At 36.0% G+C, this 221,398-nt stretch overlaps 3 protein-coding genes across 43 annotated transcripts; 2 read left to right on the top strand and 1 right to left on the bottom strand.

Annotated features, from left to right (window-relative positions):
- The first annotated feature begins 8,613 nt into the window (after positions 1 to 8,613).
- Positions 8,614 to 119,261, top strand: LOC121382870 (zinc finger and SCAN domain-containing protein 10-like). Of its 28 annotated transcripts, none has more exons than XR_005959229.1 (6): positions 8,614 to 8,729; positions 16,664 to 17,436; positions 17,942 to 18,324; positions 18,727 to 18,782; positions 45,122 to 45,649; positions 46,458 to 46,559. XR_005959229.1 is itself a non-coding variant. In XM_041512531.1 (6 exons), exons 2-5 carry the CDS (start codon positions 16,695 to 16,697, stop codon positions 52,463 to 52,465), a joined length of 1,416 nt encoding a protein of 471 aa, XP_041368465.1. In that variant the 5' UTR covers positions 8,614 to 8,729; positions 16,664 to 16,694; the 3' UTR covers positions 52,466 to 52,472; positions 54,464 to 55,968. The 28 variants fall into 28 exon arrangements, 26 of the variants coding, with proteins under 26 accessions (XP_041368465.1, XP_041368457.1, XP_041368466.1 ...); XR_005959228.1 differs by lacking the exons at positions 45,122 to 45,649; positions 46,458 to 46,559 and adding exons at positions 39,116 to 39,464; positions 41,059 to 43,313; XM_041512531.1 differs by lacking the exons at positions 45,122 to 45,649; positions 46,458 to 46,559 and adding exons at positions 52,231 to 52,472; positions 54,464 to 55,968.
- A 1,334-nt stretch (positions 119,262 to 120,595) lies between these two features.
- Positions 120,596 to 212,154, bottom strand: LOC121382869 (putative uncharacterized protein DDB_G0290521). Of its 12 annotated transcripts, XM_041512508.1 has the most exons (6): positions 212,051 to 212,154; positions 205,284 to 206,163; positions 204,012 to 204,457; positions 133,456 to 133,523; positions 124,002 to 124,233; positions 120,596 to 120,725 (listed from the first exon to the last, which is right to left on the bottom strand). In XM_041512508.1, the coding sequence occupies exons 2-5, from the start codon at positions 206,128 to 206,130 to the stop codon at positions 124,011 to 124,013; spliced, it is 1,584 nt and encodes a 527-aa protein (XP_041368442.1). In that variant the 5' UTR covers positions 206,131 to 206,163; positions 212,051 to 212,154; the 3' UTR covers positions 120,596 to 120,725; positions 124,002 to 124,010. The 12 variants fall into 12 exon arrangements, 11 of the variants coding, with proteins under 11 accessions (XP_041368442.1, XP_041368441.1, XP_041368444.1 ...); XM_041512507.1 differs by lacking the exons at positions 120,596 to 120,725; positions 124,002 to 124,233 and adding an exon at positions 126,928 to 128,844; XR_005959227.1 differs by lacking the exons at positions 120,596 to 120,725; positions 124,002 to 124,233; positions 133,456 to 133,523 and adding exons at positions 158,099 to 158,228; positions 159,557 to 160,303.
- On the top strand, positions 189,951 to 196,251 carry LOC121382868. 3 transcript variants are annotated; one of them, XM_041512499.1, is made up of 5 exons: positions 189,951 to 190,039; positions 192,143 to 194,712; positions 195,028 to 195,236; positions 195,643 to 195,724; positions 196,063 to 196,251. In XM_041512499.1, the coding sequence occupies exons 2-5, from the start codon at positions 192,151 to 192,153 to the stop codon at positions 196,225 to 196,227; spliced, it is 3,018 nt and encodes a 1,005-aa protein (XP_041368433.1). In that variant the 5' UTR covers positions 189,951 to 190,039; positions 192,143 to 192,150; the 3' UTR covers positions 196,228 to 196,251. The 3 variants fall into 3 exon arrangements, with proteins under 3 accessions (XP_041368433.1, XP_041368432.1, XP_041368431.1); XM_041512498.1 differs by lacking the exon at positions 189,951 to 190,039 and having other exon boundaries at positions 191,703 to 194,712; positions 195,031 to 195,236; XM_041512497.1 differs by lacking the exon at positions 189,951 to 190,039 and having other exon boundaries at positions 191,707 to 194,712.
- Positions 212,155 to 221,398: the final 9,244 nt, after the last annotated feature.

Below are 221,398 nucleotides of genomic sequence, written 5' to 3'. Positions count from 1 at the left end.
TGGATCTAACACCAGCCAGTTGGAGCTCATGTCCACCAATCAAAACCTTACTTGCAGAATCCTGCCAGTGATTTAAAAATAATTTGAAAAAATTCCGAATTATCCTGAGGGTATACGATATGTTTCATGTGAATAGACTTCTTTCTCATTCCACTGCGCATGTGCCCGTTGCGGAGTTACTCAAGGACGCAAACCGCGAGATTTCGCCAAAATATACCTATCTGCAAATTGGGGGGCAAAAGCAATGGGAGGCCACGACCATTGTTCAATTATTAACTGTTCCAATCGCATATGTCCGGGAAATTCGTTATCCTTCCATCGATATCCAGCCAATGGATATCGGAAACGTTTGTGGGTAATCGTTTCACGTAGAAAACGATTTTAATGTTACTCTAAGTACGAGAGTTTGTTCGGCCACATTTTGTAGGAGGAAAGCCAGTGAACGCATAAGGGACCAAAACCTTACCGGTTCTGTACAGGACGTTCCTACACAGGGCGGTCTAGTATACTTAGATATGGTGGAAAACACATTAACAGTAAAAAAAATATATATATATTTTGTATATAAAGAAAATATATGTATATTTCGGATTATACTCAATAAAATATATAACGTGTGCGTGTGTAAATATATAAAAAAATATATGTAGTCAGGACAGCTCTGTACAGAACTTTCCTATACAGGGCGGTCTAGTATTCTCTACTTAGATATGGTAGTAAACAGTAAATAAAATAAAATAAAAATATATTTTGTATATACAGAAAATATATGTATATTTCGGACAATACTCAATAGAATATATATATATATATATATATATATATATATATATATATATATATATATATATATATATATATGAACTTTTAATGTTGTTATTACTCAGTATGTTTCAAATTTAATTATAAGTATTGTCTGTTATTACTTTTACGTTCATCTAGGTATGAACAAAAAAATCATCCGCAAACTTATGTGAGAACGGCTTCGCCGATTCACACTTTACGAATGATTTATTTTGTTCATACCCCGATGAACGTAAAAGAAATAACAGACACTCCTTAAATAATATTAATAATATATAAATATATAGAGAGTGATGGCGGCTCTGTACAGGACGTTCCTACACAGGTTCGTCTAGTATTTTATATACTTAGATATGGGGGAAAACACATTAACAGTAAAGAAAATAAATATATTTTGTATAATACTCAATGCGTTCATGTTGACACTGTATAAAAACGTGTGTATGGGTAAACAGAACGGCACCTACCTTCAACCCCCCCCCCTCAAATCCCCCTTTTTTAAATTCCCACTTTATGGATATACATGTAACAGCACAAAATCTCTTCTTTTTTTAAACTTTTCCCAATTAGATAGACACTAAGAAAAATGCAACAAAACACCTTCTGAGGACGGTATGCTGCCCCGTACACTTGTTAAAACTAGATGTCCCAATTTCGTTTATACTTTTTACGAGATAGTCTTTTAATCTGGCGTTATGAAAACCCTCGGATACAAGTCGCAGAGACTCTGTCCAAGTTGTTGCACTGCTTTTTAATTTGAACCATACCGCTGTAAATTTCAGCGGACCGTTTTCTACGGCCATTATACCATCTCATTCGAAATATGTAGATGTTAGTTGCCAAATTCTAACTCGTCATCAGAAGAAACCCACTACATTTTTTCATTAACAGCAAGCGATATTTTATATGTACTTTCCCACAGACAGGAAAGTACATGCCATGGCCTTTGGCCGCTTGTGGTGCACTGGTTGGAACGAGAAAAAAGCTAATTGAATTGATTCACCAAGGTGGTTCAATCCTGCGACGCAAGCACCTCAGGCGAGTGCTCAACCGACTGCACTAAATCCCACTCCTTAACTACACTGTATACAGGGCCAAAGCCATACGGGAGGGGCATTACATTTTAAAGGTGGGGGGCATATTCAACTGATGCACATACATAATAACTACAATAAAAATAACAATAATGACTTCACAGTAGCTTTTCAATCTAATTAAAATCAGCTCCACTATTACATGTGGATCTAACAGCTGCCAGTTGTAGCTCATGTCCACCAACCAAAACCTTACTTGCAGAATCATGCCAGTGATTTGAAAATAATTTGAAAATATTCCGAATTATTCTGAGGGTATACGATATGTTTCATGTGAATTACGAATGCCTTATTTAGACCAGTAGAGCTAATTTTAATCGGATTGCTAACAACACTGCGTTGTCCCCAATGTCCAGGTAACATTTCGTCTATAAATAATAATTCAAATATTGACCAATCACACTTCGCCTTTTATAACGTTATTTGGGAGCATACAAATTCTAAAAATATCGGGCGAGTCTATTTTGGTGGCCGCAGTACAGCGAACCATACCAATACGTACGGGGTGGGTTATCAGTCTTCAATTTTAAATTAAAAATTATTTATTTATTTATAAAACCCCCCAACTAAATCAGTCTTCAGTTTTACATTACAAATTATTTATTTTATAAAATAAAACATGTTTTACGGCATTCGTAATGCACACGAAACATGTCCTATACCCTCAGGATAATTCGGAATGTTTTCAAATTATTTTTAAATCACTGGCAGGATTCTGCAAGTAAGGTTTTGATTGGTGGACATGAGCTCCAACTGGCTGGTGTTAGATCCACATGTAATAGTGGAGCTAATTTTAATTAGATAGGGTTCCAGAATGGAGTGTTATAATTAGTCGTGACGTCATGCGGGTAGCTAAAATTCATTTTTAAAAAAAGGTATTTTCGATAGAAAAGGAATGGGGTTCATCTACACTAATCAATTTGTCGGTTTAAAATCCTATAAACAAAAATTAAAGCAAATAGCTGCGATCAATTCATACAACAGAACTAGTTTTTCGGATATTATAAACTTTTCTAAGGGACAATTTTATACAATATTAAAAACGAAATTTTACTTCGAAACCTATTTGACGAGATTATCGTACCAAAATAGATACAGTATAACTAAATTGCCTCCGTCAAATTTAACATAATTTACCATTATAAACAGGTAGCCTGTATGGTTTAACATTCCGAAAGAAAACCTGCTATGTAAATTTGTGTAATACTGATATTAAAGATGAACACCATTATTTATTCAGTTGTAAAAATCTAAATATTCAAAACAATAAACTATATTTTAAATATTATAGAACTAATCGTAGCGTGTTTAAAATGAAAGGTATGGGTGTTTTTTGTGTGTAATACACTATTATTGAAAAACCTTGCTTTATTTGGTTTTAAATATATATATTTTTTAATCCTGTCTTGTATATTTGTGAATTGATCTTTCTTCTTCGCACATTTTAGCTATTTTGATTACGTACTGTCTGTTATTCATTGTTAACTATATATATTCTTTGTTGATGAATGTTCCTGTCATCTATTTTCATTGTCCTCTTGCTAAATATTGTAATGAAAGTTAAAGTTTGTTTTGTTTAACGACAGAACTAGAGCACATAGATTTTTTAATCATCGGCATTTGGTAATTTTGACTTAGTCTTAGAGAGGAAAACCGCTACATTTTCATTAGTAACTAGGGATCTTTTATATGCACTATCCCACAGACAGGATAGCACATACCACAAGAGAGAGAGAGAGAGAGAGAGAGAGAGAGAGAGAGAGAGAGAGAGAGAGAGAGAGAGAGGAGAGAGAGAGAGAGAGAGAGAGAGAGAGAGAGAGAGAGAGAGAGAGAGAGAGAGAGAGAGTATGTCCAGGGGAAAGAGACAGAGTAACAGATACCGAAAAGCAACAAGGGATATTTTGTATACACGTCCTATGTACCAGTCATGGGGGGGGGGATACAGGGCCGTATCCTGATAAAAAATCCTGACTGGGGGGGGGGGGGGGGGGGGGGGGGGGGGGCACTACTACTTTTTGTAAACAAATGAAACACTATACAAATTAAACCCTGAGATACGTATGCTGTTTTCTGGAGTAAAAAAAAAAGGTGAGATTCTCAGGAGGGCAACTACCCCATGCACCCCCCCCGGGGGGTACGGCCCTGATATACCTGTCACTTGTTGGAAAGGTCGACCCTGAGACCCACCACGCCTCAATGAACGCTCTACCACTGAGCTACACCTACCTTCCCTCTCCATCACTCCCACGACGAACAAATTTAACCCTGGTCACATATTATAGCCCAACCAAATATCTTTGCGCAAGTCTACTGATATTCAGTGATGCATGGTGACTATCTCAAATATCCGAGACGGACGCTTTGTTTCTCGCAAAGGATGCCGGGGAAGCTGTGGATTTCGCTAAAGAGCTAGACTACATCACAGGCGCATTAGCGCAAAAGTGTATGTTTGTTTAATGATATCACAACACTAACACGAGCATTGCGGTAGGCCTACTGAATTGGAAAAAAAAAAAAAAGAGAGAGAGAAGAAAAGATAAGAAAGAAAGAAAACAACCTCCATACCAAATTCCAGTTTCCTACACATATAATATTATTATAGTTCAAGAATATCTTAAAAGGTATAAGATTTTAAATTTTAACAAAAACATCACCATTGATTAATTTGCGGCCATCTGCTTTCAGTATTACATTATTTAAATGATAAACTGACTGACTGAATGAATGAATGTTTAACGACACCCCAGCACAAAAATACACACCGGCTATTGGGTGTCATAAAACGGTAAGTATATGAAAATAATAGAACTACCTACCCCCATAGGCGTCGGAAGCAAGGTGAGACAGAGGATTATACACCCTACCCACTTATATAACCCCGCCCTGTTAGTTTGTTGTTGTTTACACTTATTTTCGTATTTCTATCCAATTAGTGGGCGGGGTTTAGCTCAGTCGGTTGAGTGCTCGCCTGAAATGCTTGCGGCGGAGGATCGAACCACCTCGGTGGATCCATTCAGCTAAAAAAAAAAAAAAGCTCTCTCGTTCTAACCAGTGCACCACAACTGGTCCAAGGCCATGATATGTGCTTTTCTGTCTGTGGGGAAATAAAAGGTCCCTTGCTGCTAATGAAAAAATGTACCGGGTTTCCTCTGATGACTACGAGTCAGAATTACCAAATATTTGACATCCAATAGCCGATGATTAATTAATCAATGTGCTTCAGTGGTGTCGTTAAACAAAACAGACTTTAAACTATACAATTAATGTTCAAACACGCTGTCCTGGGCATACACCTCAACTATCTGGGCTGTGCTGGACAGTGGGTTATTGGTTAGTGTTTAGTGAGAGAGAAGTCGGTGTAGTGGCCATACACCTACCCACTGTGTCGTTAAGCTCGCTCTGAATGGGAGTTGGTACCGGGATGCGAAGCCAGTACATACCAGCCTTAAGTCCGATGGCTTATCCAGTACACCGCTGAGGCCGGTATCCAGCTAGAAGGTGAATTAATATACATAAATATATCTTAAACCGGTCTCTCCAGTTGCTGGTATCTTCCGACGCCTACATATGTACATAAAACGATACAAGTAGCCTATTTGATCTACCGATGCCTACGACTAAAGTTGGCCACCCACTCCCCCAAACAAAATGTTCTGCAACTGACTCAAACTCATTCAATGTTTTAAGAGTAGTCTAATTAGGTTTCATGGGGCAAAAATAACAAATAAAATCTCGTTTTATTTCAGGTTTTTAATTTAATTCTAAATTATGATGATGATGATAATAATAATTATAATTATAATTATAATTATGATTATAATTTATGTATAAATAAATAATTGTCATGGTCACACCAAATAACATACAGCATATGTAGGCCCTGTATTATTTTGCATGAGATGGGGTGGATCAAGGATTTGTTTGTGGGGTTTTTTTGTGGGGTTTTTTTGGAGGGTAGGGGTGAGGTGGGGCTGAACTCGTGAAAAGGCAACCCATGAAACTGTTTGTAAAAAGCCAAAGAAGAAGAGGTACTTGAGTATATTTAAGAGATTCGTATACAGTAGCCTAGATTTTGATCTAATTAGTTTTCAGAACCAACCACCTTTCACTGTAGGCCTAATTAAATCTCTTAGCCCAGTGGTAAAACGCTCGCTTGATGCGCGGTCGGTTTGAGATTGATCCCCGTCAGTGGGCCCATTGAGTTATTTCTCGTTCAAGCCAGTGCACCACGACTGGTATATCAAAGGCCGTGGTATGTGTTTCCTGTTTGTTGGATGGTGCATATAAAAGATCCCTTACTACTAATGGAAAAAAATGTAGCGGGTTTACTCTCTAAGACTGTAAGTCAATATTTCCAAATCTTTGACATCCAATAGCCGATGATTAATAATTCAATGTGCTCTAGTGGTGTCGTTAAACAAAACAAACTTCAATTCCTCACATTCATCCACACGTCACGCACAGATGCGGATCCAAAGGGCAGGACCGTAGGAACGATATCTGGAGTGGGGGGGGGGGGGAGGCGGACAATATCTAATGAGGGGTCAAAGTCTCTATCAGGGAGCACAAGCCATATATTTTTATCTTTATATTAATTTTTAGGTCTGCTAACGGAGCACCTTACTGCCCAAAATTCGAAGTGCCCCCCAAAATGCAGTGGCGAATTTACAAAAAGCCTGTGTTTCCTAAAGACCTAGAGAATAATACGTTAGTGGCCGTTAAATACCATTTATCTCGTTAGATACGTTTCTAAAAACAACGAGTTGTGAGATAAGTGGTATCTAACGGACACGAATGTATTATTTTATTTCTTACATATCATCAAAAAACCAGGTTTTAAGCAAATTTTAACATCATTTTCGACTAAAAGTTATTTACAGCCACATGAATGTCAGGTTATCTATACGTCACAGTCAAATCGATTTCCATCGTGTAGTTTTTCATTGGACGTATAGCATTGGTGACCTGGTCATCACCTAGGAGCAGCCAGTCGTATGTTTTGAAATTGTTAACACACGTACATGTGTTAACAACCATGTGTAACAAAAAATAACGCATGGTGTTCTCACCAACGGGTGTGTAAGAAATAGGTTTAAGCATTGTAGTATGTATAGTTACACGATTTTAAGTATGTAGTTACACGTAGGTAACACAAAATCAGGCTTTGCAAATTCAGGCCCCTAGAGTTTAGCAGATTAATACAATACAATCTTTATTTATCTATCATGATATGAACATGGCGTATTTTAAAACATAGGTATAAAAATGTAAGTAAGAAAATGTATGCAGTCATGTAACAGTGTGGAATTTAAGGTAATAAAAGTACGTGTTGTACCTTGACATCCATACGGTTACACACATTTTAGATGGTTTAATAATGAATAGGACTATCACTGGCGTAGGCAGCGGCGGGGGGGGGGGGTAGGCAAGGGGCCATGTGCCCCCCACTTTTTAGATATTTTGCTTTATATTTGCTTTATAACAGTGTAAAAGTGTGTAAATATAAAAGTGCCCCCCCCCCCCTTTTGGCACCTTCCTACGCCACTGACTATACTACTTATACTGATGTAGAGGATCTGGAAAGTTCTGCTTGTGTGTGTAAACACATTTCGTAACATGCCTGCCCAATGTGAGCTGGGAAGTCTAGGAGGAACAAACATTTTCCCCAAGTTAGTTAATTAGGCTGGTAAAACCTGGACAGTGTATTTCTATTTTTGTGTATAATATATTCCTATGGGTTAAATTTGAGGGGCATTTTGTTAAGAAATCTATTTCGTCCTCTACACCCTGATTATGCAGACGGCATAATCTATATTTTCTCTCAACGATCCTATAGGTAAATTTTGTTTTGTTTAAGACACCACTAGAGCACATTGATTTATTATATCGGCTACTGGATGTCAAATATTTGGTAATTTTGACATACAGTCTTAGAGAGGAAACCCGTTATATTTTTCCATTAGTAGCATTAAAGGAGTCACTACATGTGATACAACTAATTTTGAGGGTTGAATGATGGAAGTATATCTGTATAATTTTTGCCCGAATTTGAGGTTTTGCTCCAGCACTGGGGCGGCAGTTGCTCTCCCCCGCCTCTGTCTCGTACGCTTATGCATTGCGCATATATAAAAGGTATGCCACCCTATGCTTTACTGCACAGTATTGCTGGGCGTGCCTGAACCCTAGTGGATAGGGGCACGTAAAATGAGTTGCCCGTTGCCTGTTGCACAGTATTGCATCATAGAGAATGGTTCTTGTTAATTGCACATTGTCGAAGTATGCCAGTATTTATAAATAGGCCTATTTTTTTTATGTATATTATTAATGAATACAATGGTTTTATGGTGGGGAACATTTGAGTTTGTTTAATTACTAGTGAACATGAAATAGCAAAATACTGTTATTTAGCTCTTGAAGAAAAAAGTTCTGTCTTAGGCCTAATAATAAATGTTTGACAGTGCGACAGCCATAAGTTAGTTAATAGTTTGAAGTTTCATCAATTTATTATTATTATTTTTAATCATGTACCTAAAATAGAGGTGCCCCTTTTAAACGTTTCACCCCTCCCCTAGAAAATCCGTCATCGATCCCTGAAGCACACAGGCTACATCTACAAGCTATAGGCCTACGCACACACAAACCTGCATTCAAATGTCCATTACTTGTTTTTGAAAGTCTAGGCATATATTTTCAAGATTAAGCTATCAAGGGCAGTAACTCTTTAGAAATGCGTCGTTAGGAAGAAATGATACCGGCTGTAGTTTTTGTCTTAAATGCTTTATTTCAAGAAACGTTAATACGAAAATACACCTCTCCGCCGGTTTATGTCTGGTATGTATATTGTTTTAAATACGTTGCATTCTTTATAGTAAGTTCTGTCGGTAAATAATGCGTGCTTTGTTGAATAAGCTCGCACCTTGCACTGATAAATTAATGGCGGACAAAGGAAGCCACTATAGCTAGACTTGCTCCTGGCATTGTAGCATACTCGGCTATTGCCAGTTGTAGTGCACGGAGATTTGAAATCTGTTTCATTGCCATTGCAACACCAACCAGTATATGGATGATTTATTAAAAAATAAAAATAAACACATTGGCCTTATTTCCCCTCCCCCCAAGAAATTACTAAAAATAGTAAAATATTTGTTAGAATTAAAGGCCGAACCAATATGTTAACAACTATGAAATATGATCAATTGCTCTCCTACCGGTAAAATATCTACCTGGTCCACCCCTTTATTCATTCCATATATAAGCCCCATCAAAAAATCTCTCTTTACATTGATGAAGAAGGTGGGGAGGGGGGAACCAGGTGCATTTTTTTCTGTAGGGTTAACTTTTAGACATGTTGCTGGATTAATTTTTGACAAAAACCACATTGAGTGGGTACAATTTTATAATTTTTACTCGCATATATTCACTTCAATGTTTTATAAATAGGGCCTACATAATATAAAGTTCATATTTGAATCGGTAATATTATTTTTGTGGGTTTTTATAAGTTTTATGATATTTTAAATGAGTTAAAGGAAACATGTCACGAGACAATATTAAAGCTCATTTTAAAAGTAAAATGATATAAAAATAATATACAAATAAGTTTATAACAATAAAAACACCAATCAGTATCAAAATACGATTTATGCATATTTATCTGCAAGCTTTCGGAAGAAACCGGAAGTGACGTCAGTCACACCTGTACTCTTCCTTTGTTTTTAACTGTTTATATATATATATATATATATATATATATATATATATATATGGAGTAAGGGGTTTACGATCTTTTCAGAGCCCAACAATGTCGTACTGTGCAGCCTTTGGGTAATAAACAGTTTAATGGGTTGGGATTATCTTTTTTTTTGGTTTTCCAAAGAATTGTATTCAAACAAACACGTCGTTATTTTATTGCAAAAGAAAATATTGGACACCAACGCCGTACTTCGGGGTCAGCCTATTTACAGCCCGGAGACTTAAACAGAACCCGGATGTTAATGCCGAGGTGTACATTGTTCATATTTGGCACAAAGATACATGTTCATGTTCGGATTGTACATAACGAAATCTGTATTCAACGTCCGAAGAAGGACACACCAATTAAGTCATTAAATAAGGCATATTCAAACATGAGATTTAGCACGAGGAAACATCTCAGTACGATGTATTTAAATAAACAAAAGTGTAGAAAACAAAAATAATTTTTAATAACGTTTTTCATCTTCGGGCGGAGTACGTCGCTAAAAGTTCCTCACCGAACGAAGCCTGAAAGTAACACGAAGACCAAAACAGAATCCGTATGTTAATGCTGAGGCATACATTGTTTACATCTGGCACAAACACCTACCTAAGCATTATGTATTTAACCTTTAGACTACTGGATTAATTTTTAACAAAAACCACGTTGAGTGGGTACAAGTTTATAATTTTTACTCACATATATTCACTTAAATGTTTCATAAATACATGAAATAAAGTTCATATATGAATCGGTAAGTATTATTTTCGTGTCTTTTTTTGTAATTTTTATTATTTTACATCGACTAATGGTGATTAAAATTAGGCAAAAAATCGAAAAAGTTGCGTTTACTTACGGGCATTTGTGGCCAGCTGTCCAGTATTTATGTCCATTATTCCCGATAACAGTGGTTTTCTGACCAGAATTTTTTTTTAAACCCGAACTACGATTCATATTGCAATATTTGGTAATTTTCGTTGTTGGTAAAACGATCAAATTTATTATCAAATTAGCTGTTACAATCAGCTATCGATCCCTGAAAATTACCGCGACATGCCGCCATTGTTGTCAAGCGAAAATACTTGCCGAAAACCACTTTTTGAACTCAAAATTTCAAGGTATTTTCAATTGAAAAAATCAAAACAAAAACCACCATTTTGAAAAAAAAATCTTTTTTCTTTAATTATATTTCCGTTTCCGGTGAGTGTTGTGTGCAAAACGGCGGGAAATATGAATTGGGGAATGCACTGTATACATTGTACAGTATATCGACTGACGTGACGTCGGGCGAGATATCTCGCCTGCAGTAGTCAGAAGGTTAAATATGTAAAAAAAATTATATATATTTTTTTGTTTTGTACCCCCTTTTTTGTAACATTTTTAAATACATCGTACTGAGATGTTTCCTCGTGCCAAATTCCATGTTTGTATATGCCATATTTAATGGCTTATTGACGTTTCTTCTTCGGACAGTGAAGACAGATTTTGTTATGTACAGCCCGAACGTGACAAATGCGATTTAAAAAAAAAAAAAAAATCCTACATTTTTTTGACAATATATTTATATACATCATACCGAGGTGTATCTTTGTACTAAATATGAACAGTATACACATCGGCATTAACACCCGGGTTCTCTTTTTGTCTCCGGGTTAATTTCGGGCTCTGGGCTGACCGGTCTGGTCTGGCACCATCGGTTTCTACACCCCCCGACTCACTATCGTTTCTACTTCAGTATCACTGTTGTAAGTAAATATGTCTTTCTTCATTTACCAACGGCTCAAATTGATACAGTATACACATCGGCATTAACACCCGGGTTCTCTTTTTGTCTCCGGGTTAATTTCGGGCTCTGGGCTGACCGGTCTGGTCTGGCACCATCGGTTTCTACACCCCCCGACTCACTATCGTTTCTACTTCAGTATCACTGTTGTAAGTAAATATGTCTTTCTTCATTTACCAATGGCTCAAATTGATACAGCAAAACGTTTTGTGAACGAACACTCATTTTTTGGGTAAGCTCTGCAAGTCTTTGTGAGTGGTACCGACTAATGCTTAAATGTAAGGCTTCAGACGCATGATCGACGTCACGGACCACATGATCGACCTGCTCATTAAAGATTGGCAATTTACGCTAAGAGCTTGTGTATATTTTTTTACGGAGCAATTTTAAGTAATTATTTTTTTTTTTTTTTTAGGTGATTCAATTTATAATTTATTTCACATGGTTGGTGCCAAATATAGGCCATGTGGCATGTTTCCTTTAATGTTGATTACAATTAGGCAATTTTTTTTGGAAAAAGTCATGTTTACTTACAGGCATTTGTGGCCAGCTGTCCGGTATTTATGTCCATTATTGCCGGTAACCGTGGTTTTCTGATCAGAATTAAAAAAATAATAATACTGCGATTCATATCCCAATATTTGTAGTCCGAAGGTACGTAGAAAGTGTGCTTTCTCCGTCCGAATATTGTTATATACCCTATATATAGCTGGTATTCAAAACTTGTGATGCAATGTTTCAACCGTTTATCAACCGAAATTGTGCAACAAATGTACAGACAAACTTAAAAATGTATACAGGGGTTTCCCCAGGGCTGTAAGGTGTAGCGGGCCGTAAAGTAAGCGCTTTCACGACGAGTAATTGCTTTAAATCAATTGCTACACCTTAATTTCAAATGCTTTAGAATTTTAACAATTACCACGAATATGAGTGTGGCAGTCGATTACCTCTTGCAAACAACTTGTGTAACACTTATTAACAGTATCTCAAGCACACCTAATCACCATGATCGGTAAAACACATCCTTAATGGACCAGTCTTTTGCTCACATTCTTGTGTTAATTGGTGTTTGATAATTTTACTAAACATCTACTGGGACCGATAATCTGCCAGGAAGGTGCTTACGCCTAACATGATTCCTGTGTAAAGCAAACAAGGTTCAAGGCCGATGAAAGAAGAGGCCAATTGACAGAATAAACTGTACCATTTAACTGAATAAACGATCGGTGTATTTTTAAAGTACAGTAAGTTGTCAGTCAACTGTTTCTATCCTGACACCCCTTCCCAAAACACACACACACACACACTGAAAACATCAATCTGTGTATGTCTGACCATTAAACATCAAAAGAAACAGACTTCGGCGAGTACAAAAACATTGCTAAAAACTCGGTTATTATATCCATTACCAGACTTTTTTTTATTATGCCCAATACAGTGTCCGAGATTAAATAATTTGGGAAGTATCACAGTTGGATACTAACATTTCAAAATCTGGTATCCCACCTGAGAATTTAGTATCCCGCTTAAATGATATTCATAAATAACATCGTAATAAACTTGGACGACACTGTTACTTAACTTAACCGGTAAATGACGATTTTCATTGTTTTATCGAAAAATAAAAATGCAGGATTAAAAAAATCAACAACATTATATGGTATCCCGGTGGGATACTGGGTTATTGAAGTCTGGTATCCAAAATTAAATTCTGGTATCCCCGGGATATTGGGATACCGTTAATCTCGAACACTGCCAATACCAGTCTCTCTTTTGTTTTTTGATCTGTTTGATACATACAAGAAAAGTTATATTTTATTTCAGCAGTAAAAACATCTATTTTATTTTTATCTTGTCGGCAATTTCCACCTGGAAAAAATACTTATTTGGCGCAAAATATGTCATGTGATCAGAACAGTTGTTCTTTTGTGCCCCTTCACTGTTGTGTGATATTTTGTCATCAGGGCTAGCTCTGGCACTCACCAAATTCGCCAATTGCAAATTTTGAAAGCAGTTGGCGAATTTTAGTTTAGTTTGTCAACATAATTTCATGTAATAATTGACTTTTTTTTTAATAACTGACAATTTCTGCAATTTTTAAAATTGATTTGACAATTTAGCAAATGTTTTGCTAACCCAGAGCTAGCCCTGGTCATCATTTATAGAGTTAATTTGTTGTAATTGATTATTTTTACTTACCGTCATTTGTTTATTCAGTAATTATCTTGGGTGCCAAATAATATTAACACCGCCTTTATAAAAACTGTGTTCTCGCTGGTGAAAATTAAAGGAGAGCGGTACACAACGTGACTTGTTTCCTTTGATGTCCAGTGTGCAGACTGATCATTGTTTTTTTTCATGTGTGGAAAAAAGTGTGCATTTGCAAATAGCGGTAATAGATGCTGTAAAATATAGTATGGTGCTGGAAGATAAAGAGGAGGGCAGATAACATGAAAGGAGTGCAGCAAAATGCAATAGTGGGGCTAGCTGCCCCGCTTAAATGAAGCAGCGAGAACACTGTTAAAACGAAACTACTTTTATCAGCCAGTGCTTTCAAAATTAATGCCTGTGAATGACTGACATTATCTCTGGTTAAGTTACATAAAATACATTCGTACCAATCCTTTTTGTACCAGATACTGAGGGGATAAATAAGGTGTAGGCCTATCCATAGTCAACTAACACATATCGATATATGGTAACCAAGCTTTCAAATGTTTTTAGTGGATTTGTTTTTTCTGATTTACTTGGAAGATTGAGGTGGGATTGAAGGGGGGGGGGGGTTGGAGTCGCTAATCCGCCCACCTTTACTTTTCACCCAACAAGAACACTGCCCGGTCTTAACAGAATGCCGACATAATAAACATAAAATAATAATTGTAATAATAAAATTAAATTAATAATATAAATTAAATACAAATAATTAAAGAAATATGAAATAAATAATGTAATAATTTTAATTTGAAAATAAAATAAAAACATAATTTGCTGGATCGAAGGCAAACACTTAATTGCTTTCAACCCACTACCTCACTTGTTTTGGCTTGATTTGTGGGGAAAGGTCCTGGTATATACCATACTCACTAAATCCCGATTGAAGTACTTGCATCATTAAGTGTTCTGTGTCTTCAGTTAGGTGCCCATAAGCACAAGATGAAAATCATGAAAATTTATGACCAATTAAGTTACTATTGCCCAAACGGAGTCAGCTATGTAATATCTGCTGCATTCTATTGTCATTAGAAAAGTAAGATGGTATAATCGGTAACCAGTCAATTCATACCATAATCATTTCGTACCCAATTTTACCATTTTGTACCCTGGTCATTTTGTACCATAGTTATTTGGTCATTTCGTACACGTCATTTCGAACCATGGTTCTTTCGTACCATGTCTGTTTGGTCATTTCGTACCAAAGTCATTTCGAATCTCAATCATTTATTGGCAATATACATATGTTCAGAAAAGTGAATTCAATAGGGTTAATGACCACTGAAACACATTTCATTGTTAATTTACTTCTCTTATTCATTTTAACCTTTATTAATTTAAACCACTGCTCATTTTACAAGGTATGCTTACACGTCAACGTTTAATCATCAACAATAACAATAAGAAATGGCATACCATGACAAAAATAAGATACCGAGTACAAAATGACTATGGTACGAAATGACCAAACGTTATGGTACGAGATGGTAAAAAGTAGGTACGAAATGACTGGTACGAAGTGTCCAAAGCACTGGTACGAAATGACCATAAACTATGGTACGAAATGACTAGTAACCGTATAATTAAACACAATTTTTTTTTTTTTAATTTTAAATCCCATTTAGTGATGAAGAATGTCCAATGTAAGCTGTCGTGTTCTTCCATAGTTTAATGGCAGACAGAAAAAAAAGATTTTGAAAACAGTTTTGTTCTACAAAAATATGTGTAAGATTGACAGATTGGGACTAAAGGTTTGTTTCATTCCATGGATGTTCAGGTTCATTCCATAAACAACACCCTATGAGCTTTATAAGTATTAAAATACAGTGTCATTTGTTGATCCACTCTGTTGCCAAACGGTAGGGAGTGCTCGGATACAGTACTGGAATTCGAATCCAGACCTTAGCACTATGTTAGTTGATACCGTTAATTCAATACCCCAAAGAAGGGGAAAATATGGAAGTCTTTCAGAATTTTGGCATGGCTGGTGTGGATTCAGTGCCATAAAAAAAAGTTAAAAAAATATTTAAAAAAATATTAATTACAGTCAGTCAGAAAAAGACAGATCGCCTGTTGCAGGCCTGCGCAAATAAAAAATGTGCATAACCTGAAAAGGGGTTATGCCAAAAGATTTTGCATAACCTATTTTGGTTTGCATAACCTGTATTTTTTTCTTTATAATTAAAAAACCCCAACAACTTAATTTTGAGAAACAAGAGAGTGGCAATGGTAAGTAAACAGTATATGTATACAAATGTTTAAGAAATTTTAAAAAAGAAGAAGATTAGTACAATTGTAATAAATTACCAAAACATAATGAATGTCTGGCTTGGCCTATTATATAAAATACATCATCATGTGTGCATAACTATGATATTTGCAAGTGCAAGGCAATTTCTTACATTAATTTTATAATATTTCTTTTATGTGTATATAATGTTGACATTCAGTCGTGAGTGGGAGAGCTATCCTCCTCATCTGAGGAACAGTGGATACTAATACTGTCACTGCAAATTATCATTGACAATGTCGTCGTCGTCACTGTCACTATTAGATTTTGGAAATACAGGTAATAGTAGGGTCACTGTGACTCTGGTTTCTGGTTGCTGATATCCAGTTAGAGATTGTAATGACCACCACAATGTCGCCATTTCTGATTTCTTAAATTCGGCTATAATGCCTTCTAACAACCAATGGGAATGCACCTACTTCACAAGATATTTATACAAACTTGACTGGTTACGTTACACGCTACGAAAAAGCACTGCGTCTAATGTTTGTACTCGTGATAAAAGTATGTTGGTACGTTGCCGGGACTAACCATTCAGTAAATTTTACGTGAACGGTAAATCGGTTATGCCAAATAAAATGACATAACCGATGCACGAACGAAACGATCGTTCGTGCAATTTGAGCAGGCCTGCTGTTGGACTAGTAGTTAAATTTTTTTAACTCATCTGTCAGGATTTTTACTTTTATGTACCCCTGGGTATCTACATATTATATATGATATTTCATGAAACTTTTCTTTTTCAGATTTTGTTACTAAGCCCGTCAACTCAGCATAATGGATAAACAGTATTCTGTGAAATTTTTCACTTCATTTGTTGAAGCGATGCAAAAGTTGTGTCGAGAATATTTGGAATTTGAACAAGGCGTGGAGCTTAGTGGCTACTTGGCTGTTGAGATTGATAATTTTAAGAAGGAAAGATATGTGCTGAGTGAAATGTTACAAAGTAATGGCAGTGTGATCAGTGAAAGTTATTGTACAAAAGCATTTAAGACTCTTAGAAAAGAAATCCCCAGAAACAGTGGTGCTCATGGGAGTGAAAACATTGCCCCGAGGGATCACATGACCAGAACAGGCAGATCCCATTCTGAGGAGGTGACCATAGTATTACGTGAGAGCCCAGAAACTGTTTTGCATCGTCCAAGTTATCCCATTCATACAACTACCCCACGAAAACAGATGTCTAGTCATAGCCAAAGGCATGGTTTTCACGCCAACCAAAGGGCCCAGCTGTCTAATCGACTGAGAGAGAATTCCTCTGCGTCTGCTACCAACCCATTTGATTCATCACAAACTCACAGCAAGGGGCAGCAGCGGGAAGAAGCTCAACCGTTACAAATTATGCCTCGTGCTCTGGAGGCAGAAATGAAGGACTCTTCCTGGAATGCATCATCTGAATCCAACAGTCCTCATGTTGGCTCACCTTCGTCAGTCACCCCACAATCACCTGCAGCCATTGGTCAAAAACGGGCATATCAAAATACAGACAGCTCCAACTCACCAGCTCCTGTCAAAAAAGGTGGGTGAATTCAGAATTGTGACAGACCAGAATAACACTTGCTGATCTCGGTGTCATACTGTTAATTCTATTTAATACATCGATTACAGAGTTTAAATGATCTACCATATATTTTGGTTTGCCTGTTACCGATCTCATCCGATGCCATTCCCTTAACCAGCCATCAGATAAATATTTTCCCCAAATACAGCTTGAATTTGAAAGAATTCCATACATGTACTTTGCTGATTCAGTTTACTACACAGAATGTAATCTTCCTAATTGTTCAGCAGTGAGAAGTTACTTCTACATTTAAAAGTAATTTGACAAATGTTATAATTGTTTACCACTGCATTGCTGTTACCGTGTGTAAAGGTGGTCTTGATTACTTCTGTGTTTCTTTTTTCTTTAATGTTGAACTTTGATTTGAATATTTGATGATCTTTTGAGTTAAACAATGTGACAAACAGTTGTGCCAGTACAAACATTGATTAGTAACTTTCCATATTTGATATTAACATTTCAGATAGAGTTGATGAGAGCTTACAGTCATTGTTTGATGCAGCACGAGAAATAGCAGAAGTGTCTCAAGCCAATATAGACTCTATTAAAAACAATTATCCAGGCACATCGACAACCGCATTAGCATCCACATCCACCACAGCTGCCAGTGCCTCAGCTACAGCAACCTCCAGCTCTACCTCTGTGTCTTTGGATGAAAGTATTCGCTTGCCACTGCCTGTAGAAGTTAAACAGGAGAAGGAAGATGACATTCCATACATGGTGATAGATAACCCCTCCGACACGGAGGTGAAGACATTCCCCGGTGAAGCCATGTTTGGTGGTGATCAGAACAGTTCAGCAGTGTATTCTGGTGACCAGTCTTCTATGTCACAGAGTGTCTATGGGGTATTTATCACTTTCATTCATTTACCATTTATTGGGGACTCGTTTATACAGCAAATATCAATATTTTATTTTTTTAAATTATATATATTTACATGCTTACAAAATATTTATTTGTTTGGTCATAACTCCTGAATTTGCAATCTTTGTTAGGATGTATCCAACTTAACAGCCTTTTTGTACAACTAAAACGTATGCAGTAAAAAAATTACTTGTTTAGAATATCAGTATATTCAATTTGTTCAGATCGGTCGATTTTTATAGTAAAACTTATTTTTATTTTCTAATGTGGGTTTTTTTTATATTTGTATGTAAAATTATTGTGTCATAAACACAAGTGACTTTTTCTTTCAAGTTTAGAAATCTGTTGGGACTGTTTAATATATGTGTTTTTCTTTTATCCAGGACTCTGTGCATACATCTGACTCACCAGGAGGTGCATCGTGGGACATGGGCCAACAGTAAGTGAATATTTTTTATTAATTTAAAGAGAGTTTATATTTCAAGCATCAATAATGTAAAGTGTTCTCTGTATGAATTGAAAACTTTACAATTCCTAATTCCTCCTCTCTAAAAAAATTATTTTCTTCTTCCCTTAACCTTCTGACTACTAGATTAATTTTAGCAAAAATCGCACCCGAGTGTTAATTTTATTTTTTAGAGCAGTTAATGTTTAAAATTACGCAAAAAAAAAAAAAAAGTTGTGTTTACTTACAAGTACGCATTTGTGTCCAAATGTTCAGTATTTATAGCTGTGTTTTATTGTCCACATTTATTTTTAGAAGTGAACTACGATTCCTATTCCAAAATTTCATATTTGTGTTTGTTGGTAAAACGATCAAATTTATTAACAAATTCACTGACACGATTAGCTATCAATTCTTGAAAAATTACTGCAACGTTCTGCCATTGTTCCCAGGTATTTATTACTAAAAAACCCTGAAAAATATAGCAGCCATTTTAGTCTCAATAAATATACAGAACTTTACATACGTTGTTTTCACTTCCTATTTACAGTACACGCAAAAAATTTCGCGAATAAAATATACCGCGAAAATCGTGAACGCGTTGACAGCACCGCGAATTTAATTACGTGTGAAATTATTTCCGATTTGGTATAATTTTCATGGATACAAAAGACCAGTAGTCAGATGTACCTGTTAAATTTATACCGAGTTTTGTATGCACTTTGCCTTTACCGCCAAATTATCCACAAGGTCACGTGGTTCTGTAAACCTGCATGGTGACATGGATTTGATCGAAGTGACACACAGTTGGGTGTAAGTCTGTTGCGTAATCTCAGTTTTGTTTGTTTTCTTTGTAACCTTGAATTGAAGTTTGTGGGTACCATCAATAATTAAAAGTTATTTCTTCTGATATTTGCGTTTTTCAATTTTCTGTATCACATGTACATGTCCCTTCGATAACATGTCTTATCAGACATACATACAACATTGACGTCTCGCTGACAGCATGTCCAAGTGTGTGCGTGAAATCGTCATTGAAAAGAGTGGCAAATGAAATATGGTTAATTTTGATTTTATTATCGGGGGACACAGTCACGAAAATAATTCCTCATGAAAATGTAAAATGAAAGCCCGATCGCGAATTATTTTAGCCGCGAAAATATTTGCGTATACAGTATTGCACATGCTTATTTTGCAACATAATATATACCATGAGATCGCGTAGCAGTCAAGTGGTATGTTCTTTCGCAAAATAAACGAGTGCAATAAATAGAAAGCTAAAACAACGTATGAAGTTTTGTATTTTACATACCTTTTTTATGTTTTACAAAAACCTTTTTTTTTCATTTAACGTCATAACAATAATTTGTTAAATCTATGATTTAAACTCCTTTCATGGATTTACTTAACATTAAGAATCTTACTTTGCATCAGCCTTATGTAATGTTTTAAATATGATGTGACGTAATTTGTAAATCATAATGAAGTCAATAAATAAAAGGTGCTAACTGTAGTAGTAAAAAAAAGAGAGAGAAGGGAATTCCCCATTTAAAAGTTCCGGTCCAGATCGCACGTATGTGTGATACAAAATAAATTTATCACACTGTTTCAAAATGTCTTTACCAAATGTCTATAGTAAGATTGAATAGGTATGTAATAAAAGCTATTTACTGTTGTTTTATTACTTCCAGTCGGATACATTTGCAAAACGGTGGGAAATATGAATTACAGTATGCATGACGTTGGTCAAGATATTTCGCCTTCAGTAGTCAGAAGGTTAAGAAAGAGTAAACAATATTGATAGTGAAATATATATTTTTATTAAAATTCGGCACTCACGGCAAAACCTAAAAGAACCAGACTACCTTAAATGAAACTGTTTATGCTCTTGTGACAAATGTAGGTTTCAGAGTAACAGAATGCAGCAAAATTGAAGCAGGTATTTAAAAGGCATAAAGTATCTTCCAGTAAAGTCACAGACTACCAGCATTTATATTTTCCATGAAAGACATGTGCAATCTAAAACATTTGTGATTTGTTGTAGTGCATTCAAAAGAATTCCATTCATTAGGGTATGGGGTTGATCCAGTCAAAAGTATCTCAGCTTGTTTTGTCAGTTACCCAGTCTCATTCAAGATTTTAAAGCAAAATTGCTTAGTGTTTTAAGCTGACAATATACAAAAACATACTGAATACATTAAAAAAGCAAGCTAATCCCAGACTGCACTGAGAAATTGTTGTCAATTATTTCTACTACACAGGCAGACTTTCTGCCAAAAACTAATTTGGGGGTACATGCTCAAAACAACAGACAATCTAGGTGGTTATGGGTTTGAATATTTTAAAATTGAACACTGCATTTTACGTGCTTAGACAAATTGTAAACAGCAGTTGTTTTACTTTCATCTATTTAAAAATATATCCATTAATTTTGAAGATTTTGGGGGGGTGTAATTTTACCCTCTGGCAAAAACCCTGACAAGTGTGCAAAACATCAGAAAAAGTGTAAAAACAGATACCATTCAGTAACTTTAAAAGATAGTATCAAAGTTTGTATTTTGGTCTTTTCTTAAATGGCAGATGATAATCTTAAAATGCTATTGATGTATTTGCTGTTTATTCATCATGATGGTCTGCAGTTGTTACTATTGGGAATCCTATACAAGTTAAATAAACTAGAATCAAAATGTCCAGCAGATACCAGCTTCAGCTGTAAAGGCGTTATGCTACAGTCGTTTCATTTAATTCATTTATACTTATTTTCATGATTATGTCCAGTTACGATTCGAGCACACCTCCACTATCTGGGCTGTCCATCCAGGACAGTGGGTTAGTGGTTTGTTGTTAGTGGATAGGGAGACAGAAGTCAGTTTGGTGGCCTTACACCTACCCATTGGTTTGTTAGATTCACTCTGGGTGGGAACTGATCATGCGATGTGAGTGGTTCAACCCAGTACTTACAAACCTCGGGTCAAATAGCTTAACTACTACACCATCGAGGCCAGTTATGCAGTTAACATATTTTAACTATTTCCTTCCGTTCTATTTAATCCTCTTAACATAATCCCCTTAAGATGCTTGAAGTATAGATGTCTCACATTACAAAAAAAATTGCAACTGTGTTCTTACGTAGGTCATGTTTCGTATTTGAGATGTATGAAACATTCAAGTACATGATGCCAGCTAATGTTTACTTATTATTGCCCTGGCCCAGAACATTTTTAATATTTCAGATTAATTCAGCATATTCCATTAATATGCATTGACATGCATCAATAGATTATTGAGCAGCCTACATTTTAACAACAATAGCAGATTTAATTTCAGTACTTTATAGTTGAACAGTATGCATACAACAAGGTAGTGATTCCTTAGTAGATTGAAGTCATTTAGTGAATGTTAATATTAGAATTGATCAAAAGTATCCTGATACAACTTTGATAACAAAAAGTTTTTTAACAAGTAGATTTTGGGGTGGTTCTTTTCATGTTTTGGTGGGCCAAGTCCTGGTGTAGCAGTTGATATATGAATTCACAACAGTGCTTTATAAAATGTTAGAATCCTACCTGTAATAAGTAATTTACTGTGCATTTGCCAATTGTGGTGGTTTTATACCAATTGGTACATTTCACACAACCCCCCATTTGATACCTGAACACTTCATCAGCCACTTTTTCATATCTAGCATTTTTAATTGCAAGAAATTGCAATTGCGTCTTTGCCAAAAATAGTTTTTCGCAAACCACAGTTTAATGGCTACTGTACATTGTTCATTTTCAGTTTTACATCCGTTGGTAACTTCAGTAATCCAAGCGCTTCAGTAATCCAAGCATGTTGAATAGTATGATGGTTGGACATTATTCAAACATTTGTCATTCACTGAACATTGAACATTTCAGAAACACTGAAAAGAATCTTGCAAACTTACCTGGTTTTGACATTTTTCATAACAGATTTCCCCAAATAGTTTCAATTATAGAGATATTTTATTTTTCTCATGTTGCATGTCAGCAAAGTCACATAATTTAACACAGTTTACCATCACCATGATCATGATGTCACTGATGTGTTCTTGTAATCATAGGACACAGACCTATAATAGTGAGTTTTTTCAATTTTGAATATCAAACATGCTTGTAACATACAACGTTATTGTCTCCATTTATCTCTGTTTTGTATTTATTAGATAACATAATGAGTAATTTCAACTTCTTGTTTGAATGTTTCATCATCAAAGAAAGAAGAATTAAAAAAAAACCCACACAATCCAAAACCTCTTCACAATCTCACATACAAAATAACATTGAAACTTGTTTTATCCATTTATTAATTTGTCACAAACATAATTGTTATATTTTAAAGATAATTGTCTTATTTTAGTATAAACTTCAGTTTGTTATGTTTTATTTGTTTCTGCTCATGACAACTTAAAAACATAGTTGCAATTTTTTTTAACAATATAGTTAGTAATAGGCCTATATTTAATATTGCATTTTAATTAAGACTTCATGTGAACGTCGGACGCCATATAACCGTAAATAAAATGTGTTGAGTGCATCGTTAAATAAAACATTTATTTCTTTCTTTCATGTGAATGTTTGTCATTAAGAATTACAAACTAATAATACCACATATAAATACTAATTACAAATTTTAAAATACTTTTTTTTTGGCCGTATTTAGTCAAGTCCTAATTTCAAGTCCTGAAAACATAATTTTATTATTGACCCGTTAAGTCGACCCATTAAAAACAAATTATAAATATTGGAGTATTTCTTACTTTCAGAAAATAAGAACCATAAATACCAATATACGATATTTGAACAAAAGGAAAATTATTTTTGAAACTTTGCCTTGGGACATTGCAATATTTCGTATGATATCCAATGTAAAACTGAAAGTACAATCACATGTATAACCGCAGTATTAACAATGTAAGAAGAATAACTCTGTTTTGGAAAGTAAACTGTTTTTCGTACCAAATGATGTATGTCCCTGTTGCCCTAGTGAACTGCAGAGACCAGTGTAAACTATTTTCAGTGAAAGCTCATTAATATTCATGAAGCTAATCATGGACATTGTGCACAAAAGATTGTTTTGAACAACAATTACTGCCAGTGACCAGATTTTAGAATAAATATAGGCTACAGGTAGGTAGTAATGTTTACACGTGCAATTAGTGATGGTTATTTTAACTATTAAGTGTGACTGCTGTGGATGAGATCACAAGTCTTTCGCTATAACCAAAACCGATCTAATGCCAAAATAATAAGTTGTAGAAAATAAATTTGTAAAATTAACGTTTGTGAGTATAGATACAGGGCATAATTCAACAATAAAACTTGCAAAATCATTTCGAAAAAAGTAATATTTTATTCTGATTTTTTTTTGCCCTCTTATTAGTCGATCCCAAAATTATATATAAAAACAATCAGTGAATAAAATTTGACTTATAGATGAAAATATATAGGGTAATATTAATTCAATGTCTTTCATTTTATCTCTATTTCTACAAGTCAGTCTGGACCCAACAGTTTCAGGAATTTTAAAAAAGAAGTGAAAATTAATGGTTAAAGATACTTTCCTGCTTAAACTTTCTCGTTGATGAAAATGTTTCTGTTTTATGAAGAAAAACCTTTTTTAAAAATCCCAGCAGATGATAACAATGTGATGTTGATTGGGCAAATTGTGCACAAGAAAACATGTTAAGGAATTTAAAGCATGATGCCATTGACAATATTAAATGTAGGCAAGCTACAAATTCTTTTATATGCATACAAAATAATTCAAACTGTCTGAAAATATATTTGTTTTTCAGGTTCTTGTAATAAATAAAAATAAAGGGACAGTCCTGAGTTTGTTGTTGTTAAAATGTTGCCACTAACAGATGTTTTAATGACTTCAGTTGTATATTAAATACATTTTTCCTGCATGAAACATCAGTGGTTATGTATTAAATGTGTTTTTAATCATCCTAGTATTTTTACTAGGTCAGATTTCATTTATTCCCTACAGAATATTTGGGAGACCAAAGTTTGGGCTACATACGAACATTAGGACGACAAGAAACACCATTAATATTCTAAACAAGATACTATTTTTAGTATGTAATAATAAGTCGGACACATGTTAAAATGGCAACAAACTCTCTTTAAACAGTGGTCATGTGACAGTCTCTTTAAACAATTTTAATTTGTTTTTGATTCACATGAAGTCTTAATATTTTTCTGATATGTTTTATGTATAGAGGAATTGTACTACACCTATCTATACAATATTTAATATGGAAAGCACACAACAATCAGTTATAAAATTGACCAGTAAATTGTTATTTTACCAGAGTACATGCCAATAATTTGAAACAGGCATACAAGATCTATAGAAATTGCAATAAAAAAAAACAAGACAGTATAGCACATTTTATTTTAGAGAAAATTATTGGGGATTTTTGTTGAAACCTTTCATTTTTGTGAGTTGCCCAAAAAACCATTTCCTGTCCTTCGTAAATGTTGAAATGGCCGCAATTAACTTCTCTTTTTTTTCAAAACCTTCCAAGTTTTCTCGACTTTTTTGAGGGGGGTCAAATACAATTTTTGTACATGTTATTGGTTCAGTAAAACTGGTTTACATATTTGACAGCAGACCTTGTGTGTGTTCTAGATATTGAATTTTGTATAGTTAGTGACTGAATATTCAGGACTATTTACTGCCAACTTAACTGAAAGATGTTTTAATTGTTGTGTATTTGACACTGGTAAGTCTTTCTCTTGAATCCACTGTGTAATTCCATCCATACCTGCATGTAATTCGGTGAAACGACAAGGATTTATGTGATCAAGTTGACCAAGATTAAACCTCAGCATGACAAAGGAGCAAATTAGACATTTGTATGGAGTAAAAACATTCACCACCAACTGCCTTCATGGTAGAAAGAATGGACTCCCCCAAATTAAGGTTTTTTTGTCACAGGAAATGAAAATTGCTACTTGTGCTCCATTTTGAAACCCCTGACCTTTCACTTGTCAGGTATGAATACTATATAATCTGTACTGTATACTTTTGACCTATATTTATCTGTGTGTGAATAGTCGTGTTGATTTTCAAATGTTGGTATAAAATCTGCACTGTATTTAGAGTGTTTCAGTTGTGTTAAAAAATAATTTCACCTTGGATATACCGATGAAAGGCAATACTAGCCTTTTTAATTTTTCACTGATGTTTGAAAACAAACAGTCATTTAATTGTTTGTGATCTGGATCTCCAAGAACTAACATCTATGACTTAAAGCCAGTACGACGCCCATTGTCTTGATACTTACAAGAAAGAGTGTTGATCTAACCTTTCATTCATTCATTCATTGACGAAAAGTATACATTATTAATTTTAATTTAAAAAAGCAAACACATCGCTAAATGAACATGTGCAAGGAATCTTCTTATATTCAGTTTCTTAAGCAGTGTCATAATGACATCTATAAGACTCGTACATTCCTTTTTTGTTTATCAGAATCGAAATGCACCATTGCTTATAATTTCCTGCAAAATGCATTCTAGCTGATGAGAAATAATGATGTCACATAATTCTATGACATTGGATAACAAGCAGGGAATGCGGAAATAAACAGTTGAAACATTACCAAGAGAAACATTAAATTAGAGGCACTATGACTAGCAAGAGTATCAAAATCATATTAATAACAAAGTAAAAAACAAAATGTGATAAATCTAAACATACATTTACCCTTAACAGTTACTCACTGATTACCTCCAAATGCATTCTTTATTTGTAACATAACCTCCAAATGCATTCTTTATTTGTAACATAAAAACCAGGGAGTGCCAGTGAATCCATCTGCGTTTTGGTGTACATCGTGTACATTTCTAAATCTGAGAGATACTCCTTAAAAAAAGTACTTACCTTGTTTTTGTGGTATTTGCAGAATTAAACTCAGTATGAATAAAGGTGGTTATCATCTTGTTGAAGCCTTGAAGGGCAGCAAAACATTTTGTCAAAGTTTATGCTTTTTTACATTAAAATTAGCAGTTGACTTTGCATTATGTTTACCTTCTCATTAATTGGATAGAATTTTTTTTCCTCTTTGTTTTCATTCGTTAAATCTCCTAGACTGGCGGCACCGACTGAGGGCAATATCACTATTTATGGAAGGTCATGTGACTGGTTTTCAACCAATACAGATATATTCTCTTTATGTAATAAAAAAAAAATGATTGACCTGTTTAGTTGATCAATAACAAAATGGACAAAAATAGAATTTCTTGTTTTCAGAAATGAGAATCTTCAGTGACTAACTAAATTAAGCAATGTTTGAACTGAAGCAAATTATTTTAGGGACTTTATCTTTGTGCATGGGAGTTTGTTTCCAGTGAAATCAACTTAAATCATAATATGCCAGTGGATGGAGAAGACTTTCAATATTACCTTGTATCCTGATCCTGAGTTTTAGCAAGACTTCTGTTTGTTCCCCCAATTAAAATAAACACAAATCCTGCTTTTTCCTGCTGATCCCCATTGGTGGACTCATTTGGGATATTTCTAGTTCCAGTCAGTGGTACATTGTATTACAATGCAAGCTTGATTAATATTATTCATGAAGCTGAAGTTATTTTATTGACAATTTTCAATTTTGTATTTTCCATTAATGCCAGTGTCCAGATATTAAATTGAAGAAGGTAGAAACTAGAACTATGTTGTATTTAACCATTTGTAGATTGTCATGCTGTTTTTACAGTCGCATATTGGATTTTACCGGCGACATTGAGTATTCTAAGTCAACTTTCTTTATAAATTTTGTTTGCTTATTTTGATGGCAAACAACACTTTACAATGTTAAAATGATGTATGATATAAAAAAATATTCAGGTCTGATAACATTTTCACTAAGATCTCATACTCGTGTTGTGAATAACCTGTGTATGAGCAGTGATAGTCAACAGGTGACTTTCATACACAATTACATGTGCCTTTTAAAGTGTGTATGACAACAACATATGAGTGGAGTGTTTTAATAGTTCCTTATCAGTGTATTTAACAGTCAGCAAGATACAACATTTGGATTGCATGTATGTGGAGAGCATTAGTTCAGTAATATCTTTATTTTAACACGCAGACATTTGCATAACATGACAGTGGCATTATTTTCTGGAATCCATGACATGGCTTGAAGATTTTTTAACCCATGGCAGGATGACAAATATATTGTGTTAATCTTTGTTAACTGGTATTGACATTATCATCTGAGGTCGATAGGGACCACCTGTACCTGTATCTCACGTGGCCAAAGTGTTTTAACTAATACAATCCATACCAATTTGTATGTATGACTACACAACGTTAACGGTTAGTATGCCCATGTTTCAAGATGTTTTTCATTCTGATTGTTGAGAGTGTCATGAAACTGAAATTGTTATTTGTTGCATGTTTGAACGAGTAGACATGCAGTTTCGGGGATATTTGTACATACAGTGTTGAGCATTTTAATAACACTAGAATCAAATGGAGATTGAAAATTGTTTGTGAGGATGTTCGCAATTTAAAGAGTTACACCAGGTTTGAAGGACTTCATACAAGAATCTTGCCAACAACAAAACAACAATTTGCTTTGAATATCGTACCCTGCATACTTAAATCTAAGCCAGATACGACAGTCCTTGTCATTTTAGAAAACATTTTATTTTGCAATATAATTTACAGTGGTATGTTTTAAATTTCAAAATTGCTGATGGAAGATAGAGTACCAATAAAGACCTAAGAATCTGCTATTCTGTTTATTTTTATTTGTTTCCTTTCTTCTTCTTTTTTATTTTTTTGGTGTAGTGGGAATATACATTTTTCTTTATATGTATTGTAGCATGGTTTCTCGATCATCTGTCAACAGGAAAAAACTGAAAGCAAAATGTCCAGCTAAATACAACATATATTTGTTGAAACAGAAGACAAGAGCACAAGCTGCTCGCAGTGAACTAAAAGCAGAATTGGCTAAAGAGAAACCCGCACAATGGGCCATAGAGAGAAGGGAGCACATAAACTTGAAACAAAGAGAGAGGAATAGAAAAGGAAATAAACTAAAGGAATAAGAAAACAAATGAAATGAAAATATTTGTAAGACAGAGGTATTGCTTTGAAAAAAAAAGAGAAGAAAACATAACTGAAGAAAAGGAAAGGGAAACAAATTTTCATAGAAAAGACCGACTCTGACAGACAAAATGGAACAAAGGATTTCTTTATTAATAAATTAAAAGTAATTCTGGTTTCGGATCCAGTAGCCTTGGAAAAATGTGTCAAGTTGTTCATAGTTGCATTGTGACCCATAAAAGACAGATTGTGAAGAAAGTAGAAAGCATTGTCATATGCTGAAATGCCAACTGTGTTGTATGCTGAAATACCCAGAAGGTTATGGATATAACTAAAGTTCCACATAGAACAAGTGGAAGAAACTTGATGTTAGTGTGTCCTTGCTGCATTCTTATCTTAGAATGTCTAAATCAAGTGAAGAAATGATGGATTATTTTGATACTGCATTCAAAAGCTGTGCCTGGATAATATATTAACTAATAGTGGTACAGTTAGGAGATCTAAATATTTAATGATCATAGTTCTGGGGAGTAGTCTTTAATTGTATTTCCCCAAAACTGAATTTTTCTTCTTCTTCTTCTGACTTCATATTTTTGGGGCATTTTTTTTGGGGCATTTTATGATGTCGGTTAAGAACTAAAAATTAAAACATTCTTGAAAGTATATAACTAAGGTCTTTTTTTTTCTTCTTTTTTCAGTAGGGAGAATTTGTGTGACGAATGCGGGAGACATTTTGCCTCCCCCTACTCCCTCCAGAGACACACATTAATTAAACATGCAGGACTAGGGAGATACGTGTGCCCTGAATGTGGCCGAATGTTTACCTCCAATAACCACTTACAAGGACACATGAGTGCCTGCCATACAGCTAACAAAAGATTCAAGTGTGAAGCATGTGGCAAAGAGTTTACCTACAAGAAAAATTTGGATTACCATATTAGCAGAGATGTTTGTAATGAGAAAGCATCTTCCACAGTGTCCATATGTGAAATATGCCTTAAGATGTTTAAATCCAAGAGAGGCTTGCACCTGCATTATGCAGTTCACAAGAAATCATCTTAATATATGAAGTTGCCATGGTTTACTGTACTTGTAAGCATCATTACGCTTTAACTTTCATCTACCTGGTTTAACTAATTGATGTACATGGTCTTAAAAGCTACTGGCTGAAATTTCAAAAGGTTTTCTGTTGGTAATAATTTGAGCTTTGATTACAGTATCCAGTTAAGTGCAGAATGCTTTATTTCATTAATGAAGGGGTGCAGATGGCCATTTCAAATGCCAATGACCAAAATATTGCTTGCAACAGACAAATACGTGGAACCCATATTTAAAAGGAAAAGTACAATTGTCATCAGAATTCTTGCTTTACATGATCAGCAATATGTTACATTTATTGGGTGTACTTTTGTCTTAAAGTGACCAGTGATTGCAATTAGTGGTGAGATGCTGTTAGTAATACATTGGATTGGGCTTCTTTCTTTCTTTCTTTCTTTTTTAATTTTTTTTTGGTTCAGCTTGCTTCATCTTTTTTGTAGTTCTTTTTAATGTATTGGAACATATACTGTGTTTGGTATGTGTGTAGAATATTTAATTTTGGATTACATCACTCTCTTAATTTTTTTTTTTGAAGTTAGGTAGAGTATTTTCCTTGAAACTTTTTTTCCTTCCATTTCAGAATGGAGAAAAGCCCCAACTTCACTAAATTGAGCAGCACTGATATATTGATCAGTGGTATGTCGTTTGTGTGCAGTTTGTGTGGCCGGGCCTTTACCTACCGCACCAACTTGATACGGCATCACAAGAGCATTCACGAGCAGAAGCGATATGCATGCAAGGTGTGCTGCCAACAGTTTAGTCGGATGTATGCACTGAATTCACACATGAAGGCTCATGGGCATTATGCATGATGGTGAAAGTGATGCAGTTATCACCAGAATGGAGGATTTGGCACAGGATGGTAGTCATGGTGACACTGGTGTGTTACGGATGATGGTGAAAGTGATGTTAGTGTCACCAGAATGGAGGATTTAGTACAGGATGGTAGTCATGGTGACACTGGTGCATTACGGATGATGATGAAAGTGATGTTATTGGAACTAGAACAGACGATTTGGTACAGGATGGTAGTCATGGTGACATTAGTGCATTGCACGTAATGGTGAAAGTGATGTTATTGGAACTAGAACGGACGATTTGGTACAGGATGGTAGTCATGGTGACACCAGTATTCTGTATTGTTGTTGATAGTGCAGGAACATTAGCAACATTTGCTATCAGTAAAAAACCCCAAATTGATTAGCAACTACTGAAATAGTATTTAATGTTACAGAATAGTGTTGTGATCTCTGAACCTTGTGATACTGAATGAAATGTTCCCTGTGGTATGTTTTCAGACTGTTGGTGCCTGAAGATCTTTTGGATACAGGCACTTTAATAGTATCCTAATCCTAATCGGACTGTTACGTCTGACTACTGTTTGTGCTTTGCTGGATTGTGAAACAGAATTGTTCTAGCATTGGTTCATTATTTTTTTAGTTTGTTTCACTTTATTTTGTTTAACAACGCTTCTAGAGCACTTTGATTTATTAATCATCGGCTGTTGGATCTCAAACATTTGATAATAGATATATCAAGAATTTAATGACTGAATGAAAGACTGAATAAGACTGACTATACATGTAGTACTTACTGCTGTATTTAAGGAAAATGGTTTATAAAGTTGCATTTACTGACACACATTTGTGTCTAGATGGCCAGTATTTATGGCATTGTTCCCAATAACTGTTTTTCTTACCAGAATTGTTTTTGGAAACAATGATTCACATCCCAATATTTTATGATTTTCGTTGTTGGTAAAAGGGTCAAATTTATTATCAAATTGACTGTTACAAATAGCTAGCAATTCCTGAGAATTACCGCAACTCTCCGCCATTGTTTTCAAGCGAAAATACTCGCCCAAAAACCTCCACATTTTCAACTAAAAACGTCCAGGTATCTCTCATGCAGGGCTAGCTCTGCCACTCTCCAAATTCACCAATTGCGAATTTTGAGAACAGTTAACAAACTTTATTTTGATTTGGAGAAACAAATAATTGTCTAACGATTAATATCTTGTTGAAAAATAATTTAGCAGAATTTTCTGATTACCAAGAGCTATAGTCCTGTCATGTAAAAACTAAAATGGCCATTATCAAGACAAGTCTCGATCCGTGTTCTATTACTAAAATGGCAGGAAATGTGAATGAGTGAATGTACTGTATATAGTGTGTTAATGTCTCATCTAAAATGGCTATATCAGTGCTTGGAAAGTTGGAATTGTTGGGCTCCTAATTTCAGTGGAATTGCTGTTTTTTTGTCCTTCGTATTTATGGTAAGAGATGGTCACAAAGCATTGTCTTTTGATTGCAAAAATAAAATATCAACATAGCCAGATGTTATGTTCAGATGTTTAGATGTTTGGTTATTTATTTAGTAATTGCTATTGTTTAATTGATTATAGCTAACTCAGTGGACACCTATCTATCTACCTTTATTACACCAGCAGTCACTCATAACAGGGAAAATATTTTCCATATTTTCTCAGTGAGAAATATTCTGCATTGGTCTAACGAACAATGATTTGACACCAGTGACCTTGTCAGTACTAAATATGACATCATCACGATTTGGCAAACACAAAATGACGTCATGTAGTTTAAAGAGTTTGCATTTACGGCTATCTGTTTTTGGTGTTAAATTTAACTATGTGATTTTAATGCAGTTCATTATAGAATTTTTAGCAAAATAAAGAGAACTTTTGTTTTTGAAAATTATGTATGAACGTGATTAAATAACAAAGTTATAGCAATACTCATAAAAGTGTGTAAACTGGTTTACATCGTTTCGATACATGTATGTGCATGTGTGTCGAAAATAAAGGCTTTTAGAGACAAAATAGCTGAGGTAATAAATAGAATACGGTAACAAACTCGGTACAAGCTATCAAATTTATGTCCATCATGAAATAATTTTCATTTGTTACTCACTAAAGCTCATGACAGCTGAAAATTATTTCATTTGGGACATAAATTTGATAATAACTGGTAACTTGTTTATTATCCTCTATTTCTGTTAGATGATCTCAACATGAAAAGGAACAAAACATACTGAAATGTGATCTTCATTGTAGATTGTATTTTTAATGTGTTTATTTTTGAATCTTTGTATTAGGCGTAGTAAAAAAAATTGTTTGGTTCCGGTTACCTGACCGTCCCTAGATTTTTTGTGCTGACCCTAAACTTTTTTTAACCTACCTCTCTCCCCCCCCCCCCCTTTTTTTTTCCCACCTGTTTTATTTAATAATCCATTAAAGGGACATACCCTAGTTTCAACCCGTAAAAATTAACACTAAGTTTAGTTAATCTACATACCTGTAACACGTTTGGATAGAGTTACAATTGAGTGAAGCATGAGTCTGTGAAATGGTGAATTACCCTCGAAAAATAGACTAAAACGCCACTCCATAACTGTTACTTCTCAGACGCACGTGCGTTTTTAAAAATATGAGAAATGCCATTTGTGATATTAAAAACACCAGGATGACCAAAAGCAATTCAAATGTACGTCTATTGATAATCTAAACAATAAAATCTAAGTAAAGTATGATTTAAGTTATCAAAAACGGTTATAATAGTAAAAAAATACGCGTTAGTGTTTAAAAACTAGGGTATGTCCCTTTAATATCCATCCTAATTTTTGTCGACTCTTAAAAACAACAACTGCAGAGAGATGCCACGAGATCTGTCAGTCCAAGATCTCATTGCCAGAAGACCCGGAACACTTCGCGCAATTTTACTTCCGAAGAGTTTCAAATGAAAAGCTTCCGAGAGCCATTCGGAACTCCTCGTACATTTCCACGAAATATAAGCGTAGCGGAATGTGACGAGGTGTTCCGATTCCTTGAATGTCGTTTCATTGGAAATTGATTTAAATACATGTGTAATATTATTTGATTTGAATGAGCACATTTTTGACATTCTACTCTGTAAATGGAAGACGCCATTGACACCACATGCTCTCGGACGTGTTCTCGTACTCATTCGGAACTTGTGAATCCAATCTTCAAAATGTTACGCTAGATTACTGTTAAAAAGCAGAATGATAAAAATTTCCAGTCTATTTTGGTAGGGGAATTCCCTAAAACGTAATCGAACTTCTAGAAATACCGAGTTACAATTCAATGTTAAACATAAAGAGTACCCAAAACTTTAAGAAATGACAACTCTTTTCACATTTAATAGCGTCTGCAGTGCTGTAGTTGTGACGGGGTGTAACCATGTTGTGGATCAGACCTTTAAAAGCAAAAATACAAACCTGTTTTACCTCTGTCAACAGTGCAAAGATACTGTGCAGTGTCCTTATGGACGACCAAAAAGGAAACTGTTTTCCTGAAAATAGTTGTTTTCTTTTGATATCTCTGCTATGAGGATAGTTAGTATGGAGATCTTTTTGTTAACTTATTTTGTTAATTTTTATTGATATCTTCGTTGTGTTCATGATGTACATTTTGTTACTGCAATACTGGCAAAGAAATAGGCCGGGAAGATCAGTGTTGTTGCTGTAGTTGTGAGGGTGTGTAACCATGTTGTGGATCAGACCTTTGATATTAAAACTTTTTTCCAATGAACAAATTATAGTGTTATTTTAGTGTTATCGTAGTTTATAACCTTACCGTGTAGTATTAGACTTGGGTGGAGTTTACATTAATACCGATTGTGGTTTGACTAGGTTTCGACATGGGTTTTTTTTATAGAAAATAATTAATGATTCTCATTAGAGAATAATTAATGATTCTCATTAGAGTATGTATTGTCAGTTACACTGTAACACAAAGAAAGAGCTTTTAATATATTAATCTGCTATACTATTCAGGAAATATTAGCTCGAAAATGGGTTGAAAAAAAAGAAGTTTTCCCTAACTACCTACCCTATTTGTTTTTGGCATGTAACAGGAACCAAACAAATTTTTTTACTTGGCCTTACTGTAAAATGTGTTGATCCTTTATTGTAACAAATTACAAACTACTTTTTATATATATATATATAATAGTTTCCATGTGTGGATATGGTGGGGACTCCCAAATATTGTGAACGTACCTGAAACATCCCATATTGAAAATGCTACTGTAAATAAATTATAAAATGTTGTGTTTTGTTGTTATTGTTGAAGTTGATTACATTAGAGCATCTGAAATACTGTCAGTATGTGGTAACTTGTTGCTGAACACAAATCAAAACAAAGATCTTATAATGGAAAAATGACAGAATACCTTATAGCTTACAGCTGTCTGCTGTTATATTCACATTATATTGTTTTGGGTAGTGCTGTTTGTTTCTGTTTTGGTAGACTGCAGGTGCAAACAATTGTTGAGGTGAAAGTAACAAAAATAATATTGTCTTAATTAATTTAAATAGTAATGCAGTAGTAGGACTTGTTATGGTAAATTAAAAAAAAAAAATTAAACATTCATTTGAGTAGGAAATTTATATATATAATTTATTTCCTTTTTTCAATCTTGGGGCCCCAAGAATTGAAAATAGATATAATCATTCATGGGTTATGCAAAGACTAATTCAGGTAACCCATTTTTTGATGTGTGAATTGAAAACTAGACTTAAAGTGCAAGTAACGCATGATCCAAACTATCATTGACACAAGTTTCAGACCTGAATATCAACATGGTGATCATATTATTCCTCCATTAGATGCAGTTTAGTTGAGGAAGTTTGTTGAATACTTGAAAAACAAACATCTTACATAGACGTTTGCTGGGTACATCATAAGCTCAGCTGATCCAAATGCTTGATTTGCAACAGGTGTTTTACAGTGTGTTGTAGAGAGTAAATTGTTTTGTCGCAAATTTAATAGACATTTAAGTATGACTGAAATACTACGTCTAGTTGAAATTGATGTGTCTCACTCGTTACCCATGGTATGTTCATTTGGTTCTTACATGCATGTGTGTGAATTACACATTATTTTGCAAGCTAATTACAGCCAAATTTTTAATGATATCGACAATTTTATTTTGTTTTCAGATTGCCTGGACATTCCAAGAAAAATGCACTTACATCCAAAACGTATCCATATTGTCATGTTTGTGCGATTTGTAACAAGAGCTTCACGTTCTTCCACAACCTTGTACGCCACAGGAAAAGTGTCCATGAGAGAATTGTTTTCTCATGCAAAACGTGTGGACAAACTTTTAATCGCAAAGATAATCTTAATCAGCATTGTAAACTGAATGGTCATACCTTGTGACATTAACTGTGGTTAAATTATATAAATATAACTTGTGCATCAAAATGATGTGCTGCTCTTGTCTGCTGAGAGTGTAAAAATGGAATCACTTTATTTTTGTGTTGATGGAACTTCATCCTCAGACATTGGTTGCACTAACTGATCAGTCATAAAATTAGTTGCAATATAAATGAATTTACATAGGATTTGATTTATTGGACTTTGTACCTCGCTGTGGTCACCATGATAAACGCTGCGAACATTGCTGATTTGATCTTTGATACCTACTAATATTCTTTATGTATACATTGAAAACTACAAATTTCATATTATGATTCAGGTCTAAAATATCAATTATTATAAATCAAATAGTTTTTAATATATTTTCCTGTAAGCTCATTTCGGTTAACATGATACTTGAATTATCTGGTTTTAACTGGAGTAGTGTAGAGAAATCATTGCTGAGAGAGAGAAAAAGAGAGAGATGGAGAGAGAAACAGAGAGAGAGAATGAATATGTTGAGATTTAGCTGAAATATATTGTGGTCATCTGAGAGAGGGGGAGAAAAAGGTACAGAGAGAGATGGAGAGAGAATGAATGTTACGATTTAGCTGAAATATATTGTGGTCATCTGAGAGACGATGGAGAGAATAAATGTGTTACAATTTAGCTGAAATATATTGTGATCATCTGCTGCCAACTCAAAAGCGAAGAATTGGTTTTTATATGATGTTTTGTGTGTGTGTGCTGTGAACACCTGTTTGTATACAGTATGTGTAGATGTTATATTGATCGACAGTTGTTTTATTGATTCACTTTGACTTAAGTCAAAAGGCAAGATATAGGTATTACTTTTCTAATGGCAACATGACTAATAATAAAATTAACAAACCATGAACCTGGAATTTTGCCCATCCGTTGAAAAGGACTCCAGGCCTATGTTTTCCGTCTTAAGAGGGGTGGGATGTAGCCCAGTGGTAAAGTGCTCACTTGATGCGCGGTCGGTTTGGGATCAATTCCCGTCAATAAGCCCATTGGGCTATTTCTCGCTCCAGCAAGTGCACCACGTCAAAGGCCATGTTATGTGCTATCCTGTGTGTGGGATGTTGCATATAAAAGATCCCTTGCTACTAATCGAAATCAGTACCCCATGAAGTGGTGATAGCGGGTTTCCTCCCTCAGTATCTATGTGGTTCTTAACCATATGTCCGATGCCATATAACCGGAAATAAAATGTGTTGAGTGCATCATTAAATAAACACATTTCCTTCCTTCCCTCTTAAGATCCTGTTTCAAGGATCCTTCAGCACTTTTATCTAGAAGAGCTTTTGCCAGAAAGTACTGATGGTAAAATTACATACATGTACAATAAACTCTTGGCAATTAATGCATGTGTCAGTCATCCATTTTTTCTCATGCTTACATCCACTGAAGGTTCAAACATGACTGTCTTGGGCACATTATCCGAGATTCCCTGGTGGATGTATCCAAGACAAATGTCTGTGTGACATTGTAAAGTTTACATAAATCACAGTAAGGGAACTGCTGTTCAAATTGTGTATGAAATACAGGGTCACATTCCAAAACATTTCAAACCCATATCCACTCAGTGAAGGGCACTATAGTCTGTTTTAGTTTTATTAGGTACCAACAAATTGTTGGGAGAAAGCCTAAGTGTTCTGCTGATAACCCAAGAATTTGCTAAATGGATTGTGATTTTTGGTTATGAAATACCACAACTCCAGAACCACAGCTACCTTGGTGATGGATCTGCTATTTCCTCTTTACCCCATCCAGGTACATTCAAACTCTCAACTGTTCCAGTTTATACATGAACATTTCCAAGAATCTTCTGACGTGGTTGTAAATGTTCACCGGCTATCCTCATTATAGGCTTACAGTGACCAGTGACTGATGGAAATGTTGCTAGCTGTTCCAAACTAATGGTGCATTAAAAACAAGCTGGGGCCGTAATCTCAATCTCTGGAAAAGATTGCAAATATATTACAAGTCATTAATGCCATGCTTAAGTGGATTTGTGCTAAGACCTACTATGCTCATGAATCATGGATTATCAACACCCTAAGTAAGAGCATTGATAGCCACATTGTCTTTACATTGTACTATACTTGTAATAGATGTCCCAACAGAGGACTGACTGTTGTTGCCATTCTCTTGGACTTTGGTGACCTAGACATTGGTTGACATGGGTTAGCTCTGTTTAGTCTGTTGACTATGGTGGACTGCATCTAGAGATATGCATCTCATTTACATTTGACTTTATCCTAACCAAGTATAACATTCTTGTTGGGAACAATACTTGTTTGGTTAACTAGTTGGTTGTAAATTTGATCATCAACACCAAACTTTATCATGATGACCCTTTTGCCAAGCTGTTTAATGCTGCACTAAGAAATCCAAGATAATTTTTCTCGTCATAAATACTTGAAATATGACCCGTGAAGTATAGCCATTACATTGCCTGTTGGAATGTCTTGACCAAACCATTGGAATTGGAGGAGGGAGTGTGTTGAACATATGTAAGATGCCAGCTTTTAAAAGTACTCATGATTAGAGAAAATTATCAGGGGTTTTTTGTTGTTGTTTTGGGTTGTTTTTTGTGTTTTTTTAAGTTTTAGGTCGTGCTTTTTAGTAGTGTCTAAATGAGTCTGGTTAGAATTAACATGATAAATTAAGGTACTGATACGACTTTCAAACTAACTTGGTTTTAAAGGTCTTGTTCTTGGATTTATTCGTTTTTAAATTCAAGTTTTTGTAAGTAGATATTGTTGTTTTTATATAAGCGGAATATGAAACTTTTCTTAAGCAGTGGCAGCAATACCAAATTTTGCTTTCCTATCTGCAGATGCTGCACAGAGATTCTCTAATAGTTTCATGTACATTGTACATACAGGTATTCGATTTTTTAGTTGAGTATCTATTTCCTTTTCAGACAATCGGTTGCTGCCGAGACGAGAAACATTCAACTCATTGAAAAGAGACGTACTACAAATAGTTGTCCCCACTGCAACAATGTTTACAGTCAACGATCTACCCTTGTACGCCATATTAAGTCTGTGCATGAAAAAGTTAAATTCATGTGCCCACTCTGTTCAAAAGTTTTTCAGAGGAAAGACAGTATTCTGCGCCATTTTGCCACATGTACTTGCATTATTAAAAATTCAAAAACACCTGTCCCAGACGAGGAGTCACCATAACTGTAAATAGTATTTGACTTGGTGGACATCTCTGGATTTGTTGAGAAATTGTTCTGTACTAAATTCTGGAATCTCAAACTGTTGGTGAGAAAAAAAAAATGTATTTAAAATAGGCTTTTTCTTTTTTCTTTTTTTCTTTTTTTTCTTTTTTTTTGTAAATGCTTTATTACAATTTTAACAAATGAAATTAAATTGTATTTAAAAAAACAAAATTGTACAAGTTATCCCAGGCTTGTCTGCTTGCCCAGGATAAGCATGATTCAGAGTTAGACAAGTAAAATGAAAATATCTGACTGGATAAGTCAACTGAAATCACATTATTTATTCATTAATCTGATGTTGTGATATGTTAGGACCGTTTTAGTAGTCCCCTACTAGTCCAACCTATAGGTTTCGTCTCCATTCTTCTGTCTGTTGTGAGTGAAACATAGCCCAGTGGTAAACCACTCGCTTTATGCACGATCGCTTTGGGATCAATCTTCGTCGATGGGCCTATTAGACTACCTCATTCCAGCCAGTGCACATTGACTGGTGTATCAAAGGCCATGTTATATGCTATGCTGTCTGTGGGATGGTGCATATAAAAGATCCCTTGCTACTAATGGAAAAATGTAGCAGGTTTCGTCTCTAAGACTACATGTAAAAATTGCTAAATGTTTGACATCCGATAGCTGATGATTAATAAATCGATGTGATCTAGTGGTGTTGTTAAACAATTCAAACTTTAATTTTTTCTGTCTGTCTTTCTATCCCACATTGTTTTCTGGACTCTTTCAAAGTGGTTCAATATATTGAGCTAAAATTATGTGTAGCCTTGCCATTTGCATTTACAGATTTAGTAGGTAGGGACATTTTTTACGCCTTGTAAAGTTGTAGGGGACATGTTTTGTTTTAGCAGTACCTTCAGAATGCTTGTCATAATTGGGTTTTTCAATCTAACCAGACAACTTAAATATTGCTCTTTTTTTTTTGTCTTAACAGGACAAATTAAATATTGATTGACTTAATAGAAACATTTGGGTGGACAAGCATGTTTTATGTGTTGTTTGTTTCCTTCACGTGTCCTCCCAGGGACGCTCCTGTATTCTTACCTTTGATATTAATCTTTTCTTTCCATATTATTTAATACTCTACAGGAGCAAATTAAGTTAATTGTAAAACAGTAGTTTTATCACCCTCAGGATGTTTACACAGAAAGAGTACAATTTACTTAAAAAACATTTCATGTAAAAAAAAAAAAAAAAAAAAAAAGAACATTGAATAAACTTATACGTATGTCAGCATTATGATTTGAAATGCAATATTGGTAAACACATACGTCAGAGAAATGAAAACCCGAAATTTCAGTACAACTGAAAAACTTTGTCTGGTAAAAAGGTCATATTTATGTATACATAAAGCTACATATTAAAGCTGTGAAAAGTTTTCTGGATTTCATTGTTCAATGTTATTTTCATTCTGGATAATGTGATATTCAGTGTATGAATAAATACTAAGTTTTTGCATATGATAAAAACAGTTACCTTCTGCTTGTCTACCTCTAATGGGTGCATAGAACAAAGATTGACTGAAAGTTCCTTGTATACTCAGACTTGTGCCTGCAGAGGGCACTGATAATTTTAGATATTGTGACGGGAGAATGTTCAGTTTTTTAGTTTAGTATCTATTTCCTTTTCAGACAATTGACTGCTGCTGAGATGAGAAAAATTCAACTTCTTGAAAGGAAAAGCTCATCATATAGTTGTCCCAACTGTGACAATGTTTACAGTCAGCGATCTAACCTAATGCGTCATGTTAGATCTGCACATGAACAAGTTAAATTCATATGCCCACTCTGTTCAAAGGCTTTTAAGAGGAAGGACAGTATTGTTCGCTATTTCGACTCGTGCAGTTGTGTTGTTAAAATCTCAAAAACATCTGTCCCAGACACAGAGTCACCCAAATTGTAATGCGCATATCACTTGATTTGTTTTTGTTAAAGAGAGACACCTGAGTTTGCATCAGTGTAAGATGTTTCCGACTAATATCATTTTATAACAACTAGTATTGTATGGGTAGAATATCAGGGTCTGTATTTCAGACAATAGAAAATATATATATATTAGGAAATAAAAAGAAGTTTGACCTAGTTTGACCAGGAACATATTTAATGTACAGCTGCTAATAGTTAATGCAGAAAAATGTATATAATATGTAATTAAAATTGTTACAATGTCTCTCTTGGTAAATCATCTTAACATTTGCAACGAAACTCAAGACAGTTCCTTTAATTGTGAAATCAGATGTCTTAACAGCTAAACTACCACTGAACTACAACTATTGGTAAGGAAAAAAAAACAAAATAGTTTGTGGAAAAACTGCTGAATACTTACATGTATGTATTTTGGTAAAAAAAATTAACAGATCAAAGTTTATTTCTTATTAAAAAGTGATGTTGAGAGAAGGGCTTGTCACTGTATCATTTTGACACATGTACAGACCATACATGGTGTGTGGGTGGGGTGGGGTGAAATGTTAACATCTTAATCAGTGAGCTCTAGTGGTGTTGTTAAACAAACCAAACTTTAACTTTACCTACAAAACATTTCTTTTCATTTCTTATAGAAGAATGTCTTTGAAATAAGCTGTGGTTAATAGGTTATGTGACACTTCACGGTCATAACCGATTTGGTTACTATTCTAGTTCCGAAGTTTCAACTACAAGGCACCACTTTTTATATTTGCCTGTTGCATCTTAACAAAACTCATAGACCGTGTGAGTGCCCCCCCATAATAAATTATGGCTTCACCAGTGGATTCAGCTGAATTGAGTGCTACATTAACACCACAAAACATTTACACTGAACAATATCTTTGTGGCATGTGTTTATGGCCACTTGAAAACAATATTAAAATAAGACTTTTTCTAAAAGAATGGAACATATACTAGTCACAACAAGTTGAGGGCTGGTATGAAATTTTACCTTACTTCTTTAAAAAATAAAAATAAAATTAGGGGCACTGATAGGTAATAAAAAGTAGGTTACAGACTTTAATAAAGCATTTTAAATTGCATACACGTGAGCCTTTTACTCACAGCTTGTTTGGTTGTCGGTGGAAAGCGTATGGCAAGTGCATAATAAAAAATCCAAGATTTTAAAAACTTTCTGACAAGCTGAGCACCTGCCTGAAAACTGCATGGTGCACGTGGAACTTTTTTTTTTTATGTTAGCACTTTTCATGTTTGATTAGGGTTGGGAGGGTTTAAATATCTTTTCAATCTGACTTTGGTTAATCATGCCACCAAAATATGAACATTCTGGACTGGTCGAGCCCTGCCATGTTTTTAATGATAGCATATCCATGAAACAAGTAGCGAGATTCCTGCAAGTGAGCCAGCCATTTGGTTACCCATTAACAGCAAGGGTGTTGCAATACCACTGGCACAGTGAATAGGCTACCCCTCTCAGATACAGTGTCCATGTGGTCCTGAATGTCATGTGACTAGTATACTTGACCAAACTATTTGGTCATTATAGATGGGTGCATTTGGATGTTTAATTTACACAAGATGAAATCCTGCAGTTTTTAGGACCATATAAGGATTGTCTGTAATTTCTTTTACGTTCCATCGGGGTATGAACAAAAAAATCATCTGCAAACTTTGAATCTCCGCATGTACCTATCTTTATCCATTCAAATCAATCTATTGCATTTGAATAAAACTAATCTCGTAATCTATTGTACGAAGGTACGTATATGTTGAAGTTGAAGTCACATAATTGTAAATAAATGACACTTTGAAATTCAGAATGTTTTGGGTGTTAGTTTTTACTTCTGTAATTAAGTTTACTTTCTGTAATTAAGTTTAAAATTTTTTTTGCCGTTTTCCTTAAAAGTTATGTGTATTTATGTAATATACTTGTTTGAAATGAAATAAAAAGGTGAAGTAACTTTGTAGCTATTTTGTCATCTTTATAGAACATAATTACATTTAAATACAACCACAGTGCTGTATTTTAACTATTTATCAACAAGTGTCTTTTGTATGCTATACATTGGAATATGAAGATACAAGCTTATTTAAGTGACGGTCAAGGTTGAACTGGGAGATCTTTGTGAGTAAAACGTTTAGATTACAGCCTACACATGCACTTGTATATGTTGATTAAAATCATGAAATGGTGCTTGAAAACATTAGACAAAAAAACCCAAAGTCTTATTACATTCAGTTTGATATTACCTTTACTTAGTTATGAATTTTACAGTCATTTTAGGAGAACTGATTACTACTGATATGTGTTCTGTATCGAACAGTAGGATGCAATACTTGCCATGCAATGGAAGTGATGAATGTGCATCAGCAGTTGCCCCTAATGAGCCATGCTATGCGACACAATTCTAAAGGATATTCATGTTCTGTTTGCAGACTTCATCGAGCGGGATCCTGGTCTAAGTGTCATAGCAAACCTGTTTGTGTTGAGTGCAACCGATCTTTTGGACTTGCAAAAGATCTTCTTAGACATTTCAGAAGTGTGCATCAAAAACTGCGTGCCATTTGTGATGGCTGTGGCAAGTCGTTCAACAGAAAGGATGCTCTTGCTCGACACATTGCCAAACAGATTTGTCCAGCATTCAGGAATCAAGAACTGATGTTTTAATTACACACTAACAGTATGCTCTGTGTACATAATTCAAGTTGATGAATGTGGCCATGTTTGGGTTTTTTCAAGATTTTCTTTGAACTCTTGTCTAACTTTAAAAGTAGTTAAAACTGTTTGTAAATTAATAATCCCGAAAGCAAAGGAATATAAGTTTAAAGACACTTCGGTACATTTTACACTACAACTACTTGGTTCATAGAAGAAACCAGTTGCCACAAAGGCTACTAAAGATAACACAGCAAAGGATCTTTTATATGTACTTTCCCATGGACAGAATGATACATACCACAGATTTTCGTGTACCAGTTGTGGGGCAATGGTTTAAATGTGGGGTTGGGAGTGGGGAACCTGAGGGCAATTGACCCTTGACACACCTGGTGAACACCACCATTGAGCTACATCCACCGTCCAAGATTGTAAGAAACTATGTTGAATATGTTTTACAGAACTGTTGGATGTTCATGTTAATTATTTAGCATGCGATAAAATCGTGCTGTGAGAACACCTAAATCAGAACAACTTTAGTTCTTTTTGTAGGGCCTAAAAAAATCTGTGTGACTAATCGCATAATGAGAACACCACTGAACCGTGTTAAGTAACAGTTGGCTGGTGTTGTGAAAAAGCTTCCATTAGATATTATGTTCTGTATTTTTCGAAGGGACCCTGCTAGGCAAGTTTGACAGTCTTTCTTATTTTGTTTACAGAGTGAGCGGCAGGATGATTCCAATCTCAGGACCGGTCAAACCTGTATGCTTTCAGTGCAACCAAACATTTGGACTTAATAAAGATCTTGTTAGACATTATAGGAGTGTGCATGAGAAATTGCAAGTGTCGTGTCCAAGATGTGGAAAGCAGTTTGTGCGAAAAGACAGCCTAATGAGACACTTTAAAACGATTACTTGTCAAGTATTCAATGACACCACCACAGACGTACAACATTAATATAATAATGGACATACTGTTGTATATAAGACGTTCTTAACTTTTAATTTTGGCATTTCTCTGTGTGTGATGCAGTGCTTGAATTGTTGTGTTTTCATAGTTGAGCTACATGCAGCATACACATCCTTTGTATGACTTGGTACTTTTCTGTTCCAGAGTGTGTGGCCAGAAGTACACCCGGTCTGCGGGGCAGCCAGGCAGGCATGTCTGTCCTGAATGTGGGAAACGCTTTGTGTGGCGTTGCCATATGTGGAGACACTATAAAACACTACACCGAGGTTGCAACATTGCCTGTCCACTTTGTGGGAAAATATTTTCTCGAAAAGATAACATGGATCAACATCTCCGACATGGTCGATGTCGAAAACTCAAGCAGAGGGATAATTTTTGAGAATTGTGATGTTTGAAATCATGAAGAAATTATTTTGTTTAGTATTGCATGGACTACTGTTTCAGTTGTTGTGGACACTGACATTAAGTTATGAAATTAATGCATGGCTGTTGTGAGATTAAAAACCAAAATTAAGTAAATACAGTTTTTCTGTGCAGTTCAACTAATGGGCCCATTAAATTGTGCGTTGATAGTGCGTCTTCGTTCATGGAAGGATATTTACATGTTCAGAGTGATACTGTGTACACATGGATACAGTTTCTCCTCCCCTCTACAACATAAATATGAATCGAGTACATAATTGCCTTATTGGTTCACAATTTGCATTGAGTAATATGTATCTTGGAAGTAGCTTACATTTTAATATCTATCTATCTATCAAATGACATTCTTTCTATGAAAACCTATTATGCTTAAATTCAATTCCATATTGCATTGAGCAGGTAATCTGGTTACGGTCATAATTTATATCTTGAAACATGCATACATAACAATACATAGATATCTTATAAGGTATTTCATACAGTAGAAATACATATTGCTTAAATTGAATTCTTTACTGTGGATTATTCATTACAAGCACACAAATTGTGTATTACATGGATTGAAGTATTGTTACTGATTTTATTTCTTGCTAACACGTGATGAATTTTTGATACATTTATTTTTACTCTTTACATTTAGACCAATCTGTTGATTTTTAGTAGTTTAAACTTACATGGTAAAACTTACATTTGTATTGGGAACCCTTGATCTGCATTTTTCACTTTCTCAAAAACAGTTGAATGCATCATGGAGACTTAACAAAAAATATAGCTAACACCTGTGAGAAGGAAAAAGTAAAATCTATTCATAAAGGTTGGGTGATTTTTTGTGTGCTTTTTTGGGGGGTGTGGCGGGGGTCCTGGGTTTTTTGTTTTGTTTTGTTTTCTGTTGCTTTTTTTTTTTGGGGGGGGGGGGGTGTGGTGGTTGTGTTTTTGGGTTGTTGTTTTTTTGGTTGTAATTTGACATTGGCTTTCTATACACTTTGGCATATTGTTGCACACATAAAGCTTGAAAAGCGGCAAGCAATCTGATGACTTTGTGATGTTTCCTTTCCAGCCAATTTGACTGCGCTGACCCTGGCACGGCAGTAGCCTCCGGCCTCGGACCTTCACCGGTATCGTGTGATGTGTGTCGACAGCAGTTCACATACACTTACAATCTGTACAGACACATACGCAGCGTTCACCAAAAACAGAAATACTCCTGTCACCTGTGTGGCAAAGTGTTCTCACGCCAGGACAAGTTACATTCTCATGGGAAATTATGTAGGAGTCTAGGCGACATTAGCTGAAAGTACGTTTCTGTGTGTACAGAATTAAGTCTCAGAACGAGTGATGGATGACTTTTATTTGATAAAATATTCTGTTTAGATTATTTTTTTTTAAAGGATCTGTGAAAAAAGTGTATATATCAGATCTTGGGGACATTGGATGCATGTCCAAAACAGTACTATATGACCAAAGCAAAATAATTTATATAGAGAATAACTAGTTGATGACATAGGATAAATTGTCTTTATTCTGTGAGGGTAAAAATGGGAAATTTCCTGTTTGTCCTAAACAGTATAAAGTCTATACCCTACATCATTAACTAGTTATTATTTTTATCATAATCGGCCGATAGAAATAGTTGTTGCAGGATACAAGTGTTTCTATCTTCTCGGTCAATTTTTTTGTTTTTACCTTTTAACCCTAGGCAGGCAGATGACTATTTAGTGTCAGTGTTTTAGTATTCTCGCTGAGTGAAAATTGTTAAAATCAAATCCCCAACATATACATGTAATCTGCTGATTTTTTATTTTATTATTATTTTAATTTTTGCACCCATTTGTATACCATAAAACTTGGCTGGCTTTCAAAACAGTAGAAAATAGGAAATTGGTATCACTATTAGCTTGGTTTTAATATGATTTTATTGGTATGAAATACACATTTTAAATAATACACTGATGGATGGAAATAGAACACGTGAATAGTAATGACGAATATCGACTACATCCAAAAAACTCCTCCACTTATAACTATCAGTAAGTTAATCATGTTGCTAGCAGTCGGTCCCACAGTATTGGCATTCAATCCCACTTTACATCACTGTATTTTACACAGTCATGACTACTCGAGCAGTGAAATAAATTCAGTCCATAATATATTATGTTCCCTTGTGCTTTTTCCATCAGTATATCTGTGGTGTAGATTTGTTGTAATTTATTTTATCACATTGGCTGTTTGGAATTTTACAGGTAGTTGATAATCTTTTATGCACATGAATTTTATTTGTTTCAAATGACATTCAGCAATTTGTATTAACATGTAAATAATTAATTTAACTGATTTACTATGATGAAATTACTATAGTCAAGTCTAATTGTTTGGGAAATGTGTATTTTATGTAATATGCAACACAACACACGCCCTCCCATTTATGTATTGTTGTCATGTTACGTTGGTTACTGTAACAATTAAAGTTTGTGGTATCAATCCAAATGTGTTGAGTTATAAGTTCATATTTACCTAATGGTATATATATATTGATTTTATTTGGAAAAGCTGTTTTGTTTGAAAGTGGGTTTGTTATTTGGATCCATTGAACCAAGTCAGAATGACCAAATGTTTGATATCCAATAGCCTATGAACAATTAATCAGTGTGCTCTAGTAGTGTCGTTAAACAAAACAAACTTTATTATTTGGATCTGCATTTCTGATATGAGACAAATCATATTGAAGAAAGTTTTGGATATACATGTAAGCTTGACGATGTTCTTGTTGTGCAACCATCTAATTGGGGAATAACCGTGACCTGTATCAGTTATTTTTACTGCTGTTAAAATTTGCGACGGTGAAACAACCAGTATATGTCGATAAATTAAAAAACACAGTAGGGTTATCCCTATTCTAATTCAACTGTTTCTTACAAACATGTTGAATTAAAATTAAATTTTATTTACTGAAGCTGTTTAGTCCTTTGCTTATATGCTATAAAGAGGGTGACATTTTAGTACAATGTATGTCGTTACCTCTTTCATTTAGTGTATACGTCTGTTGAGAGAAGAGAATGATGATTTGTATTAGGATCTAGTCGTTGTGGGTTGTGGGTGAGTTTATGATTGTGGTGAACCCAGTACAAGGACGTGACCTGTGATCAGTCGTGTTCTTATTCTTTCAGATGGAACCAGTACAGGAATCAGCCAGACACCATTAACACTCCTCAGTCACAATCACACACTCGTAAAAGGATATCCTGTACTATATGCGGTTCTCCGTTTTCACGGAAATATGGCCTTGAGAGACATATGGCTTCTGTTCACCTCCGGGCTGTCAAATTTTCCTGTTCGTTATGCAGTAGATGGTATAACCGAAAGGACCAACTCCAGTATCATATCAGAAAAGTCCATCCAGACTTTGTTCCATAGTCGTTTCATTGGTGTGTGTCTAAAATCCTCTGTTTAGGATGTGGTCCGACTCCTATAAATGTACTTAAATTATCTTTGCAGTTTTTAATAATTCTGACATTGTCTCGGACAACATGCATTGGTATCAGTGGTTGCATTATTTCACACAATATGCAAACGTATCTATTGTTACACTGAGAAACCATATATTTTCATTGTAGCGACATGTTTTAACAACTAAAGTGAATAATTATAAAATTTTGAAAAGTAGTGTAAGTACTTTGCATTAGGATGTTTGACATTAAAGCTGCTTACAAGTATATTACTGGGATGTTCATGTCAGACTTGTTCAGACACTGGAAACACTACTTGCTTTTGGTAATACATAATGTTATTAATTGAAAATGGTTGTGTGCTGTGGACAGAACTAGGAACCAGTTTAGACATTGTGCTGTCGTGAAGAGAAAGTGAATGGTGTTTGTTTTAGCTGGATAATGCTATTATTAATACTTGAACAATAACTTTTTTTCAACTACATGAATTTGGACCATAACTATAAAATTGTAAATAGTAGTGTGTTCATATTTGAACTCGTATGCCTGTATCATTGAACAGAATCTCATTTGTGCAAACATGCATTGACTCAAGATCCTTTGTCGATGATGGCATCATTCCCCTCGTGTGACATTCATCGTGAGGCCATTGTTTTCTCCTGCACATACACAGAGGTTCAGTATTACATGAGACCACTTTAGTCCGTGATATATCGTCGGTTAGTCGAGTGGTTTTTAAAAATGTGCTGTAAAGCTCGGTACCATTCACTGTCACATCAAGTCGTCTTTTTCTTTTTTCAGATGGACGCTGAACCGATTTCTACAGAGTAATAGGCATGTTTGCAAGTCCCTTCATGGGCTAACAAAACATGGCAAAAAGCTGCCGTGCAGCATGTGTAGTGAAGTATTTTCGCGTAAATTTACCCTGGCAAGACATTGGGAGAGTGTTCATCTTCGAGTGGCAAACTTTGCTTGTTCACTATGTGGCAAACAGTACACACGAAAGGACAAACTTCAAGACCATGTTAGAAGATTTCATCCTGAACAAAATGTTGATTCAACACGATGGAAAACTACTAATTAGCAGAAATGATAAATCGAGATGGTTGTGGTGGTGGTGGTGGTGGTTAATAAATGTTTATAGATACTTTTGTATTGTAATGTAACCAGTTAGTTAATTGTTATTGGTGGACTGACGTCACTTTGCTGATAACATATTTATCATATAGTTATTGGTGTTGGGAATCAGCTGTACTTTCATTGGTTTCACAGGGCGGGACTTAGCTCAGTGGTACAGCGCTCGCTCGATGCGTGGTCGGTCTGGGATCGATCCTTGTCGTTGGGCCCATTGGGCTGTTTCTCGTCACAGCCAGTGCACCACGACTGGTATATCAATGGCTGTGGTATGTACTATCCTGTCTGGGATGGTGCATATAAAAGATCCGTTGCTGCTAATCAGAAAGAGTAGCCCATGAAGGATTTCAAGTGTTTGGACTATGCTGTGCACCTATTGTTGTTCACTGGAATAGACCCTATACTAATCACTAATTTTATATTTATTACCTGTTTAATATATATATGTTTTCTTTGTGTACCCGAAAACCCCCCAGACACCAGCATATTTACATCAATTCTAGCATTTGAACTGTTTGAACAATTACACTTTAACATTTACTGTGACAGGATTGCAAATGTTTATAATTGATCATCATCACATCGGTAGAGCCAAACAGATCAAGTTTCGATTATAATCGGTTATTGGAACATAAGTGGTAGTTATAGTCATTCAAAATCTGATGTGTGATGAGTTTGTAGTGGCAACACAGGCAGTTTTGTTTGGGCTTTGGACATTTTGTCAAATTACTGGCTTCGTTGTGAGAATGCTGTTGTACTTCTGTAGAATATTTGTTTTAAGGTGTGTGTGTGTATTGAGTCCAAGTGTTTCTGCTAGACCAGCAGTGCATTAAAATATGCATTATGTGTATGTATGTGTTGACTGCTGTCTATATATGATGGTTACATGTTGATAACAATAAATATGTTTTATTTACTGTTAAGACTTGTTTATTTTTGCTAAACGTAGTTTGCTATGCATCTGTTACTTTGCATTGATATAAATTTGCTTTCGTCTATCATTATACATTCGAAAGATTTTTTATGCTGATGGTACTCGAAACTAAATTTTACTTCAGTCGTTTTAAATATTTCATACCGTATATTGCCGTGTATTAGCCGACTCCTTGTATAAGCCGACCTCTTAGTTTGATCCTAAATATCAAGTACAAAATCATCGGCCTCGTGTATAAGCCGGAGGCATCTTTTGTCCAGTTGTACATTGTATTGGTTTCAATAATACTGTCAACAGATAGATAGTCTTGTGCCTTTATTTTTCATTGTATTTTTTCCCCTTTAATTATAACAAACAAGGTAATCGTCATCTCAATGCTAACGTCTTCCATGCCGTGCAAAAATAATTTAGCACCAATAAATCATAACAGGAAAATAAACAATTCAAGCTGTAACAACATATCATTGCACATAAGTAATTAAATTATTCACTAGACAGCAAATAATAAACTCATTAAGGCATGTTTAATCCCTGTTTTCCCCTCCACACACAAAAACGATTCTGCGGTCCATGGCTGTTGTTTACACGAAATTGTGTAATCCAATCAAATAAGAGCTTACAAAATGGTATAAACAGAGGTGTCAAACAAAGATGGCGGAACACATTTTTACCATTGAAATGACAATTTTATTTATTCATCAAACTATTAATGCATTCAAGAACAAAAAACTACATAATATTGCATGATGGGGTGTATTATTTATACTGTGCACAAATTATTGTTAAATAAGCTGTGAAAGGGTCTGATCAAAATTTGTTAGTCGGGGTCGGGAGTGTTTTCGATCAGAATTTTATGAACCAATTTGTTGCCTCCGTGTATAAGCCGACTCTCTTCTTTTGGAAAGTATTTCTAGACTTCAAAAGTCGGCTAATACACGGCAATATACGGTAGTTATTTTAACTGGAAATATACTAAGCTGTGCTTAAATTTACAAATTGGACTGCATGCATTTTGTACTGCATTAGAATCACAACTCGGGGTTGAGTGGGGAGGTCACAAACAGTCTTTCCTAGTTAAACAATTGTTATATGGCCTTGGTAAAGTTCTTGTTTTATTTGATTTGGCCAGAATATTGTATTATCCATGAATCTGCTGAATTGACCTTGGATTCTGTCCTCAGTCAACTCATTTCATGTATGCATAGGACAATATGTAGTTGTCTTGTCGTTTATGCAAAGAAACGCTTTAACGCTTTAAGTAGGAGTTGCTAAGTCGACAGTAGCGAAGAGTGATCACAGTACTGTTCTTCTTCTTTCAGGTGGACCCAGAACAGATCTCCACCAAGCAAACGTCAGTCCTTAACAAACACAAACAAAATACCTTGTAGTGCGTGTGACACGCTATTTTCTCGTAAATACGACCTTAACCGACACTGGAGATCTATCCACCTGCGGGTGTATACGTTTCGTTGTCCTCTGTGCCCAAGACAGTTCACTAGAAAAGATAAACTTGGTGACCATGTTAGGAGATGCCATCCATCCGATAGTGATTAAAAACCACGTAAGCACATTTCTGTTTGTGTGTGCTCCTCGGTTTTCAAGTAGTGAGGGTCAAACATTAGTCAGATTTATTGCAAGATTTGATTGATTCATTTATTCATTTCAACTTATTTTTGTGCTTATATCCAATTGAGGTTCAAGCATGCTGTCCTGGGCACTCACCTCGGCTATTTGTGCTGTCTGTCTAGGACAGTGGGTTAGATGTTAGTGGTTAGTGAGAGAAGAGGGTGTAGTGGTCTTACACCTATACATTGAGTTGTTAAAACTCGCTCTGGGTGTGAGTGGGTACCGGGCTCAGAACCCAGTACCTACCAGCCTTATGTCTATGGCTTGAGAGAGAGAAAGAATGAGAGTGAGAGTAAGATGAATGAATGTTTTACAACACTAGGTGTTTGACAAATGTTTGAGAAAGTCACTAGCCCATACAGAATCTTTGACTATGTACTATAATCATATAGTTGACCACAAATTTACTGGCCGGGACCGAGGGCTAGTGGATTTGATGAACCCTGCAACATCCAGAATTAATTTCAAAGCATCAACTGTTGAGTGCCAGAGTGAAGAAACAAGTCAATGAAATTGTTTTTGATTTTTTAAAAACATTATCTTATGCCGTGTTCGCCATTTTCTTGAAAAGCCTCCACAAGAATGTTGCCAGCCCTGCACCATGTTGAGGAGTAGCACTCGTTGACTTTCAATCCGTGAAAATAACACGTCCGACCAGAAGGGTTCATACCATTATTTTAGAGATTAATTGACTCCATCATAATTTTATGTGGTCATGTGGGATAGAAAAAGTACACTCGAGATGGTGGAAATTTCGACAAGTCTTGCCGAGTTTCAGGGTCGAAATTTACACCACCAAAGGTGTACTTTTTCTGTCCCATATGACGCATATGATGTAGTCTTTTTCTCCCATCAATTCGATAAATAAACCATTATTTTACACGAACAAACAAAGATAACTGAAAAAGTAACTTCTTTATTTGACCGCTTGCGTTCTCATAATGTGTTAACCATTATCCCAGCAAACAAGTGCTGCACTCTCCTCCACCAAGAACTGGAAAAGCTAAGAACACAGAAAACATGTGAACTAATAAAACAAACACACAAACCAAGAAAGCAAGATTGACTGTGTACTGCTGTCTAGGAGATGGACTGTGGTGATAGTGCTCAGAGATATGTTACTATTACGAGATTGTGGTGATAGTGGTCAGGGATATATTACTATTACGATGGTGTGCGGTAGCCAACATAGTGCCATAAGTATTGTGTTCACATAGACATACGGGCTCCCATTTTTGTAGGAGGACAGACTGGCTTTTGCCCGAATCTGCATAACAACATGTATCCATATTAGCATTACTGCCAAACAACTACAGTAAAGTACTCTTATAACGAACTGGAAGGGACCATGCTAATTAATTTGTTATACCAGTAGTTCGTTGTACACATTTGCATGAGTTGGTTATCAATGTATAGGGAGATGAAACCTTATGATCAGTTCGTTCTATGCAATACTTCGTTCTAAGCATATTCGTTACTGTATATACGGTTGCAAGCAAATCACTAAGCATTTTTTCATGGATTACAACTAGTTTTGAGGGTTGAATGATGGAAATACATAATAAAAAGGTCTTAGGTTAGCACGTTTTGCCCGAATATCTATCATTTTTGCCCGAATTTGAGGGGGGCAGGGGCAACTGTCCCCTGTTTTGTACACTTATGTGTGTTCTCACAGGGAGATGAACATGTAGTTCTACATTGAGGTTTATTGAGTTCTGTTAGAAGTGACTTTCTCTCAACATTATGTCAAGCCAGATATAAAATAACAAAACGAAAATTGTATTCAATGACTATAGTACATTTAAGGTGGCTGACTATTGATGCCTGTCTGTCTTTGATGGAAGTGTTTTAATATTGAAGTGTTCTGTCCAGGCTAAAACCTGTTTTAGATTTACAATAAAATTATGCCTTGCTTGAATTTTGCAGGTGTCCAGCGCCCTTCGTTTCATCCGTGGGACCTAAATATAGATCAATGGGCCCAATGGACATTGAAACCTACAAACTCATGTTAGGTTGATGGAAGGGACGTTCAATGTACCAGTTGCTATGAGAACAAAGAAAGAGAAAAATGCATGTGTTCGATATTTCAGACATCGCCATCATTTAACTCTGAAAGAAGATATTCTGTTCTTCCATGGAAAACCTGTTGAACTCATACTGGAATAACTTGACATCATGTGCAATGAATGATGCACAGTGATAATGGAATAGAATTTTTTAAGTGTGTCGTTGAACCAGTTTGGAAATCAAGTCGCACTTAATACTCCCAGTCACAAGGAAAACATTAAAAGCATTTACAAATTTGTATATATGTATATATCAAATAAATAAATACTAAATTTTAAATATATATATATGAAATCAGGAAAAAATATCTATACAAATGCCAAACACCGTCTCCTATAACTGGAATAAGTACGCAAGACCAGACCTGGTTCATATGAATGGTTTTGGGAAACGTCTTATACATGTCCACTGTTGAGAGGATCCGACCAAATAGGGTTGTGGGGTGGAGAAGGAAGTTGAAATGTATTCAGGCTGATAACAGACATACATGTATATGTATTGCACATTAATAAAAACAGTGTGAAGACAGTATGTGGTATTGTTGCATCAGAGTGGATGCAGAACTGTGATGATCAAATGTTGGAACATGTCCGGGATGGCAAGCTGCTTGGGAACAAGAAGACCTTTGTAAGGCAAACGTTTGGGGACACAAGATACCTGATGAAAATATACTGGCTAGAGACTTTCAAAACCTATCTTAGCACTACGATATTGTAAAAGTCTTGCAAGTTGTGATGTTACTGCAACACACACCATAGTGAAGTCATAGCTAAGACGGTTTTACAATAGTGTAGCGCTAAGATTGATTTTAAAATATATGGGTCCTGACTTGGAAATAATCTGAAATTATGAAACATTCAGTATGAAGAGTACATAGTATGCCAGTCATATATGACCGTAAACATCGACTTACTGTTCCTAGTGCATAATCCATCACTTGTGGGAGGAGAGGGGGGAGTGTCAATTTTAATAGCAACATTGATTTAAAAGCAACAGAATTATTGGTTATTACTATTGTTGTTAATTTTATCAGTTACATCTATAAATTCTGCAACTATTACCACTGCAGCTGATTCTGTTACTACTGCTGCTAGAACACTTGACATAGATAATTCATTTTAAAATTATATATGTAAATATATGTTTGTAAGTAATGGGTGTGTGCTGAGAGGGTTGTCCTCCATTTTCTCCTGAAACAGTTGTAGAGTGATTTTGAGAAAATCTGGTCTAAAATGTCACAGATTGTGTTTATATAGCACACCACTTATATGATAAGAATTATCATATGTACATATACCGTATTGTCTAGAACTGTATATCAAATAGACTGTTCCATTTGAGATCATATTAAATATATCAGCTTTCTTTCTTTCTGTTTTCTTGATGTTTTATGTATGTTTATTAAAGGTGCAGACCCTAGTTTCAAACCGTGAAAATGGATATTATGTTTGTTTAATCTACAAACCTGTAACACATCTGGATAGCATTACAATATAGTGAAACCGAGTCTGTGATGTTGAAATGGGGAAATGGCCATAAAAATTATACTACAGTTCGTTTCCATAACCGTTACTTCTCAGAGGTATGTGCTTAAAAAAAAAGAGGATTTTATGGTACATGTATTAGAAACATTGGGATGACCAGAAACACTTCAGATGTTTCTGAAACAGATAATCTCAAAAATAAAATTTAAGTAATGTCCCGATTTCAGTTATCAAAAACGGCTCTAATAGTGAAAAATATGTTACAGTGTTTAAAAACAAGCATCTGACACTTCAGCATACTGAACCACAGACTACTAGTGTGCAGATGGAAGGTATCTTGCCTTGTCATCTGTTAGCATAGAAGTCCATCATTTAGTACTGGTCCAAAACTTGACTATAATAACAAAATTTGTCATTTAATTTATTTATTTTTTAAATACATGTACTGATATACTACATTCCACTGATATTTTCGATTTTGCAACTTGATCACCTGTGATTTTAGTTTTTGTCATGTGCATGTGATACACACATCTGACAACTATTCACTGTTTTAAACTGAGTTTAGGAGTCTGGCTACACAATTTACCTGTCTATATCCAGTCAAGGTTCAGACATATCCATCTTTGGCCAAACCTCAGAGAAGGACTATAAATGCAGTTACACACAATGAAATAAGTTTCTTTGATCTGGATCTGTTTCAGTTGCATACATCATCACTAGAGCACATTGATTTATTAATCATCGGCTTTTGGATGTTAAACATTTGGTAATTTTTATATATTATCTTAGAGAGGAAAGCCACTACAATTTTCCGTTAGTAGAAAGGGATCTTTTATATGCACAATCCCACAGACAGGATAGCACATATCACAGCATATACCAGTTGTGGAGCATTGGCTAGAACAGGAAATGGCCCAATGGGCCCACCAACAGGGATAGATCAATCCTAAGACCAACCGCACATCAGGTGAGTGCCAGTCACATATGACGACAGGGTGCTGTTCAGTGTTCCTGATATCTAACTAAACTAGGATATTGTCACAAATGTTTGTAGCGGGCTTTACATAAAATACGACATTTACACTATAAGTGATAAAGAATATAATTGTCACGGAGAACTAGATGAGACACCAAATTACTGGATTATGGGCCTCTTTTAGGAATAAATTCCCAGAGCACGCCACTACCTTGAATATACTGCTACTGGTATATATAACTTATGCAACTAGTACTGGAAGTTCAGAACTTCCAACTGCTTCTTTTGTTTTTAAACAATTAAAAAAAAAAAAAAAAACTGTTATGTTTGACCATTTGTGGACATTCATGCTGGTTTTATAGTCACAAATATCCATTTTTACAATCTCTCCGCGTCACTGGTAAAACTCAATTTGTGACTAAAATCGACATGAATGTTCGTAAATGGTCAAATACAGCATAGTTATTCCCTAAATATATTTCATGCTGCAATGGAAAGAAAGATCACGAGACAGACTGATTTTGTTGAAGTTGCAATACAAATTTCAAAATAAATATTTGAAAATAGTTTTGTTTTCATTTATGTCAAATTTCTTATTTATTTTAATTATTTTATTTTCTTATTTATTTTATTTTATTTTATCTTATTTATTTTTTTCTTCAAAATTCAAATTGACTTAATATATTGTAAATTATTTATAAGTGACTTACACGTATTTGCAGGGAAAGAAAATCCACAAAAAGTCTGGCATGTCTAGAAAAAAGGTAGCATTAAAGGCTAAATGTTATTCATTAGCGTTCCCACTTTGAAATTGAAGAATCATTTGCTTGATGAAAACATTTCAAAAGCATTCTTTCTCTTTTTTTTTCTTTCAGACCTGCCAGACATTTTGTGCCTTATTCCGTGCCAACTCGTTCGGACACTAAACAATTGAAACTGGCTCCCTGTAACTTTTGCAGTGTTGTGTTCGCACGGCGTTCTGATTTACTGCGGCACCAAAGATGTGTCCATCTGCGTGTTCTGAGATTCCAATGTCCCAGGTGTGACAAGGGATTCGCGCGGAAGGATTATCTTACACAGCATCTCAATGTCCACCACAAACCTCGTTCATCCCGTAGTGCGGGCAAAGAAATGTAGTAATATGGATACGCATGCTGTCTTAAGCATTTGAGACATGGGCAACTCCCCCCTCAATTCTGGAGCAAATGTTTGCATTTGGGCAAAACTTTGAGATATTTTTGCAAAATGAACTGGCCTGAAACCTTTCACTATGAATTTCCATTAATCTACTTGCAATATTAGATGTAATCTAAAACTGCATAGTGATTCATTTGGAGCCCTATATAGCTGTTTGGTATTTATCCTAATATGAATATCTAGATTCAGGCATTTTGTTTAATTCAGGCAAAAATCAGCTCCCCACTCCGCTTATAAAATGGGAGTCTGTATGTCTGCATGACGCCAGTTGACAATTAATACAGGTTGCTTTATTTTACGTTATTAAAATATATGAATCGAGAGTTAGGTAGTTTGTAGTAAATAGAGTTGTGTTGTTTATATGTTGACTTGTTGAAGCTGGTGCATCTAGCTAATTAGTGACTCCAGATTGCTGTACATAACATTTTAAATAGAGACACATTGTTTATATTGACCCTCTGTTGAAACTGGTGCATCTAGGTAATTAGTGATTCCAGATGCTGTACTTTACATTCTAAACAGAGATACCTTGTTTATATTGACCCTCTGTTGAAATTCTGAGGCATCTAGCCAACAACATTATGACATGAATCAAAAGTTATAGCCGTGTGTATATGATTATGACTAGTATGATGTGTTTATGAATTTCATATTACATGTAAATGTGTTTCCTGCTATGAGATAAAGACTGTTAATAAACTTTTCATTTTATTCTGCAACGTTTCTGTCGTCTGTTGCTGGAAACTACACGTACAAGTCACCATGTGCATCTTACAAGTTAGATAGATAGATAGATGTGTGGTCCTTGGTTTCTTTTGCTTTTTCTTTATTTTTTTGTGGGCGATGGTAGGGTGAGTTATTTTATTATTTATTTTTATTGGTTTTGGTTTTAAGGAATGATGAAAACACCAGTTAAAGTATTATATTGCTGACTATTAGAAATAAGGGGTGGGAAGTAGCCCAGTGGTAAAGTGCTTGCTTGATGCACGGTTGGTATGGGATCGATCCCTGTCAGTGGGCCTATTGGGCTATTTCTTGTTCCAGCCAGTGCACCACGACTGGTATTTCAAATATTTGTGGTATGAGCTGTTCTGTGTGTGGGAATGTGCATGCCAAACGATCCCTTGCTACTAATGGAAAAATGTAGTGGGTTTCCTCTCTATGACATCCAATAGCTGATGATTAATAAATCAATGTGCTCTAGTGGTGTCATTAAACAATTTTTTTTAAAGTATTAGAAATAATTTTGACACAAATCTAATATTAATTTCTATATGATGTATGTTTTGTTCAGTTTGGGAAAGTGTATGAAAGATTCTTTGCTGCTAAATCAGGTGTTGTCTATATGTAGTTGTAGCATGGCATTTTTCCAATTCTCAAAACGTGTTGCTGCAGCCGAATAACCAACTAGCCCCATAGTTTTAAATGTGCTGAGGTGCCTTTAAATATTTCTTTTCTGTCTTTTTCTTTTCTTTTCTTTTCTTTTCTTTTCTTTTCTTTTCTTTTCTTTCTTTTAAGGCATATGTCATGTTTGAAAACACCCATACCAGGGTTTCTGCTAGAGGGTAAATACCCAAATATTTTTGCAGATTTTTTTTAAATTTTAAGTTAACTTTTTGACAAAATTAATTACTCTTATCATTATTGTACGATTTTCTTAACCTTAACCCTAAACTTAACCCATTTTCTGTCTGGGGGAGGCCCCCTATACCCAGTTGACTGTGGTTGCATTCAATTCCATGGGTGGGGCGGGACGTAACCAAGTGGTAAAGTGCTCGCTCGATGTGCGGTTGATCTGGGATTGATCCCTGTCGGTGGGCCCATTCAGCTATTTCTCGTTCAGTCAGTCCACCACGACTGGTATATCAAAGGCCGAGGTATGTAGTACCCTGTCTGTGGGGTGGCGCATATAAAAGAACCCTTGCTGCTAATCGAAAGAGTAGCCCATGAAATGGAGACAGTGGGTTTCCCTCTCAACATCTGTGTGGTACTTAACCATATGTCTGATGTCATATAACTAAATAAAATGTGTTGAGTGCGTCGTTAAATAAAACCTTTCTTTCAATTCCATAGTGCCATACCCAAAAATTTCTTTCTGGCAGAAACTACATACACGATAAGAATATAATTAAATTATCAGCAGGTATTGTGCGACTTTGACAGGTTACTAAATATAACACATAGTGTAAGGTCAAGACTCAGCAGAAATAGCTGTAATAGAATTTGTGTGTAATATTAGCTGATGTATTCCATTTCTCTGATGAATCTGCACGTTGAGAACAAAGCCACGCAAGTGTGATCAAGCTTTGCTGATACTGGAAAATGAGCCGATACCACACTACTGGTAATCTGGAATTAATTATAACTTGCAGTACACATTGGGGGTGGGACGTAGCCTAGTGGTAAAGCACTCGCTTGATGCACGGTTGTTTTTGGGTCAATCTCCATTGGTGGGCCCATTGGGCTGTTTCTCATTCCATCCAGTGCACCACGACTGGTATATCAAAGGCTGTGGTATGTGCTGTCCTGTCTGGCATGGTGCATATAAAAGATCCCTTGCTACTAAAGGAAAAATGTAGTGTTTCCTCTCTAAGACAGTTATCAAATGTTTGACATCCAATAGCCGATGATTAATAAATCAATGTGCTCTAGTGGTGTCGTTACACACAACAAACTTTAACTTTGAACATACACCACACCAATAAACAGTAACAACATGTACACAAAAAGGTTAAGTACATGATTCCAACTTCAGTGGGTTTGTTATTTTCTCATCAGAACACTGTTCTGAAGAATTTCATTATGAGTTTTGATTAATATGTATACCATCATCAGGCTTACTAAGTCCTAATCCCAGTTATACCCTATACCATCATCAGGCTTACTAAGTCCTAATCCCAATTATACCCTATACCATCATTAGGCGTACTAAGTCCTAATCCCAATTGTACCTTTACCATGATCAGGCTTACTAAGTCCTAATCCCAATTATACCCTATACCATCATCAGGCTTACCAAGTCCTAATCCCAATTATACCCTATACCATCATCAGGCTTACCAAGTCCTAATCCCAATTATACCCTATACCATCATCAGGCGTACTAAGTCCTAATCCCAATTATACCCTATACCATCATCAGGCTTATTAAGTCCTAATCCCAATTATACCCTATACCATCATCAGGCTTACTAAGTCCTAATCCCAATTATACCCTATACCATCATTAGGCTTACTAAGTCCTAATCCCAATTATACCCTATACCATCATCGGGCATACTATAAGTCCTAATCCATGTTATACCCAATGTTTTTGCTTATTATGTATGTGTACACATCATGAAAATGTCTGGAATAAAAATAGTATTAACAGTAATGATGACCTTTTACTCTGTATAAACAACATTAATAATTAATAAAAAACTAAAAAAAACTTGCCTTTTATAGATGAAATATTTTTATTTTCATAAAAAAACAGCCGTTAAGAAATTTGGAAAGAATTACAGCAAGAATATATATCTTTCAGCTGTGTATTATGTTTGTTATTTATACATATTTATATGTATAATTAAAAACTTGCTTCCATTTGCAATTTATTCTCTTCTGATTGGAAGACGTCTCTAAAATGCTGAATGTTATCCTTCGATAAACCTTAGAAAATGGCATCATTACTTCAAATGGAATGCCATTATGTAAAACAAGTCATGAAAAGGACTTTTCAAACAGATTTAGATGCATTTTTAAGGCGTGTTAGTAATTATAAAAATAGTTTAAATTTTTTGTGTTAATTTATCAATGTATAACAGTCACAGATTTAGTATAAAATCACTTTGCTATGCTACGCAATTTATACAATTTGTGATATATTGATAAATTCACCAAAAAAACCAAATAATTCTTATACAGCGAAATCTCTCAAAATAGGACCTTCTATAAACTGGAATCCCCTCAAACCAGACCTTTTTTAGGGTCCGTTTTTAAATATCTGTTCAGAAGAGAACCTCTCTAAACCGGATACCTCTTAAAACCAGACTTTTTACTTGGTCCCCATGGTGTCCGGTTTAGAGGAGTTTCACTGTATATAGTAATAGGTCATCATATTGCAAATTCAGTTTTCAGGTTTTCATCCTAGGGATTTTTGTGAATTGTGTAATAATAATAAAAACCAGTTGGGTATTATTTTGATTAGGACTATATATAGTTCAATTTAGCAGGTGGCTACGTACCTGTCAAGTAATATTAATAATAACTGAGGAGTTGGGCCATTTTCTTTACTGAGATATAAACATTTTGCTTGTAATAAAGCATGGTTATATCTTGTCTTGATCATTCTACATAGCTGGAAAAGGTATTTAATCATTTTATTTACTTACCTGTGCAATATGTAAACTTTAGTTAGGATACTCACAATACATTTTCTGATTCAAAGGGTTCAGTAAAACCATCTTGAAACGCCGCGAACCTTTGTTTTTCAGAATCCTGGGAATTGATGTGCCAAGGTGTTCCATGCAGAGTTTGCAGGACTCTAGCTTGTCGAGAAATGCCCTTCCTTTCACGTGCGAAATCTGCAGCAAGCAGTTTGTATATTCTTACGATGTCACCAGGCATAAAAAGACTGTTCACGGGAAAGATCGGAAGTTTTTCTGTTCCATCTGTCAAAAGCAGTTCAACAGAAGAGACACACTGAACAGACATCTAAAAACACATGGGTCACTGGCTCCATGGTAACGACCTTGGGCCATCATCTCGTGTTCTCGTGTTAACGTCGTGGAGATCTTGGGCCACCTGCATTGTTGTAAACACCTCGCACAATCCCAGGGGGCTCGGCATGTAAAAATGTTACTCTTGAGACCAAGCAATAGTAACGACCTTTGGCCATCATCTTGTGTTAACATGTTAACGTCGTGGAGATCTTGGGCCAACAGCACTGTTGTAAACACCTCGCACAATCCCAGGGGCTTGGCATGTAAAAATGTTACTCTTGAGACCAAGCAATAGCCGTTTCTAGGATGTGAACACTGCTCTTTTTTTTTGTTTATGGCGGACATGTGATTTCGGTATTTTTAAGTCCTGCTAACGAACTCCACGCTTTGTTCTTTCAGAGTGCCTGGTTTTGAACCATCTGCACGGCCACGCGAATGGCCCCCGGGAAACAAACAGGAATATGTGTGCCAGATTTGTCTGCAAGAATTCGCATATAAAAGAAGCTTACAAAGACATCAAAGGACTTTGCACCAAAAGGTGCTGAAATTCACATGTCCATTCTGCTCGAAGCAGTACAACAGAAAAGATAACCTGACGGCTCATTTTAAGGCAAACCACCCAGAGATGAAACAAACATTTTAAGCAGCAGTGATACACCGTCACGTGACTGTTTTTTCATTCAACTATTTCTACTCCTTGAACATTACTTTAAAGAGGTGTTTATGCATGTGAATGTGCATACATGCATGCCTGTGTTTTAATTACTTGAGTGATTTGTATGTAGTTTTTTTGTAGTGTTTTTTGACAATGTACTGTTTTGTTTTAAATGAAGAATATTGTGTTGGACAAGGGTATGAAAAATGTAATATTTACCTTGATATTACCTATCCAGTCTTATAATCCATGTGTATATAACAATCATAGTGAGCACTTAAGACTTGAGCATACATTCAAATTAATTTACCTCTTTTATGAAGATCATTTCTATGTTCTTTCAGAAAACGGGTATAGTCAAGACCACTTGCGAATGATTTGACTGGTTGTCACATTTGTTTAATAAATAATCCAGCCATTATTTAATAACCCTGTGGAGCTCTCACATCAGTTAAACACAATGGCCTGAATTTATTAAGTCTCTGTTTTTCAAACATAAGTGTTAAGAATTGTTAATATATGTAGTTTTACATATGTAAAACAAAAACAGGCTTTGTAAATTCAGACCAGTGTGACAAGTACCTTCTGTGGCCTAAATAGACAGATTTGACTTTATGCTTGGAACTTCTTGGCCTGACTGAGCAATAAAACTGATCACATTCAAGCTTAACTCCATTGATCAAATACACAATCCCTAAAAACCAAAAACACAGTCCTCAGTTGCAAAAGTTGACAAAATGTTACCTGTCCCTGCATCTCAGTAGGATGTGTGGCCACTACGGCTGTCTGCAGGTTTGATAATGTCATCTCATGGACTCGGGTAAACTTGTTCACCAGCATAACTGGAAGTTGTGTCCTGCCTCTACAGTGGCTTGCTGTGTCTGTGTCTGCCAAATGTTCAGTGATTAAAGATTTTGGGACTGTGGTCTGATGACACTAGTAGCCAAGGCAATACATCCACATGGTTTTGATTCAGAAAGTCGGTGCACACTGTGCCATCGTGCAGACGTGAGGTATTGTGTTGAAATATCACATGCAGATGTTCTGGAAGATCAACTGTTGTGCCCAGATGTTGTATGTTGGTTTCTGACAGTTTGGGTAGTGATTTGCAATTGATGAACATTAATAGTGGGTGGTTCATACAGTTTCAGGGTGGTCGTGGTTTGGATATAACTAACGCTTGACCTGTGATTACAAGGATGGTCCAGTGATGTTTAGTCAATAGATATGCAGTCGATCTTGTAAAACCAAAATGTCTGACATCATCACTGATACTGATCATGGTCATTTGGAGTTAAGCATGGCATGGTCAAAAAAAAAGGAATGTTATGGATGTTATTTAAAAAAGTGTTGGACATATGTATGAGCATTTGAGAAAGTAACTTGGCCAATATACAGAGGAAATTATGCATATGAGAGAGAGGAGATGGGAGAGAAGAGGAGGGAGAGAAGAGGAGGGAGAGAAGAGGAGGGACAGAGGGAGTGGATGTGAACCAGTAAACTTATTGCTCTTGACAATACTAATGTACTAAATGCAGCCTTGAGATCATTTGTTAATGCTTCAAGTCTCAGTCTCATCTAACAACCTTTTAAGTCAGTATTTGTTGAGTGCAGCCTAAAAGTTACAGTATTCTTATGACTGAATGTAATAGTGTTAATGTGAACGTTTGGACGGTGGAGAATGAAGAGAAATGTTTATCATGTGCTGATCGTTTTAACCCATCTTGCAGTTTTTACTATGAAGTGTTCACAAATTGACTTGTAGTGTGAATTGCTTTCTACGACAAAACTGAACAATTAATAAACGTGTATTCAGTCCATGTGTATTTGTCAATATGAACATAACGGAGGTCTATATGTTCTTGATTTTGAAGTAATTTACCAATCATAGATCAAATTTGTTGAGTGGCCTGCCTACGATGGTTACTGCCTGAGTAAAAATAATAGTAGATAACTGACTGCTTTAAAAATGCTCAAAAAATAAACTTCAAGTTGTAAAAATTAATTAACCAAATACTTGGAAATCCATTTCTAACTGATCCCATTATTTCTTCTTTCAGATTAATTGGAATAAGGAAAATGGGGCAGTCATCGGAAGGCATCAGTTTACTGAGATGTAAAAGAACGTATATTTGTGAAATATGTCATAAAGAATTTTCTTACGCGAAAAATCTCCACAGACATAAAGTGACCGTCCATGGGTCGATGGTGATGTACACGTGTCATGTTTGTCATAGACGGTACAATAGAAAAGACAATCTGAAAAAACACATCGAGGTGCATAACAAAGAAACCCAATCCTTTTAAAGGTGCAGAACCTGGTTTCAGCTCGTGAAAATGAACACTTTTAAGTTTAGTTAATCAACAACTGGCAACACATTTGTATAAGGTGTTCACAGAGAGAAGCTAAAGTCTGTGAAGTTTAAAATGGGGAAATACTGTATACAAATAACTAGAGCTTGTTTTGATAACCATTACTTCTCAGACGAACGAGCGTTTTTAGTGTATACATTACAAAATCCTGGATGACCAAAACCATTTCAGGTGTACGAAAATGAATTTTCTAAATAATAAAATGTAAGTACAGTCAAACCTGTCTTAAGTGGTCACACAAGGGAGTAGATAAAATGGCCATTTAAGACAGGTGGCCACTGATTACACGTTGCCACGTATAGAGTCTTTAAAACATTTGTTGTTATTTCTTGTTTTACTGTCTGTACTGCTTTTACCATGTCACCTCCATCAGAAAAAATGCAACTGGAATGCATTAAATTAACCATTCTCAACAAGTTTGCTTTCTTTTTCCATTTAATTATTTAATTCCTACTTCATGCGGTGTATTGTCGTAGTAAGTGAATCTGCATATGTCAAGCATAGCCTGCCCAGAGGCAATTAGATGCATTCCAGATCATACTTTTTTAATTGATACACAGTAGAGATGTCGGGACTGAATGAGTACTAGAATTCCTGAAGGTGTGAAGATCCGTTATTTTCTGCACCTTATCACTGTTGTTAAAATATCACTTTTATATAACAGTAAACATTTACTTAATACAGATACTTCAATGATTTGGGTTCCAATTTAGGTGGCTGCTGGCTGCGTTAGACAGGTGACAGCTTATTACAGGTGCATTTACATTATAAATTGTTTGGGAGGGGAAAACGTGGCCACTTAAAGCAGGTGACCACTGATTACAGGTGGCCGCTAGGACAGGTTTGACTACACGTACTACTAATTTAAATGATCAAACATGGTTTTAATAGTGGAAAATATATTGTAGTATTTAAAAACTAGGGTCTGTCACTTTGATGTCTTATGTAAAAACCCAATATCAGGTATACAGTAGAGTCAGTATTAATGCATTTATAGCCTTCAGTTTTGGTTTGTTCGTACCAATGTTAGATTTCCATAGACTGTCCATATAATTGAGGTAGCAAGCAAATGCCCTTTTTGCCATTTGTTATTTTGAGGGCAGGCTGTACATGGCCTGTTAAGTTGTACATAATATTGGGACATGGATTCAGGTCTTGCAGAAGTTGACAATAAATATTTTTACGTTGATAGTAAAACAACATAAACGTGAGAAACAAATAAAACCAAACTTGAGTTTGATGCAGCTGCTTTAACATTTATGTGTTTTGCATTAATACAAGATGTGAAATGATGGAGTGGCAATATAAAGGTAATGGTCTTGAAAACACTGTACAGTAGTTTGCTACTTCAAGGATCGGTGTCATTTCAGATGCTTCTCTCAAACACATCTTAGGAGGCTACTATGTATTTCTTATATGCCATTTAAACTGAAATCTATATATCTAATGTTTCAGTTGTATAATGTAGGGAAAGGTCTTTATATAGGCTATGCCTGTTGACCAATCCCATTTGTTAATATAAACAGAAATAAATATTGTTTACAAAAAAAATCTATAGTTAAAGATTAAATTTACTTAATATCATATTTTTGGAGGAGGGGGTGATTGAGTGTTGCCATATTGTCGTGTCATTGATGCAGTTTACTGCAAAACCACTACAATTAGCTAATTAGTTTGAATGAAGTACCATCATTGTACATGTTATGTTCTTTTATAAACAAAATTCTGTAATGCCATGTTCATGTATGCATACAAGTATTGTAATTGTTACTGATTTTCTTCATTACGACTTTCTTTGTTTTGTAACGTTAAAATATTTGAGGAATAAAAACTATGCTGACTTTAGATGTGTTTAGATTATTTTCTATAGCCTGATTTGTTGGGGGAGGGGGAAAACAAAACAAAATTGTGTGGGATGAGGAAAAACCCCATTCAGAGAAGGGTGGACCCAGGAAATATTTTAGGGAGGGGACCATGGGCAAAAGGGCACATGGAGCAACTCCCTGAAAAGGGCACTTCAATGAAAATTCTAAACAAATTCTTCAAAAACGGTCACTTTAATTTTTTAAGGGGAGGGACAGGTACCCCTGGTCCCCTCCCTTGGATCTGCCCTTGGTCTACCAAATGGTAGCTAAAGTTTTGGCCAGAAAGAAATTTTTGGGTATGGCGCTATGCAAGACAAAATGATGAATCCAATGGTATAGAGTGATATATTTATATAGATAATCTCTGTTCGCTTTGCTTTGTATATATTCCTTCCTGAAAGGACCATCCTGCTGCACATATGAAAAGAATAGTTTTATAATCATTTAAAGCCAACATTAATCATACAGTAATGATAAGAGTAACTAGTTTTGTTAAAAGGTCAACTAAAAAAAATTAAATCTTCAAACAAATTTGGGTATAGCGTCATACCCAAATAATATTTTTTGGGTGATGGTATTTTTCCTGTTTTACCCTCTGGCAGAAACCCTGGTATCGATTGTACCTTTAAAACACCTGGGCGATCACTCTATTGACTGAGCTAGATCCCGCTCTTAGAGGGTTAAGTCTTTATAGTATCGGCTGCAATGCAATGCAAATAACTGAATAAATAGCTTGTAGTTTCAGAGTTGTTATTCCACGCATAGAAAAGGCGGAGTATTTATTAGGTATGGGTTTTTAGGTTGTTCTCTGTATCTGTGTGCCTGTCTGTGTCTGTCTGGCAAAACAGCAAACAGTTGCCTTTAATCAGACCTGTATGTCTCGTTCCAGACAGTGCAACACGACTGGTACATCAAAGGCCATGGTATATACTATCCTGTCTGTGGCATGATGCATAATACGTTTTTTATATATATATATATATAAAAGATCCATTGCTGCTAATGGGAAAATGTACCAGGTTTCCTCTCTAAGACTATGTCTAAATGATCAAATGTTTGACACCCAATAGCCAATGATAAATAAATCAATTTGCTCTAGTGGTTTTGTTACACAAAAACAAACTTTACATTTATTTAGACACTGACATGAAAAAAATTGAGGGGAGTAATTAATTGGTCCCTCAGCTTGGATTATGGTTAAACATTTATATTACAATATTAATATCATATAAATTCACATGATACGGGGAGCTAAAATTAGTCTACTTGAACTAGCCTCGGGGCAATGACGAGGAGCGAGAGTCGTATGTATACATACCAACCCAGCAGACTTATACATGTGTGTATGAGCATATTCACAAACAATCCGTGAAACCCTGGTTTCCATCTCTGGTGCGAATATCAAACCAACAAACTGAATAATGTAGTACAAGTTACAACATCATTTTTTTTTTTTTTTAACGAGTATACCTGAGACTTGGTACATATTATGAAAAGAAATAAATAGAAATCATCATCGACTGACCACTAATAGAAACCATCATCGACTGACCACAAATAGAAAGCATCATCGACTGACAAGACTGGTGAATCAAGAAAAGAAATGTTGAAGAAAAAAGAACCCCCATGTAAATACTGCAGTGGATTTCACAGAAAAGAAAAGAAAGTTCAAGGGAAGGAAAATGTTTTTAGTTGTTCAACTCAGCTTGTCTATACCACATTACATGTACATCTGTATGATGTCTAACATAAGGGTATCTCAATATTTGTTCTAAATATATATTACCATTGTTATTACGTGTATTACAAATAATATGGTATTAAGTAAATTATAGCATCTTTAATATGGCGTTGATTTTGACTTCACTGAAAGCATGTTGCAGTTGTAAATACCAGTACAGTCAGACCTCGTTACAACGACCACATTCGTCCCTGGGTAACTTTGTCGTTATATCGAAATTGCAGTTATAAAAAAAAAAATTATTTAATGACACGACTAGAGCACATTGATTTTTTAATTACCGGCTAGTAGCAAGGGCTATTTTATATGCACCATCCCACAGACAGGATAGTACATACAACATCATTTAATATGCCAGATTTGGTGCACTGGCTGGAATGAAAAATAGCCTAATGGGCCCAACGACGGGGATGGATCACAGACTATTATTAAATATTAAGTATATTATTATTAATCATGGCGCATTTACTGTCAATCGAATTAATTGGTACCTACTTCGTTTATAAAATGTCATAAAACTAGCAGACTTGATCGTTCGAAGTTAATCCTTTAATTAAATGAGACTAAAGACTTATTTTCAAAAGCAATACACGTCTAGAGATTTAGCCGACATCGGTAACTCGGACATCGTGTGACACTGTCAGCTGGCGACGAAATCAAGGATGAATAACGGCTGTGTGTACTGCCAACATGCTACGGCATCTGTGATTATGTAATGTTGTAAAGAGGTGTTTTGAGACGTCAGATGCACGTTTGTTCCCAATTTGCTCTGTCGGTGTGGGAAGGTGTGAATTCCAGTGTAATGAACGGAATAACATAGATGTATGTTTGTTCCCGACAATTTGTGGTTGGATGGTGTAAATGTCGTCGTAATGACGGTCGTTGTAACGAGGTCTGACTGTACATCATAGGTGAACGCTCATGGGTGGTTAGAAGCTGAATTACCCCTTCTTGTGTGGCATGTCTGTTAATGCATAATGAGGCTTTGCCATTGCTAGTTTAAATATAAAGAATAAATTAGTTACTGCGAGAGACTTTTATATTAAGCATGCATTTTTAGGCACAAGCGATAGCGAGTGATCTACATTAAAAAAAAATTGAGTTGTAATATAAACAGTCTTCTCATGGGAACTAGTATGGGAACTAGTATGGGAACTAGTGTAGTATTCTCTTTATTACAATAGAGATCAGTTAACAACAATCGGACAGTTACTTCCATCGTAAATACGTGGAACTTTGCATTCCAATGAAGTTTATACAAATAATACAGTAAACAAAAGTATTCAAATATGTATTTTGTTCAATTACAAATACTGACTACAAGTAATTTTCAGTTTATGCAAGTATCAACTGAAAGATCAATGTGTATACTTCTTGGATGAGCATTATGCTGAGTTAAACACAGAAAATTGCCGTAACATCCGTATTTTATATGCCTGTACTTGTAGTCTCTGTCAATACAATGTGTTGGCAATTTTTTAAATGCTGATGTTAATCAATTTTACTTCAGCTTTTACATCAGCAATGCTGAATGCTGAGGTGAATTGTGGGGCTGTATTCATGTGATAAACAAAATGAGACCTTTTATACCGTAACATATATTGTAAAACAGACAATTTGAATACTATGGTGAATTGTGGGGCTGTATACATGTGATAAAAAAAATGACACCTTATATAACGTAACTTATATTGAAAAACAGACAATATGAACACCACTGTCATTAGGGATCATGACTCAATTGTACCTGGAATCGTGTAAAGTCAAATCTCATTGTTGTTTGTTTGTCCACTCACATACTAGGTTGTGGTTTACTTAAAAATCATCCATTTCTTTTTCAGAGGCAACATTCTGTGGAAACCGAGGAAATCCTCCATTGATTCGCATTTCGAACGAAGCAAGCGTATTTTCGTCTGCGATATATGCAATCAGCGTTTTTCACTCGCAAATAATCTCTGTCGGCACAAGAAAAGCTTGCACCAAAAGGTTGTCAAGCACCCGTGTTCCGTATGTGGAAGTCAGTTTAACAGAAAAGACAACTTGAACGCACACATGAAACTTCATGCGCCTGTGAACAAGTTGTGACGCAAGGCCGATATTTCCTTGTCCAATATCCAGGCAAGTGGTTTAGGGATTGGTATTTTGCAATGTAAAAACATTTGAAACATGACTAATGACAGTGAATGGTTACTACATGTATCTATCACTGGCTGTAAATGCTGCATGTATCCGTAACTGATGTCCAGAAATCTCATCATCATCTCTTCGATCTCGGCTCAGTTATTTTATGCTCCAGACATGTTTCCCTTTTTTTTTCTCAAATACATGTGTATGTGACTTCCTGCATGCATATGTCAGATGTTTAGTCCAGACAGTTCTATTGAATAACGACCGATTCCAAACACATAGTCGGACAGTTGTGTATCTTTAACAAAAAAATTGTGGACTGCATATTTTGTTCTATTGTTGCCGGCGGTATAAAACATTTATGTTGTACAAACATGTACTGAAATGCTCATGCAATAATTCTTTGTTCACAGTTTCTAATGTAAAACCCTAACTTAGTTAGGCCTGCTGATTTTTTTTTATATGGAGCTGTGAAGATATAGAACTTATAAGTTTGAAGTTACTGTGAGGTTGGTGGTTCTAGCGGTGGTGAGAAAGTTGCTTAACCGACACACGAACAGAACATTGATTCTTGTGAAATATTATGCCCTGTGTTACGAATGTCGACAACAAAAATGATAATGATATTGCCATTAACACATGGGGGGGGGGGGGGGGGTAATTATATGGTTGTAATTTTTATTTTAATTATTTTATAGAAAACCATAAACTGCTCAATTTATTCTTGCACAGGCAAGAAACATTAACAAAATTGTTGTAGAAAGATACTTTTACATGACTTCAAATGATATTTTGTCAAATAGAAATACCAGTCTGTTGTAAAATGTAAGGTCAAATTTGTGAGGCTGTGCTGTTTGGTCTAACAGGTTCTCTCTGTGTTGTTTTCAGGTTTTTCATGACATCGAGTCGAAATGACTATGGCTGGAGTCAGCATGGAAGTGACATGAAAGTAACAGCCCATGTCTATTTTGTTTGTGACGTCTGTGGCAAATCGTTCACAAAACGACGTAACCTCATACGACACAAGAGCACCATTCACGAACACGTGCGAAACTACCAGTGCAAGCAGTGTGGGAAACGGTTTAGTCGCAGTGCCCACCTCAAAAATCACATGGGTTCCAAATGGTGCGCAAGAGCTGGGAATCCACCCGCTAACAATAGCTGATCCACTTGTGACACCATCGCCTGTCTAGAACGTACACCACTCGTGTTGGAACTAGATTAGTTTAAGAGTCTCTCCACATTTTATCTTTCAGATGCGTTACCAGATTTGTGCCCATCGCACCTGCACCTGCACCACATCCGGGCTTGAGAAGTAACGTGCTGCAAACACATTACATTTGCCCCATCTGTCAGAGGCGTTACACTGATCGAAATAACCTGAGACGTCACCATCGCTTTGTTCATGAGCAGATACGAAAATACATTTGTAATGGGTGTGGTATGAGGTTTCACCAGAAGGGACACCTACTCAGACACAAGAAAAGCAAACGAGATACTTGTGGTTATTGAAATACGTGTTTGTGTGCAGATTGGAGAAATACAAATAGAATCTTACATGGATGTTGGACTGAGAGTCGCCTTTCTTTGGCAATTGCAATAGTTTTTTTATTCTCGGATTCTTCAAGATTTTGTGTGAGTTGTATAGAGTGCCTAAGATTGGATTGGATTGGATAACATATTAACATCCAATTAAGGTTCAAGCACGTCTCTCCCGGGCACAATATCTGACTTAGCCAGTGACTGGGTCCGGGACAGAAGTATCTAAGAGGTTCTCAGTGAACCAAATGGCCCGACCGTTGTAATAAATTACTTTCACTGACTGTGGGTTTACCTTTAGTTTGATGCTCTTCATTGTGCACTTAACACTGGAATCAACAGATGTGTAGCAGGTCTCTGGTCCGGTGTAAGTCACTATCAGAGCCATTGTATATAATATTATTACAAACGGTGAAATAGAGAAGAAATGTTCTGCCCTGGCAAACACAACTGGCACCGAAGACCGGTTACAGAAGTCCTGATGTCCCAGTTGTGTTTTTCTGTGCGTGGATTTAATTGTTTGTTTTTTAACTCCCAATACACCAGGCTCCATATTCAGAAAGGTACTTAACTCAATGTACGATACCCTCACTGACATTGACTTAAGTGTGTTTATGAATACGGAGCCAGGGGCCTAATTGACAAAGCTCTCTTAGGCTCTGCTAGACAACAAAGCATCCTCTCTGCAAGTCTTTTAGTGCTGCACTGCGAAATTGTAAAGTTGCGAGAGTTCAGTGAATTAGGCCCCTGTTCGACACATTGTAGGTTTCATGTGCCTGTAAAGGACATTTGTACATATTGTTCTAGGTTAATTTAATCATCTTTTACTTATCAGGGTGGTGGTGGGGGTATTTTTTCTTTGTACACCCACCCACCCTTTATGCATCTATTTGTGAACATTTGGCCAATTTTAGTGCTTTGTTATTTTAGATGGTTTGTCTGCAACTGAAAGTTCTTAATTGGTCTTTAATATTGCGATAATGCTGTTATGATTAATTGTTTGTTTTAGAATGTTTGTGTTGTACTACTGATTGATGTAGTTTTGTAACATTTCGTAATTTTTAGTAATGTGAAAAGGTGAAGTGTATGGGAAGTTTATTTGATACTTTGCACCATGGCACATCTACATACATAAGTAGCTACATAATAGCAGAGTTTTCATCAAAGTTTCCGTACTCGCCAAACACCGTTTCCTTTGATGTCGAGACTGCAGATGTACACAGATCGATGTTTTCATAGTGTGTGTGTGTGTGTGTGTGTGTGTGTGTGGTGGGGGGATATGCCTCTGGGGAAACCCATACACACATAAAAATCCCCAAAACAATTGTTGTACAACATTGTGTAGAGTAAAAAACTAAACATGCCATCTATTACACTTTTTACAAAACATTATCAGTATAGTGGTTGATGTTTGTTGTCATGTACAGCGTTGTAATAAAACATTGCAGGTTTCTGTTTTTCTCCTATCACAACAGGGCATTTTATACTGTGGTCTTACGTTATTTCTACTCAATGTTTACCCAGGGCACGCGCTGGAACAAATTTTAGTTTAGCCAATTTTCAGACATGTACAGTATTTCCTTTTATTAGCCAAAGACATTTAGTAGCCACTTTGTATAAAACTTACAATTGGCTAATTTGGCACTGCACAGGGTGAGCCTTATTTACCTCATAGTTTGTAAATCAGGGTTTCTGTCAGAGGGTAAAACGGGTATGTCACCATATCCAAATTTCTTTCCAGATTTTATTATTTTAAGTTAACCTTTTGACAAAATTAATGACTTATCATTACTGTATGATTTTCTTATCTCTAACCCTAAACCTAACCCATTTTCTTTCTGGGGGAGGTCCCACATACCTCCTGTTGACTGTGGTTGCATTCAATTCCATCGCGCCATACCCCAAAATTTCTTTCTGGCAGAAACACTGTGTATATATATTTGTCTTTGACGTCTTTTATCTGATTCGTGTGTAATTTAGGTGTTAAGTGTGAACTGTCCAACCAGAGGTGTGATGAGTCAAAGACTTAAACCTCATCAGTGTTTCATTTAGATTGATTCCAGAACCAGCCACAACTCCACAACTAGCATGTTAAAAAATGTGTTATGTGTTATCCTGTATGAGAACAAGCATGTAAAATAACTCATGCTACTATATCACAGCAAAGGATTTCACATCATATTAAGAAACCAGGCATCACAATGTCATACAGTAGGTGCATAGGGGTTACGGGACATTTCATACCCGATTTGTTTCATCCCTGGACATTTTGTACACACTACTATTTTATACTCTGGTCATTTAATTAGGACACATTTTATGTTGAATTGTACATGTATATTGTTTGGTCTTTGTTAGTTGTTTGTTTGGGGGATTTTAACTAGATTTTTGTTTTTCAAGGTTCAAATATGCTTACTGTAGACAGTAATAGTTACAAAAACAGACCAAAACACTTTAATATGTTTTTTTATCCCCTAGTGACTTACACGCTGGTACACACTTTATAATGAATTATCTGTGCGACATGGGTTGTTGTGAGATGACATTTGATCAATCCATATACATATGTATTATTTAAATGACGAGTATGACTTAATGTCGTGTAACTAAAGAGTAATATACAACTCAAACAATTATGTTTATAATATTTTTTATTGAGATTAACAAATACTGTATTAAAGATTAAACTATTTTAGAAAAGATTGTTAAAGAATACATTAAATAAGAAATATAAAAGTGTCCTAAATGACCAGGGGACAAAAGCTCTAAGGTATAAAATGGTAATGTGTACGGAATGTCTAGGGACATAACAAATCGGCTACGAAAGGTCCTATAACCATGCACAGGAGCCACTAGTTAGAAAATGTGCTGAAATGTTATAGAAAGCTAAGAAACAATTTTTTCTAGACTTACTTTGTGAATGATAAAAATGCATCTGTAACCTCAGCTACTGATTTGCAGGAATAAAAGTATTTGAAGCTTTCTTCTTTCTTTGTTATTGATAAAGACATGAAACTACCGTAATTAAACATCATCACTGAACCAAGCAACAGCTAAACTGTTCCAGGCTCACAACAGAGGTCAATACGTTACCTGTTGGAACCAACCCAGATTGGTTTGTCCACTAAAGAGAATCCATTATACGATTATAACACCTCTGGTGGGTGCTCATTAAAAAGTTATTTCTATCTTATGATGTATTGAAGCAAATTGCATGGTCACAGATTATGGAAGTTATGGTCTTGCACACAGTTCATGTAATCAAATGCATGAAAACTACCAAGGAATATAACATTTTGTCTGTATAAATGGGATTGAAACCCTAGGTAGATTAGAAGTTCTAGAGAATCCTGTGAAAAGTTCTTTGTATAAAATTCAAAATAACAAACTGTTTAAACTCAATAAAGGCTTCAGTCCTATTATATCTTCCCTCTTCCGGATACACTTAAATGTAGTTCAATATAATAATGAAAATGAAAATAAGTTTTTAAAAAAGAAAAGAATAATAGTCACTATTGAGATTAAATGGTGCTTTGATGGAAAGAGATTTGAAATCACTGCCTGATTTATACAAGCAAGAAAGATTCAGAATTTACATAAAACACAAAATACTGTTTTACATTAATAGGTATTGGTAAATATAGCAGCAAGATTTGACATACTTAGTTAACATGATATAAAACTCCGATGTCATGACCTTTGATGGAGCCTGTTTAGTATTAATGAACCCACAGTATCTTAATGTAATACTTTAACAAAAACTGACTCTTTAAATTTGTCTTCTGGTTTTTGCACAAGATTGTAATTATTTGAGTCCTTACCCAAAGATCATGTTACAAAACAGAGCTGTCCTCATTTTAACATCATTTGATGAAGAAACAACAACAAAGACTCAAAACTGACAGGAGGCAGAAACCAAATACCTGCTTGAAGTGCACAGAATACTTTCTAATCAGCTTGACAAACAGTTTCTGCTTTTACCTTATTTTGACAGTATTCTAGATGTATCCAGAATTCACCATATCCAAGAGTGATAACATAAATCATAAACCTTTTTGCACCTTTGTCTCAAATTTCTGCACTGCTGTTGTATAAATTAAAAATATAATATGTTGTCTAATTTCCAGGCTGCATTCTAGAACTGCTTTTCAATTTCTAGCATTTGCTTCCAAATTAAAATTTCAGAAGCAAAAATAGTTTCCCAGTCCACAACATTAAGTCTGAGCTTTGCAACAAGAAAACCCCCAATAAGGAAATGTTTTATTTAACGATGCACTCAACACATTTTATTTACGGTTATATGGCGTCGGACAAAAACCAGCCTTGTCTGCTAATGTACTCATGTTTGATGAATGATACAAGTAAAGAACTTGACTGGAGTGGATGCGAGATTGCACTGTGTGATTTGTAGAATGAAGAGAAATGGATTCATTGAATAATGGCAACCAAAACCGTGTTTAATCGGCATCTAGTAGGTGTCTAACACTAGGTCTGGACACGCTGAGAGAAGAAATCTTCTGCAACACATGGTTTATCTAATAACAATTAGCATCAAGTTGTCTGTGCTGTGCTCATCCCCAAAGACAGAAATATTCTTGGAATACCAGTTGGAATTGGCACAATAAGTTGATATGTCCATTGTAAGACCTTTATCATATGTCCTTGCCCTTGCACAAGTTGCAGAACTCAAGCTAGTGCTCAGCTCTTTCAATTAAAAAAAAAATGGCTTCAACGAAAAAAAATGCTGAAGCAAAAGTAGTTTGATTCAGCTAAAATAGACTTAGCCGTAGCACTTGATGGACATATTCTTTGACTCCCCCCACCCCCACCCCCACCCCATGCCAACCAGTGTTCCATGAATGGTATGTCAAAGACCATATGCATCTGAAAGATCCCTTGTTGCTGATGGAAAAATGTAGCAAGTTTCCCCGACTTCAAGTCTCAATGATCAAATGTTTCACGTCCAATAGTTAAAATCACAGACCCTAGTTTGAATCTGTGAACATAGACACTAATTTGGTTTATCTACCTGTACAGACCTGTGACACTGAAACAGGAAAATAACCTCTAAAGATATACTAGTGCTGGATATACATGTAGTTACAATAGAGTGAAATGAGTCTTTGACACTAAAACAGAGAAATACCCTCTAAAAATAGACGAGCTCATCTCCATAGCTGTTACTTTTCAGAGGTACATGTATTTTTAGAATTATGAAAAATGCATTTTGTGGCATTACAAATACCAGCCTGACCATAAACACTTCAGTTGTATGGAAATGAATATTTTAAATCATGCTAAAATGTGAGTATAATCTGATTTTAATTGTCAAAAACATCTCTTATAATAAAAACTATGCTGTATTGTTTAAAAACTAGGCTCTGTCACTTTAATAAATCGATGTACTCTAGTGGTGTCATTAAAACAATTAAGTATACTAATATCTCTTCACTGCAGTTGTGTCTGACAGTAATGTGTTACTTCAGCTTTTACATCGGTATTGCTGAATGCTGGAGCAAATTACAACCACTCCACGAGTTTCAGCATTCCCACAGTTTTCTTTATTCAAAATATGCCTAGATGTATTTGAGGACAGTCGCTTGATGAGGAACATATTGCATTTTACAAAGCTAAAACCATTGACCACCTATTATGGAATTACGTAGCATCCAGGGTATTTCTACCTGTAATGTAAAAAAGGACTGCATTGAAAAGAAGAACATTTCCTAATCAAGTGTTTTTGTGTTTTCAGATATGTCGTGGCATTAGGTGACGGTGAAAACCAAGCTAGAACACATACGGCTGATAAACAGGGCTTTCCTTATGTTTGTAACACCTGTCGCAAAACGTTCACGGAGAGACACAACCTCATTCGCCACATCGAGGCCATTCACCAGCAAATCCGAAAGTTTCAGTGCGTGGAATGTGGCAGACGATTCAGCCGCAAAGCTCACCTTCAAAGCCACCAAGCTTCTTTCACAAAATGTTACAAACCCACATGATCACGCTGAATAAATCAGGGGTTTTGTGTCTCTGCGTCTCAACTGAAATCGGATTAACTAGTGTAGTCATCAAGCTTCTTTCACAAAATGTTACAAACCCACGTGATCACACTGAATAAATCAGGGGTTTTGTGTCTGTGCGTCTCAACTGAAATCGGATTAACTAGTGTAGTCATCAAGCTTCTTTCACAAAATGTTACAAACCCACATGATCACGCTGAATAAATCAGGGGTTTTGTGTCTCTGTGTCTCAACTGAAATCGGATTAACTAGTGTAGTCATCAAGCTTCTTTCACAAAATGTTACAAACCCACATGATCACGCTGAATAAATCAGGGGTTTTGTGTCTCTGCGTCTCAACTGAAATCGGATTAACTAGTGTAGTCATCAAGCTTCTTTCACAAAATGTTACAAACCCACATGATCACGCTGAATAAATCAGGGGTTTTGTGTCTCTGTGTCTCAACTGAAATCGGATTAACTAGTGTAGTCATCAAGCTTCTTTCACAAAATGTTACAAACCCACATGCTCACGTTGAATAAACTGATTTAGTTTGGTGTCTCAACTAAAACTGGATTAGAGTATCTGTTATTTAACTATGTTAAAGAACTTGATACACAATTGTCTGAAATATAACAGCAGACAATGAAAAATGACTGTAACAGAGTGAATTGCACATTAAAGATATTTTGCCTGTTTATATCTTTCAGGTATGTATCTGGATTCAGACACCCACTAAGGATTAGAGGCCTGGCAAGTGTGGCTTCTCAACCCGTTTCAGACTACACATGCTCACTCTGTCACAAAACTTACACAGACAAAAACAATCTGAGACGACACCATCGCTTTATCCACCAGAAGGTTCGCAACTACGCATGTCCCTGGTGTGGCAGGCTCTTCGCACAGAAGGGCCATCTGGTGGCCCACATGAGCAGCAAGATCTGTGACCAAACTCGCAAATAGCTGACGGCTCATGGCCAGGGTCGATCTGTCCAGGACAGATGAAAATCCTACTCATCAAAAGCCAGGTGGAGGCTGGTGGAATTGCTGTATGATACAAGAGCTTGTAGTCTGGATACTGGTTTATTCATCTCGGACGATTTCATGAAAAATATATTGCTAACTGATTGCAAGCTATTTGTAACCAACTAATATCTAACACTGTAACAGGGATGTGACGCTCCAGCTTTTTATTTCATTTCATTTTTATCATTTTATTTATTTATTATGTTTTGATTTGGGTTTTTTTTTTCAATGTATCAACTAATTTTCATGGAGTAAACTGGATTGGATTTGAAATGCTGGAGACTTACCTTGATGGTATAATAGTATAAAGTTTTTAATTTGTGAATTCAAGTTTTGTTTATAAATGAATTTGACATCCCTAGCTGATCTTATTGTGCATATACATCAGATTAATCTGGAAGGAGAATTCAGACACTGTGCGACTTGACTTGTGTATGTTTTCAACACTGCAAGTATTATGGTTTTTTACATACCTGTTGAACTTGAAGAGTACAGCTGTGAGATTTGTCCTATTACACGGCGAGGTCAATTTTAAGACATGTCACTGGCTGCACCATGATAATGATAACACCTAAGCAACACTGTCCAATGAAATTAGCTCAAGTACTGCACCCACTTTAAAATGGATCCAAAGAGAGTTGAAATAATATTACAAAGGTTATAGTTCATAACAAATGTTATTGTGATAATATTTTTTTTAAATTGTGGTTTGTTTGTCATGATTTATTTGGAACACAAGTACAGTATAGTGTTATAGTGTTAGTGTCAACTTAAAACTAATAGAAAATGACTGTTATAATGTGAATGTTGATGTGTACCCCCAAAACATTTTTATTAAAAAAAAATGGTGAAATAAAAACAAACATTAAAAAAATACTGATTGTATAAGAAGTTTATGAAGATGTTTTTTAAAAATTGTTTATACATTGTTTTCTTATAAATATATACATATGTGTGCTGATACTAACACTGTAACAGTTTAATTTTAACACTCTGTAATGTGTGACATTTATTAAAGGAAGGTCTTTTCTTTGAGAAGATTGACAATTGTATGTGTTAATCTACCTACCAGTAATACACCTGGACAATGTGACATTCAAAACATGTGTAAAAGAAGCCATAACTTTCATGACGATTATGATTTACCATTAATATACTCAACATCATATCTGTAAATAAAACAGAGTCCAAAAGAAATTATGACAGAATCATGAGTGTTTGCAGCATTGCTGGTAGATGCTTTGTCTATAGGAGAGCTGGTTTGACCATGATGTAGGGTTTTTACTCAACTGCTAGGAGGATTGTCATTCATATAGCATGCACCAATACAGGCTCCAAGAATATGTACATGTAGCTTCTGTAAACAATGGGATGTCCGGTTGCACTCAAAGCTGTGTCCAAATAACATTTCAAACAAGGAACTATTTTTGACAGAAATGTATAACATATTTAATGGGAGAAGCTTCTTTAACAAAGCCATTTGCTGGTTTGAACTTGGGTGGATTTTTTACCCATTTTTTGTTTTGTTAGGAATTAAAATAATTTACCATCATGATCATTGCAGACAAAGATTTGAATTAGACACACTGCAATATGAAAATCATAAGTTAATTGTTCATAAAGGCTGAAAACAAGATAGATCAGGTTGGGAATTATGAACTAGTTGTATCCTCAATGAAAATTGAAAGTGTAATTCCCTGATTCACTAACAATGCTGGGCCTGTGCTGTTTAACCTATTCTTCTTTTTGTCCTCCACTTCCTTTGTTTTCTTCTCGTTCCCCTTACTCCTTTTTTCCCCTTCTTCTTTTTCTCCTTCACCTTCCTCCTTCCTTTGTTTTCATGTTTGTGTTCGTCTTCTTAATTAAAAAGTATTATAAATAATTATTTGTTGTTTCGTTCTATGTGTGAGTGGTCTGTGACTCTACTACACTAAATACAGACGGATACACATGTAGTATAACAATGCTCTAACTCGGTCATCATTGGTTTTAAAAGTGTTATTTAGTATAATATGTCATAGATTTATGGATGTAACCAATTTACTCACTACATGTACATAATTCAAGCTATTCTGCTGTTGGAATTTCTGAAAATAAAGTTTATATCAAGTCATCTTTTTAAGGGTTTTTTCAACATGTTTGGAATTAGAAAGATGTACATATGTGTATGTTATGTTTGATACACATGTAGTTTGCTGAAAAATATTGTGTCATTAATAGGTGTGAATTTAGTTGCCCCCACCCTCATATTGTTGGTGAGTAATTAATTTTCCATTTATTATGGTCCTCCTATTAACAATTCTAGATATGCACCTGCTTAATACATAACATATTTGTCAGAGATCATGATGTACTTTAGTAGAATGTCATGAATTGTAGTCATTGAAACATTGCGTATAAGCAGGATTTAAAGGCATACTGTCACAGATTTAAGAACCTTATTTCTCTAAAAATGGATAATAAATGGAAATTACGTGAATATTTTGAAACCAAATCACATCACCTTAACTGAACCACGTTGGAGTGAAATCCATGTCATCCCTGTTGACAATATTAGTTTTTGAATTATAGACCATTGCCATAATTCAACTATTTTTACGAAATGTCACTAATAAGTGGAGTATGGTGGCTAAGTGGATGGCTGAATAAAGTACATTTAGGGACAAATCAAATTTATATATTTTTAGGTAATACTTTGTTAGGCTATTTAATAGGTCAGTGTCTATGACAATATGCCTTTAATATTCTGTAATATATGTTTTCAGTGTTGACTACTGTTATACAACATTTAGGGTTGGGGAATCGGTTCCATTCACCGTGATATCCATCCTTATCTTCACTCTGTGGGATGCCGGTGTAACGAACAGTGCACATATAGACCACAAGCCTTGCTAAATCTAAGCTTGATTGCATATGTTAAATGGAGAGAATCAGTGTTTTAGTAATAAGCATCTTGCCAGCAGACTTGGAATATCATCAGAACATTTATCTTATACGGCAAACAAGAAAGTGTAATAAGGATTATCTGTGTCATACCAAGCACTGTGAGGTTTCTTTAGAGCTAGAGCTAGACAGATATGTGAACAGGTTTCTTATCTATTTATACTTGAATGGCTGTTACATTGATTAATAGCCCAAGTACTCTGACAGTAAGAGAGCTAGACGGACATGTGAACAGTTGTTAACACCCTCTTACAGTCAGAGACCAACCTAAGGGAGTGTTTATTACTATCCAAATGTCCGTCCATCTCTCTTACCGTCAGAATACTCGGCCTAATTGAATAACTGTTGACATGACAAACTCCACGTCTTTTTTATTGGCTTCAAGTACAATTTGTATGTGAAAGTTTGAATATTAAATATCTAGGAGGTTAAAGGGGCAAGGATTTGTTTATTTTACACTTTTCACTTGCTATTCGTTTTTATTATATATATTTAAGAATTTAAAAATTTTGGCTGAATTTACGAAGCTTATTTTGGTCTTACACACATGTAACTACATACATATACAATGCTTAAACACCCACATGTAAGAAAAACAGGCTTCGTAAGTTCACCCATTTATATATTATACATACATTGTCAGTTTGCATGTTTTTGACACTTGTGCAAAGCTTACAGTTTCAGAAGAAAAACGTATACACATGTTGACATAATTACGTTGCTCTTTTCTTCTTTTGTGTGTAACAATCATGCAACTTGTTTTAAGTTAACATTAGGTCACTCTAGCTATACACATATCTTCTTACAAGTCTGCCAGTAACCGTGCATTTCTCTTGCAGGACATTTGGTTCGCTGGACACCTGGCAAAAGCTGACCCCCTCTGGACGTGGTCATTACAAACGTCACGTCTGTGACACGTGTGGTCAGACTTTCACTGACCCTAGCAACCTAAGTCGACACAGGAAAAGTCTGCACCAAAACCTAGTGCACACGTGTCTGCGCTGTGGCAGACAGTTCAAGCGGTCAGACCATCTCCGGAGACATGTCATCCAGCATGGACACGAACCGGATTCGACAGGTCGTGAGATGGCCAACTTGTAATGTCTGTAACATGTCTACATTGTGGCAGACAGTTCAAATGGTCTGACTATCTCCAATGACACGTCATCCAACATGGACATGGAGTGGACCTGATGGGCTGCAAGATGGCCAGCTTGTAATGTCCGTAACATGTCTACCCTGTGGCAGACAAATAGTCGGACCATCTCCAACGACACATCATCCAACACAGACATGGAGTGGACCTGATGGGCTGCAAGATGGTCAACTTGTAATGTCCATAACATGTCTATGTTGCATCAGACAGTTCAAATGGTCGGACCATCTCCAACGACACGTCATTCAGCACGGACACGGAACGGATTTACAGGTCACAAGATAGTCAACTTGTAATGTCTGTAACATGACTACATTGTGGCAGACAGTTCAAATTGTCAGACCATCTCCAGTGACATGTTATTCAACACGGACAATGGAATAGATGCGATGGGGACATGTCATCCAATGTGGCACACAGTTCAAATGATCTGACTATCTCTAGCGACACAAAACAGACCTGACAGGCCTCAAGATGGCCAACTTGTAATGTCCGTAACATGTCTACCTGTTCAAACAATCTGACCATCTCTGGCGACACGTCATCCAACATGGACACGGAACGGACCTGTAGGGCCGCAAGATTTCCAACGTGTAATGTCCGTAACATAAGCTGGCACAGAGTTGATAGACTTTTAAAGTCATTTCATTCGATTCCTTTACAAATTATTTTAAGCACCCTGTTTGGGGAACATCTGAGCTATCTGGGACACCAGCTTAATGGTTACTTGTTAGTGGTTGACAAGAGAGAAATCCGTGTAACATTTGGCCTTTAACCTCCCAACTTAAGGTCGACAGACAGTAGCTTTTTTGCACTCTTGTTTTGGTTTCTCACACAATAAATATAAAATCTTATCATGATTTCACTTCATACTCATATTTTGTAAATAGTACAATTTTTTAATTGCACAATTTTCTTCAAACACATTCAGGTGTATTAGTAATTTTAAAAAAACAACAATTTAAATAGCAATTTTGCATTGGAATTTTTCCAGCATTCTAAAAATGGGTACTTCATGCACCCAGTTTATTGTTCCATGTAGAGAGATGCAAAGTGACAACATTGGAATTCAAACGTCATTCAAATTCAAACTTAGCTATGTTATTAACAATGCCACATTAAAATAAAAACAGGTCTACTTACCATAAATTGACCCTTTTCAAAACAATTCCAAATTCTAGATTGAGCCATATACACATTAGTTTGTTTTTATTTTCCATAATTTTAGACAAAATAGTAAGTTTTAAAAGATGAAATAAATAAAAAGTACCATTTGTCAAATATATCATATAAAAAAATTACCATTGCATATGTTATATTTATTGTGAATAATATAAAGCCAAATCGAGGGAGCGAAAAGTGACTGTCATCAACCTTAGTCATTAAAACGTGCTCTAGGTAGGAGCCAGAACCCAGAAAATTGCAAAGTCCAATGGCTTAATGCCAAATAATGCCATTAAAAATCTAGAAATATATTTCTTCAGTCTTGTTAGTCTCCTACCGGTCCAACCAGAGGGGATTATAGGTTTTGTCTCTGTCCTTCTGTCTGTCTGTCTGTCTCTCTGTACTTGCGTCTGTCCCACATATAGTTTTACAAATGTTTTTTTCACCATGCTTTGAGATATTGACTTAAAATTGTGTGTATAGCTATATTATATACTGTTACAGATCAAGTTTGACATTTATGACATTTACACATTTTTCAGAGTTATGGCCCTTAATTTACGAGATATAAAACATTTTTTTTATAGCTTTATCAATTACTGTTACAGATCATTTGGCATTCATGATGATTTGCCTATTTTTCATAGAGTTATGGCCCCTGAAATTTGTTGGGCCTGGTAGGGGACATGTATTGCTTAGCGAAACACGTTTTGTAAATTAAAGTTGCAATCTCAAGCAGGCCTAGCTTTTTAATGTTAAAGATTTTAAAAGAGAGCACCCACATGATGTTATTTTTCAGCTTTTATCCGATTTTGGTTTCTTTGGCATAAAATTGCTTTCACAAGAAAGAAGTGTTTTATTTAACGACGCACTCAGCACATTTTATTTACAGTTATATGGCGTCAGATATATGGTTAAGGACTACACGGATTTTTTTAGAGGAAACCCACTGTCGCCACATAGGCTACTCTTTTACGACAGGCAGCAAGGGATTTTTTCTTTGCGCTTCCCACAGGCAGGATAGCACAAACCATGGCCTTTGTTGAACCAGTTATGGATCACTGGTCGGTGCAAGTGGTTTACACCTACCCATTGAGCCTTGCGGAGCACTCACTCAGGGTTTGGAGTTGGTATCTGGATTGATTAAAAATTCCATGCCTCGACTGGGATCCGAACCCAGTACCTACCAGCCTGTAGACCGATGGCCTGCCACGACGCCACCGAGGCCGGTCTGCTTTCACAAAGCACATGTAGACTAGTAAAACAAATGGTGGAATTACTTTCATGTTGGGAAAATTAGTGTTTAGTTTTCTTCCCTTGATGCAACAGATGTCGATTTACGTCAGCTGTTCACTCAATCTAGGTCACACACAAAAACATTGTCAGCAGTGTTAAAGAACCTGTTGTATACTCGCAGAAAAAGTTCCTGTGTAACAAAAAATTAAAAGTTAAAGTTTGTTTTATTTAATGACATCGCTAGAGCACATTGATTAATTAATCATCGGCTATTGGATGTCAAACATTTGGAAATTCTGACAAGTAGTCATTAGAGGAAACCTGCTACATTTTTCACCAGTGCAGCAAGGGATCTTTTATAGGCACTTTCACAGACAGAAAAGTAACTAGTTGTGGTATACTGGTTGGAATGAGAAAACATCCAATCAGTTGAATGGATCCACCGAGGTGGTTCGATCCTGCGACACCAGCACCTCAAGTGAGCTCTCAACCAACTGAGCTAAATCCTGCTCCCTCCCCCCACCCCACGGCACCAAATGCATTTATATAGAATTGCATTTACATGTACTTGAAATAATGTCATGAAACTTAAAATTCCCTTTGCTATTCCAGAGGTGTTCTGTCATTGCAAGTGCTGTTTATGCTTTATGTGCACAGCTTAGAATGGACACTTCTGAATAGAAGACAAGTAATTATAATTTGTCTACGCAAGTTGTATGTACTTGTTTGGTTTTTATTGTAGTTTTGAGTATGTATGTGTACGATATGAATTGTTTTTAAAAGTATTTGAACTTTTTTCCCCTTCGAATGAATGAATGAATGAATGAATGAATGAATGAATGAATGAATGAATGAATGAATGTTTAACAGCACCCCACATTTCCTTTTGAATACATATAAAAATTTTAACAACTGACTTTGGTCATAATATGTGTTTTTGTGAAAATAAATGTGATTTTTTAAAACCATTATGATTGTTATTTGATGGAAGGAAGCAATTTGATGCATGGTATTGTAGGTGATTGGTCTCCAGACTTGTGGTCCAGTATCTCAACAATTCAGCACTTTAAGAGCTTGTTAGGTTGACCGCACCACCAGGCTACAATGGCTTCTACCCACTGACCTGTCCACCTTGAGTGTTCATAACACAAGCTGAGGCTCCGGTTGGCATTGCTTTCTTAACACAGGCAAGACCTGAGACTAAGTTGTTTTGTTTAAAAATCACATTCTCACATTCAAGAAGTCAGATCTTACACAAACACACAGACAGATGCACACACAGACACACACACACAGATGCACACATAGACACACACACACCACACCACACCACACCACACATGCAGGCATGCACACACACACATGCACACAGATGCACACAGACACACACACACGGACAGACACGCACATGCACACAGACACACAAACACATACATAGACACACATGCATACAGACACACAGTGTCACACACACACACACACACATGCACACACATAGACTGACAGACACACACAGATACAGTGTCACACACACAGACACACACACACACAAACACAAACAGTGTCATACACATAGATACAGCAAATTGTTGAGACCCTAGTATATTCCGAACGTTCTTGTCTAACAAATAAAACGATAGGATTGTCTGAATGGTGTTTTTGTTACATTGTGAAATTAATTATAATGAATACTTATAGTCCTACAAAAATGTGTTTTGTAAATAATTTCACATTGGTTTGACATAAGAAGAAAAGTAAAGGTGCTCTGGAAAAAATAAAATAAATAAAAACTTCTTTTTGTGTGCAATTTAGAAATCAGTCGGCTCAGAAATAAATAACTTGTAGTAAATTCAATACAATGGAAAAAGGCATTCCCTGGGGAAGGACAATAGCTAGGCCTAACTTGTGTCAAAACATCTAAAAAATGTTTGATCAGGAAAATATATCATAAATATCATTTGTGAAACCTATTGTTACCATAGGTCTTAAAATAAATATCTATAAAAATAAATAAAGATATTTGTTTCTGTAGATACCAGGGTGTCAGCTGAAGCCCAACCTGGACACCATATTTAGGGTGACCCTGACGCTTGAAACTTGTACGGGTTAACAGCTCTTCCCTCACTCAGGGTTTCTAGATTATCCCATGGCTAGTGATATTCAATTTTGGGCTAGTAAATAACTACTGCTTCCTACCCCCTATGCCCAATGTTAGTGTTTTTAAGCTATATCTCTCTCTCTTTAGGTGACATATCCGATTTTTACTATTATTTAGTAAATTGTATTAACATACAGTAAAGTAGGGCTAGTCAATTTAAAATCGCTGATCCCATGGCTAGTGGATTTTATGAAAATTCTAGAAGCCCTGTGACACCACATCAAAGGATAGATCTCATGGAAGGATGGGGGAGCAGTGTATTAGTCCCATACCAGTCCAACTGGAGGGGTCTATAGATTTCATCTCCGTCTTTCGGTCTGTCCCATATATAGTTATTTGTTTTACAATGCCTTGAGATTTTGAGCTGAACTTTTGGATATATATCATGTACTGTTATAAATCAAATTTGACTTTCATTGCGATTTACCCATTTTTCACAGAGTTATGGCCCTTTAACTTAGGAGATATGAAAATTTGTTTTGCGCATGTTTTTTTCACACTGCCTTAAGATATCGAGCTGAAATTTTGTGTATAGCTTTATCATGTACTGTTAGAGCGACAGGTGATGAAAGTTTGACTTTCATGGCAATTTACACATTTTTCAGAGTTATAGCCCTTGAACTTAGGAAGGAAGGAATGTTTTATTTAGCGACCTACTCAACACATTTTAATTAAGGTTATATGGCGTCAGACCACTCAGATAATGAGAGAGGAAACCCGCTGCTGCCATACAATGGACTACTCTTTCCCATTAGCAGCAAGGGATCTTTTATATGCACCATCTCACAGATAAGGTAGCACATACAACGGCCTTTGATATACCAGTTGTGGTGCACTGGCTGGAACGAGAAATAGCTCAATGGGCCCACCAACGGGGATCGATCCCAAACCGACCATGCATCAAGCGTGTGCTCTACCACTAGGCTACATCCTGCCCCTTGCACTTAGGAGATACAAACATTTGTTGTGTCCGACAGGGGACATGTATTGCTTTTGTTGTGTCCGATAGGGGACATGTATTGCTTTTGTTGTGTCCGGTAGGGGACATGTATTGCTTTTGTTGTGTCCGATAGGGGACATGTATTGCTTTTGTTGTGTCCGATAGGGGACATGTATTGCTTTTGTTGTGTCCGGTAGGGGACATGTATTGCTTTTGTTGTGTCCGGTAGGGGACATGTATTGCTTTTGTTGTGTCCGACAGGGGACATGTATTGCTTTTGTTGTGTCCGGTAGGGGACATGTATTGCTTTTGTTGTGTCCGGTAGGGGACATGTATTGTGCTTTTGTTGTGTCCGGTAGGGGACATGTATTGCTTTTGTTGTGTCCGGTAGGGGACATGTATTGCTTTTGTTGTGTCCGATAGAGGACATGTATTGCTTTTGTTGTGTCCGGTAGGGGACATGTATTGCTTTTGTTGTGTCCGGTAGGGGACATGTATTGCTTTTGTTGTGTCCGGTAGGGGACATGTATTGCTTTTGTTGTGTCCGGTAGGGGACATGTATTGCTTTTGTTGTGTCCGGTAGGGGACATGTATTGCTTTTGTTGTGTCCGGTAGGGGACATGTATTGCTTTTGTTGTGTCCGGTAGGGGACATGTATTGCTTTTGTTGTGTCCGGTAGGGGACATGTATTGCTTTTGTTGTGTCCGGTAGGGGACATGTATTGCTTTTGTTGTGTCCGGTAGGGGACATGTATTGCTTTTGTTGTGTCCGGTAGGGGACATGTATTGCTTTTGTTGTGTCCGGTAGGGGACATGTATTGCTTTTGTTGTGTCCGATAGTATTGCTTTTGTTGTGTCCGGTAGGGGACATGTATTGCTTTTGTTGTGTCCGATAGGGGACATGTATTGCTTTTGTTGTGTCCGGTAGGGGACATGTATTGCTTTTGTTGTGTCCGATAGGGGACATGTATTGCTTTTGTTGTGTCCGGTAGGGGACATGTATTGCTTTTGTTGTGTCCGGTAGGGGACATGTATTGCTTTTGTTGTGTCCGACAGGGGACATGTATTGCTTTTGTTGTGTCCGACAGGGGACATGTATTGCTTTTGTTGTGTCCGGTAGGGGACATGTATTGCTTTTGTTGTGTCCGGTAGGGGATGTAGGGGACATGTATTGCTTTTGTTGTGTCCGGTAGGGGACATGTATTGCTTTTGTTGTGTCCGGTAGGGGACATGTATTGCTTTTGTTGTGTCCGGTAGGGGACATGTATTGCTTTTGTTGTGTCCGGTAGGGGACATGTATTGCTTTTGTTGTGTCCGGTAGGGGACATGTATTGCTTTTGTTGTGTCCGACAGGGGACATGTATTGCTTTTGTTGTGTCCGACAGGGGACATGTATTGCTTTTGTTGTGTCCGGTAGGGGACATGTATTGCTTTTGTTGTGTCCGGTAGGGGACATGTATTGCTTTTGTTGTGTCCGGTAGGGGACATGTATTGCTTTTGTTGTGTCCGGTAGGGGACATGTATTGCTTTTGTTGTGTCCGGTAGGGGACATGTATTGCTTTTGTTGTGTCCGGTAGGGGACATGTATTGCTTTTGTTGTGTCCGGTAGGGGACATGTATTGCTTTTGTTGTGTCCGGTAGGGGACATGTATTGCTTTTGTTGTGTCCGGTATGGGACATGCATTGCTTTTGTTGTGTCCGGTATGGGACATGTATTGCTTTTGTTGTGTCCGGTATGGGACATGTATTGCTTTTGTTGTGTCCGATAGGGGACATGTATTGCTTTTGTTGTGTCCGGTAGGGGACATGTATTGCTTTTGCAGTATTCTCAGAATGCTCGTTACACTTGGATGTGACCTGACTGTAATGCAATGTTACCATGTTATGTATTGGCTTCACCCAGTGGCACATGTACATGGATTTCCATTCAGAGCTAAGGTATGTCCAGGAGGACTGGTGTTTTGCACATAGCATCAGATGAATGTGATATGACAGAAGATGATGGTACCAGTTAAATGTCCATGAGCATTTAGCCATCTTAAATGTACATGCCACTTTTGTAACGTGTATGAATTCCCAAAGTCCGAACTGAATTGTTAACAACTACGATAAATTACTCCCCTACCTTTAATTACCATTAGAGTTCCCCCAAATTTTGTCCACACACAAGTCGTGAAAAACCCCATTACAGTGACACAAATTCCATACGAAACTGTAACGGCGTAACCGATATCAACTTCGCTGAGATTACATACAGCAAAATACATGCAGTTTTCTGTCTGCCATTTTGCTCATTTATGGAATACTCTTCAAGAGAGTTGGGTCAATATGACGTAATCTAACAATGTCATGACATGCGCTAGGGTTAACGCACTTATCATAACATCAAATTAATTATGTCACATACTTAGGAGACTTCCATCCCTCTTGAGGTAGTACTAGACCAAATAACTTCCGGCTGGGTCAAAGTTGGAGGTGCACCCAACTTTTGATAGAGAAGTGAACACCACAAGTCCTGTGATTGGTTATAAATGTGAGTGTGTTGGTTGTTTCATCTGGGTAAAAAAAAAAATGCAATTTTATTTCATCTAGTACCAATGTGTCAAGTAGCCTTGTGCTTGAAACATGTATTGGGTACCTGTAAAAAAAAAGTACTCGAATTTTGTGCGGAACTAGGGTAGTCATAGATGCTACCCATTATCTCAGAAACGAGCAGCTTGACCCCCAATTTTTTCTGATTCACTTTAAGTGTGAGGGGTGGTAGTATTTATATCTGTGGCATTTATGTCGAGTTTTAGACACATATGTTACTATTGTCGTCTATGGGATTTGATTTGGTAGTATACACCCTTGAAGAGTATTCCACACACAAAAAAAAGGCAGACGATGAAAAATTTAATGTATTTTGCCCTATGCAATCAAAGCAAACTTGATATTGGTGACATCGTTACAGTCTGTATGTTTGGACAAAAAGTGGATAAAATCTAATGGTAATTAAAGGTAGGAGAGTAATTTATTGTAGTTGTTAACAATTTGGTTCGGACTTTAAACACTGAGCCCGTGCTTATAAAACTTTAGTCTATACTCAGATCTATTAGTCTTGAGTCTCAAATCTTTAATGACGTCAGCTGCATATAATTTGTATGGGATTACCATGGTGTTAGTCTCGGACTATTTGAATTTTGGAATCTTCAGTCTAGACTGTAAAAGTTTTATAAGCACCATGCTTGTTTTTGTCTTTTACCTACACTGGTGTAGGAAGTCTAAACCTTTTCAGATATTTTGCTTTATATTTGCTTATAACAGTGTAAAAGTGTGTAAATATAAAAGTGAGTTTGAAGATATAGTTTTTAGGGTTTCCAACTATCATTTGTCATATATCACTAAATATGAATAAAGTTAATTTCATTTGAACTTGATTTTACAGCTTGTATCGAAGCTCCCTGATTAAGGCCTATCTGGGCTGTCAGTTGTGGATGAATTAACTGTCAGTTGTTAGAGAGAAAAGTTCATTATGGTGGTCCTACACTTCCCCATTGTGCTGTTAAATAAGTTTTAATAAATAGTACAGCTTCCTTCAAAACATATTTAATTTCCTTACGAATATAAATATCAACACAGCCGAGTGGTCTCCCTTATATGAGCTATACATATAACCTACACAGTAAACTGTACTTAAATTAAAAACAGTTATTTTGCAATGGCTGCAGTAACCATGTCAAGATGAGAACCCAGTCCCTACTTCATTAAACATTAATCACAACACCACCACCAGTATAAATTAAGTCCATTTTGAAACATATTTTGCCAAAAAGTAATTCAAATATTATCATTTTTAAGCAGGTGCGTGTGCAGAAAATTATACAAGGGGAACCTTTTTAGGGGGGAGGGTCAATCATGCTGCATCAGAAAATACATTAAAAAGAAGAAAATTTGCTTGGAGCAGGGTTTTTTGACAACCCCACCCCCCCTTTGCACACGCACCTGTTAAGGAGTCATTATTTTATTGCATTTTATTTAGGGCTACTGGTAACAATTTATTTGGCTAAACATTTCAATTAGGATTTTTTTTCAAATTGCTAAAATAATTTTTGAGCAACTCAAACAGTATATTCTGTTTAAGCCGGTTTCACTGTATCTACACCATTCTTCTCTTGCAGACACGGTAGAGAGATTTGGTTGGCAGAACGTCGGGGTGTGGCTTGCGCGAACAAACTCCACGGCCCATATGTTTGTAAGGTCTGCGGAAAAGTGTTCACCGATTCTAGTAACATGCATAGACACCGCAAGAGTGTGCACCAGCGAGTTATGTACCCGTGTCCCCAGTGTGGCAAGCAGTTCAATCGGAGAGAAAACCTCACTAGACACTGCAGTCTGCACTGCTACACATCCGCCCAGGCATGTCCTCTTCTAGTTATCATTGCTTTGTCAAACATGCAGGCACGTGTGATGGGGAGATGGGGCTAGACTTGTGCATGAAGGTTTTAGAGAGGAGTGGGTTATGCTCACCTGGAAAATATATTTAAAAAAAAAAATAATAATAATATTTGCTTGGTGTTTCAACCCCCAAAAGTCCCCTTTGCACACATGCCTGACATCCAATAGCCATTGATTAATAAATCAGTGTGCTCTAGTGGTGTCGTTAAACAAACAAAAACTTTAACTTTAACTTTAACGTGCCTGACATGAAATGAAAACCCATATTTACCTTCAAGATATATATATTTTATAGTGAAAGGTTCCAGTGTGTAGGGATGGGTGGGGATTACTCTATAAATCAATGGACGCCTGAAAAAGTGGGGAAGGAACTGGCAGTCCCCTTCCCACGAGAATTAAGAAACAAATGTATCATTTTAGTTTAGAAGTTCTATTTTTTTCGTCTCCCTGGAAGACCCAATATTATTGTGCCATGATTCTTTTTCTTTCTTTCTTTTTGTAAACTGCACTGTAGATGCTCTTGGACTAAATCGTACTGAATGTTGGGGCGGGACTTAGCCCAGTGGTACAGCGCTCGCTCGATGTGTGGTCGGTGCGGGATCAATCCCCATTGGTAGGCCCATTGGGCTATTTCTCATTGCGGCCAGTGCACCACGACTGGTTTATCAAAGGCCGTGGTATGTGGGATGATGCCTATAAAAGATCCCTTGCTGCCAATTGAAAAAGAGTAGCCCATAAAGTGGCAACAGCGGGTTTCCTCTCTCAATATCTGTGTGGTCCTTAACCATATGTTAGACGCCATATAACCATAAATAAAAATGTGTTGAGTGTGTCGTTAAATAAAACATTTCTTTCTTTCTTACTGAATGTAATTGGTATGTCGTTACTATATACTTGATGCAATACATGTTGATGATGTTGATATAGCCAGTAAACTGTTGTCTTAATCTTGTTCCACTTCTTCTTGTGTGTGTGTGTAGATCTCACAGGTACAGATCTATTTATTTACTTTGCAGGGTCCCGCTGGGCGGAAAGCAAACTAGCGCCGATGTATTCCGCCGCGAGTTGGTGTGTGACTATTGCGGGAAGTCGTTCACCCACCCCAGCAATCTATACCGCCACAAGAAGAGTCTCCACGAGAACGTGCGCAGATACGTTTGTCACGCGTGTGGGAGTAACTTCAACAGACGGGACAACCTCACGCAACACATTACCCACAAGTGTCGCCGCCTGTTTCCCACGGCCATGTTCAAGACCGATAACTGAGATGATTGTCATACGTACAAGTAGAATGTACGGCCACTTCGTGTAACTGGCAGAGTGTTCTGTGCAGGATGTATAGGATGTATAGGATGTATTGTCAGGGTTTTTTAATGAGTGGAGTGTTATGTACACAATATACTTATTTAACTAACTAGAGAAGTGTTTGTATTGGACATCCTTCAGTTTATCCAGCTTGTAGAGTACGCATAAAACCTATTGTGGAATAACCAGAGAAGTGTGTGAATAGAATTGACTTGCTGGAGGAGAGTGTGTGTAATGTACTGTCAGTTTTCCTGTCTTGAGGAGTGTTTAATAGACCTTGTTGTTGGCTCACTGAAGGTGTGAGTGTGTGTAATGTACTGTCAGTTTTCCTGACTTGAGGAGTGTTTAATAGAACTTGTTGTAAGCCACTGAAGGTGTGTGTGTGTGTAATGTACTGTCAGTTTTCCTGACTTGAGGAGTGTTTAATAGAACTTGTAAGCCACTGAAGGTGTGTGTGTGTGTAATGTACTGTCAGTTTTCCTGACTTGAGGAGTGTTTAATAGAACTTGTTGTAAGCCACTGAAGGTGTGTGTGTGTGTAACATACTGTCAGTTAGCCTAACTTGAGGAGTGTTTGTGTTAAACATACAGCTAGTTTGCCAAATGGAGAAATAATGTGAATTTCATTCAGATGTTATGAAAAACATTGTCCATTGTTCATGGTCATATTATATGGCATCAGAAAATGTTTGGACAGTCACATTCTGTGAATAGAATTGACTTGCTGGAGGAGAGTGTGTGTAATGTACTGTCAGTTTTCCTGTCTTGAGGAGTGTTTAATAGACCTTGTTGTTGGCTCACTGAAGGTATGAGTGTGTGTAATGTACTGTCAGTTTTCCTGACTTGAGGAGTGTTTAATAGACCTTATAGGATCACTGAAGGTGTGTGTGTGTAACATACTGTCAGTTTTCCTGACTTGAGGAGTGTTTAATAGACCTTGTAGGATCACTGAAGGTGTGTGTGTGTAACATACTGTCTGTTTGCCTAACTTGAGGAGTGTTTAATAGACTTTGATGTAGGCTCACTGAAGGTGTGTGTGTATAACGTACTGTCAGTTTGCCTAACTTGAGGAGTGTTTAATAGACTTTGATGTAGGCTCACTGAAGGGGTGTGTGTATAACATACTGTCAGTTTGCCTAACTTGAGGAGTGTTTAATAGACTTTGATGTAGGCTCACTGAAGGTGTGTGTGTGTAACATACTGTCAGTTTGCCTAACTTGAGGAGTGTCTGTGTTAAACATACAGCTAGTTTGCCAAATGGAGAAATAATGTGAATTTCATTCAGATGTTATGAAAAACATTGTCCATTGTTCATGGTCATATTATATGGCATCAGAAAATGTTTGGACAGTCACATTCTGTAATGAAGAAAATTATAGCTTTGTTTACAAAACTTTTCACTGCTGTGTACAAAATCATATTTCTGTTACATTTGGGGGTTTAATCAGCTTTCATATACTGAAAGTATGAAACTGTACTGAATGTTTTCTGCTCATGCACAAACATAAATTACTGTCTGTTTACATGCTGAACAAATAAGATATTTTTTATTATACTATATACAGTGAAACGTCTCAAAACCGGACCCTCTGTAAACCGGAATTCCCTCAAAACTGGACCCTCTGTAAACCGGAATTCCCTTAAAACCGGACCCTCTGTAAACTGGAATTCCCTTAAAACCGGACCCTCTGTAAACTGGAATTCCCTCAAAACCGGACCTTCTGTAAACCGGAATTCCCTCAAAACCGGACCCTCTGTAAACCGGAATTCCCTCAAAACCGGACCCTCTGTAAACTGGAATTCCCTCAAAACTGGACCTTCTGTAAACCGGAATTCCCTCAAAACCGGACCCTCTGTAAACCAGAATTCCTTCAAAACCGGACCCTCTGTAAACCGGAATTCCCTCAAAACAGGACCCTCTGTAAACCGGAATTCCCTCAAAACAGGACCCTCTGTAAACTGGAATTCCCTCAAAACGGGACCTTCTGTAAACCGGAATTCCCTCAAAACCGGACCTTCTGTAAACCGGAATTCCCTCAAAACAGGACCCTCTGTAAACCGGAATTCCCGCAAAACCGGACCCTCTATAAACCGGAATTCCCTCAAAACCGGACATTTTTCATAGTCCCTTTTTTAATATCTGTGCAGAAGAGAACCTGTGTAAAACGGATACCTCTTAAAACTGGACTTTTTACTTGGTCTCGAGAGTGTCTGGTTTAGAGGAGTTTCACTGTATATCTTTTCTCATCTAGTAAGTAGTTTATATACCAGTACATGCATATTAAAGTGTGGAATGAACATCTTTGTAGTGTTGTAATTTGACTAGCTTCATGTGAAACGGTGGGTTTTAGTCTCACTAGGCCAAGGTCTCTGCTGTTTGAGAGCCCGATGGACATTTGGACAGTTATAATCACTTCCAGCTGTTAGAAACAACCCTATAATGAAAGTGTGAGATTTCTGCCTACCACCAAGTAGGGAAACGATTTTTACTCGAATACAACAATAAAAAACAACTTTCAACAATGTGTCTGTTAAATATATACATGTATGTAGGTGCTGTCAGGTTTCGTCCTGTAGTGTGTGTATTAATTATTAATATTAGAAACATTTGTTATCAAAGATTACAAAGAACTAAAAAATACTCAATAATAATAATAATAATAATAATAATAATAATAATAATAATACATGTACCGGGTAATATCAACATTTAATATACATTCATAAACAAAATTCCCTCAAACCCCAGTAAGAAATATAAAGGTATTTAGCGTCAAACATAGGATTTTTGTTGTATCAGAACAGGAATATTTGTTCCAGTTGGTGGTAGGCAGAAATTGTAGTTTTTTTGTTGAAGAGTTGTCTCTAACGACAGGGAGAGATTAGAACTGTCCAACTGGCCTCGGTGGCATCGTGGTTAAGCCATCGGACATAAGGCTGGTAGGTACAATGTTCGCAGCCTGATACCGGCTCCTACTCAAAGCGAGTTTTAGTAACTCAGTGGGTAGGTGTAAGGCCACTACACCCTCTTCTCGCTCACTAATCACTAACAATCAACAACTAACCCACTGTCCTGGATAGACAGCCCAGATAGCTGAGGTGTGTGCCCAGGACAGCAACCTTGAACCTCAATTGGATATATAAGCACGAAAATAAGTTAAAAAGAAAGAAAAAAAAGAACTGTCCAAGTGTCCACCTTAGCTCTGGAATGGCAGACGACTTGGGCTACAGTCTCTTCGTGCTCTTAATATACATTTCAAGGGACGATTCAGGGGCAAATGCTGAGTGTTTGTTGCATCTTGTTGTTGTTGTTTTGGGGGGTTTAACGACACCACTAGAGCATATTGATTTATTTATCATCAGCTGTTGGATGTCAAACATTTGGTAATTTTGACATATAGTCTTAGAGAAGAAACCTGCTACAATTTCCATTAGTAGCAAGGGATTTTTTATATGCACCATCCCAAAGACAGGATAGCACATACCACAATTTTTGATATACCAATCGTGGTGCACTAGCTGGAATGAGAAATAGCACAAAGGGCCCACCAATTGGTGTTGTAATTGCACATAGAACACAGATGAATGTTCTTTGTTGGTTAAAAACTAATGTGCACACAATAATAAAAGAAAGTAAAGTTTGTTACCTTTCCGATAAGCAGCAAGGGGTCTTTTATATGCATTTTCCCACAGACAGGACAGCACATACCATGGCCTTTGATGAACCAGTTGTGGACCACTGGTTGGAACAGAAAATAGTCCAAACTACAAATTGGACTACTGAGAAGGATCGATCCGATGACCGACTGCTTCACAGGTGGACACGCTACTGCTTGAGCCAAATAATGAAAGAAGAAAAAATTCTTGTAAAAGCGCTATTACTAAAAGTATGCAATGTACATTATTGACAAACTATGAATGCTCACACAAGAAGACTCGTGATAGTGCTTATAGCAATGTGTTTAAGTTTATGTTTACTGCAGTAATCCTGGGACCATTATTGCATCATTTCAGTCTTGATCAGTCACGAATTTGAGATGTGATTTGTCCTTTTTTACAAAATCACTTAAAACAATACTGACAACGGAAATCAATTCGTTGACCAAACGCCTACAAAAAATTCCTTTCTTATTTTTATAGTTAAAGTTTGTTTTGTTTAACAACACCACTAGAGCACATTGATTTATTAAACAATGGCTATTGTATGTCAAACATTTGGTAATTTTGACATAGTCTTGAGGAAAACCTACCTTTTTCCATTAGTAACAAGGGATCTTTAATATGCATTGTCCCACAAACATGATAGTACATACCACAGCATTTGATATACCAGTCATATGGTGCACTGGTTGGAATGACAAAAAGCCCAATGGGCCCACCGACAGGGATCGATCCCAGACAGACTGTGCATCAAGCAAATGCTTTACCACTGGGCTATGTCCATTAGCTTAGCGTTTGATAAACCTAAAAGATAAGACTTGGGAAAATGTGTATGTCCCAGAATAAATTTAATAAAGATAACTAAATGTGATTATTTTTTACTGTTATTTTGTATGTCATATTTGAACCATCATATTTTAAGTTAACAATTATTTATCACTGCTATTTATGTCCAAAAATTAATTTGAAAACTTACAAAAACTGCAATTAACCACATCACTGGCATTACTTTCAACAAAGAGACTTACCATGTCTAAGGTAAAACGTTCACAACTATGAACTAATCCAATTGTCCGTGCCTTCTCAGTGTGTTACTATAGTTGTCAATTAATTCATTGTTACACCCACTCAACAGTTAAAGCTGTTCATCCTTGTCATAGAAAGTGGCTTGCCCCATGTATGAAATAAACATCCTTTTTGTTTATATATATATATATACATACACACATACATGAGAACACACACACACATGCACGCATGCACACACAAAAAACATTCCCCCCCCCCCCCCCAAAAAAAAAAAAACACCAAACAAAAATAAAACCCACACACATACACATTGTTCTTCAGAAAGAAATGTTTTATTTAACGATGCACTCAACACATTTTATTTATGGTTATATGGTGTCAGACATATAATTAAGAACCACACAAATTTTGAGAGGAAACCCGCTGTCGCCACTACATAGGCTACTCTTTTCGATTAACAGCAAGGGATCTTTTATTTGCGCTTCCCACAGGCAGGATAGCACAAACCATGGCCTTTGTTGAACCAGTTATGGATCGATGGTCAGTGCAAGTGGTTTACACCTACCCATTGAGCCTTACGGAGCACTCACTCAGGGTTTGAAGTCGGTATCTGGATTAAAACTCCCATGCCTCGACTGGGATCCGAACCCAGTACCTACCAGCCTATAGACCGATGGCCTAACCACGACGCCACCGAGGCCGGTTTGTTCTTCACATGCAACAACTAGTATATAAAACCTGTGAGAAAATGTATATCGATATGGTGGCAGTAACTTTTCTATAATATTTTAAACCAAGGACCATCATAACAATACATAAAAGGTTTGTGTTGTTAACCATGATTAGCCTCTGGTTATTTCACCATAAGTCTGGCACCAAATAGCCACTATGTGGCGCCACTACCTAGGTAGGCAAACTGTATCCCATGTAGAAGTTGTAGAAGTTGTCCCCCCTCCATTCCCCCCTGGTGGGTCACACCAATGTTCCCAATACGATTGATGTCCCTCCATACCCCAACCACTAATTAATTTCCTGTGGCTGGGGCCCAGCTTCCCTTACCAACCTCCATTTCCCCTTCCACAAGGGCTTAATTACATTAAATATTAAGAAATTAATTTATTTAGATAGCCCAATCAAAAATGCAACAAAATTAATAAGTAATTTAATTATAATAGTCATATTCGGAATGTGCACAAAAATTATGTAAAGTCCCCCTAAAAATTTGGGCTGTAATAATCAAAATTGTCCCTGTAATATTTTCTGTCCTGGGTCGGGCTCCTGGCTATCCAGAAACGGGACCCGGGACAGATATGCTCGAAACCATAGTGGTATATGAGCATGTTAAAATATATTGCAATTGCAATTGTAGAAGTTGTTTGACCATTTACTTGTCTCGCTGATGAGCCATAGCCGTGCTTTTCAGGTGTCTGCACTATATTTTCAGAAGAACCACTGCCACGATGATGACTGGGTCCCAGTTGCACGCGCAGGCCTACCACTGCAACATCTGCCACCGCGGCTTCTCCTACAGCTCCAACCTGCATCGTCATGAACGAAGTGTTCATTTCAAAAAGTCATCTATTTTCTGTGCAGATTGCGGAAAACAGTTCTTTAGGAAAGATCATCTGAAGTGCCACAAGTGTAAACAATGATAGAACAGGCTGTCTGAATGTAAACAATGATAGAATGGACTGTCTGAATATACACCCTGATAGAACAGGCTGTCTGAATGTAAACAATGATAGAATGGACTGTCTGAATATAAACCCTGATAGAACAGGCTGTCTGAATGTAAACAATGATAAAATGGACTGTCTCAATGTAAACAATGATAGAACAGACTGTCTGAATGTAAACAGTGATAGAACAGGCTGTCTCAATGTAAACAGTAATAGAACAGACTATTGTCTGCATGACAAGTTGTCTGAATGTAAACGATTATAGAATGAGCTGTCTGAATGTAAACAATTATAGAACGAGTTGTCTGAATGTAAACAGTGATAGAACAAGCTGTCTGAATGTAAATCCTGATAGAACAGGCTGTCTGAATGTAATCAGTGATAGAACGAGTTCTCTGAATGTGAACAGTTATAGAACGAGTTGTCTGAATGTAAACAGTTATAGAACGAGTTGTCTGATTGTAAACAGTAATATTACAAGTTGTCTGAATGTAAACAGTGATAGAACGAGCTGTCTGAATGTAAACCATGATAGAAGGGACTGTCAAAATGTAAACAGTGATAGAACAGACTGTCTGAATGTAAACCCTGATAGAACAGACTGTCTGAATGTAAACAGTGACAGAACAGACTGTCTGAATGTAAACAGTAATAGAACAGACTGTCTGAATGTAAACAGTGGTAGAATGGACTGTCTGGTTATACAGATTTAATGCATACTTTTGTCAATAGAAAAACAGCCTAAGCATTGTAGACAGAAATCATACCTTAATTAATAATAAATTTTTTGTGTGCATTTGAAAACTTTCTTATAATTTTTATAAGAACGACAAACATACACAGTAAAACCTGTGTTTTGTGGTCACCCAAGATACTGTGGTTTCAGTCAGACTGCTCATACATACAAGTATCAATACATTAGGATAATAATGAATGAATGAATATTTAATGACACCCCAACATGTAAAATGCATCAGCTATTGGGTGTCAAACTATGGTAATGCAAACAAATAAAGTGATGCTCAACATCAATACAAAAATTCAAGATTTAAATAAAAACACAATGTAAAGAACTGTGCAAAAACACAAATATCACAGATAGATACTGACTTTTACTCAAAATTTCAATTTTGTGCTGTATTGGCCATTCTCAGAGAATGTTATACCCGTGCACCACAGTGAGGTTACAGCACGCGCAGTTGTTAGGATAATAAGACAGCCACTAAATAGAGGTGCCTGCTCATCTTGAGTGATCGCATTATTATTATTATTATTATTATTATTATTATTGCCTGCTGCACAATGTACATATACGCATGTGGTATGATTCCATGTGCTAAAACATGAAGTGTATTGGTCATATGTGCTTAGGTGCAATGATGCATGTAAATGTGTACTCAACAGTGTATTACAATTTACATGCAGATAATTGTACCCATGGTTCAGTGTTAGTTTGGTGTGTGGTTCAGTGTTAGTTTGGTGTGTGGTTCAGTGTTAGTGGTGTGTGGTTCAGTGTTAGTGGTGTGTGGTTCAGTGTTAGTGTGACATGGTTGAGGGGTGTGATTCAGTGGTAGTGTGACATGGCTGTGGGGTGTGATTCAGTGGTAGTGTGACATGGTTGTGGTGTGTGGTTGAGTAGTAGTGTGACATGGTTGTGGTGTGTGATTCAGTGGTAGTGTGACATGGTTGTGGGGTATGATTCAATGGTAGTGTGACATGGTTGTGGTGTGGTTTAGTGGTAGTGGGGTGTGGTTCATTGGTAGTGGGGTGTGATTCAGTGGTAGTGTGACATGGTTGTGGTCTGGTTTAGTGGTAGTGGGGTGTGGTTCATTGGTAGTGGGATGTGAATCAGTGGTAGTGTAACATGGTTGTGGGGTGTGATTCAGTGGTAGTGTAACATGGTTGTGGGGTGTGATTCAGTGGTAGTGTGACATGGTTGTGGGGTGTGATTCAGTGGTAGTGTAACATGGTTGTGGGGTGTGATTCAGTGGTAGTGTGACATGGTTGTGGGGTGTGATGGTTGTGGGGTGTGAGTAGTGTGACATGGTTGTGGGGTGTGATTCAGTGGTAGTGTAACATGGTTGTGGGGTGTGATTCAGTGGTAGTGTGACATGGTTGTGGGGTGTGATTCAGTGGTAGTGTGACATGGTTGTGGGGTGTGATTCAGTGGTAGTGTAACATGGTTGTGGGGTGTGATTCAGTGGTAGTGTGACATGGTTGTGGGGTGTGATTCAGTGGTAGTGTAACATGGTTGTGGGGTGTGATTCAGTGGTAGTGTGACATGGTTGTGGTGTGGTTTAGTGGTACTAGGGTGTGGCTTATTGGTAGTATAACATTGTTGTGGAGTGTGGTTTAGTGATGGTATGGTGTCATTCAGTGGTAGTGTGACATGTGATTCTATGTTAGTGTGACATGGTTGTGGGGTGTAGTTTAGTGGTAGTGTGACATGGTTGTGGGATGTGGTTAGTGGTAGTGTGGTGTGTTTCAGTATTAGTGTGGTATGATTCAGTGTTAGTGTGACATGGTTGTGGGATGTGATTCAGTGGTAGTGTGACATGGTTGTGGGGTGTGGTTCGGTGGTAGTCAGACATGGTTGTGGAGTGTGATTTGTTGGTAGTGTGACATGATTTGGTGGTAGTGAGACATGGTTGTGGGGTGTGATTTGGTGGTAGTGAGACATGGTGGTGGGGTGTGATTCAGTGGTAGTGTGACATGGTTGTGGGTTGTGATTTGGTGGTAGTGAGACATGGTTATGGGGTGTGATTCAGTGGTGGTGTTGCATGGGTGTGTGGAATGATTCAGTGGTCGTGTGACATTGTTGTAGGATGTAGTTCATTGGTAGTGGGATGTATCCATTGTTCTATTGTTTTTCAAATTTCAATAACCTTTGTACATTTATAAAACAAATGTTTCTGGCTGGAATTAGCAACAATTGCAAATGTTTGAATCAATGTATTTTATGTTATTTTAAAAGTATTATTTTATGTATTGTACTGAAATGACAATAAAGATGCGGTTGTTAGATTTTCAAATTGTAAGTTATAATATTTGAATTTCAAATTATAAGTTGTCCATTATAACGTAATTATACATTGTCCCAGTTTTGTGAAGATAAGAGTGCATCCTAGTTTGGTATATTTTATTAGTGAAGTACTTATAGGTTATGTGGTGTGGTTTAGTGGTAGTGTGACAATTATATACGGTACTAGAATTCAATAGTTTGTATTAGTATTTCTTCACTTTCTCTTTGATCTTTTACAAATATTCTTAAATTAAAGAGAACTGGGTTATAAAAATTAGTTGGTATTAATAATTGGTTTTGTGTTTTACTTTTACAGATAAAGGTTTTAATAGTGTTTAGGCCTTTAAAAAATGTGTGTTTCAGGGAATGTATCTAAAACAACAAGGTAATGTCATTCAGTTTTAAGACATTATTAAAGTGTTCAATTAAAAAATTAAGTTTTGTCTTGTTTTGTTTTGTTTAATGACACCACTTGAGTAGATTAATTAATTAATCATTGGCTATTGGATGTCAAACATTTGGTAATTCTGACACAGTTATCAGAGGAAACCCACTACATTTTTCCTAATGCAGCAAGGGATCTTTTACATGCACTTTCCCACAGACAGGAAAGCACATACCACAGCCTTTGACCAGTTGTGGTACACTGGTTGGAACGAGAAAAAATCCACCAAGGTAAAAAAACCAAAGATTTTATATTGTATTTAGCTTTACTGTCTTTACATTCTCACAACTTGTATATTGTCCATGCTGCTGTAGAAAATCTTATATAAAGATTATTCCATGTTTTATATATTTTTGGTAAAGTATTGGTTTATGATCTTCAGTTATATTACTGTCTTACACCAAATATTTGTATTCAGTATTTCTTCTTTATTTTTATAAATTTGTTTGTCTTGAATCTTTAGCTAACTTAGTAATACATAGAGATTATTATACAAGCTTGTATGTTGTACTGATTTTATGAAACGAATGTCAGGATTATTTTATTGCCCGAGCGAAAGCGAGGGTAATACATGAATCCTGACACGAGTATCATAAAATCAGTACGACTCACACTGAGTGTAATAATTTCTTTATTATCCATATTATTATTATTGTTGTTTTCTTTATTAATAACAAGACACAACTCAAAATGTTTCAGCCATAACAAGGAGACGACGAAATGACGTCATATTTCAAATGCACAGTCTGAGCTAGGACTGGAGAAGCAACGTCATGTTATGATATCGCTTCCCACAATTACGGTTATTACACTTGTTATTACGTATGATTATTATTAACTCGGTTATGTTGAACCATATGGATAATAAATTGGTTTATGACCTTTAATTATATTACTGTCTTACACCAAATATTTGTATTCAGTATTTCTTCTTTATTGTTATAAATTTGTTTGTCTTGAGTCTTTAGCTAACTTTGTAATACATGTACATAATTTGCACCAAAAAAAAATTGTTAATTTGTTTTCTTTTTAAACTGAATAAAATGGAATCCATGTTTTAACAAAAGTCTGTCCTTATTTCTGTTATTACATTGAATACATATGTCCACTTCGAATTGATAGCTTCCCCCCCCCCCCTCCCCCACCCTTTACCTAAGTCACTGCTCTCTATCTCCACTCCTACTTATCAGAAACATAGGGCCGAATTTACAAAGCCTGTTTTTCTTAAACACAGGTGTTTAAGCATTGTAAATGTATGTAGTTACACTTGTGTAAGACATAAATGCAGGTGTTTAAGCATTGTAAATGTATGTAGTTACATGTGTGCAAGACATAAACGCGGGTGTTTAAGCATTGTAAATGTATGTAGTTACACGTGTGTAAGACATAAACGCAGGTGTTTAAGCATTGTAAATGTATGTAGTTACACGTGTGTAAGACATAAACAGGCTTTACAAATTCAGCCCTTTGAGTTTGGCAGTTCTAAACAGCTACCATTGAGCCTGGTTTACATAAACTCTGTAACATGCTGACTCATGCACATCGACATAAGACTAAACATTTGTTTATGGGACAATAGTCGAAGACAGTGTGCATCAGACTGGTGACTGATTGAAATCTGTTCAACTTTGAGTCTGATAATATGCAGGCCCTTGGATTTGACAGAAACTATCGTTTCTGGTACTGTGTCGGTAAAATCATGAAAATATTTTTTGTTTCCCATGATTATTATATCAAGTATGACTATTCAACAAAAACAATATATATATAATTATTTTTAAAAAACAGTTTAAAATGGGTTCCTATGATCACAAGGCACGGAACTAAAAAAGTGTTTCTGAAAAAATTTGAAATCCTATGACCTTATATTGTCAGTTCAAGTTGAACTCCGTTCGTACATGACTAGTATTCAGTTCCAGATCTCGTGGACAATTTCAAATCTGTTCTTTGATTTGTCTTTCAGAACTGGCCAAGCAGACGATCAGTATTTGTGGACATCTGGCGGGCCCGGGCCGCGCTACCCTTGTGACCAGTGTCAGAAGGCTTTCACACGAGCCTACGACCTCGCCAGACACAGGAAGACTGTGCACCTCAAAGATGGAAACTTCCCATGTTTCGCGTGTGAAAGGACGTTCATACGAAAAGACAGCCTCACACGACATTTGAAAACATTCCATAACACATAACTGGCTTACGAAAAGACAGCCTCACACGACATTTGAAAACATTCCATAACACATAACAGGCTTACTGGGTTCATCTGATTACCAGCCATTATTACCAGCCATTATTACCAGTCATTATTACCAGTCATTATTACCAGCCATTATTACCAGGCATTATTATCAGCCATTATTACCAGTCAGTATTACCAGCCATTATATTACCAGTCAATATTACCAGCCATTATTACCAGCCATTATTACCAGTCAATATTACCAGCTGTTACCGACTGCTTTTGTTCCACAATTCAAGTTCATTTCACCTGAAAATTGTATATTCATGATCACCTGTTAAGGGTCTCAATCCAAGAACCCTGAATATTAAAAAAATGTGTCCACAGAAGTTCCTTGCTGTATGTGAACATTGTCAACATGTGGATGCATAGAGGACATTTTTATTTAACTTGGATTTAGTTTAAATATTTGAGAATGACTATAAAGTGAACAATCTGAGATAATTTAGAAAAGAAATCTTGGCAGTGCACTCATTCAAACATCAATTCAATTCAATTTATTCTCATTATAAACAATCTGGTGTCAACAGAGATAAAAAATCATACAATATCAATAACAACAACAACAACAACAACAACAAAAACAACAATTAATAGTAATAACAATAGTAATGTACAGGCCAGATGGAGACACAAAATTTGTATTCCATTTATAGGAATAAAATGACAATATAGTAATAATTTAAAAGTAAATTATAAAAATAAAATGGTCAAAGTACTTGGAAATAATTAATCATCAGAGTACAAACTTTTTGAAGTATTTAAAAAGCTACCACCTATGTCTGCAAGTAAACATTTGTAAATCAATACTTCCCTTGATACAGAATCAAATGCAGCTTTAATATATACTCTTCAAAAAAGGTAGGGGAACCTGAAGTATCAACTATTAGACCGAACATACGTTTTGACCACAGACATCCTAGTAAAGAATGTTCAGGTCTGTTTATTAACACACCGAAACACATTCCATAGTTTGTACATGCATCACACAGTTGCCCCGTACACGTACGTGGGGTGTCATTCTCGATTTTGACAATTTCCAGGAAGGTCCATTAATCACTGTGGAACATTATTTCTGTCAATCTTTTTCATTCTGTTGATCATACAGTTGTTATTGTTTTGTTTTTAGTAATTTTTATTGTTTGAATTTGCAATTTATTGATAAAAAAACGTCAACTTTCAAATTTCACTTCTGATTCCAATCATCCTTTAAGATCTTTGGTGGTCATAAAACCTACTGTAATACTGAACTACCGGTTGTAATGTTTACCCAATTAATTCACTATTATCATATAACCATTCCTCACAGCTAATATACCTTACAATTTTGGCAATTGTAAATTCTTATTAGAGTTCCCTTACTATATATATGTAGTATAGTATATTTTTCAACCAAGGTCTTTAATGCATATATATAATCAGCTGTACAACTTTGTTTTTTTAAACCAATCTGAGAAATTGGAATTAGATTGTGTGACTCTGCAAAATCACGGAGCCTATTATGTAAGATACTGCAAAACAGCTTGCAAAGTTTGCTTTCTACAGGGATACTTCTGTAATTACCTGGGTTGTATTTATCTCTTTTTTTATGAAGGGGTGTTACGAAATTATATCTCCATGAATTTGGGAAAATGCCTTTAACCAAAATGAGGTTGAAGATCTTAAACAGAACATGAACTGTTTGTCATTGACTGTCTTTTAGCATTTCATTTAAAATAAGATCTGGACCACATACTTTGTTATATTTTAAGTTTGAAATAGCCTTTACAATTTCCTGTATAGATATAGATTTAGTTAATTCATTGAATATGTTATCCTTAATTGAATTGACATATTCGTCCATATTTAAAGAAAGGTCACTGTCAAGAGTTGGTTTCTTCTCCATAAGTTGAGTAAAATGAGTAACCCATTCATCGATAGGAATAGGATTTAAATTAGTGCTGGTTTTTTATTCTTTTAGTTTACTGAATAATTTTCAAAAAGGATGGGGGTTTAAGTTGATTTGGTATGCCTTGTTAATATAAATTCTTCTTTTTTATTAAGCATTCTTTTATATTTAGAGTGAGTAGTTTTGAATTCATGTATAGTTGAGGAGAGAATGGGTCTCTATGCAATTTTGGAGTATAACAATTTCAAACCCTTCTTAAGGGTTGCACAATCTGAATCATACCAATGTTTTGATTTTCTGCTTTGTTTGTTAGAGCTCTCTTTGAAATTGTTACTACGTTGCTTCTTCCATTTTAAGTTGGCAATATTAGCGGTGTTTATACGTTGCTTCTTCCATTTTAAGTCAGCAATATTAGCGGTGTTTATATGTTGCTTCTTCTGTTTTAAGCCATCAATATTAGCAGTGTTTATACGTTGCTTCTTCCATTTTAAATCAGCAATCTTAACGGTGTTTATACGTTGCTTCTTCTATTTTAAGTCAGCAATATTAGCAGTGTTTATACGTTGCTTCTTCCATTTTAAGTCAGCAATATTAGCGGTGTTTATATGTTGTTTCTTCCATTTAAGTCAGCAATATTAGTGGTGTTTATACGTTGCTTCTTCCATTTTAAGTCAGCAATATTAGCTGTGTTTATATGTTGTTTCTTCCATTTAAGTCAGCAATATTAGCAGTGTTTATACGTTACTTCTTCCATTTTAAGTCAGCAATATTAGCAGTGTTTATATGTTGCTTCTTCTGTTTTAAGTCAGCAATATTAGTGGTGTTTATACATTGCTTCTTCTGTTTTAAGTCGGCAATATTAGTGGTGTTTATACGTTGCTTCTTCTGTTTTAAGTTGGCAATATTAGTGGTGTTTATACGTTGCTTCTTCCATTTTAAGTCGGCAATATTAGCAGTGTTTATACGTTGCTTCATCCATTTTAAGTCGGCAATATTAGCGGTGTTTATACGTTGCTTCTTCCATTTTAAGTCAGCAATATTAGCGGTGTTTATACGTTGCTTCTTCTGTTTTAAGTCAGCAATATTAGTGGTGTTTATACATTGCTTCTTCTGTTTTAAGTCAGCAATATTAGTGGTGTTTATACGTTGTTTCTTCTGTTTTAAATCAGCAATATTAGTGGTATTTATACATTGCTTCTTCTGTTTTAAGTCAGCAATATTAGCGGTGTTTATACGTTGCTTCTTCCATTTTAAGCCAGCAGTATTAGCGGTGTTTATACCTTGCTTCTTCCATTTTAAGTCAGCAATATTAGCGGTGTTTATACCTTGCTTCTTCCATTTTAAGTCAGCAATATTAGCGAGAATATATATATATATATATCAGCCGTGCGGGGGCGTGTGGAGTAATAGGGATGAAGACGAAGATAAACGAAAGGGAACACAAAGAGTGAGAAATGCACGCTGACATATGCACACATGCATAGTATTCAATATTAAAATAGAACAGATAGGTTTAACATGATACTGTAAAACGGGATATTAGCAATGCAAAAGCATTACATAATTGAAGGGAAAATGTTCTGGAGACTAGGAAAAAAGAGTACTAGAAAAAATAGAAATAAAGAGTGAAAGATGGGAAAAAAACTTTCTTGAAAGATAAATCTGATCAATGAAATCTTAAAAACAAAAGAAATTGTAGAAAAATTGCAAAAAACGTATGCTTATTAACATATTCGTATATTCATATAAGTGAATTTGTACAATTTATTTGAAGAACTGTTGCCAAGGTTCCCTCTGATCATCGAAGTCTTTATATAGGCAATTTTTATAAAATATGTATTTTTCAATCTGCATTTTATCAATAATCTTTGCATTGCGTTTTTATTTAATCTGATCTTTTGTAATTTTGTTCTGTATACATGTATATAATACTTTATATTAATAATCAGACAATTAATAAAACAATGCTTTTTCTTTACGATACCAAATAAAACCATGTTTTTATCCAATTGAAATTGTTCACCTTTTTTTAAATGTCCATTCTCTACTGTTTTCCATAGGACTGTAACTTTAGAGCACTCATAAAATCAGTGTTCAAGTATTTCTGACATAACATGGTTACATGGCACAAATTGCAAATATTAATTAGAATCAACATATTTTACTTTATTTAAAAATATATTTGTAGCAGTTATCCTGTGTAAAATTTTATACTGAAACCACAATAAAGATGGGTCTTTAATAGTTTTGAATGGTAGAGCATAATACTTTCCCCATAATTGTGAAGTGAAAGTCAAACCCCAGTACTGAATATCTTTGTTAAGTTTGTTTTGTTTCACGACACCACTAGAGCACAGTGATTAATTAATTATCAGCTATTGGATGTAAAATATTTGGTAATTCTGACTCGTAGTCATCAGAGGAAACCAGCTACATTTTTTGTATTAGTAGCAAGGGATCTTTTATATGCACTTTCCCACAGACAAGAAAACACATACCACAGCCTTTGACCAGTTGTGGTGCACTGGTTGGAACGAGAAAAAGAAAAAAAAAACCAATCAGTTGAACGGATCCGCTGAGGTGATTCGATCCTGCGTCGTACGCAAGCACCTCAGGCAAGCACTTAATCGATTTAGCTAAATCCCGACCCCCCCCCCCTTTTCCAACAGAGCAGAAGTCTGGCTTCTGATTGGTTCATCCATTAAAGTGACAACTGGATAGGTGTTGGGAATACTTATAAACAATTCTTTTACATGAACATATATTATGATCAATATCCTTTCATGGATAGAACTCTCAGAGGTTGTGCCCACGACAAGCGTGCTTGAACACTTCTCTGATGGAAGTATGCCAAAAATTACCCACACCCATACCCAGATGATCAAAGTAATGTTTAGTGTACATGTAACACCTCTGTGTATTGTACATAATCACTGAGTAATGTGGATCACCAGTGGGCAGATTGTATGGCTGCTGGGAATGATAAATTGTATTACAAAATATAACATTATTTAACAATTCGTATCATTAAATGGACCATCAACAATACTGTTTCTTACACACCTGTTGGTGAAAACATTATTATTTATTTATAACACACATCATAAGATTGGTTTCTCCAAGGTGGATGACCTGGTGCATGACTGAAATTGATAGCTCTGTGACATATAAGCTAATTTTAAAACTGATTGCTCAGTGACATTTAATCACAAGCACCATAAATATGTTTTAATTGAAAAAGATGTTTAATTTTGTTTTAAACCTGGTTTTGAGGATTTGTAAGAAATAGAATACTACATTTGTGTCCTTTGGATGCTACATGTATTCATCTTACAACTTGTTTAAAAACATATCCAACCCACTTTTCTTGCTAGATATGTTCTGATAACTCATAAGATAAATGGTATCTAGTGACCACTCATGTAGTATATATTCTTTATTCTATAACTTACCCATGATATCCATGTCATAAACCCATGTGATAATTTAGTATATTAACCCGGTTAATAATAGTATGCAAATTTGCAAGGTCTCTAGGTAATGTGTAGCTGTGGATGGGTCATTTGCTTACAAGTTAACAAGACCTGTACACCTCAGCATAACGTTTTCAAAGATTTAGTTCAAAGAAAGAAAAAAATGTTTTATTTAAGACGCACTCAACACATTTTATTTACGGTTATATGGCGTCAGACATATGGTTAAGGACCACACAGATTTTGAGAGGAAACCCGCTGTCGCCATTACATGGGCTACTCTTCCGATTGGCAGCAAGGGATCTTTTATTTGTGCTTCCCACAGGCAGGATAGCACAAACCATGGCCTTTGTTGAACCAGTTATGGATCACTGGTCGGTGCAAGTGGTTTACGCTTACCCATTGAGCCTTACGGAGCACTCACTCAGGGTTTGGAGTCGGTATTTGAATTAAAAATCCCATGCCTTGATTGGGATCCAAACCCAGTACCTACCAGCCTGTAGACCGATGGCTGCCACGACGCCACCGAGGCCGGTAATTTAGTTCAAATGCGTGACGTCAAACTAATTTGTGTTAATTGTGATGACATCATATTACCGATGCTGGCTACTTTAGTACTGTGATTTACTCAAAATTGAATTAAATGTTATTTTAGAAGTGTTATAGGATGAAAAGAATTCACTACTCGTGTTTTTTAATATGTAAAATATCAACCTCATCTAGTTAATCGGTATTTGTCTCGGCAGAGCCTTGACAAATATCGATTAACATAGACTCGGTTGCTATTTTGCTATTAAAAAACACTCATGACGAATCCTCTATATAAGTATCTGGACATGTACCGCTGTTAACATTAGAAGACAATAAGTAACAAAGTAAGGAAGGAAATATTTTATTCAACGACGCACTCAACACATTTTATTTATGGTTATATGGCGCGTTAGACATATGGTTAAGGACCACACAGATATAGAGGAGAAACCCGTTGTCGCCACTTCATGGGCTACTCTTTTTCTATTAGCAGCAAGGGATCTTTTATATGCACCATCCCACAGACAGGATAACACATACCACAGCCTTTGATATACCAGTCGTGGTGCACTGGCTGGAGCGAGAAATAGCCCAATAGGCCCACTGACAGGGATTGATACCAGACCGACCACGCATCAAGCGAACGCTTTACCACTGGGCTATGTCCCGCAAAATAATTAACATGACTGGACAATAATAGTAACCTTACAGAGTAATTGGTACAATCACTGGACAATAATAGTAACCTTACTGAGTAGTTGGTACAGTCACTGGGCAATAATAGTAACCTTACTGAGTAGTTGGTACAGTCACTGGACAATAATAGTAACCTTACTGAGTAGTTGGTACAGTCACTGGACAATAATAGTAACCTTACTGAGTAGTTGGTACAGTCACTAGGGCAATAATAGTAACCTTACTGAGTAGTTGGTACAGTCACTGGACAATAATAGTAACCTTACTGAGTAGTTGGTACAGTCACTGGACAATAATAGTAACCTTACTGAGTAATTGGTACAGTCACTGGACAATAATAGTAACCTTGCTGAGTAACTGGTACAGTCACTGGACAATAATAGTAATCTTGCTGAGTAACTGGTACAGTCACTGGACAATAATAGTAACCTTACTGAGTAATTGGTACAATCACTGGACAATCTGTATTTTCACTGAGCAATTTGTATATGATTACTGGACAATTTGAAACATCACTGAGCAGTTTGTCTCATCAGTGAACAATTCTTACTGTGGGTTTTGATCATTTTCAGTTCTTGTATTTGGGATTTGTGTACCATTCAAAGGTGTTTCTTTGCATTCAGTGTGTAATATAACTGACATAATTTTAATTGTTTATTTGTTTGGTATGTTGTTGTTTTTTGGTTGTTTTTATCCGTTCTAGTTGTGATGACATCAGCAGTGTAAATTTCTAGACATTCCATGAAAAGACGTGATAGAACTTCATTTAACACAAGACAACAACATTGCATATTTCCAGTTCTATCATTTCTACGACAGTAAAGGCCATAAAATGTGCTATCTGATGTTTGAGAATTCCGACGCCATATAACCATAATTAAAATGTGCTGAGTGAGTCGTTAAATAAAACATTTCCTTTCTTCCAATGTTTGAGAAAGTGCCTGATAAAAGATTATGTCTTGTTAATTCGCAAGAGTAGCATGTTATGTCTGTGGGTTTGTTTTGTTGTTGTTGTTTTTTATTTGGGGGGGGGGGGGGGTCAGTTAGTCTTTTTTAGTATCTAAACATGGCTAGCTCTGGGTCAGCAGAAAATTTCGCCAAATTATCTATTAACCTTCAAAACTGGCAAAACCCAGAAAATTTTTAACAAAATATCAATTATTACATGAAATTATTTCGCCAAATTATCTATTACCTTCAAAACTGGCAAAATCCCAGAAATTTTGTAACAAAATATCAATTATTACATGAAATTATTTCGTCAAATTAAAATAAAATTTGCCAAATATTTGAAATTTGCAGCTGGCAAATTTGGCGAGTGCCAGAGCTAGCCCTTTTAAACCAAATGTCGAAAGAAAGAAAGGAATATTTTATTTAATGACGCACTCAACACATTTTATTTACAGTTATATGGCATCAGACATATGGTTAAGGACCACACAGATTTTGAGAGGAAACCCGCTGTCACCACTACATGGGCTACTCTTCTGATTGGCAGCAAGGGATCTTTTATTTGCGCTTCCCACAGGCAGGATAGCACAAACCATGGCCTTTGTTGAACCAGTTATGGATCACTGGTCGGTGCAAGTGGTTTACACCTACCCATTGAGCCTTGCGGAGCACTCACTCAGGGTTTGGAGTCGGTATCTGGATTAAAAATCCCATGCCTCGACTGGGATCTGAACCCAGTACCTACCAGCCTGTAGACTGATGGCCTGCCACAACGCCACCGAGGCTGGTACCAAATGTCGAAGTAACTATATAAGACACTAGTAGAAGGAAGAAAGGAAATGTTTTATTTAACGACGCATTCAACACATTTTATTTACGGTTATATGGCCCCTGCGTGTGCTGTAACCTCACCGTGGTGCAGGGGTGTAACATTCTCTTTGAGAATGGCCAATACAGCACAAATTGAAGTTTAGAGTAAAATTCGGTGTCCGTAAAATTCTGTGATATTTGTATTTGTATGTTTGCACAGTTCTTTACACTGTTTTTGTTTAAACCTTGAATTTTTATGTTGATGTTGATCATCACTTTATTTATTTGCATTACCATAGTTTGACACCCAATAGCCGATGTATTTTTCGTGCTGGGGTGTCGTTAAACATTCATTCATTCATTCATTACGGTTATATGGTGTAGGACATATGGTTAAGGACTACACAGATATTGAGAGAGGAAACCCGCTGTCGCCACTCCATGGGCTACTCTTTTCAATTAGCAGCAAGGGATCTTTTATATCAACCATCCCACTGCTACGATAACACATACCACGGCCTTTGATATACCAGTCGTGGTGTACTGGCTGTATCGAGAAATAGCCCAATGGGCCCACCGACGGGGATCGATCCCAGACCGACCGCACATCAAGTGAACGCTTTACCACTGGGCTACGTCCCGCTCTACACTAGTTGATGTCCGTTATCATCATAAACAAATGTTTTCTTTATTCGGACACTGTCGGCAAGTATGCAGATAACAAGGAAGTGTTGACTTCATTAATTATCACCAATATGGTACATTCCTAATGAAGTATTAATACTTTTTCATTAGGAATGTACCATATTGGTGATCAATTCCAGTTGTAACAGAAATGCTTACAGTCATGGCTGACAATGTATTCTAGTGGCTGAAAAAGATTACGCTTTATAATTATCAGTTTTGATTCAAATTACATTTTATTATTAGTTCCGGCAAGAGTAACAATATGTTTCTGTATAATAATTCTGCCATTTTTCTACTTTTTTTTCGATTGGTTTATACGAACTGATGTTAACGGTTACAATCAGCAAATATGCTTACCATTAAGTTCGAAGATCATGTGACCAATTTACCAACATAAATTCTGTATTGAAAGTATTTAGGGTTCAGTAGTTTGAGGTAACAGCTGTGATTTAAAATGGCTATAAGTTTTACAATTATTAGTGTTTTTTAATCACAAATGTGTTTCTCTTCACAGTGTGTGTGTGTGTGTGTGTGTGTGTGTGTGTGTGTGTGTGTGTGTGTGTGTGTGTATTTGTTTGTCTTCCTGTGTTTGTGTATATATATGTCTGTGTGTGTCTGTTTGTGTGTGTGTGTGTGTGTGCGTGTGCGTGTGCGTGTGCGTGTGCGCGAGTACATACATTAAGAGCTTTCTATGTTAATCCATACAAGTTGGGACGGCAATGGAAAATTGCCAAGTACACATTTCAAGATTTGAGGTTCAGTTAACTCATATTTATAAACATTTATTATCGTAAATTGAATACAATTAATACACACTCTTGTTAAACATTGATAACATTGACTTCACTAACAGGTCAAAATATTATTATAAATGATGTGGTTCAAAATAGAGCTTTACTAACAAAGAGAGACCCATATGCATGCCCAGTCAGTCTACATTTCCATGGTAAACACAAAACGTTTGCCTTTATGATCGTTGATTCTAAAGTTATGCTAATTTCTTTTGGCATGGCTACCATTAAAACCAATTTTTTTTTTTTTTTTTAGCTTAGTAGACATAGGCCTACTGAACCTTTATCTATCCTTATACAATGTTTGTATAGATTGCATGTATTTCTGTCAGTTGTTAATTGGTAACTTTGACATACAAAATTCAATAGTCTGACAACACAAATCTGAGAGTTTCCCCACCCTTAAGCTAAAGCACCTTCTCATTTTGTAGTTGTATAACTGGCAGCATAAAATATACACAATTGTTATTAATTTAGTAAGAAAATCACAAGTAGCTTCAAAACACTGATTTATTTAAATAATGCACAGGTCAACATACTTATAATCGTCAGAGAGAGATTTAAAAAGGCATTTCTACTGGTTTATATTTAAAAGCTAAAACAAAGAGTAACCACATGAAAATGGTAGTGTTATGTGTCTATATGCAACACGAACATGGCACACAAAGTACATTTTTCTTGATGCTGAAATACTTTTTCCATTTAACAAATACTACTACTACTATTAAAATACATTTTCCATTTAAAAATAACATATTTTTAAAAACAACTATATCAGAGTCACTGTTCATTTATTATTTTCATCTTTATTTACATTTGAGTACATAAACAAGTGGAATGTTTTGTTACTAGTCCCCTACCGGTTCAACCAGAGGGGACTATAGGTTTCATCTCCATCTTTCTGTCTGCCCGTCTGTCCCACATGTTTTCCGGACTTTTTTCCAGAAGGCCTTGAGATATTAACCTAAAATTGTGTGTATAGCTTTATCATGTACTGTTACAGTGTGAAAAAAGTTTTTCTGCACTTCTATTTTAGAAGGCCTTGATATACTGAACTGAAATTATGTATATAGCTGTATTATGTACTGTTACAGATGAAGTTTAACTTTCATGGCAATTTACCCATTTTAGACAGAGTTATGGTCCTTGAATTTAGGAGATATGGAAATTTGTTTTCCTCACTTTTGCAGTACCTGAAAATATCGAGGTGAAATTTTGTATATAGCTTTATCATGTACTGTAACTGATAAAGTGGAACTTTCATGGTGATTTACCCAGTTTTCACAGAGGTTTGGCTCTTGAATATAAGAGACACAAAAAATTGTTGGGTCAGGTTGGGACGTGTATTGCTTTAGCAATACTCTCAAGATGCTTGTTATTTTTCATCTTTATTTACATTTTAGTGCACAAATACGTTGAATGTTTTGTTATTAAAAATTACAATATTTTATTATTAAAATTCATGTGAGTTAATAATTAGTTGACCTATCTAATGGATTTTGTTTTATTTCAGACAAAGGCTGACTGGATCTTACGGCCAGACATTCTGTGATGTGTGCAACAAAAGCTTTTCCAGGTCGGACCATCTAAAACGCCACCTAGAGACAGTTCACATCCGGTCGAGGTTTTACTGTTTCGCTTGTGCGAAGATTTTCACCCGGAAAGATAACCTCAAAGCCCACATATTGCACGTGCATGGCAGAACAATCTTTGATACAAATAATGGATAACAGTTAAAAACAATTAATTATGCTCATTTCCAAAACACAATACATGTACAGTGAAGTCTCTCAAGACCAGATCATCTGTAAACCGGAATTTCTTCAAAACCAGACATTTTACAGAGTCCCTTTTCAAAAACCAGGACAGAACTTAACCTGTCTAAACTGGATCCCTCTTAAAACTGGACATTTGTCTTGGTCCCAACGGTGTCCGGTTTAGCAGGGTTTCACTGTATATCCATTTTTATATCATTTTGAGAAAAAAGTGGTTTTGCTGCAACATATCACACAAAGCACAGTTTTAAGAACCTGTTCAGTTGGCGTAGACTGTGTTTTGATGGAAACTTTATTGTTGAATTGTTGAGTTGCATTAACGTCAGTATACCATTCACAATCTGGAAATTCGCCCATATCACAATTTGGAAATAAACTCTTCTATTATGAATACCGGTACTGTTGTTGAAAAGTATTTTGAACTGAGATATGACAGAGGTATGTAACAGAAGGGAGTGAGATACTGGGAAAAGGAGTGGGTGGGTAATCCAAAGGAATAGGGCCTTTACGAGTCCAAAATATTGGACTCGAGTACTCAAGAGTCAAACTTGACCCAGACCCGAGTACCCAACACTTACCTTAGATGATAATGAGACTAAGGAATAAAGTAAAATAGTATTATGCATCTTAATTCCAGTGCCAAAGATGGATGCCAAATGATACCATTCTATTGCATTCCACATATTCGACTTTTGTTTTCCCTCAATCTTATAGCCTGATGTAACAGGCGGGAAGCATATAAGACAAAATGACATAAACAATATAATTAAATGAGTGTTCTTCCTTGCACGGGTACTCAAGTCCTGTGTACGGACTTGAGTCTTGTTAGACTTGGCCCATGCCCAAGTACTTGAGTATTCGTGGAGACCCTACAAAGGCATACTGCCTTGTGAAAATTTGAACTGGTAGATTGACGTAAGAGCATTCTAGAACATTTTATTATTGTATCTATTCAAAATAAGGATAAGCATATCATATAGGGCCTACTTCACATTGGGTATGATATTTACGAGATAGTTCAATGTTACATGTTTAATTTTGGGATGTTTACCACAATTTGTTGTTATTCTCCACTTAACTGTTGCTAAATTATGTGGACAAATTATGTGGATTGAACGGAATCAGTCTGACATGAATGTTTGAAAGCCTTCGTCAACACATTGGCCTTGATGTTGTCTCTCGTGTATAGTCAGCGACTTTTTATAGCGAAACGACTTCAAGCACAGGTGACACGAAAACAGCGTTTTGTGACCCTGTATGTGCAGACTGAGGGAATCTTTTCGACTGAATGTTTTCATACAGATGTGGCAGGTCAGTTTGTCTCTACTGACGTGGAAATTACGAATGTGACGTAACAGGGCCGACCTGAAGCTGAAGATTTTACCGCATGATTGACAGACCAGATTCTGGATCCTAGACCTAAAAAGACAACAAAAGACTGGTTTCAGAACATTCTAACAATAGACTGGTTTCAGAACATTCTAACAATAAACTGGTTTCAGTACATTCTAACAACAGACTGGTTTCAGTACATTCTCACAACAGACTGGTTTCAGAACACTCTCACAACAGACTGGTTTCAGTACATTCTTACAACAGACTGGTTTCAGAACACTCTCACAACAGACTGGTTTCAGTACATTCTCACAACAGACTGGTTTCAGAACACTCTCACAACAGACTGGTTTCAGTACATTCTCACAACAGACTGGTTTCAGTACATTCTCACAACAGACTGGTTTCAGTACACTCTCACAACAGACTGGTTTCAGTATACTCTCACAACAAACTGGTTTCCAAACACTTTCACAATAGACTGGTTTCAGAACACTCTCACAATAGACTGGTTTCAGAACATTCAAACAATAGACTGATTTCAGAACATTCTAGCAATAGACTGGTTTCAGAACATTCTCATAATAGACTGGTTTCAGAACATTCTCACAATAGACTGGTTTCAGAATATTCTAACAATAGACTGGTTTCAGTACATTCTCACGATAGACTGGTTTCAGTACATTCTCACGATAGACTGGATTCAGAATATTCTAGCTGAAATTGGGGTTACCTTCAGCCAGACCGAGTAGAAAAAACATCCGCTAGATTGGTTCGTCATGAACCAATCAAATAACGAAATGTTTGCTGGCTGAACTTCGGGCAGATCTTACTGGACATTCTGTATGTCCTTCATTCAACCAATCAAAACAGTGCTGACCTAATTATGGTTAATTAGAAGAGTGTTCATGGAAACCAAGGCAAATTCACTTTTTGTCAAATTTAGTTAGGAGCATTATCAGCATCCATTACTAATACTGTGTCCATACATTATAACTGTAGTAAATTAGTAAAAATCATTAAATTCTTCTCCAACAGTGAAAAGTGTTGTTAAGTATTGCATGGCTGTTTAACATAGATGCTGCTGGTAGACCTGCTATAGCCTACTAGTATTTTCTAATTCATATATCACTGCTGCCCTCACACTATTCCTATCATAGCTAAAGTCCACCTGATGATGCACTGACTTTGGAAATTTGATCCAGCCATTAAAATCACCACCCTGATAGTCATTATGTCAACAAACTAAAACAAATTTGTTACTGGCGATAATAGGGCTGCATTCAGCCAGACTGAGCAGAAAAACATCCGCTAGACTGGTTTATGCACTTCACAGTAAACCAAATGACCCCATCTCGAACCAATCAAATAGTTTGCAAATGTTGGCGAAAACGTTCGCTGGCTGAAATTAGGGCTGATATTCCTTATTATTAAGATAAAATTCTAGATATACGACTCTCAAAACAGCAAGCACGACTCGTGAGATATGATTGCAAACTTCACTCGATGAGATATAAATCAAATTTGATAAAAAAAACCATGAAATATCCTCTATTTATTGATCAAGCCTCAACCAGTAGCTGAGTATTGAGCATCTAGATAGTACCTGGTCCTCTAACAACAAGGCGTGGTATTTCTGTGTAAACATTAGTTCCTTAATCTTACTTGAAATAAAAATTCATTTATTTTTTGGGTGTATATAACCATTTGTAAATTCATCAAGCACTCCACAACACAAAACTTTTAAAATCTTATTTGGAGACAGCCGATGTTCTTAATGAGATGAAGCAAAGGTATTCGGCTCCTGCTTGGAGTTTATGGGTGTTTAGTTAGTACCACTGAATGAAACTAGTCTTTGGTGCATTCTGTATTGTTGTGTATAGTCAGTACATTTATATATACAACAATACAGGGTATGTTCATTACTCGTGTACCCTGTATTGTACATAGCCAATACATTCGTATATTCAACAATACAGGCTATGTGCATGACTCGTTCCACTGAGTGGTACTGACAAAAATTCTATGAACTCCAACCAGGACCCAAACACCCGTGAGATGATGTGTCACAGATCCAGATAATCCACAAAGATGTTTTTTAAAAGATACTTGTAAGATCCCAGTAATGTAAAACTTCTATGTGTGCTAAATGGTTATATCAAGACAGTTTCTCAAGGTTCTATGGACATCAGAACAAACAAGAACACACAGATGTACAGAAATTTATATTTAAGAAATACCCCAAATAAACATTTAAAAAACACCCAAAACAAACAAACAAGTAAACAAAAAACAAACAAACACCAAACTCTGATGATTTTAACCACAAGTAGTGTACAATGTTTTTAGATGGCTATATGTTGACACCAAACTCCAAATATATTACTTTTTCTGTTAGTACATGTACATATCAAAACGTAACCACATGTCAAGGCAAGTCAACAAAAAGAGCAATTAACTTTATAAACAATAGTTGTATCAGTTAGATTTGTGCGGTAAAATGTTGGTAACAAGAGTACACTTAAAGGGAATATTTTTGTGCAATTAATAAATGTTGTGTTTGACAAAAAATGGAAATGTGTGTAATTAATAATGTCTAAACTTCTTGTTCACGTTCTTAACATTTATGGACAGAAGAGTAATTTTGACAAATATGCATTAAATCATAATAAAATTTAAAAAAATAAAAAAATTACCATTTTTGTTTTTTTAAATGCCAAATCTCAGTTTGACAGGTATACAAGACATTATGAGTGTTCATATAACTTTATGTGATAGTTTTTAAAAACATGTAATTTTGTGTTACACACATCTCCTGCTGTCTCTTCACTGAAGGTTGACAAGCCTGGCAGTATTTTAAAATCTTTTGTGTGGTAGTTTTCACAAAATATAGAAACCCTGCATCCTGGAGATTATTATAATATCATGTTCGGTCATGTGGGATAAAAGTACACCCAAGGTGATGGACATTTTGTATCATTTAAAAGTAAGCTTTGTATCAAAGTGAAAATTTAACCTTTAATAAAGAACATAATATTCAATGTTGAACTTAAAAAGTGCTTGGCATAGAGAGGAATAGTTTAAAAATTAAAAATCTTCTTTTTTGCCAATCATTCATTCATTCATTCAGGAACATCTTGCAGTATACTAAATAATAATAATAATAATAATAATAATAATAATAATAATAATAATAATAATAATAATAATAATAATAATAATAATAATAATAATAATAATAAATAATAATAACAATAATAATACTAATAATAAAATTAATAATAATAACAAATAATATTAACAATATACTTTTCTCCATTTGAATTACTAAATGCATTAATTTTTCAAGTAATTACAAACTTTTAAATATTAAAAGATGTGGCCTGTGCGTTTTATATGCTGGTCAAGGCCGTATTTTCTGCTGAATCTTTGTCCACAAGTTTGACACATAAACTGTCTCCCTTGGTGTTCTCGCATATGATGCCGGTAGAGGGCAGAGCCTTTTGTGTAACAATTATTACAAATGGGGCATATGTGTTCCGCTTGAGAAAACTCCATATTCTCTTTGAAGAACGCAGAATTTTGTAAATTTCTGAAAACAAAACAAAAAATATTGTTTATTTTCCCAATACAATTATTATTATTATCATTATTATTATTATTACTACTACTACTACTACGGTGAAACCTGTCTAAACTCGACACCTACAATACAAAGTAAAAAGGCCGGTTTTAATATATATATATATGTAAATCATTCCATTGAAACATGTACTTTACTGACCCCTAGATTATGAAGACCTTAATAGGCACATCAAACAAATATCACCATTAAAAAACTACAGTGTCTGAAGAAGGAAAAATCAACATGATGTAATGTCCTGCACATCACTGTTGGGGGGAAATCCTGTATGCTGAGTGTGGGTGTCTTCAAGTCACCAGGTGCAGGAATTTTAAATCTATCAGCCATGCTTGTTTTCATAATAGACCATCAAAACCATTGGCAGCCACCAGTATTCCTGACTATTTTATTTATAACCTACTGTAGTTGGAGGTTTTAAATATTTGTAATATCTGGAATTATCATCCAGCTTGCACAATCTGATTAAAATTAGCTCTGCTGGGTCTACCAGTAGATCTAACAGCATTGCGTAGACTCCCATATCCAGGTGACATTTCATCTATAAATAACAGTTTAAATATCGACCAATTACACCTCACCTTCTAAAGTGTTATTCGGGAGCATACAAATTCTAAAAATATCGGGCGAGACTATTTATGCAATAGGCGAACTTGTTGGTCTATTTCTTCATTGAAAAAACAGGGGGGAAAGTGCAGTAATAAACTCTGGATTGTATACTAGTATAAACATATTTTATGGCTATACCATCACGATTTTTTTTTTCGTCTTGAAACTAATTTTATATAAATTTTTATATTGCAATTAGTTTCCGGCATACTTCGTAATTCACCTGAATCATTTCACATACCCTCAGCATAATCCCGAATGTTTTCAAATTCTTTTCAAATCACTGGCATGATTTTGCAAGTAAGGTTTTGATTGGTCAAATGAAAATTCAACTGAACATGAGCTCCAATGGGCTGCTGTTAGATCCACATGTAATAGTGGAGCTAATTTTAATTAGATTGCAGCTTGCACATATTTATTTTTGATACTAAAATGTTTTTAAATGACATAATTACTTAAGCATCTAATTTCTTGCATTATTTTCTAATCCAGATGAATACAATATGTATATTGGATGTGTTCCTACAGTCTGGTGGTGGGACATAGCCCAGTGGTAAAGCGCTTGCTTGATGTGTGGTCGGTCTGAGATCGATCCCCGTCAGTGGCCCATTGAGCTATTTCTCCTTCCAGCCAGTACACCACAACTTGTATATCAAAGGTTGTGGTATGTGTTATCCTGTCTATGGGATAGTGCATATAAAAGACCTCTTGCTACTAATGGAAAAAAAATGTAGGTTTCCTCTCTAAGACTATATGTCAAAATTACCGAATGTTTGAATCCAATAACCGATGATTAATAAAGCAATGTGCTCTAGTGGTGTCGCTATGCTTTTATTTTTTCCCCCTACAATCTGTAATTTAGCATAGTATTTAGCTAGTAACTCACTCCAAGGTAGATAATCAAATCTGGACAAAATGGTTCTGAATGTAGTATAACCGGTAAACTTAAATTGCATTTCATGGGAGCAAACCAAGTGATTAATTTTTAACAAAGATTTGATCTGGAAACCTAAATATATGTTTAACAAGCTTATTGTTATGTATAAATAAGAACAGAATGCACAATAGTGACAAAACATTTAATTGCATAAAACTACAAATTTGTCTAAAATATAACTTAGCACCCTAAAAATATGTCAAAATGACAATAAAAATCAAGGTCTTTTAAAATTTGAGTTTTCTGAATTTCATACATGAAAAATTAACTATGTTAATGGAAATTAAAGACATTAACCTAAAATTGACACATTGTATTTTTAATATAAAAATAAATAGCTATTAAAATCTAAGTTCAGGTTGCCTAGATATATTACCATATTTAAGAGCAGTTGTATATGGCAAGTCAAACACCATGTAAAAAAAAAAAAAAATCAAATCTTTACAGTATGAATTATGGGCCAAAACCAACTTTTCCTCAGTGCTAACTTTTATTCAAACTCCATTCTGAGCCATGTACAATGATTTTTGTCAAGATCAAGGACATTGTGAACTTGTATGGTCGAGTGATGGCTAATTAATCAATCAGTATAGTTTAATTAAATTAAATGACAAAATCCTAATATTTTTATTATGCACTGAGTATGTGCTATAGGGTGTATACTACCAAATCAAATCCTATGACCACATTAACCCAATATTAGTACATTTTATTTTTAATATAAAAATAAATTGCTATTCAAATAACATATAAAAAGAAATTATTCAAATCTTTACAGTATGAATTATAAGCCAAAACCAACTTTCCTCAGTGCTAACTTTTATTCAAACTCCATTCAGTGATTATTGTCAAGGTCAAGGTCATTGTCAAATTCCATGGCCAAGTGGCCCTTAATTAATCAAACAGTATAGTTTAATTAAATTAAATCACAACAATCATAATACTTTTTATTATGCACTGAATATGTGCTATAGGTTGTACTTTTCCAAATAAAATCCCACAGGTGACCATGTTAATGTTTGTGTTTAAAAACACTATATATGCAATATATCAACCAAACTATGACCCATAAATATCAGTACTACAACCACAAAGTATTAACTGAACAAAATGGTACCTTTCATGGCTCATTTTTGATATACCCAGATTTTTTACAACACCCCTAGTTTTGCACAAAAAGTACCCCATACATGTTTCAAGCACAAGGATACTTGACACAGTGGAACTAGGAAATTTGCATACGTTGTTTGCCCAGATAAAACTAAAGCTTTTACATCAAACACAGTCACATTTATCACCACTGGCAGGACTTGTGGTATTAACTGCTCTATCAAATGTTCAGTTCATCTTGAACTTTGACCCAGCCAATGTTATTTGGTTTAGTACTTCCTGTAAGAAGATGAAGATCTCCCCGATCCCATGCTCATCTCATTCCCTTGTGAATACATTCCTGAGGTGAGTGAGTCTTAAACTGCTGAAAGGCTTTTTTCACTGGCTTCATATTCTTTCTTGGGCCAGAACATTTTCCACCTTATAATATGGATGTTTTCTTGTTTGGGGCCACCTTGGCTGGAACTGTACAATTTATGTAAAAACAATATCCCTGATTTCAGTCATTGTTGATGTGTATATATATCTTTCAAAGAGAATCAGCATGTTTAGTATGGGTTTTTTAATGACACTTTTCTTGATCCCTTTTTTCCATTTTCTTTTCCACCACATGCCAATCCTCTTGGTAGATGTAATGATACATATTAGATAAAGCCACAAACTCCATTATAGGGATCCCATGTGTTTCATCCTTATCTTACCCAGTACTTTCGTATTCTCAGAACTAATCAGGGTATAACTGGTGAGGATGCCCTGAAGTGTTGAACAGATGTAGGTCATGTAACATGTCATCACAAATGTCGTCTGTCTGGATGCTGGAGCAACAGTTTAGACCTTGAGCTTGTTCTTAATGTAATTGTAGTGAGCGTCACACATGAGGATTTCTGGATATATCCTGAATGGAAAATCCAATGTAGATGGGTCTGTTCAAGAGCAGCCATTAATTCAGCATGTGAATGGATTTTATCAGTTTCATCCCCAATGGTCTATGTACAATTTCAAATTGCAGTAGTGCAAGATCTTTGAGCATCTGGGAAGTATAAAGAGATAGCATATCTTCAGTCACTGTCATTATCTTCAGGAGCATGAGGATACTCGTTATGGTGATCACATACTTCTTGAGGATAGTCGAGGTCGACTTCTAAAATGTAACTTTTAGCTGCATTGTTGGGTGTGGTGTAATGCTCCCAGAATCAAAACCATGAAAGATTTTTAGGCCCAATTGTGAATACTGATGTTGGCATTCTTGACCCTCAATTTGATGGGGAGGGGGTCAGCACAAGACCATATATGGATGGTGAGGCCAAACCACTCTGTCCACTGTCCAATTACCGCCCTGTCACCAGTATTCAAAGAACGAAGTGTAGATTTTTAAAACTGATTCATTGAGAGACTTGTCAAGGTCTTCAAACTTGAAGCTCACACAACACTTGCCTCAGAAGAATGGTTCATCCGTATCAGTCATCTCTTCCATCTTCCACATCATTTTGATCATCATGGCCAGATATCACTTGATCTAGTCTCTGGTGGCTGTCTTGAGTATCACCATGTCTTCTTCGTACCGACTCTTTATGAAAACCATGTGGTCATATATTTGCATGTCCTCTTCTGGTATAATATATACTTGCACCACCTCACCTAGGACTTGCAGATCATACGGGGGCAGAGTTTCCCATGCGGCTTAGTTGCACCTCCTCTTCTGATGGCGCTCGAGGTTATCTCGTCTCGAGAAGGTTCTTCCACACTCTTGACATTTGAACTTTTTGGTGCCATGGGATGTCTTCTTGTGGCGGTTTAAACTCTGTTTATGAGCAAAGGTTTGCCCACATTCACCACAAGCATGTTCAAGTCTCAGTGTGTTGGCAGGTCTTCCATGTTTGACTTCCATCATTGTCTTGCATTCCATACTGTAAGAAAATACAATTCTCGAGAGTCACGGAATGAATGTTTCTTTAAATTGTCTGTCTCAATAGTTCTCACTTTTGACATCCTATATATAGACCTTGTTTGGAACAGTTTATGTTCAGTAGAGTAAAAAAAGTTTGTTTTATTTAACGATGCCACTAGAGCACACTTATTTTTTTATCTTATCATCGGCTGTTGGACATCAAACATATGGTCATTCTGACACTTTTTTTTAGAGGAAACCAGCTGTCACCACATAGGCTACTCTTTTATGACAGGCAGCAAGGGATCTTTTATTTGCGCTTCCCACAGGCAGGATAGCACAAACCATGGCCTTTGTTGAACCAGTTATGGATCACTGGTCAGTGCAAGTGGTTTACACCTGCCCACTGAGCCTTGCGGAACACTCACTCAGGTTTTGGAGTTGGTATCTGGATTAAAAATCCCATGCCTCATCTGGGATCCGAACCCAGTACCTACCAGCCTGTAGACCGATGGCCTAACCACGACACCGCTGAAACCAGTTTTCAATAGAGTAGAAACAAATGATAACTCACTGTACTCAAATCTACATTTAAAGTAGTATCTGAAACCCCTTATTTGGTTAAAATACAAACATAGACTCATCCATTTAGATGATAACTGTACCAATCATGTAGAGTCCTACATCACAAAGCGTAACTTATATACATTCCCACTTAGGGAGTGTTATTCTGTTTGTGGCATTCAATCTATTTTAGTTTTTTTATTTTAGAGAGAGAGAGAGAGAGAGAGAGAGAGAGAGAGAGAGAGAGAGAGAGAGAGAGAGAGAGAGAGAGAGAGAGAGAGAGAGAGACAGACACACACAGACAGACACACACACACACACACAGACAGACATACATACAGACACACACAGACAGACATACATACATACATACATACAGACACACACACAGACAGACACACACACACACACACACACACACACACACACACATGTCAACAAACATGTGATGTGCTGGTATGGACTCCAGTTTGTAATGAGAGTCTACAACTACTATATTAAAGGTCATGGTATCGGTAGCTATCCCAATGGTTTGTATCTGAAAGACATATAAAATACTCTTGCTGCCATGTCAGTTAATTGTTAGGAGTATTCCAGGTCGCAGTAGTAGGTTTCCTCTCTAAAACAAATTCATAAACATCTGTCCAGACAGAATAGCTGTGTGTCTTTAAATTTTAATTGGAATATTTACATGTATGCAGGCCCTATTCTAGCCACCAAAATGAAAAGTTTTTTTTTTGCCGAATGTCAGCTCAAGTCACCAAGTTATTATGTTACTATAAAAATAAATGATCATGCATCTTTGTTGTTTATTAGGTCATGTTCTCTACTGTATATAGACCAAGACTTAAAGTTAAGACTAAACCAGTATGTGAGTTAGCATTAATCAGAACAATGCAGACCAAAGACGTTTGTTGATGGGATCACAGTCACAGAAAGTCTGCGTTGAACAGACCCGGCCCTCATCCGATACAGATTGATTGATGTTGTCTGTCTGCAACTGTGTTACTTTGAACATTTCGATAAAAAGTTTGTTTTGTTTAATGACACCACTAGAGCACATTGATTTATTATTCAATGGCTGTTGGATGTGAAACATTTGGTAATTTTTACATATGGTTTTAACCTGCTAAATTTTTTTCATTAGTAGCAAGGGATCTTTTATCTGCATCATCCCACAGACAGGATAGCACATACCACGACCTTTCATATACCAGTCATGGTGCACTGGCTGGAATGAGAAATAGTCCAATGAGCCCACCAACAGAGATTGATCCCAAGTGGACCACACATCAGACGAGCACCTCACCAATGGGCTATATCCCACCCCTCTTTGATCTAAGTTGGATGCAAACCCATTACAGACTGTATTGTAACCAGGCATTATGGAACTTATCATGCAAACCCATTACAGACTGTATTGTAACCAGGCATTATGGAACTTATAATGCTTTGCTTAAATTATCAAGTTTGGAGCAAGCCGATGTGTTTTTAGATTCCCAGGTCTTTGTAGTATGATCAACTTTATTTTATACAAAACAAGACGGTTAGTAACGTGGACAGGAGAATCTATAGTTTGCAAAGTTTCTTTAATGTAAGATTTACAGTTAGAAATACACTAGAGACACTTTGTGTCAAAAGGGAAAAGATGAATAGGCATATAACTCCAAAATGTTAACACACATAAAATCATATTAAGTTTTAAACCTTTACTAACTCCTATAGAATGTTTTTTACAAAAAACATTTTGTGTAAATAAAAAGGTTTCTTAGCAATTACTTCCAAACTGCATAGATGAAATTTCATTTCTAATACAGTGGTGAATACTGTAACAACCAAGGTAGACAGTTTCACCTGCATTGTTACCAATAATTGATAATGCAGTGTATAAATACATGTGCACTTGCTTTACATCAACTCACTGATTCATCACCTACGTATCAAAAAGGGAATTTAACCTATTAAATTTTATGACAATTTGTTAAGAAACTTTTCTTTATTTACACTGATATTTTCTGAATTAAAAAAGTCTGCAAGTTGGTATGGTATTAAAACTTAATAATGTTTTCATATGAGTTTTATCATTATTCATTAGTTACATGGCAGTTCATCAGTTTCTTTTTGACACAAATTAACTATAGGGTGTAGTCTCGAGTCAGGTCTGCAAATTTTGCCAGTGACTAAATGACATCAGCTGCATTCACACTCACACAAGTTAAAGGTACATTCCTAAGTTTGCTGCATTGTATACTGTTTCCGACTAATAAAATATTTCTACGATTAAACTTATATATTAAACATATTTTCTGGTTTAGAATATCAGTGTCTGTATATTCAATGTGTTTCTGGTCATCTTAATATTTGTAAGAAGCCCAAACTGAATTTTGTCTTCAAATAATTTTGTATGTACGAAAAAGAAATAAATTTGGAAATAAAATGAAATTTAACCTAGTACAAATATTAGAACAATCAAAAACATGTTTAATATACAGCCACTAATATTTTATGCTGAAAAATATATTTGATATGTAATTACAATTGTTAAAAAGTCTGTTAGTCGATAAAATGTTAAAAAGTGCAGCAAACTCAGGAATATCCCTTTAAACTGGTTAAACTATACGAGTTTAGCTAAAGCGCTTCTGGTTGGAAATGACAAGCATCCACACATGTAAAAGCTATACCGGTTTAAGGCGGAAGTGTAGTTATCCACACTTGCGGAAGACATCAAAATAACAATGGACTATGAGCCTGTTTGGCCTTTGCTAACACACTGCTTAATCTGACTGTGATGTTACTGTCACTTTTACATTATACTGGTTTAACTAAAACAGTGTGCCTTCACACTTCCATTTAAACTGTTTTAGTTATACCAGTTTAACTAAAAGCACATACCAATGTGTTTCAGCTATACTGGTTTAGGAGTGGAGTGGATATATTTTAACATGCTCATATACCACTAAGGTTTCCAGCATGTCTGTCCCGGGTCCCGTCCCTGGATAGCCAGGGGCCTGATCTGGGACAGAACTGGTTTAGTGAAAAAAAAGAAAGAAAGAAATGTTTTATTTAACGACGCATTCAACACATTTTATTTTACAGTTATATGGCATCAGACATATGGTTAAGGACCGCACAGATAATGAGAGAGGAAACCTGCTGTCGCCACTTCATGGGCTACTCTTTTCGATTCAGCAGGGATCTTTTATACGACCATACCATGATAGCGAGCACTTTACCACGGCCTTTGATATGCCCAGTTGTAGTGCACTGGATCATGAGAAACAGTTATATTGCCCACCGATCCCAGTTCTGACCACGCATTTACTAAACTTTACCACTGAAGTGTTTTCCCGCTCCTATTTAGGGAAAAGATCATGTTCACAGTTATATTGTAAAGTGGTCTTAGTTCTACTAGTTTAACTAAACTACATACTGAAGTGTTTTAACTATACTGGTACAGTGAAAAGATTGTGTTTGCACTTCACATATTTTAAATGGGTTTAGTTCTATCAGTTTAACTAAACTACATACTGAAGTGTTTTAGCTATACTGGTACAGTGAAAAGATTGTGTTTGCACTTCACATATTTTAAATGGGTTTAGTTCTACCAGTTTAACTAAACTACATACTGAAGTGTTTTAGCTATACTGGTACAGTGAAAAGATTGTGTTTGCACTTCACATATTTTAAATGGGTTTAGTTCTACCAGTTTAACTAAACTACATACTGAAGTGTTTTAGCTATACTGGTACAGTGAAAAGATTGTGTTTGCACTTCACATATTTTAAATGGGTTTAGTTCTACCAGTTTAACTAAACTACATACTGAAGTGTTTTAGCTATACTGGTACAGTGAAAAGATTGTGTTTGCACTTCACATATTTTAAATGGGTTTAGTTCTACCAGTTTAACTAAACTACATACGGTACTCGAGTGAAAAGTGAAAAGATTGTGTTTGCACTTCACATATTTTAAATGGGTTTAGTTATACCAGTTTTAAAACTAGTTTTACTAAAGTATAAGTGTGAACGCCGCTAATTACTTTCTGTTTTAGTACATTATAAACTTACTCATCACTTGGGTTTCCACCCATCTCTGCGCTTCTCGTCTGAAGGTCCACTGTCATGCATGATGAATGCTGAAAGTATATTGAACAAGCATTATGAGAGTACTGCTAAACCTTTCCTGTCCTGGACAGAGGGAACTGGCCAAGGCCGGTCCCTGTGGCCAGGATAGGCGTGTGCTACAACAGCTTGCTCTGAATGTGCACGTAAATCTCTTAGTCATAGTACTGCTAAAGCTATACAGATCCCGGATGAGGCCCCTGGCTATCCAGAGACAGGACCCGGGACAGACATGCTCGAAACCGTAGTGGTATAGAAGCATGTTAAAATATATCGCACTCACACTCGCTAAAGCAATACATGTCCACTACCTAACCAAACAATTTATTATCTCCTAAATTTAAGGGACATAGCTTTGTGAAAAGTGGGTAAGTCACCATAAAAGATAAACTTGATCAGTAATAGGCACTGCAAAAACAAAAGTCTGGAAAACAACATTTTAAATCTCCAAACTTCAGTGAAAGTCAAACTTGATCTGTAACAGTACATTATATAGCTATACACAGAATTTCAGCTCAATATCTCAAGGCATTCTGAAAAAAAAAAACATCTGGAAAACTATATGTGGGACAGACAGACAGACAGACAAACAGATGGATATAAAACCTGTAGTGCCCTCTGGTTGGAGTGGTTGGGGAGTATTAACCTAATACAAAATGAAACATCTATTTATGAACTGTGCACACTGTCTGTGCATGTAGCAGAGACCTGTAATGTTAACCCAACCTCCACTAAAGGGATTTGAACTAGGAAACCATCAGTGTAAGGGTTCAGTGCTCTACAGGCAGAGTTAATAGCATTTTTCATACAAACATTACTGCTTTTACTTGGACTGAGGTCTGCCATTGGTGGTCCATTCACGGAAATTTTGTTCTTAAGTTCAAGCCCTGAATACTATTTACAACACACTGTACCTGTACAGGTGGGATGTAGCTCAGTGGTAGAGCACTCATCTAAGTACAATAGGTAATGTGTCCAAGTGCCCTAAGTACATGTACATCAGGTTTTCCAACCAGTGCCTTATGATTGGTTGATCAAAGGCCATGGTATGCAATGTTCTTTGACAAAGTTCATTTAAAAGATCCTTTCTACTTGATAGGAGAAACCTGCATGGCTGAAGGGATCACACCGCTATTTCAGCCAATGAGTGACGTTTAGGCACTATTTCAGCCAATGAGCGACATTTAGGCACTATTTCAGCCAATGAGTGACATGTAGGTGCTATTTCAGCCAATGAGCGACGTGTAGGCACTATTTCAGCCAATGAACAATGTGTAGGTGTTATTTCAACCAATGAGCGACGTGTAGGCACAATTTCAGCCAATGAGCGACGTGTAGGTGCTATTTCAGCCAATGAGTGATGTGCAACATGTAGGCACTATCTCAGCCAATGAGCGATGTGTAGGCACTATCTCAGCCAATGAGTGACGTGTAGGCACTATTTCAGCCAATGAGCAACGTGTAGGTGCTATTTCAGCCAATGAGTGACATGTAGGGGCTATTTCAGCCAATGAGCGATGTGTAGGCTACGAATTTAGTTCTGTGAAAAAGAGAACCTCTTTTCTTTATTTTATTATGTTGATATCTGAACACACTTGACAGTATGATTATGGAATACTGGAAGGGTAACATTGCCTCTTGATTTTGGCATGTCAAACTGACAGATGCATATCTGCTTAGCTACAAGGAAGACCATTGTTTACAGTGCTTGTTACATATTTTTAACGAGAGTTGCCACCCATCTATTACTCCATGTCCCACATTACTCCATGTCCCAAGGAGTCTGGATAATTGACGTTACAGATGGTGAACTACCAATTTTATTTGCTTAAATCCTGTCACAGAGGCTGTTCTCTTCATGTCAGGTAGTATATAGCACTTACTGTTAATAATTTAGTCAGTGCTTGGCTTTATGTTTGTATTGTCACCAATGTATAATTAAAAGTGGTGAGATACCTTTATGGGGCGATCACACTGGCCCGAATGAGCTTCCGTTTGTTTTCTGTATACGAAAGTGGTGTGATTTTTTAAACTGGCCGAATGTCCCTCCGAATGTGTTTTCCCCAATGTATCACCGAATGCTTTCCGTTTGTTTTCCGATTGTTTTCAGTATTGTTTCAGAATAGACCGAATACTTCCCGCATGTTGACTTCGAAAGGTTTCCTTTCCGAACGCTTTCCGTATGCTTTCCGAATGCTTCTAGAACCCGGCGAATCGACCTAGAATGGACCGAACTCTTTCCGCATGCTTTCCCGCAAGGGTTCGAAAAGGGTTCGTCATGTTCTATGTCCATTCGGGGTGTTCGGAAAGCATACGGAACATACTGTGCATTCTGGAAGTGTACAAGCAGTTCGGAAAATGTTCTGAAAGAATACTGGAAGGGTTCTGGCTATTCATTATACATTCAGCGGCATAAATGAAACAAAATCCGGAAAGGATACTGAAAACGTTCGGAAAGCATTCGTCATGTTCTAGGTCCATTTGAGGTGTTCGGAAAGCATACGGAACCCAGAACCTCCAAATTTTCATTCCGAATGCACCAAGAACTAGAAGCATGCTTCCCGAACGTTTTCCGTACATGCCGTATGCTCCTAGAATGCTTCCTGAATACTTCCCGACTACACATGGACGCCACATTCGGATGGTCAATGAAAATTATTTTGAACATGCACAACAAATTTTTGGAGCTACCGAATACCGTTCCGTATGCATCCGTATGGAGCCGAACAGCCAGTATGCTCCTAGAACACACCGAATGCTTCCCGAATATGATCCGTTCACTCCCCGAACACCCAAATTCCTATTCGGAAAACAAACGGAATGGCATTCGGGCCAGTGTGATCGGGCCATAAGTTGTTTTTGTTTGCACTGTCTAGATACCCATATGTGAGACCCAAAATACCCGTAGTTTAAAATGTGCTCAGGTGTTGTTAAGCAAATATTCCATTCCTTTGTCAGTAGGAAACACTGATCTCATGGCTTCCACTGGTAATTTACAGTCATATTGAAAAAAGTACATTACAAATGTCTAACAAACCTTTTTCTTGGTCAACAATTAACAATATCAAAGATATTAATAGTGTTTCAGTCAAGTATTAAAAAACATAACTAACCATGTGAATGCAACAATATAAAACTGAATCATATTCAACACAATGTAATTTTGGTTTTACAACATTTTGACAGTCACTTGATGCAGTTTCATTTCAACTTCATTTCGTGCTTATATCGAATTAATATTCAAGCACGCTGTTCTGGGCACACTGATCAGCTGTCTGTTCAGGACAGTGGGTTAGTTGTTAGTGAGAGAGAAGAGGGTGTAGTGGTCTTACACCTACCCACTGAGTCATTAAAACTCGCTCTGGGTGGGAGCCGGTACCAGGCTGCAAACCTAGTACCTACCAGCCTTATGTCCGATGGCTTAACCACGACACCACCAAGGCTGGTGTTGATGCAGTGTCTACATTTTTCTGTTGGCCCTAGCTACTCTGTTTAGACCTTAGATTGAAATGTAAGAAAGACATGATCAAAGAACAAAGATGGTTTCAATTTAGATTAATAAACCGAATTCTTACCACAAATAGCTTTTTACACTTATAAAGGACAACAATCCATATAAAGGACAACAATCTCTGTACATTTTGTGGTAAGGAAAAGGAAACTCTTATCCATTTGTTTTGGAAATGCTCAACTGTACAAAGCTTCTGGACTTCTTTTTGGGATTGGTTGACCACATCTTGTACACACATAAACAATATGACTCTGAACTTGTTCTGTTTGGTGTTAAAGAGACTATAAAGACGGACACAGTTTTTTGATTTGCTATTACTTTATTCAAAACACTTTATATATAGACAAAGAACACTAAATAACAAACTAAATATAAACCATTTGTTGAAAAAGTAAAGTTTGTTTTATTTAACGACGCCACTAGAGCACATTGATTTTTAATCTTATCATCGGCTATTGGACGTCAAACATATGGTCATTCTGACAGTGTTTTTAGAGGAAACCCGCTGTCGCCACATAGGCTACTCTTCTTTACGACAGGCAGCAAGGGATCTTTTATTTGCGCTTCCCACAGGCAGGATAGCACAAACCATGGCCTTTGTTGAACCAGTTATGGATCACTGGTCGGTGCAAGTGGTTTACACCTACCCATTGAGCCTTGCGGAGCACTCACTCAGGGTTTGGAGTCGGTATCTGGATTAAAAATCCCATGCCTCGACTGGGATCCGAACCCAGTACCTACCAGCCTGTAGACCGATGGCCTGCCACGACGCCACCGAGGCCGGTCCATTTGTTGAAGGAGTTAAGACTAAGATATATAACAGAAAGGGAAATTTCATTCAGTGAAAGCAGACATCATAAATTTAATACCAGGTGGACTAACTATCATTGTCTTTTCCGTGAAAACGGCTAGCAAATTAACTTGTACTTCAACTTTCAACAGCTCAAAAACCCCCAAAACAAAACAACAACCAAATGTTTATATGTATATTTTTCAACTTTTTACAATAACTGTACAGTTGCCATACATTACGTGTACAGATATAGCCTTGAATGTCGTGTGAATGTGTGAGTGAAAGTTGAGTTAAAAAACACTTTAAAAAATCACAGATTTTTTTTAAATGTTAAAAACAATTCCTGGGTCATGTTGACCACCTACCCTGAATGTTAGAAGTGTTATAGGATAATTAGAATTCTCTACTCGTTTTTTTAAAAGTGTAAAATATCAATCTCATCTAGTTAATTGGTATTTGTCTTGGCAGAGCCTCGACAAATACTGATTAACATAGACAAGGTTGATAATTTCCATATAAAAAAATACTTATGATGAACCCTCTGTATATATGATGTTAATAATGTTAAGAAATGCAGAGCAAGCCATGTGCAGTGAAAAAGGGTTAGTGGTATTGTGAGTGGTTAAACGTAGGTATAACTGGGATTACAATGAAGAAAAGTCTGGTTGTTGTCAAAATACCTTCCATTTTGAGGTATATGTAATCACTGTGCTATTGAAGACCTTATAGATGTAAATAAAGAGGTGGGGGAGGGTAATGGTAAGCAGTAAAAGGTAAGTGTATCATGGTGAGCAGTAAAAGGTATGTGTATCATGGTGAGCAGTAAAAGGTATGTGTATCATGGTGAGCAGTAAAAGGTACGTGTGTATTATGGTGAGCAGTAAAAGGTACGTGTATTATGGTGAGCAGTAAAAGGTATGTGTATCACGGTGAGCAGTAAAAGGTACGTGTATTATGATGAGCAGTAAAGGTATGTGTATCATGGTGAGCAGTAAAAGGTATGTGTATCATGGTGAGCAGTAAAGGTATGTGTATTATGGTGAGCAGTAAAAGGTACGTGTATCATGGTGAGCAGTAAAAGGTATGTGTATCATGGTGAGCAGTAAAGGTACGTGTATTATGGTGAGCAGTAAAAGGTACGTGTATTATGGTGAGCAGTGAAAGGTACGTGTATTATGGTGAGCAGTAAAAGGTATGTGTATTATGGTGAGCAGTGAAAGGTACATGGATTATGGTGAGTAGTTAAAGGTATATGTGTATTATGATGAGCAGTAAAAGGTATATGTGTATTATGATGAGCAGTAAAAGGTACGTGTATTATGGTGAGCAGTAAAAGGTATGTGTATTATGGTGAGCAGTAAAAGGTACGTGTATTATGGTGAGCAGTAAAATGTATATGTGTATTATGAATTGCAGTAAAAGGTATATGTGTATTATGGTGAGCAGTAAAAGGTATGTGTATTACCAGTAAGTCTATACAGATTCACAAGAAATTCAAACATCAAAATCACAAATCACAGAACCACAATGTTATTCTTCACTCCCACCCCTTGCTCATTATTCTGTTTGTGGTTTGATTTTTCCATCACAGCCTCCTTTAGTTAAAGAGATCTATGTGAAAATCTCTGAATACGGTATCTATTTTGAGACCAAGTCCTGTCCCTGCCCTGACCCAAAACCTCCTGTGCTATTTAAAATAAGAGCTAAGCTGAAGCCAGTCCAGTCAGCATGGATGAGCTGGCAATGGTCATATCCTGTGTCCAGGAAAGACATGCACTACAACAGCTTGCTTTGAATGTGCATGTTAAAACTCTTGACCGTTACACTATTGTGTCTATCTCTAAAAACGAAGCTAACTAATTTCCAGATTGAGTGTTGTGTTCTTGTTTTGCCTCCTTCGCTTTACGGCGATATGCTTTGATCCTCATTCTCTCGTTAAACAAGAACATCTCCCCTTCTTGTCTCTTTCTTCGTTCTCGATAGTCTCTCTGTGCTGCAGCTCTCGATTTGTGGCTTGTTTTCATCTCCCACAGTGAAAGATCAAACTGAAAAGAAGTGACGTCACCTTTGTAACTGACCACAAAAATAAAAATCTCATGTTACACGTGCGTCCCTACAAGAGCGAGAAAGTTTTCTTTGTTAAACGACACTACTATTAATCATCATCTATTGGATGTCAAACATTTGGTAATTACAGTTTTATATATAGAGAAAACCTGCTACATTTTTTTTTCATTAGTCAGGTCAGGTCATAGGGCTTTACGTGCACATTCAGAGCAAGCTGTTGTAGTGCACGCCTGTCCTGGGCACAAAAGCCGGCCTCGGCTGGCTCCTCCATCCAGGACTTTTCATTAGTAGCAAGGGATCTTTTATATACCAGGGCTCAACCTTAGCAGTGAGAGTTTAGTGAATTAGGTCCATGGATGGATACTGAATGTTTAATAAGAAAACACTAAATGTTTTATGAGTTATTTATTTATTTCATTAACCTCAGACTGAATACAAACTAGAAACTACAATATAATGTAGCGTGAAATCTTTAACTGAATGTTTGTGTGTCACAACTGCCAAGAATTAGATATTCCTAATATTTTTATCATAACCGTGATAGATCTTTGGATCAATGTGGTTCATAAATAGAACATGAATGAATGAATGAATGAATGAATGAATGAATGAATGAATATTTAGACACTCCTAATATTTTTATCATAAATTTGATCTTTAGATCAATATGGACCAATAGTAATAAATGAATATGAATGAATGAATGAATGAATGAATGAATGAATGAATGAATGAATGAATGAATGAATGAATGAAAGAAAGTTTAACAGTATCCAAATGCAAAGGAAAACCTGCTATTAAAAAACAGAACAACACATGTCCGTCTCTCTCTCTGCAAGTGTAATAATTACCCTAGCAAATAAAAACATTTAAGATGACTACAATTCACAACCCATCAAGAACACTTTTTCAACCACAAAAAGAAATGCTGGAAGTTTCCTACACACAGACACATACACACGCACATATGCACGGACGCACATGCCTCACTCACCAAACTCAAAGTTAATGTATTATTGAAGGTATAACTATAACTACAGAATGTTCAAACATGAATTTAAAATAAAATTTCTTTTGATGTAGTTGTCATGTAAATCTATGTACATTTAGAATGGGTAAGCCAGCTTTTCTACAGAGACTAGTATACAGTCTAATACAATACTGTTATTGTCGTGATGAGTTTCATTATCAACTATGAGCTAAAGGGTTTAAACTTATTTTTCTGTATACTTTGTATTCCTAACAACGAATAAAAACTGTTATTCCAAATTGTGCTTTCACACAAATACTGCAAAGTGTCTTATGGCCCGATCACACTGGCCCAAATGAGCTTCCGTTTGTTTTCCGTATACGAAAGTGGTGTGATTTTTTAAACTGGCCGAATGTCCCTCCGAATGTGTTTTCCCCAATGTATCACCAAATGCTTTCCGTTTGTTTTCCGAATGTTTTCAGTATGGTTTCAGAATGCTTTCAGAATAGACCGAATACTTCCCGCATGTTGACTTCGAAAGGTTTCCTTTCTGAACGCTTTCCAAATGCTTTCCGAACACGGCGAATCGACCCAGACTGGACCGAACTCTTTCCGCATGCTTTCTGCAAGGGTTCAAAAAGCATTCGGAAAGGGTTCGTCATGTTCTATGTCCATTCGGGGTGTTCGGAAAGCATACGGAACCCAGCACCTCCAAATTTTCATTCCGAATGCACCAAGAACTAGATGCATGCTTCCCAAACGTTTTCCGTACATGCCGTATGCTCCTAGAATGCTTCCCGAATACTTCCCGAATCACATGGATGCCACATTCGGATGGTCGATGAAAATTATTTTGAACATGCACAACAAATTTTTGGAGCTACCGAATGCCGTTCCGTATGCATCCGTACGGAGCCGAACAGCCAGTATGCTCCTAGAACACACCGAATGCTTCCCGAATATGATCCGTTCGCTCCCCGAACACCCAAATTTCCTATTCGGAAAACAAACGGAATGGCATTCGGGCCAGTGTGATCGGGCCATTACACAAAATACTAGCGCAAAACATTCCAAACTTAAAACAAAGACGCCTTATATATGACATCATTCTAATGTTATCAGTTTGTACACTATTCAGCATCATACAACTTATGTCACTATTCAAGAGAGTTAACTCAAAATTGGTTCCTTTTCTTTTCCCCCCAAAAGAACTATTAATGCAGGATAGTCATTCAATAAATAGCTTTTACTGGAAATGAAAACATAATATCATCTACTAATATTTGACTACAACTTGGCAAAAACATTTTTTGTCTCATTTTAATGTTACTTTATTGTAGTTAACCTTTAACAGAGGTTACACAGTTATCCAGGGCAAAAGCTGTCATTCGCCAAATCACCAAATCTAATTTAAAATTGAGCAATATCTCATTACCAATTCGCAAAAAAAGCTACTTCGAAAACCATGGGTATATAGCTTATTTAAAAAATAATTCTGTTTAGCTAAATATTACTTCAATTTGGCTAAAAACAATTCTGATCAAATTCACCAAATGACTATTAAATTTTGGCATCCAGCTTAAACCCTAGTTATCTACATAGTCATGTTTCTATACCACATTGACTGCTATTTACATCCATCATGGTTTTCCTTTTGCTATATGGCAGAGAGCAAAACGTGAACAGAGGTACCAAACAGCTGAACATGCACATGATGCTTCTTTCTGAAGGGTTCTTTCAAGACAATCACTGTCGTGCTTGGCTACTTGAACTTGGTAGAACACTGCTTCAGTATTACCCTCTTGAAGTCTGATGAACTACGTTTCTCAATTATCAGTATTATGTAGATAAAATGTTACTTACTAGTCCAAGTATTTGTTTCATATTATGTGGGTACAGTTCTGTACCTGCATAGATATCCTTCACAGCCCCATCTGGTATATCAATGGCTGTGGTATATGTTGTCCTGTCTATGGGAAAGTGCATATAAAATATCTTGGCCTCAGTGGCGCAGTGGTTAAGCCATCGGATTACAAGCTGATAGGTACAGGGTTCGCAGCCTGGTATTGGCTCCAACCCAGAGCGAGTTCTTAAGGCTCAATGGGTAGGTGTAAGGCCACTACACTCTCTTCTCTCTCACTAACCAACTAACAACTAACCCACTGTCCTGGACAGACAGCCCAGATAGCTGAGGTGTGTGTCCAGAACAGCGTGCTTGAACCTTAATTGGATATAAGCATGAAAAATAAGAGGAAATGAAATAAAATATCCCTTGCTGCTAATGGAAAAATTAAGCAGATTTCCACTGACAATTAAGATACAATTACGGTCTGACATTCAGTAATTAATCAATGTGCTCTACTGATGTTATAAAACAAAACAAACTTCATCTTCACAGCATTTTCACACACTACCAATAGAATGAGGAAAATGATCAAGACCCTTGATATATAGTCTACCCGCACTGTCGGCCAACCCAATGCCCGTTTGATAAACGTACTAGACATATAAGCTTCACATCTCCACATCAGTTTTTTAGCTCTTCGAGAACTGCTGGGTATTCCCGTTCTGTAGAAAGGCCACTAAAACCTGAGCCAATATATTTCCATCAAGTTGTTTAATCTCTGCTGTAGGAGACAATTGGAGAACATGATGATACGCTTCACCAACAGTAAACTGCTTTAAGAAACTCACTTTTTGAAAATTTTAATGTTAAAATAATGAATACATTTTCTATTCTCCAATATATTTCCATCAAGTTGTTTATTCTTTGCTGTAGGGTTCTTCAACTGATGGACAACAGACATATTATCTGGCCTCCTGCTTTCGGAACAGCAGACATTATCACCTTAAAGGGACATTCCCCAGTTTGTTGCACTTTTTAAGATGTTATCGACTAACTGAAACTTTTTAACAATTGTAATATCATATCAAATATATTTTTCTGCATAAAATATTAGTGGCTGTATATTAAATGTATTTCAGATTGTTCTAATATTTGTACTAGGTTAAATTTCATCTTATTTCAAACCCAGTACCTACCAGCCTGTAGACCGATGGCCTAACCACGACGCCACCGAGGCCGGTTATGCATTGAATAAAACAGTCAATGCTAATGCAATAAAACTTGGTCTGTGGCCAAAGTGAAGAAATGTAGGAAAGTTCACGTCTGAAACTTACTTGTAGCATTGTTCTACAGTTGGGCGGAACGTAGCCCAGTGGTAAAGCACTCACTCGATGCACGGCTGGTCTGAGATCGATCCTTGTCGGTGGGCCCATTGGGCTATTTCTCGTTCCAACCAGTGCACCATGACTGGTATATCAAAGGCTGTGATATGTACTACCCTGTCTGTGGGATAGTGCATATAAAAGATCCCTTGCTGCTTATCAAAAAGAGTAGCCCATGAAGTGGCAACAGCGGGTTTACTCTCTCAATATCTGTGTGGTCCTTAACCATATGTCTGACGCCATACAGGCCTAACCATAAATAAAATGTGTTGAGTGCGTCATTAAATAAAACATTTCTTTCTTTGTTCTACAGTTGTTGACAAAAATTAAACGGTTCTCCCAAAAGTGTAAATGTTTGATACGTTCCCTTCATGAAATATAATCTGAACACAAATTAGAATGAATGAATGAATGAATGACAAAATGAATGACTAAATGAATGTTTAACCAGCACAAAAATACACATTGGCTATTGGGTGTCACAAATGGTAGGTATAGGAAAATATTATTTACATAATTACCGTATGTAAAATCACAGTGTAAGGAGCTGTGGGGAAAAAGTATAATACAATACAATACATAAATCAAGGCAAGTATATTTTAAAACTTTGTGTAGAAATCAAAACACAAATTGGACACTTCCTTGGAACATAACTAAACAAGCCATCAAAATGCACTCAACTAATGATATCACTTGGCAATCACCTGATTCTAACAACAGTGAATGAATGATTGCATTCTTATGTGACAGTTACCAGCCTCGGTGGCGTTGTGGTTAGGCCATCGTCTACAGGCTGGTAGGTACTGGGTTTGGATCCCAGTCGAGGCATGGCATTTTTAATCCAGATACCAACTCCAAACCCTGAGTGAGTGCTCCGCAAGGCTCAATGGGTAGGTGTAAACCACTTGCACCGACCAGTGATCCATAACTGGTTCAACAAAGGCCATGGTTTGTGCTATCCTGCCTGTGGGAAGCGCAAATAAAAGATCCGTTGCTGCTAATCGGAAAGAGTAGCCTATGAAGTGGCGAAAGTGGGTTTCCTCTCAAAATCTGTGTGGTCCTTAACCATATGTCTGACTCCATATATCCGTAAATAAAATGTGTTGAGTGCGTCGTTAAATAAAACATTTCTTTCTTTCTTTTTTTCTTATGTGACATGGCGGGGCAGGATGTAGCTCAGTGGTAAAGGGCACGCACAATCGGGCTAGGATCGATCCCCATCGGTGGGCCCATCGGACTATTTCTCATTCCAGCCAGTCCACCACGACTGGTATATCAAATATTGTGGTATGTGCTATCCAGCTATCCTGATGGTGCATATAAAAGATCCCTTGCTACATATGAAAAAAATGTAGCGGGTTTCCTTTCTATGACTGTCAAAAATGACCATATGTTTGACATCCAATAGCCGATGATTAATAAATCAATGTGCTCTAGTGGTGTTGTTAAACAAAAAAAAAAAAAAAAAATCTTCCATGTGACATGAGTCTCACTGAAGTTTACACAAACAATACTACAGTTGTCCTTAATGCTAAACAAAACAAATTCAGACATGTATTGTTAAAATATGCATATACATTTAATTATAACCTTTGAGCACAATTATTTTTTGGTTCATACAAGTACTTTTGTACAACTTTCTACGTGGATTCATACACATTGGTTTTTCGGTTCATACATAAAAAAAAATTGCAGTCAATTATTTTTCTTCTTCTTCTTCATTTAAAAAAAAATTCTTTAATGTCCCAGAAGAAAATTAATAGTAGTGTTAGGAATGGGACCCTAAATAACTACCATACAAAGCATATATATTCTAATAGCAACATATACAGATACTCACAGAGACATGTCTAGTACGAAAGAGAACTACAGTCAATTCTTAAATATATTTCATAATTCTAATACCGTACTATATTGTCAGTCTTTAGTTGTTGTTTTTAATCCCACTGCCCCCTTTCCTTTCTCTCATTTGACTTCCATCTCATTTCTTCCCAACTCCTCCTATCTTTCAACTTCTTTCACTGTCCACCCCCACAACCCAGTCCTTGTCTCTCCAACCACATTGTTAAAATACATTTGTAACCACCTATTATGCTCCCCTACTACCGCCAGTCATTCGTTAGTGCCGTGGGTCAGACAAGCTTTATTATCGGCAGAGGACGAGGATGGTAGGTTGGTGCAGGGAAGTACATAGAGACTGCATCCGTGGAGGAAATTGAGACAGGTAGGTGATGGTGTGGACAGCTCAGAAGACAGAGTCGGAGGAAATTGACAGACAGGGTCGAAACAGATTGAAATTGTGGGAGAAATTAGAAAGTTTTTTTTATATATTAGGATAATGAGAATGATACGCAGAGGGTGATATGGAGTAAGATGAATGAAAGTGTGAGCCAGCTTTCATGGGATTTGAACCACTGTCATCAGCTTGATTGCGCAGCAGCTTATCCACTAGACCACAGAGCTCACTAGTCTTTAGTATTTCTGTACTCTCATTGTTTGAGCCCAAGTTCCAACACAGATTCGACAATTGGTTATTTATATCTCTTGACCTTCATTTCAGTGTCACCATCCTCTATTCCAGGAGCGTGAGTGAGATCTACGTCAGTAGAGGGCCATTTCATGTATGTATCTCCTTTTTAATCTGTTTGGAACACACAATTTATTGTAAATAATCTTAAAACTAGAATGTTGATTGAAGCGTGTGTAATTTAGTAATTATTCCTTGGCCCAGTGCTGTACATATACAGCTTTTTGTGTCTACATGTTAGTTTAATCTTCAGACAATTGATCTTAAAGGTTGTGTTTTGGAAGCAACAAAAGGAGACACTAATATATGAAATACGAGTGCTTGCCTGAGGAGCTTTGGTCATAGTAAGGAATCCTCGTGGTGGATCCATTCTCTGTAAGATTTTTGTTCTCGTCCTAACCAGTGCCCCATGGTTGGTATATTAAATACTGTGATATGTGCTATTCAGTCTGTATTAAAGGGACATTCCTGAGTTTGCTGCAATTTTTTAAGATGTTATCAACTAATAGAGACTTTTTAACGATTGTAATTGCATATCGAATATATTTTCCTGCATAAAATATTAGTGGCTGTATATTAAACATGTTTCTGGTCGTTCTAATATTTGTACTGGTTTAAATTTCATTTTATTTCCTAAAATATATTTTTTTCGTACGTACAAAATTATTTGAAGACAAAATCCAGTTTGGGCTTCTTACAAATATTAAGACGACCAGAAACACATTGAATATACAGACACTGATATTCTAAACAAGAAAATATATTAAATATGTAAGTTTAATCGGGGAAATATTTTATTAGTCGGAAACATCTTACAATGCAGCAAACTCAGGAATGTCCCTTTAAAAGTGCTTATAAAAGATCTCTTGCTGCTAATGAAAGTTTGTTTTTCTCTGATGATGTGTCAGAACCACCAAATGTTTAAATATCCAATAGTCGGTGATTAATTAATTGTGTTTTAGTGGCGTCGTTAAATGAAACAAACTTTTTCTATTACAGGAGAAGCCAATCTTCTCCCTTCCATTTCACAAACATCCAGTTCTGTTCCCTCCAAACCAGCAGTCGTATCAGACTTTTCAAATCTGTCTCAGCTAGTAAATGTCAGTGTTGAAGAATGTCAAAACAATGCCACTGCTAAAGCCATTTGCATTATCTTCATCACTGTACGATACATCAACAGCAACAGTTTGGCGTTTAATAGGTCTTGACATCCTTATTGTTTTATTCATAATGTTAAAACGACATCAGTAAGATGAGCCTGACATGATGGCATTGAGAAAGCCATCATAAATGTAAACAAAGACAGATATTATAATAATATCCATGTATAGTTTGATATGTGGTCGGTCTGGGATCGATCACCATCGGTGAGCCCATTGGACTATTTCTCTCTCCAGCCAGTGCACCATGACTGGTATATCAAAGGCTGTGGTATGTGTTATCCTGTGTGTAGGATGGTGCATATAAAAGATCCCTTGCTGTTAATTAAAAAATAGCCCATGAAGTGGCGACAGCGGGTTTCCTCTCTCAATATCTGTGTCGTCCGTAACCATATGTCCGACACCGTATAGCCGTAAATAAAATATGTGTTGTCAAATAAAACATTTCCTTCCTTCCATTCATGTATAGTTTGACATTTACAAGTGTTCCGATGATGTTTGAGATTTTCTCTTCGCATATTTCCGGATTCTAATTCGTTCTCTTAATAAAAAGTCTGAGCCTTCTTTTAACTTTTGTCTTTCTCGGTATTCTTTTTGTTTTTCAGCCCTGCTTTTCCGTGGTGCAGGATTCCATAACCACTGAAAGAAAGAGAGCACTTCGTTAATTGGTTATGTGCGAGATGACAGTGGTAACATGCTAGTATCCTAATTAGTTTTATCCAGCAATCACTGTATACATTGGCAAGATATGATGACTAGATAAATCTCTAGATTTTATCCAGCAATCACTGTATACATTGGCAAGATATGACTAGATAAATCTCTAGATATTATCCAGCAATCACTGCATACATTGGCAAGATATGATGACTAGATAAATCTCTAGATATTATCCAGCAATCACTGCATACATTGGCAAGATATGAGGACTAGATAAATCTCTAGATATTATCCAGCAATCACTGCATACATTGGCAAGATATGATGACTAGATAAATCTCTAGATATTATCCAGCAATCACTGCATACATTGGCAAGTAGATGACTAGATAAATCTCTAGATTTTCGGTCACTGACCAAAAATATAGGTCACGTGACATAAGCCCGACTCGATTGGAGTATTTCAGAGTAGATTTTCAATAAACACACTTGTTAAATCATTCGTTGAAGTGCAGTAAATACAAATAACTTTTAGTTTTGCGATAACAATACGAAACTTGTATATTTCTTTGTGAATTAAGAGTTTAGAAATGCTTTTTTAATGTGACAGAATGTAACTAGCGTTTTACAAAGAATGGCGTCATGCATCTTCTATGACATCATACAGAAAAAGCCTTGCTAGGTTGACAATACTCGATTTGCGTATACAAAACTGGAATAAATAATGATTTTCCGAATATTCCTGTAGAACTGCAGGATAAAAGAAATAACTGGTTACTGTCTTAAGATATCGGCTTTATTCTGCTCAGGTCAAATGGCGAATGCAGCTCAGCAGAGCCTTGCTACATTCGCAAGATAAAACTGATATCTTAAGACAGTAACCAGTTATTCCCTATATATTTCATGCTCCACCATCTGTAAATTATTAGTAATATACTACTCAAAAGAATTTAAGGGTCAGACGATATTTTCGACATTATTTTCTGAATGTCAATTACCGTATATTAGCTAGACCATAATGTCACGCATGGTATTGTTCCATTTTGACGAAAGTGGGTCTAAGCAACCCATAAATGAATTAAAATCCACTGTCATTGACACTGTCGACTAGTTCTAATGGCGAAAACATGCTTACATTTGCACATAAATTAGGGCGAAAGCGAAAGGTCTGCTAAATGCCCATAACTTGCTTTTTCACAAAGCGCTTCATTTGCACGCTTTGCATGTGTATTCCATGTTCCCAATGCTGAATTTCTGTATAATTGGAGCTTGCGTTCGTGTACGGTGCACACTCCAAATTCGACAATGGTACGACGTCAACTGACTATCGAAGATCGAGGAAGGGCTATTGCTTGGCTTCAGGATGGCAATACGCAAAGAAATGTTGCTCTGAGACTTGGTGTCAGTCAGAGTGTCGTTGGCCGACTGTGGCAACGGTACCAAGCAACGAATTCTGTTCAAAATTGTCCACGTTCGGGAAGACCCCGAAGCACTACAAATAGAGAGGACCGCTACATCACCAATATGGCTCTATGTCAACGCACAACCACTGCACGCCGATTACGTGACAATCTGCGGACTGCGACTGGAACTCGAGTGTCTGATCAAACCATACGCAATTGTCTGAGAGCCAATAATCTACGCTGCCGTCGCCAGGCTGTTCGACCACCACTCCTACCACGTCACAGAACGGCCAGACGTCACTGGTGCACACTTCATCTGCGGTGGCAACGTGTTCAGTGGGGTCGAGTGATGTTCACTGATGAGTCCAGGTTTAGTCTCCAGTTCAACGACGGTCGGGTTCGTGTCTACAGACGTCCTGGGGAGCGCTTCGCTGACGTTAACGTTAGACAACGTCACCGGTTCGGTGGTGGCAGCGTCATGGTGTGGGGCGGCATCTCTATCCACCACAGGACCCCCCCTCTATGTGGTGGATGGCAATCTGAATGGAATCCGCTATCTGAATGAGATTATCCGGCCGTTGGTTCTCCCAGGCCTTCAGCAGATTGGCGGCGGGGCAGTTCTGCAGGATGACAATGCCAGACCCCACCGCGCCAGGGTGGTAACGGACTTTCTCAGACAACAAGGTATCGCCAGGATGGATTGGCCAGCATATTTGCCTGACTTGGCCCCAATAGAGCACACCTGGGACGAATTGGGCAGGAGAGTTCGGAATAACCATGCCCCTCCGGCCAACCTTCATGATCTGGGTCAACTTCTTATGGCAGAGTGGCAGGCCATTCCCCAAGAGTTCTTCAGACGTCTGATCAACAGCATGAGGCAACGATGTGTCGAGTGTATTCACGCCAGGGGTGGATTCACACACTATTAAACGAATGTTCTAATGTGTAAAATCCATGTTTGACAACCTTCAACTTTGACAGCATGCCATGTGACTTTCTTGTATACAGTGACGTTTATTTGTGTTTTTTTGTAAACATGGAACAATAAATTAAATTTTTGGTGTAGTTTACATCATCAATCTAATACTCTGAAACTTATTTGGTTATAAATTTTTGACCCTTAAATTCTTTTGAGTAGTATATTTCCGATAGTGTATTTTACCACAGTAATTGGTCTTAAGTTGTTGTTGTTGTTAAATACACCAAACTGTAAAGCCATCCCTGATGCTATTACTACTTTTCTATTTTCGAATATACTTGATGAATTACCGTAGTAACTGTTAAATGTGAAAATGTTAGCCAATGAATTAAGCCTACAAGTTTGTAAATAAAAATATAAAAAACAAGAAAGAGTATTAAAAGCATCATTTTTCTGTGATAATTTTATTTTGATTTCCATCTTAATTTGTCCTTATTTAGCAGTTCCTTCTATAGCTGTCAACCTCCACATCCCAATGCTTGTCTTTCCAACCACAATAGGTGTTTGTACTCTTGTGACCATCTGTGCCACACACTTGCCATTTCCCATCAGCCTTAGCTGTAGGCTTAGTCAGACCACCTCAGAGAGTTTTTTCAGTAGCTACTTCAGGCATTGTTAAGAGTCACTTGTAACCACCTACTATACTCCACTACTACCAGCAGTCATTAGTTAGTACCACCAGCTTTATTAGCGGCAGAGAACAAGGATGCCAGATAGGCTGAGTAGAGCCTACACAGAGACTGCACCCAGGGAGAAACTTGGAACTGGTAGGTGATGGTGTGAACAGCTCAGAAAACAGAGATTTGGAGGAATTTGACAGAGAGGGTTGTAACAGATTAAAGTTAGAAGTGTGTAACTCCTTGATTATAATCGGTTACTGACATTTTCAACAATTGTGTCCAATTAAAGAAAAGTTAAAAGTTTGTTTTGTTTAACGACACCATTAGAGCACATTAATGTATTAATCATCAGCTATTGGATCTAAAACATTTGGTTATTTTGACATACATGTAGTCTTAGAGACGAAACCTGCTACATTTTTCAGTTAGTAGCAAGGTATATTTTATATGCACTATCCCACAGACAGGATAGCACATACCACAACCTTTAATATACCAGTTGTGTTGCACTGGCTGGAACAAGAAATAGCCCAATTACCACTGGGCTATGCCCCCCCCCCCCCCCACCCAGTTAAAGAAATTAATGTTTGTTTAATGACCACAAAGTACATTGTCAACCCATGGCTATTTGGTGTTGAATATTTGGTTACTAGGCTGCTGCAACATAAGACTACCTCTAGCGAATGACAGCAAAGGATCTTTTATGCAAATTCCTACAAACACAACACATACATGGACCAATATCAAGAAGAAACAATAATTCTTTCAGTTCCAGAACTGTTTGAGGAAAAAATCCATTTGTTAAATGACAACCTCGGCACATTTTAAACTACACCATGCAGTTATTTCAATACTTGATCTAAAAAAGAGGAACCCTGCTGCCATCACACTGAGCTACTCTGCCAAAAAAAACCAATTTCAGACAGGACAGTATATATAGGGATGTGAAAGGGACTGGAACAAAAAAAGCTTACTGTGGCTGGGGTCCAGAGGTCGCTCAAGGGCCCCTGAAGAAAAATTGTTTGCAACCCCTGGAACTGCCAAAAATTGCATTCAATGCTAACAAATCTAAACTGGTTATAACTTATAATATAAGGCACACAACATTAACTTGAATCTTGTGTGGTCAACAGTACTGAACATCATGTTATGTTTTTTTTTTTTAGACGAAATGGAAAAGTGCATTTATGCGTTTCCGCATAGCTCTCACATCCTTGTACATACAGCACACTCTTTGATGTACCAATTGTGAGACACAGGATGGGACTGGAAAAAACCAGAGTCCATCAGGGCTGATTGATCCTACGACTCCTTGATAAACTGTGTCACTAACATACACCCCCTCCCCAAACAGTGTCTCATATATCTCCTTGTCCAATACACGGTGATGTTCCTCTTATGAAGGAGTCCACACGTCATGCAAGAACATGCATACACTAACTCCAGTTGTTCCAGTTAATACCGGCCTTGGTGTTTTAGTGGTTATGCCATCGGACTTCAGGCTGATAGGTACTAGGTTCGTATCCCACCTGAGACAATGGGGGATTTTTCATGCCAGTACCGGCCCCAACCCAGATTGAGTGCACCACTAGGCTCAATGGGTAGGTGTAAGGTCACATACACCAAGTTTCACCCACTTCACGGGTGCGATTATGGGCATCTCACGAATGTATGACCCCACATGGGGGATGATTACCTGGCATGCACTGCAGGTTTCATGTACCCCGGGCTCGGGTAATACTGAGATAGCTAAACTGACAGCAAACGTGGAGCACGGACCTGTCAAATACTAGTAGTCCTATACTGAAATGGAAATACTGCGGCTTCACCATTCATCTCATCATCATCCATGTTTATAATGTCCCTCCCAAAAAAAACCCCAACAACAACAACCCCCCCTCCCCCCCCAAAAAAAAAACCCCTCCAGTTGTTCAGCTAGTAAACTCATAATGGGCTTTCAGCATTATTTTACTTTCAAACACTGGAGAAAAGACACTAAGTGTAATTTAAAAAAAGAAATTAAAACTTTATTTGCACAACACAACATCTAACTCTTAACTGTCTCAATTTGTCATAAACTAACATCTAGAACTAATGCAACAGCTCAAGAACAACTATATTGTAAAATAATTATTAACTAACAATAACACTAAAACTAACTATAACTCTGATACGAACTGATTATGGGTGTCTCACGAATGTATGACCCCACATGGGGGATGATTACCTGGCATGCACTGCAGGTTCCATGTACCCCGGGCTCGGGTAATACTGAGATAGCTAAACTGACAGCAAGCGTGGAGCACGGACCTGTCAAATACTAGTAGTCCTATACTGAAATGGAAATACTGCGGCTTCACCATTCATCTCATCATCATCCATGTTTATAATGTCCCCCCCCCCCCAAAAAAAAAAAAACCCCCAACAACAACCCCCCTCCCCCAAAAAAAACCAACCCCTCCAGTTGTTCAGCTAGTAAACTCATAATGGGCTTTCAGCATTATTTTACTTTCAAACACTGGAGAAAAGACACTAAGTGTAATTTAAAAAAAGAAATTAAAACTTTATTTGCACAACACAACATCTAACTCTTAACTGTCTCAATTTGTCATAAACTAACATCTAGAACTAATGCAACAGCTCAAGAGCAACTATATTGTAAAATAATTATTAACTAACAGTAACACTAAAACTAACTATAACTATGATACGAACTGATAACTTCAAAAAGCACTAACCTTATTCGATTGCGATATTGAACAGAATTCTATATTCATGTAATGTTCAAACCAATATATGTAAGCCAGGATGATCTATTTTATGAACGACATTAAGTGTACTGACCCAATTCAAAAACTCAACAGTAAATATATACTGAACAGCATATAAAACGCACCACCAGTTGATGATAACAAATGTGAATAGGGCGTATATCAGCATTAAAAATATCAATGCATAAGTAATGTACAACCTTATAGACCATGCATGACGACGAATAACTTACAAAAATGATTGCATGAACACTCCATAAAACACAACACCAAAACACAACATATTGCATGCATAGCATAAAAAACGTAAATTGAATGTGCAAATCATTCTGATTGGGGCTATAAAAGATAGTCTCTGAAAAGCCACTTTCATTTATGAAGCATGAAATAGTCTTTGAGGGAACGTTAAACAAGTGATGACAAGGTTGACAGCTGAGGAACGTGAACGTGCCTTAGGCATGCTTCAAGTCAGCATTTGGTGTAGGGTCATCGTACAGCAGTTTGGATGCCACCATTCAACAATCACTAGACTCCACAGGAGATACCAGCAGACAGGAACCACCAGAGACCATCCACGTCCAGGCCAACGACGTGTTACGACACCACGACAAGATCGCCATATTGTTCGCCTCCATATTCGTGACTGAATTCTGCCAGCTGCCAGGACTGCACCAACTGTTCAAAGTCGATGAGGGGTTATCAGAGTAGACACTGTGCGTCGCCATTTTGCTCTGCTGGGCTGCATGCTCATTGACCTTAAGTTGGACCTATCCTGACTGACTGACATCAAAATGAGCGCCAAAATTTGGCAGGAAGGTATCGGCATTGGAGATTACAACATTGGCATGGTGTGCTATTCTCTGATGAATCCCGTTTCCATTTAAGGAATGCTGATGGTTGGTTGCGTGTGTGGCGTAGGCATGGAAAACGTTACCACAATGACTGCCTTGTCCAGACAGATCGAATTGGTAGAGGGAGTGTCATGGTGTGGGACGGGATCAGTTATCATCACCAAACAGCACTCAATATTTGCCGTGGCAGAATGAATGCCATTTACTACCGGGATAACGTCTTACAAAATCACGTCATTCCCTTCTTTCATCAGCATCGGGATATGCACACATTTCAGCAAGACAATGCCCGAGCGCACATAGCACATGTTACAACACAGTATCTAGCGAACAATAATGTCTCTTTGCTTGAATGACCAGCACTGTCCCCTGATTTATCGCCAATAGAGTATCTTTGGGATTACCTTGGTCAACGTATCTCACGTCGTCCACAAAGGAATAACCTCAGAGAACTGGAAAATGCACTACAGCAGGAGTGGAATGCTTCCCTCAGAATATTATTCGCAGACTTATCGGGTCGAAGAGAAGATGTTGCATGGCTTGTGTTGCTGCAGATGGTGGTCATACGTGCTTTTAACTTTTCATTGTGACCCCACGTGTCTTTCATACATAGATGAATTAAAATTAATCAATGATTGTGCATCCTTTTTTGTTTGTAATAATGACTATCAATCATCCATCTATTGCTGTTCACAACAAAAACATTTATTGCTCATGTATTCTTTTTAAAATCCAAACATTTCTTGATGGTGCATTTTTAATGCTGTTCAGTATATTTTATGAATTTTATTACCATTCTTTGATGACCAACTCGTAGAACTACATGTATGATATCAAATAGTACTATGATTAGTTTTGAAGAATATCCTACATTTAACAGTTTATTGTAAATTAAAAAGTCCCAACAGCTGGGGTATCCACCAAGATCTTAAACGAAAGTGTGTACTGGTACTCAAACTGTGAACTTATTTAAAGTTTATTTTGTTTATCGACACCACTAGAGCACATTGATTTATTAATCACTGGCTATTGAAAGTCAAACATTTGGTAATTTCGACACAGTTGTAGAGAGAAAACCCGCTACATTTTTTCACTAGTAGCACGGGATCTTTTATATGCACCATCCCAGACAGGATAGCACATACCACAGCCTTTGATATACCAGTCATGGTGCACTGGCTGGAATGAGAAATAGCCCAATGGGCTCACCTATGGGAATCGGTGAACTTGTTTAATGACTATAACTTACTAGTACTACTAGTATGTGTCACAAATGTTGCATTTTAAAAATGGGTCAGTATATTTTTTACATTTTCACAAAAATGTTACAACTTCAGAAATCAATTTCTAGGTACATGTGTATTAGCATGTCAAAAGCAGAAATTTCTGTAAAACTACAATAAAATATTTTACAGAAGGCCACCATTCCATAAAATGTCTAAACATAGATGTATACATTGACTGGCTGATATATTTTCTAACTGCTTTTAGGTTTCACTAACTAAAATCATCCATATAATCTTATTGAATAGTTTTTAGCTTTATCACAATAAAAACAATTTGGATCATGTGTCACATAATCCTCCATCCCTGTCAAAATCTTGCTTTCACAATTGGAAAAATAAGCAAACCCTCAAGTCTGCAGACAAAATATTGATATACAACATCATATGTGTTTGTAAAACAAAAACCAAGTGATATTACTGTGAACTTTTACATTACGGTAACATTAACATTGATACAACTGCATGCCTATCTTCTGGAGTACACACATCACATACAATACTCAGTTATAAACATTTATTTTTAGGTGACATTTTAAAACAGAATCAACTCACAATTGCTAGGGTTTAAGCTGTTGTTTGCCAAATCAATTTAAAATTGAATTTGGTGAAAATATGTCATTACCAATTCAACAATCTGAAAACCGTGTGTTGTTTGTGTGTGTATAGTTATTTCAAAAATAATTACAGAATGTTTAGCTAAATGTTACTTGAATATGGCTACTGATTTTCTGATCAAATACTCCAAACTGCTATAATTTGGGGCATCCAGCTTAAACCCTAAATTGCCCATGGGTCACAAGATGCCTGGGTCACAAATAATGAATTGACAAATGAAGAGGTGTCATATCCCGAAATAGTTTGTTCAGATTTATGTACTGTTAATTGTTGATACAAATTTTGAACAAGGGTTAATCATTACAAGTATATATTGAAGGATTAACCAAAGCTATATAAAACACCATAATATCAATATTTAACAAAAACATGAATATTGCAAATTGCAACTAAACAAAAATGCATGTAAAGTTTCATGAACACACAATAATTATGAAAGACGAATCTTCAAATGCAAGATAAATGAGACTGTGTTTGAAGTTTATAAAAACACTGAAAAAACATAATTGCCAGCAGTCATTCTAGCCATATATTGCCAATATAACATCACCACTGAACAAGTGAAGTTATTTCTCTAATGATTGTAATGTCATCTCGGTGATATCTTTATAATTCAAAAATATAAACTGCAATGAATCTTCCCACGTGTTGCCAATACATCACCAATGAATCAGTAAAGATATTTTTCTTATGATTCTAATGTCATCTCAATAGTACTTTTATAATTGAAGAATATAAATTGCAATAAATCTTCTACATTTTGCCAATACAACATCGCCACTGAATCAGTGAAGTTATTTCTCTAATGATTCTAATGTGATCCCAATGGCATCTTTAAAATTCAATAAATCTTCTATCCTGCAAATGTGACGACAAAATATGTTTTAGCCACTAGGCTTTTGAAAAAACCTTTTTACTTCCGGCCACCGCTTGACGAAGTTATAGTACCACTGAACACTCAAACTTTTTGCACGGTCACGTTTACCAACATTGGTGGCAAAATCTGATGCAATCTGAAGGACCTCCAGTCGGGACAGTAAAGGACCGTTTGACGCGCGAGACCTAAATGCCTGCACTAGCTGGGCCTCCTCTTGACTCGACAACACTGGCGGCCTTCCACGCTCTGCCACTGTAGCCCACGTCTGACTGAAAACCGGGTGTCCGTCTTGAGTTATTGCATGGCTGCTGTTCCCTTGGGGGGCAGACGGGATCTCTTGACCCACTGGTCTGTCTTGTGGTTGAGTATTAGACGATGCATGATGAGTCAGATGATTAATCTGCAGAATCAACAAAATGACAAAGGTTATGTTGGCCTGTTGTTAAAGCTTCTAAAGGTCACACACTCGTTCGTGCTTTACTTGAATTTCAAACAACGATGATGTGTATCGGATGCATGCGTACCTTAAGTCTGAAGTGTGCACTTTTCAGATGGCATTTCTAGCAAAACTAAAAATTAAATATTTCAGAAGCTGCATTATTGTACATTTAGCCAAATAATTCTAGAAATATATTAAAATTCCCAAACAATTAATTTTCCTGTGTAATGAGATGCAAATGTCATTGATTTCTTTGTGGATCTAGGGCCTAATTCGCTAAACTCTCTTAACTTTGCGATGTCGCAGTGCAATGCTAAAAGACTTGCAAAGAGGATGCTTTGTTGTCTAACAGAGCCTAAGAGACCTTTGTGAATTAGGCCCCTGGTCGTTTTCAATGGATGGATTTGGTCATTTATCCAAGAAGACTTTTTGGTGTAACGACATCACTGGAATGGGCAGTATGTGTAAATAACTCTAGAAATGTCAGGTCAATACTCATCTAACAAACATGCAACTTAACAAAAGGCAAGTAATCTGAAGCATGTTCATGAGGGCGAGCAATCACAGTCACTCGCTAGACCAGATTTTGCACCTTTAGGTTAAACCTAAGATGAATACATATGATTGATGACGATGGTATCAATCAAAGTGTTCAGGAGTGTTCGGCCTCTTGAACATGCCACCGATGTAGACTTTACAATTCAAACCACATTAAATATGATGTTCCTTTGTCTATAATATTAATAATCTGTGAATAGTAAACTGTCAACATTACTGACATGTTCCATGTCTAGAGTGCTATACCAAAGAGGTATTAATGCCACCATTTTTCTACCAAGCTGTAATATTTATAAGCATGCATTACAGGAAGGAAGAAGTCAACGACAAAGTAGTGCCTACATGACGGAATATACATGTAGGATTCTTGCAATCATTTTAAGATAAAGACATGCACGTTATAACTGGGATCTCACGTCTCGGATGTTAATGCACTTGGTTCAGTTGTTGGAAGCAATGGAGAGGAATGGAAATTTCCCGAAACTGATAGTGGTATGGATTCGAGGCTTATTGTAATTCAGACTGAGATCCGAGGCATAAGAAAGACTGAATTAATCTACATTGTATATAGTTTATAATGTGAATGCTGTTACTCTCTCCCAGTATGTGCTGGTGCCCAGTATTGAAGCTGCTGGTGTCACAACCGATTACAGATGGTTATATATATTGTTGTTGTTGCTCATGGTCCAGACTCAAATTTAAAGCATTTTGAGTTAAAATTCTAAACTAACCTTTAGTTTCTAAGATTAGCAGCTCAGGATCTGATAACAATTACATATTTGTCACACCAGGAGATCTGTTTAAGTAACTCAAGATGTTTTAAGTGCTGCCATATAGCAAACCACCTTCTCATTCATTTTGTGTAGGAAATCTTCAATAATTGTTTTTTTTCGTCAAAAAAAGAAGAACTGTAACTGAATACTCAACATTGCATAGAATTAACACAACCGAAACTATTCATCAACAAACAGGTCCTGTACAGCTATCCCGTATTAAAAAACCAAAACGTTTGTTCCATCCACGGATACTGATCCTCGCCATCACTAAAGCTTTGGTTCCTAATGCCATTTGGAGGAACTGAGCATTGGCTGGAGCTCCGGCCACCGGTCCAAGAAACTGTAGTACCACTGTCTGCTGAAGCCGTGTGTCGTCTCCCTTCGCTTCAAACTCACAGCGAAATCAGAGGCCAGGCGCAGAACATCGGACCTGGTCAACTTTGCCCCTTTCCCAATCTGCACTTTAATCAACTGCAACAGTTGTTTCTCCTCCTCCATACTCAACACTGTACGTTTTCTGCATGGTAACTCGGATTCGATAATTGCGTTTTGGATATCCAGTGCTGATAAACCAAACATCTGCTCGGACTCAGCCAAATGAACACCATCAGTCCTATAGTTCTGCAGAGTTCTGTTTGAAAATTCTCGAGGCACTTGAAATTCTGGTGCAACCATATGATATCTACTATTAGACTGAGCAACCTGAAGATTTAGAAGAAAAAAAGAAAAACATGATTGGATATGGTTCATACGGCGTCATGTAATATGAAGGGGGAATATTAATACCAAATATAAACATAACCGGCCTTGTCCCATATGAAATATTGTAATCAATGTATTAATGCTATTTATTCTGTTGTCTCCTTAAATTTACTCCAGTGAATAATTTTTGTGCTAGTACTGTTACACAATTTATTAGTCATGTTAAACGGCAATTTTGTAAATTAAATAAATTTTATTAATTTGACAAATATATTAAAGGGAATACCCATTGTGTATGAATTTTTAAGACTTGAGAGGATAATTGAATATCAAACAATAATCTTTTCAAGAGCTTAATGAGTCTATAGGGTACATTATATTTATGAATGTATGATCATCAGATGATTATTACCATCCCCTTTATTTTACCATATATTCAAGTATTACTTTTCTTAAACACAGAAGTGCTCATGATCGGCTATCAACAGATTTACTGAAGACACGGTAATACTCAGTTCTACAAATCGTTAACTAAGTGGTGCAAGTCAGTATCAAACACTTCACACAAAACCACATAATACATGAATACATGTATATAACATAGGATACTTCAAATACACTTTTTCTCTTTTTTCTCTCCTGTAAACAATGTCATATGTCAATACATGGGGGGGGGGGGGGGGGGGGGGGGGGAGAGAGAAAGAGGTGTATAACAAGCATTTCTTACACAAAGGCTATTTCTTGCTCCAGCCAATGCACCACGATTGGTACATCAAAGGCTGTGGTATTTGCTATCCTGTCTATGGGATGGTGCATATAAAAGATCCCTTGCTGTTAATCGAAAAGAATAATCCATGAAGTGGCGACAGTGGGTTTCCTCCTCAATATCTGTGTGGTCATTAAATCACATGCCCGACACCATATAACCATAAATAAAATGTGTTGTGTGTTATTAAATGAACCATTTCCTTTCTTCCTTCTTACACACCCGTTGGTGAGAACATCATTCATTATTGTACGTGTTTTAACAATTTCAAGACGTATACGATTGGCTGCTCCTAGGTGATGATCAGGTCACCAATGCCATACATCCAATGACAAAACAGCACGACTGAAATCAATTACACTGTGACGTATAGTTAACCTATCTGTGATGCATAAATTAGCTACAAGTGCAAAGGCTGTAAATAACTTTTAGTAGAAGAAGATGTTAAAATTTACATAAAACCGTTTTTTTTTGAGGATATGTAAAAAATAGAATAATACATTCATGTCCGTTAGATATCATTTATCTTACAACTTGTTGTTTAAAAACGTACCAAACTCGCTTTCGCTCATTAAATACCTTTTAAAACAACTTGTTGTGAGATAAATGGTATCTAACGGCCACTCTTGTATTATTTTCTATGTGTATCACCCACCATAGCAGTTGCACAAATAACAAAATATTTCTGTGTGTTTTTATCTTTTTCTTGTATTTCAAATCCTTATTGTCCCAGAAGAAATATACATAGTTGGGGCACTAAATCATCACAGTCTACCATACAGAGTACCTAAAGTAACATATTCAGGTAATTACAGCTATGCAATGTAACTAGTACAAGATCTAGTTTTACTTAAACCACTTCTAGGACATCAACTACAAAATATAGTTTTACTAAACACTTCTAGGATATCAACTACAAGATCTAGTTTTACTTAAACACTTCAACTATCAACTACAAGATATAGTTTTACTTAAACACTTCTAGGATATCAACTACAAGATATAGTTTTACTTAAACACTTCTAGGACATCAACTACAAGATATAGTTTTACTAAACACTTCTAGGACATCAACTACAAGATATAGTTTTACTTAAACACTTCTAGGACATCAACTACAAGATCTAGTTTAACTTAAACACTTCTAGGACATCAACTACAAGATATAGTTTTACTTAAACACTTCTAGGATATCAACTACAAGATATAGTTTTACTTAAACTCTTCTAGGACATCAACTATGAGACATAGTTTTACTTAAACACTTCTAGGACATCAACTACAAGATATAGTTTTACTAAATACTTCTAGAACATCAACTACAAGACATAGTTTTACTTAAACACTTCTAGGACATCAACTACAAGACATAGTTTTACTTAAACACTTCTAGGACATCAACTACAAGACATAGTTTTACTTAAACACTTCTAGGACATCAACTACAAGATATAGTTTTACTTAAAAACTTCTAGGACATCAACTACAAGATATAGTTTTACTTAAACACTTCTAGGACATCAACTACAAGATCTAGTTTTACTTAAACACTTCTAGGACATCAACTACAAGAACCGGTCTCGGTGGCGTCGTGGTTAGGCCATCGGTCTACATGCTGGTAGGTACTGGGCTCGGATCCCAGTCGAGGCATGGGATTTTTAATCCAGATACCGACTTCAAACCTTGAGTGAGTGCTCCGCAAGGCTCAATGGGTAGGTGTAAACCACTTGCACCAACCAGTGATCCATAACTGGTTCAACAAAGGCCATGGTTTGTGCTATCCTGCCTGTGGGAAGCGCAAATAAAAGATCCCTTGCTGCTAATTGGAAAGAGTAGCCCATGTAGTGGCGACAGCGGGTTTCCTCTCAAACTCTGTGTGGTCCTTAACCATATGTCTGACGCCATATAACCGTAAATAAAATGTGTTGAGTGCGCCGTTAAATAAAACATTTCTTTCTTTCTTTTCTTTCAACTACAAGATATAGTTTTACTTAAACATTTCTATGACATCAACTACAAGATCTACTTTTAATAAACACTTCTAGGACATCAACTACAAGATATAGTTTTACTAAACACTTCTAGGACATCAGCTACAAGATATAGTTTTACTTAAAAACTTCTAGGACATCAACTACAAGATATAGTTTTACTTAAACACTTCTAGGATATCAACTACAAGATATAGTTTTACTTAAACACTTCCAGGACATCAACTACAATATATAGTTTTACTTAAACATTTCTAGGTATAGTTTTACTTAAACACTTCTAGGACATCAACTACAAGATCTACTTTTAATTAAACACGTCTTTATCAACTTAAATGATATATAGAAAGAGAGAAAGAAAAAAGAAAAAAAAGGGGGGGGAGGGGGGGGGACGCAGAAGAAAGATTATTATAAAGAAAAGAAGAAAGAAAAGAAATGCTTAAATAAATAAAGTGCTTATTCACATACATAGATACACACGTTTATATACATATACAATGACAAAATGTACCCAATAAATTATTAGATGTGTAAAATATTTAAGGGAACTAATAATAAATAGATTATTATACAAGCTTGTACGTCATACTGATTTTACGAAAAGAGTGTCAGGATTTTTGTATTGCTTGAGCGAAAGCGAGGGTAATACACAAATCCTGACATGAGTTTCATAAAATCAGTATGACACACACGCATGTGTAATAATTTCTTTATTATCCATATTATTATTGTAAATTTTTATGAATAACAAGGGCAAACTCAAAATGTTTCAACCACACCTAGGAGACGATAAAATGATGTCATATTTTACATGCAATCTGGGCTAGGACAGGGGAAGCAACATCATGTTATGATGTTGCTTCCCAAAATTACATCATTACACTTGTTATTACACATACATGTGCTTCGTATGATTATTATTAACCCGGTTATGTTGAACCATGTGGATAATAATAATAAGTAATAGTCTTTCTTTAGTCCCATGATAATATCCAAGTATTTTAACAAAAACGCTGGGCAAACCGAACATTGTAAAACAATTCTATTTCACTAATTTCAATGCACAAATAAATAAAAATCAAATGAATTATTATGTATAATACTTTTAATTTTAAGACAAAACTGTGTACTCATACAGCAATAACGACGGTCAAACTCTCATCATTATGACCATATGTTCACGAAATACAAATCTTACAATCTGCAAACAAACAACATTTAACGTACAATAACCATACATAACATACAACATAATTAAGGAATTTCTTTCGAAAAAACCCAAACACCAAGTGATAGACAAATGTAGACCATCTTCAAAGCAACTGTAACATTCTTCAACAACAATTCTTCAACATTTTACATGCATGTAAACAATTCATTTTCAAAACTCAATATATCCTTTTACGTCATTTTGTGAAAAAAAAGAGTTTTGCTTCAATATGATATAGCATATATCACACAAGGCTGTGGTAGGTGCTATCCTGTCTGTGGGATGGTGCATATAAAAGATCCCTTGCTACTAATGGAAAAATGTAGCAGGTTTCCTCTCTAAGACTAAATTTCAAAATTACCAAATGTTTGACATCCAATAGCCGATGATTAATAAATCAATGTGCTCTAGTGTTGTTGTTAAGCGAAACAAAGTTCACACTTTACTTATACAGTGAAACCTTGCAAAACCAAACCCTCTGTAAACTGTAATTTTCTCAAAACCGATGTTTTTCGCTGGCCCTTTTTAAATATCTGTACAGAACAGAACCTCTTAAAATCATACTTTTTACTTGGTCCCGAGGGTGTCCAGTTTAGACCGGTGTCCAGTTTAGACGAGTTTCACTGTATCACACAAAGCACAGTTTTAACATCCTGTTAATATGCATAGCTTGTGTTTTGATGTAAAATTTATTGTGGTATTGTTGAGTTGTACTAACGTTGGTATATCTTCAGTTTACTTCAAAATCTGAAAATGAGTGTATATCACATTTTGGAAAATAATTCGCCACCATGGAGCCCATGGCCCAAATCATCAATACCTCATGTTTTTTCTATGAACGTAATCATCAGTTAAAATATGTAATCATGTCTTGTCATCATCTTAATACAAAACACAAAAAATATTAAATAATAATATTAATATTTTTTTTTTTATAATTAGCAATAATAATAAATAACAATATTTTCCTAAGCAGTTTGTAAACAGGATTCAGAAAGCAATTTAAAGGGGGTTTCAAAAATTGCATGGTACATGTGTGTGTAATCTCTTAAATAGGGATTTCACAGTCACATTCTATGCTAACACTCAGTCAAACACTGTGATTGGATTGTAACCTTGGCTTAATTAAAGGACCTAAAGGAAAGTGAAGAATGGTGCATCATGGAAAGTTGATGGTTTATTATAAACACTTAAATATTAAAAATATACCCGACAATGCAGCTATAAAATGAGGTACAATGCTTGTTAGTACACAAAGACTGCAATATGCTTCTTGGAAATACAACATTTTACTAGTATATATGCATGCAGACAACACATAATAATCCTAAAACGGAAATCAGATTGTGTTCTCAATATCAAATCATCCAGACTTTGCCATGAAAACAAATTGAGGTGATTCATGAACTGCTCCACTAACTTAGTTTATAGGGAGCCATTTAAAATAATACCATACAGATACCATATAAATTCACATGATACGGGGAACTAAAATTACTCTCCTTGATCTAGTCTCAGGGGAGTGATAGGGAGCGAGAATGATTGCTCCCCTTGAATGGCAAGTTCTGTTCATCTTAAAATGATGAAAGATTTCAGAAATAACATATGTTTGAATATCTTTTTCTAGATCATCGTTCTTTCACAATCCAGATCATCACATGGCAGGAATTCTTCTCATTTTTACTGGCAATATTTTAAAAAAAACACCCCCAAATCTTCTCACATTTCTGTTGAAAAATGTTTCCTGTTATTTTTTTCTTCACATTTCTGTTAGCATTGTAGCAATATCTTTTTTCACTTCTTTTTGACTTTCCTGCTGGGTATAATTTTTGACTTTTTGTCCCCCACATTTCTGCCAGGAATATTTTCTGAATTCTTTTCACTTTTCTGCTCTTGGCTCTTTCAGCGGTTCAGTTGCCTTGCACGAGCTTTTTGCTGTATCCTGAAATACAGGCTCCGCAATGGGATTCTGAAGTGTTTAGCAGCGTCAGACACACTCATCTCTTTCTGCTCAACTAAGAGAATGGCTTTGTTCACATCCTGTGTCGTGTACTGCATGTAAGACTTCCGTCCTCTACTCCTGGACATTGGCCACGACTGAAAGGACACGAACAATCACTAAGTCGGATGGCATTGGCAAACATTCAGTACAAAGTAAAGATAAGTTTGTTTGGTTTAACAACACCACTAGAGCATATTGATTTATTAATCATCGGCTGTTGGATGTCAATGATTTGGTAATTCTGACATATAATCTTAGAGAGGAAACCCGCTATATATATAACAAGGGGTCTTTTAAATGCACCACCCCACAGACATGATAGCACATACCATGACCTTTGATATACCAGTCGTGGTGCATTGGAAATAGCCAAAAAGCCCAATGGGCCCACTGGTGGGGATCGATCCTAGACCGACTGTGCATCAGGTGAGTGCTTTACCACTGGGCTACGTCCTTTTCCACATGCAGTACAAATGCTATAGCACACAGTTTAATTATACCACCTAATAAAGATGATAAAAATGAGGAGCAACAGTGTACAGTAAGTCACAACACAAACAACACGTGTACAGTTTTACATAACCCTCTTGATAGTCAAGCAAAACAAGACATTTTAAAAATAAAAATGCAACAAAAATTTCAGTTTATATTTGACCTTTAAAAAAAAAAAAGAATTAGTATTATTTTTAAATAGTAAATATTTTACAGATTAAAAACCCCAAAACAATTTGGTATGTTTAACTGTCGTAAAATAGAACATCTACCTAATGACCACCATTATTTGAGACTGTACACTCATAATGCAGGGGAAGAACGTAGCCCAGTCGTAAAGTGCTTGTGTGATGTACAGGCAATCTAAGATTGATCCTTGTTGGTGGGCCCATTGGGATATTTCTTGTTTCAGCCATGGCCCAATTTCACAAAACATCGTAAGCCTAGTTTTGCACGTAAATGTAGGGAGACGGAGACGGAGACGGAGACAGAGGGAGAGGGAGAGGGAGAGGGGGAGTGGGAGAGGGGGAGTGGGAGAGAGAGAGAGAGAGAGAGAGAGAGAGAGAGAGAGAGAGAGAGAGAGAGAGAGAGAGAGAGAGAGAGAGAGAGAGAGAGAGAGAGAGAGAGAGAGAGAGAGAGAGAGAGAGAGAGAGAGAGAGAGAGAGAGAGAGAGCGAGAGAGAGAGAGAGAGAGAGAGAGAGAGAGAGAGAGAGAGAGAGAGAGAGAGAGAGAGAGAGAGAGAGAGAGAGAGAGAGAGAGAGAGAGAGAGAGAGAGAGAGAGAGAGAGAGAGAGAGATTGAGATTGAGATTAGCAGGGACAGACAAATGGACACACCAGAAGTACAGAGAAGTACAAAGAATGCTGTACAATACTTTTTCAGCTTAACTTAGCTAATCCATGCACTATGTAATAACATAACCATATCCATTTATATAACTTTTCCTCATTCAGGAACAGGGTATGAACAGATAGTTACTCAGAGACTACAAATTGCTGTAATACATTTTATTACTTATATTTTATAGTTGATCCTGTAGTCTCTCATTCTTTTGTGACACATTAACAGTTAGTATTCTCAGTACCAGTATTTATCAACACCTGCAATTAAGAAAATGACCACAGCAAAAAACGTCCATGACATTTTCCACAGCAGGGGTTGTTTGTACTTGTATAATGCAACATCAACTGTTCTCAAAATGACCAATTACTGCCATGCAATGACATATAACATTAACAGACTGTTGAAAATATCATACCCCCTCCACACACACCACCACCACCACCACCAGTGTTTATCGTCTCAAAACTGTATTTCAAACTTTGGTATTTTCAGACAAAAAATATTCATTATCTTCTCTCTCCATTTATTCATTTGCCAAATACATGGAAGGTTATGAAAATTAATATAAGGTGATTCTGCGAAAGAATGTAATGGCCAAACACCATTTGACAAGCTGCTCCAGTTCCTTAAAGCTGACACAATGTTTCTTGTTACACATCAACTTTGGATAGTGCCATGTGGACCCTGCCCTTTCTGAATCGTGCCATGTAGATCCTGTTCATTCTGAATTGTGCCATGTGGATCCTGTTTGTTCTGAATCATGTCATGTGGATCATGTTCTTTCTGAATCGTGTGATGTTGATCCTGTTTGTTCTGAATCTTGCGATGTGGATCCTGTTCGTTCTGAATCGTGTGATGTGGATCTTGTTCGTTCTGAATCGTGGGATGTGGATCCTGTTCGTTCTGAATCATGTCATGTGGATCATGTTCTTTCTGAATCGTGTGATGTTGATCCTGTTTGTTCTGAATCTTGCGATGTGGATCCTGTTCGTTCTGAATCATGTGATGTGGATCCTGTTCGTTCTGAATTGTGCCACGTGGATCCTGTCCTTTCTGAATCATGCCATGTGGATCCTGTTCTTTCTGAATCATGCAGTGCCTTAAGTTTGACCCTGAGTGTCTCCCGTGGGACACTGCACAGCATGCTGGCTTTCAGCACACTGAGCCCTTTCTGCTGAACAAGAGCCATGGCCCGACTGATATCTGCCTCACTGTACAGTTTATATCTCTGCCTTGGCCAGTGCTGAAACAAATACCAAAACTCTATTGTACAAGGCCAGTCATGTCAGTGACGTCCCATCATACACAATTCCTCACATTCTTTATTACACTTCTAGTAATATCAATATTTATCATATATTATCTAGCATATCCAGTGTGTAATCAAAGTATGTGATATTTTTCAGATCACATACTTTCAGAATTTGGTAACTTTGCAAATTAGATGTAAATTAATCAAGATAACAGCACTACGTTTATTGACATTTAAGCAACTCGCACTACGGCGACACTATAATTGATGTATGCATTCATAGTCAAAAAACCAAAAACATTTCAATAGCAAGTGTACACCGAACACTGTCCAGCGTTCTAACAACAAAAAATGTTACACACTAGTTTATTTTTATGTAAGGATATCCATAATGACGTCATTCAGGTTTGATGTCATTTCCATTCAAAAAGACACTGCGTCACATATTCTTACTTCATTTGAATATCGCGTAATGGCTGACTGGAATTAAAGTTGCTTATACAGTTTGCAAAAACACATTGTATCAAGCTTGAGAGTATATGATTATATTATTCGGTATTGTCAATATCATATATTAGGAATAAAAACAATGTATTATGCTTATCAGAGGCTTGCATAATACAATTTTTATTCCTAATATATGATACTGATGATAACGAAAAACACTCTGGTAATAACATCTATTTATAGGATTCACAATAAAATCAACGACATCAGTGTATTACAAATGAAAATGTTTGCCTCACTGGCCTTTGTCTGATAATAAATTGACTGACACTATTAAGCTTAATATATTGTACTGAATTTACAAGTCATTTGACAATTGTATTACCGACAAAATTATTTTATTTCACAATGCAGCACATATGCTTGCACAGTAATCTCTACATACAAAATTACAATGCTTGTACCAATAAATGTTGAAAAATTCCAAACTAGTGTACCTGAAACCGACAGTTCTAATCTAGAAGACGTTAACAAGAAACTAGAGGCAAGACGTAGCCCAGTGCTAAAGCGCTCGCTTAATGCACGGTTGGTTTGGGATTGATCCCTGTCAGTGGGCCCATGGGGCTATTTCTCGCTCCAGCCAGCGCACATCAAAGGCTGTGGTATGTGCTATCCTGTCTGTAGGACGGTGCATATAAAAGACCCCTTGCTGCTAATCGAAAAGAGTAGCCCATGAAGTGGCAACAGCGGGTTTCCTCTCACAATATGTGTGTGGTCCTTAACCATATGTGCAATGCTATATAACCGTAAATAAAATGTGTTGAGTGCATCGTTAAATATTTCCTTCCTTCCTTAACAAGAAACTACTTCATCATATATATCTGGAACTGGAACAAGGCATTACACTGTGAATGGCAAAACCTAGCTGGAGGCATGAGGATTGACCTGGTTATCTGGGCATGTGGTGGCTATACACGCAGCATGCTATTGGCAATCTTGGCCGGGAAAGGGTTCCCTCCCATTCTGCCTACAACTCACTTTGCCTACACTCAGTTTGCCTACTGTATTAAAAATTGACATCCCCAATTAAAAGTGGAACACTCCATGTACAAGTTTGAAAATTCAATACAAAATTATTTGGTTCCTCCATCAGCATTTTCTCATTTACTTAATTAAAATTCCCACAACCATGACAAGTTGGATATTGCTTAGTTTTTATAAAAAACATAAAATAAATCGTCAAACAATAAAAATAACATTGGATAAAAAAAAAGATCTTAAAAAATACTATAGGCTTACTGTGTTTCCTTAATTAGGCATCAAAATAAACAAAATGTGGGGTATAATCCCAACACAGGTTATTATCAATTACATTACTAATATTATTACTTCTATAAAATCTGGCGCGGGACGTAGCCCAGTGGTAAAAGCATTCGCTTGATGCGTGGTCAGTCTAGGATCAATCCCCATCGGTGGTCAGAATTTATGTGACATGTGTATAGTTTTTGTTCTATAAGATTTTGTGAAGAATGAACTACCATTCTCAACTTTGTTATCATATGCAGTGATTCTAGATTATGGTAGCCCCACTCCCATGGCTAGTGATATTCAATGTCGGGCTAGTAAATAACTACTATTGCCATGCCTGATGGTTAGTGATTTTTTTTTTTCAAATGCTGCAGTTGTTTATTTTGTAAATATGAAATATCCTGCCCCCACCCCAAACAGTGTTTTTATGCTCTATCTCCTCTTTAAGTGATATATCTGATTATTACTATTATTTAGTAAAATTGTATTAACTTAAAGTAAAGTAGGGCTAGTGAATTTTTAGTTGTGGCTAGTAAATTTTTTAAATCACTGATCCCATGGCTAGTGGATTTTATAAAAATTCTAGAAGGCCTGATATGGTAACCTCGTGGTAACTTGAATGACCATTTTCTAATTATTTTAAGTTCTGTTAATGAATAGCTTTCAGATATATACATGTATGTGTAATGCTAAAATACAGAATTACACACAAATCCAGAGCATTTTCAGGTCTGCATATTCAGAAACACCATTTTGTACACAGTAATGTTTGTATTGTATTTTTCTCCACCCGTTTCCATTTTGAAGGGGTGAGACGTAACTCTGCGGTACAGCACTCGCCTGATGCACAATCGATTTAGGATCGATTCCTGTCGGTGGGCCCATTGGCGTATTTCTCGTTCCAGCCAGTGCTCCACAACTGGTGTAACAAAGACCATGGTATGTACTATCCTGTCTGTGGGATGGTACATATAAAAGATATCTTGCTGCTAACCAGCGGATTCCTTCTTTCAATATCTGTGTGATCCTTAACCGTAAATAAAATGTGTTGAGTGTTAAATAAAAGATTTCCTTCCTTCCATTTTGAAATTTAAATGTTTTAACAAGTGAACAACACTTCTTGAAGGTAATAATTTTATTGCTAAATCATTCCAGTGGTGCAAATAGTCCAGCACAATCTAGAACTAAGTGTAATGTGATACCTCTTCAGTTAACTGAAGTCTGACGTCTAGCATTACTGCGATGCACTGTTACAGTTATTAAAGTAAATTTTAATTTCAGTATATTTTGTCAAACTTCGGTAATAGGGAGATGGCTTCACAATAAGTTCAATGCACAACTATCTAGACACATCTAAGACCTACATGTACCAAAGCAACAAAAAGATAAATACACGAGTTACATAGGTCATCAACCAGGGTCCTAATTCACTAAACTGTCGCAACTTTGCGATCTCGCAGTGCATTGCTAAAAGACTTGCAAAGAGGATGCTTTGTTGTCTAACAGAGCCTAAGAGACCTTTGTGAATTAGGCCCAGATGTTCAGTATGTTAGGTAAACAGGTAGTTATCATTCAGCTACCATTTTCCCTTGGAGATCAAATAATGCCAACAGAAGGAAGACTATTCAAGGCGTTCATGTACACTGTACATGTGGAAGTATATCAACGGTCAAATCTGTCAAAACATTCTTTAGTGCGGTGTTTTGCTAGGGCAGCTCTGTATCTAAAGGCCTTTCCACACTGACAGGCATACGGGAGTGTGTCATCTGAAGCATGGCGCATTTTTAAATGATCCTTTAGGTATCTGGTGAAAGAAAACTGCTTGCCACATATGTTACAGAAACAAGGAGTCCTTTTTTGCACTTGTGACTTGTGCAAGTTACACTGGACTTGCTTTTCTGCAGCACTAGCTCCAATCATCTTCACTGGCCATCTATCATGATCTTTGTCAACTATCTCCATCTAGAACAAATTAACAAAACCACATCAGCCATCTTGCACAATGTTTAACAAGCCAGGCTTCTTAAAGATACACACTTCCCATCAGGCCATTTTTGTACACGAATGTAATTATTTAATTATTTTTTTTTAGTGAAGCTTGCACATACATGTACCTGTATTTAACCATGTATTAAATTGTAAACTTGTGTTATATAATAACAGCTCTATAAAAAATTTCATTTATAAATAAAAACCAAAAGAATGCTTCAAATTCAATACATCTTTAATTGTTAAATACTGTAACATCTAGAAGGCAGGAAGGCGCAGGAGAAAGGGTGTGGAGAGGACACAAACACCATATTTAAATTATGTAATTGTTTATAGCCATAGCACATGCATGTAGACATTATTAAGTTTTATCAATATTTCCTTGTGTTTGTGCACAGTAAAACAGGCAATTGTCTTTTTTAAAATTCAAAATTATAAAATTTAACATCGCACATGATATCTGAATTAAATGAACACAGGCCTCTGAAAATTGAAAATTCACACAATTGATGTTATGTAAAAATGTTTTAAAAATTCAGATAACCCATTTCATTTTTTTGTGTAACCCATTATGACCTAATGAATGGTGTTCCAAAACGAAAAAACGGGTTTGAAATATCTGACTTGTGATCATTCTTACAATTTTCATAGGCCTGTGTACTAGAGTCTAGAATAATAGAATCTATCACCGTTGTGAGGTATAGATTAATAGAATCTATTACTGTTCCGAGGTATACACAAGGCAATTCCAACCCGAGGGACAAAAACATTTTGTCCTGGGGGTTGGAATTGCCGTATCTATACCTCACAAGAGTAATTGATTCTTTTTCTTGCTATTTAATTACAGTAACAAAACATAAATTTTGTAAGCTACATACGGTTTGTTTATTGTTGAACAATTCGTAAAAAATTTCACCTACAAACAATGAAACTCATTTAATCATACACTGAAAAATATAGTCCAACTTATGCAACAACATAAAAATGCAACAACTTAACAATAAATATAAAGTTGCAAATATTAATTTGCTTAAATATTTTTAAAACAATGATAGATGAAATGGCAAACAGAATCTTGAAAACCACGAGTTACGACGTCAATCGTCGTAAAACATGAGTTATGACATCACGTGTATGTAGAAATCGTCTAGCCCTCGGGTCAGACAGAAAAATCTAGCCCTAGTGTCAGACAGATTTTTCTACCACCATGCAAAAGCTGGATAATCCTGTCCAGTGGGCAAGAATACTTCATCTAGATGCTGTGTCACACATACAAATAGGAACAATTCTTTCAAGTTCTCGCACTAAATTAGTTATGGTACATAATGTTTAAACAACTTCCTACTATGGTAATAAATGAATACCCTAAACCAGATATTCTTCTTCAAAGCATTTTACTTCTACCATACCAAAATTATCTGTTACATAGGCTAGACTCCAATTGTAATACTACCATCTTAACATTTTATACAACATAAAGATTCATAGATGTATATTTTTTAAATCCCACATTAAAGATGACAAGTTTTCTTGTGTTTTGCAAGACCAGTACTCCAGCTATATTTAGCACCACAAAGATTACATACATAGACAACTCCCTGGTGTATTGTCTTCATGTGATCGGACAGTGATTTCTTATCACTACTACAATGTCCACAGGTGGGACACACAAAACAGCCAAGTGGAGTTTTACATGTTTGTTCATGTCGTAAAAGATCGTCTTGGGATAATCCACCCTTCCTACAATAACGAAATGTGAATGTGTCTGCCTTCTGTGAAAGCTGTGGTTTTTGGACACTAGGCTCACTTGTTCGAGCCAAAGAGGATAACTCCTGATCTAACTCAGATACAGAGTAAAATCCAGATTGCCTGGAGGCACAATCTGCCTGGTAGTGTTGCAAAGCAATGTGACTGTCAAGAAGAACCCTTGAGGTAAAGGACAAAGAACAGTTGGGACACTGAAAGCTGATTTCATCATGGACACAAGCAAGATGTTCCTCCAGATGACATTTTGTAGGAAAGACATTGCCACAGTGAGAACCGACAAGCACATCACTTGCTAGCCCGGCAGTGGCAACCACATCACCATCACATAATGCTAGCCCGGCAGTGGCCGCCACATCACCATCACACAGAGCAGACAATACCGACTCCTGCTTCACAACCAGATTGGTGTCCATCTGAAATGGACCAATCGGAAATTAAAATTTCAGAAAATTAACAAGCAACTGTGCACAATCACAATCTGTTGAACTAACTTTCACAAGTGAACACCATTGAACTGACCAGTATTTTGTTAAACAATTTAAGTTCAACAACATGCAGTGTTTGCTAGGAAAGGTGAGTGACCACTCCTGGTCTACTCCAAACTCGCCAGAAAGTTTTATGAGTGCAGTAAATTGATCGCCTTGCAATAAAAAATTTAATACATTTATTTAAAACTTGGTGTAACTGCTCACCATCCACCACTTTAGGAGAGTGATCTCTAGCTCACCTTGATTTTGCTCATGGCATTGTTGTGTAACAAATAATTATTCTGACATTATTTTGCCAAAGACACTTGGATTATTGTATTTGGCATATTATGTCAGATGTTTTTGTGGTTTACTGCAGCTTTAAGTGCAGATAATGATTACTTTTAAGATTTTCGTCGATAAAACTGGTGTATTATAATAATCATGGAGGGCATACAGAATTGGATTATTGGTTTTTCCTAAACAGTGATGATCTATCAGCAATGATAAAACATTAATATTAGGTGCACCATTTTTCATATAACCAAATATTCCAAGAACATACATGTACAACCATACTGAAGAGAAACCCCATAATGCACAGCAAAGAGATACTCAACTTGAGGAAGGGGGAACACCCAAAGAGAAAACAAGACCAAAGGCATTGTTAGTGTACATGTCAAGTCAAAAATCAGTAGTAGAAAAGACATGATTGTCTGCTAACAGTTATGGAAAGACAGCAGCAAATGTTCCTTATGAAGCATGAATCAGAGCATTTTAACATTTCAGTTCAGAATTTCACCATCAACAAAGGACAAACATCATTATATGAAAGAACTTCCTACTAAAACTACGGTATCCATTCTAGTTCAGCTCTATGACAAAAAACTAACATGAAAATTAAATAATCCACAAGCAATATATGAAACAGTTATCTTGATAGCAAATCCGTAACAACTTAGAGTGCACAAGAGCATAAAATCTTCAGGTAACATTTCTGAACTCTGATATCTCAAGCCAACAGCCTGCTTACAACGAACACTAAAAAACCCATTTTTATTAGCATTTCCAACTTAGATGGAATGTGCATATAAAAGACCCCTTGCTGCTAATGGAAAACCAAGTGTCACAACTGCACATTAATAAAACCTTATGTTTGACATCTAATAACCAACAATCAATGTACTCTAGTAGCGTCAATAAACAACACACACTTTCAACTGAGACTATTTGCCACACATATTTGGGTTTGCTTAATCAGACAACCGGTTTTGCTGTCTGGTTGGCACAATTCTCACTATGAATTGAAAATCAAAACAATGTCATTCTCCACACACTGTGTTTGTGTCTGTGTGCTAGTAACAGCTGCATACAAAATCTACATGTATGCTAGACAACGGTCAAACTGTGAAAAATGAAAGCTACTGATTCCCCGACTGGTGAGTTCTTGTTTGAATTGTGCGCCTCACATGATTTCGGATAGTCTGTTCTGGCACTGCATACATTTTGGCAGCCTTACAAACAGATACTTTCTTCTTTACTACATCTAAGCAAGCATTTGCAAGCAGTGTAGGAGAATAACTGCGATACCTTCCCCGTTTTGTCATCAGATAATCCTGCAAAAAAGACATACACTTATGTGAGCACTGGGCACATGTGTTACCATGGCTGTCAAATTGATGCTTATGGGTGATTATGGATATTTACAGCACTGGACAATAACAGTTACCTAACTTAATTCATCTGACTACAAAAGCTGAAGAAGAAAACTAACATGTCCATCTTTATTAATGCCAAAAAAGGTCAAACTATTTTACATTTATAAAATACTGTTATGTAAATCCAATTGGAATCGTAAATGAGCATACCAAGAACTTGTATATGTAACGTAGAGGGGATGATTTTGAGTAATCCTGGAAACAAAAATAGAATTGAGGAATTCAGTAAGAGGAATGGAATTCCCATATTTAATATTTGTTATTAAAGCCATATACTAGGGATAGGACAATTAATTTTAAACATATTTTTGGTATTTGGTACACAAGTATGCCAGCTATCATACATACATTTTAATAAACTATTTTAGGAACAACAAACTATTTTCAATGGTCATTTTTACTATTTTACCACACAATGATAGCAGTTGGACCTGGAATGGCCCATGCAAACATGTCTGCAGGAGAATCAAGTGCTGTGATTACAGGGTCAGAATGCAAGCTACAGATGTCTCACACCTTGCTTTTTAAGGTGGGTGCAATCCCGCTCGTACAGCGCATGTAATATTGAGGTATGTGATTTTCCACTCGCCTATAATTTTCCAAAACAAGGACTGAAACCTGATGTGCTATTTAAACAAAAATCAAAATAGATTGAAGTATGCAAATTGAAAAATGGTGCATCAAACAGTAAGCCTAAACCAGTGAATATTGTGAGCCATGATTAATCATTTTGTTCCTAAAAGCTGAAATAGCTAAAAATATAAATATTCTGCCCAATAACTAGGGTCAGCAGACTTTAAAACAAAGTGTTTATTCCTCATTCAAGCACAATTATACAAATTTAGTTTTCATATACCGACTAATAAGTGTCAATGTAATATTCCACAAAAGAAAACAGAAATTCACAGATCAAACTTTATTTATGTGAAACTATAAAAAATAATTCCATTATAATTCTTTAAAATACGATCCCACTTCTGCAATCTAATTCTTACTTCCATTCTTCTCAATATTTGCTTCTCAAATTTCCAGACAGAGCAAATGATAGAAAGTGAGACGCAGTTCTAGAGTTAGTCTCAAAGTTACTCCTGAAGTCTACTGGTAATGTAACTTTTTAAACAGCAATATGGCAGCCGTCTGGACAAAGAGAGATATAACTAGTCTATTAAAAGCATAAGATATACCCGCTGAAAAACGTTAGGATGCACCAAATGAATGTACATACAGAATTACATTTACTTAAAACCAGGTCATAAAAATTTCAGAAAATGATTGTGTAACTATCCCGTAAATATTCCACAGGTATTCTGTTAATTGTAATGTGTGTGCACAGCTTGCCTTTCAGGTCATGGACTGGACTGGACTGCAAAACAATTGTATGGCTTTTCATCATACTTTTGTTGGTATCCGATTGTCATCAATGTGATGTCAATGCTTTCAGAAAATGGACATCTTCGAGTGATTGGTATGCTTAGCACAAAACATTCTTGCTTGACGTTGTGGTGTTCATTAGTGTTCATCAAAATACCATACAGTGTCTACGAAGATGTTATCAATGGTTAGGAGTACTAGAGATCTTCTGTATTTAGGGAGCAAATCATCTTTGTAAAATGCTTATACCAGGCTAGTACACCTACAGAATCATTTGGATATGACAAGTCTGACATCCTGAAACACTTCTGAATTAAAGCTAATTAGTGGAATAACTGTAAGCAAACAGTCACGTGATTAAAAGATACGACCACGACTGTTCAGCAATACATTTTACTCTTACAATACACCAAGCATGGTGTAGACTACACTTAAGGGTCTGAAGTCAGGACTGGTTCACCATACTTTTAACAGATAAATAATATATGTATGGCAAACAATAGGTTTAGATTAAGTTAAAAAATTAAACATTATTATTCTAAATTTAATGATGTAACAGAACCTTTTTCTTCTGAAACTCAACAATTCCAGTATCTGAAACTCAAGAATTCTAGTATCTGAAACTCAAGAATTCTTATTATCTGAAACAAATTTGAAAGCAAAAGGTGTTTGAGAAACTTATTACTAGAAAGCATTTCGTCGAATATGACTATTATGACTTTCCGACAATTTATTCCTCTCCATTAAACAATGAGAAAACAATAATAGTTAATTTATGAAGTTACAAAATAAGAATTATAAATGAACTAACTACAAACCACAGACTATTTTATAAACCAAGTTTAATGTCCTTTAAAGTATCAGCACAGAATAAATATTTTGCACACTATCATTAGTTCATTAAAATCCAACATTCATAAAGCATAATACATGTCTATAGTTAAAAATAGTCAACATGTAAATCAATAGGCCAAAGATGCATGAACAACTACTAACATAACACCAATAATAACAAAAACATAAACAGAGCAAATGGTACTTGGCAAGTTTACAATCAAATCAGACTTCAAATCGGAACTACTCAACAATTTATTCAATATCATTGAACCATTCAAAACTACATTCTACACTGATATCCATGTACCATGTATGAATGCAGGATAACCGGCCTCGGTGGTGTAGTTATTAAGCCATATGACATAAGGCTGGTAGGTACTCGGTTTGCATTCTGGTACCGGCTCCCACCCAGAGCTGGTTTAACAAATCAGTGGCGTAAAATTAAGGCCACTACACCAACTTCTCTCTTATTAACCACTAACCCTAACTGGATAAAAGCACAAAAATAAGCATAAACAAACAACACAGTATAATATATTAATAATAAATGAGATACCAGATACTATCAAATTTATGTACTGAGTAAAATATATTTTTAAATAATATGATAAATAAAAATTAAATTCATGAAGGACATAAAATTGGATAAATATTACTAAGTTTGTTATATAATTTAGGGCTTAAAATAATTTTTCTCTAAAAACCTTTTATTTTTTATATCCAATAATGTATGTATATATATATATATATATATATATATATATATATATATATATCTCTACGTGTATATAGAAACAATGTAAACAACTTTATATAGTATTTTCAGTATTGCTATAACAATGTACAGGGTATTTCATTCACGATCATAGATAATTTTCAAAACTTAAAAGTTTTCTTTATTCAATTAAAAAAATCTTTAATACAAACTTTTTAAACTAGCCAACATTACCATGTGCATGTATGTTTTCCAAATCATATTTAGTACAAAGTCCCCAGTTTGTAAGCACCAAATTGTCAAATAATATTAATACCAGCTAATGCATGATAATTTATCATTGAGAAATTTATTTTTCCAGTTTTGTATAATAAATGCTTATGCTATGTCAGTGCCTTTTAACTGTATAGTGAACATTTCCTGTATTTCTTTGCCTGTAAGCCATTTGAAAATTTAAAAAAATAAATTATAACTTGGAACGGTGTCGACTTACAAGCAGGTAAGAAAAATACACAAAAAACTATTACTGTCTCAGGGGAAGGTATTGCAAATTTTATTGTTGAATTACGCCTAGTATTTATAGTCAAATACATTAATTTCACAACCTCTTTTTTATAACTTCCTTATAAAATGTGTCATGGGAAAGATGTGCAAACTCACACTTAGCTAAAATGACAACCATCACTAACAGCAAAACTGTAAACCTGTTGCCAAAGTTCATTCTGAAATCAAGTCACTGACATTAATCGTTGTTCAAACAATCTTTTGTACATAATATATATACAGACACATTGATGATCAGTTTCGTGAATATTAATTAGCTTTCACTGATAATAGTTTATACTATTAGTAGGGCAACAGCAAGAACTCATATTTGGTGCAAAAACTAGTTTAGTTTCTGCAACAGAGTTATCCTCCTTCACATTATTAAAATGGCAGATGCATTCAACTTTCAGTTTCATGTTGAATATTGTAGTGGTTTGTTGATAAATAAAGTTGTCTGTTCACAATACCAAGCTGTAAAGTCTTATGGGATACCCGGTAAAAGTGAAATAGTCTTTGCCATCTACTAAGGACTTATTCTCTTTGTATTTCATTGGTAAATTATAATCACACTGTATGACAGGTCAGTGGAGGTGGTCATAGTAATTTTACTTATTAGTAAGTGGAGGTGGTCATAGTAATTTTACTTATTAGTAAGTATTACATAACAGCAAAATAACCATTTATGAAATCATGAAAATTTCCATGTCCAAATAATACTCATTTCACAGTAATATATAATTATTTTACTGTGTATTAGTACTGTACATGAACCATTATCATCCTGTCATTGCAATATCAACACCAGTCATGGTGCATCGGGACAAGAAATAGCAAAAACTAAGAAATGCAGAAGCCAAATATTATCTGATAAATGTTTTAACGCTGAATTTTCCATCATTGCGTATCGGTAACATTGAGAGATTTTAAAGTACACACTTTAATGTGAGCCGTCAGTGGTCCCTTGCTGTAGAATGATCTGCCACATTTGGAGCACTTATAGGGACGGATGTTTTTGTGCAAATTGAGGTGATCTTCATAGCTTGACCGTTGAATGAATGTTGAAGAGCATATGTTGCAACAATATCTCACTTTGTTGGCATGTGCCAAGTACATATGACTACTTAAACCACTCTTGTTAACAAATGACCGTCCACAAGAGTCGCACAAAAACACTTCCTTCCCCTGCACTGGGATAAGATTCTTAACCAACGGCTGGGTCACTTCTGTGGTGATCGGAGATTCATTGCGCACATCACTCTGTGACCAATTCATCTACAAAAATTAAACAATAAACCTCAGAATGTGTTCTTGTTTTTGCATGTACATGTATATATATTCCTATCAGTATTTTTGCCAGAAATACATTTTTGGGTATGGCGCTATGGAATTGAATGCAATCACAGTATGGGAGATCACCTCCAAAAAGAAAATGGATTCAGTTTAGGCTTAGGGTTAAGAAAATCATACAGTAATGATAAAAGTAATTAATTTTGTCAAAAAGTTAACTTTACAAAAGAAAAAACATAAACATATTGTGGGGTGGGTTTTTTTTAGGAGTCACTGGATTCAAAAAAATTATGTTCTAACAGTTTAAAAATCGATGGGGAGCAATAAACTAGTTTCCTGAAATTACATAGCACTGTTAGCAGAGCAATTGTCCTCAGTGAAAACAAATCTGCAAGGTATTGTTAGATTTACCTAATATCCAAAACGTATATACACTCATGTCACCTTAGTCTGCGCGGCACAAAAGTCTGCGCACGTTAATGATGTTACATTACGTCTTGACACAAGTGTCGGGGTATGTTTGTAAACAAACAAACAACGTTAATTTAATTCACAAAACTGTTGTTAAAACAACAAATCTTGATTGTGAATATATGTATAAAACTGGTCGATAACACTTTTACTGAAAAAAACTCTGAATTAATGCACTAAAAGTATACTTCTGCCAGCCTCGATCAACATGTTTTTCTATCATCTGTCAACATGTGTCTGTCAACGTTGTAATAAAAGTATACTTTTGCCAGCCTCGATCAACATGTTTTTCTATCATCTGTCAGCATGTGTCTGTCAACGTTGTAATGATCAACCTTGCATATCAACTTACATAAATGTACATAGACGCTTCAATACATACTGTATTGTAATTTATGAATCCATTTAAATGAAATGATGTCTTATTTAATCTGTTAACGTAAACATCCAAGCATACTTTGAATTTCCGTCCGAGTGACAATGCAAAATGGCTGAACACACTTTCAAGATTGCACTTACAGCATGGTCTATTTTAGCTATAGTCTGTTTCAAAATTATCATTGATTGTCCTATATGTCTAACGAACACTATTTGTGCTCATTTACACAGTTAATAACAGACAATTTTTGTTGAATAATGATCAAATATTTTTACATTGGCTTTTTTTTTGTTGTCATTTTGTGTTGTCCAAACTAAGGAGCATGGAACACCATTTATATTTATCTTATTTGCACAATCTAAATGTTTCTGAAAGAGACTATAACAGGAAGTGTTTGTTATTTAGAAATTATAAAAAGTCGGATCCATTGTTTGTTGCTGTTTTATGTAAACATTAGCGACAGAAGTGGTTATTTTAATGTTTGCTGCGCAGACTTATGTGCCGTCATACAGGCCAGTAAATGCAGGGAGTCTCACTAAAAATGCGCTCATTACTTGAGTTTAAAAAACATTAAAATTAAAATAACTTTAGTGGTAACACGTTTGTTGTTTCATTGTATTGTGGCAGTGAAACAAATATTTTTAAAGAAATATTTTAACTTTACAATATAACACAAATGCTTAGGTGCGCAGACTTAGGTGCCACCAGTGTATCTGCATGTGACAAGGCGATCAGTTTTTCGCCCACACTTAAATCGTTTTGTGCAAAAAAAAATCAACTGCAATCATAAATAAATAGAGAATAACAAGTTAATGATGTCGGATATCTGCTTTATCCTGTGAAGGTAAGCATGGGAAATTCTGCGAGGCTCTGCCAAGCGGAATTTCTCATTCAACCTGAACATGATAAAGCAGTTATCCGATGTCATTAACTAGTTATTATCTTTATCCTGGAGACAAAAGTTAAGGGGAAAAGCTATTATTTCAACCACATTGTACAATGACCTAGAGGTCAAATGAGCAATTGTGTAATGTAGCTATGCATGTAACGTCACTCATACTAGCAGAATATGACTTTGCTTTATCCGTCATCATAATCTGTCAATAGAAACGGTGGTTGCCAGATTGAAATTACCAGATTGAAATTACGTTGCCTGTATGAGCACGATCGCACTCACACACCTTAAAAGACAAGGTCTGCTAGACCTAGGGCCAAGATACTAGTAGACCATGTTTTTTTCAGCTTACAATAGTACAAAGGGACTTGGGCTCTGTGTTGTCTGATCTTGGCAGGGGAACCGCTGCATGCCAGTCTTTTCGACCTGGTAGTGGAGCCATAAGTACTTGATATCCTAGTAGGAATGGAACATGACTTATAATATTAAATAGTTATTTCTGTCTCTCATTTTCAAAGTTCAGATGCAGTTTGATAACTTCTAGATTGTAAGATGAAGGAGTCAGAAGACTTGAAGATGTTGGTAGTTTATTTCTAGGGTGACGTCCCATCAGAAACTGCCAGAGAAAGATTGTTTCCTTGTAACAGAGTCGTTTGGTAGTCAAGAAGTGCAAGTTGGTGGTTAGTATTCTTACTCCACAATTTCTTTACTGTCTGCATGGCACATCCTACCTTCCACTGGAACTTTGGATTTGGAAGTCTGGTCTTGGTATGTGGTGTTTGATGCCACAGTCTTTACAGAACTGCTTGAACTACTTGCATATGTATTGTGAATGCTGAATGTATAATGGAATTAACACACACTAGCAACATTACAGAGAAAATATAGAAATACTGATAGTCTTACATCAACCCTGAATGTATGTTGGAATTAATACACACTACCAACATTACAGAGAAAATATAGAAATACTGATAGTCTTACGTCAACCCTGAATGTATGTTGGAATTAATACACACTACCAACATTACAGAGAAAATATAGAAATACTGAGTCTTACGTCAAACCTCAATGTATGTTGGAATTAATACACACTACCAACATTACAGAGAAAATATAGAAATACTGAGTCTTATGTCAACCTCGAATGTATGTTGGAATTAATACACACTACCAACATTACAGAGAAAATATAGAAATACTAAGTCTTACATCAACACTGAATGTATGTTGGAATTAATACACACTACCAACATTACAGAGAAAATATAGAAATACTGATAGTCTTATGTCAACCTCGAATGCATGTTGGAATTAATACACACTACCAACATTAGACAAAATACAGAAATACTGAGTCTTACATCAACCTCGAATGTATGTTGGAATTAACACATACTACCAACATTACAGAGAAAATACAAAAATACTGATAGTCTTACCTCAACCCTGAATGTATGTTGGAATGAGCACAGACTACCAACATTACAGAGAAAATACAGAAATACTGAGTCTCACGTCAACCCTGAATGCACACAAAATACAGAAATACTCATACATATGAGCAAACTCATGCAAAATAGAACATGTTTCACATTAGCACATGAATTTTTGTTAACCTTCAATTTTCAAACAGTTTACATGTATTTTCTGCTTCACTTTAAGAGTATGAGGGTCTTGTGTATTTGTATTATATTATCAGACATTTCGATCTGGAGAATTTTTTTTTAGGTTTCCGCCAGAATCATAAAATGATGCAATATATATATTTTGGAATTCCATTTCATAATCATATGCTTCCGACTCTAAATTTGGGATTTGCGGAAGCATGAAATTGTACTAAATGGCAGTCTGTTATTATTAAAAGATGATGGCTTGGGTTGCAGGGGTTAAATTTCACAAAGCCACTAGTTCGAAACTGCCACTATGTCTTTAGCTTTTTATTCATAGCAATTATTTTTATCCCTAATAACAACACTGTATTGCTGTCCTATACATATTTCCATCAAAGGCAATCATCAGAAAGGCCAAACTAGTCACAGGGAAGAGAAGTTCTGGAATATTCGGTCATCAGTACAAAATCACAAATATTGTTTAAACATGTCATTTCTGTGTTATTTATTTATTGTTATCACTGATGTAGTAATGTGATGACTGGAACAACTGATAGATCTACAGCCTGGTTATGACGTGCCCATTTCCCCCCTAGTTACATGTAAAGAGAACTATAATGAACACAATGCTCCTTTGTTATGTGTGATATGAACAAAAGTCCAAGTCCAAAACAGCATCAGCTTCCGATCTCAATTATTCCTCAAGGAAGAAGTGGGACTGATAATGTTTTAATGAAATGCATAAAAAATATATAATAAATAATAATAATAAAAAATAATCATAAAACATCTACTGATCTAGTTAATAACTGGTTAAAGAAATGCAATAAGCCTAAGATATTAATGCAAAAACATTCCTCTTTTTGGTCTTAAACTGTCAAACCAGAACCATATTGTAATATAGTGTACCGTATAACTGTAATCGATCTCGGCTATAAGTCGAGTCCCTAATAACTGAAAACGTATTTTTTTAACCCTTTAGAAATGACCCACTACTTACAAATATTAAAATATTTCTTATTTTCAGCAATGAGAACAATAATAACAAAAGAAAATTATTACAAAACTTCGGTTTTCACGTTTTGTACATCGCAATATAATCAGACTATTCCAATCAAACTATCATTATTACATAGCATCAAAACGAAATATTCCCTTAGTAGAGAGTGAAAGCTGTTGACTGTTACTGTATATAAATGGTTTTGTGCACAGACAACAACTTTATTTATAAACACTGACAACAGATCACTACGATAAAACTGAAAGTATCATACATGTAAGGAGGATAAACTCTGGAAAGTACACTGGTTTTTGTATAATGTGTGTCCCTATTGCTCTAGATAGTGAACTGCAGAAAGTCTTCAGTAATATTAATCACCGCCAAAACATTGTTTGAACAACCATTATGCCAGTGACCAGATTTCAAAATAAACTCAGGCAACAGGTAGTTAGTATTGTTTACATTTTTACTATTAGTGATGACTGTTAATTTAACTAAGTGGACTGTTGTCTTGGCATGTGAGTGAGATCGTACGCCTTTTCGCATAACCAAAACCGTTCTAATGCCAAAAAAAATAGGTTATAAAAAATAAATATGTCAAATTAACATATTTGAGTATAAATACATGGCATACTTCAACAATAAAACTTGTAAAATAATCCCCAAAACAGTAATATTTTTTGGTGAATTTTTTTTACCCTCTTATAAGTCGACCCCCCAAGTTATAAAATAATTTTTGGGTGAAAAAAATTCGACTTATAGGCGAAGATATACGGTAGTTGTCACACTATAAACTTTTGTATCTTACTAATTTATAGGGCTCAATGCAGAAGTTTTAATTTACTTGCTACTGGCTAGTAAATGACATATATTCACTAGCCAAATCTCTTCGTCTACTCCCCAGTTTTACCTAATATATAATTTTATAAAATAAATGTATGGCAATGCCCCCTTTATTCGACCACTTAAGAAAGAAAAAAATGGATCAAGTTTTGTTTGTGTATTATACCCTGGTTAGAGCATTATCTGAGTGCCACAATGAACAGTATGGAATAACTGACCAAACGACTCAGTATTCAACCACTTTCTACCAGACAACCCAGTATTCAACCACTTTCTAATTAACCAAGATAAAACTCACCTCTAAAGTTATGAACATTTACTTACATTTATATTGTCTGTTATATAGCACTTTTGGAAGAAAGATTGTTTACCCTATCGCAAATGTTCACAATACATATACTCTTGAGTTAAAAAGGAGTATGGAAATACACTGGTCGAATACTAATGCTGTGTGTGTGTGTGTGTGTGTGTGTGTGTGTGGGGGGGGGGGGGTTGACACAGGCTCTACCCCCCTGCTCTGCCGTGCCTGCAGACATTAGCTGTCCGACTCACAATCACTTTACCCCACAGTCAGTTAAACTTCCTGTACATAATATCATACCACGCATGCTCAGGTCAAGAGAAAAAGACGTCTATAATGAATTCAAACGATCTAAGCCGGAATTTTGCGAGGTAAAAAAGGAAGTAAACATGATTTGTTTCAAAATCCAGATATCTGTTATTACTAAGATATTAATTTAATAACTGATGATTTAATTGGCATGTTCAACTTGTGTACAAGATTACTAGGTCCAATATTTTGTACTCACCAGTTGGCTACTACATTTTGACAAACAGTCACCTGTGAACAAAAGTTACTCGAGTGTTTTACTCGCCATGTAGAGCCCTGATTTATAATGAATATATATCCATGCCTGAACCTTGACACTGGAATATTTTTTATTGAATATGAAACAAAAACCCTCTCACCCCCACCCTGAATCATATTTAGCAAAACCACAGGAAACCAATATTTTTATGCAGTATGCAGGATACACGACAGTCATTTTGCATGTTGTACAGCACTATACATTACAACATTATGTTTAATATTCATACAGGTCTAACTAGCCAGCAGTTGTCAAAACCTGTCACTGCATAAGATTTTTGGTTTAGTTATGTATACTTATATGTATTTGTAAACCGATACAAGTTAAGACTTATAGACTAGTTTTAGTGAGGACCTCCAGAATGTCAACATTCAACTATAGGCCTCCACAAACAGCATGAACCATCATTTGATTTGTGGATTGGTTATATGCAAATTTTGTATTGGGCAGAAATTATTTATACATTTGTACAGTTTTAAATTACTCACACACACAAACGCACGCACACATACACTTATATGTAAAATAAAAACAAATATACATGGCCATAAAAAGACTGTCTTGAGTTTACTGCCACTGCTAAATGTTTCTGACTAATAGCGGAGCTCGAACTTAACGACGGCAGTTCATGTCTTTGAGATATAAATTGCCATAGGTATCATAGGTAGAGAGCATCACCGACGGCACTATTATGCCGTCATTAAAGGTATGGTCAACTCAAACAAGAGCCTTATGTGTTGGAAAGATGCACACCCGGACCATCAACACATACTGACACTTTAGCAAATGAAAAACGCGTAATTTTAGAGTTAATAAAAAACCCATGATTATTCCTGCTAACTGGGGGCAGCCATTTTGTTTTGTTTTTGTGACGTCCGGTGGGATAGCTCGGGGCGAAGTGACGTCAGCTCCTGACCATCTCCTGACCATCTCCTGTATGTACAGTATAAACAAAAGCAGTAATTTTCGACGAGGCGCTTCTCTTTGATCAACCTGACTTGTAAAACAGCATAAATGACGTAATAATATAATAAACTATTTAACTAAATATATTTCAAGTTGCATTAACGGAACAAAATGGGGTTATAGTATTTTTGTCTGTTAAATAATCCAAAGGAAAAATGTACAAAATTAGGCCTATTGATATGCTACTTTGGAGCAAAAACGACAACCCACGATACCCAAGTGATAATTTTATTTTCTTTGGGACTACGTAATTGGTCAATTCTGTGGTTTTTGATGGAAAAGTCTACTTAATTAATAGTTTTACAGAACTATTTACAGTAATAAACCATGTCCATTACAATTTTATGGGCGACAGGTAATATTCCACAATACCGGTATGTATTTTTGTGTCTAGACAGCGACAATTAATTGGCTCGTCTGGTTACCAATCAAATACACACCTGCCAATCAGGAATCACAGGTAGACGCAACTAACAGCATAGACCAATTAACTAAGAAAACACTCCGTGTATCATTTCAGTACGTTGGTTAATGCATGGGCAAAACATTGTTAATTGTTTCGACTTGTTGTGTAGCTACTTTGACAATGGTATTTTATTTTGTATTGAAAACTAATATATATAGTGCTGGATATACTTATTTGCTGGCTTACTGGGATGTGTATTATTACAGAACATTGCAATGTATGACTATTTTATCATCCCGCAAAAACCAGGTAGATTATGTTTCTCTAGTTCTAAGGCTCATTCCTGACGTTATGCGTTAAGTATTACATAACCACCAGCTCGCCAGAGAGTGTACTCACTGAGATGGTACAAAATGGCTGCGACTGTTATATGTGGAGTGGCACGCTATTGGGCCAAAGAAGGAAAATGCAAGGGTGTGTGCATTCAACTCCGTAATCCTTAAAAAATACGTGATTTTGAAGTTTAAAGTAAATAGCATGTTGACATTATGATATATGTGATTAAATTACAGTGTTTGGCAATTAGTTTCTTATGATATTTTATTATTAATGATTTTTTTTCTGCTGACGATGTGAGGTAAATTCGCCGGAAACGAGGACACGAACGATGGGTCAACTTAATTGGCGTGTAGCACAAAAACAAGTGAAAACAATTATCAAAATAAAATGTTTGCTTCTAGTTTAATAAAGAAAGAGCCAGTAATTAATTGTGTTGTTCTTTTTTATGCTATCACGTTTATACAGTGAATTAGTTAAAAATCATTGTTGTTCGTTACCATTGTTGTCCAACATGAGCACGACCTTTGTACCTCATAGTCGTTTCTTTGTTTGTTTACTTCTACACAGCTTTTATTTCTACGATTTACATTCAAACAAAGTTTTAATAAAATGGCAAAACCTAATAAGAATGACAAGCTATATTTCTAGCAGATGTAAACAAAGTTTAATTTTTAATTTTTGCGTCCATGTGAAACGAACATTTTCCCGCTCACCCCACGTGGTCAACAATCTTTACCGACTTGTCAATGGGGTATATAGACTGGAAATTTCCACAGGAAGTGACGAAATGACCTTTCACTGTTTTCAACAAAGTATAGAGGCTATAATTGTGACCTGGAAGTCATTTATTGTCCGACATCCGCTTGAAACGCAACGTGATTTGAACTTCGACTAATTGTTATTTTATATGATTTGTGTGCAACTGGATTCGATAATTGACAAAATCAGGTAAGCAAAATACACTCTTTTTATTTCTGATATGTTTTTAGTTAAAGTTATAATATGATACATTACAATTTAGCATTTTTAGCTCATTTTTGGTGGACTGCTCAGGGGAGATTTTCATTTGCACACGTGTCTCTGTGAAACGAACATTATTTAAAACTAGATTGTTAAGCGCTGGTGCATCGCTTTTTCGAGATTATTTCTTTTTAATGTAATAAAATCAAAAGCTAATTAATACAAAGTATGAAAGCTAAGTGAAACCGGCGATTATATTTATATTTCTATGCCAGCTGATGTTCGTTTCACGGACAATATTTTTGGCGCCTTTTTGTGGTCTTTTGCAACGAACGAATAAGTTTTCCTTTCTCTGTCAAAATTTACAGCGAGTTGAAATGAATAAGTTAAGCGATGTTTTGCAGGCTCTTTTTTAGCAACAGATTAAAGTCGTGTTACTAGCGAAACGGTCGTAAAATAATGACAAAAGTAAAAAATGTAATACCGGCATATTTTTCCCGCCATTTTAATGATTTTTGTGTCAACTGAAACGAACGCCATCGCCATAGTAATTTTAACGGTCTACTCTTAATGTTTTTTATTGTTAAATTGATAAAATCAAGTAACAATCTAGGTTATTTCTGATGTATATATTTGATATTTTCAAGAAACCCCCAACAGTATTGAAGTTGAATTAATTTGTGTTTGATGATGTTAGTTACATAAGACTATGAAAGCAAAATTGATTTTAGATGTTTTGTTGTCCAGTGTAACTTACAAAACTAATGTTGAGAAATGGACACTAAATTTATTGGTCTGCTATTAATTATTTTATGAACACAATAATATTCCATATTTTTGTTTTAATTAGGAATTTTTAATATTGTTATATAAATTTTATGGTAATGCAAACTGAATATTTAGTTATTGATGATGTTAGTTACAGAAGACTATGAAAGCAAAGTTGATTTTAGATGTTTTGTTGTCCAGTGTAACTTACAAAACTAATGCTGAGAAATGGACACTAAATTTATTGGTCTACTATTAATTATTTTATGAACACAATAATATTCCATATTTTTGTTTTAATTAGGAATTTTTAATATTGTTATATAAATTTTATGGTAATGCAAACTGAATATTTAGTTATTGATGATGTTAGTTACAGAAGACACATTGCTGCAGAGTTGGTTCAAGTCCTATGTATCTTACATCATTAACATGTAGTTTTAAGTAATTGCAGTTTTTATTCCTGTAAATATTACTCTTGTATTTTAATTTTAGATGTTTGTACTTGCATAATATGATGTCAATAGTTTGTTTTTCTCACACTTAATTATTTAGGAATTTGTATAGTGTTGTTAGTTACACTGGACACTTTTTTCGAATACTTGTTGTGGTCTATGAATTCTACTGATAGTAAGACATTCTGATATTAGATTTAATTTTTTTTTCAAAAGACTAAGAAAATTAGGCTTGTCTAACCCGACCGACCCATGAAAATCGACCTGTCAAAATACCTTTGGGGAAGAATTATTGTATATTTAAAAAATTTGTTTAACCAGTTTCAATTTACGACCAGAAACATTAAATATACAGACATTGATATTCTAAATCGTAGAAATATTTTATTAGTTGAAAACATCTTACAATGTAGCAAACTTGGAAATGTCCCTTTAACATCAGTTTCTATTTGTTGGAAATTAGAAATTCTGTAAAATGCTATTCCTAGTAACGAGAACACAATTTTCCAGCAACAGTGGCACAAGATCTTGTGTACCGCGGTGCATGTTCGTAATACATGGTACATGCTCTTGTGAGAGGCAAAATGGGTTTTAAACTAAATCTAACGGTATGTACACAGATACCTTCACGTAAGCCAGTTGAGGCTATGGATCAATTGCCATGCTTTGGTAATCTCACAAATTTATTATAAGCGGTCATTTTGTCCGACACTAGGTACAGTTGTAAGAATGCCATCATGTTTGCTATTGTTACATTTCTTCAAGTTTGTTAATCCTATATACATAGTCCACATCTATAAAAGATCTACGTAGTCTTAGTTTTTGTGTTCCATGTTTGCTTTATTTTCCTATTTGGTTATTTTTGCAGGATTTGAGATGGGTGAGGATGAACCTTTGGAGCAAGTACTTGAGCAAGGTCAAACTTCACGTCGAAGTGTCAGAATTGCAGTGAAGAAAACTGAAACTGTTCAACATGCAGAAAATGGTATCACGTCAGCACAGAAAAAGAAAAGTAGTGCAGAGTCTTCAAGTGATTATCGGAAGAGAATAAAGGCAGACCCGGAAAGATACCGAAACCACTTGGAGTACGAAAACAATCGTGTAAAGCTATTCTTGGCCAACCTGACACCAGAAAAGAAAGGGCAGTACCAGAAAGTGACAAATGAGCGTGTGAGAAAGTGGAGGGCTGAACAGAAGGCTGTGGGAAAGAGTGTTAGCTCATATGTTGCACCAAAAACCAGAAAAGAAAAGGAGACAAAAAAAGAACAATGGAAAATGCAAAAGGCTACATGGAGGGTCAACAGATCTGAAGAACAAAAGGCAGCAGAAAAAGAAAAAAGAAGGCAGAAGTATCTTGAAAAGAAAAGAAAAAACAAAGAGGAAACTGCGGCTCTGAATGGAAAGAATGTTATCAGAGAACCATCGACACCAAACCCTGAACAGCCATGTTACGTAGATCCTCAGTGTACCCCTTCCACATCAACCCTCAGTTCTGAAAGAGAACCTACCCTTCAGTGTGTAGAATCGGTCCCAGCAACTCCTTACAAGAAGAAGAACACACTCAACAAAGCTGTCTGGCGGATGAAGAAGGCAATGCCAACTGACAAGGGGAAATTTGTGCACGTGTTTGGAACCGTGGTGGACCGTGCGACTCCACGCACTCGTCGTCTTCTTCACCAGAGATTGGGCATTGGAGCCAAATCTAGAAAACGAATAAATTTTCTCGCTTCGTCAGTGTCTTCACTCAGGGAAAGCATCCATGCGCTTAGAAAAAAAAGAAATAAGAGGGATGTCAGTGCTAAGAAAACAGTGGCACTCATGCTAAGTTTGAAGAAAAAGTACTCGTACAGAGAAAGTAAACTTTTAGGACTCAATTATAAACTCCTCCAGAAGGCAGGAAAAGCAAAGAATTTGGACGAATTAAATGTACGGAAAAAAAGAAAAGATGCACTGTCATCACAGACTGTTCAAAAGGTGGAGCAATTTTACAGGAGGAGTGACATTTCCCGTACTCAGCCAGATGCGCGGAGTGCAAAGAAAGGATCCAAGGATGAGTATCCCGTGGCAAGGAGGGTGATGGATATGTCAACGGCAGCAGCGTACGAAATGTTTAGGGCAGAAAATCATCATACAGCCATTTCAAAGACGAAATTCCGACAGCTGAGACCCAAAGATGTCTTGCCCTCAACACGCACAAGAAAACAGAACTGCCTCTGCGAGTATTGCGCTAATATTGATCTTAAACTAGAGGGCATTGGTCGCTTTGCAGCATCTCAGCGTCTGCAAGATTTGACATATAAGGACAGATACGACCTTTCCAGGTCAACTCTGTGTCCAAGAGGGGAGGATGGCGAGTACAAGATGGCATGCCTTGAAAGGAAATGTGCAGCCTGTGGGACATCTGCCATTGAAGTGAAACTACGTCCTCTACTAGAGACCCACATTGAAAATCAAGTGATTTTCTTTAAGTGGGAGAACACTACTTATGTCCACAAAGGTGTCACCAAGAAGAAGCTGACTAGGCAGAGGAAAACCCTACTGGCTCGTGATTTCGTCACAGAACTGACGGAAGAGGCAGCCAGCATATCAAAACACCTCTTCAATGCCAGATGGCAAGGAAAGCAGTATGATGCGGTCTCCAGTGACGTACCAGCAGGCTGGGTCGTCATCTGCCAGGATTTTGCAGAGAATTTTTCTTGCTGGTACCAGGATGAGGCTCAGGGAGCACACTGGGGACACGATTCGGTGACACTTCATGCCAATGTTGCCTCATACAGGTGCCCTGAAGATGACTGTGATCTGATGACGAATCATTCGTTAATTTTTGTCAGTAATGACCTGAAGCATTGCCATGATGCTGTCCATGCATTCAACTTGTCAACAATGGACATTCTAGTTAACCTTGGCGTCTCCATGAAAAAGGTTGTATATTTCTCTGATGGAGCCCCGACACAATACAAAAACAAGTCTGCCTTCTGCGACTTAGGGTATGCTTTTGAAGACTTTGGGGTTCATTGTGAACGACATTTCTTTGGGACACGGCATGGCAAAGGACCATGTGACCGGGAGTTTGGCACCCTAAAGAAAGTTGTTAATCAGCGCGTCAAGGAAAGGAGAGCCGAAATTGGCACCGCTGAGCAATTTTTCTTATACTGCCGTGATCATCTGAGCAAAGAAGATGGTCACGTCCACTACAAGAGATCCTTCTTCTTCATTGAAAGTGCGGATATTAAGAGAAACCGAGAGCGGGCTAGCAACCTGAAACCTCTACCCCAGACAAGACAGCAGCACTGTCTTAAGATGGTGAAACCGTACATCATCAATAACCGTGAACGGAGCTGCTTCTGTCATGTGTGCACAGAGAGGGAGGAAGGCAGCTGCCAACATGCAGACATTACTGGCAAATGGAATATCGCCAGTTTGCTCAAACGTAGCAAGGTATGTATAATTTTTTACGCTCTGTGCACTTAACTTGTAATATTTTTTATTCCAATTAGTAAAGACAATAAATATTTGTAGGTTTTGATATTGCTTGATTCAGGGATGTAACCTTTCTCCCCTGTTTTTGGATATGGATTCACTATTTTTATTTAAACTGAGTATTACAATTGAGCTGCTTCTAAATTAAGTACATTTTGAGACACATTTTTTTTAAATATCAACTGATTGTGTTTCTGTTTCCTCAGGTGACCAGGCACGATTGACAGGTGTTTAAAATCTAGTTACTAAATAGCTCCACCTTTTGTTTTCCAGCAGGATGCTGATGCAGATACGAGCCTGTCTACATGCCCTGTTGCTGAGCCAATTCCTGTCAAATCTGCAGACGACAATATCACTCCAGCAGTTGAGCTCTTTGAGAATGACGACCACCCTGAAGAGATTGGCAACCTTTCTGCCGACGATCCTGAAGATGGCCCACGACTTGTGATGGATGTTGGTGCTGCAGCCATTAAACCAACAGGGTAAAATATTCAAATCCTTGTAATACATAGTTCGAAATGAGCACTTGTCCGTTTGTCCTGACAAGTGAAAATTTGCTCGGACTAGCAATATACAGTACCTTAATGGTTGTCCAGTGGACAAGTAAAAATATTCAATGCAGTTTAATTTTTAACAATCAAAAATATGTTTCTTGTACAACACATTTATTGAGTGAAAATACTGCCAGACAAGTAGATTTCTTGATGAACTTGCACCGGACAAATGAAACATTCTACTTGTTTCTATAGCTGTTATATATTGCATTGAATTTTAATATTTTTACATTCTTTGTTTTGTTTTTTTTAATTACTGTTTCCTTGGTTGATTTTCCTATGCTTCATTTTTTTGTCTGTTGTTGAAATAACAAGGAAATGCTTCTGGTTTCAGATCCTTCCCACTGGGTAGCTGGGTGAGCGTAGGATTCAACAGAAATGGCAAGAAGAATCCACTGCTGTTTTTCAATGGAACTGTAAGTTACCTAAATGGATTTACACAGCCTGGTTTTGACATTCATTTACAATTTGGTTAACCATGTGCATTTAAGAAAAATAAGTCTGTAAATTCAGCCCAGTATTTAATTAAGTAGTAAGTTTTAAGATATTAAATGTGCACTGATCACTTTATGCAAGGAAACAATTCAAAGCTTGCAATTATTGCAAGCTTAATCAAGTCCAGTTCCACATGCCCTATCCTGTGTCTGAATAGACCGATTTAAAAAATAATAATTGTTTTTGATAAATAGCTGAAATTTGTGCGTGTGGTCCAATTCAAGACATTCCAAAACATAATTGATTGATCTCTTTTAAGGTTCTTCAAACTGACAGTCATGAAGTCAAAGTACAGTTTTTGAAGAAGAGGGGCAATTATTACAGCTTTCCTGAACTTGACGACGTGTCCTGGGTTCCATCGAAAGATGTTCAGGCACTGAAGCCACCAACAATCAATGCCCGCAGCCAATACTTCTTTATCTGATTAATTAAAGAAGTGAAACTGAAATGAAACTGAAGAATGTTTCACATTTTGTTGTTATATTTCTCGATTATATTGTTCATTTTTATGGATGATGACTTTTTGGTGTCTTGTAACTTACGACATATGTGCTGCTAAACTTTGTTATTTGAAAAGCATACTTCTAGTTTTTCTTTGTATCTCTTTCTGATACAGAAACAAACACTGACGTGGGAAAAGAAGAAGCCATTTGTTAATATTGCTTTCTCAAAAAAAAGTTGAACTCTGCATATGTCGTAAGTTACGGTGTCCACAACTTTATCGCCATACTACAACATCATATGTGATTTTTTTTTTAAATCTCTCAATTACATTGAAATGAGATGCCACAACACACCAATTACATCAATATACATCTCATTAAATCAATTTATTCATTGTATTATTGGATTAAAATGTCGTCTTGTAACTTACATCGCCAACAGCATTTGCCTGATTTGACACCCTCACTACAGTCAAGTGAACCAGAAAACAACAACTTTTGCTTCAGTATTAGTTGAAAACAAGTCTTATCTAATATCTAAACTAGTTTTTTAATAAATTTAAGCACTTTTTATTTTTAATGACTTTGTCCTCATTCTTTGGCTCAGTATCGTGCCGCTCCACATATATGATAGCCGTCACATTTAACCGTTTTATTAATTAACTATACGATTATACGTGTTGATATTAAGGAATAATGTGCATTATATATTGTTGAATATGCATACCAGGCCAAATGCCTTAATGGTCCTCTCCTTTAAAGCTTGAGCCCTGTAATACGGTCTAAATTACACATTAAATTATGTTTCTTGTCTAGAATATTGGCATACTATTTTTGCTTCAATATGTATTGTTACAATGTTTACAATTTAAATGTGTGGGACCGCTCGCCTTATTTGAAATTACTTGAGAGAAATTATGATCAGGAGAGCCATGGATTTCTTTAATGCTATTTCCTAGTCAAGATGCCTGGAGCTAACACAAACATTAGTTAGGACAATCAGCAAGTTTCAAGATACTAAATATCCAAACATTGATATAATTTAACTACAAGAAAATGTATTTAATAAGTAATGTTAGTTGTTAAAAAGGTTCTGTTTGTCGGAAACCATCTACACTGGCAGCAAACTGCAAGGTCAGTTCTGTTAACGGAAACATTCTTTTGAGGTTTTTATTCATATTTTCACTGATATTTCAAATTTTACACGTGTGCTTTGAAAAGCAGCAAGTAAAAGGTTTCCTTGATATTTGAGAGTACTTTACCCATTTGTTCTAAATTCAGAACCAATATCTACATGTACATGTCTACAAATTTACATCCATTTGTAGGTTCCAGGGAATTTATGAGTAACAATACATGTACATCACGATTGTGTATCTGAAGCATGTACTCTACCAATGAGCTACAATCTGGCAATTTTGGACATACTACCAGATCTGTATTAAACAACAATCAGATATCCACTTACAGCACTAACACGGGAAAGAATTTTGTTTTAGACAATTTTCACAGATATATACCGTATACGCAAATATTTTCGCGGCTAAAATAATTTGCGATCAGGCTTTAATTTTACATTTTCGCGACTGTGTCCCCCAATAATAAAATAAAAATTACTCATATTTCATTTGCCAAACTGTTTTCAATGACGATTTCATGCACATACTTGGACATGTTCACTATGCTGTCAGCGAGACCATTACCATTACCAATATTTATTTACATGCTCATATACCACTAGAGTTTCGAGCATGTCTGTCCTGGGCCCGATCTCTGGATAGCCAGTGAGACGACGTCAATGTTGTATGCATGTCTGATAAGACTATTGTCATGTTATCGATGGAACACGCACATGCGATACAGAACATTGAAAAACACAAATATCACAAGAAATAACTTTTCATTATTGGTGATACTCACAAACTTCCATTTAAGGTTACAAAGAAAACAAACAAAACTGAGATTACGTAACAACAGACTTGCACCCAAATGTGTGTCATTTGGATCAAATCCATGTGGTTTACAGAATGTTTGTCACGCATTGGTTTGTGGCATCAAAGTTGTAGAGCTAAAACGTCTACATATCGACGTCTCCTCATTTTCCATGACAATCCTTGCATCAACTTCAGAGACAACAGGGCCATGGGCAGTTAACACCTCTTTGACAATGCTGCCATCTGACTTGGTCGCATAGGTGGTAAAGCGCTTGGCTGTTGTCGGTACGTGTATGTTCCTCTGAAGTCACACACATTGTTGGTTACTAGGTATGATGATGGAATAATGTCATCTGGGTAATACCCAAATCTGTCGACTCATAAGAAAGTCAGAATGGCAGAAACAGTGGTGTCACTAAATAAACACTGAGATCGCTGCCTTCTATGTCAATTAACTATCAAGACAAATTAATCCTACTTTTACCAGTCCACAATTTCTCAAAGCCACAAGTCACATGACTAGTTGCATTCCATAACAATCGTCGTCTGCTAACGTTTTCTTTTAAGCTCGATAAGACCATTTTAGTACCTTGTTCAATGGTTTAGATAATTCCATTCATACATCTTACACGTGAACTGTTACAGTAACTAAATGTACAAATCAGGTGTTTACAGTCGAATGTTAGCAACTCTGTTGATAGTTGGTTACATGCTCACAATACCGGTGCAGCATTGACTTCAGATCGTGCAATTCATATTTACCAATAAATATATTTGATTTATTTTAACATATTAATATTATTATCGACATATAAAGACATTTTCCCATATAAAAGTCTACGATAGGACCCAAACATATATCGACACAAATGTAATATCGACTCAAACATATCGACTCAATCGAGTTAAAAACATCATAGAAGTTAATACACGTTTTGGCCGGGACTGGCCAGTCATATCGACACAAACGAAATATCGACTCAAGCAAGTTCGACACAACGGTGTTCGACTAATTATTATGCAACTATATGGCCATGCTAAAACAATTGCTACACATAGCACCATTTTACCGACCATCTTTACAGATTTAGTAACACAACTAAAACAGAACTTTTTAAAAGTAAACTTAACACACCAATTAGATTTCCTGGTAAAGAGTCAAAACAAGTTACATCTGCACATATTGGAGGTTATCTTTTTGCTAAGGCCTAAAAAAAGTGTGTGTGTTTCCGGTTTACCGACCTACCCGAATTTTATGCAGCAACCCTGAAGTTGTTTTTAGCACCAAAAAAAACCCCAAGCATTCTGAAGGTACTGCTAAAGCAATACATGTCCCCTACCGGACCTAACAACTTTTTATACCTCATAAATGCAAGGGTCATACCTCTGTGAAAAGTAGATAAATCACCATTAAAGTTAAACGTGATCAGTAACAGTACATGATAAAGCTATATACAAAATTTCACCTCAGTATCTTCAGGCATTGCAAAACAAAAGTCCAGAAAACTAATTTTCATATCTCCTAAGTTCAAGGGCCATAACTCTGTTAAAAATGGGTAAATTGCCATGAAAGTCGAAAGTAATATATAACAGTACATTGTAAAACTATATATACAAAATTTCAGCTCAATATCTCAAGGCATTCTGAAAAAAGTCCGGAATTTTTTTCTTCTCACATTTCCTAAGTTCAAGAGCCATAACTTCATCACAAATGGGTCAATCGCCATGAAAGTCAAACTTGATCTGTAACTGTACATGATGAAGCTATACATAAAATTTCAGCTCAATTCTAAAAAAAAAAACATTCATAAAACTATCTATATGTGGGACAGATGGATGGACAGACAGACAGAAAGACGAAGATGAAAGCTATAAGTCCTCCACTTGGACTGGTAAGAGACAAAAAATTAGAAAATTATAAAAAAAAATGTAAAAAAAATTATATACCGGTATATTTTCCATTTAAATATATTCCCCTGAAAAACAGAACCAGCTGAATTAATTTCGGGAATTTCTGTAAGATTTGATCCGTGACGTCACGAAGGGAACTTCTTTCGATAGTCAGCGCCATTGTTCATTGCTTCTTTTGTGTTTATTATGGTTAAACGGCATGTTGTTGGCGGCTGTAGCAATATAAAAGCCGATAAATTTAGTCTTCACGCATTTGCTAGTAATGTTGCTGTGAGAAAGCTGTGTATGAATTTGATTAAAACAACGTGGAAATACTGGACAGGAAGAAAATGCCGGAGACCGTTGCGACAGCAGACACTTTAGTTTCGATTCGTCCGAACTGGCTTGTCGGCTTAAGCGAGATATGGGAATACCATGTGTTAGGGCTTTTAAAAAAAGATGCCGTACCAACAATTTTTCTGCGACACAAAACAAATGACAACAAGCCGACGCCATCCACACCGATACGACCTTGGGGTGCATATCGTCAATTTCCCAAATTGCGTTATGCTTTCAACTCCTGTCAGTTTGTTTTCTCATGCACGGTTCGTGCAATCATCGAGATCCGATTTGTTGTTGTTTGCATCTCGTTCATTTGTGAGATTTTTCTTTACAGTTCGAGAACATTAAAACAATAAAGTACCCATCCTACAAAAATGTAGGGTTTTTTTTTTTTTTAAAAAGAAGAAAAAAAAGAGAGCTAATTTTGTATGCATCTTAGAAAACAATCGGCTCAGAAATAAATGACTTGTAAATTCCATAGTATAAAAAAGGCGTTCCCTGTAAAACAGACTATAAATACATTAAATTAATTTTACTATAATTTCCCACAGAGAAAACCTTTTTTCATACTATGGAATGGTCTATAAGTTATTTATTTCTGAGCAGACTGTTTTCACAACTGCACACAAAAAAATAGTATTGTTTTGTTATTTCCAAAACACTTTTACTTTTTTTTTTTTATGTCAAACTAAACTGAAATTATTCACACAAAAAAAACATCTTCATAGATGGATGGGACGGACTAAAAGTCGTTTTTGTTTATTTTTTAAAATTAAAATAAGTTATTTATTTCTGAGCAGACTGTTTTCACAACTGCACACAAAAAATAGTATTGTTTTGTTATTTCCAAAACACTTACCCGGTACTTTTTTTTTTTTTTTTTTTACGTCAAACTAAACTGAAATTATTCACCAAAAAACCCCCATCTTCATAGAGGGATGGGACGGATTAAAAGTCATTTTTGTTTATTTCTTAAAATTACCGATATCGGGTCCACTTGACTCGTAGAATTCAAGAGTTATTTATCGTCTTTTCTACTATATCACAAGTATTAGAACATACAGTGTAGCAAAATAATTCGCACGAAAAGCTAAAGAAAAAAACAAGAATAAAAGTTTTAAATTAGTGGTAAGCTGTCTCCACGACCATTTTCATCGTCATCTGTCAGGCCGGTGGTTCGTCAGAAGATGTTTCAGGTTCAAACTGATAAGGCATTATTTGTTGTGTTGCACAAATATTAGTCCAGTCGTCATTACTACACTATTCATCATCGAAAGAAGAATTGCATGATCAATGAGCTTGGCAGTCGCTGTCGGTCCCACTTTCGCTTGCGCTGGAAGTCATCTCATGGTAGGTTTCAGTGAAGCATGTTCCCTTCGTGACGTCACGGCTATTTACAGGCAAATGTTTTTACCGAGAATTTTACTCGGTCGTTTCCGGCAGTGTTCTACGGGAGTGATGTTTTAATACTTTTATGGGGCATTTTCGTAATTATTGATTTACATATCGGTGTAAAATATTATTGCAATGAATTAAGAAAGCATTTAATTATGGAATTTAAAATTTTAGTGTATGGTCTGGCACAGCACTTTAAGATTCAATTAAAAACAAAACGTTCCTACCTACCTAGCCTATTTTTTTCCATAGATGAAACATGAAACACACATACTGTTTTTTAGGCCTAATGTAAAGAGTATAAACGAAGGAAACCGTTTACAAAATTAACTTTGAAAGAAAATGTAAGGCTGTTAAAACAGGGGATTTATCATGTGTAATAAAAGAAAGCATTATGTAAAAAAAAACCCCAACTTTTCACACTTTTAAAACGGGTGGATAGAATATTAGTGATATCTGATATCCATTACAACATCTCCTTGCCTATTAAAGGCGATTTTTACTGACATAACATGTTTTCATAACTTGTAATGTGCTAATTAAGCAAGATAGTTTGTACCATCATGCTTCAATCTTAAAATTATTTAATTCCAACTGACCATCACTCCACCTTATAATCTTACAGTGCTGATCCTCCTCACATATTATACTTATAGTCTGATGGGTTTTTTTTTTAACAAGTGACTTGGAATTCAAGTGTAAGGAACCAGAATTGACAAAACACCAGAGTAGTTTTCAATAGCACAAGTTGAAATTAAACTTCAATTTACAACCACCTCCTTATTTATACAGTGTTTAGTCATTTGAACATTCAGGGTTGAAACTCTACTTAAAATCATGGTGGTCAACTAGGCCACATGAACAATTTTTTACTGGCCCTTATTACATTTAACCAGCCGTCTAATTAGGACACTAGCAGTTGCAAGGAAACAAAATGGAGTTAATATATATCAGGCCTGCTGAAATACTCACCCGCTTGTCACAACTGAGTAACAAAGCTGCCTTGTGATGTCAAAACCCACTAGCTCATCAGATAACTCATAATTTTACATTCCAAGTTGATGTCTGAATTAACCAAACGTTTCACAACACAGCTGTAAAGCTTGATTTGTACTTGTACTCTGGCTGAGAAATCACTAGTGTGCTTTCCAGTCTCGGCTATTTTTGAACATTTCTGAATATTAGTATTCGAATTATAAAATTGTTTGTTTAAAACAACAAATATAATTACCGTCATATAGGCTGCTCTTATCATTAGTAGTGAAATCAACTGAGGGGCCCATTGGGCCATTTCTCGTTCCAGCCAGTGCACCACAACTGGTTATCAAAGGTATGTGCTATCCTGTCTGTGGGATAGTGCATATAAAAGATGTAGTGTGTTTTCTCTTTATGACTGTCAAAATAACCATATGTTTGACATCCAATAGCCGATGATTAATAAATCAATGTGCTCTAGTGGTGTCATTAAACAAAACAAACTTTTTACAATTAAGGACTTCCAGCACCGACCCATTCGGAATACCGTGGCTAATTCCATCTACAATCTGATTCCTACTAAACTACAGGTATTTGATTTACTGTTAGAACTGTGATAGATGACATTTCTTTGCCAGAATTATAAAAAAAAATTGCTATAATTATTGTGCTAATCCATTTCATTTTACATTTTGTAATAACAATAAACTTTATGGATTGAAGTTACACGTATATATTACATACATATCTTGCTTCCTGAATTTGTGTAAGATTTTGAAGTATATCAAATAAGTTTACATTATCACCAAACACCTCTAAAGATATAGACAGTGTTACCTTTTTCTTTTTATTAACAGTAGAAAATATATTTACGATATACTCACCTTTTTTTAAAAAAATTCACAAATGCTTATTGTTTTACATACACAATACAACATTTCACTTCATTCATGAATGCTTTTTTAGTATAAATAATAAATTAGTCATATTCAAAAAAAAAAAAAAAATTGTAATTACACAAGCCTGATATATCACTCTTTTTTTTTAAAGTATGCATTTTTCTAAACTTGATGGATGCCTGACAGATTATCTTTGTAAAATTCAGTTTAATAAATGTAACCCAAGTTAATGACTGCCAATCTTCAACCCTGACATTCAAAATGAAATTTATTTCCTAATTAACAGCCTTGCATTTTCTTTTCAACAAAAATGTGTGATAAAACACGTACCTGTAATGTTGCTGGATCATATGATGCGCTTGCTGTCTCACTGGAGAATGATCCCGAGCTTGTTGTATTGAGTCTCTCAAACGCTTCCACTGTCTGATTAGCATTAAATGTACTATCACTTCCCGAACTGACCTCTCCATCATTGGCATTGTCTATAACTAAACACGGAGCACTTGAGTCTACCTCCTGTTTCACTTCAGCTGGTAAAGGCAGACGGATATTTTCAGTGGGAACAGCTTCAGTCGAAATGGATTGTGTATTTTGTGATGATGATGATAATGATGGTGGTGGTGGTGGTGCTGCAACAGTTGATGGCAATGTGCTCACAGCAGGAGAACTAGCAACTGTGGAACTGTTAGATTTCGTCCCTGATTGTGAATCAGAAGAAAGCTCTTTGGCCATGTTTGCCAGATCTATCAAAGCTTCCAAATTCTCATCAATTTTATCTAAAAAGATATTAACAGGGATTTTACATATTAATCAACACGAATGGATGTCAAACATTTGGTAATTCTGCCATATAGTCTTAAAAAGGAAACCCACTACATTTTTTCATTACTAGCAAGGGATCTTTTTTATGTATCATCCCACAGACAGGACAGCATATACCATGGCCTTTGATATACCAGTCGAGGTGAACTGGCTGGAATAAGAAATAGCCCAATGGGTCCACCGATGGGGATCAATCCAAGAATGACCGCTCATCAGGTGAGTGCTTTACCCACTTGGCTACCTCAAGCCCCTAATCGACAGAAGTAAAATCTTTTCATGTTGTAAGGTGCAAAAATTAAAAAACAAATCGGGAACAAAAAATAGCCTACACCCAAACATATTTTACATTTATAAAGCAGTTTAAAATTCCAAGTCAATCACTGCATAATTATTAGGGCTAGCTCTGGGTTTGCAGAAAATTTCGGCAATTATCTTGCAAAAATAAAAAAGTGCAAAAATCCAATTATTTTCTAACAAAATTAAATATCAATTATTTCAGGATATTATTTTGCCAAATTAAAATAAAATTTGCCAATTGTTTGTAAAAAGTAGATCAATACCAGTGAACATTTTGTTCGGTATCACATCGCAATTTACTATGCACATTTCAGAGATTGCTACACAAGTTTAAAACATTAAGTAGTAGTTGCTAATCAAATGTCAATCAACTAGAAATGTTCCATGAATACTATTTATATACCACCATTTTCTTCAAGTAAGATGCACATGTGTTCATATGTACATACGTTTGAGTGTGGGAAGCCGAAATAAGAAAATTACCTTTTTTGCTGGCCGGTGACGCAGCCGAGTCACTGGATTCACTGGGTCTTTTCTGCCCAGCACTAACACTAACAGGTGATGCTTGAGGACCGGGTTGAGGACCAGGTTGAGGACCAGGTTGAGGACCAGGTTGAGGACCAGGTTGAGGACTTGATGGAACAACTGGTTCATGCTGTGGACTGCTTAGGGACTGAACTGATGTAATGCGTGGAGGGGTCCAGGACGGCTGGGTAGGTGACTGCTCTGGTCGCCTGGGCTGGATCTGATTCGACTGCTGCCCAGTACCGACACGTGGTGGATTTGGTGATCTTAAAGCTGCCATGTTTCTCATTCGGGGTGGACTGCCAATTGAAGATGAAAAACGGTGATTCGTCCTGTTCGGTGTGGTTGGACATCGATTCTGCCATCTAACAGGACTTGCTAATGAATGACCTCGAGATGCTGGCGACTGCTGATAGCGAAGTGGACTTGGCTGTATTTCTCTCTCGGGACTCTCCCGCAAGTCGATTGTAACTTCTTCTGCGGGCTTTGGTTGCCTGTGGGGCCTGCTAACCATGCCATATTGTTTCCTAGGTGTGATATGTTCATTGTCCCTGGACACCTTCAGAGGTATTTCTTTCCTAAGTGTCTTGAATGCTTTTGTGCAGTAGCTCTCACTGATCACATTGCCAGTACTCTGAACAAGTTCACTCAGCACATATCTTTCTTTTTTATAGTTGTCAATCTCCACAGCCAAGTAACCACTCAGTTCAACACCTTGTTCATAGTCAAGGTATTCCCGACACAACCTCTGCATGGCTTCGACAAACGAAGTGAAAAACTTTACAGAATATTGTTTATCCATCATTGTACAAATTGCAATACTGTGTTGCTAAATCACCTGAAATACACAGCACTTAATAGGGTAAGCTCATCATAAAAGATATTTTTCAAATTTGCACACATCAAATTATTTTTTTAAAAAGACACAATATCTACTCACCCTGATAAAAAAAAAACCAAGAAGCTTTATGCCTCTTTATATAAAAAGAAGAGACAAGAAACACTTAGCAGCCCTTGAAATTCAGACAATTTTGGGAGCAATTATAGAATCATTAAAAAAGACCTATTCCAAGGGACAATATTTTAAAATCTGGTTATCTGAGGTAACCAGAAGTCGGTTCACATGGTTTTTACCTAGGTAACCAATTGCTTGGTTATGTGAATTATATTTGCGTAACTTGTGGGTTAACTGATCTGTTATCTCAAAGTTAAGTTAAACTTATAGTTTAAATACGGTGCATAATTTTTAACTCAAGGTTACCTCAAAGTTACACTGAAATTATATTTTAAATACAGTACATAACAATATTGTAAAAGGACTAAATATCAGCCCCAGTACTGAAACAAAGTAGATACATTTCCAAATTCCTTTTCTTGTTTTGCGGTGGCAAAGTTACTTTCACTTTATTGATGGTACTTGTATACTACAGTGACATTCCAAATGTTTGTTTTTTAAAGCTCATTATGCAATGTTAGTATTTTTCAACATTTGTGACAGTTTTGGATTGTTATTTACATTAAAATCGTTTTCAACCTTTGTAAAATATTATGTCTAATATATATTCCTTTAGAGATAAAATAGAAGTAGATAATTTAGCCACTCGCAGCTGTCTATGCACATTTCTTTAAAACTTTTGGCTCGACTATACTCAGCATTTAGTTTAGACTGGTCGCAAGTTACAACTGTTGCAATATAACGTCTACTGGTTTGCTGTGCATCAAGTATCTAAAAATCAGTCTAAAACATTTGTCGGAATATTAGTCAAACTTTAGAATCTCGAAATTACAATACTCAACTGTATAATTTCTGAACACCTACAGGTCACGACGTAACTGATTTGTGGTTCACATAAATTTAATTTTGCGTAACCGACAAAGAAAACGGCAGTTCGCGTGAAATATTGTACCCTGTATACTAAAATATAAGTGTTTTTGAGAACTAGCGATACTGTATGCCAGTGTAAAGACAAAATAGCGGCAAAATAACAAAGGAACCTTTTTAAAAATATATATGTACTTTATAACTTACTTAAATAAAATTAATCGGAAGGTATATTCATGTGCAGGATGGGCCATGGATAACAGTGATGGCCAACTACTGTAGATTTGGAAATGAATGTGGGTGACAGTGGGCAGACTAAAATGCGACATGAAATTAATGCAAGTGGCCTCCCTTTAAAATATTAACTATTCTAACACCACACACACACATCTGTATACTTTTTGATTAAATCCAAGTTACAGGTGTCTTCAGTGAGATCAATTCACCAACATGTCAGTGTACACATCAGTTAACCTGTGTAGTCCCTATTGTTTTTGGTGAGATCAACTCAACTCAAAGCATATTTTTGCAGAAATCATTTCTGTAATGTGTATAGTTACCTAAATCTGGCTAACATGAGCAAATATGTACAATTACAAAACTGTATGCCAACATAGTTGCAGGAAACTTGAACAGTAAAGACAAAGAAAAGACTGACCGCGTGCTAAAACCCACTCATGCTGGATGACCAAAGACGTGCCAAAGAGCCTGCGATTGTTACACATGCCTGGCAGCTTGCTGGACTATTGGACAATTAATCTGTCTCATCTACGATGAATTGTGCTCCAGTTGTTTTATAAATGTATTGGAATTTTAATCTTTGTTTTAATAGCGTGTGATACATAACTTGCTGTTCAGACTATTTGACAATTAGTCTGTCTCGTCTACAATGAATTGTTTTCCTGTTCTGTTTTATAAATATATGGTTATAATACGGTATTAAAATCTTTCAGTTTGTATTATACAAAACATAGAAATAAATGCACAATATTATTAATCCAAATAACACAAACTCGCATTTTTCCCATTAATATTATGATCACATTAATATCAGGATCTACAGTATTTGTTAGTGAAATGTTGCATATGAAAGCAAATTGAAATAAGTGACTTGGAGATGTTTCTATTGTTTTTGTATGAATGTAGCGGTAGATTTTAATTTTTAAATTTTTGTATTGAACAAATTAAAAATATTTTTATTTATTAAATAAATGAAAAAAAATAATATAACCAACCTACCTCTGCCAAAATCATATTTATTACCCAACATAATATTAGGTTGGGGGCGAACCGACAAATTGTTGGTGGCTAACTCAGCAACTGATAAAGAGTTGGGACAAACTGACAATTTATTGGGGGCGAACAGACATTTGGGATGAAGCGTCTGGTATCCAGCGATACTGAATCATTTTAAATTATACAACTGTGTCCGGTGTATCGGCGCACTTGGTATTTTGCTTAAGTATGCTTAGGAAGTTGTCATGTTGTCAGTATTTTTAACGAATCAAAGTTCAATTCCTTTTTCAATGGTTAATCAAGTATCAACATATTTATTGTTACGGATGCAATAAAAAAATTTTAGAATTATCAATAATTATATCATAATTTCAAAATAAATCATTCACCTGTTTTTGTGTATATAAACGCGAAGTAGGTCAGCCTTACTGATATTAAGAATGTTAAAACCAGTCTAAAAACACCTTTCCCGCATTTTAAAAATTATAGTAAATGGTATAAATGTAATTATTTTCGTTCGGTTATTTTCATTTCAACTGAAAAAGGAAAACACAGACAAATGCAAACAAAACTTAAGTTTTACACCTTAATTGACAGTTATACCAGTTCACAACTGTCACAAGACTCACATTGTTATAAAAAAATAAAAGCGAAATAAGATCCATGTGTGTGCACAATCTACCCGAGAAAAATAAAATCCATGTAGGCATCTTAGCCATGCATGACAATGAACATGTATGCATCTGCAGTACTGTGCCACTCAAGAAAACTATTCCAAAACTGATCATGAGATAGGTCATGTGTGATCGTTCATTTTCATAGTAATATTTTTAACAAGACAAAACAAAAAAGTACTAAAATAATTCTGGGACAAAAGTGTAGCGTTTATAGGTTAAAAGTGAGGTCATGGGCGGTCTTAGTTCACCAAGGTAAACATCTACGGTCCGTTTTTTAACATTTTGACATTTATTGGACCCGATGTTTACAACTTGAACAGCAAAAACAAGCGTGCAGTTTCCGCTCAGATTTCAGGCGGAATCGATACAACCATGGAATTAATTATTTCGTGGCGAAATATGAGATGTACCAATAAATATAAACACTTACTGTATAAAGAAAACTGCCCGAGTCACGTTTTACGCATAAATAGACAGTTTGTGTAATCCTGCATTAATCAATTTTCAGGAACAAAATCTCGAATTTCCCGCCGGCCAAGCATATTTAAAATGTGATTGAAAACTGTTGGCGGAATCGGATTATTTGTATTATTATTCGTACACGAGTTTTATTCCACGATAATGGAAATCACGTTTAATAATAATACATAAATAAACTTAATTAATGAATAATATTTTTTTAAAATCAATTAATTGATAATAAATTAATAATAACAATTAAATAATATAATACAAAATTAATTAATTTATACTTAATAAATAATAATATAATAATAAATTACTGAATATGTTAGTAATTATAATAAATAAATAACAAATAACATTATTGATTGAATAATAATAATAAATAATTAATTAATTAATTTATTATTAACTAAATAAAATGTTGTTTTTTTCATTTATGTTTCCGTTACACACACACACACACACACACACTTATATATACACAAAACAGAAGGGGGTGGGGGAGACAGACATAGAGGGATGAAACGGGGTGGCAAGATATCACGCATTTGTTTGTTAGAACATGTTTAGTAATTAATGCATAACTCTGACTTGATGACAACTGCTGCTTGTGGTGACTGCCTTGTACCTGTCTGCACATTGGCTAAACCGATGTGTACTCTGATTTCTACTTAACCGTTTGAACATTAAATGTGCCTTGCAACCATATGAATATGTTTAGTAATTAATGACACTGCTGCTTGTAATGACTGCCTTGACCTGTCTGCACACTGGTGTGCACTTGACAATAGCATGCAAGTAGTGGGATGGATGTGTATCATTCCTGTTCCTTTTGTTGTACTGTTAACATGTTCATGCATTTATGTTAATTTCTAAATGTTATGGTTAACATTTGAGACTTAATGCTTGATAATTATGTAGTTGAACCATGTACTTTATTTAAGTACATTGATGTGGAGATTTGTAATGTAACTACATACAACTTATAGTACAAGTTTTTTGAAAGTAGTTACATGAATATGTTTCAAGGAATAAATTACATGGAGCGACAATCATTACATGTTAGATTTACATGTATAAATTGTTTTCAACTGCCAGTTTAACTTCAAATTGTCTGTTTCCCCATTCTTTGTGTGTCTAGATTTATATATATATATATATATAATTTTTTTTTTTTTTTTTTTTTAACTGAATAAAACCCCTAAAATAACTAATGACCAGTATTATAGCTAAAAAAAAGAAATGAAATTAAAACCAAAAGAAGAGAAAAAAAAGGAGAAAAAACCTTTGAAACACATGTAAGCATGGCCTGTAATAATAATATTTAAAAACAATTATTAAAGGAAATAAATAATTTTGGAAAAAGTAAATAAATGAAGGCCTTAAAATAAGTAATGACCTGTACTAACAATCATTATTTTTTTAATAATAATAAAAAAGAATAATAACACCCCAAAACTTTAATGTGATAATATTATTAACAATGCATATAATGCAACCCACACAAAGCACATATGTAGAAACAAAAATAACAAAAATCAATAAATTTAAATAATCAATTCCATTCAGTTGCAATATTTCTTTTTAGCGTACGTAATATGCTTGATACGAATAATTCTCGTGTCCGCAAAAATTTTCATTCGGCATTTTCGATGTGCCATAGTCATGGGCATCTTCAAACATCTAATCCTGGAAAGGTTACCAAAGGTATTGTGTACTTAATATTTTTGTCTAAAATTTATTAAAATATGTTGTTGTACGTGTTGAGGCTCTTAAATAAAGCACATATGCCTGATTTTATTAAATCGTGATTGCAAATGGAAAATTCGATCCAATGGATAAACGTTACGGCACAGCAATAAACATCACAATAATAAATATCGTGCCGGAGACGTTTATCTTGATGAACTAGGGCGGTCTATAAATAGCAGGCTCAACTATCCATATCTACTGCACCGAATCACTGGACATGCAAATCATTTTGGATACAAGGGGGTGCCTATATTTATGCACCATTCTAAAATGTTTATTTACTACAGACATAAAACAATTTGTTGTGTATCTCATATTATGCACTGCTTCATTGGACTGGTGAGAGACACATATTAAGTATTTCACAGTGTTCACATAGAAAATGGTCCCTGAATGCTCAGGTACACCGATACAGTATCATACACCACTGTCACCAGACAGCACTGCACAATAAAGCCTGCAATTTATTTAATGTAGGTGTGCATTTTGGAAGGACTTTTCTTTGACACTGCCACTAACCCTATTTATTATAAGTATTTATAATGGTTTTTTTTATACGTGACAGCGCCAAAGGAAAGTCCTACCATTTTTCAATATAGTCTTTTTAACTTATGTCCACGATTAGTGCCCAATTTTGGCATCTTTGCAGTTTGTACCGGTACTCAGTGATCTCATCTTTTCATACCTATATTTCACGTACAAATTCACTAAATTAACTAAGTTCTTTTGAAAAAAAAAATCATATGTAACATTCTATGTAAATATATTAATACCTCAACGAAAATGCATCTGAAATTTATAGCTTTTTAAGCAAACAATTTTACATAAAAACATTTACGTCGTCGACCATTTTGATTAGCGTGACCACGTGACTAAAGATAACTCTCGGTTGAGGTTCACTTGTACCAAATCAATTCATGTTGCCGATAATATGAACGTTTACTAAACAGTACTAGAGGCGAGCTCTGTAAAGTAAAGAGTTGTCCATTCATTACAGCAGAAATAACGTTTACTTCACAATATTTGTTTTTAAAGCATAAGTATGAACATCTTTAAAAATGTATACAGTCATGTATGATATTAAGTGAATAAAGGCACGTTTTGCAGAGCCGATTTAATGACCCGCAGGGCCTGTAGCACAAATAGCAGCGGGCCTCCTTCCCAGGATATACATGAAAAATAATTCACGAACCCATAGGGGCGAATTGATGTTTTTTCATGGATCTACACTTCTGACAATCTTTGCTTTACCTAAATATATTATTATCACTAGTATCAGATTTATAAGGCTTAAATTACATATGTATTTTTTGATGCAGATGTTTGTTCATGTAATTAATGTATATTTATGTTATTGTTACTGCAGATAAATATTATGTATATTATATTGTTATTTTTGCTCTGCACATATGCGGGTGTTATGCAAATAAATTATTCTTATTCTTACATTTTGCCATCCCCTCGGGGAGAGGGGGGAAATTACCTGGGGAAAATAAATGTACATATCACGGCTGGGCCCCATTAAGCGTGGGGTCTGTAGCATATGCTGCTTGTGCTACTAGGATAAACCGTGTGGGTATAATGATGGAAATATAACTATCGTGATAAGATTTCAAACCAGCTATAATTTTGCCCGAATATCTCTATCGTTTTTCCCTGAATTTGAGAATGTGTTCGAGCCACTGATGCAGAAACATGTATTTAATATGTACTTTTAGTCATTAACAAACCTGTTAGTCGGCAACAGCATAACAAATGAGGACAGTCCTTTTAATTAATTTCTTACTAATTGCTTATTCGAAATTCCGCCCGCCTCAAACTTACTCCCCCCACTCCAAATCCATGCAACGGTTGGTAATGTCAGAAGCTACACCCATGGCGGCCGTGCATGAACCTTTGGTGATCCATACAGGGCCGTAGCTAGGATTTTTTGTTTAGGGGGGCAACTCAGTAGTTAATAGTCTAAAACTCCATTTCTTTAAGTTTCTATAGTGCTTTCCGAATTTTTTTCGGGGGGGGGGGCAAGTGCCCCCCTTGCCCCCCTGCTAGCAACGACCCTGCCATATGTGGGTCATTCTACAGAAAGTGTCACTTTTATACTTTTATGTCCCTGCACCATGTCTTTTTATTATATGTAGAAAACTAGGTTTGTTGTTTTTAACGATGCCTTTTTAGTAATCTAATATAATCCTGTCATAGCAATTTTCTATCTCTGCTAAGCTACTCCCCCCCCCCCCCAAAAGAAAAAAGAAAAAAAAGAAAAAAAGAAAACTTAATTACATTATTTAAATTGCATAAAACGAATAACTGTCTTTTTTGGACGGCAACATAAGCGAATTACACAGTTGCATGTATATTAAGAGGGTGGTGCGGGGTGGTGGCCAGAAATCCCCCCCCCCCCCCCAATAATAAAAGTAAACAAACAACAACAAACAATTTAATAACTTTATTTATAAAACGAATAACTGTCTAATAGGTATTGTTTGGAGGGCATGATAGGCGAATTATACAGTTCCGTCGCAAGTGTTTTTTAAGGGAGAGGCGGACGCAGAGTATATGCCACCTAGCCCGAAGAGGCGAACGCTGAAGGTACGAAGACCAAGACTGGGTGTGGAGCTTTTTTTTTTTTTTTTTTTGGGGGGGGGGGGGGGGTCTTCTTCTCCGCACCTTGTCTTCAATTTGACTTTAATCAGTAAAAATGTCAAAAATCAATATGAAAAATAAGCAAAACGCCGTACCAAAAATCGTCGGAAGTCCACTCCCGCAGTAACCGAGTAACCACACAGTAACCAAAATGCTGACGACTAAATATCATTTCTGGCAAACATGGTATTTTTTAAAATTCAAATTGTATTAAAGGCATTTTATACTGAGCAGCACATTTTTACTTTATAATATCCATGAAAAAAAGAAGAAAAAAACAAAAAGAAAGAAAAAGAAGAAACAATAACAATCAACTATGTTTCAATTCTACATTACTCTGTTTTAAAATGTCTGTTAATATATTAAACAGGTATGTAGTAAAATATAATATCATCAAAATGAATAGACATTGGAAGAAGAAGTGTTTTATTTAACGACGCACTCAACACATTTTATTTACGGTTATATGGCGTCAGACATATGGTTAAGGACCACACAGATTTTTTTTAGAGGAAACCCGCTGTCGCCACATAGGCTACTCTTTTACGACAGGCAGCAAGGGATCTTTTATTTGCGCTTCCCACAGGCAGGATAGCACAAACCATGGCCTTTGTTGAACCAGTTATGGATCACTGGTCGGTGCAAGTGGTTTACACCTACCCACTGAGCCTTGCGGAGCACTCACTCAGGGTTTGGAGTCGGTATCTGGATTAAAAATTCCATGCCTCGACTGGGATCCGAACCCAGTACCTACCAGCCTGTAGACCGATAGCCTGCCACGACGCCACCGAGGCCGGTAAATATACATTGGATGATTAATTTGTTTTTATATAAAGAAATGAATCCCCCCCACCCCCACCCCACCCAATAATTGTACAACTTGTGGTAGCTAAATAGGAGAAGCCATGTGTTTAGGGAAGTGACGTCACGTATCAGCATGCGCGCGCATCTGGTAGGCAGAAGTCTATCATAATGGCCATTAGTAACAAAGCGAACTAGCGTAGCGTGAATAGCAAAGAATGGCCAACACGTGCTTAAATTACCGCTTGTAGCACGGGAACGCTATTCTACATAGCTCCTGTATGGAGGAGAGGAGGAGATACATGTACTCTTTCCACCCATAAAATTTGACGACTGACTGAGTTCAAAACTATAGCAAACTTCCTTTTTTTTCTTTTTCTTTTCACCTGAATAAATATTTTTAGTCCATGTATTTTTAAAGCGTCTGGTCCATATTTCAAGTAAAGCATTACAAACGAGCGCGCGCACACACAAATAAAAATAATAAAATAAAACGAGTAGGCCTATATTTTTTTTATTTAAAACTCTTTAAAAGAAATAATTGGCCTACACTTTGTTAAAGGAAATTATTTCTTTATTTTAAATAACCCCCATATATATATATATATATATATATATATATATATATATATATATAGAATATATATATATATGAACATTTGTTACAAATGAAACAACCAGTAGACAATATATAGACAGTAGTTATATATATATATAACACATCAGAATTGTCTACTGGTTCATTTGTAAGGCTTTTCATCAACAATAAATTTAAGCAAGTATCTTATTAGAAAACTTTACAAAAACTTTAAAACTATTAATTTTATCAAGTCCTTTTTATTCCTTAAACTTGCTGATATCGGATACATATTAACACATTGTATTAAAATGGAGGAACCTAAATTTAGTTTCCATACAGTTCCATGACCACACATACATTGCTCCCTCTAGCTACAGCATCCCTTTTTAAATATTAGTACAGAACTTAGCCTTTTAAACCGGATACATCTCAAAATTTACTTGGTCCCTCACCTTTGTGGTTCCATCTTCAGAACATTTTTGTAGCATTATTTTATATATATATATATATATATATATATATATATATATATATATAATATATATATATACATAAAAATTGCCATTAATATTTTAATTGCCTAATCCCATGCAGGCCAGGACATAGTTTAATACGCAGTCGATCTAGGATTGATTTCCTGTTGGTGGTCCTATAGGGCTGGGTGCTCTACAACTGGTGTAACAAAGGCTACACTATTTATTATCCTGTCCTGTGGGCTGATGCATATAAAAGGTCCCTTATTGTTAATCGGAAAGAGTAATCCATTGTGTGCAGCAGGTTTCCTCCCTACCTGTGTGATCCCTAAAAAAAACTCTATATATCCGTAATTAAAATGACTTGAGTGCATTGTTAAATAAAAGATTCCTTCCTTTCAAATCTAAAACAGTGTCAGTTACCTTTGACAAGAGGCACAGTTTCAAAGGCTATCACTTTCAACCTGATTAATAAACCAGTTAAAACAACAAAATTACTGTAAATGGTAACAATACAATGTTTTAATGTAAGACACACATTAACACAATGCAAATATCATTTGATCATTGGTTTATAATGATAATAGAAAAAGAAAATAATAAATGTGTTTGTCTATTGTTTCTCGATATAATTTTATTGATTTTGTAAAGTCTGTTTTTATTAGAAAATAGAGATCCTGGTAAAAAAGATTAAATCCAAGTGTTATCAATGTTCATCACATACTGAATAGCCCCAATAATATTGCATATGGTAGTTTGGAAAGTCAGTGAAAAAGGTTCTGGTATCCTTCTTATGCACCATGAGATACTGTAGAAAAGAATCGCTGAATCTAATACCAGTGTTCTCCTTAGCATCCCTTAATTCACCCTAAAACTTGAACGCCCTTAATTCATCGTGAAAGGCCCATTTTTCATCCAAGAGTTGCCGGTTTCTTTTTGTCCATAAACAGGGATCACTGATACCTAGAAAAAATAAGAAAATTGGTAAATTTCTATGATATATAAGTATGAAAGTTTTATATTGTGTATATTGAATATTATTGAAATATTTGAATACACATAAATGTATTTGTGAAGACATATTGACATCTGTCACTGATGACAATAATACTTATAAATACAATCAGCTCCCCTTTTCTTTCTTTATTTGCTGCAAACAAATTCAGATAACTTATATAATAAATGCATGTAACATAATTTATGTTTTTAATAAAATATGGTGGCTATCACCAACTTGTGGATCAATATCCAGTTTTATTATTAGTATTTATTTATTTTTAATCCCAAACAAATGATTTAATACATCTGATATCCCACCCTGAAATGTTGGTATAATATCCGCCCGGTCCCCTCCATTATTATTTTTAGTTAGGGGTTAGGGTTTAGGTTTTGGGGTTTGGGGTTTGGGGTTGGGGTTGGGGTTGGGGTTGGGGTTGGGGTTGGGGTTGGGGTTGGGGTTGGGGTTAGGGAGGGGGGGACCGGGCGGATATTTTTCCCTTTTATTATTATTATTTTTTATTTTATTATCTTTTCAATTTTCATTTCAATAAATACTGACGTGTATTAGTATTACGAATGAATAACATAGAACAAACCTTGTATAAAATGACGATCTCCGTTGTGGGATGGGCAAAGTTGATTGTTGTCAGCTTTACTGTTCAACGTTTCGCTTCCACTGTATTTGATGAAACTAATTTCATAATCCTTATTACAGTGACTTGTGCATCTAACAACAACGTATGAAATTACCATGACAAAATACCATTCATCAAAACTAGTCTACACTGATTTAATTGACGGAAAAACATTCGATTGTTCATTACTACTAATGCCAGTATTGTCAACTGGTTTCTTGCCTACCAGCGCTCACGCGGTACAACGTGATCAAAACATGTGACGTCACCGTGGCTTCTCCTTATACGCAAAAAATATGTAACACAGAAAAATATAAATGTGCACAAAACCAGTTTGTTATATATTATTATCTATTAACGTTACTGTAGTTTTCTGTAAATTAGCGGTAGGCCTATGCTTTTTACCTAACCGGCAATGTGTGCAGGGAAATGTGCAGAATAGGTCCAGACTGAGGTGAGACAAGTTTTAGGGGGATCGGGTCATGCTGATCCGAAAAATAAGAAGCATTATTAATAAATAAATAAATAAATAATAATAAAAAAATAAAAAAAATAAAATTACAGCGGAGGGGGCAAGTTCCTCCTTAACCCCCCACCCTCTGCACACGAATCTGCCTAACCTTTGTCTGATTAAAAAAAAAAAAGAGAGAAAATTTTCGTTTTCAGGCAGGGAGAGTGGGGTTCGGTGGTCGATTCCCCTGTTTAAAGCTAATTTTCTTGTTTTAAATATATTTTTTCCCCCTAATACTTAGTCGAAGTTGGAGGGATTGGGGAAGAAATTTATTTCGTTTAGAAGCATCCGCTAGGAGGTACTGCTGATCCCTTGACTACCAAACGTTGTTGACGTCATCAATGGTTTGACGTCACACGATTATTACTTTAAGTTGATGGAACCACTTGGATGATCAGTGACTTTGTTTGTTTTTTCTTCTTTGTCTTCTTTTCAGGCCCGTATAAATAATATCTAGAGTGGAGTGGACAGGCACAGCGGAACATAATTCTGAATAAAAAATATTATTGGTAGTAAATCTTCGTGAAAAATGCACTTAAATAGTGCTGCGCATTTACCAGCAGGAAATTGCATAAATTTCAAGACATATATAGTTTTCAAAATTTTACGGGGGAGCTTTGCGCCCTCGATCTCAGTCCCCCCCCCCCCCCCCCCCCATATTGTATCAAGTTGCTCTCAGCAGAATGCAAGCGTGGATCATCTAAGAGGAGTTTGTTAGGGGCGAAAAGTGTCCCGAAAAATCCAGTGATTAGCAGATGAATATAATGCATTTTAATGGGTATTATGTTGGGGAACATAAATATATGTGATAAGCTTGATATTTCTTTGGAATATTTAACAATATAACCATGTTGGTGGCATTTTAATTGTGTATAGTAGTACTAGGTGCCCTTTTTAAGTGTTACACCCACTCTGTAGCAAAATCCTACACCTCCTAGTGCCAGTTGTGACCATATAAAAAATTGCATAATTGCTACCTCCTAGCTCCACCAGCTACCTTCCCTATTGATATACATTTTCAGTTGTGACAATTAAAGGCATATTGTCACAGACCACTGACCTATTTAATGGTCTAACAAAGTATTGTCCCTAAATGTACTTTATTCAACCATCTTCATAACCACCATACTCCATTTATTAATATTTTGTAAAAATTATTGAATTATGGCAATGGTCCATAATTCAAAAACTAAAATTGCCGAGAGTTGACATGGATTTCACTCCATCATGGTTCAGTTACGGTGATGCGATAGATAGATTTGGTTTCCAATAATTAATGTAATTGTTATTTATTATCCATTTTTAGAAAAATATGGTCCTTAAATCCGTGACAGTATGCCTTTAAAACATTGCAAAATTACTACCATCCCATCGCTCTTTACTATCGATAGCTTCACGGCCTCATTGTGACCCCTACTCGATTTCACACTGGATTCACCACAGATAATATTATTTCTTACATATCCGTTGGTGAGAACATCATTCATTATTTTTATAACACATACTTGTTAACACATACGTGCGATAAGGTGTTCCTAGGTGATGACCAGGTCACCAATGCCACATCTTCCAATGAAAAAAATGAATGTCAAATCGATCACTCCGTGATGTACAAATTAATCTGAAATTGAGTTCTCTATATTGGTTTTTGTTACAGTTCAGTTCTTACTATTGGTATCCGTTATACTTTGTTCAGTTCTCATTATTGGTTTATGTTACAGTTTGTACAGTTTTTATTATTGATATTTCTTAGTTTGTTCAGTTCTCATTATTGGTTTCTGTTAGTTTGTTCAGTTCTCATTCGTTTCTGTGTTCGTTAATTTCTATTACTGTTTACTCAGATCTCCTTATTGATTTCTGTTACAGTTTCTTCATTTCGCATTATTTGTTTCTATTCAAATTTGTTCAGTTCGCATTATTGGTTTCTTTTATAATTTGTTCAGTTTACATTACTGGTTAATGCTACAGTTGTTAAAGTTCATTATTGCTTTATGTTAGTTTTTTCAGTTCTCATTTTTGCTTTCTTTTGCAGTTTAGCCGTTCTTATTACCGATTTCTGTTAAAGTTTGTTACGTTGTCAATATTGGTTTCTTACAGCTTGTTCAATTAGCATTGTTGACTTCTGTTAGGCCTATTGTTTGTAAAGTTCACATTTATGATTACATTCTTGTTTACACAGACGGATCACGGGATGGGAATTCTGTGGCTTGTGCTAGAGTTTTTCCATCAGACGCAATAATTTCCATGAGATTGCCAGATTCAGCATCAATCTTTACTGCTGAAATTTGGGCAATCATTAAAGCCCTGGAACAGATTAAGGATTCATGTGCATCAAAGTATATTATTTTTACAGACTCACTTTTGTGTCTCCAAGCTCTACAGTACATGAAATTGAAGCATCCCTTAGTTGGAATGGTGATACGAAAGTGTCTTTTTATCAATTGCCAATAAAGATGTTATATTTTGTTGGGTACCCAGCCATGTTGGCATTAAGGGTAACGAAAAGGCAGATGTTGCTGCCAAGTCTGCTTTGAACTTGCCCCGTGTCCATGTTGGTGTCCCCTACAGTGATTTTAAATTTCATATTAACCAATATATCTTTTCGACTTGGCAAGATGATTGGGATGGTGCGGTTGCGAACAAGCTTCATTCTGTCAAGGCAGTCCTGGGAGAGTGGCAGTCATCCTACAGGCAATGCAGGAAGGATGAAGTTGTCTTGTGTCGTGCCCGCATCGGCCATACATATTTGACGCACTCATTTATTTTAAAGAAGGACCCTCCCCCTCAATGTGAACATTGTCAGTGTACACTGACTGTGCACCACATTTTGGTGGAGTGTGATCATCTCAAGCCGACAAGAAATGATATATTTGGCAACAGAAATGTTTTGGAATCTTTTAAATTCCATCCAGAATTAATTGTAAAGTTTTTAAAACACGGACTTCTATACAAAGTTTTAAAATATACTTACCTTGATTTTATGTATTGTATTATACTTTTCCCCCCCAGTTCCTTACACTGTGGTTTTACATGAATATATATAAATAATATTTTGATATACTTACCATTTGTGACACCCAATAGCCGACGTGTATTTTTGTGCTGGGGTGTCGTTAAACATTCTTTCATTCATTTATGGTTTAATTATGTTAGAGTCTTTCAATTCTTGTTATTGTTGTCCGTTAAAATTTATTCAGTTCACATTATCGACTTTTGTTACAGTTGTCACTACAAGTTTATGTTATAATTTGTTTGGTTCTCATTATTAGTTTATGTTAGTTTGTTCAGTTCTCATTATTAGTTTCTGCTACAGTTTGTTCATTCGTTTCTTTTTGCAGTTTGTTTATTTGTCATTAGTTTATTTTACAGTGTATTCAGTTCTCATTATTTGTTTCTGCTACAGTTTGTTCAGGTCATATCCGTTTCTATTTAGAGGTTGTTCATTTCTCCAGTGCAGTACCATGATCAAAATTCTGGGG

Source organism: Gigantopelta aegis, chromosome 10 (genome assembly GCF_016097555.1).
Source record: "Gigantopelta aegis isolate Gae_Host chromosome 10, Gae_host_genome, whole genome shotgun sequence".
Taxonomy (NCBI): Eukaryota; Metazoa; Mollusca; class Gastropoda; order Neomphalida; family Peltospiridae; genus Gigantopelta; species Gigantopelta aegis.
Note: the sequence above shows the minus strand (reverse complement) of the source record. Positions and strands in the feature narration are given on the sequence as shown.

Excerpts from the sequence above, each read along its gene's own strand:
- LOC121382870 (XM_041512513.1), top strand. The coding sequence starts at position 16,695 with ATGGATAAACAGTATTCTGTGAAATTTTTCACTTCATTTGTTGAAGCG. Across the intron at positions 17,437-17,941 it reads ACCAGCTCCTGTCAAAAAAG|ATAGAGTTGATGAGAGCTTA; the intron begins GTGGGTGAATTC and ends TTAACATTTCAG. Across the intron at positions 18,783-94,052 it reads TCGTGGGACATGGGCCAACA|ACACGGTAGAGAGATTTGGT; the intron begins GTAAGTGAATAT and ends CTTCTCTTGCAG.
- LOC121382868 (XM_041512497.1), top strand. The coding sequence starts at position 192,106 with ATGTTTGCTTTATTTTCCTATTTGGTTATTTTTGCAGGATTTGAGATG. Across the intron at positions 194,713-195,027 it reads GTTTGCTCAAACGTAGCAAG|CAGGATGCTGATGCAGATAC; the intron begins GTATGTATAATT and ends TTTGTTTTCCAG. Across the intron at positions 195,725-196,062 it reads TGCTGTTTTTCAATGGAACT|GTTCTTCAAACTGACAGTCA; the intron begins GTAAGTTACCTA and ends ATCTCTTTTAAG.
- LOC121382869 (XM_041512500.1), bottom strand. The coding sequence starts at position 206,130 with ATGATGGATAAACAATATTCTGTAAAGTTTTTCACTTCGTTTGTCGAA. Across the intron at positions 204,458-205,283 it reads GTCACCGGCCAGCAAAAAAG|ATAAAATTGATGAGAATTTG; the intron begins GTAATTTTCTTA and ends ATATCTTTTTAG. Across the intron at positions 174,783-204,011 it reads ATGATCCAGCAACATTACAG|ATGGACACCAATCTGGTTGT; the intron begins GTACGTGTTTTA and ends GGTCCATTTCAG.